We start from the raw sequence: 288358 nt of genomic DNA on the forward strand, positions 1-288358 counted from the left end.
TCAAGCAAAAAAAGTGTAGAGAGAACATCACTGTTTTGGCAGTACAGCATACTGTATTTTTGTAGCACAAGGATGTGAGCGTGTGATCAGCACACTGAATTACCTTTATCTTAACCTGGATGTGTTGCTAAAGGCAACCATTTCTCTTAAGTCAAGGTATGCACGTCTGAAAGACTGAATATCAGACCTGGCAGAGATGTGGATTCTAAGATCTAGATTTCTCTAAATCTCTGTAATTTCACAGCTCTTTTTTTTTCTAGGCATATGTAGGGGGCTCTCTTCTACAAAATTCTGTTGTCAGTACTGTATTTGAGCTCTTTGCTGGATGGGTCATGGATGAGCCTCAGGATGCTCAGCTCTTTCTAGGTGATGAGTATGGTGAGTATGCAGTGTGCCAATGTTGCCTCCTCTTCAAACTGAATCCTCTGATATTACATGAGCTTGAGTGCTGTCTGCTGTAAGGAGGACGCCACAAGAAATTTCCATTTTGTAATTTAAACACATTTTCTTGTGATTTTGCAGCCTGAGTACACAAGTGTTTTCATCCACAGAAATAAATAAATATTTGCATATAAACATGAGAACTGAAGATGGGGAGTGTGTGCGCTGGAGGGGGATTTCTGCTCTCTCCTGCTTCCTTTGCTCTGCCAAATTTGAAGTATGCATTTCTGAAGCCAACAGCATGGACCAAATGCTGTACAGCTAAACTCATTTTACTATGACTAAATCCTTTAAAGTTACTACCGATCTATGTTAGTTTAATTATAGATTTTCATGGACTTTTTCCAGATGAGGCCTAGATAAAGCAGCATAATTTTGTCATAGGACTTGATTTGTTATACAAAGTGTCATGAATATAATGACACTGAATAAATAATTTACAGTACCACGTGTCTGGTCTTATTTATAGAGTATAAATTGAGAATAATTTTACTAATTTAAAAAAGTTAGTGTGAGCATACAGAGGAGAACATACCATTCTGGAAGAGCATGCAGTATATTGAAAATAAAATAGATAAAAAGTGAGAAATGGAGGGATGAAAAAGGAAATACTTATATAAGGTTTAGCTTAGTAGTGACTGTGATTAGAATAGTGCAGATCTGAGGAGTCCAGATCTTCTAAGACTTATTCTAGTAAGCATTAGATCATGCTGCCAGTCCTTACAGTTCTTAACAACCTGGAAGTTCTGAAAAATCCAGTGGCAGACACTCTATTTCTTACTGCAATTTAAAGTATGATTGTACACACTTTGAGAGACCTAGATGAAGTGTTAATAAAACAAGTAATTAATTCTAAAATTTTCTGTGTCTGATGAGTTGTCATATAAAGAGCAAAATAGTCAAAGCAGTGGTTGAAGGAGGAAATCCCTTCTCTGTTCTCAGCAAATGACAAGAAGACAACAAACTGCAAAAATGGAAAAATACAAAAGATGAAAAGGACAGAACAGGGTTGGTCTAGACATCGTAATTAAAATTACAAAGCACAGATAGATACGCAGATTGAAACTAAACTATTTAAATCTTATACATAGAATAGAATGACTATGCCATGTGGAATTCAGGGAATCCAATGAAGGTTGGAGGTGTAAACAACACACACAGGATTATCAACATCTGTTTTCAGGGCATGCTGATATATATGAGTCCTTGAGGGATACGTTAGAGAAAATAATGGGAATTAATAAAACCTGATTATATGAAAAGGATCACATCATTGTATTTGTTTAGAGACAATATGGACTTACACATGCTGAAAATAAATAATGCATACAATGTATCAAGTCTGTTTTCTGTTGATCTCTTCTTCCAGCTCTCATAAATCCTGTAACGGGACAGCATTCCTGGCAGATGTAACATTTTGGAAGGTTTGGCATATTATACCCTCCTGTTCTTCTCCCCTGGACAGCTAAGGGATAAAAATTAGTAAGTTCTGAAAACTTAGAGTAGCTCATACTAGCTACTCATACTAGCCCATTCTGTCTCTATGTCCCATTCAACGGCTGAGGGTAAAAGATTCCAGGATGACTATGCCACTATAAATAAATTGAGCAATTTGAGCCTAAAATGTTACAAAATGTGATAAAACTTAAGGTCTGCTCCTTTGACATTCTGTAAGAACATAAGTGAATTAGTACACTAAAGAGTGCTTATCAGTGTTAAAACAAGGTCCTGTTAGTATTTGGCCATGATAGCAAATGGCTTTTCATTTTTAAAGGGCCCATAAAACAATATAAAAAATATTTAAAATGTTTTGCACAAACCAACTTAAAAGGATTGGTTGACCAGGACCCATATTTTGTTGCTAGGAAGTGAACAGTGATGACATTGATTATTTCCACAGTTAAGAATCCACAATGTAATTGATTTTTATCTGACTCATTTAGTGTGGGCAGGCTCCATTTGTTCAAGAAACCTGTAATATATTCCTTGAATCACTGTAACTATGAGAGATATAAAAGTTGATGTAATGAGTTAAACACACTATTTAACTCAATTTGTTTTGCACACCGAATTCCCATTTCTGACACAGATACAGGTTCTATCTAGATCTGCTGGTCGTTTTTTTTTAAGATGTCTCATTCATTTTGTGTGCTGCCAGGTATTCAAGAGTTCTACATTAATCAGAGTGCCTCTGATTTTGGACTTCCCTATCCTGAGATTTCATTTTCAGGTACACTTGAGTACTTGCACCTTTAATTGAGTAATTGAGAACTGAGCTGCCAGCAAATTCAAAAGTCATGGCCAGTAATGACTCCAGTGGATAAGAGAGCTAGACTAGAAGCAATTCTTTGATATGATGCATATTTTTGACACATTAGGTGTCTACTCCTGAAGAGCCATGGATGTTTGTGTCATGAGTTTGTATTGAAACTGCTAGACAAAGAAAAAATGCATAGGAGTCCAGCAGGGCTAGAGCTAGGTGAAAAAATCAAGGCTTGAACTGCAGTACCTATTTCCAAAATTATGCAGAAAATTTGTGATTGACTGCCATCTCATCCTGCACTACCTAAGAACTTTCTGACTTAATTGTTCTTTATACATGTTAAATTCTGTGTAGGTGCATATCCAGAATTATTCCAGTCAGAATTGGACAGCATTTACCTACTATCTAAAGTTTATGATTCCTGCTGTTCATTAAGACCTGTCCAGTCACAAATGGAAGGGAATTAGGCGTATAGATAGATTTGAAGAAACTATTCAATATATATACACACGCACATATATGTGTGTTTTAGAGTACTAAAGGCTTCAGGCATATACTACTGAACTTGGTCTAAGAAGAAAAATCTATATTTAAGAGCTTTTAGTTCACATCTCTATCTAAAATTTAGACTTGTTAGACTTTTCTGATTTTTAAACAAGCAGATATTCCATTAATGTACATGCAAAACCAGCAATCTGGCAGAAGAAGCAGTATTTAGTTTATGCATCTGTATGCATGACTTTCAGATTCTTTTCTCCTTCTTTGCTGATAAATGACTATTAGAAAAAAAGAAAAACCCAGATGATCATTAACCACAGTTGCTATTTCTGCAAAAAATATCAAAGAAGCAGCAATCCTTAAAGTATTAAAATTCAATAAACAATCAGAGCATTTAGATGTTTTTTCAACTAGGACATTCTTGTTTTACCTGCACATTTGTTAACTCAAAATGCACTGCAGATGTACTGGGCAAATCCCTTTGTTTCCTTGCTCAAAGCAGAAAGTTATCTTTCAAACTGCAAAAATCTCATTTTTACATTACAGGTGACATGCAAACAGTTTGGGTTTTTTGCAAAAATTATACTTCCTTTTTCTTCCTTTCTTGCGTAAAAAGAATTTATCCTCTTTCATAAAAGGGGAAATTTGTTATGGTCATCTAAATTTTAGCAGGCAGGCTTTTTGCAGCTCACTTGTTTAACCAAATATATTTTTGAGAAGCACATACACATCACCATTCTGACAGGATATAACAAACTGGACATAAAGAAAATGACATCAGATTACTCTGAGGAGAAAAAAAAAAGTGATTACAAAGAAACTGTGAAAGACGAACTACTGTCATATCACTTGGCAAAACTGTAGCTGCTGCTACAGAGTGAGGTTTGACAACACAGAACTGTCCTGTATGTAAGTGGAAACTAGTTACGCATCAACTGGGCAACTAAACCCTCTTGTTGATTGGCCTTCACAGGTCCCAGACTTCCACTACTCCCCTCAAAAGACAGCCTTAACCAATAGATTGCAGCAGCAATAGAGAGAATCTTTGCTACCACAGAGAATGATTTATGTCCCTTAAAACCTTCATAGAACTCTTCTACACTTTAGTATTAATTCATCTTGTGTGCCAGGTTTTGGATGTGAAATAGATCTTAAAATTGACTTTACCATCTGTGATGTCACTAACATAGCAGTCACTGAACTTCCTGAAACAGGACGACTATGAAGGATGCATCTATTTTGCTGTGAATTTCTATAAAACAAAATGTTTTTCAGTAATTAAAGCTGGAGATGAACAAAGAAGGTACTCTGGGAAAACCACAGATTAATTTAAGCATAAATGACCCATTTAAGGTTTTTTTTCTTTCAAGTAATGGCTGAAGAAAATTAGTTCAGAGACTGATGAAGGATGCTGAATAGGTAATTATTGCTATTACAAACCTCTTAGTTTAATTTGTAGGAAATATGATTTGAAAATTAAATAGTACTTGATTTTTAAGGTTACAGTGTGGACTGTCTTTCATCTGTGTCTAGCACTTTTGTTTCTCAGAATTTCAAGGACTTTTCCTTTTCCATTAATGATAGTATTAGATAACCAGAAGGATCCATTTTTCAACAGTATTATCTCAGCAATAAATTACATTTTCCACTTCTCTCAGGTTCCTAGTCTAAAGATCTGTAGGTGTTTTACAGGCCTTGGGTAAAAAAAAAGACAAAGATCAAATCTAGACACAGATAGAGGCACACAGAGGCTGATTTATGAGCAAAGACATAACATGCACCACAAAGCTTCTACTTTCAAAATTAATTATAGATGAGGACAACAGTGTATGTCCTACAAGGCAAAAGTAATCCACCTGTTTTGTACTAGCCCTTCACTTCAACTACTCTCCTCCTTCACTGTGTTTACAATGATTTTTTTTTCAGATTTCTTCCAGTTATACTTATTCATAACAACTAAGTTAATGACAGCAAACATTGTGTGTATTCCCATTAGTTCTTTTAATTTTTTAACCCTCTAATATTTTTCAAATCTCTGTTACAAATGTAACAGAGTTCAATGTCCAAATATAAAAAAACAGGCTTTAATTGATGTTAGAAAAGTGGCTTTCCTGCTCTTTGAGTGTCTTCTGTTTTTAAAACATTGGAGAACTAAAATTTTAATTGTGGAAATATTGCTTGGTCTTATCAATACATTCCTACATTTGCTGAAGGATGATCACAATAAAGATACATCCCCTGTACAGCAGGCAAAATAAAGAAATTAACTAAAGTGCCTCTTCTCCAGATGACTTGGAACCATTAAAGATAATTTTGATGTTTGCCAGTTGGTTGCAGGCGTATGCAGTAGAGAATGAGAAAAGTGCTAAATTCTATGCTTAGCAAATTCACTCTGTGGCAAATTTACCCAGTGACCTTGCAAAATGGCTCCATCCATTTTTGCCTCAGACACTCTACCTTCAAAATCAGATAAAACTAAGACCCTACTACTGTGAAGCCTAGTCAGGCTTGTTCAGCAAGCATGGTGAACTCATTGAATGCTGTTGTTCAAGAGAGGTTCTGACAGTGGGAAAATGACATAATGTCAATCCAAAGAAGTAGAGAGACTGAAGGCCATTTGTCTGTAGGGATGCACTCAACAAGCAGAGAGGTAGTAAACCATGTTTAACCGTGGCATATTGATGATACCCATTTGACAACAGACAGTTTGGCTACCAGCCTTTGGTCTTGAACTTATGCAATGGTCTTACTTCATAGACTAAGCTACTGGAATGAATGATAAAACAGGAACATCCTAAAAATAATGAAGCATAATTAACATTTTTGTTGAACACACTGGGATAGATTCATCAACCATAACATTTTTTTGAATAATTAACTGTGCTGAATTTTTCATTTAAAAAGCACAACATTCATACAGTGTAATTATTACAGTGTGAAACATGTTTGAATTAGAACAAGATAACTTTGTCACTGGGTAGGTAAATTCATAGTGTCAGGAAATGTTCTCCTCCCCAGGTTCTAGGAATTATGTGCCTAACATTCTTTTGCTGCACACAGTACAAGCTACTATTAATAATATATCTATAGCTGAACATAAGGTATGGAGGGAGTATTTAAAATGTTTAATTATTCAAATGAAGAAATTAATTGACTGTGCCTTTTTTGCAGTTCCACATTTTTTCTAAACATGAGAAGAGCTCAGCATGCTAAGAAGAATATAATAACTGCCTAGGAGGAAATTAAAACTAAAATAAGTGGAAACTGAAAACTTTCCTAATAACTGCAGCTCTGGCATGCATACATACTGTATGTGCTGTCATTTGGAGTTACATGCATAAATAAAAACCATGATATATTCCTATGTATTTGAGCTCCTGAATGGAAAAAAATCAGATAAGAAAAATATGAGCTTATCATTCCTAGTAGAGCGTAGGCTGGTGGTGTTTGCATATTAACAACCTAGCCAAGGCTCTTGCAGAGATGGCAAGATTGCCAATTGGTGTTGGTATTTACCAGTTAACTTTAATATCAAGAAAATAGAAATTTACTTTTACTGTAGTTTAATTAAATCTGTAGCACATGCGCATTCACAGTAAGATGGGTGTTATACCTGTATCTCTTCCCTATGAATATTTTTTATGTTAGTGTCTTAGCATGAATGGAAGAGATCTTTTTCAGGGAATAGATACATCACATTCCATTGCTTCTAAATGCAGTACAAGGCTTTGATCTTTGGTGTTTAGGCTTAAACTTTCAATGGGTGTCTTCTTACTCCCATTTCATGAGTTCCATAACTCAAAATGTTTTCAGAGAATGCAGTGAACTTTTGAGTTGCAGATGCCATAGGAATTATATTGTACTCCAGTGAAAACCTTGAAGAAAGGCCTTGAATGTGAACAAGTAATCACTGATTGGAGAGCCACTGCAGTATATCTAGTGTTGCTGTAGTATTCATACTTGTCCTACCACTTCAGTTTTGAAGAGCAAAGTGAAGTCCAAATGATTCACAATTAGGCTTTCTGTGACAACTGTAAGCAAGATATTCTGCTCACAAAAGAACCTCTTCTTTCTTTTTCTGTCCTTCCTCATATTAATCTGAAGTAGCTTCTTCATCTCTTATTAATGGTTTCTGTTAAGTAAACAAAACAAAAACAACAGAAAGAAACCAGGGAGAAGTTCTTATGCTGAGATGAAAGTGGGATTCAGAGTCCATATTCCTGGATTGATTAGGAAGAGGCACCTGCTTGCTATCTTCTGCTAGCTATTTAACCTGCATAGCAGAGCACTGGGTGAGACAAACTGCTGAGATCATGTTGTGGTTTTGTTAGTGAGGGGGGCCTAAGGTGGCAGCTTCTGTAGGAAACTGCTAGAAGTCGCTCCCCTTTGTTCAGTGGACTCGGCCAGGCCTAGGGCGGATCCGCTGCTGGCCAAGGCCGAGCCAATTGGTAGCAGAATGTCCTGTGATAACGCCTCTGCGATAATGTATTTAAGAAGGGGAAAACAAAATAAAAAAAAAAAGAGAGAAGATGTGAAGAAGCTGAGCAGGGGCAGAGGCACAGAGGGGGAGGTGCAGGCCTCGTGGACCTTGCAGGCCTCATTCCCGGGGGGCTGACCGGGCCTGATTTAGCCCAGCTTGGCTGCAAGAAGTGGAGGGGAGATGAGATGGATGATGTGAAGAGATTTTGAGAGGCGTCTGCCAGCCTGTTGTGAAGAACTTTTCTTGTGAGAGGAACAGCTGCAGATGCCAAGGTCAGTGAAGAAGGAGGGGGAGGAGTAATGCGGCTCCTGGCCAAGATTCCCCTGCAGCCTGTGGTGACGACCATGGTGGAGCAGGTTGTCCCCCTGCAGCCCATGGAGGAGCAGAGATTCACTTGCAGCCCATGAAGGACCCCACACTCGGGGAGGTGGATGCCTGAAGGAGGCTGTGGCCCACGGAGGGCCCGCTGGCACAGCTGTTCTGGAGGGACTGCACCCGTGGAAGAGATGACCCATGCTAGAGCAGTTTCACAAAGGACTGCAGCCCGTGGGAGGGACCCCACAATGGAGCAGGGGAGGAATGTGAGGAGTTCTTCCCCCGACCATGAAGCAGCAGCGTAGAACAACACACGATGAACTGACCGCAACCCCCATTCCCTCTTCCCCACTGTGCTGCTCGAGGGGAGAAGGTAGTAGAGATCATGTTAAGCTTGGGAAGAGGGAGGGGTGGATGGAGGTTATCTTGTTCTCTGTCTCATTATCCTGCTGTTTGTAGTAACAAATGAATAGTTTTCCCCAAGTAGAGTCTGTTTTGCCCATAACGGTAACTTTAAGGATTTCTCCCTGTCCTTATCTCAAACCTCGAGCCTTTTTCTTATATTATCTCTCCCTATTGTCTTGGAGGGTGGGGGGAGTGAGAGAGAGAGAGACTGCATAGTCTGGTCCTGATCAGGGCTGAACTACGACAGATCAGCACTTCATCAGTGGTTGTCATGTTTTCCACTCAGTATGCGGACTTTTAGGCTCATTCTTTTGAGGCATCTCACTCTTTATATGTTCTATAGACAAAGCTTATGTATCAGAGTCTGCATTTGAGATTCTTCTCCAAAAGACAGGCATTATGGAAAAACACTTTAAAGTCAGGCATTTGGAACACAGTAACTGGCTTTTGGGGAAGAAGTGTATCTGTGTATATACTATATATATATATATACATAAAATATCTATGTAGGATATAAAAAGTGTGACTGATGAATCTGATTCAGTAGGTGAAGATCTTGATGTACTATGCCTATTTGACATACAAAATATGACGTAATACTGTATCAACAAGCTGCATTTAACTGCAATATTTACTTCTGTATACGACAAATGTATTTTATTCCTGATTCCAAAATGACAGTACCTTTTAACCATTATCAGTATTCAAGCAATTCTAACCTACTCTCATCTGCTACCATATTGTTTGATTATTTCTGCGAAAAGTATTAAAGAATTCTGAATTGGTGAGAATTTGCCAGTGCTGAACTTTTGGCAGAATAGCATGCATTACTATTCTTCCAAGCTTACCTAAGATGGAGATCATAGCACTCCTTGCTGGAACAGGCTGATGGGAAAGCAACTATTCTGTTTGCCTCTAGAAATCTTCAAGGCTAATTTGGCTCAAGAGAAGGTTAAACTTAACCGGAAACCAAGTTGATTTACATATTTCTTTTCAGGCAAACTATAGTCAAAGTTTAAATATTGTTAAATATAAAATGTATAGCCATATAAACCAGTTATTTATGCAAGTCAGTGTATTTTCATTCATCTAGCAAGAAGGAGGAATCTGTGCAGAGAATCAGTGTAAAGAGTGTGCATAACTGTTATCTGCCCTGAGCCTTCTTTTGAGAATTTATTTGGGACTGAACTGACTGTTTGTATAAGGCTAAATTTCTCTTCCTAGTGCAGGTTTTGTAAGCCAGTATTGCTAAACTGTAGTAGGGATCCTCCCACTGTGCATTTTAAAGCATTGAAATATCTGTACATGGTCTGTTCGTGCACTTGATATGCTACAATACTTGGAAGACCATTTACCATAAATAAGGATGGGAATCTTGTCTAGGAAGAGGCTGGGAAGCCCTGACCTGAAGAAGCATCAGTACTTTGCTGTCAGCCAGAAATAATTATATGGTAAACAGACTGGTACTAGAATTTCCAGTCTTTCCTCTTGGCTTCCAAAGCAGAAGAAATCTGTGCGGTTCTGGTGTTGCACTCTATTTTTCCCCTTCAGCTCCTCATTGGACAAACAGGCACCCTTTGTCTTAATAAAAAGTGTGATCAATTTTTTTTACTAACAACCAGCAGAGAATACTTTCAGAGAATTGCTTTCAAGGCTTCTGCCAGGTTTGCTTAATTGGACTCTTTGGATGAAACATGCTAGCATAAGGCTATGCTAGTGGTCTCAAAGCTCTGATTTTCATACTTTAGCACTAATTTGGTTCTGGATAAAATTTGGTTAATCAGATTTTTGCAACTTAAGCAAATAAAGAGTGAAATTCACCCTGGCTGAAAGGAGCCCTCATCCCATTTAAATCCATTAGAATTTAATCTACCAATATTCTCCCAGTACTTACTACTTCATCCAGCTTTGGAAGTATAATTGTTTTGGAAGCATCCAGGCATGTAAAGTATTTTGTTAGCTAAAATACATTCAAAATTAATTTCTCAATGAAAAATAATTTATGCTTAACTCCAAATATACTGAATAACAGATTTATAAACCCTGGAGACTGGCATCTGGTTTCTCCATAACAGCAGTTCTTCCACTTCTGAGAATACCTTGTTCTACTTCTGCAGGTGAAAGATTAGCATCTTGTCCATACCCACTCAGACTTTGTTTTACAGCGATGCTGCCAGCAAAGACACAAAGTAATGTAAAGTGCAATGGCATTATTGTACAATGCAGTTGTTAAGGATTTTGAAATTTAAAATAGCAGTGCTTACTATTTGAAACTTAGAGATGAGTAAGTATTTTGAGAAAGGTTTTGTAAACCAATGAGATTGCTATTATTTTTCACACTTTTCATTTCTTGAAGAATTGCAATATTTCTAGGTTCGAACATAGCCTAGTCTAGCAAGTATTTATCTCATCTTCTAGATTAAAAAAAATCCCTCATCCCTGTATAAATCCTATGTAAATAGAAAAAGTGCAAGGTAGAAGTTAACTTAGAGGGCTTTCTGTTTGAGCTTCTGAATAATAAAATCATTCTGGGTAAAACTTGCCTAAGATGACTGAGCAGACAGATAGGTATATAAAATATTTTTTTTTGCCAAGAAGAAGAACTCACATTTATTTATTTATCAGCTAGGGTTTTAGAGGAGTTTTTTTATCAAGAGAATTATATACTGTAAGGATGTAATTTCTGAAAAAAATCATGTACTTCTTTCATATAGTCTAGACTGAATCAAAGTTAAGAGAGTATTTTGCAGTTTCTGCAAGTAAAGACCAGCAAGAATCAACAGACTTTTAGGACAAAATCATAAACTTGTTGTGGTAAGCACCATGATGTATGGGGGAGGAGGGAAAAGTGCCAGCTGGATCCATCATCTATGTTGGCAATTATAGTGTGTTCATCACCATGGTATCAGAACACCTTTACAAGCTCTAACAGTAATCACAGTAAAGAATCTTTACTTTCTCCTCATGTCCTATGAGGAATGGCTTTGTTATTCTCATTATTATTATTGTGGAACAAGTAGGTGAAAATAAGGGATTTTACATTTTATTCTTCAGGAGCTGAGATTTGTAATTGTTCCAATATCATCAGGGAATTAACTCCACAGCTGTAAGCCAGCTGCCAAGAAAATGTTTTCTGTTCATGGTATATAGATGACTCTTCTCTTGTCCCAGAGGAATGTAGCTGTAGTGAGAGATCATGAAGTCAGCGAGAAGTAGCCTTCATCCTCTTGCACTTTCAGGGCACAGAAGAGTTTTTTAGGATAGATGTAGGCAGGAATGTAGAAACAAGGATTGTTGAATACGCTGCCGATTTTTATTGGCCTCCCTAGTAGCGTGGGCAGCTTCCCTCAGCATACGTGCTAGAGAGCTGTCCTTACCACTCTGCCAGCAGACCATGCCTCCCTTGGGCTTCAATGTACTGATGGACATAGAGACCAGAGCTCTGTTTGATTACATTTTGAGCAATATGTCGCTATCTGCTATGGAGCTTAAAGGTGCACTGTACACAAAAATATTATTTCCTTAAATATTTCTACATTCTCTCATACAATAGGCATCAGAATGTGGCCCTTGTCTTTGTTATTTTTGTCTTTAATGTTTTCTGTATTTTTTTTTCTGTATCCTTTAATGTTAGATTTTGGGTTTGCTCTCATATGAGTAACACTAGCATTATAAAATGACCCCATTGAAACAAGTGGAATTTTATGTCCTCTAAAGGAGATCTCAATGAGAATAAACTTATTAAATCTTGATCCTTAGAGAGGAATTTTCACTCCATTGAATTTAATGGTAATAATCCTGTTAAACATGAATGAGTCAAGACTTTGTCCTTTGCATACAGCTGTCAATAAGTAATTAATGATAACCAACAGACCTAATACTAAAAAAATCATTTGCAATGAGATGAAAAGACTGCAAACTGAACCCAGGTTCAGGCTTTGCATGGAGGATCTATTTTTGAACTTGCTGTGCAAGTGTTTTGTTTTTTTTTTTTTAACTTGAGCTAAACATTATGACAGAAACAAGTGAGATAATTGGGTATTATGAGATATCTGCTCTTTTTCACTTACGGTCATTTTATGTGTTGAAGTACTTGCATTGTTTATGTAGGAAAACGATCCTGTTGTTCAGCCATCTAAATTATCTGTTTCTTCATCATATTTTCAAGGCTCACTTCAACTCTTCTAGTTTGCATAGAAATTACATGCAATTTCCTTTTTAATTTTGTTATTTTTCTTTTTAAAGAAGAACAATCACTATATTCACAGGGAGAATTTGTTAAACTGGAAAATCATATTTAAGACTTCAAGGTGTATATAAATTACAAAATTGATTTTAAAGAGGCCAGCTTTCTGTCAGGTGTGTGGGAGTGAATGATAGACTAATTCCCACACGCCCCCAAGAAAATTGTGAGTTATCCTTTTACCAAGTATTCAGTTACAACTGTCCTTATATCTATATTATTTCCATACTACACCGAAGTATTCCTTTGCAGCTTCTTTACATTTTACTCCAATGTTACGTGCCTATATAAATATACAGATCAAATAATCCATTCTCAAAACTGTACCCTTAGGTGCCAGCGTTTTGTATTAAAAATGTGTTTAACCTTATTGTACTCTGCAATAATCTCATACATTTGTGTTAGGAAACAGATATCCTAATATTTAGCATGTTAGAGATAATCTGCTGATTTAAGTAAACACTACAACAAAAAGATACCACTATAATCTGCTGTCAGCATCTTTTTGCACCACTTCTCAAGATTACTTAACGTGCATTTAACATTATAGTTAAAAATCCTTTTATTTTTCCTATTTTCCAGCTGTGGGATCATCACACTTTCACAATAATAAACAAATCTCTCTTGGTATGTTACCAAACCAAAAGAAAAAAAAAGAATGATTATAAAAAATGTTCTGCTACACTTTATTTACTTTAAGCATTTACTTTTCAGTTTACTATTGACATGATGCAAAGAGCAAGGAAACTGGATGACTTTTCCTTAAAGATAGGTATAACAGAATACTTAGATGTTCTGGACAGATATTCCATATATGTAGGTGAAACAGAGTTGCACTGTGCTGAAAAATATAAATGATGAATCCTGTTAACATTATCAGAATGCTCTCTATGAAGAAAACACAAGAAATGGCATTTACTTTTCCACCTTGAGATCTTCATGGTTTTTTGACCCATCTGTCAGTATACCTGGTTGACAGATTATTTCTTCTCACTTGCTGTCACACTAGAAGACAGAGAACCAAATCCCCTTGGAGCTAGCTTCAATACTGCTCTTTAAATTGGCTGTCAAGTGGAGTCAAGGAGGGACAGTTGTTACCTTCTGCCTGGAAGTGTGGTCTAGAACGCGTATATGCATTTGTGCACATCAACAGTTTTCCAACATATGTGCCTAAATTTAGTCTCTGAATTCATTATTGGGCTTTCAGATATGTGACCTGGTTTTCAGAAGTACTGACCACTCAGACATCTGGTGATTTCAGTGTAAGTTGTGATTATTCAGCATCTCTTGAACAAAATCACTCAGTGCAGTTTCCATTTTAAATCAGTGGCAAGATAGTTGTTGAATTTAGCAGATACTGAGTTGGCCTATGGATATTTAACCTTTGGCAGCCACATTTGACACTCTTGGCCAGGCACGGTAATCACGTAAGTGAATCTGATAGCCACATAAAAACTGCAGTGTCATGTAATCAAAAATGTATCACAGAACTCAGATTATTATTACTTTCTCTGCACCTTTTATTTCACCTGTCTTGTGACTTGCCTTTTTAAAATCCTGAGCATCTTTTAACAGTTAGCATCCTTCAAAAATGGGAGTCAGAGAAATTTTCTTCTTCATGAATCTGAAAGTTCCTACATCTATATATTATTACTATATGTAAGATACAAAATACGTCACACCTTGGATGGGCATGTTGTGACAGTGATATGGAGAGACATCATTAAAGCTTATCGTCAGGGAAGCACACTAAAAATGTCTAATGTTCAGTAAGAACTTTTGATTTTGCTTGCGTGACAGTACCTTTTGGAAGACATGCAAAATCTGATGGCTAAAATATTTTTAAATTAAGTAATACAGCAACTTTGCATTTCTGTGAAGAGCAAGTTCTTAACTTCTGAAGTTTACAGCTCACTTCTATAGCCCTTGAGGGTTAATGGTGCTAAAACCGGCAGACTATAACTGACTCACTGATTTGACTTCTCCCTATTCTGGCTTCCATCCGTGGATGTTCACGCCTGGAGAATGTGCATTCTAGACTAAAACTTGTCTACCTCTTAATCTCAGTTACTGAGAAGAGGTATTGGGTCAGATCAGCTCCTCAACTGTTCTAACATACACCAGAGTTGGACAGCAGAGGATTAGAAAATTTTCTTTGCTGTATGTCCTCTTCTGTGTCTAAGCACAGCTTCTCTATGCTCAGGCACAGTATACAGCCTATTATACTGACTTTAACCTTGAAATTTTTTAATGCTATTTCAGCTCTATTTAGAAAGGCTTCCTCTCTGCCTTGAAAAGTTGAACTCACAGGAACAAAGGTGGTTGGGTTTTCAGTTGGAAGGATACAAAAGCAGTTCCAATTTTTTTTTGATTCTCTGTAGCCTTTCTTTTCTTTTTTTTTTGTTAACAAGACATAAAGGTTTTGTTGGCATGAGTTTGGAAAGATCTGCAGAGCCTTCTTTGTCAGTTGCAGTAATCCTCAGATACCTGGCCATTCATTCCAGATCTAAATTCCATAGCAGTCTAATTAATAACAAGCAGAAACATACTTTGTTCAGAGGTATTTGCAATACTGTTCCAATTCAAAAGTAACATCTTTTGCCAAAGAGAGAAACTGACTGGCAGTTTTCCTTGTTCAGAATCAGAGGAATAGCTGTGCAGCAGGCAAACCTGAGGGCACAACTCATTTTTCAGCTATACTGCTGAAAGCTGCTTTAGACATTTTGGCACTTTTTTCCCACTGCTGTATACTGAAGACATTTGCAGTACACATTTGTTTCCTCTTGTATATTTGCAAGTACTCCATTTACCATCTAAATTTATCTGAATTTTTCCGAATTTCCTTTGAAATAAACTGAAGCTACAAGAATTCTCAGGATTTCATTAAGTCCACTACAAATGTGAATGCTGTTACTGCCTCCCCTCAACCCCAACCCATGCAATTGCTACAGTTTTGGTTTTACAAGAAGACTGAGGAGAAAAATATTAGGTGATAAAGGCAATTTTTACATTGCAGAATTGCAATAAATTTTCTTTCTCCTCAGTGAGCCATGAAAACAAATCTCATGCTTTTTCATTCATGAAGCACCTCCTGGCTCATTAAGATCTCTTGATGGTGATTCTTTTGCTATGTGAAAAAAAAGTGTATTTTTTTCAGACTTGATGACAATAACTAAAAGATGCTAAATGTTGCTATGTATTCATGAAATTACAAGAACAAACCCATTCTGTCCCAGTTTGTATGTGCATCTTTTTAATGAAATGAGAAAGGTTAGTTTAAAAGATATGAGCTTAATAATTTTATAAGGAGAAATATATTTAGTGTCAACACAGTGCAGGCTGGGATTTCACACATTGCTGCACTGTTATGATGCTAATGATTGCAGTTATTGGGTAAAAGAACAAAGGTTTATGAAGCGTTAGCTGTGTAACTAAAAGGCCAATTGCGTTTTAACCATCCAGTGAGCCTAATGCCAGCAAGAAAGCATAGTCCTCACAGAGGAATGACAAAACTTAGTAGCAGCAAATGGGGCTGTCTGATGTGTGCTGATTCAGGAATGAAGAGGTGTTCAAAACAAACTTCTGTGTTGTGTCATTCAGGGGTGTTTACAGTATTAGGAATGGGACCATTTTCAGTATCTATAAACCTCATGTTGCTTGTAGCCTCCTTATTAAACACATTTTGATTCTTCAACTCATGTCTGCTGAGGTATTTCTTTCATGTCTCAAGCTACGTTATTGCCCCACAGCAGACATCCTCTAACATTTAACTGTACTTTTAAAGACTAGAGATTGCAAACATGCTGCCAGTTGGCCTGATATAGTAGAATCATTACCTCTTTTGTTTTCCAGCTGCAATACATTTTCTATCTATATATCCAAACATCCCATTACAGTATGAAATAACTATCAAGGAAACAGACATTGACTGCTTCATTCCAGTTTCCACACAACATTTCTTATCACAAAACACCTTTCACATCAATACTGCCTGAGATCAGGCCTGTCTAGCTGTTTTATTGACAGATTTTCACAGCTCTGGAGTGTCTGTTAATAATAATGATGGAGCTATATGGCATTTCTCAGGAATTAATGATTGGCTAGAAAGCTTCATTGACTCAGTGCTCAGCAAAGGACTATTCTTTCTAATAGCTAATCAGTCCCTCGGAAATACTCAGAGGTTGCATCAACATTGTTATTATTAACAAAAATGAAATACAGAATTTGTAACATGATAATTGCAATTGCTCTATGTATTCTAATTGTTCTATATTCTTCAGATTTATTGCCACTTCAACATTCAGGTTAATTCATTAACTTCCTCTCCTAATTTTACTCTTTTTCAAACTCTCTTATTTACATTAAAAAATCCTGCAAGAATCAGTTCTAAGAGGATATAGAATTAAACAGAATTGAACATGTATAATGCACACATTATGAGTGTGTATGTATTTATGTAACTTCTGCTGAGACATAGCTATACATTGCCACAGGATTTACCAGAAAAAAAAAACCCTCTGTTTTCTAGCTTAAAGTTGAACAATAAGCATTGCCATTGAGCCACATGTGAAAGTCTCAGTGAAAACATGTGAAAGAAATTGGAGGAAAATATAATAGGAATACTTAATTTTATATAAGGTCTGTGCCTAGAATTAGGTATTTCACTTAACTAAATGGATATGTGCTTGAGTAAAGACAACTCTGTAGGTTCTAGTTGAAACATTAATCTTCCCAATTGTTTTAGGGCAAAATACATTCCTTGTAGGATAAAACTGTACAAAAGTAGGTAATTATTACTTACCTTAAAGCAATGTCAAAAAGAGAAGTCTTGAAAGTGGAAGGCAATGGTGCTAAACTGGAAAGCTTTCGTGTTTCTTAACTTGATAGAGACAACTGAAAAAAAATAGAAATCTATTGACTGACTTCATTGAGAAAAGCTTTATAGAATCACATAATGACCCAAGATGTGCCTCAGTACTGTGTGTAATACCCATTTCTCTCAACTAGTTGTCTTGTTTCCATTATTATACTTAATGGTTTTATATTTTGATCATGCAGCTGTTCTTACAACTACATGCTATGAAGCCATTGAAACACATTGCTGCAGATCTAGTAAAAAGGGTTCGTGCCCTAGTCTAGAACAACTCTAGTTCATTGTTAGAAGTCTAAGACATTGTTCAGCTAAAATAACTTCACCACTAATATGACTAACAGGCACAGAGAGCATAACAACTAGAGTGACTACGATTAATTAGGGTAACATGATTTATAGGTTCTGGTTCTATGGGTCTGATCCAAAGTCTTATGGTGCCATAGGAAACATTTTTTTTTTTTTTTTCCAAGGAGCTTTAATCACCCTCCTGTTTTCCCCAGTTCTGGGCTCTTATTCCAAGCACATGCCACTTACGGTCAGATTCTGATTGCGTGGCCCTGAATCCCACAAAGGCTAGATTCTAGTCTAAATCCTTTGGGCTTTTTTTTTTGCTATAGGGGAATTCTTAAGCAAAACTCCAGGAAACCAGCGAAACAAGAAACTTGTACCATAGTTAGTCAGGATTAGTAGCCCATAAATTAAATATTTTTTAGATGTTATTATTTCTGCACAAATCATGCAAAATATTTAAGCAGCTTTTCAGCAGTCAGATCAACAGGGAAACTTGCATAATCTTAAGCGCCTGACAGGACTGGACCTTAAATGTCTCTAGAAGCAATAATAAGTATGGAACAGATTCATTTTGTGCAGTATTTTCAGCACAAACTGCATCACAAAGTGTTAAATAATAAATAATAGTGGAGAGAAGTATACACAAGGGAGGAATGATATGATTTCAGAGGAGACTTGAAAGGGGATGTTGATGAGGTGGAGGTTTTAAGAATTAAATATTAAAAACCAAAAAGGCTTGTTTTAACTGGGGCTGATTGTTTTTGTCTGCTGAGAAATAAAGGGGCTTTCTAACCTACCTCCTGGTCAAGGATGCAAGGCTTACTGTCAAACCGTTCGGTGGAATCATCACTGTACTTAGAGTCTATTTTTAAGAGAAGGCAGAGGATCGCAATTAGCTAACTACAGCCCTCTCCGATTCCAAACGTCTGCTTTGTCCTCTGCCTCACCTTTCCGTTCATTTACCGCTTAACAACTCCACACGGAGTTGGCCGAAGTTCCCGAAGCGAGCAGCAGCACAGCCCCCGGCTGGAGCCGGTGGAGAGGAGCGGCAGGAGGGCCCCGCCGCAGAGCCTCAGCCCCTTCCCCAGAGCAGGGGCAGCCGGCAAGGCCGCGGCGAGGCTACGGCAGACCTGCCCCCGAGGAAGAGGGAAGCTGCGCTGAGCACCAGCCCATGCTGTTAAATCAGGATATAATGGGCTTATTTCCTACATTTGGTGGCAGCATAGTATTCAGGATAATATTATCGCTACTCGCGCAGGTTACTGCCAAACCAGAAGACAGAGATGAGGGGATTAAATAATGGGGATGGGGAGTGCATCACTAAAAAGTCTTTCCTAGAGTCAGTTCTGTTTGGGGGAAGTTATTTTAATTCCCTGTCTCGCAAACAACCTGCAGCCACACCGTGCCCTCTGGAGCCAGCCTGACTGACATTATAGCAGGATTTTTAAATAAATGATGTGCAGGGGCAGCTCACGTTTAGCAGGCATAAGCGTAGCCCCGCTCCGAAGCGTGCAGTCCAAGTAACGCTCTACCTGTGCTCGGCGCGCCGGGGTGAGGCAGCGCCCGCTCACGCCCGCGGTTTGGCGGAGGCGCGGACCCATGGACGCCGCTCGCCCCGCAGGACCTGCCTTTGCCTCGCAGGTAGGTGACTCTCCGGAGAGCCCGAGCAGCCACCGGGAGAAGGAGCGCCCTACCTGCCGGGAGAGCGGCGCCCTGCCTTTCTCCCCCGGGGCGGCTGTGTGGGGCTGCGGCCGCCCGGCGCCCCCGCTCCGTCTCCCCCCGCCCTGGCCGGGCGCCCAGGCCGGCGCGCGCTGGCCGTTAGCCCTCCCGCCCAGCGCAGCGCGCAGGGGGAAGGGGAGGGGAGGAGGAGGCGCTCCCGCGCTTTTGGAGACGCACCTGTGGGGAGCGCCCGCCTGGGCGGGAAGTCTCTTATGTAAGGGATGGCGGGGAGCGGGGCCGGCGCCACGGCGGGGCTGAGGGGGGCGAGGTGGGGGCCGGCTCCGCGGCGGGGCTGATGGGAGGGGCTGCTCAGGAGGGAGAGTCCGCCAGCCCCTCGGAGGGGCTGCTCGGGGCGGGGTGCAAAGGGGAGCTCGGGGAGCCGGGGCGGCCGGCGGGCAGCCCCGGGTCTGGCGCGCAGCCTCCCGCGGGCGCCTGGGGGGTCGGGCTGGGCTCGCCGGGCTCCTCGCCCTCGCTCTCACCCTCACCCGCACGTTGCCCGCCAAGGCGGACTCCCCGTTTGGCGGCAGCCGTTTCCCGCCGACTGGATGCCGCGGCGGGTCCGTCCAGCCTCCCGCGCCCGGCTCTGGCAGCCGTCGCCTCCCGCGGGCTCGCCCGGCTCCAGGAGGGGCTCGGCGGGCGCCGTGGCTGGCTGAAGGAGTTGTGCGAGAGACCGCGCCGGGCTCCGCGGGGGGGAGCGGAAGGTGGGTGCCCCCGGCGCCCGCACGCTGGCACCAGGCGGTGCGGAGAGGCTCCTCGATCGCCCTCTCTCCTCCTTCCCGCCCCTGCAGCGCCGTCGTCTCAGCCTTCCCGCCTCGTGGCCCCCTCCACGCCCCTCTCACCAGCCCCTTCTCCCCAGCCCGCCGCGCAGCGCGGTGCCCCGCACTCCCGCCGCCACCTCCACCCCTCGGTACTCCTCCTCCTCCCCCTCCTTCTCCCGCGCGCTCCCTCTCCCGCACACTCCACAAGTGCCGTGCGCTCGCTCCTCCGGAGCGGAGCGGCGGCGGGCTGCGGACGCTGCCCGGGGGGCGGCGGCGGCGGCCCGGCCCGCGCGGGGCTGTCCGTTGTGCTGAAGGCGAGCGCGGGCTGAGCGGACGCCCGGCCCATGACGGAGCCCCTTTATGTTCAGCTCCTGGCGCAGCGCAGCATCCAGCAGCTCGAGCGGCGGCGGCGGCAGCAGCAGCAGCATCGTTGAGCCGGGGCTGGGAGGCAGAATGGAAGGCTTTATTCGGCTGCTCTTCGGCTACTTGGTGGCGGACCTTCTCACGCTGGTGTGTCGGGCTCAGGAGAAAGCTGGCCAGCAGCTGGGGAGCTTCGTGGTGCTTTCAGGAGGAAATCACTCCAGCCTTGGGGAACAGCTAGACCCCTCCGAGCCACCTCCCACCCCGGACTTCTGCAGGGGCTACTTCGACGTGATGGGGCAGTGGGACCCCCCCTTTAACTGCAGCTCAGGGGAGTTCATCTTCTGCTGTGGCACTTGTGGCTTCAGGTTTTGCTGCAAGTTCAAGAAGACAAGGCTGGATCAAAGCACCTGCACAAACTATGAGACGCCGTTGTGGATGAACACTGGGAAGCCTCCTTCCCGCATAGATGACCCTCTGCATGACCCTACCAGGGATAAAACCAACCTCATTGTCTACATCATCTGTGGGGTTGTGGCAGTCATGGTGCTGGTCGGGATCTTCACCAAACTAGGGCTGGAGAAGGCGCACAGACCCCAGCGGGAGCACATGTCCAGGTAAGGCTGAGTGCCAGGCAGCATGGTCCCCTTCTCTCCTACCTCCTCCTCCTACCCCAAAAGAGAAGAGAGCAGCCCATGTGTTCCTGCTAAACAAACAGCTCCTGGCAGGCAGGCTGCATTCCCCTGCAAGGCAACTGAGAGAGACCAACTTTGGAGAGCAGAGCTCCTGTGGTTCCCCAAACCTAGGTTATCAAAGTACATGCATATTGAGGAAGATGAGAAATAATTGTGGAGACTGCACAGACAGTAGTCCATTTTTATCTGCAGTGTCTGACCCTCTCCCCAAAAAGATCTAGCAAGTGTTCCCAGATACACAGTGCATGAATAGGAAAATTAAAAAATCCTGAAACCAGCAACACTGAGTTATAGAAAGCCTGCTGGGTTCCCTCTTCCAACTGTTTCAAAGCTTGGAAAATGTTTTTACTTCTCAACAGAAGGATGTAAACAAATGTCATCTTACCCTCCCTCTCCAGCTGCAAAATGGTTTTGGCAGGACCTTCCCTACTCCCCCAACCCTTGCAAGTGTGTGAGCTATTTGTAAAATTTCTAAGCTGTGAAAATGAGCCAGGGTGGAAAGGAAGAGTGAGACACAAAAAGCAGAGAAGAATTTCTTAGCATTTTTTCAGTTACTGTTGAGAGCTAAAAAATGGAATATGAAAGTCTTGTCTCTTCCATATATGTGTGTGTTACACTCTGTATCCACAGTGTAATGGCTGAGTTATATCAAAGAGAACCTCCCCCACCTAGAGTTAGGCATGCTGCGTACCATCTACTCCAGATGCTGGCTGCCTAGTGGTGGATAGGCAGGTGGGCAACTCAGGACAGCGCCCAGTGGCTTTAACAACATATTCCAAACTCAGATTGTCACAGTAGTTCAAAATCAAGGCATAACACATTTGTCAAGTTTGCAGTCTGTCTGATTCTTTATGCTAATCCCAGGCACATGAAAGTAAAGCAGATGGGGGAAAGGCATTAAAAAAGGCAAACAGCTCCATTAAAAGAGACTAAATAGATTCCAGCATATTGGGCAACTTTAGTGATGAAATGCAATTAAAAAGATACCTTCTACTGGGCATGCAGTGTGGCAGAAAGCTTCCTCTTGCCCTGACTGGTAATGGTGTAGCTCACAATCTTTAAAGCTTAGATGAAGAGTCATCCTTTGAAAGATAGTCCAAGAGATCAACTCAATGTCTGGAGCCTTATTTTTTATGGAAGTTTCTGCATTACTTTTTGGTTAACTGCTTATCCTGAAACAGAGAAAGCCACAAAAATGATCCTGCAACTGCATCACCAGTTCACTAGCAATTATTTGCTATTTATAAACTGGCTGATATGGATACGCTTTTACTACCAAGGAACAAAGCACATTGCAGAAATTTTAGTCAACATTGTATGTCAGTGATACTTCTGTGAAGATGGTTTCTGTTGAGCTAGGTATAGTAATTTCTTAGATATTTTGAATATTCTCAACTACTAAATTGAGAAAAAGAATACATGGGTCCCAAATTCTTTTTTACATCTTACTTTTAAACTACAGAGCTTGTTTGGAAAAAAACCTCTCCTTTGCTTCAGCCTCTTTCTGTAGTGTCTCCTGTCTCCGTGCAGGCAAAAAGGCAAGGCTTGTAACAGTTAAAAAAACCAGGACAGAGTGAAGTTGTAGCCATCCCTGCCTGTATATGGCTTAAATAGGTCCTATTTCTACTAGTAGAAATATTTGCTATCTAAAGTATAGGTGTGAAATATTCTGAAAGGGTATTCTGTCTCAGTTTATGGAAATAGAATTATAGGGGATTGGAAAATCATTCTGAAATCCTTCAGTCATGTATGCATAAAGATTAGGATTCTGAAGTGGTTCTTGGAACAGGTCATCTGTTACCCCGATTATTATTATTGTCTGAGATCTTGTACTTTTCTTGCCACGAAAATGTTCGAGTCAGGATTATACAGAAACTTGGAAAGTCATGATCACATGGAAAAACAGTCACCCACTCAGTACACATAATAGCTAGTCATGTTCTGGGAAAGCAGAGCCATAGTGTTTTTTTTTTTAAAAAAAAAAAGTTCTCACACCCTTGTTACAGATATGGGGTGGGCTTACCATTAATTTGAAAAGGAATTAGATTTGTAAATCCCTTTGGCAATCTAAAATCTAAAAATCTGTTCATTGATTGAAGAATTGAAGTAACCTCTTTGTCCTCGAATGTGTGTTTAACTAAAATATTCCATCCTAGCTCATTTTACGCTACTAACATTCAGAAAAGAAGGCTGCAACGCTTAAGAAATAAATAATTTCTCTGTTTAAACAGTTAATAATACCAACAATTATCTTCAACTATATTCATGTTCACCTTCTTTTATAACACTCATCACTGTAATGTCAAAAAAGCAAACCAAAAAATAACACGTTATTTTTCTGCACTGAACCTTATTAATAATCAAAAGTATAATGTGTTGAGAAGGTTCATTAGGCCAAACCAAAAGTATGAAGTGTTACTCCATTTTGGCTGGCAGCAACAAACACATGGAGGCTGGTTTGTCATCTGTTTACTCAGCTAAGATTGTCTCCTTTCCCTTCTCCAGCCAATGGCTACATGAAACACTTGAATCCTCTTCATTCCTGTCAACAAATTCACCTATAGAAGGGATGGTACTGCTTACCAAAAAAGACAATGCATAATGCAAACTGATATTTTTTTTAATGAGGGCTGATTTTTAAAAAAAGTTAATAGACTACAACTGGTGTAAATTATGTATTTCCACTTTTTTATTTACTAAAAATATTGAAAAATATGAGCAGAGACCTGACACATGGCAATAAGAACACTGACTTACAAATAGGAAGCAAAATTGTGCCACACTTATTAATTCCTTGCATTATTTCATCTTGCAGTCAGTGGATCTGCTAATGAAGTACGACACTAGTGTGTGTAAGAGTGGTACAATGTCAATAAAGGAAACTTCACAGGCCTGGTGAGCATAGTTTCTATACACTTGCCTTTCATTACATCTTGCTTACTGCTTTACCAAAACAAACCAAGAACACTCTATTAATTTCACTGAATTTTCCTGAAATATTTGACAATGAAAAAGCACCCGGGAAGTGTATTTATATAGTGAAAACAATCAATAGGAAAAAAAATCTCTATTGGGCAAGTCCTTTTAGGGAAAAAGACTCAAAATTTGTCCTTTTACAGAGAGCTTGTTACTTCCTTTTGTTTTGAGAAAAAAGGCCAAGTGTGGCACTGTTGACATTTTCTTTCTTGTTAGATCAGTGCTTTTCAGTAAAACACTCTTACTGTTGGCATGGAACTGTAAATCTGGAAGATTAAAATGGAGAGGGGAGTACAGTATTAACTCTACATGGCATATTTTGCTTTAGATATCATATGATAATGTTTTGTTTATATAATTCCCCTTGCTTTTAAATTTGTTACTTGACATTAAAAGGAGATAAATATTCCCTTCAGCTACAGTGTCCAAGAACTAAGCGATAATGGTAGTATCGAAACAGAGTAACTCTTCCTTTACCCTCCTACTTTCTAAGGGAATAAGATGGTGTATGTTACCAGATATGGCAAAGGGAATGAATGTGGCAGTATTGTGCCTAAAAGGAAACCAAATTGATCTGCCTCCTGAAGCAGACCTAGAAGCTCTGTTAGGTGCATAAGGGCAGCATGTTCTTGCTGCTTAAAGCTACATCAATGGGACTTCTAGGCTCCATCAGTTAAAGTGGAGAATCCTCTTGAAAATGAGTAGAAAAGTGAAAAGCTTTACTTCTGTTTAATGGAGGAGATTTTTCTGTAAATAAAACTACACCTTTGCCTTCTTCCCTAATCCTTGTGGAGAATGTGCAAACAAACCAAGAACTGAAAGGACAATATTTACAATCATGCTTGTACACTCTAGCTCCTGGTTTTTTGAAGCAGTGCTTCTGACAGTATGTTAGCAGCCTCCCAGATACTGTGAACCATCTGAGCTCTTCTTTCTTCCTTCACAATGTGCTGAGCTCACAAGTCTTTTGCTGATCATTCAAAAGGCACGTACCTGGGGCCAAAAATAGTCTAACTTGCCAAAATACTGAATTCTGTGTGTGAAATTATTTCCCTTATGGATTTTGACCCAGTTTTGGAGGCAAAATATGACAACTGACCTCTCATAAAATAACCTGTGTTTCAGTTTCTTCAAGCTTGTACCCATAAGGGAAATGCCTGGCTCCACATGCTTTATAACACATGAAAATAGTATTACATATCCAAAAAGAAAAATCTTTTGGCAAGGGAAATGCTGAAGCTTTGTGATACTTGGGTAGTTCTGGGCCATGAACTCCTCCGTAGGTAACATTCCTCTGCCTTTGTAATACTGCAGTCAATATCCAGACAGGACCTAATGATATTGCTGCCTCATTAGAAGGTTATCTTGTATTTTGCATTTCCTTAAAAAAATCCTTCAATATAGCAAAGGTGTAGATAAAGACCCTCTATGTAGATATAATTATTCAATGGGACCCACTCTTAACAATTTCTTCAGACAGTGAACAAAATGCATGAAGGTATTCTAACAGTCTGTTTGCCTGTGGAATTTTTTGAAGCAAACATCTGTTCAAGGATTTTGTCACATACTGGAGCACAAACCTTCCTTTATCCATTTCATTATATGGGCAAATCCTTAAAAGAACAAAACTCAGGTACAACATTTCCTTCGTACTTCAGTGATACAAGCTACTGCACATTTTTAACTCTCCCTGGCATCAGTGTAAGACACAGAAGGACAAGCTCTTTGTTATATTAGCTATTCTTTCCTGAGAAGATGGTACAACTTTGGCACAGTATAAACATAGGTGCTGTGTTGTTAAAAATATAACTTGATGGTGAGTAGTTGCTTTTTTCTTAATATAGTGGGAGTTGGACAGCTAATTCCTTAAAACCTCTCTGAAAAAAGCCACTCTAAAATGGTAGAAAACTTAGCTGGCATTTTCACAGACAAGCAGTAGTTAATCTGCTATCACACAGGGTATTATTTAAAGTCTACAGTGAACAATATTTACCATCAGATTAAGGGCAATGAGGAAAGCATTTCTGAAAGCCCACTCTCACAAAGTTGGGAAATACTAATCCATCTATTATGAGATCTCAGTTGTAACTCCTACATTGAAGTTAGGAACTTTAATTTGCCAGAAATATGTCCACCTGCCTCTGGAATGAGAATTAATATTGATATCAATAATTTCCTTTGTATAGAGACATATTTGCATAAATTGCATAGATATTAGTGGTTTTGGTCCCCACTTATTTCGAACTATGTTTTGCAATATAATACTTTCATTTTGCATCATTTTCTACATACCTTTGTGGGATCTCTTCTATTGAATTTTTATTATTCTGCTATGTAGGCCAGCTCTGCTATTTCTGCTTTATAAGCACTACTTCAAATGGGAGCATTGCTCTGATACCATTAATCATTTGGTTACTGTCTTCTGACCTTTTACAGTCTCAACAGAGTTTTCTGTAACATGTTGATCACAACTGTGACTAATATTTTAATAACATAATGCTAGCCATAAACACAATGAAACATCAGTATCGTTCAGCTGTGTACCAAAGCGATGTTCCTGCAATCTGAAAGCAAGATCCAGCTCAAGATTCCTCTGTCTGTGCCTTAAATGAAGCTACTTTTTAATATTTAAAAGTACAGTGCTTCTTGATCAAGAAATCATCATGTCACAGAAGTACAGTGGAGGAGCTAGACAGCGCTTGCCATGGCTTTCACCAGTGAATGTGCTTATTTTTATTTATTTATTAGTTTATAAACTAGTCTTTCTAATGCAGTATCTGGGACACTGTATATAATTTTGCAAAAAATTAAACTACACTGGGCACAGTGCCCAGAAATGCATCCATTCCCTTAAAAAAAAGTCTAAAAATTAAAACTAGTAAAATAAAAAGGAGGCAAATAATGGTCAGTGATGCATTGACCTGAATAGAAAAGACTTGCACTGAACCCTGAAGACACCAGTAACACATACCATAGCTTTCCTTTGCCTAAGGCAACAGCTTCTGCAGGTGGGCCAATTATTTCATATGGCACTGTCGTTCAGCAGGTAGCTATGTGGCATATACCTAAAGCTAATCCTGCTCCTGCAGAAGTGTCAGTGGTAAAACTCCATAGCCCAGAATCACAGACAGGGTTAGACGTTGCCATGCTGACAGTTTCAGAGCTTAAAACTTAGTCACTAACTCTGGATCCACAAGGCTGATACAGATGTGTGCTTATCTGTATGCCTAAGAATGGACTTACACTCAGTAGGACACTCAGCAGTGAAACTGGTCCTTAGAAAATACATGGGAGCAAGATGAATCTGTCTTTCAGATATAGTTACTGCCTGCAGCTCTGCAGAAAAAGTCCACAAGCAGCACCAGGTTGAGCCTGGCCTAACTGTTAGGAATCCTTTTGCTTGCTCCCTCTTTGCTAGCATAAAGCTTTCATCCTGCTTCTGAACTGGCTTCAAAGCAGCAAGGAGTGTCCCAGTGCAAGCTTTGCTCCATCTTAATGACTAGGACACTCACAAAAGGTAGAAAGGACATTTTTGATCTCCCCTTCTGGATGGGAAAGGCTTAAATCCTACTGGATTTCTACATGAAAATCAGGTGACCTTTGAACTTTGGTGACATTTTGGAATGAAAATAGCCAAGACCACTGCGTTGTGTGGTGCTCTGTGCAAATGCATGTGTGAGAATTTACTTTGACAAGCCCCGCTGGTAATCTAGGTGTGAAGATAACTAGTTTGAGAAAACTATAGACAGCGGCTAGGCGCTGAGGTGCTTAGCTTAATCAAGATGGCAATGTTACTGAGCACATGGAATGGCAGAACCGTACAAGTCTCTACAAGCTTAAATCATGCTCCTACAAAGCCAAGACAGCTAAAGAACTTCATATGTTTCTGTATATTACTATTAGCACACTAAGACAACCTAAAAAGAGCCTGGGGTGCAAAGTCTTACAATGAATCCAGTTCTGTGATTTTGCTGTGAATGGAGCTGGTTTCTCCAGCATATATTATGACGGACTGCATCTCAAACTAAAAAAAAAAACAACCTTGGAATATATTGGCAATGCCTTACAGATTTTGCAACAGGTTAATTCTGATTTTGTCTGGTTTTCAGGGCTCTTGCTGATGTTATGCGACCTCAGGGTCCTTGTACAACAGATCATATGGAAAGAGACCTAAACATTGTAGTACACGTGCAACATTATGAAAACATGGAGACAAGACCTCCTCCAAATAATCTACGTAAGTTACATTATAACTTTTTCAATATCTGGAATGCTGGCACTAGAATGTGTATTATGAAACAAGTATTGCTGGATGTCAAATGAGGATTGACAGTACATGGGTTCTTCCAAATTATTCTTTATTTCAGAGATATTTAGGATTTCCTAGTGCAAATAGTGCCATGTAAAAGAAAGCCCTTTTGAATAGAAGAATTACGTATTATATTTATTTTTAATTGGTTGTCTTGGTTGACTAATACTGGTTTTGTATCTTTGTCTCCTTCTACGTGGTGTTTTTGCTCAGCTCATCAAGCTATGCCTTATTCTATGTGTTGTTATACTAAAATACAATAGTTAAGCTTACAGCAAGATTTAACAAGATATTCCAAAGGGCTGTAACATCCAGTAAGGAAGCAGTCTCATTAGGCTGTTATATCATCTCCACTAGTGAAATAGTTAAATACTTTCCTGGAGAGCATAAAGTTGTGTGTGATTTTCACTCCCCCCCGGTCTAAGTGAAAGGTGAGAGGGAGATTATTATTTTAAGTTTTAAATAATATTTTTATTCTGTATCTGCTATTGCGTGCTTATGTTATTGCAGGCAAGGAAAAAATGCACCTTGGAGCTTTAGAGGAAATATGGTGACATTTCAAGTGGTTCTGAAGTCCTAGGCAACTTATTTTTCGGTTTTGTATTAGACCACAGTACAGATCTTTCTCATGCTCAGATACATTTTCCTTTTGTTATGAACAGTTCCACTGCAATTTTAATTTGCATATATATTTATGTATTTTATAATAATCTTAAATATACATGCATACAAATTATAGATAATATATTTACAAATTCGAGTTCAATATATTTATAAAATAAAAGGGTATCATTCAGGAAGGTTTAGATTGTTAGGCAGTAGATGGCTTTATTATGTTCTGTAGATCAATGTGGATGTGCATTTTACTGCAAATATACTTTTACTGCATTGGTATTTGGATTTTGAAACATTTGAAGTATATGCACTAGTATTTTCCTTATCTTTCTGTAACTATAGAAAGCAGAAAATTTGCTTATATTTGGACAAAGAATGAGTTTTATTTGGACTGCACTGTGCAGTTACTGTGAGATTGTACTGCTTTCTTTTGGGGAAGGAGTGTAAAAACAATGGGAGAAACAGCAGATTCATATGCTGCATGCACTCCTGATACTTGTTTTGCAGTAGAGGCTGACTGCGATTTCTTATGTGAATGGTTACAGAGTAATAGGAGAGAATTAAAGCTGTGACCTCTAATAAACATACCACATATAGTGAAGTGTGACATCTAATCTGTCTGCACTGCTCTCCAGCAAAGCACTTCCACCTGGGCCTGTGCAGTTCTACACTGCAGAGGGAGAAATACATATGTACTGCAGCATTACATCCTTAATTGTAGAAAACCACACCACTTCTGGAGGAGAACTTATGCTTCTCTCTCAATCAAAGGTGCTCTAGCCCCCTGGAGCTGAGGTGGCGAACTTCTGAAGGTTTAAGGAGGATGGGAATAGAAACTGTATCTCTCTCTACTCTGTGTATTTGCTCTTCGCTGATCTCTGATCCTTCCTGTGACCATATTTTCAAGAAGAATGATGCCAAATTGTAATGAAGTTAGGATACAATCCTTATTTTCTCTCGTATATGAAACACTTATTCAGAATCGCAGTTAATGAATAAGCCAGAAAGTAAAGAGATTCTTACTGTATTGATTGTATCTAGATTTTCGTAATCATCACACTGAGATATTTTGTTTAAAACATAACATGGCAGGTCTTTAAACTCATTGTTTTTTGGATGTGAATTCAGGTTTAAGCTTTGCTTCTGTAAACTCTTGCATATAAATGCAACTCAGAGTCACTACAACAGGAAAGAAAAAAAAGATGCATTTAATAGTACCTTGGGATCTTGGCTTGTGATGACCGCAGACATCCGTAATACCTCTGTCTCAGAATTTGGCCCTCAGGCACAGATGGAAGAATTGTATGTGAAACAGCTCTTGCACCACTGCAATTTACAACATAGCAGCACTACTGCTACTTCGGAGCTATCTTAATCCATTGGGTAATCAATAGGAGCAGTCCCAAGACTGCTTCACATGCAGCTCAGGCATTCCTGCTACACATGGAAACCTCTGAAGCAAGCAGCTATGATGGTAACTGTTTCAGTCTTTAATCAACTTTATGGATTAAGTCAATCATTTCAGGTTGTTCAATGCAGACCTTCAAGTGGTGAAATTACTCAAGGCATTCTGTTACCGGTATTACATACATTTACTTCATAGCAAGTAGATCATTATTCTATGTTTGTTGCCACTATATTCCCTCATAAGTTCATCTAAAACATGACTAAATGACTTACTAGAATGAGCCAGAACATCACAAATGATTAAAGTCTGTAGAGAGTATATGCATTTATGGTGCAGAAAAAAATCTTTGTAAAGAAGGGTTATTAAGACAAATTTTCCAAGTCCAGTATCTTAGCAATTTGAAATTTTACAGTGGAGTTTTGAAACACTACAAGAGTGGATATTACTTGCAGAAACTTTGGCAGTGCAGTGTTACCGACTACTAGTGCAGCTTTCATAGAAAGTCTATTCCAGATCTTTACTTATACAGAGAAAATTAAATGGTACAGAATTACAGCATCAGACACTTCAATATGTATTTTTAAAGTTTTCTTTTCTAAGTTACCACTTTCTATCTACTAGCCATCTCAAAATGAGATTTAAAAATTTGAGACTGATGTACTTTTCACATTGGTCCATAGATATGAAGAGGGTAGGAGGATTTTCTTAGGCCTCTGTATTGTGTCTTTCAAAATACTGAAGATAGACTATTGAAGGCCAAACATTATTAAAGATGTTGTAATTTGAATGTTCATTTGCTCTTTCTGCCCTTTTTGAAAACGTTTGGCTGATGCTGCCAACCCATTCTGAAAATGTTTTATGAAGGGAAGCTCGGTTAAAATTACAAATTCACATGATCTCTGACACTGAAAAGGAGTGTGGTTTTGTTTCTGGACTGTTTGTTACCAGAGGAAAAAGAATTTCTAAGTTGCCTGCAGCTAGCATAGCTATTTGCCAAAACTAGCAGTCCAATGAAAGGCCAAAAGTAGAGATCTCTTTTCAACGTCTTGCAGTTTACTCTGTCCCTTCTTTTCTGATATTCAAAAAATAACAGTCATATTGGAGGTTCTGAAAAAACACAGGTTTTTTTTCTTTGCCCATGTGAATCCAGCCAACCTAGATGCTTTTTAGTAAAAGCTTTTTTGTCCTTAGTGGTTGGTAGTTGTCATAATTTTCTTCCAGTACTCTGCTTTACTTAGGATTACTTTTCTGTTATTTCCCTTCATTTACAGACATTAGAATGTAGTGGTGCTTTGTAAACAAGCAGCAGATATCTACCAAGAATCATAACATTCAAGTTTTCTATGTTAAATATTTCTATGTTAAATAAAATAAAATAAAATGAAAAAAAGAGGACATTTATAAGTTATGTTAAAAACATAAACCAAAAGCAAACCTTCCTGCAGAATTTTAGTTGTTTTGTTAATCTCTAACTTTCACAAATCTTAAGAAAGCAGCAGCATTCAAGATTTTTTTTTTTTCCTTTCTACTTACTGTGTTAGAAGTAAGCAATTTATTTAACTTGTTGGGATTATAACACTGGTGCAGTTGGAGTTACGAGGCTTTGTAACTACATCCTCATTTCTGAAATGTGATTACTGCTATTATTTCTAATTAATATCCTAATCTATGATAGCAGAGTGAAACAAATATTTAAGTTAGTGCTACTCACAGTCACTTTTCCTAATGATCAGTGAAGCTCTGTTTAAGCTTTGTTACTCTCTCCTCAATAAGAGCTAGCCTTGCACTAGTGTATTTAAAGCATTTGTGCAGACTCCCAGGATAAAGGTGACTTTAAAAGCAAGCCAATTCTAGATTATGGAGGTTTCAAGGTGAAAAATGCTAGCTTTTAGATAGTTTGACATGGATTTTTTTAAATGTTAAATTCAAAATGAAGAAATAAAGAAGTGAGTTGTAAACACATTACTCAAAGAAGGAGGTATTGCACTATATCAAATGGCCAATTTTAATACTGACCAAGGATTTGCAGCACATGTGATTAAAGTTACTTTTTCTCTTCTTAAATATATGCAAGGGAATAATGTGTTTGCTGCTGCTTTTGATTGTCAGTTGTCCTGGATACTTACTGACTACAAATGCTGAAAACAAAGCTAAGACATTTCTATAACTGGTGCCTTATAATAAGTTAACTTTTATTATTTCTATGCTTCTATGTTAAGACAGTAAGCATTTAAATAGGAGGGTATTTTTTGAAGTTGCTGCATATTAGGATAAGCATTCTGTATTGCGTATTCCTATGCTTTCCCCCATTTCTGCAAATAGAAGCTCAGCCTAGTGAGAGAAACTGTCAGTACTTTGACACTGTGAAAATACAGCTAGAATTTGCAAAAATTTTTGCAGTCTCTTTCATCCTTGGTGAATATGCTTTTTGTTGTCATTGTTGAATACAGCAGTCCTTGGCAAATTAATTATTTTTATGGTTAACATACATAAACATGTTTATATCAGATGATTCATCATATCATATTGCCTAAATGTAATTCCTACTGCTGTTCATTGGAAATAAACAGAGGCATATTAAGAAATGTTAGTAAAGAGAAGTACTACTCTTTGAAATTCAAAGCTCTTCAGGTACGTAAAAAATGATAACTAATTTACTTACACAGTAACTGTTGGACAATGAATTGCATAATATTGTAGTCATTGAGAACATGCAAGTATTACTGTAACAGTCTACTGCTGGTGACAGGGGCTTTGAAACTGTACCAGAAACCTTGTTCAGACAGAGGGCTGCAAAATCCAAAGGCCTGAGCAAATAACTGTATGTTTGGCCTCATTTGTATCTAGGTTGTCTGATTACAGTAAAATGCTTTTTTTTTTTTTTTTTACACCTGGCTATATGCATGGGTCTAGCCCAGAGGAGCTGGACTGTGTTCTTCATAAACTTCAATTGAATGTTCACCTCCTCACTTAGAAGAACAAAGTACAGTCAGAAAAGCTGAGTTCTATAGGCAGGGCTCCAGCCATGTTTTATGAGTGAAAAGATGGACAACAGTAATACATTTTCAGCCAAGCAAAAGATAGTTTTAGCTCAGTGACAGGAGGAGAAGTGAAGAAGTACTGCTGATGGAGTGCTCTAAGACAGTGAAGAATGAGGGAGAGTAAAATGCTAGCTTAATTGGAAGACATACTTAGTTCACACAAAACGGCAGTGCTATGACAGAGGGAAGGGATTGTAGTCAGGAAGTATTGGGAATTTGTTTTCGTGTAAAGCCCTAGTCTTCACTGCCAGTATGCCAAAACTTGTTTTACGGGGGTTTCTATAATCTATCCAGGAAGCACCTTAACACTATTCAAAAAAAATCTGATAATTTAGATTAAATTCCTGAGCTAAAAGCTAGTAGACCTAAGTTAACTAAGTTACCTTACTACAATTTGATTGTAATATACAACAAGGAAGACAAATTCCGCATTCAAATTACACACTTTACAAAACTAATAATCCAAGAAAAAAGCCCACACTACCATCACCAGCCATGTCAAAAGGAATATTGCATTTTAAAATATAATTTCTGTTTGAGGTTAAAATCTCCAAGCTGCTTTGTCACAGCTGTCTTGAGACCACTTTTAAACCACTTTAAATTAATTTCTAGATACTGATTTCAACAGATATGCTACCGGTAGAACTTCAAAGCATTAGCAAATAGGTGATAGAATTTTTATTAATATAATTACAGCTATAGCAATACATTCCAGAGCTCCAACGCTTCCATACTGGAAACAAAATCTCCCATATAAACTTAGAACCTGAAGATGGATTTCTCTTGAAACTCAGTCAGTCACTGTAAGACGGTAACATTTAATCAGTTCTGACTGTGTGTTTATCCTCACAATCATTAATATTAAAAATGTTTCTAATTTAGATTCAGATTTTAATTCAGATGCATGATGCTGATTTATGAGAAGATGTTACGAAACTTCTTGAAACACCAAGGAGTATTTTCAAGGAAGTTAATTAAAACACCTGAGAATGAGAGTATCTGTTTGTTTAGGACAAAACAAAACGAAAGACAAAAAAAACCCCAACTGAAATAGCTCATTTATCATTGACTATTGTACGTGTCATCAATTTTTTTTTTTTTTTAGAAAACAGGATGCGTTTGAAAATGTTAATATATATCATACACATTTTTATTAATAACTACACTAGTCTTCACCAAGTGTACTATATCAGAACTTTAGCAATGCTTCTACCTTACAATTAATTCCATACCTTCGGAATCATCCTGTTGGCTTAATCTGGCAAATGAAAAAACAAAAAAAGCTAAAGCAAAGAGTAAACACAAAATTTTGTGTGAACAAGAATGGAAGGATTGCATCCTGGGACTATAACCACATAAAACTGTGAACATCATTACCTACGTACAGTCGGTCTCTTCTTTATTGTAAAATATTTCTTGTTAGATACAATTTTATTGGAAACTCTATGAGAATGTTATGCATCCTACCTGCTATTTTAGTCACTGGGATATGTTTTGAACTATATTGAGTAGATCTTCATAAGCTCTGCTCCATGTAACCATTTCCATTAGGACTGAACAATGAAGTTTTTGCTCTATCTTTCTTCATTTATTGTACAATAAGAACAATTAGATTAGATTACTGCCTTGCATCCTATCATTTACTTCTAGTCAGCTTTTAATTCAGATAAATTTGACGTATCTTAATAAAAGTATTCATCAATGTAAAATGTATTTGGGAGAAATACAGTTAATCACTGACATTATCCTTTAGTTGCAATAATTAACATCATGGTAAGAAAAATTATTTAGAATATACTTTTACACTTTATAATGTCTTTTAAAAGGCTCAATGATGATTTAATAAAACAAAAATTATTGTCATGACAGAAGAGAGCATTGCTGTACTAGACTATTATATAGGCAGCTTTAAGTCATACAACAGCAGACTTGAAAAGCATATATAAAGGAGGAGACTCATTTTGCTGCCATTGGGGTGCAGATTAAAGTACTTTGAAATGCTGCCCGGTAGTACAGGGCTGTATTTACCATCTACAAGATGAAAAGTTCAAAACCTAAATATGATTTGGCTTTGAAAAACAGTAGTGTTTCCTTTGTGATTCCACTTCTAATTCCATACTATCAGCATAATTATTTAATAAGGATTTAGTTCCACAGGTATTTGTTACTAGATATTGATATGTACTGTCATCAAATACTCATCTAAAAACAAAGGCAGTGCTTAGAAGAATAAGCATCTTTTACTATTTTGGCACTCTGCAATCTAAGTTTTACTTGTTACATTTTATTAATGAGGTGCTATTCCTATTATATACTATGCAATTTAATATCTAAAATAGTATTTTGTCTTTGGACAGGCGCACTGAATAATAGTATTCTCAATGTTGAATAACTTCCAGTGCAAAATACTCCCATTATTAACCACAACTGTCAGCAAGATCAATCATCATCAGGCTTCATGCCTGCTGCAATCTTTCATGTCACTGGTCTTGGAAACAATGCCAAACTAAGAGGAATCATGTTTTGAAAAAACCTCAACAACACAACTTTTAAATTATTGTATTATGTGAGATTTTAGCTCCCTAAAATGAAGACAATAGAGACTGAGATACTTTTTTTTTTTAAATATGTCATGAGTCACCTAATTGAAAAGCAAACAAAAAGTACCTTTTGCTTTCACTGTTGGCTTGCCAACACCATCACAGAGACAAACTACACTTGCCTTTTCCATGCCAAAATAATATTGTTTTTAACTGTTGCCTTACAACTTTGTCATACATTAACTCCCACCCTCATATTTTGTCTCAAAAATCATAAATTTGTACCATAAATGATAAAAACATACAATCATTAATACATCAGTTTCTGTTCATACATTCAGATGCAAGCATTAACTATCGCAAACTGATATATCCACAGCTAAACATATATATTTTTTTATCACTCTGGCTGCGTGAAACTTTGATACTATATTTTAGATGTTAAAATGCTCTTATCAGAAATTTAACATTCTGTAAAATTACTTCCCTCCTCATTTTTTAATCAGCCATACCAACTTTGCCAAGCAGAATCAGTACAGTGGTTACAAAACAAAGCAGAAGAGGTTGGCTGCATACATTAAAAAGCTTATGAATACACTTCCCGGAATTACAAGGCAATTGTGATGTGCTATTCAGTGAGAGATATTTTCATGAATTTCAATCTACGGTTTCATCATAAATGATTTTCAGTACCTTTGTTCTATGTTCTCTGCTTTAGATCATAACTTTCCTTGCAATGTACACATTGTCTCTGACTCCAGTTTTATTATCAGAAGATAAAGTCAAGAAGGGAACTGAGGGTGTTTAATATTTACGAAATAGCTTTGTTGTTGATTTTCATAATAGAAAAAAATAGTTGAAAAAAATCTCTGAAACTATGATATAAAACTACATTGATAATAATTCCCAGGTGATTATAATGTGGATTTTAACGTTTTCTTAGGTATACTAATAAATTCAATTTTTCATTTTTAGTTACCACATTTAAATTTAAAAAGAACCCTTCAGTAACATATTTTTATTTTAAACTCATACATTTAAGAAACATGTCCGTGCAGCCAGGTTTAAGGCTATAACCATACTTCTGAATCCATAATGAATTTGTAACATAATCCAAAACAATCCAGTTGTCTTTTACCATCCACGCTTTACCAATTAAAGGAAGTGCACATTTGATAAATAGTTATTTCTACACACACACAAGCATACACAAAAGAGTGTGCATGACAAAATTTGGACACTATCAGAGTCAGCAATTTGTTTAGCTGGAAGTGTCCACAATAAACTAAGTTTCTCAAACACAGATTTTTTTTTTTAACCCTGAAAAGTTTGTTCTCACTGTGTTAGTTTGCCTTTTACACTCTACAGTACTAGACAGGAAAAACCCAGCCTTTCCCAGTTGCTCTTCCAGGGTTAATCTGATCATTCCTTATCACTTCTGAACTGCTTTATTGTTTTCTCTTAACGTATTCTCCATACATACTAAACCTTGCGCTTCCTATTGCTGTCTCTTCTGCTGCCTGTAACAAGCTGGTCCTCTGTGACTACAAATACTGTTTGATGCTGCTAGTTTTTCTTGTTTTACAACATCTGTGGTCAGCCATTCTGGACAAAACATGAAAGAATACCACAATGTAGAAAAGTAAGGCAAATGTCTACTATCGTTTCACCTCATCAAAGGGGCTCTGAAAATTAACTACTTTCAGCCATAAATTACAAAATGGCAGTGGAAGGGATTCAGAAGTAGGGGTAGGCACAGTCTGTGAGCCTTGCAAGAAAAGCAGGATTTTGACAGTGCTTCCAGTAATGGCTAGTTTTAAGACAATTAGATGAAATTGATTAGTCAGAAGTCATAGTAAAGCATTCACCATCTTGAAAGGCTCAAGGATTTTACCCAGGGGCATTACAACTCACTTAGGACCTCATATATATCTTACTGAAGGGAATTATGTTTTTGCTATTAATCTTGAATAAGGAGAGAGATGAAGAGATACACAGGAAGTTTATCTTACAGCTTTGCAAAAAAACCATGAAACAGCTTAGAGAATTCAGTGTTGGAGAAGGAAAAATGCACATTCATTGCCAAGAGTAATAAAAGCTAGTCAGGGGAAGTGCAGTGAAAACTACCAAATAATTTACCAAATTAAACCCTCCTGAGAAGTGTTTTGAGAAGCCAGGAGGCTAGAAGTAGTTTCCAGCTAGATGTACTTTCCATTTTTGTTCTGATTTCAGGAAAGTCTGGGAGTCTGCAAATGAGAAAAATGTCCATGCCCTTGTCACACAGGAGAAAGGGAAGCTTTCGTGCTCTTCTTCCGTGTTTCTCTCCTTTGGCAGCACGGCTGCTGTAGTTGAACAACTGTTCACCCCTAGTATGCAGAACAGGCATCTTGGATGGCTTGTGCGGATACTGAATTCTCAACCGCTGAACCCTGGCACAAAATAGAATTGCAGGTGGCAGCTTTCATTTACGTAAATGGTCTAAAATTTCTCTGGAACCTTATGTGAGTAGAGCACTGAGCACCGTGGAGATTGGTTTCACTGAGGCCCTTCCAAATACGGAGGGATCCAAGTCAGCACGTTTGCAAGGGATTAGTTGGCCAAGAACAGCCTAACTGGTCTGCTAGTCTGGCCAGGTGGGTTTGGCCTATGTAAAAAAATATGCTTGTATCATTTGGAAGCAAATTAATAGATGAATTCTTGAGCATCCCTCTGTTAAAAAAAATGAGGCCTACTGACAGTATTATATAAACAGCTTCAAAAAGGAAAAGTAGTCCTTTCAGCATCATTCTCATCTAGGAGCTAAACTAAGGAAGTGGATGGGGATTTATATATTTTTGTTCTTTTATACATCTGATGGCCCGAAGGAGTTGCTGTGCAATACACTCTCAGCAATTCCTGCTGGGGGCTGGGCTAAGAATCAGGAATGGGATTTTTTCCTAAAAGCTTTACTCTACCTCATCAAATGACTAACTCTAGTTTAAAGAATATCTTTTGCATTTATAATAATGGATTAAACTATTTCTATTTTTTTCCAAAGCTGGAAGGTTGGATAACTACATTTCTCCTATAGTAATCCAGGCTCTTATTAAAGTTTCAAGTTAATTTCTGAACAGCCAGCAGTACTGTGAAGAAACGTTCCTCATCCTTTGTCAAAAACAAACCTGATCACCATTTTGATTAGAACAGTTTAAACTTTCTAGTTACAGCTCTGTAGTTAAATTGCCATTAAATGCTTTATTTAGTTAAATGAACTCCTATAAGGATTTTTAAAGCAAAATAATTTACATTTATGATTGATTACTTCTTTCCCATCATTTTAACACTTTATTGTTATTTGGTTCTTGCTTTTCCTCCTTGCCTAAGGACCTTCACTTAAGAAAAGAGGTCTGTGAGAAGGAGTAGCTTGTCTTGGAAATAATTGGCCCTGGCAAAGATGAGAAGAAAAAAAAAAAAAAAAAAAGCGCATGCACTGTGTGGGATAAGACATTTGCAGAAGGTTTTTGCATAGATGTTTAACTATAATAAAGATACCTTTAAGAGTTATAATGAGCAAAATTCACTTATACCAACCATCTCCTTATTCTCTACTATGTATCTGGGGTTTATCTTGTGTTTGCAAGTTCTTGCATCAAAGTCAGTAAAGTAAAATTTCACCTTGAGAGCCCAGTATAATATTCCTTAACCGTGCAAAGGTATGATTGTGGTGATAGAGAGGCCAGGGGCTAAGCCTGGATAAAAACGTTTGTGGCAAAAGCAGTAACAATTAAGAGAAACTTCTGAATCTTGAAGAATATGAAAAGTAAAATTATTTATGCTTCTTTGAAGATATCTACATTTTAGCAAATATCTTATAGAGGATAAATACCTAAAATACAATTTATATTATTAGGGTAGCTCTTTCTCTGCTTGTTCATTATATTAATACTTTAATTCACCCATCTAAGAATTACCTAACTCACTAATTCTTTTTCCAACGGTGATCCTACACCTCTTATAGAGAGGTCTGAATAACTATATGCAAATAGATCAGGCTTATTTCCTCTCAGACAAAGCAAATTACAATAGAGAAAAAAAACACCAGTGCGGCAGGATTCTTTTCAAGTGCATACAAATTACACACTTTATAATATGATGATCTTGCATTGTCATAATCTAGCATTTTAGAGTCATTAACATTTACTGGTGAAAATCTGGTTTGAAATATTTATTTGCAAGCTACACCTTATTTCCTAGGTGATGCTATTTCCACCATTTCTTCAAATATTGAGACATAGATGAAGATGTCTCTTGAACCAGAGACATAGAGCTAGAGTTATGCTGCAAAGCGTGAATCACCTATCTGCTCTATGCATATGAAAAGATTTTCAGATTTTGTAAGCGTCAAAATCATCCAAACATTTTTAGAAAGGAAGACAAGTGGTCCATGAAAATCTGTTCGTTGTAACTGAGGGCTTTGATCTGCTGAAATTGTCCACTGGAATAACAGTAGCATTCCCTTTTCCTCCTTACCACTTCTCATCTTCCTCTTCACCAGAAAGAGGAAAGTTTGTGCCTTTCCACTCCAGCTCCTCTGCATCTCAATAACCCATACACAGTACCTCAGGTTCCTCTTGTGTTTCTTGATTTTGTCTGGACAAAGAATAATATTCTCTGGCTTTTTCAGAGTCATCCATTTGGTGTACATGTACTGACTGATTGGCAAACAGAACAAACCACAGAAACAACTAGAGTTTGTACTTCAGTCTTTTGTCTCCATTCAGCCATTCATTTTCCTAACAGCTGTAGAAACATCTCATCTTTGAGATCTCAATGACACCAGAAGGTGCAAATGGGTTAAAAGTTACTAGAGGGAGTAACAGATAGCTAGACAAAAAAAATTACATTAGCCGTGTTCTCTTTTAAGAACAATAAATCTAGAGTTACTTACAGAGTGCAATAAAATGCTACAGGGCATTGTTAGGATGAAATTGGGATCCATAAATCAAATAAGTATTGAGATGCTGCTCTGAGAGTCTGTAATCATCAAATAAGGAGACCTAGTAATCAAAGGCGGAGAATGCCAGGAAAACAAGAAAAGCATAGAATAATCTATGGCACATCCCTCTCCTCATGGATCAAAGAAGTTACCTATCAGGGTGACGCCTGGTTTGCAGTGCCTAAATTAATTGTACAGGAAAGTCTAAAAGGAGTTGGAATATGTCAGTAGATCAGATCATAGAGGAAAATACAAGCTCAAAACTTGACAGATGTTTTATTAATTGCTGATTATTCTTATTTCTACTTTACATGATATTAAGTGTATGCTAGAATAGTTAATGCAGTTCAAAAGCTGCATTAATCTTCCTTTATGGCTTGCAACACTCTTGGGAAAGAAGATATTGCACAGCTGCAAGGATGGCAAGTCACTGGTGTGAAGTAATCAGAAGCTAACTAGCAGATTACAAAGGAGGAAGTCCTAAGTGTGTATTTCCCTGTGTGAAGTCTATGTATGTAGAAGTGGATTTACTTTCCCCATACAGTTTGAGATCAGTGCACCCTGGTAGTTGGCGAGCATGAGCTAGTAACTTTAAGAATACTCTTCTCATATCGTTGCTGACAAGTCTTTTCACCTTTGAAGGAATTAACAGAAGAGGAATAATTTTATCTTAATTATCATTCCAATAAATTAAAATGAGAACATATGCATGTCATAGTCCAACAGGCATGACTGAATCCTGACAGTCAGTATGTCATGGTCAATACTCTTATCATCTCAAGAATCCTTTTGAAATATTCTCATAGTAACTTGCAGCCATGGATTTCACTAGATATGACCCATGAGATAATCGCAAGTGGTATGCAGACTGCTTGCTCTGTCTCGTGGATTTGATATCAGTGACAGCTCCTAACTCTGTCATTCTCAACAGCTTTCCTCTGATTAAGACATGGAGTGCATTTTCACATTGTATCCAGAACTAAAACAGGCATAGGCTTTCTCCTGCATTGAAACAGTTTCTGACACCCCCTCCATTTACAAAACGGTGAGGCCTTACAGCTGGAGCTGTGTCCATGTAAAGCAAACCTGAGCTTTTTTTTTCAGGCTGACTGTATGCAAGCTGAGCACCTCTGAGCATCAGATTATCTTTGTGCTTTCATATGGCAGAAAGATGTTGCAGAAGCAAGTGCAGAGCTGGCTTTGGTCCAGCAATGCAATACTATCATATTTATGGTTAGATACCTACAACTGGATAGCATAGATTGCTGCTGCCACAGCTGTCTGAAATTGTATCTACTGCTATCCCTACCAGTCAGAGCAAACTAGGTTTGGCAAACTCCAGTATGCCGTATCAGGAAGCCTGGCAGATCCAATTAACGAATGAGAATCAGCCTAGTCTTAACATAAAGAAATGCCAGATGAAAACGTAACTTGCTCAGAGTGGATGTATTCAACGTATGGGATGAGAGAAGCTGTCAGAGGAAGATGACAATGAAGAGCCTCACTTCCAAGGAAGATGTCAGAAAACACGCAGAGAGAGTGGGTTCTGTGGGTTCTATTTAAAATGCTCTAGAGAGTCTTTTCTTTCAAAAAGGATTCAAAATTTCAGAACTAGTGTGGTAGTTTTGCCCTAGTCACCACAGTTTCTTGCTCACTCTCCCCAGCAGGATGGGGGAGAGAATTGGGAAGAAAGGAAAACTTGGGGTTTGAGATGAAGACAGTTTACTAGAATAGCAAAGGAAAATTAGAATAATAACAAAATATAAGGATGCTCAAATATTAAAAAAAAATGAACAATGCATGATTTCTCACCACCCAGTATCCCAATAACTGATACAGCCCATCCCAAGCAGTGATCACGGAAACAAAACTGAGCAGCAAGCAAAGGAGTGAGAGAGCAAGGAGAGATTGATGCCCCCCACTCCAGGCAACCACCACTTGTATACTGAGTATGACGTTTATGGCATGGAACACTCTCTTTGAACAGTTTGGGTTGACTGGACTGGCTGTACCCCTCCCAGCTTCCTGCACCTGCACATCAGCGAGACCTGGGAAGCTGGACATTGTCCTTGGTGTCATTAGTAACAACTGATAACATCAGTGTGTTTATCAACATTCTTCACATCTGAAATCCAAAACACATCAGCTACTGGGAGGAAAATTAACTCCATCCCTGCTGAAACCAGGACAACTAGGTAGTGTGCAACACCTGGAACTGCCTACAGAGCTCACTGAACTTTCAGAAGAGAGGATGGTGTCTGCAGAACAGCCATCAGCCCATGGGGAAATGTACCTAGGCTGACTGTTTGGCACTGTATCAACTTAACTCGTTTGATAGATGTTTGGATGATAACCATACTATATTTTTATTTTTAGCCACAGATAAATATTATCAGAAAGAGAGTAAGCAAAAATGCGCCTGAAAACCAAACTCATTGCACAACAATAGTAATAACTTAATGAGTTATCCAACTGTGACTCAAAAATAGGCCAGGCGAGGTCTCATTCTCTGCACCCTGAGGAGTGTATGATACCATTGTTTCAGCTCACTCACTCTTGCTGACTTGATCTCTTTCTCACCCATCAAAGCTTTTCTTCCTTTCATGTTTGTGATTCTGCTTTTCTCTGTCTGACAGTTGTAATGAAGATATGCCACAGTTAGACAAGGCAAGTATTCTAGAAAAACTCTGCCAGAAGAGATGAAATGAAATGGCTAATACCTGTCATCGGTTTCTGGAAGTGATCACCAATATGTAGATTTATGTTATGCTCTGTAACTTATAGAAAAAAAACATATTTGTTTAAAGGTCATTATTAATTAAAAAATCAAAGGAAACTCTTATAAATGCATGGAAGAAAATAACTCACTATTAAAGTGTCATTGCAGCATAAAGATCCATAAAGGTGATACGGGAAAAGACAGCATAGGTTTATCTCAGTTTCAACACCAACTCTAGCTGAAAAAGTCTTATGAATTTTTAAAAGCTTGAGGTTGTGCTACTCGGCTTAGAATAACAAATGTGGGGATTTTTTTAAACAAATAATTGTGTTTTCTTACACAGTTTAACATTCTTATCACTTAAGGATACTACAACTCTACATAGGTTCTATGATGGAATATGACATTCCTCTTCTCACTAAATTTCTTGATTTAGGCCACTTATGTATGAAGTAGGTGTAAGCTGCCACAGTATACACAGCAACACACACTAATATATACAGCCGGACATGTGCCATGTAACACGCATAGCACATTGCGTTCTCAGTGCACCATTGACAATGGATCAAAAGGGTAAATGGAGAGTAACCTAATACATTTTTTTCTTAGCTGTGTAAGCAGTCTTCATTTTGCTATTGCCTTGCCTTTAAGTATTATAAACAAAAAGTGTTTTCTAATGCATTTTCTAATTTCCATAGTTACTATTATAAGATTCTCTGAACTCATTGCACATTCTGAAGCAAACAAATGTATTTTAACAGCAGCAGTGTGATCTTTTCACTTATTATTTACAATGCTTTATAATTATGGTAATGATTAACTCTACAGACACAGAAAAGTCAAGAAATTTATATCTTCAGATCTTAGGAATTAGTGCAAAATAATGTGAAACTGACAATAGCATGGTGATCCTGCTACAAAACCAGGGAAAGTCAGGTATTGTCTTTCATTGTCTTTGACAGTCTTTGAATTCCATCCACTATGTTTTAAATAAATACGCTTGAGAAGCGACAGCATCATTTGCATCAGCATAATAGTATAATAATTTCAGAAAGATAATACAATAAACACTACCTTTGTTTACATAATCAAGATATTCCCATCTCATAATCCAAGGATGCTTGTAACAATCTGTTGTATCACTTACATTAACATTATTACCTACCCTTGGTACACTGAGATGTAATTTAAAACAGAAACAACAGAGTATTGGGGATAAGGAAATGCTGATCAAAACCTTAAGGATTTCTAGAGGTCACAAACATCCTGGCAGTCTGCCAGGATCACAGCTGCTGACTAGAGAACACTTTCCAGTTTCCCTGCAACTCCAGGGTAACAGAGTTATTAAAATAAGCACTTTGAAAAAATGAAGAATTGGTACTGATCAGGATCACGTTTCGGGGAAAGAATGGGAGAGCCCCAAGTGTTCTAATATCTATAATGCTTCAAATAAAAGTATTAAAATATTTTAAAAATGTAAAATTACTACCCAGGGTAATTTATTAATTTTTACGCAATTCACTAAAGAATTTGCTTAGTTAGCAATGATGGTTCACAAATCAGATATAAAATCAGAGTATACGAAAAAACTTCTATTGAAGTGGATGTAGGCATTGACAAAAACATACTGTCATGGAAAAAAGAAAGACTTAAGGGGCTGGATGGGGATTAAATAGAATCTGGAGCTTGACACATCTGCATCCCCAGTTTAAATACAGTCACAGTGAGTATAGCAGTGGCCAGTTTGTAAGTTTGCAGCCTAAACTAGCTGTCACTAGATTTCTAATCCTTTGAGCATTAAATGAGTTTGCTAGTTTCTTAATAGTGTCAGTAACCTGTTTTCTTAAGCAGACAGACTTGCTAAAAACAGAGGTGAGAGTGTTTATTAGCAAATGTTTAAGTTATGAACACATTTGGTCTCATGGAAGAAAAATAAAGGTCTTTTAAACAGAAGCATGTTAGCTTTATTGATTGACTGAATTTCAGGTAGAATCGTTACTTGGAAGAACTGATTCTGTGACAGACTCACAGCATAACTGAGCTGTCTGGTAAGGGGAAGTGCCTCTGCTTTCTCTTCTCTCTCACTGTTGTTACAACACGCTCCAGGCTAAAGCAGTCTCTGGTATCTAAGTTCCCTCACTGTGGGAGAAAAAAAAGCAAATGGGCAGAACTGTGATCCACAGCAGTCTGTTCACATTGGCCAACCTCCATCTCTGGCCACCTCTTAGCTGCATGGCTGTGTGGATTCATAGCTTTTGAAAAAGAAATGAGTTCTATTAGATCTATGATCTATACAGACACCCCCTGTATAATACAAGTCCTGTAATTTTACCCAGCAGTTCCTATAATCAGCATGTGAGCTGCAAAGCCAAACTGCTGCTATCCTGTACTGAGGGTTATTATTTTAGTGACAATTTTTAAAAAATGATAAATACTTGCTTAATTTTTTCTTTACTTGCTTTGATATCATATATTAATACAAACCACAAGTGTAAAATATGCTTATATTCCTGAGAGTTCTGGTAAGCCCTAACTGGTAGTAGGACAAAGGAGAATACTGCTAATGGAAACAGCATATACTGAAGATTTTGCTTTCATGTGAATGCAATTAGGGCTTTTCCCTTAAGCTAATAGGATATGTAACTATATAAGGAAATCCACAGACACTGCAAATGTGCAGGAGGGACAGAGTAGTGTTTGCTTGGTGTTCAATGGTCCATATGTAATAAGCTGGCAGTTCCATCTAGTTCCTACCGGACAAATGTCTGCATCAGAAATTCCTGTTTCTCCCCTCCCCCAGCTGCATATTTGGAAGTTTCAGCAGTAAAGCCAAAGGCTGAATTAAGAGAGACAGAGCTACATGTTCAAAGCTACTTTATTTTGCATTCTATAGGTAAAGATACGCACACAAATAAACTCCTATCGCATATATGGCAGTGCAATTCAGGGCATCAGTTAACTCCCTGAATATCTGTGCATGACTGATCAACTCATATACTTTTTGACAAATTATTCTATGGGAGCTATTGTGATATCCCTAAACTTTGATCTTCTCCTAACAGCACTTGCCAACTTGATATAAACAGGTTAATACGTGGTCTTTTGAGAGTAAAATAACGTTTTAGAGTTTTTCAGTAGTTACTCTGATTCCTCGGTGATACACTTGTAATAAATGATGTACAGGATGGATCACAGCTCTAATTAATTTTTTAAAAGGTATCGAAATTATTCCTTAATACTGGTAGTTCTTCTGTAGAAAATGTAGCATATACATAGCATCACAAACAAGCAGTGAATACCTGGTAGTTTGGTATGGCGTAGTTCTTGTTAGCATTAATTTGGGATGTCTTATTTTTGGACTCTGCCTGCACAGATAGTGCACTTCACAAACCATGTTGACATAACCTCTGCAGCAAACCACAGTTACATGTAGCTCCCACAGCTCTATATACAACCATCAGGAATAGTTGTATATATCAGGACTTTGATCCATAATATTTTAGCTTGATCTTGGCCAGAACATAGACTATTTTTTTGTAATGTACCATATACAAACTATGGAAAAGATTGTCAGGCCCATTCCTGCCCAACTGCATGGCTTGACATGAGAAGGGCCAGGAGCTTGGGGCAGCTGGCCAGAAGTTGCTTAAATAGCTAGAGCTGCACCATCCTTTTTAGGAACTGTAGTGAGCACCAGGGATTAGCAGCCCTTTTACAAGGAAGAAGAACTGGGCGTTACTGAAGTTGTCCTTGTAATAGCAACGGTGGGTAGTGCTTCAACTTGTTGGGAGCCAGGATAGCTGGCATGGCTTTGAGGGCTGCCGTAAAGCACTTTGTGACTGAAGAAAATACAGAATTAGGATGTAAGTTGTGTAAATACAGAAGACGCTTTTTAGCTTTTCCTTTAGTTATGGACAGTCCTTAATGACAATGAGCGCTAAATACTACATATAGAGTGTTACAGCTTTATGGCCTAGCAAAAGCTAGCAGCCATCCTTTTTTCCCCTTTTTTTTAAAAATCTTGACATGTTGGCAAAACCATACAATTTATTAAAATTTCTTAATGGAAAGGCACTTTTCATATAAAAAGATTTCAAGCAGTATATATGTTCTTCTATGTCATGAGACAGTGGCTGCTGACTCTCCAATGCATTCTGCCACAGCTAAAGATTCACAATTCTCTATTCAGTCTGTAAATCTTTTCATGCCTGTTATATCTTTTTTTTTTTTTTGTCTTCCAGTATTCTTTCTAGTGCCTACAGGCAATCCTTGTGTGCAGCTGGTATTACTGATCTAACCTAGAATTTATACTTTTTGCCCTCAATACTTGCAGGTTTGAAACGACATTCAGCATAGTTGGAATGGAGGACATTAGTATCATCCATCCTCTTATTGCTATAAATGTTCCGTACTGTATGAAATGTGTTTTAATTTGTGGGCAATATCTTGCTAACCTAACCAACTCCCACTTTCCTATATAATTTCATAAACCTTAACCTCACTCTGTGCAATCTCTGTAATTGTTTTGATGCATGGTGACTTGTCATTTGCATCCCATGAAGCTTTTATGACAATACCAACTACAATTGAACTATGTCGCTTGGCTTCATCATACTTCCCCCTAAATATCTTTGCCATCAACCTTTCTCAGAGTGGCAATTCTCCCGAGCTTTCCAGAATTTATAGGTCACAGGTAAAACAGCATGTTCTTTGCAAATGTTAATGAGTTTACAAACTGCTGAGTATTATAATGATAAATTTGATCATATTTCTCTACTGACTTTACACAGTCTTGGCACCGCAATATTTTTAGCTTATATCTGCTCTCAAGGGGCCCAATCCAAAGCTCACTGAAGTCAAGGAAAAGAGGTGTATTAAGATGAGCATCTTTTGATCAAGCCTGAGACGGTCACTGCTGTAAGAACAGTATCTGTGCACGTTCCTTCTACACAACTGACATCTCCTTGCACCACTGCGAGTTACTGAATCTTATTTTCTTTGCAGCTTACCACCTGATCAGGGAATCTATTAAAGTCCAAGCAGTCAAGGCAGCTGTCTTGAGTCAGATAATTTCCAGCTTCCTAAATAAAGGGAACTAGTATACTTACCTACTTTATGCCCACATCACTGTCATAACTCAGATGGTGTTGTGGAAGGTTTTCAGAGAGGAAGAGGGCAGGATGTAAGCAGCAATAATTTCTAAAAGCCTGTCCCTTGTCAGTCCTCTGCTTCTGCAGTAGACTCCCTCTCCTGCTTTTACAGATATTTTCACCAACCTTCTTGGGCACAGTTCACTTTACAAAGTAATTGTTATAGCTCTTAAATGTATCCTTTCATACCTGCAGGAGTATAGCACGGATTGTGAACAGGAGAGAAGGTTGCATTGCTGTTTAGTGTCTCTGCTGACAGTGGTATGAACAGAGAACTGTAGTCTGACATATTTCCTCGGCATTTTAATATATTTACAGATAGAAAGGTGACCTTTGTTTAGAAAGTCTTTTTTTATTTCAGGAGGGTGCAGGGATTTTTTTTTGTTATGGTAAATGATGGCATTAATATATAGCATTTGGAGTGCTAGTAACTAGACCTAGCACTACTTTTAGAGAGGAACAAAACTGTTTACACCTGCTTTGTTGAACAATCTTCTACAACAAATTAACTTAAAATACTGATGACAAAACTGACATTTTTCAGATGAGATTCTCTGTGAAGTACAGACCAAATACTCAAAATACCTAGTGGTAATCAGCTGTCCTTGTCACTGAAAAATGTGTCTCAAACAGCAAAGCCCCTTAGGTTAGTCTTCTACCAGAGGGCCAATCACAAAATTACTAAACCCTAAAGCCGTAAGACTAAAATTGTCTTACTGAAGACAATTATTCACTGTAGCTTGAGGCAATTAGTATGCATGTGTGAAGAAAAGTTGTATTCGATAGTTCAGTCAGGTACTCTCAATTATGTCAAACTTTAAAATCCAGGTGACCTTTTTTGGTATAGGAAATTATTTAAAATATACCTTGCCTCTGACATTTAAATATGGGGGACTATACCATTCATTTATTTACCAAGATAAATAGAGATTAATGGAAGATGAACAAAGTAAAGCGGGCTCTTACAGAAACAAACTAAATTGTTAGAAAGGAATGAATAAATAAGACAGCTTCTGGCTTTTTTTCTTTTCTTTTTTTGCAAGTCATTAAGTTTACTTTTACACAGCTTAGGGACTAATAACTAGATACAAGTTACTACAAGCACGTGTCACCTCTGCCCAAATAAACTATTCTCTGTTAATGAAATAAAATTTTGTAAAGGTTTTGGTATCACACTGCTGAATGTCGCTTGCAGAAAAGGTTATCTAACATGACTAAATGTTATCAAATATACTTAAGTCTTACACAAGTATCAGAAACTTCCCTTCACATTACCAACAAGCAAGATTTTTGTTGTTTGGTTTAGACAAATGGACAGCTTTGGAGGTCCACTGAACATGTAAAATAAGAGATTTTATTTTTTGTTGGAAGTGGTTTTGAAGTACTTCAGTTTGCAGGCCCCAGCGTGGTCACATGTTTCTGAAATGCAACTATAGGACAATTTTAGTTTCCTAAGAGCCTGCTCTCACAGTGAGAAAAAGACAAAAGATGACTGTTTCCATTTTCTGATTTCCATTTTTTTTTTGCTAACACTCTGGGAAAATGAGTAGCGCAAGCAGTAGACTTTTCTACACAAAAATAATCAAATAGCCTCCTCAAAGGACAATGTTAATCATTCCCTCTTCCATTCCATATAGCTACAATGAAAAAAATACAAAATTACCCAAGTCCTCAATATTAGACAAAAATAAAAAAACACCTTGTGATCTCAGACTCTTGTATTTTTCTTTCCTCCAAAGCATATTCTTTAGTCAGTGTAATATATAATGTAAAAACTCTGTGTACTTTCTAAATATCTGGAGAAATGGCTTTTTGACTTTTTCAGAGCATAGGATGAATGAGCAGTGAATTCACAGAAAAAGCTGTATGTGGAATTTCTGAGATTATATTGATAGGTGTAATTTATTTTTTATTTACAATTTCTCTGTCCCTTAGTTTTCTTTTCTCTCCTGCTGTCTGAATTCAATATCAAAAAACTTTGCAATCTCACAATGCTGCTTTAAGCTTTAAAAAAAAAAAGACGACTACAGCCAATGCCAATTTTGGGCAACTATCCAAAATTACACACCAGCTACACAGTGCAAAGTAACTTCTGTTACCATTATATCACATAGCTGCAATTTTATTTTTCTTCTCTCCATTCTCTTGAAGAATGACCTCCTTGTCTGGGTTGCTCCTATCTAGGAAATGTGCTGATTGTTACTGCTTCACTTCCTAAGATGAACTGTGTTTAATCCTATGCCTGCTAAGTGCCTGAACAGTCGTTCCACTGTACATCATGCACCGTTTGGAAATGAAAAGCAGAAGCACTGTTGGTAGTATGTGGTGCATGATCCTTTTAGCCCTTTGTTTTGAAGGGGAACTTTAGGAAAAGGATAATGATTATTTTCTATTTCTTAAGGTATTATAAATTTCCGTCCTCATTTTGGAGAGATACTAGAGCCTACTGCACACAATTCTGACACCTTTAAACACAACTTCATTAAGGAACTAAACAAATCAGCAACATACACGGCAACAGCTGTGCTGGCTGTTTCAGACAATTAGAAAATGTGTGTCTCGAGTCTCAAATCTTATTGTTTGCACTATAGCAATCCTGATTTTGTAACAAATAACCTATTATTCCATTGTATACTTAAAATAATATCTTGTATAATGAATTGAGTTAAAGTAAGCGAATAACTGCATTTCATGAATGGTCAGTGGATTTAAACATCTTTCCAAAACAATACTTGTTTATACCAACTTTATATAGCGAGATAATTACATAAACAGGGACCTCAAATAAGCAGATTAAGGTCATTTATGGCTACAGTTTACTACAGTGACATTACTATCAATTAACTGTTTCGATCTACAGTGGTCATGGGAGTGTTTTCAGTATGAAATAGCAGAATTACAGAAGTGAAGAGGCACAAATATTTCTCAAATGATTAAGAGGCTTTTCACAAAGTCTATAACAAATCCATACATGAAAAAATCAATAGTCAAATGAACCTCAGACATACGATTCTAAGATTAGCTAACACATCCTCTACTTCACAGTTACTGATACTTCACAGCTTAAAAAAAAAAAAACAAACCTTCATGGATTACTAACATTTCAGCATAACATTGTGTGTTAACTTTATGAGGCAATGTACTCAAAATATTTCAGCATGTCTAACTCCATATTATATGGCAACGGCGAGCATAATCCACACGTCTCCACCCAAAGCTCTTACATTTCTGTCCAGCGCTTTTCAATAAATGAACACTTAGTTGGCCAACACTTCATAGGGGAACTGCTGCTGATTCTCATGGGCATATGCAGGTACCCTGTTTAGTAGGTGCCAGTGGCACCCATACCAAAAAGCTATTCAGTATTAAGTAGGTCAAATTAGGAGAGAAATTGAACTGGAAGTAGAAAACAAGACTCTAGAGTAAAAAGAGCATGTTTACGTTGGGTTTAAGAACGCCATCCTGCTCACACTGTGAGACACTAGTGCTTCTCCTCTAGTTCCTCCTGCAAAGCTAAGTAGAACTTCGCTTTTTGTGTAGATTTTGTTAAGGACTATGAGGGGGTAGTATGCCTTCCATTTATAGTACACCCACTGGTTTTGTTATTGCTCTTGTATTAAAGGCATGATAGACAGAGTCATTACCTGTGCAAATTATTTTCTTACATACATAGAAACGAGTCTCATGTTGCGATGGTTCAAGGGTGACTAGCAACCCTGGCACTGCCCTGCTTCTGTGTGGGTATCCCCTCCAGCTGACAGGCCCTGCTTCTGCTGCTGGGTCATTCCGTCTTCACTCTGGATCATAAGGCTTTGCTATCACCATATTCCCATCGTCCTGCCACGAGAATGCACTGAGCAGTGCTGTTGGTCTCCGGCGAGTCCCTCAAAACTGTCCTCTCATGCATCCTGTAGTCTATTGCTTTCTGGACAGGCAAAACTGAAGGTTTTCCCATGCAACTCCAGCTGTCCCATGACTGCTGTATTTGCCTACACCATACTCTTCTCTACAGCCCTATGGTGACAATAATCCACAGTAGCTCCTTTGAAACAATGTACCATTCCTTAACAACAACAACAACAACAAAAAAACAGGGAAAAACAAAAAGAGATTTGGCCAAAATGTTAAAATTATGCATGTTTTGTGTGCCTGGCTCATTTTTCTTAAGACCTCGGTGACCCACATGCCTCAGATATATCCCAGGAAGCCTGTGGTTCATCCTTCTATTCTTTGTGGCTGTGGTGTCACCAGACAACATTTTCAGCAGTAACACTGCTCAGTGTTTCAACCCCTAGCCATTTGCCTTTTCCTGCCTCTTTATTGAAGAGTATCACCCTCCTCCTTCCCACCAATTACAATAGCATCGCTGCTTCAGGGCTGTCTTCTGAGTCAGACTGAAGGGCTGTTATGACTTTAAAATAACCTAACAAAAAAAGGCTGTGTATGTAGTTAAAGCTAGATCAGTTCCCCTCACATAGTTCTCAGTGCAGCTTCACAAAATGGGGCTGGAAGAGCACTGGGGCAGCTGGCTGCAGCTTGGGGGTATGAACAAGCTCTTTTGTTGGCATCCCTCCACTTTTAGCTGCAGGCAGGTCATGTTTCTTCTGTAGACACAAGGTTTGTTTTCAGCAATTTAGTGTCCTTCTGAGTTTGAAATATGAGAGGAATAAGCCTACTAATCAGATTTGACCCAGGAAGTGGGCACCCCTAAATTAATGGCTATTTTCTTAAGGACTCTTATTCTTTTAAGGACATCTGATTTCCTTTCTTGCTGATTTCCCAATAGCTCAGAATTAAACAAAGCAAATCCATTCACATATTTCAATACAGCAACAGAAGTTGCATAGCGATAAAGTAATTGTACATTAATCTTGTGTTCTTCATGTATGTATACAGACATAATAGACTAAGCAAGTAATTCTTCCTAGAAGAGCTAATCAAAAGGTTTTAATTTAATCAGTTCATTTTATATTAATCTTTTCTGTTTTGTCAGCCTAATACACATAATAAAAATTTAATATCTTCATTGTTTTAGTAATGTGAACCACTATTTTACAGTGAGTACTTGACTGATGGTCATAGCCAAATGAAACAACGTTTGCTTGCCCTCACAGGGTTTTTTAATTCTAGGCCTTGAATAAAATAGTTTTTCCTCAACAACATGAGAGACAAACAAGAGAAATGTGAGGCCTGTATTGATTTCTTTTCTCCTCAATTTTCTGAGAGATATTAGGTAAAATTTTTTTACGCTGAGGGTGGTGGAGCACTGTCCCAGGTTGCCCAGAGAGGCGGTGGATGCCCCATCCCTGGAAACGTTCAAGGCCAGGTTGGCCGGGGCTCTGAGCAACCTGATCTGGTTGGGGATGTCCCTGCTCCTTGCAGGGGGGTTGGACTGGATGGGCTTTAAAGGTCCCTTTCAACCCTAACCATTCTATGATTCTATGATTTTATTTATTTGTATGAAAGAATTAAACCTATTTGCCTCAAAAAGAAAAGTTCTTGAATATTACGCTATTCTTCTGTATGTATGTAGTTACTTGATACTATTTGTATTAGCTGTATGAAATCTATTAAATCACTAAATATTGTACTATAATGATGTGTGTACACATAAATTTATATAACAATAATCCTACTTAGACTTCAAAGGATGAACTTAACTGGATTTCAGAGAAGTTGCCAATCCATGGTCAAAACGTGCTATTTTAGAAAAGATTTTTCAAACTGTAGAGAGAAGCAAAGGAAGGGCACTTTGAAACTACATACATTTTTTTTTTTCAAAAAGACATTTCCCTTCTTGCTGCTAATAGGCTCTCTGTTATCTTTTACTGGTGCTATATAAAACTACCTCCCGCATTTTTCAACCCTGATTGTAAAAACTCTATTTTTTGCTCTGGCCAGCACAAGATTCTTTTGCTTCATCCTGTATAGATAGAACAAAGGGAACCAGCCTGACATAGAAAAGCTCTTAAAGACTCAGACTTATCCATGAGAAAATTCTCCCAGTGCAGGCCTGCAGAAAGCAAGCTTTACATGGAATGCTGAGACAGCCTCACCACACTAAGGGCTACAGGCTCTGTGGAAGAAAACCAGGCGTTGTAGCCAGGTAGGCACTGCCACTACGCTTCTGCGTTCACTTTCTGACAAGCTGGAAGTCTTTTAACACCATGTGCCTGTCCTGTGAATACAAGACTATCTTTTGCAATGTTCCTAAGGTTCTTTTTACTAAAACCAATCCATGTCAAGACAGCTTTCCAATTCTCTCTTTTCCAGTCTTGTTACAGAAAATGCCTATAGTACCAGTTAAACATGCAATCCAGGTACATTGGCTAGCTGAGCAGAGTGAGACCATTGATGGTTACTTAACTACTTTGTACAGGTGCTACATAAAATAAATAAATTATTTAATAGCTTATAAGAAAAAGTTAGGAGGTTTGACTTCAGTTTCTAAAATTTTTATAACTGACTTTATGCTTTCTAGTAATGCTGAGCTTGTAATCCAATTAGTCAGCTCTCTTTTTCACGGTACACTAATTCAAATACTTGTATTATTTTTCCTGGAATATGTGGATATTTGTGGGCAGAGTTTCAGGTCCTTTCCCATTGTTTTGTGTCACTGTGCTCCTGCAACTGAAGATGGCATTTCTGAGAAAGCAGGTGTGTGGCCAGAACATCCCCATGACTCAGTAATCCCTGGCTGCCAGAACTATCCCATAGGACTTTTGGCTGTCAGATGTCATTAATTTTAAATCCTTTTTTTTTTTTTTTTTTTGTGAGGGGAAAAAAACCCACAACCTTCCCAGGTTGGACTGAAGATACACCTATATAAACAGATCATGTTTATATAACATATGGCAGGGAAGTACATGTTGGTTGTATTAGAAAGGTTGCTCAGGATCAATTTGGAATATTCACAAGTGAGTTTTAAAAACTACTGCAAATGGGGATGCAATGTTGCCAGAGATGAAAGAAAAGTAGTGAACAATTTGCTACAGGTCAGTTGTTTCAAGAAGACCTTTATTTCTATATTGTGGTGCGTAATACCACATGGAAGGTCATAGTACCAACACCTGCCATGAAGTCAGTTATTTCAGGATTTCATTACTTATTATTTTAAAGGAGGACCTCTACGCTGGTACAGCTCATACTCTTAGATATTATAAGCCCATTTTTAAGGACAGTGGCTTTTAGAGCATCTTCTTATCTCTTATCTCTTTCACATACTTCTCATACAGTTAAGGTTATGCTGTCTTTTTATCTCCTAGAAGTTGCCCAAACGCACTGATCAGTTTTAGTGAGAAATTAGAGAGGTTATAACATATGTTTGTGTCACTACCCAGGAGCTGAAGTCTATGAAACGGTCCTTTTTCAGAGCAGGAAGAGTTTTCTAACTCACAGAAAAAAAAAAAAAAAATCAAATGAAATTATATTGCAGTAGCCATTCTATAGATCTGCACATCGTAATTACCTAAATTAATACAAATTTTAAACATGCTGCATTCTTCAACATCTTCATGCATACAAGGTGCACTATACACTAAGCCATATATAGTCATAGAATCAAAATGTAGGGTGGAAGGGACCTTCAGAGGATATCTAGTTCAACCGCATGCTCGAAACAGGTCTAAATAGATCAGGTTGCTCAGGGCCACGTCCAGCTGAGTCTTTAACACTTCAGAGGATAGGGATTCTGTAACCTTTCTGGGAAGCCTGTTGCAATATTTAACTACTTTTCTGCAGTGACATCCTTGCAGCTTGTGCTGTTGCATGAGATTCCTTTGCAGATGCAAGACCTCATACTTTCTCTTGTTGAATTTCACAAAATTCTGCTCAACCCATTTCTCCAGCCTGTCCAGGTCTCTCTGAAGAGCAACCCTTTCCTCCAGTGTATTCACTGCTCCCCCCAGTTTAGTGTCATGCACATACTTTCTGAGAGTGTACATCATCCCGTTCTCCAGGCCATTACTGAAGACATTAAATAACATTGGTCCCACACTAATCCCTGAGGGACCCCACTAGCTACTGGCTGCCAGCTGGACTTAGTATCACTAGTCACAATACTTCGATCCTAGCATTCCAGCCAGTTTTTCACCCACCTTGACTATTTATCCCATCTGTATCTCATAAATTTGGTGATGAGATGACTATGGCAGACTGGGACAAAGGCCTTGCTTAAACTTCAGGTATACAACACCCACTGACCTCCCCTTCTCTACAGGGCTGGTAACCTCATCCAAGAGAGAGCAGTGAGGTTGATCATGCATGATTTGCCCTTTCTCAATCCCCACTGGCTGCTCTCAATCACCTTCTTGTCTTTCATGTGTTTAGAAATGAAGCTAATCCCCTTAAAAGCCATAACTTTACCAAGGACTAAGGTGAGGCTGACCATGGATTTTATCACAATAAACTGAGTTGTTACTGTTTCACTTGCATTCAGTAAAAAAACCCAACCAAACAAAGAAAGCCAACCCAAACAAAACCAAACCAGAATAAATTACTTAGTAAGTTTTATGTACTTTAGTACTAGTCAGTGGCTTCAAATATGAGAAAAAGCTAGAAACATGTTTGTAGAAAGAAACATCTCACTGACTGAAGAGGAATGGAATACTTTCAAATATACAAGATAACTGTGAGCCATTTCATTTCACACACTGCAATATTGGAGGTATTTTGCTACTATTGAGCAAAAATTATTGAGGTACTTTATTAAAAGGCAGATAAATAACATCTCATTTCTCTTCTGAGGATGTGTGAATAAGAAACTCAGTTAAAAAAACCAACCTAAATCAATGTTAGTCTTTGGGACTCATCCTGCAAAGTACTGAACAAACACTTAGTGAATAAAATGTGCCTTACTGAATAAAATTCTAATTAGAGTAATTGAGCTTTGATAACTGCTATGTCATCAAACATAAATTGGCTTTAAACTAATTGTATTTGCATTGTATTGTGATTTCTATTAATGAATGCATTAATGTTTCTACTCTGCAAACTCTTTTGATGTAAAATATTAAAGTCTATACCACTTAGTCGGAAGTGAAATGCCCTTTGAATACAAACCTGGCATGGCACTAGTGGAAAAGGTTCTGTAAAGGAATATGGTCCAGATCTTCATTGTTCATGATTAAAAGCAGCAGAGGAAAGGTGACTGTCACTTTTTGGACTTGCTGCATTCTAGACAAGGGGAGCTGTGTATTGGTCTCTGCACTGTAAGTCAGGGTGCGGTGTGGAGTTTCTCTAATTTGGGCCAGCTGCTGTCAATCCTGCAAGGCCCGATGCCAGGTCCCGTTGCCAAGCCTTATTGGCCCTGCCTAGAAAAAAACCCCAAAACCAGCTTTATGCAGTTTTAACCTGAAGGGGAACCTGAGGCTGTGCATAGTGGTGTATTCAGAATGGCTACCAATAACTTAAGCATTTGCTCTGGGATTTCAGCTTTACACACAAAGCCTTCTTTTGTACAGTTAGTCTTGCCTCATTTCATTCCAGTTGCTGTTAACAGACAATAGTCAACAAATAATCATGAGAATTATTTGTCTAGTTGGACTCAGAAACATGAAGTCTATGTTGCTCTTCTTGTACTTATGGTATGTAACTTGTCACTGCTCTTTGACCAAATTATTACAATTTCTACTATAAATTTACAGTACAATACAAAATAAAAAAAAGTATTAATCCTCTTAAAAACAGCTCTTTTAATCAGCATTCCTAATGTTGACCTTATTCATTGGAATATTTGCAGAAGGCAAAAACTGAGATAAAAGAACACGGACCTAAACTTGTTCAAATATTCCCATGAACAACTGTGCATTATATTCTAGTTACTGCTTCCATGAAGAAAATGGTACAAGTTAATGAAAATTAGATGAAGTTCAAAAAGCACACAGTAATAGAAGTATTAGGAAAAAAAATATTTTTTATTCTATTTCTATCTTTTCTATGCTTTTCTATGCTTTTCTATTAAAAATGATTGCCTAAAGCCTATTTTCAGGAGCTTGCATTTCCAAATTCAAGTACACTAAAATAAAATAACTGATTAATTATTTGGCAGCCGACCATCAATTTTACTATGTTGAATATTCAGTGGCATCCCATAATTCCGGAACAGAATACAAGGATATGAAGATCACTTTTTGTCTAAATGATTCTAAACATCTGGAAATCTGAAACTCCATTTGTCAGACACTCTAGCACGTTTCCAAGAGCTTACAATACCTTACATGCTACGGGACAGAGCTCACCTTTTCTGTCTTTAACATTTGCTGCTGTTCAGTATTTCTCTTAAGCCTTTCAAGAAAATCCTAGTTTAACTCAGTAACTGATACCACACTAGTACTGATATTTGGACTTCCAGAAATTTGGAATCTGTTGCCTTTTGGCCTAGGCACCTACTACAAATATTTCATATGGTGTGAATAGTTGCTCTGTAAGCCCAGACCAAAAATAATCCTCTCAGGAGGTGAGCTTTATCTCCAGGGTTTGAGGCAAAGCTGAATGTGAACTCCTCTAGAACTCAGTGCTCGCAGGGAGGTTTGATTTATACTCAGCTGGTATTCTCAGCCACACGAGATGAGATGAGGCTCATTACTACTGTCACAAATGATAAAGCCAAAGGTAAACCAGGGAATTTCTTGACAAAGCAGTGCCTTACATTTTGAATGTTAAAATGGAAATAAAATAAAAAACAATTAATGTAACTTATTTATTTGCTATACAAATGCTACTTGCACAGTTTGATTAGTCATCTCAATATTTTTGACTTTGGAGTTTTTGACAGTTTTGTAGTGAGGTTTAACTCATTCAAGCCACTGCATAAAGTGGCATACAAATGAGGGGCACCTATACCCCTCTCTCCCTCTAATGGATGATGCATTGCACTTCCAGCATGCAGATAGCTGTCTTGCAAATCTCAGGAGAAAAGTAGAGGTGGACACACTGCTTAGCAAGTGTGATGTCTTTAAGATATGCTGAGCTCACTGTGCAATTCACCACTTTGAGCATGTACCTGTATTCCTTTTAGCACGAGTTAGACTTCTTGTAGACTTGACTTCCTACTTGACTTTCAGAGATCTGAAAATCTAGGATGATATGATAAATCACTCTTTTTCTTCTTAGCTAATATTTGTCAGCATCTCCAGCGAAACTCACTAGTAAAGAAGTTGTAGATCTCCAGACTGATATTAGTACATAGATGGGGTTAAAGTGGTGGAACCACCAAGCGTGCTAGCACTTGAAGAATGATGATTCAGATAGTGAATGATGATTCAGTAGCGATATAAGCATACCTTTCATATCTACTGAAAGGCCAGCTTGTCTTCATAACAAGACTTTCTTTTCTAAAAGTATGCTGTACATTCTACTAGAAAGCTTTGCATAATAGCATATTAGTGGTGATTTTAAACAAATGTAAAGCACCGTGACCAAATATAATCCTGTAGTTTAAAACTTAAAAAAAAGTTTTATTTTTTCTACTTTCAACATCTGGCAATTATTTTCTGAAGTGCTATTGGTCTAAGACAGTGCTGAGAAATTATTTTTCAAATTAATATCTCTATCTTATACATCAGAAATACAAAGTGTGGTTTACTTAGTTCATTACAGTGCTGTACGGATGTCTAAGTGATTCTTCATGTGTTCTTCAAATATGCAAATAGCATAATCCTTGTTTTTAAAGAAATAGTTACACATACTAATTCAGGATAAAAACGTAATCTTACTGCAGCCTGATGAAAAACATGAAGCCTGCCTCCCTACAATATTCAGTTTTCACCAGAACAACTCTGTTGACTTAACTGAATTTAAGCTGTGATTGCAGCAGTGTAGGAAAAACCTGTGACAAACATAGCTCATACAACACAGATGTAATTATTTTTTTCTCAATCAGGAACAAGGATAAAACACTACATATACTTAGCACCTGATAACAGAGGCAAAAGTAATTACTGCCATTTGCAAGCTGGCCACATTAGGGCAAAGGTTTCTTAAAACTTACAAGGAGACATAAAGAACAAAGGTATATTGGGTGAAAAATGTGCTGTAAAAGGGCCTCTGGAAAAGAGAGTACAGGAGGTAAAGTGCTGCTTTGGTGTCATGTTAGCCATCCCATTCCACAATTCTACATCCCCTATGAAAACACACAGGAAAATCAGCTTTCTAGTATAGGTGTCTGTTAGATAAACAGAATTCCTCATAGTAAGTAAAAACCTACTGTTTTGAATGGTAGTTTTAATAATAAACTGGGAAATGTAAATGGTCTGTACAATGTTCTACAAAGATTAAAGGTGACAGAAATATATTTGAGTTCACCAGATTGTCTTGTGGTGAAAAATAACTGTGTACAAGAGTTTAAATGCTGAATAAAATGTTTAGTGACAGAAATTTCCTACAAAGGAAAAATTGAAGGAGGCATGTTTCCAGTGTAGGCTGCATATATCTGACATACTGTAAAATTCACAAGCATTTAAATTATTGTATTTGTAAAATATATGCAGGGAGCTCTCTGCAGTTTCGGCCAATGTCCTGTCTGGTGTCCTATTTTGAGCTAAATGTTTCAAAGGTTGCAAGCAGCCTTGGCGGAACGATTATCTATAATCAGCCATACCTACCTGATTATCGGGGACTTCACTGGCTAAAGCACCGTATGCCTTTGGAATATTTACCCTTCGGGGTTTGCTCATGCTGTAGTTACCCCCGTGTGACTTTTTGCTCATTTGCAAAGGCAGATGACTACACAACTCGTGGGAACCTCAGCTCTTGCCTAACAGTTGAAATTTGCCATTGCTTAGTGTAACCAGTATAGGGTTGGTCCTTTTTCACTCTAGTTTTTGCAGTACCTTTATATAACCTACAGGTAGGAGCTGTCATGACTTGTGTCTATGTATTGCTGCAGAGCATTAGAAGGTCTGCCAGAATCTCCTCCTCAATCCAATAGGTACAGCATGATGTTGCCGCCCAGCAGCATGCAGTGACAGAGAGGGAAAACTATAGCTTTTCAAACAAAGCTAAGTTGAGGATAATTATGTTTGGATCACAAGTTTGATCTACTGGTAAAAGCTGCACTTCATCTCACCTTTGGGCATTGCACTTACTTTGTGCATCTTTGAGAGGAAATAACAACGTAATAGATTATAAAGAAAATATTCCTGCCCGTAGATTTTCTGTCTTTTAATAAATGTGTCATGAATGGTGGATTCAGATACGTTGTTTTGTAAATGTAATTATTTTTTCATATCAGTATTAGGAAAGAAAAGTAAACAGGATCCAATCTAATTTATGAGACACTTTAGAAGATTATTTGAAGCAGACTGATTACAGTGTATCATTCTTAATTACAGTATATATAAACTAAAAAATATGAAATATTAATCTGTTTTCAGACCAAAGAATCAATATACAGAATGGAAGTTAATTTTTTCCATGCACTTAAGTCAAGAAATGAAGACAGCTTTACGTAGTTTTAGAATGGTTCTGGAATTTGACAATTAGATTAAAACATCCAAAATCCCGTTCTTCCAAAATAAAAGCATGAATCTTCAGAAGTAAACACTTGACTGCTTTTTTTGATGGAATTTTAAAATATAATCTATTTTTCACTTGCTTCTTGCAATGCTTAATAAAAGCATAAATAATTTAATTTTTAAGTTAAATTAAGAATAATTAATCTGTGACAGATTTATGAAAGCATATAATGACTTACACAATATTGGCAGCTATACTTCTTATTTAAAAAACAGATTTCCTACATGATCATAATGAATGATTCCAGAAATATTACTTGTTTTGTTTTACTTCTCTGGTCTGGGATTCCCTCTTCTTATTGACACCCTAAAACCATCTCTGTAAAGTGCAGCCTTGTCTTGTGCCCTGTGGAAGATTCTGATTCAAATGTGGAACCTCTTGGTGCACAGGGAAGATACTTTCCATGCTTTAGCCCTTAGACTTGCAGTCTATTTTTGCCTCTGAGTTCAGGACTGAAACTCTTTTCACTTGTGTTGCTCCTGAGCACTGAATACAAGTTTCAGTCCTTGGTCTCTAGGATTCTGAGACCTGAAGTGATGCCCCAGATACATTGTGCTGCTCTTTGTGCTCTCCTCCCGTGGCACACTGGTGGAACAGCGAGCACCGCCCCACCGCGGTACAGAATGATCCTTCTCAACATGCAGCAGAATTTCGCACAGAGCGAGCCAAAACGTTCAAGTTTGAGTTTCTAAAAAATATCGTATAAACCGATCAGTTTATCAGTAACTGATAAACAGGATTTCTTTGTGGTGAAAGTGAAGCAGGATAATGCAGGCAAACTGCCAAATAATAAAGGCAGATTTTTCAGCACAGACAAGACCCTTAGCCCTACGACTGTACTAGTAAACAGAATGAAGTGGGAATAATTTGCTGACTTGAGGTCAAATGGTATGGCAGAGCACATGTCCGCACAGCTAACTGTTCTCCCATCTCCAACAGAGCAGCACCATCCAAACTGCTTGTTGGGAACAGTGCTGTCACCCAGCCGTGCCCAGACATACAGGTCGGTGCTGCTGGCCCCCGCCAGGTCTGCAGAGACTGTGCAAACCAGCGAACAGTGTGGTCAACTGTCCGCTAACGCTGTGCCTGAAACAGAGGCCCTGTTTCATTTACTGTTACAATTTGATTATTTGAAGGATTTACACTGAAGCAGAAGAGGTCCAAGAAGATTTCAACCAATAAAGTATAACTACAATAACCTAAAATTATCTCAAGTTAATTTTAATCTCTTAAGAATTTTGTGTCCAAGTTTTGTGGCTTTCTGGTATACAGCATCTCAAGGCATGCATACATGTTTGGCCAAATTAATCAGACTCAGAGACAGCACATCTCTTGTTTTGGAGCAGCTGGTGCTGCTAGATGACTCTACCAACATTAGAGTTTTGTGTGGCTTCCACTGCCCTCTGGGGCTGGCAAGCACGACGAATCACAGAGACATGACCACAGTGTTGAGCGTGCCTCCTCCAGCCTGCTCCAGTCCCTTCTCACCTCACATCTATTTACTGCATTGTGGCATCTCTGAAGGTCAGCCATCCAGCCTGCAGAACACTAAGATTTTGTGACTAGAATTTGGCATTTAAATTGCTTTTATTTTATTTTCAAGGCAACATTTTTGCTTTTTCTCTTTGAGCATTAGTTATTAAAAAATGTCAAAGACAATTTCCAAGGGGAAAAAAAAAAAACCAACCCTTTTTTTCCTGTCTCTGTATACACACCCAGTGAGCTGTTTTTCTGTGTATTCTTTTCTCACACTGAGGATAAGCATACAGGTTGGGGTTATTGGTTCATTGTTCAGCCAATTTTGCAGAACTGTCCTTGGCATTCAGGGACAAATAATTCTTTCCAATCAGCAAAAAGAGACAAAAAAGATAATCCAATACTGCATTAGATTTGCAAGCAGTTCAAGGTCTTATCAGGCTTAAAGATATTTTTTTTTCCAAAGAGATGTAGAGATTTATCTAATAAATATATAGAACATTATAAACTTGAAGTAATAGTTGTAACAGTGGAGACAGCAGAGCAGAGGCAGTATATTGTTTCCTTGCAGAATCTGATGACCTTGACACTGTAATTGTGAGCAGTCCATTACTGTTATGTCTTTAAAAAGAAAATAATCGCCTTTACATTTCCTGATTGCCAAGAAAAGGGATTTTGATACTCATTTATCAATTACTTGGAAACACCTAATACCAAAGTTAGTTCCAAATTCTTAGTTCAATTTGCTGAAAGATGACAGTAAATATTCTGTCTACCAGCCTTGGGCCAAGATAGGTCTTATGATAGCACTTAAAAAAATAAAACATGTAGTTCCTATTACCTATCTACCAACAGATGAATTTTATATTTTTTTCTGCATAATAATAAATTTCCCTCAATTAAGAATGAAATACATCACTGAATTAATGTGCAAAGTAGGAAGGAATTGCTTAGGAAAAGACAGAAGGACTAAGCCCGAAAATGCCAACCATCCTTTCTTCCACTTGGTTTTAGTGCTCAGCATTTCACAAGGTTTCGCCAGGGCCTAATTAATCACTCGCGTTTAAATGCCTGCATTACTTCACTGCAGTTAAGAGATGTCGTGCTTTAGCACAAAGAGAAGCCTGGACAGAACTGCATCATGTAGAGTGAGAGCACAAAAAGTAACCTAAAAACCCATCAGATCCTGAAATTAATTACTTTCTCTCTCCTACCTGCTAATATCCGCAAAATTTTCTTTGAACTTCTAACCATAGAAGAGATCAATTTAAAGGCAACATAAACAGAGGTGGCAGTCAGTGCCTGCTCGTGATCTATTAGAGTAGCTGTACCTCACTCGGACAAAATCTTCTATTAATCTCAAATTCTAAGGAAAAATTAATTTAATTTCATATGATCAAATCAGAGTAGGAAAATGAGGAATAAAAACTAAATCTTAAAACACTTTCCCCCAGTGGGCTGCACCACAGGCTGCAGGGGAATCTCTGCTGGGAGCAACATTACTGCTCCCCCTCCTTCCTCACTGACCTTGGTGTCTGCAGCCGTTCCTCTCACATATTCTCACTTCTCTCTCATGGCTACAGTTGTTGTTTTGAGGTTTTTTTCCCCCTTCTCACTTATGTTATCACAGAGGCGCTACCACCATCACTGACTGACTTGGCCTTGGCCACCGATGGGTCTGCCCTGGAGCCGGCTGGCATTGGCTCTGTTGGATACTGGGGAAGCTGCCAGCAGCTTCTCACAGAAGCCACCCCTGTAGGCCCCTCACTACTAAAGCCTTGCCATGCAAACCCAGTACAAAGGGATAAGTAAAAAAAAGCTCAGCTGAAGACGTGATTCTTGTTCTTGGCTTTTTTTTTTTTGTCAGCTGGTTGTAACTGCAGGCGACTCAGAGGCCACATGCCTCAAGGAATTCCAAAACTTTTGCCTCCCTTGGGCAGGGAGATACAGTTTGTCTTAATGGTCCCAGATGGTTACTAGAGATCAGTATTGCTTAGCTATATTGCATTGATGACCATTCTCAGAGTAAGCAAGCAGTAATTAATTGATCCCATCTGTATCTACATTTAGGCAGAGGGTGATTTATAATGACCATTCCTACAAAGCAGTGGAGGGCGTACAATCAACAAGCCAGCCCTGCTGGGCCATACTGGTTTTGAGACTGACAGAACAGACAGTTTTCCATAAGAACATGAATATAAGTTAAGCTATTGCAATGAACTTACTATGGCTTGAAGTTGAACACAGAACATATGTAACCTTGCTGTGCTATTCAACTGTAAGAATTACTTAATGATGAAATTTGTCCAGATAGAGACACTGAAAATAGTATCAGAAACTACTGTTGTTTAATTTTTAGTTAGAAGGTCACATCACCTCAAGTAAGTGAAACACTTTCTATTAAGGTTTACCATATAAAATCAAACCAGAGAGTCCGTGTCAGTAACCTATTTTAGGAAACTCGAAGTGCAAGATACTTCAGTGCAGATACTGAAGTTGTCTTTCATTATTATTTTTGGAGTACCTACTACTCTGACTAGTCTGGTTATTACAATTACATATTTGTAAAAGAACAATATAACTTTTTCTGACTGCTACAAAGGTTCCAATATTTACTGCAAGGATTTTCTAGAGATCAAAATTCAAAGACTGTTCACAACTTAGTCTCATGTCACTATACATAGACAGAGTTATGATCCATATCATGTAACCTTATTCTGAATCATTCAGGTGATATAAGGGACTTCATAGGATTTGCGTAAGAGTTCTCCAGATCAGTATTTTTGGAAGTTGTCTTCTTGACAGTGGGAAGCCCACCAGAGAGCCAAGTTCTTCCAATTCACCTGCTTAATCCATTAAACAAGATCTGTGGACAGTTCCTTACTTCTGTAAGGCAGTTTCTATAGTATTGAATTACATAGTTTTGATGCATTTCATTGTTTGTTTCCATAGAAGTGACTCATTGTATCACAAAAGAAGCATTTGAAGGACAAATGCAGAACTGTTCTCATTAGTGATGGCAGTTTTTCCTCCAAGAAAAACTTGCTGGGATTGATACTTGAATACAGTCACTGGTCCTAGACTGATGGGTGAATTTCTCCTTGTGAAGGCTGGACTTTGGTTCATCCTGTTTTAAATGGGTCTCTCTGAATATTCTATACTTCTGAATAGAAGTCTAACCAGTTCTGTAAGTGGATTCACTTCATCAGAAACCTGCTAAATAGAGCCAGGTGAAAATTTCATACTTGAAAACAAGTCACCTATGTGAAGGTCAGCACTCTTTCTTTTACAAAGGCAAACAGAGCTCTGGCTATTATTTACCACTATTTTGCAGTCCCAGTACGAAACAGGTGACTATAGTGTTTCAGTGTAGGCCTATCTATAATTAAAATAAACTTGCAAGTAATCTATTCTGGCTATGCTGTAGTAACAGCTGTCACATTGAGCAGCACTTTGTAAATCACCTTCTGTTTAACATGCAAGTGTTATTTATAACTATACCATATAAACGTCACAAAGGATGTTTGGTGATTCAGAGATGATAACAAAGAACATACTATGGGACAGACATAGGAGACAAAGCACATGGTTTTTTTAGACAGAGCCATTTGGAGTTCTTCACACTATTCTTGAGCAGTTCCCAAGGGCAGCAGCATCACCACTGGATTGGACTTCTACTCGCTTTGCTGAAAACCCAGCTCTGCTGAAGCCAGCAACAATTTTGCCCTTATTTTTCTGAGAGCCAAACTTTAACTGATGGCTTTATGTGATAATTAATAATATATTAGCATAGAACAACCGAGTGAAAATTTTAGAGTGGCAGGTTTGTGTCGAGTGCAATAATTCCCCAGGTTCTGTCTACGCCTGAACCATCAGGCACTGCTTGTACATACTATTAAGTGACATACATGCTATTTTGCTAAATATGTTGTAGGTAACAGCAAAAAAAAAACCCCAAAACTGTCCCAGAGGTTTCACCAATTTGATGGGAAAGGGGAAGGTTTAAATTTGTTCTGGCAAACTCACCTAAAACTGTGCAAAGCAAACATATTTCTAATTTGACAACTGTGATTTCTTTAACATCAGGATTTTCACAAAGTTAACAAAAATTTAAATGAAAATGTTAAGTCTTTCAATATCCTAGGAAGTGAAGCCCCATGCTATTTAAAGCTTGATAAAGCCCAGGTTTTGAACAGATTGACTCCTCCTTTCAGCTTTTTGACCAGAGAAAGTACCTGCTCTGAGTACCTCGATACCACTACATAGAGAGCTAACCTTGGAGTTCACTGTTAAATGTGTAAGATAATTCAGGACAAATCATAGGTGTTTCCTCAGACTTTCAAAATTTGTATGCTACTGACTCCATGCTTATATGTTGCTGATTGTTGAGGAAGAGAATTTACAAATATATTTAATTTTTAATCTGAAGGCATTTGGTTATAGTGTGGGCCATTGTTCTTGTGCCTGGTGACCTTAAACCTCTCTCCTGGCTGCGATCTGTGCTCTGGAATTTCTGGTTGATTAATATTATATGCAGCTAAAATGTAAGAATCTAAAAAACCAAAATGTTGTGATGCAGCTTTTGGGGAAGAAAGCATTTGGACTGATCTTCCCATATAGTAACAGTAAACATACGCCTGTGTGAGACCCACAGCCACCAGCTCAGAGCAGATGAGAAACTCGGAATCCTAACTCACCCATCTTTCTCATAAAGCTGCAATAAAAAAAAATAATGTCTAGTACCATACATGGATGTGCTGCTTTTTCAAATACCAAAGCTTTACTAGTGACAACTAAACTTACAGTGCCTGGTCAGCTCATGTAGAACAATGAATAATTATTACAGAAATAAGGAATTTTTGCTTATTGGTCAATTTTATACAATTGATCATAGAGGAAAGCATCATTCCAGTCTTAAGGCTCCTATCACACTTCAGTCTTGTACAGCTTACATACTTCAGAATGTAAAGTAGGTCTACATAGAGAGATTAAGATAATATAGGAAACGAGAAAGCAACAGAAAGGAGGGTTTTCTAAAAAAAAGAAATAGTCAGTTAAAAATTGTTATTAGTTGTTCCTAACCAATAGCACAATAGCATTTGCACTACTTTAAAATCAGCAGGGATATAACATTCTGTCACTTAAAAGCATTACAAACAATTTAGAAGCATTCCCTAGCCACTGAGTGAATTTAATTCTCTGTGGCTGACAGTGGTAGTTTTGACTGTAATTATTGGAGATGGCATTGAAGATGATTTCAAGGGCAAAAAAATACTTAAGCCAAAATTTACAGATGGAAAACAAACTTAGAAATACTATCAGACCTGCAATGCATTGATGGCAATTAAAATTTTCTTTACTATTGTAATGTAATAGAAAAGCTACAGCTGCATCCAGATCTTTTTTCTTTTCAACTTTAGGTTTTTTTTTTTTTCCTTTTACTCTTCTGTGTTACTCATGTTTTATAGCAGCTCTCAGAGAAATCATATAACAATAAATTTGTCTTTTCAAAGCACCTCTAAAACCTCATACCATTACTTGGTAGCTAATGCAAATCCAATCAGCTCATCTAGCAGAAGTTTTCATTGCTTGTTGAAATAACAGTTTGCAGTTGCTCTTGGGCAACAGAACTACTGTCTAAAAATTGCAAGCTCCAAAGCCACCTATAAAACACACAAGCAAACAAAAAATTCACAGGCTTTATAAAGGCAAAGCCAGTCAATCAGATCCTGACAAAACAGACTATCTAAATGTTATGTTTATTTAGATTCTCCACACTCTTTCTTTGAAATGAAGAGACAGTGTCCACATATCCTTCACAGTTCAATAATCTTACCAGGGTGCAAAAGCATATTAATCAAAACTAGTGAAAGGAATGCTGTCCACAGCTGCCTGTAGGATACACAAGATGTCTCATTGCATTTCTTTGGAGAAGAATGTTTATCCAGCAGAGCAGCCTTAAGGATTTAATCTCAAACATAGATATCCCCAGCATTTGCCTGAATAAAAATGCAAAGGATCTTTTTTCAAGAATTCCTTTGTTTTACTTAAAGTAACTTCATTGTTGAGCGTCTGTTACACCTCTTTAAATTTCACCCAGGAGTTAATTTATAACTTCAGTGAGACGGGGAAAAAGAGATGAGATGGAGACATCTGCTGATTAAGTGTCTTGCAATTAAAGAAAAATGAAAATGAATATTAGAAAATAGAGCTATTTGTACAGGTTGACAATTGAGAATGTATATTAAAATACACAACTTTGGAGCATACCTTGGAGTTGGCAAGAAGTCTGGGATGAATAATGACAACAGATTCTTTGGCTCAGCTTTCACCAATTTGACTGATGGCTAGAAATCAATACCACAGCTGCCATAGGAAGTAATGCCACTGACTGTGTGTTCATTGCTTTTTCTATCTTCAGGAATTAGATTTTAGTAGTTACATGCGATTAATCATTAGTTTGATCATTGTTTTGCTGTTTTGTGTTTTATCAAGCAACTGATATTGAACCTTGAGGTTCTGAATTTTTAATGCAGTTTTAATTTATAATAGTTCTCTGCACTCCAGTGATACATGTATCTTTCCCGTACCATTATAGCAAACAGAAGTCCATTTAGCAAATCTAGAACGTGTCCATGAAGCAGCAACATATGAAGCTTTGAAACACTTGCTTAGAACAAATAAATTTTAAGTATTAAGAGGCATTAAGTAACATAATAACAACAAGAACTTAGAAGTAGACTTCAAAGAAACTGTACACACACTTTTAATTCCTACAATAGCATACTCCAGACTGTCTATTTTACTGTATTTATTTGGTTTAAAACCTCTCCCTTTCTCATCTCCTCTCCATTTGGAACATATATTTACTTTACTGAAATGAATACATCTTTCCTAGGAGACCTAACTATCAGTCTTGGCCAGGTTCTCATAACAGGCATTCCTCAAACTGTGATCTTCTGTATGTTAATAGCACAGTTAACATGCTTACATTAATAAGATGTTTTCAGTGTCTTAAACAATCAATACAAAATCCCCTATAATTTTTTAGGCTTTTCAGAATTAAATAGAGGTGTAAAATTCAGAATCCTCTTGGATATAAAGACTGTGCTTTGGCACAAGTGTTGCAGTAGTAAACTACTAAAGTAAAAACAAGTATAAGATAAGAAAATATCCTACCAGAAATGAATTTTGATGATAGCTGTTTCTCTGACTCTGAGTTTCCATAAACTGCGATGAACTGAGAAAACCATTACAACCATCTACCCAGACCCCACAGAAAGTGCTCTCCCCACACTCTCATCACAATCCACCTGACAGATAGGTGGGGCCATGGCTTTAAATTAGACTCAGCCAATTAGACTCAGGACTTTGAAACCTGTGAGCATTAGTTAAATCAAAACAGCATTAAGCTTTATTTTATTGAGACTTGAGAGATCCTGGGAGGGAGTAGATTGACAAAACCAAGGTACAATAGGAGAAAAAAATCAGTATGAGTTGAAATATATTTATAAAAGTTATATGAAAACAAATCTGCACTGTAGAGGTAAGATAATATCCCAATTGTTTGGGCTGTTTTATCTGACTTTTAGAGTCTTTATTCAAGGAACATTCTGCTACCAACATGGACTCCATACCCCCATTCTGAGTAGTGGGAAGATTTGGAAACTGAGAATTTATGCATAAAACATACATATTTGACCAAATTAGAGCACATATAGGTGTAATTTTAAAAATAATTTCATCAACAATGTAAAGAACATGTAGATTTCTATTTGTATGAATGTGTTGTATTTAAAATATTTTCTGTATTTTCCCTTTAAGAACAAAAACAAAAAAGGAAAAATGTATTTAATTTTAGTTCCTGTGTTGTTGGCTTAACGTTTAACTGGTTCAAAGGACATACATGCCAGAGAAGGCTGTTTTATGGTAAGAATAACTGTATGTGTTTCCATGTTAATTTAGCTGAAGAACAACTCTTTCTGACAGCAGCTCTTTCTTAAAAACTGTGTCTTAAATCCAGTTCCTCACAAAAGGAGAATTAGTAGAGCAGGAGATTCCAGCTGTTCTAAAAGGCAGTTCATGTATTGCATTACATTAGGCTTGTTTTCAAAATGACACGTAACAGAACGTCTTACACTTTTTGCTACTATGCTGTTTTGCCTCTTTAGCATAATAATAGGTGTATATATCTTATCCCTTGTAGATTTTTTAAGTACTAGGGAGTGTTATTAAGCAAATGCAGTCAAACAATGCAAAGCAGGAGTGCAAGGAATGTGGACATGTTTAACTCATGTTTTAGTCATATGAATCACTGTTTTCTTTTTACTGAATTGTTAATCTGCACTTTGGTGTTAATCTGTAGTTTGGTAAAGAAATTGATTCGTTTTACCTGCAGGACAGAAGAAGGGATGGGGTCAGGTAATGTATTCCTTGCCTCGCATGGCTCTTTGAGAAAGAACCAGGAGCACTTACAGCCCTGGCACAGCTCTGCTGCTTCTCAGCCCCGCGTTCAGAACATTATTCTTCCTCCGCTGTTCTGTAAGATGAAGCAGATAGGAGAGTTTTATGGGCACTAAGGAAGTACATGCTGTACCCTTTCTAAGTGAATGCAAGACAGTGTCCCTGTATGAGTAGTGTCCCCTAAGCTGCAGTTGAAGCAACAGGGTTTCTTCATCCCCACGATCCTCGTGGGCTCTTGTCTGCGCCCTGTTACAGTCAAAGTGAGTCGTTGCAGTGACTACAGTGGGCTTTGAATTCAGCCCTAGAGGGGAGCTAAGGCTTCACTCAGCATAAAGAGAGGCTGAAAAACCTGATGAGCAAAATAACTGCTTAAAAATATTTCTCATTAAATTCTCATAGAAGGGACTCTGGCTATCAAACATTGTGTGGCATAAGGAAAGAACAAGACTTTATTTTCCAACTCATGAATCATCTGATGAGTGTTAGCCTTTCAGCTACTGGGAAATAATTAACCGATTCCTCAATCAACAACAAAAAAATTGCTAAATAGCAAATATTACATAAAAATGACATTACATTTAGGCACATTGAATGAAACAATCTATGTTTATATGTTACTGTAAGAGTCTTTTGTTATCCTATGTTGTTAGATTTCTTTCCTGTATGTTTTTCTGTTTACATGACAATGGACTTGTAAAAGAAAGCAGAGATTTTAGTCAACTATTACATATAGTTTCACATTAATTTACGCTGAATATTTAAAAAAAAAATCTATATTTTAGCAAGATGAATTTTTAATATAGCTAGCACTGAATTCTCTCACATAACATTAGACTTTTTCATTCATCACCTCTACAGTTTTCTGCCTTTCAGCCCTGTGGTTTATTTGTAGTTACTGATTTTATCTGCTAGTAAAACTTACACTTAGTACAACTAATGTCTTGGGGTAATAATAAAAAATAATCTGATTCCCTTATCAGAAATGTAAAATGAGAGTTGGTCTCAGCTCATCCTTATGCTACCAGATTTTTGAATTGTATCCTTACTGGCATTCTGGCTTTTTTTTTTTATTTATCTAAGAAAAAAGTTTAGAAAAGTTAGATAAGAAATCTTTTAATTTGTAAATTGGAACTATAAAAATATTCTTTCCACTCACAAAGACTCTACTAGATCTATTCCTCAGCATCTTTTGGCCAAGGTATCTTTTTAGCTGGTACAAAGAATGCCCACTGAAGAAGGAGCTGTTCTTCCCCATGAACGGGCTAACGTGGTTCAGAAAGTGAAAGCTGTTAAGAAAAAGCACACAAGTCAGGCATTTCAGTCAGTATTGATCTTCTTGGGCTTTTTTATTTGAGCTGAAAAATGTTTTAGAAAATAAAACAATGATTAAAAAAATGCCAGGGATTTTCAGGAAACCTTTCATCAGTGCTTGCTTTTAGATGGTTCTTACATGGAACAGCCACAGCAGGCAGTTGCCTGAGAGAGCAAACTGGGACAGTGAACCAGCTGTTGCCCTCCTACTTTTCCTCTACCAGAGCTCTGAATAACAGATGATGCCTGCTAGTAATGCTATGCTAAAGATTTTACAAACTGATGGAGGAAGTCCTAACAGCCCACCTTACAGAATGCCTTTCCCTTCCAATGGGAGAGGATTAAGGCCATTAGAAGGAGGCAATGAGTCAGAGTTTGAAAGAAAATTTCAGGCTGCAAATACTGGAGCTTCCACAGAGAGAGGCCACTCCGCAGCGCTCGCTGGGCTCAGCAGGAGCAGTGGGCACCTCAGTTAACTCTGCACCCTGTGAAGGAGAATGTGCTCGTGAAAAACTATCAGCTGGTTCTGGCAGTGTAGTCCAAATGCATGGAGAAAGACGTGGGGATTCATGTGAGGCAGGGCTTCCATGCGTGTGTCTCCGGAGACAGAACTTTGGGATCTGATTCAGAGCAGAGGCTGAAGGAGGAGACGTACAGCAGCACAGTGCAGCTCCCAGAAGAGGGGACTGCAGCAGTGGGTGGGATGGGAGCCTTTTAAGGGCATTTATTAACAGTTGGTGCTATTAAATCAGCCATCCAGCACAGCCTTTCTAGCTCCCTGTATAATACTGACAGCATGGAGTAGAAGCAGAACTATTTCCTCCTGATGTTTCTTCCAGCACTAATTTCATAGAGCTAGGAAGGAGGAATGTTTCAGAGGATGGCTCCTCCTGTTACCCACCACCTCAGTGCATGCTATCCTTCAGGGTCTTGGGAAGGAGAAGAGTGCATGCATAAGATGTGCAACATTTGCTTTTGTATTTTTATATTCTTTTCTATGCCATGCCTCTGTGTGTCTCATGGGACCTCCAAGTGATCAACCACAAACTCTGGTTGATGATCCCTTTAAAAGCAGTTTGCTGTGCTCCTGTAGAAAACCAGACTTTCCTTCCGGCAAAAGCAGCATATACAAAATACGATGTATTTGCTAAAAATGTGCCTCTCCCTCTTTGAAGCTGCCTGTAATTACATATCTAGGGAATAGTTTGATGTTTACATTTTCAACTACATGGCTGGTTGTATTTAGCATAATATTTTTCATCTTTTTCCTCTCTTGTTGCACTTTTTGTGGTCATAAATTAAACTGTATTATGTTACAGAAAGAATAAGGATTAAGAGCAAGTCACAGCAGCCCTGAAACAAGAGGCCAACAACCAGTAAGGCACTTTTAGGTGGTGGCCATCTCCCCTGAGCCTTCTGAAATATATGCCAGCTGGCTCTCTCTAACAGTTCTCATTCAGAAAAAAGTCTGGCTATTTCCCATCATGTCCGATGCCCAAAGGGATCTGCTGACTAGCCTGACATCACTTCTTTGGGACATAAGCTGGCCAGCTGCCACAGCCTCTCCCCCCTGCAGCCAGACCAAATGTCTCTTGCTCAATAAAGCTGGCTTTGGGCCCTTGGGTTAAATTCTTCTCTTGGATTTAGGAGCATAAATTCTGAAAGCCTTAGTTGGCTTCAAAGTAGATATTCCAGATTTACACCTGTTTTCCTCTGATCAGAGGCCAAAGTGAGGTCTAGAGTACATAAAATAAATCCAGGCTTTTGGTCTAAATTTATAAAGTTCCTTTGTAAAGCCTTCAAACAGGATTTATCCTCTGGTTAAAAATACGTTTCAGTTGATTTCATCCTTGTCAGCTATTGAACAACATCCTAAAAATCTTCTTTTGCCACTAACACAGCATTTATTATTTATATATGTGTATACATGTGAACAGTACCATGGAAATAATATAAACTATAAATTTACTGTCTTCTTTTCACAAAATAATTGTAGCTTTATGATTTTTCTTGAATTCATTTATTGCTTTCACAAACACTCTCTAAAAATTTTTAATAGAGTCATTTATATTCGTTAGGTTGGTAGTTAATTTTCTTCACACAAACAGACTGCTAGTGCAACTTTATGACTGCAGACATGAGCTCAAAATAATGGCCTCTAGGAACGATGCGCGGACATCAGTGGGATTTGTGTGTGCTTCTGCAGGCAAAACGTCACTCTGTGTTATTAATTTTTGGGCAGTATTTGTTTGCACATTTTGGTTTTCAATATCTTGGTCATTTGAATTAAAGAAGATTAATTAAGCATATTATAGTTTAAATCTTTGACTACTTAACATATTCATTAAGTATTTTTATGTATTTCCTGGTAACATTCCTACTTTTTTATCAGATCCTTTAATGGATGGTTACTATACATGCTATTTTGTGCCATAATGGACATCAGCTATTTGGGATAGCATTTGGGAATCCTGGACATTTTTAATGAGATATGCTATTGGCATGTTATTAGGTCTGTCTCTTATTAAAGTTGCTTAACACTGCTTTGTAAGAACATGTTTTCAGTTGCAATCACTGAGAAACATCAACCACGTGAGCTGTATTTTCTGTGCTATCTGCTTCAGGCTACTTATTTTTAGCTAGAGAAAGTTTCAGGCAGAGTCATTTAGCCTTTAAAAACATTTAGTCTATATCAGCAAATAGGTGGGAGAAGAGCCTAGGAAGTGACAGTGGGAATGGAGAAAAGTGGGAACCCAACGGAAGGAGACTAACCTGGGAGGCAGTTACTGGAAAGGGGAAAGACAGCTCAGAGAAGGAGGATGGAGGAAGGTACTATACCGACCAGTGAGGTCTGCATTAAAGTGAATGACAGAGATGAGTTTAAACTGGAGTTTTAAAAAGTGAGCTGACAGAGATAGAATAGAACTGGATAAGGAAGCAGAAACTTTTGGAGAGACAGGACAGAACAAGCCTTGGAAGTGGTTTCCAGAAGGACTTGCTCCATTACCTTCCCATGGATCGCGGTGAGGCTAACTAGCCTGTAGTTCCCTGGATCCTCCTTCTTGAAGAGAGAAGTGACATTTACCTTCTTCCAGTCCTCGGGAACCTCTCCTGATTACCATGGTCTTTCAAAGACAATAGATAGTGGCTTTGCACATCAGCTGCTCATTTGGCACTTGTGGGTACAGCCTGTTAGGTCCTATGGACTTGTGTATGTCCAGTTTGTTTAAATGATCCCTAACCCGATCCTCTTCGACCAAGGGTGAGTCGTCTTTGCTCCAGACCTTCCCAGTGGTCTCAGGGACCTGGGATTCTCAAAGGACAGTGTTATCAGTAAAGACTGAGGCAAAGAAGGTTATTGAGTGCAGCAGGCTTTTCCATGTCCTTTGTCCCCAGGGCCCCAGCCCTATTCAGCACTGTGCCCATATTTTTTCTTATTTTCCTTCCATGCTGATATACTCGTAGAAGTCTCCCTGGTTGCCCTTCATGTTACTCATCAGATTCAATTCTAGGTGGGCTTTGGCTTTCCTAATCCCACCCCTGCAAGCTTGGACAGTGTCTCTGTTTTCCTCCTGGGTCACCTGTCTCTGCTGCCATATCTTGCATGCATTTCCTCTATGGTTGAGGTTAGTCAGGAACTCCTTGTTCATCCATGCAGGCCTCCTGCTGCCTTTGCTTGATTTCCTGCTCACAGAAATGGACCATTCTTGAACTTCGAGGTGGTGATCTTTGAAAATGAGGCAGGGGAGTAGCTAGAAAAGAAAACACGTCCCAGATGTTAAATGCTGCCTCAGAAAATCACATTATAGCTCTGCATCTGTCAAAGGTTTCCTGTCCTCCTCGCATTAAGCAAGGCACTTAAACCAAATTTTTCATAGCCGTTCATTTCTTATTTTCTAGGTGTCTGTGCTGAGTTTAGATTCTGATTGACAGGAATGCTGAGTACTATTTATTGCAACTGAGATAAATAATGATTTGTAATTTGAACATAAAGAGCTTTATTGTTCTAAACACCATGTTCAGAGCATCTCAATAGTGCACCTCCAAGTTACGGGATACTTTTGACCTTCATCTCTCTCTGCCTCAATTAAATGCCAGCCCTTACCTCACAAGAGTTTGTGAAGCTAAATTAATTAGTCATCATGAAGCCCTCAGAGACAGTAGTGATAAATGAGACATAAAAGTCTATGTGGGAACTATTTCTCTTCCGAGATGGTTTGAGCAGTGAGAAAACAAGTAAGACTCGTGCCACATACAGCATAAAAAGTGTATCAGAAGGTGCTGAACAGCTTTTTTTGAGAACTCTTCACCCTTGGCACTTAAAAAGGCAAAGGTCCTATGGAAGAAGTGCTGAGAAATTAAGAAATGCGTATACATGAGGAATACAAGTACAGCTACATAGACAATCCTGAATTTCAGCACTTTCCAATTTTTAAGTGATGATTTTGCAAACTTTGAAATGTTTCTACATGTAGTTATGACAGTATATTTGATACCTCAGCAGAATAGGTGGTGACATCAGAAGGTTTTGTTGTTTGTCACAGCCTTTCAGTTTTTCTTTACTTTGTGACTCATATTTTTATTAATATGCTTTCATTATTAACACTTTGAAGTTTTTCCACTAATGAACTACAATAGTGTCTCTGGCAATATAATAGTCTCATTAGAAATAACACATTTCTTAGACACAGTACTGAACTTGGTCTATAGTTAATTATCTATTCATGTTTTTCTCTTAAGTGAAATATATATCTTAAATTATCTCTAATCACACATTTCACTCAGTTTACACTGTGCACATGTCATAGTATCACAGAATGGTTTGGATTGGAAGAGACCTTTAAAGCCCATCCAGTCCAACCCCCCTGCAAGGAGCAGGGACATCTCCAACCAGATCAGGTTGCTCAGAGCCCCGGCCAACCTGGCCTGGAATGTTTCCAGAGATGGGGCATCCACCGCCTCTCTGGGCAACCTGGGCCAATATTCCACCACCCTCAGTGTAAAAATTTTTTCCTTATGTCCAGTCCGAATCTACCCTCTTTTAGTTTAAAACCATTACCCCTTATCCTATCACAACAGGCCCTGTTAAGAAGTTCGTCCCAGTCTTTCTTATAAGCCCCCTTTAGGTGCTGGAAGGCTGCTCTAAGGTCTCCCCAGAGCCTTCTCTTCTCCAGGCTCAACAGCCCAACTCTCTCAGCCTGTGCTCATAGGAGAGGTGCTCCAGCCTTCTGATCACCTTTGTGGAACCCCCAAGTCTTTCTTGGCAGGGCTGTGCTCAATCGCTTCGTCCCCCAGTCTGTACTGATACTGGGGGCTTGCCTCAGCCCAGGGGCAGGACCATGCACTTGGTCTTATTGAACCTCATATCTTGATTACTGAGAAAATAAGGTTATGGAAAACATCTATATTGCAAGGAAAAATACATATTTCATTTTCATTAACATAATGGATCACATTTTCTATAGAATTATGGTACTGTAACCACTGCAGTTTTGTCACATATTTTATTATATCCACTTATTTTCACAGGTTTAAAGCTTGGCTATAAGCCTAAGCTAGACAATTAAAACATGAACACTCTCCTCTGCTATCTTTCAAAAAAATCAGATTCTCTAGTGCCAAATTTTTAAGTTCCAACTTCTTAGTTTTTCTTCTCTCTAAAAGATGGGACATGCACTCCTGATGCAATACTTGCGATTCAGATGGCAAAGTGAGAAACTTTTCTTCTGTTCCCTTCGAAGAGATTTAGAATTAATGAACTTCAAAACTGAGAATACAAGCCATTTGATAAAAATTTTGCTGTGGTTAAGACCCAGTTGAAACTATGGAGTCAGCATGGTTTTACAGAAAGCTGAGTGAAAGAAACGGGATGAGTCGGTGCCCACATGCTGCTGGACCTTCAGTGCTGAAGTCCATCTGAACATGTATCTGTCTCTGACACTACCGTGAGGTTGTTCCACAGCCTAACTTCTCTGCTAGCTACAAATCTTCTTCTAATTTATCTGTTGTCAGTTTACAAACAACTGGTTTCGTGCTGTCCCTTCTTCCTCTGTGGTATTTACTTTGCAGATGTACTTTCCAAGAGTAATTGTATCTACTCTCAGCCTTCTTTTGTTGAACTAAATGAGCTAAACTGTTTAACTTCTCTCACAGAATAGACTTCTTATGCCTGTTCTTTTGGGAATGCCTTCTCTGCATTTCCCGTGTTTTGAATTCAACATTTTGATATGTCTGTCCAGAACAATAGTGCAGAGAAAGTCTTTCAAACACTTTCCATAGCAACACTGGTATTTCCCCCTTTCCAGCTGCAAAACACTTTATCTGTATTTACAAACACTATACTACCTAATGAAAGACATGTTTTCCACAGTTGTGGCACATGAAGATTTACTGGTATCCTAAATCTAGCGTGCCCACATCTTTTTCCTCATCTGCTATTCCAGCGCAGAAGAGAAGACTGGGACAGCACCTTGAAGCAGAACTGTGGGGAACACAAACGATAAGCAGTGAAACTCTGAACCTGACCTAAGTTCTTCTCACCATAGACAAAGCAACCCATTCCTTATTGTAAAAAGAGCAGAAAAGAGCACATAAACACATCACCTAGAGGAATATTCTGTAATATTTAAAATTCCTCTGAGAATTTATGATTACTGCCTAATAATGCTAAGAGCAAAATTGTAGAAATGAAATTATGGAAAGCCAGTCACATTTCGGCTGAGTGCATTGGAGGGGCAGGGAATGGTGGGGATGGGAGCAGGATTCAAGTTCCATTGCTTCTAGTTGATTTTTGAGATACCCAGAACACACGTAGCACACCTCCTCAGGCCTCCTGGTACATCAGTCCCCCACAAACATTGCCACCTGCCCCTCTGCCCGTAGCCCTGCCTAGAAACTTGTATGAATTCCTTCTTGTGCCTGGAAGAAGCCGCATGACTAACTGCATCCTTTCTGTATGACCCTGCGATCACCACCATAGGAAGTTTACACCTTTATGTCATTTCTACGTTGAAAACTATTACTCTGAATTGTGATAACTGTCAGTTTTCATATAATTAAGGAGGGCTTGATGTAGCAGAAAAAATAAACCTGCTTGCACTTGTGCTTGCTCCTCTCTGCCCCCTCCTGAGAAACAATTATTTAATTTGAGCAGATTCTTTATGAGGGAAAAAGTGGTACTCAGAGGCTGCTGGAATCTGAACCTTCAGGTTTATAACATGACAGTATAAAAAATAAATTTTCATTAAAGACAATAAGTATCTGGTTGATGTGTCAGGTACTTCACAGTCTGAGATATTGTTACAAATTTAACCAGGCATGGAGGTTTCACGAGGAATCTGTATATATGGCATGCTCAGATGACAGAAATAAATCTTTTACATACAATGTCAAAGGCAGAATTCTTCAGCCTACACAGACACAATGAAAAGCAGGATGATCCTGGGTGATATTTTTAAGTCTGTACCACTATACAGGATTATGCAATCATTCATTTGACTTAAGAAAACAAGAGGTACAGAGATGAGAAGTCCAAAGAAAGGCATGAGGTCTTCACAGCTACCCAGTTTGTTAAAGGTACCAAAATATTGTCTGAAACGGCCGTACAGGTAAGAGAAATAGAGAACAGTGAATGTAGTGAACCATGAAAAACAGGACTGTTCCTTTAAGCCCCATAGGTCTCTTTTAATGCTTGTGTGAAATAATTTTCCTTTGTGGGGAGTTTTAACATTTTTAAATGAATGGTTACAATTACTATTATTCTTGGTAAAAACTACATATCCTGTGGGCAGTAAGGACACAATTCTGTCTTTAGGAAAGAATTCTAAATGTTCAATGTTCACATATTTCTTCTATGCAAAAAAAAAAAAAACAAAAAAAAAACCACTTTCGCAAAAACATTTTACCACTATTAATAGGATTTAGGGATTTTTTTTTTAAGTCAGTGATGATTTTGCAGGTTAAATGCAGAAGGTTTTTTAGTTTGGTCGGTCATGCTGTTGTTAGGGAGCGACGGGCAGCTGTGGATGCTGGCAGGCCTGGACAGGGCACTGACAAGGTGACACCAGGATGGCCATCTGATCTCGGGGGTGGTCCCATGGCACCCACTAATGCAGGAGCAGGTTTTGCTTGTGTGATATGGTCAGAAGGGTGGGTTTGTTTTATTGTCTTGCTCCAGCTATGGCTGTCAACTGCAGGGCTGCCCAACAGATACCCCAGACTGCCCCGATCCTATGGTTTGTGTACCTTAATATATCTTTTTCATTTCCTGCCTTTTTACCACTCACTTCCTCTGCCCTGCTGTCCTCCCACCTAATAACGTTTTTCCGCACTGCTCCTAGTTTTGCTACATCCATCCCAAATCTGCCAATTCTGGTACCCTTACCTAGACAATCTCAGCTTTTTGTGGTCATAGTGATGCAGTTACCTCAGTGCCTTGCAAGATGTTACTCCTCCAAAGGTCTCCAGAACACCTCCCCAACTATCTGTGAGGTTGGGTCTTCTGTTCCGTTTCTCACAAAACTCCCCCTCAACCACCTGTGAAACACAGCCATCCTGCATGGTGCTATCTGCAACTTTAGTAATTTTCTCACTCTTCTCAATCATGTTCAGCACTTTCTCATGTAATGTCCAGTAATTTTCCACATCCTGTTCCCTTACCTAACCTCAGGCCAAGGCTTAGTCAGCGGCCTAGTTATTTGCTCTAATGTTGGTTCTCTAAAATAGGTTTTCTGTCTTTTTCTCATCTTTCCCTCAATCCAGGTAGATCCTCTTCATCTCCCTTAATTTTCAAATCCCACTGCATCATTTACCTATAAGATTCTTCCCTACTTATCTTTCCCCCTGCTTAGATGATCCACTTGTTCCCTGGATCAGCAATGTTACAGGATGACTTCTTCTTTCTCTTCACCTCATCCTATCAGCCTGTTAAAATCTGAAGACAGTTACTGGCCTGAAAGAAATTTAGTTAACTGCAGAAAGACAGCAAAAGAGAGGAGTCCTACTGTCAGGCAGAAGCAAATCGAAGTGCTTATTGAAAAACAGTGGTGTAGCACCAGGCCTTCCTAGTACACATTCCTAACCAACTCCCACTGTTTATTCTTGAGTACAGAAGTACAGACTGTGACGCAGGAGGATAACTGTATGCTTTTAGATGCATATGGCAGGGAAGAGATAGTATTGGTTTAAGATTAAAAAAAAATTAGATGTCCTGAATCTGAAGCACTTTGAAACCCTTTTTTTTTTTCCTCCGTAAAGTTCTAAAAGTCATGGCTTTTTTAAGAATTTTGAGTTAGGAACTCAAAGACTGACATATCCAAAATAACTAGAAAGTCTAAAGATTTTGTTAATAACAGTGAAATATTATAGACATATTTTTATGTACTCCCATCACAGTGTGGTACTGAGACAATGCAGCACTCTGCATTACAGCTTTGTCACTTCGTATTTACAAAGCTAGATCCAGCCGGCGCTGTAAGGCTCTGCCATGCTGAGTTGAACGTAGCACCACAGCAGCAGCGAGAGGCTCTGCAGAGTAGGAGGAGGCACCGCAACGTGTTTGGAAGTAGATGTACTGATGGGACTACTTGGGTAATTAAAGCGAGCAGGGAAATGGAAGTGATAATATAGGCATCAGGATGGCTCCAGTGAATTTGAGGTTGTCATATTGCATTGGGACGAGGCTTGTTATTTTCCCCCTTTCAATGCTCCCCCTCAAATTTATACAGTATAACAAAGATTAGAGAAATTAATTATTCTGATTTAATTAATGTCTTTTGGCTATAAGCACACATTTTGAAAGAAAAAAAATATGACTTTTGAATGGTCTGTAATGTTGTGGGTTTTGATGATTCAGAACTTTTGGTTGGTTTCATACAACTGAAATCTCAACTGTACCTGCAACATTTAATATACGACCATATATTTAATTTTTTCAGCCAGTCTAAATCTTCTGTTCTTGTTTTTTAACAACCAGTGCATTTTTTTCCCATTAGATATGGTTTTACCAGTGCAGCATGTACTCCTTTGTGTCACGTCAAAGTGAAGCAGGCATAAGATGGTTCTGCCTCTTACTCAGATGAGGCTGCATCCTACTCTGTCATTAATTAGCCAGAGCATCCCCTTTTTAAATGCAGTGTTAATTTTTATCATATTCTGAACAAAACTGCATTTAAAACCCCACACTAAATGCAAAGTAATGCTGTTCTCTCTTAAATATGCCTGAAATTTCACTACCATGAACTTTTTATAAATTCAGATCTCTTGTTACTATCCCTTATTTACATTGGGCTGAGGGATAAAAATGGAATTGAAAAATGAATAAAATGAATTTTATCATCTTATCTTCAGACTCACCAGCCCAAATCTGCCTCTCTGTTCTCCCAGCTGCACAAGAGAAGGTTGCTGGTACAGTAAGAGAAATCTCCTCAATAGGATGGCTTCAACCTGAACAAATCCAGAGGCACCTAAGGCTTTAAAACTTCATGACTGTACATGTTCTCAGTCACCTTTCATGGGGGCAGCCACGGTATCGTAAGGGGGATGGTTGCATCTTTGCCTAAAGCAGTCCTGTTTCTTCTCTGAAGTCAGCTAAAGGCTGGATCAGAAAACTCCAGAAAAATGGTTCATTGGTAGGCGGGAAAATTGACATTAGCATTGAGTTAGGGGCCTTGGATGAAACAAACTGCCACCAGAGGTTATAAAGCACTGGAAGCTTTGATGTAGCTGGAGCAGGGCTCCTTTGTTTTCTGTTTGTAAAAAGCTCCCCTGTGGATTTTTTGTTTGGGTTGTTAGAATCTGTTTAACTCAAAGAGCTGACAATAAGCACTTGGGAGCAAAACTGTCTCTTTGAAAGTCTTTTTGCTGTTCAACTGCATTGGCCAGCCCTGCCAATTTATAGCTCTGTTAGCTCTCACTGCTCCAAAGGCTGCTTAAGTAAACAATTAAGCTTTGCTGATCACTCTGAGCACCAGAGTGGCAAAATATGCACTTTTGCTATCGCCCAGAAGACACCCAGAACAAAAACATTTTCTCACTCACTGTTCCCCATGCCATGGTATTAGGCAGCTCAAGGTTTCTGGTTTTAATAGTCAAGGCCAGCCTATGCTTAGCAAGGACTTAATTTCTGATGTTTCAGAGCCCTGGACTAAGAGTGTAGGAGTATTAAAGGCGGGTGTTTTACACTTTATGTTCCTTGAGTAAGGCCATCGCTGCTGAATGCCTAACACAGCAGTTAGTTTTGATCACTGGTCAAGGTCATTACATGTTATCCCACACCAACTAATTTGATAAGTATTACTCATTATTTCCAAAATAAACTGATGTGGTTCCTGCCTCGTGCTCACTGCACTGGCTGCCTCTTTCTTTTCCCAGGACCTGAATGATGGTGCTCCAAGGTGTATGCCACCGTGTGTATCATAAAAATTTACTAGATTGAAATAGTTCAGGAATCTGTTGTGCTAGGTTCATGTCGTGGTTTTGTTAGTAAGGGGGGGCCTAAGGTGGCAGCTTCTGTAGGAAACTGCTAGAAGTCGCTCCCCTTTGTTCAGTGGACTCGGCCAGGCCTAGGGCGGACCCGCTGCTGGCCAAGGCCGAGCCGATTGGTAGCAGAATGTCCCGTGATAACGCCTCTGCAATAACGTATTTAAGAATGGGAAAACAGAAAAAAAAAAGGAGAGAGAAGAGAAGATGTGAAGAAGCTGAGTGGGGGCAGAGGCGCAGAGGGGGAGGCGCAGGCCTCATGGGTCTTGCAGGCCTCACCCTCTGGCCTCTTGCCAGGCAGCCGACTGGGCCCGACTCGGTCCAGCCTGGCTGCAAGAAGTGGAAAGGAGATGAGAAGTGAATAAGATGTAAAAAAAGATCCTGAGAGACATCTACTAGCCTGTTGTGAGGAACGGCTGCAGATGCCAAGGTCAGTTCAGAAGGAGGGGGAGGAGTAATGCGACTCCTGGCCAAGATTCCCCTGCAGCCTGTGGCGACGACCATGGTGGAGCAGGTTGTCCCCCTGCAGCCCGTGGAGGTCCACGGAGGAGCAGAGATCCACTTGGAGCCCATGAAGGACCCCGTACCGGGGGAGGTGGATGCCTGAAGGCAGCTGTGGCCCGTGGAGGGCCCGCTAGGACAGCTGTTCTGGAAGGACTGCACCCATGGAAGAGATGACCCACGCCGGAGCAGTTCCACGAAGGACTGTGGTGTAGGGGTGGGACCCCACAACGGAGCAGGGGAGGAATGCGAGGAGTTCTTCCCCCAACCATGAAGCAGCGGCGTAAAACAACGTATGATGAACTGACTGCAACCCCCATTCCCTCTTCCCCCCTGTGCCGCTCGGGGGGGGAAGGTAGTAGAGATAATGTTAAGCTCGGGAAGAGGGAGGGGTGAGGGGAGGTTATCTTGTTCTCTGTCTCATTATCCTGCTGTTTGTAGTAATAAATGAATAGTTTTCCCCAAGTTGAGTCTGTTTTGCCCGTGATGGTAACTTTAAGGATTTCTCCCTGTCCTTATCTCAAACCTTGAGCCGTTTTTCCTTATATTTTCTCTCCCTATTCTCTCGGAGGGTGCGGGGAGTGAGAGAGAGAGACTGCGTAGTCTGGTCCAATCGGGGCTGAACTACGACAGTTCAATGTAACAATACAGAATTAAAAGATCGTCTGTAAAGTTTACTGTTTGTTCTGCTCTGAAAAGTCTTCTGGGAACTGGTGAAATCTTTGCATCTGTAAAACCAAAATGACTGAAAGATAAGCTCTATGAGAGCACCTGATTTTATATGGGAAAACATCTTTGAAAGAAAGGAAGCCAAACTTGGCCAAGTTTTTCAACCAGTTCTAAGCTTAATATTTAGTAAATTCTATCTCTGCTAGATTTTTAACTTTTTCTTTCAACTTGAGATATCTAGAATACCATCATTCCAGCCAGGTCTTACAACCTCTTGTCCATGCTCTCCTCTACTCCAATTTACTCAGGTTGCCATGGCTAGAAAGTTGATGGGGACAGTGGAAAGAACGAGCATCTCTTACTTGCTTTGGTACCAGTATAACTTTTTTTTTCTCCCTAAAAACAGTAACAGAAAGAAGTGACTGAGAGTGAACTTTCTGTGCTGTAATTCTCTGTGTAAATGAGCAAAAGGGCCCTTTGAGTTTGACTTTGTGCTCAAGTTCCCGTACAGATCTGTAAGCACAGCTAACTGCTTTTACTCTCCTGATAGTTAAAGAACCTATTCCCACTACAGAAGACACTGGATGGAAAGCCACTACATAGCAGTTGTTTCAGAAAAACAAAGAAGGAATTTTGCTTAATACAATAATTTTATACTGCTTTTTCCTACCAAGAATGGCAGTACTTTTTAGAACATTTGGAGAAGGCAGGAGGTGTTTTGTGGGAAGTAGTAATGAAAAATTCATGAAGGATTAAAAATAGTTGGATTTTTTGGGTTTAATTCAGAATCTCTTTATATTTCCCTTAGTTTCCTTCCCTATTTATATTGAATATAAACAAAGAACTTGTTCTAAAAAAGTTAGATGAATGAAATGAACTAGAGTGAAATAAGAAATAAATCAAATAATTTCTAAAGTAGGTGGCTAAACTCTAGACCTTCTATCTGTACCTAAGTGTCAAAGTGGTATGGTTTGTTTTGATATTCAGACCATGCACAGATTTATCCAGAGTTGCAAGGAATTCTTAGGTGATGAATTCCCTGAGAATCTGTCTACTTTCATTTTTTATCTGAGAAATGATGGTCTTAGACATTGTAGTTACACTTAGCTTTACCTGAGCCTTTTGCTGAGCCTGCGCTCCTTCTCTTTCACATGGCTTGAATAAGGTGTTCCTATGACACAGGGCTGTGGAGGGATAGAGAAAATGCAACAACAGAGATAACTGATGTAATTCTGAATCATGTTATCTGGGAGATCTCTTCAGCTGTAGTCCACTAGATAATATCAAAAGGAGTGCAGTTCTCTAGTGCAGACACCCTAACTCACTCTTACAATTATTCATGCCAATTTACCCAGGCATTCCCAAGCCTTTAAAAGACTGCAGAAATGAGATAGCAAGAGAACAGAGAAAACACTGCCAGTCCTCAAAGGCATGTAAAGCCCCTACCAGAAGATGGACAATCCGTTTTGAGCCAGATTTACATGATGGCAGAGTATAGGGTGACGGGAAGATGTTTGAGGGGTAATTTCCAAACCGTTATCTCTTTCTATGACTATTCCTGGGCTTTTGCATCATGCCCAGTGTGGTTAGGTCTCAGAGGAGCTAAGCAAACGTGCTATCTTTTTTCTAACTTTCTTCTATTAAAATCAAGTTGTACTTGGTCACAGTGACCCACAAAAGCCCTAGATATTTGGTAGTTTCATGTAAAGCTGAAATCAAAAGAAGAAAACTGTCTATTTCTATTCCTATTTCTCTGGTAACATGTTCAAGGATCTTTACAGACAGCTACAAAAAAAGAACCCTGACTTAGGATACTCTTTCAGCCTCTAAAATTCAGAAGGGTTTCAGGGTTAATATTATTTTTCCTCGTTTTCTTTTTCTCACTATAAATACGATGAGCAGAAAAATGTTGCCATGGTGAGATTTTATGATGCACTTAAAAGCACTTGTTACAGTTATGTACCACAGAGCCACCTTCACTTACGTGTGAATTGTAAATACATGTAAAAAATCACCCCAAATAGGTAGATAGTCTACTGTCTCAGATGTTTGCAATACTTATTTAAAGTACAGATGTCACAAATACTTTAGCAGCCATGATATTATTTGGAGACCTATATAATTACAGCCAGAAAGGGGGAAAATAGTTGAATAAAATCAATACACCTTACACCTAAAGTATCATTATCTAAGTCCAGCTTTGTAGTAAGCTGAATTAGAGATTACAAATGAAAAATAACACAGAGCTCTTGCAATCATTGCTACACTATGTGCTTGAGGACATTTTTATATAGACCCATGTGAGATGCAATGCTTTTTGCTTTGAGCACTTAAAAAGGCAGAGTTTTCACAAATTACTGAAGTATAGCATCATAGATCCTTCTCTCAGGAAAACAGTAGCCTGGGGGCCAGTGCTGCACCTCAGCGAAGTCTGTGCTGCTCTGAAAACAGCAGGCTCCGCAGCAGCTACCATGTTACCACGCTCTGCCTCCCGTCCATTTGACTTACCTGAGGGCAGTGTGCCCAGGCACTGCTGGTGGCTTCCTTGTTCCCTTGGCATGCTCAAGCATGTGAGTACCCAGCAAGTTCTAATTTTCAAATAACTCTGGAGCACTTAAATCTCTGGCACACCTGTAGCATGTCCATACTGCTGGTTTGTCTGGTATAGAGCTGAACAGCTCCTGCTAGAGAGGATAAACTTTAATTAACATCTTTTTAAAAGAAATGTTTTAAGCAGACACAGTAAGGCTTTCTTACTAGCCCCAGAAGGAAATATAACCCATCCTGAGCTTATCGCTACCTGAAATAAAATGTCATACCATTCTGACTCCAGTTGGGAAAGGGGAAACAAAGCTCAAAATAGTATTTTCAGAGCTGGATACAGTTTGAAAAGGGCTGTGCAATTGCTTTTTTGTTATGTGAGTACTAGTGTATGCCAAGCAGTGCTACTGGAAAGAATTAACTCCCTGAATTTCCAGAGAAGTGCTTCTTCTGAGGTTATAGACTCAGTTGTGCATCCACATGAGCTGGGGCAACAGCAAAAAGCAGCACTCTTGCAGAGGCTATCTTCACCTTGGATAGTATTTTGCACAGGCTAGAGTGAAAGGAGTCACATTGACTCCCTTCCTTTCACCAGCACTCGCTTTTGGCTCCACATCGTCTCAGTAAGGCAGCCAGCTAAAAATGCCAAAGCACTGAAGGAAAAACCTTGCAGTAACCCACAGCTTTTCACTGCCAGAACCAGGGACTTCACAAGCTCCAGCAGAATTACAGTGATTTATATAGAATCCATGTGGCTGATATATGGTGGCTCCCTGTATCAAACTGAAATTGTGTGTATATGCACACAGACACGTACAGACATATATCATAGAATGGTTTGGGTTGGAAGGGACCTTAAAGATCACCTCGTTCCAACCCCCCCGCTCTGGGCAGGGACACGTTCTGCCAGACCAGGTCACTCAAAGCCCCATCCAACCTGGCCTTGAACACCTCCAGCGACAGGGCATCCACAGCTTCTCTGGGCAACCTGTGCCAGTGCCTCACCACCGTCACAATGAAGAAATATATATATACACACACACATAAGATATTGGTACCTACTTTATGTTGTATACTCTATATTGTATGTAGATTTCTGGAATTTACTCAGATTTCAAAAGGTTATGTAGATTTTTTTAAACCAGCATTTCAAATGTAAACACTGCTTTGGAAAAGTTAAAAAGGTGCTAAAGAGACTTTCAGTACCAACCTAAAACTGTAGCACTTTTCTCATAATATTTCTAAGGTTGCCTGGTCTGTGTGCTGTATTTTAGGGTTCTGCAATAGTTGAATTAAAAAAAAAAAATCTAATCACTGGTTACAATTGCTTTCAGTAGTTATGGATCATTTAGTTCAAAAGCAGGTACTCAGTTAATGACTGTATGGGATATACCTCCTGTGAAGATAAAACCTAAACACTAATTATTGTTAATAAGTGGTGTCGTATAGCAAAGGTTAAATATCCTCCAAAAGATTACAAGCAGGTGTAAATATCCCCAAATGCTTGTGATCAAATGTGGTTCCAGTCTGAAAGCAATGGGGATTGCACTGTTATTGCAGTCCAGTGACACGAGACAAAAATGTGCTCAGAAGCTAATAACTAAAAAGAATAAAACTATAATTTTCGGGGGAGGGATTGTTTTACTGGTATGTAGAGACTCTGTACAGATACAGGAAAGACATCACTCATGAGTGTAACCATCCATACAAACACAGCTACTGCGAGAGCTACGCCCACAGGGGGCTGTGGCTTTGCTGGTACAGTTCATTGGTACTCCCACACAAGAAGAGGGCTTCTTTGTTTCAGTAAAGCTTTAGTTTCTACTTAATATTTAGCATTTAGAATCTGGATCATTACAAAATATATAATCTATATAAATATATAAAATTATGTATGTAAATATATATACAATATTACATATATAAAATATATAATCTATAATCATGCACTGTGGCCTTTGACCTTTCTTCTACCAGAATCAGTGAGAAAATTTGTGTGGACCAGTCCTGAGAGGTCAAGGCATAGGATGAAGCTTGAAGAGATCAGTTCAGATTCTACTACCAGACAAATATGAAACATTGCTTTTAATAACAATCTTCATCTAACATAAATGAGAGAACCAAATGTGCCTAGAAAACTGAGAAGCACAAATCCTTTTAGTTTTCGGAATATGCGCATATACATCAAGAAACCCCAAGTATATTTTGAAATACTGTCAGGACATCCGCATTTTGGGACACAACATTCATCTTCTGTCTTTTTACTGACACTAATGGAGTGGCAATCACTTTTGCATAGTATGGGAAAGACATTATCTATAGCAGACACGTATAATAATTATTTGTTAAAAAAATTGCACCTCTCCCAATAAACTGTTTGGAACACTTAGTATAAAAAATGTAGTATTGTGAATTTAGTGAAACAAAGCAGGTTCGCGTCAAACCAAGGTTAAGAGTATGATCTGATAACATGCAGAGACAGCACAATAGGAAGAACAGCAACAGCCCTTCCCTAAATTGATCTAATTCACCCAAATCCACTCTAATTTTGATTCACACACACACACACAAAATGTTAAGGAAACGTGGCTTATAGCTGTACATGGCACTTGTTGAGTAATATTTTCAAGACCAAACACCATTTAGCCCTTCCTGATTATTTGCCGCCTATGTTTGGTCTGAATAAATCGATTTATATAGTACTACAGCTAAAACAACAGGAAACTGGATCATGTATTTCGAAAGCAACCGGAAAATACTTTTAAACTTCCATCTGAACACACAAATGCGAACTAGCAAGAAGAAGAAAATACAAATGAATAACTTAAAAGAAAAAGGAAAAGATAAAGTGACAACAGTGGTTATGTAGAAGAAAACTATGCTCAGCAGGGTAGGAAGTTTTCAAAAGTTCAAACTTAGTATTTCTTTATAAAATATGTATAAGCTGTAACAGCCCATTCCTAGCTACATGCAGCTGTATTTGAAGTATTAAACCAAGGACATTTTGGAGTTAGGAGAGAATAGAAACAGACCTTCAAAAGTGTAAGTTGATATATTTTATTTATGGCCATGAGTCTCAGAAATGGCTGCATTGATTTTTTTTTTTTCCCCCCAAGTTTTAAAATAAGTAACTTTTGAAAGGGAACCTTCCATACAGCAACAGAGTTCAGCAGTTTGAGTAGGCTGAAGGAGGGTCAGTCGAATGACTGTTACACCCCAAGCTGCACTGTGGTGGTTCAAACCATCGCAGCGACGCCTAGTGCTCCTACCTGCGCACTCGCCACGTCTCGCAGTCAGCCTGGAGATTTGCTTGGTGCATGAGTGTAAAACAGCCGCTTACTCTCATTTACAAACTACCTTCAAATTATGCCCTCTGCGTTCTGACTGCCGAAACCGCTGGGGTATAGTGAAATTCAATTATGGGTTAGGATTTAAACAGTCTGTAATTTTAGTCTTACATTTCCAGCTTCCTGCATAATCCCTCTAACACGTACTTGGCAATCTTTGTCAAACTGGCTGCAGGTCCAGCTCCTCAGGACGAGAAAGCATGGCACAACTGAGAAAAGGTGAAAGGACATCTCTCTCTGTTAGGCTCGATAGGCCTGATTTATCTCTGCTGCCCTTTGGCCCTCTGGAGCAGTGACAAATGTGACACTCCTGCCTGCGAAGGCTCTGTGTGACTAACTTTAATATCTCTTTTTTGTCTGTTGTGGAAGAACAGCACCTATGCAAGAACACGAAGACAAGAAACAGCCTTGTGGAAATGATAATAGCCAAATGAAATATAAATGTGTTCCACATTGCAAAATGCAAATCATATTTAAGATTGCTCTACTGTTGTTTTAAACCAATAGTCCCCTGAAGATGGACTATTGTAATAACCACATATACCTGCTTTCAAACACACACAGAAATACACAGAAAAGAGAAAAACATTCTCTATAAAGAAATAAACGACTCTATCTCATGCATTCACTTTTTTCAAATGTTTAAACGAAATGGAAACCATGCGACTTAGCATATTGTACACAAGTATTTATGGATACGCTATCTATTCGCACTGTGACGTTCATGCATATTTTTGTATTCGTAATTTCTACACATATGCATTAGGTATGTGCCCTATTTTTATCCTGTTGTACAAGTAAAGGAAAAGATAATCACGAAGCCATTTCCCTGACAAATGTAACAGTGAGGACAAACCCATTATCTCTGCAGCCATCCATCTTGTGTGCTATTTGGCAGAAATGGCAATGTTTTTCAATATTGCCTTTTTTTCTTTCTTTCTTTCTTTCTTTTTTTTTCCCTCACAGTGTTTTAGCAATTTTAAAGTATTTTTACAAGTGGCAAACCGGCACGGTCTCCCCGCGTCGCACCGGCGCGGTGCAGCGCGTTTCCATGGCTGCGGTGCGGGCGGTTGCCGTGGGGACGCGGGCGCTGGCAGCGGCTCCCGCTCCGCCCCGCGGCGGCGGCTCAGGGCAGCGCCCGCGGGGAGCGGCGGGGGATGTGCGCTGCCGCCGGACCGCAGCCGGCTTTCCTTTCTCACGTGCGAGAAGTTTAATTGAAAATTAAGTGGGTTCTTCTTTGGAAAGGAGCTATGTGCGAGCGATTAATTTTGCAGGAGCCCAGGAGTTCCGATTGCAGGGAGGCAGGAGGTGTAAGAGATGAACCGGGCAAAAGTGTGGCGATGACTCAGTATCCGTGCGGATTTCTACGCTGAAAGCCTTGCCCAGTTCTGCAGCATTGATTGAGATAAAGATTACAATGGGATGCTGCTACCAGAATCAGGCAAGTGAGCAAAAACATATTGAGAAGCAGCAGTACTGGAGCGCAGGTTGCACTGCAGCAGCCCTTTGAAACACAAAGGCTGTGGCACACTGTCTGCCACTCCTTACGCAGGAACTCACCTCGCAATTCAGCTGCAAGGCAGCAATGCTCTCTCTGGGCTTACCTCCAAGAAGTACACTGGGCAAGTTAGCGTGTGATTTTGTACACGCACTAAACACTCGGTATCTTCAAGAAACTTCATCTTACCAAACAGCTGCAGAGAGAATCACGTGATTCTTTCCTTGCCCTAAGGTTTCCTTTCTCTGCAAGCAGTTCCATGTCTTCCACTAAGTTTTAGTGGATAGTAAACTGCAGCTGGATGGCAAACTCTTGGGAAAGACATTACAAAATCAAATGCAATGAGCCTTCAAAATGGGTTGGGACTACTAATTACTCTGACAATACTTCTTTTGGTATTAGGATAAGTAATAACAACAGATTGGAAATGCTTTTGAGCAGAGCAAGGAAAAAGAGCTGCTGCAAAGGAAACAGATAATGAACGCTACACTAACCGAGGGTGTCTCAGCTGCCTCTTCTTCTGAAAAAAAAAGTTATTATACAATTTCTCCTTCTTACCCAAAGAGACTGATTCAAATAGGAATTTACATTGGCTAATAATAATCAATAATTATGTCTTCAGTCTCCTTTACCAATGCCCCGGAGTAAGGTCGATAGATAATTTAACTCTTGCTAAGAGCTACAAAGAAATTCTTGCAAAAAATCGTTGCAAGTCATTATCAAATCAGGATTTTGCCAGCCTTCCAGTAACCTCCACTAAACCCATCCTGAGTACTGGCATAGCTGCATGCTGTTGGAGAAGCATTAGAGTATTTCTTTATTTTTCAATCCTTGCAAGCACCTCCTCAGTGGAATTTGTGGGATCTTCTCACTAATTTTATCATTTCCACTTTGAAATGCAAACTGTTCACTAGATGGTTTCCAAAACACACAAAAAGACTGTCACTGTTTGAGGAGCTTGCAACTGGAAGACAGATAATTTAATCTATTTTAGATAAATCAACACCGGACAGTTTATACACTGATTAATTTTAATATCATCAAATATGAAATAAGAGTCAAATTAACTCCTTATCATTAGAAAGCTCAGCACTACTATTGTATCTCTGTTTCTAAAGTTGGAGCTTTGTTCTTTTTATATCTCATATTTTGGCTTTGACAAGCTAGCGTAGTTCTTAGAGCAATATTGCAGATGTCCTTTGTGCAACATGACACAGTCTCAAACTCTTGCATTGCCTTTGGCAATCAACAGTGAAATAAATATATACATATGACTCAGTATTGTAACTGTGACTGGTACGCTAACCTCACTCATTCTTTCTGTCTGTCTATCGTAGTTATTTCTAGGGCACCACACTATCAGAATGCTAAAAATTGTCCTTGACAGGAGCTGAACCCACACATGCTCAGTTTCTGAAGAAGCAGTGCAATTTCTGGCACGAGCATTCCAGTTCTAGTTAGGGAAGAATTAATATCTTTAAATAAAATAATTGACCAGCATGTTAGCCCCACACTTGAAGAGGGATTACACCAAAACTTAGGTGCAGTCTTCAGATTCTGATAGTTGATCCAAATTTTTCATTTTTTCTCCCACCCCCACAACTCATTTTTCCATTTTAGGATCTCGGAGGGGACCTAAAATACCATCAAATACATATTTCTGGTAGGTCTGAAACCAAGAAATACAGGAAGTCTGAGGAGTAGTGGGCTGCAACCCATATCCTCTAAATTTTTGTATAACATTCCATGTAATTGGGTACTTCTCTCAACATTTTTTAGCTTCTCACATTAGGATTTCTTAGCAAATTTAAATTTGGGAATATGCTCAGAATCCTAACTTGTTTTATCTTTGAAAACAGCAAGCATAGGAAAATAAATACCATGCCTGACAATAAAAATAATGATACTCTACATGGCATAATCCACTAGGTTCAGCTATGTTCCTGTGTTCATGATAATGGAAACACGAATGGAAAACGGGCAGAGGCTTGTGCTCTTATAATTTTAGTATGCTTGAAAAACAATTCTGTGTGTGTCATTACAGAGGAAAATGACTTGGCTTCACAGACCTTGGCTTCACACAAAAAATGATTTTTTTTTTTTTATTGCAGAGAGACAACAGAGAGATGGAGTCCTTAAAACTTTGATTTGGAACTTTTTTTTGAACATACATGCTAGATGTCTAAAATTCTTGCTTTGAAACTGCCCCAAATTTAACCTCTGTTGCATGTTTCTTTTGTTATTCTGTAACCCTCTGCATACAGCTCAGCCTGTATGGTTACAACGAAATGGCAGCAACAAAATGACTTAAGAAACCATAGTTATTTTGTTCTGATAAAATTTTTGAGAGTGAGTAGGGAAATTTTTAGTTAATAATACATACAAGGATAGCCTCTGGAAAGAAAAACCAATTTTTGAGGTCAAGGCTAATAAACAGGCAGATGTGAATACAAGAGGAAAGAGGAGCTTTTCTATAGGCATCACAAGATATTGCCTGATAATGATCTGAATTTTGAGGGAAATTGTCTTTCCTGGGTAATCAGGAATGCAATCTTTGCATGAAATCCACTCAGTATTGTATTGCTATTGCGCTGAGAAAGTACCGATGTACTACTTCACATCTATACAGGGACCTAGGCTGAAATAAGTTCTGCCCTCTTTACACACCTCCAGGAAAGGCTACCTATAGCCTTATCTACCCATAGCCTCAGTTCATCAGTTTACAAATTGCTGTTTTCTAGATTTGGCATCAGATCGAAGCCCAGGGAAGCTGATGGGGTTACTTGTGCTGGTGGTAGTGGGCTTTTCTGTAGGTCCAGGAGGAGGGAGAGAATTAGAACAGACAATTTCCTCCTTTTCTCACCTTCGTATTTTTTTTGCCTTTATAAGTTACCTTCTTTTTTTCCCCCAATTATATACAATAAACCTCCTAGAATTTAACAAACTACTTTCCAATACTGTTGGAAAAAAAAACTAAATGAGAAAGAATAGCCAACAACAAAAAACGTTGCCAGTCAAAAGTGAATGAGGTAAGTCCTGGGGAAATGCTCTGAAGCCCTGCGGGCCAGGTTTTGTGTCAGGACCCACCCTAGAGGGAGCGTTACCAGCTGGCAGAACAGAGGAAACTGAAAGGGGTAACAGAAGCATTCATGGCACTAAATTTAAATGTCACTCGTACTGACATTCAAACATACTTTTTAAAATAAAAGTTTGAATGCAGGGCTATCCCACCCAGATCACAGGCAAAGCTACTGATCAGATGTGGTTGCTCGTGCAAATATTCCATTTCTAAACAGACTGCATAGAAAATAATATGAAAATCAACATGAAACAATTACAACAATAAAAAAATATACATTATTCACAGGTCTCATTCTCTTAACCATGGTTATAAGGCAACTTATGAAATAATGAGTAGTAAAGTAGCTAATATTTTTTTCAGCAGGGAAGTAATTGCTTCATGTGGCCCCAAGTGTGTTTCAGCATTTCTACTCTATATATTTAAAATTTATTTTTTAAAAACTGTGCAGCTTCCTCTGTTCTTCAGCAATGGAGACTGCAGGATGAGTAAAATAATTGCTGATGGAACAATCTCAGCTATTACTTTAGCTATTACTTCATAAATAGAAATTTGCCAATACTATTCTCTACTTGCATGCCCATGTGAAGAAGAAAGTTCTCTGACTTTCTAAAATTTTATTTTCAGTTTGCCTAAGTTCAGTATCAATGTGGCAGACATTTTAATTTCTCACAATCTTTAATTTGAAACAGCATGAGATGAGGAGTTAAGGAAAGAGATACAAGGGTGAGATGATGGGAGAAAGGCAGAAAGAAAGATAACTTTATGCAAATACTATTGAAAGGGGAAAAAAGAGATCAAACAAAATTACGAAGCAAGATGGTTCCGAATTTGAATAATGTACAGGGAAGAATTAGCAACAGTCCCCCTAATTTTTTACTAAATTACTTTAGATAATATTTTTACACCAATTACATCACTCTATAAGCAACAGGGTTTTTTTTTCAGAGGACCCACAGTCTCCAGTCAGTATTTATTCCAGCTGATGTTAGGCTGATCTTTCTTACAGTGAATGGCATAATAGATCAAAGGAAAAAATAAAAACACAACCTCTAAGAAATCCAAACTAAATCAGCCTCCCACTGGCAAAGAGCAGTTCTTGCAATGGCAAGTCTCCCGCGCAAGGCTGGCAGAAGGGGGTACAGCCAAGCAGTCCTGCTGCCAGAGCACGAGGGGCAGGGTGCACAGCGCAGCGGGGGTTGGCAGCCTGCAGCACAGATGCAGGAGGCTGCCACAGCCCGGGGAGATGGCTGAGCACTTATTTGTATCTCCTGCATGACCGGCAGTCATCTCCCACACACACACGTCAGGTTGCAATAAAGCATACTGGTTTTTCATCTCGCTCAGATGCCTCCTGGACTGAACGGAGTGAATGTTGTGGTTTCTCACTTGCCTACTGGAGAGGAGTAACCCCTGTAGAGAATTCTGCTGTAGCAGCTTAGCAATAGATAGATCTTAATTTTTCTCAGTGTCTAAATGAGAAGACATTAAGTGAACATTGTTCTTCTGGTGAAATAATATTAATTTTCCAGTTCATATAGAAGGTTTTGAAACAACTGTAAAGAAACATATAAGAATGAGGGACTCATTAACAGAAAGTGTTTAGAGGTTCTGATGTTATCAGAGATTTAACTGAACAGTTCCCCAAACTTCCCAAAGCCGTCAGCCAGATGTGGCAGCCCAGCCACGTTTCTTCTAAAGTAAGAAATGTCAGTGGTCAGATTCCTCAGATTCAGTTTTAGTCGAAACAGCACTAAGGGTTTGCCTGCGGTAAGATGTAGGCTAGTCCTTCAACGAGCTTTGTGTGTGGCATTCCCACATGTGCTGACTTTTTAAGATTGTTTTTCTCCCAATGGCAATGTCACAGGTCTTCTCTCCAATGCATACTTTACAAAAATCAGCACGAACCCAACAGTTCATAATTGATTACGATTCCATTAGGAAACAGCAATATCTGCAAGTCTTACATAATCTAAAGACAAATCAATTCTAAGTATATTAGTACTTTTAATACTTCCAAATTCTGAGTTAAATGCTGTACAAATTACAAAATCCTCATTTAATTACTTTAATAAATCTTGTTTACAGATGACTGTGAAAATCAGTGAAAACTAATTCACTTTGACTATTCTGTCTGCAGTGCTGACAAAAATAGAACAAATTTCTTTTTACTATGGTCTGGGAAGTGCAGAAAAAGGCTGTAATTGGATATAATCACAATATGCTAGCAGCACATGTTATTTTCCCACTATTATAACTTGATATTTTCAAGTTTGAGGAAGGAATTCCTTTTATGGGAAAGGACTTTTGTTATGTTTATTATGGAAAGTCAATGTTGAATATAAACTTGGTAATACTGTTTTAGCTTAAAAGATATGTGTTTTAAACACTGTTATCTGTCTTACAGTATCAATGTTCAAGACATTTACGGCACGAGTTCATCTGTTATAATAAATTGTTAATGGTTATTGATCAAAATACAGAAGGATCTGGCCCAGTATGATTACAAAGCAATGGCAGCCCCCTGGGGCATACAAACCAGTTGATCTTGGCTCTCTGGAACCAATTTAGCAGAAAGCCAAGGATGCCACTGAAGTGTAGAAGAAACACAACACATCATCACAATTTGTTAATGACACTCAGAAATCAACAAGTTTCCTAATTCACCATTTTAATACTGTCTATATTCACAATTGTCAACATGCTGCTAAGAAAACAATTAATTTCTACACTTTCAAGGAAATAAGTGTGCAAGATAGGAGAAGACTTCTGCACGGTCTTTGTAACTGATTCTGAACCTTTGGGTGAGATGTTCTTCCTTTTTAGGGTTTGATCTGGAGCTCACCACATTCTAGAGAACAATTCTCATTGACATTGCTGGAACAAAGGTCACTCTTTAATCCTTAGAGGAATACAGCACAAAGTTAAATGTTGTTTATAAAACACAAGGACTATTTTCCACTTGGGTTCATTACTGTTTTTCCTTCTGGAACTCAGTTAGGCTGAAATATCCTGCACCTGAGATAATGCAGAGACAATAAAAAAAAAGTTTGACTATATGTACTTCCATGAAATGTAAGAATCGAACCAAGAAAAATCAAATTCCATTAGCATTCTTTCCAACTTCCTCCCTGATACATGAATTAACAACTTACCTAGGAACGCAAAGGATACACAAGCCCCTCAAAATGGCCAAAAAGCAAGCTTGTCCAGCCTAAATGATGTCCCTGCTCCTTGCAAGAGAGTTGAATTAGATGACCTTTAAAGGTCCATTCCAAGCCAAACTATTTTATGATTCTATGAAAATTAACAAGCACTGCCTCTCCAGTAAATACCAGTATAAATCTCATGTGTGAGGTATACCTAAGGATAAGTAACTCAGTCATCTGTTTATACTGACATTCATTAAGAAAGTACCTTCCAAGTCTCTCTTTCTGTCTTTTGGAAGGTATAATTTCTGGTCTCATATCTTTCAGAAAGGAGGATCTCCACTGTAATAGCCTTTGTCATTTCACAGTCACGTAGATACTCTCACAGTACAGAGATTCGGAAGACTGAATCTTTCAATTATTGTCCTCTGATTTAAACTATGCAATTATTTCAACTATGGACTTACAAATTTCTTGCTGACCTAGTTCCACCTGAAGCAGATCCGTTGCCAGCACTGTCTTTATCAGAAGTGGTCCTTTTGAGGGCTTAATAAGAATACTTACAAATACAGTTGGTTTCTTTCAGTGTATTCGGAGATTATTTCAGTGTACAGAAGGGTTTTTTTTCATAACTGAGAACAGTATCCAATTAATAGCTGACAAATTATTGTATGTAGTAGGGCACAGCATACACACACAATATGTTTCCTAATTACTGCACAGTGCTATTAACGTCACATTGCATGTGCAGTATTACAATACAAAAGCATTTTAAGCAGTCTAATTTTCTTCAGGCTTGGCACAGCTCTTTTCTTTTGATTCCTGAAATCTGAACCCTGATCTGAGGAAGTGAGGGCTGTGGACATTTCCATTGTTCTGCAGCGAGGAGCAGGATTTGCATTCAAATGAACCAACAAAAGGAGAAGAGAAACGGTCTATAATTAAGACAGTGCATAGGGAGATTCGTTGATAAAAAACTCCAAAAGCTAATGATATTTTAAAGGAATACATGGCAAAAGAGAGAAGTCAAACATTCTAGAGCCTGTCCAGTTAAGCATTTGACAGGCTATTTGCTTTAAGTGACCCAGCTGGAACACTACACCTAACCAGGCTAACTCATGGGGCGTAGATGAAGCCAAGAGCTGGATTTAGATAACACGGTACAAAAATACCTGTATCGACCCGATAGCAGTCTCTGCTAGAGCTGCCCCTGCTGCTCTTACTAAGCTGAAAAATTGGGTTCTGCATCTTAGTATTTAAAACAGCTGGCAATGATAGATTCCTGTTTAGAGGAAGAGAAGTCAGAGCTTTCAGAAATAAAGCATAGTGTAACAAGGTGTAAAAGGTCATTTTCTTGAAAAAATGTTATGCCTGAGAATAAAACTCCCTGAGGACTCTCGAGGTGGGAGGAACCATTATCACAAGCTTGAGTGATCAAAGTTGTCTAGAAAACTGTATTTTTTGAATCTGGTGTGTAATAAAACATAATTAATGGAACCAAATAGTTTATTCCACCAGAATTCTTGCCTCTCACACAAGCTAAGGAGAAGAGACCATTATTTTGAAAATAAAATTTGTCCTGAAGAACTGTAAGCCTGCTTTGCATCTAGGAGGAGGAAGAGCCACTGTTGGTCACACATACCCTGATACATCAACATTGTACTTGGTGTTACAAAGAACAGTACTCCAAGTGAAGACTGTGACAGTCAAGGAACTAATAAGAATTTGAAAGAGCAACAAGAGTATTGATATCCAAGTGTTGACATTTTATAATCTTTTTATTCCTTTTTTTTTTCTAGGAAGACATTGCTTTCTGCAGCAGGCAGTATGGTGTCCATGTATGTGTGTGGTTTTGGTGTAAGTCTGTGTGAGTGCTTTCTATTGCATAAGTCAGAGGCTATTAAGCTCTCACAGTAGAAAATCAGAGCATTATCATTTAAAGGAGCATTTTTTTAATGATTACTCTCATATTTTCCTTCTCCTTGCTATCACCAGAAACACAGGATCCACACATTTAATCACTCATTTCTTGTAGAATGGACCCAAGTAACTAAAATGTCCTGATTAATTTTTATGATAGGCTAAAAGATTTTTGCAACAATATTTTTCTTCTATCCAGGGATTATATTGGCTTGTTTGACCTTCTCATAGAAACAGAGTTGAAAAGCTTTAGATGTTATTAATAGCCATTATCTCTAATTTCAGAGTGTGCAATACACATAATACTGACTGAATTTCTTAATGATTGCTCAGCCTGCGTGTTGGTCCAGTGGCCTCTGAGGTTATTTTTTTCATGTGTAGTGGATGAGAATTTGGTATTTTCTCCCTCAAAAAAAATCCTTTATACTTGCCTGATTTCTACATATTGTTCGTTGGAAGCTCACAGAGTAAAACCGAGTTCCCATAAGGCTTTTGAAATCCTAACCAAAAAAAAAAAAAAAAAGGCAAAAAAAAAAGCAGAACAGTTTGCCAACATGTGTGGGAGTGTAGGGATACTGGCAATCGTGATTTGCACAGCTATACTACTTCATCTGCATGTGGGCAAGTCGGTGCCTCACTGACTGAAGCAAGTAGGACTGTAGCCCACCAACCACAGCCCTGCCTTTATCTTGCTATAGCTAGTAAATAAATACAGATATACAGATATATATACAAATAAAAATTACTACTTTTAAGAAAAATGTATGAAGAAACCTATTAAGCACATTCTTTGACAACTGTGAAACTTCTCAGTCCTGAAGCAATCTCACTTGGAATAATGCTTGCAGAAACTCTCCTGTGTTCCCGTTAGATCAGATTATCCTATTCCCAGTCTGTAATTTCCAAAAATAATACTACGTTTGTGCTTTTTCCACTTTGAGACTCTGCATGAAAATATTGCAGTTTTCATAAATTACACATTTGCATTTGGAGAAAAGCATCATTTGCACCCCTTGTGTAATCCAAAGAACTACTCCACCCACGTTAATCTCAATTATCAGTGTTTCCTGAAACATAGGACTGTGAAGGTCTGTGAATTGTCTCTATTCTTCTAAAATTTCAGTTACAAGCTGGTTTTATGTCTTTCCGTGCTTTAAATTCAGTCTATAATATGGGCTGTTAGGTTTTTTTTCTTGATCCAAACTTTGAAAGCAAAAAGATGCTTTAAACATGCGTCCTGGTTTCAGCAGGGATGGAGCTAATTTTCTTAGTGCACAGCACTAAGTAGCTGCTGTGTTTTGGGTTTAGTACGGACTTGGTATGTGAATAATGTCGCTAATACACTGATGTTATGAGTTATTGCTAAAGAGACCAAGGACTTTTTCCAGCTTCCCAGGTTTGGCTGATGTGCAGGTGCAGGATCTCGGAGGGGTATGGCCAGTATGGTTGACCCAAACTGGTCACAGAGAGTATTCCATGCCATAGATGTCTTGCTCAGTTGGCTGGTGGCCATCGCTCTGGCTCTTTCACTGCTCGGGATAGTTCAGGGATGGCTTTTTGGTTTCGTTTCTGTGATCGCTGCTCAGGACGGGCTGTATTGGTCTTTGGGTCATAGGGTGGTAAGAAATTGTGCATTGTTCATTTTATATATTTTACTAACCCTATATTTTGTTATTATTATAATCTTCCTTTGCTATCCTAGTAAATTGTCTTCATCCCAACCCACAAATTTTCCTTTCTTCATGGTTCTCTCCACTATCCTGCTGGGGAGGGGGAGGGTGAGCGAGCAGCTCCATGGTACTCAATCGCTGACTGAGGTTAAACCACAACAACAGAACATAAAGTTTCTACTGAAAATGCATTAGCCAAAATAGCATTCGATTCTTTCTTATGTAGACATGTTATTCTGCTAGGACTAAAATGAATAAAATGTGGAAACAAATATGTTTTAAAATTTCTCAGCTTTGCTTGGTTATTGAGTTATCGTTGATTGTACTCTAAATTCCCATAGTTTTATTTGATATACTGATCTGCAGAAAATTTGGATTCAAATAAACTTGGGAAAGTAGAGACATCAGAGTTCATGCTTTGTTCAGAGTACACTGGAATAGGTCCCAGTCTTGTCCTGGTCTGCAGCCATCAGGCAAAACAATGACCATGACAATGCTTTTCTTGGAGTGATTTGTTTGCAGCGTGCAGGAGAGGAAAAGGATCCCTGTGGAACATCGAATACTCCTCCCACTAAGGGTTAATACTCCCTTGTTAGAGTTAAAGCAGCAGTTCCAGTTGCTCTGTGTTGCACTTTAAATGGCTTTGTTTGCTGTCTAACCTAGACACCAGCTAAGCACTCTAACAACCAGACTGGCATTTGTCCTGCCCATCTACAGCAGATACTTCTGTTTGAGCATGTTGAACATAGTAAAATTAAACAAGCCTGTAACTGTTTCCACTTTCAAAAGAAACAAGTGTTTTCAAGCAAATGTTATTTGCAACTTACTGTTGGGAAATTTGGATACAGGAAAGTTGAGTGACTAGCCTGTTCACGTTTATTAAGTGTATAGCAAAGACAGCAGAGAAAATTGTCTGATGTTTTGATCAGAAAACCATCCATCTGTTCTCATAGAATACCATTATTTAATCTAGATTGGCTATCATTGTTAAGAAAAAGTAGCGTGCTCCTGAGCTTTGAATGCTTCTTACTGAACTCAAAGCTTACCCCCCATCAAAGAGCAGTGGAAAACACCAAGACAGTTTGTTCCTTTAAATCTTTTCCTAATGGATGCTTATATCTGAATTATCCTGCTTTTCATTTCATTCAGCAGCCCTCACAGATACTACCTGTTGGTGAATTTATGGTAATCCCATACGTTATTAGCAACTCAAGCATTTTTCAGCAAATAAGACGTTAAGTATCATGATATTTGGAATAATGTAGTGCAGTATGTTTGAACATCCATGTTTTAGGAGCTGTTGATCTTTCCATGAGATGCTATTTCTTCCATTGATACTGGAGAAGTACGCAGACATCATCTCCATTTAGTTTATGTGAACACTGTATATGACAACAGCACAGGACAGTCAGTCTACTTACATAAGGTACACACGTGGGATTAGCAGCACTCCTGTATATTTTGCACTATATTACTCAGTTCATCATAAGCAAGTGCACAAAAAGTGCACCCTACAGATTCTCTAAAACTTGAGCAGGCCTTCACCTTCATCTCTGTCATCACTCCCTCTTGCTTGGTGGCCCATTGGTGACTTTTATCAGTAAATTTCTTTGTGTGTTTGTTCCCTCATTACGGAATATTTCCTAAATGGATATGTGATAGTTCTTAGCAAATAATTGCAGTTCTGCTTTGAAAGGGGAAGGGAATTATTTTACTCAATAAAAACATGGAGCTAAAGGTAAGTTATCAGCTCATGTAAATCAGTCAAGCTCCATTAACCTCAGAGGAACTCCATCAAATTAGCCAAGCTGAGGACCAGACCCTTAATTATTCTCTCAGTAATAGACTTTGACCTTCTGCCTTAAGACTATGGCCACTAGACAATTTTTAAACCTCAGCTTTTCATAAGCAACTGGGATTTCACTCAAAGGAACTCAGATAATAAAAGCAAATGAAAATGTGTTTTGGGGATTCTCACTGTACACTTTAAAAGTCTAATGCAACATTTAGACTTCTCATTCTTGCTTAGTTGAAAATAATTTCCTTCCTTACTTGTATATTTTAGTTTTCCTCTTTAATCTTACTATTTCTAATTGAAAGCAACTGTAACAGAATTTTGGTGTGCACAGATTTAAGATATTCATTTACAAAGGAAAAAAAAAAGCTTTTGCCTAAAATTTAAAATAATTTATCACAGTACTGTTGGCTTTTCAGAAGTAAATGTCTCCTTTTATTCCTTACAGGAAACAGACAATGCAAAAAAACTTAGCTAGCATTGGGCAAAATAAGAAGTAGTTTCCACAGGGTTATATTTCAGATACTTTGTTCAAGGTCTAACAGCTGTAATGGCATCAGTTAAACTTCCAAATTATCAAGATGGTCAAGTTTCATTGATTCACGGATCACAGAGTGTTCAGGTGTTCCAGGCATCATCTGACCAGGGACTGCGGGTGTCAGGGAAACAGTGCAAGCACAGTCACTTCTGCATTGCCAGTTTGCCTTGCTCCCTCTTTAAGCCAGGACCTGGACTCCCTGACTACCCTCACCGTGCTCGTGCCAATTCACTCTCTGAAGTGACCAACTGGTTTTCTCTGAGAGGACACCCTGGCACAGCTGCTACTGCATTTTGCTCTACCAAACAGGCAAAGTGGATACTGATCCTACCATGGTCTGTTCACTCCTTCAAGGACAGTTTCTCAGTAACAGTCCTTGTGCCCTCATATGCCCTCACAGCATGCTGAACGACATGTGATACACACCTGGCATCATACGATAAAAGTGCTGTCATAACAGCAGTTCAGGCACTTTGAATGCAAAAGACGTATTAAATAGTAATTATGTCCCCAGGTCACAAGCGTACTGCATAGGAACTACTTGATCTGCTTCTGCTAAACAAAGGAGGTGTGAGGACTGATCCGTGGTGCCAATGGCAAACAGCACTCAGCAGCTCACCGCTGCGCTGCGCAGAGCTCGTTGGCTTGAGAGCGGAGGAGTCAGAAAAAACTAGCTGGAGCTAGTTAGGGAGTTAGGGCTAGTTAGCCTCTGAGTTAGGGAGCAAGTTGATTGCTAGGAAATGGTGCAGCCATGGGCTAGTGCCCTGACTCTGTTTGCAAGTGCTATCCAGGACAGACAGTTAGTTTAACCCAGTGGTTACTAGTGCTGAGCATGGGGACATAATGCAGCAGCAATGGTCCAAAAGGACAACACTGAAACAGCATGTAAAAAATCAGAGATATGACACATCTGCTAAAACCACTACTCATACTAATTTAGGGCATGTAAGCCATGAGTTCCTATTTTGTCCATGAAAGTAGTTACCCACTCTTCCAAGAGCAGCATACACTAAAAACATGGCATGATGCATTTCAAACCAAAGTCATCATTTATGCTATGGAGGAGCACAGAACAGCTGTTTCTTTTGCAAACTAGAAAAGTTTGTATCTTTTTCTCTTGGTAAGGTGAAGAATGAGACTATAAAAATACTACTTAAAGCTAATGAAATATTTTCAAGTTTTACATGCTAAATTTAACTAATATCTTTCTGGGAAAGAATAATTAATGTTTTAGAGAAAAGAAATTGGACTTTAGCAAGGCAAAGCAAAGTTTCTGGTATGATGCCACACATACAACTACTATTTAAGATGGAGAAGATAGGACCTGTTAGAAATGTAGAGTGGATAAGAACTGCAGGTCATCCTGAAAGCAACTATCAGGTTGCAGGGACTTTACATGGAGAATTCCTCAAGGATCAGTGCAAAGCTTGAGCTTATTTGCTTTTTTTCATCAACAAAAATATAACAAAAACTAGGAGTGTGCTAGTTGAATCTGCACGCGACAAAAGGTGAGAAGGAGATGCCATATGGGAGATAGCAGTGTCATGCAAGAAGAGGAGTGATCTTGAGGACTGAAATAATCAAAATCAGATGGACTCTGCCAGTATAAAATAGAATGATGGTACCTGGGGACCGGGTTCTGATAACATCTAAGCGCTATTTGATGACATACCATGTATTCATACTGTGATCCAAACCACCAAAACCGCTTCCTGTTTACCACTTGATACAACTCTGGTCATCTGGTCCTGTTGTGTAAGCAAGGTAAACTAATTCAAAGAGCAGCAAGTGTAGAGAAGGGCTATGAGAGGGGTCAAGGAGAAAAATTAAAAATCTATTTTACAGAATAAGATTAAAAGGAGCTGGTATGGCAGCCCAAGCAAAATGATAGCTGAACAAGAGGCAAAACTGCTTTTGGCATAAGTATATTGGAAGGAAAAGCCAAGCAGAAGAGCTGTTTGCGCTAATGAACTAAGTTGGTACAAGTACAAACTGGTGCAGACTGGCTTTGTGTGATCAGAGGTTGCAAGTAATAGATTTCTAATCACGGAAGGAGTGATTTCCTGAACCAATATCTCTGTTCGAGTAAGGAAAGCAATTGGCCTCAAAGAAATATGAGCTATTTATACCGTAGTTGCCTGAGAAAGAAAACAATTGGATTTGATAATCCAGAAAGTCCTATCCAATCTTATTTTCTTGTTCCTGCAATGGGAATGCAGTGATGAGAGAGATGGTTTCATTTAAATGCTGTAGAGTATTTGTGATATAATAATGTCTATGTCCATCTCTAAAATCATGATCGTAGGGAAGAAAACGTGAAACACTTATTTAGAAGCTGAAACTCTCTTATGTATAGACTGGGATCGATACAAGGTTATTTCCCTCCTAAACTAAACTGAACAGCAGCAACTTCTTGTCAGGAGAAATTAAGTAGAGGCAAAGATCTACTAGTCTGTGCATCAGCTGTGTATGTGTTTTGCAGTGATGCTATATTTACTAAAAGCTAAAATAGCACAATATGAAACAGAAGCTGTCACGTGTTTTATGCCCAAAATTTAAATCAACCTTGAATTTTGTACAGAATGTCCTCCACATTTAAAATATATGTATTTTAAATTCATAGCCTTCTTGCTGAGGGAGACAATCAACTGGCAATAAACATGGCTTGTATTTTTTTTATTCTGTACTGCAGTAACTGCAGAAGGTATGTCAATTAACTAAAAAAATTACCCTGAAATCATCAGCGTAAATGGAAAAGCAAAGAGAAATTGCATGCATTTCTAAACAGCATCTGACACTGAGAATTCTCTGTACAGGAAGAAACCTCTAGGGATGTCTGTGCCAAAGAGCAAAGATCCTGAGTCGGTACTGATGATGCCAATTCCAGGACTAGAAGGAGTTGTAGCAGACTGACGTTGTGAACCCATTAGCCACAGTGTGAAAGATAATTTCTATACCTTTACACAGTGCCACGCTAATATGTACTCACACTGCTTTCGGAGGGTGAACTCGTACTCAGAGGCACCTCCACACGTGGGGATTTCAAAAGTGAGCTCCACTCCATGAGGAAAACGTGTCTCATAAGTTAAAACAAAGGCAACTTTGTGCTTGGATTCACCTTCAGTTCCTCATCTGAAATGTGTAGCCCAGGTCTGGTTAGGAAAAAATGCTTTTTTGAAAAAATTGCTAGATCATTGTCCTCAGGAGAGGAAGTGGAGCCACCAATCAGACTAGCCAGGCAAAGCAGTCCCTTTTTTTATACTACGGAGATTTCTTAGGAAAGTTGTTATTGTCAGACTTCTGTTGTGAAGAAGCAGTTTACTGTACCTCCTTTGGGAGCTTTGGGCTGATGAAGAAGTGGGGAGGTATGGCTTCAGTTAAGCTGCTTTCGTGAGCAGCAGAGACAAAGCCCTACTGTCCCTACAGCAAGGAGTCCTAGGTCAGGGCACAGACAGACTGAAAAGGAATTTCCTAGCATAGTATTTGTTATGTTGTGTATAAAAAAAAAAGCATTATAATTTTCTCTCTTGCTCCAAAATTGCTGAGGAAACAGCAAGAAAAAGAAAGAATGAGAAACAAAGGAAATCCATGCTCAACAGATGAACTTAGGGACAAACTAAACAAAGAACAGAGGTACCTAGAGGGGAACTTGGGTAGAATTGCAGGAAATAAAGCTAAAGGCAAAAGCAGATAATAAAAACAGAAGAAATGAGCATTTTTAAATTTAAAATTATCACCCATATTCTGGGACAACTTAAAAACCACTTTGTTTCTACTTCACTGCAATGCAAAGTCACTCAGCTGTACCTAAGCCACCCTCAGCAATTCAGACCGGACACCGACTGGGACAGGGACCCTTTTCCTGCCTCCTCTTGAGACTGTGCACTGTAAACTGGATACACAGATCCAGAGGGAAAGCATGACGGTGATTAAATGTGTAAGTTATAAATTTTGCAGTAGAAAGCTGTTGATGTAAATGGGAGCAACTGGGAGCAACACTGGATTTCCTGTACAAGCAGATGTCTGTACGTGAAGTTAAACTGGAACAGGTTCTGCACTGGTGGTTCACAGTGTCGGGTCAGGCAGATAAACTGGCCTGTGAACAAGCTAGCTCTTCACGTTGTTCTGAGGGATAAAGCAGCACTGGCATTCCTAAGAATCTAATTTACAGCTATTTTAAGGACATTTTATGCTAATAGAGCCATCCAAGGAGTCTTTAATGTAAATGAGGTCCTGTGTCTCAGACACTATTCCAGCTCATGTGTCTGTACAATAATAAATACTTAATTACCTTAATTGTTTTGGGGCCTAATTAATAATGTGTGTAAAGTGCTCTGAGATCCCTTGGATGAAAGACAGCATAGAAGAACAAAGTACAAAACATATTTTGTAAAACATAATGTTTTATAAACCAAAATAAAGCAAAGAACAAGAATACAAAACTGCCAGGCATAACTTACTTGCTAGTTTTCATATCCCCTTGTCTTTTTCACTGTGTGCTTCCGTTACTTGACCAGACTGATGTGGTTGAACAGTTATTTCTATTACAATTGGAGATTATAATCTTAGAGGAAAGCACAGCACAGGTGCATTCAAGCCTGCAAGTGTTGCATGTAGAAATAAGTATTTGGAAAGCCAGGGGCACAGCACTGTAGAACGTGGAGGCTTCTGCTTTGTTGCTCTGTGTATTCTCTGCATACAGTCTACAAGTGAAAAAGCTCGACTCCCTGCGTTGACACCTGCATTGGCACTTCTGCTGCACTGAGAGCAGGAGAGACGTTTCCTCTCTGCGCCGCAGTTCTGGTGGAGGGAAAGTGCCTTCCCTAACCTTCAGCAAGGTCAGCGAAAGGCTCCCTTTCCCATCCAAGTATGGTTTGCTTCCCCATCCCCCAGTTCCTTTGGTTCTGTTCTCACAGTTTGAATTTGTAACTTTTGTAATGACCTCTTATCTCATAAATGTAGCAACCTTAAGACATTTTCCAAACATTCTTAAAATCTAAAGGTGATTTAATTTTAAGAACCAAACTGTATTACAGGAACATAAGATGACAGATAATTCCTGGGTCACCGAGGCCAGGGTGTCTATCTATCTAGCCATCCATCGAAAGAAATACAGCTCCATAAAAGCCTAAATAATAAATAAACTCACAACAACAACAAAACCCAGAAAAAACCCTCCCAACCTGGTTTTCGAGTTTTAATAAATGTACCTATCTTATAGTGTTATGTGTATAAACCCAGTTCCGTTATAAATGATCTGTATCAGCTCATGTTACGAAGTGCATCATTGTGATTCAGCGGAGGTGAAGGAACAGGGAGAGCCAGGCGATAGACTACACAGAGAGGCTTTCCATCACACTGTCAAGGTCAGCCCCTTTGGGTTCTGTTCGATCAGCTGTGATACCATGTCTACATGGGGAGAGATAAGCAGGAAAGCAAAGCAGAATTATTTAAATAGAGATGTAAATTTAAAGTATCTTCAGTACAGCCTTGAGTTCATGTGGATATTGTAATTCAGAAATACAGCTTTAGTGGACTAAAGTAAAATGAATTTTCTTAAAGAAAATTTGTTTCTGATGACAATATTGCAGAAAGGGATACTTAAAATAAATGTATGAACACTGCAGTAAATTGATTTGGTTTAATTTTGCTTACGTGTCCCTCTCTAGGCATGTTTTTAACTTGCACTCCTGTAGTAAACTTGTAGAACAAGACATTTTTTAAAATCTTTCTACGCATTTCATAGCCTTTGAGTAACAGCAGGAAAAGATCGAAGTACAGCCATGTTCAAGGACTATTGATATGATTCGTGGTTGGAGAAAGACTGCTTTTTAACAGAGGCCTGTAATTTTGTAGCTGAAACTCTATGTTGACAATTGTATTAAACTAAATCCACATTTTGCCTTTGCAACTAAATGTGGATTTAACTAACAAGACAAAAACACAGCCCTCAGACAGTAAAAATGGAGAGTCACTGAAAAATGCAGCTTATGAGTCTCCTCTATATATCAGAGTAACTGCAGCCCTTCTGCTAAACAACAAGCTCTTTTGTGGGAATGGACAGAAATCACCAGCCATCAACAGGACTTCATGAGGCAGGGCTGTTAAAGATTTCACACTGTACTCTGGACTACTGCTTAAATTATATGGGCTTGGTCACTTAACAGCTTTCTGACCCTTTTTATACGGAACTCTGTGTTGCTTTCTTGCCAATAAGTGTTTATTTGTCTTGGTATAAAGTAAGGCAGTAACGCAGCAGGCTGAAGCAGTGAGAAGACAGAATGCAGGAGCAGGAACCGGGGGGCGGCAGAAAGGCCACCCGCGCCCGCCCTCCCCAGTGACTCCCATGGGAGGCAGTGACCACTGCCGTGCTAACGGAGCGTTTAAGACCAATCTCACTCAGACATACTTTTGTGAAGCTGGCACAATACAGAGAAACCTTTTGGAACTAGTCCATAGTTTTCAAGAAACTGTTTCACAATGCGGAGTACGTGCAGGATACTGTAAGAGGCAATGATGAAATGCTGAGCTTTGCTAAACCTCAAAAAATGAAGCATCTTATAAACTTGTTGTATGGGCTTGACTAGGAAAGCTTTTCTCTTTCCAGCAGCCTGATCCCACGCTTAGTTAGGTTCACACGCAGTAAAATTCTTTATAAAGAAAAACTCTGTGTTCTCATTCACATTGATTTGAATGGGAAATAATGCTATAATGAGGTTAATACAGAACTCAGGACCAGCGTGTGGAATATAATTTTCTTTCTTTTATTACGACAAAAATGTTTAAGACACATCTGGTGATAGGGGACTGAATCTTAATGTAATATGCTATATGTTGGCTAGACAAACCAAATTAAAAAAATAGAAAGAAAGGAATAAAGAGAATGATCCTTGTGGAAGCAAGGTCATTACGTAGGATCAATGCCCATTTGGACAACTCACAAATGCGCCGATGCTCATATGTTATTCATTTGAGTGGTTTAAAAGACACTCGAAAATCAATACATGAACATTCTGTTAAGTGCTTAAGTGGATATAAAGAGTGTGCATGCTGTTCTCGAGCATTTGGCATGGTAAACAGGCAAAAATGTGCTTCACTAATGTCACCAGGTAGCAGTGGACAGTATTTATATACGTGGTCTCTTTTGGTTATTGAGTGGAAATGATTAAACCTGTAAAATCTGGGATCACGAAAAGGCACAAGAGTACATCATCTGCTATAGAAGGTATTAAATTATTGAGTAATGGAGTTGTCAGAGTGGTTTTGTGTTAACTGCAAGGGAGCTATGCTATTGCTATTTTGTGAAGACTCGGGAGAAAGAGTAAAATTGTTCTGTGTATTTATTTACCTTAGGCTATTTCTGTCACTTGCCACAACTGCAGTGACATGAATTTTCCTTTCATCAGAAAAAGAAGAAAACTCAGAACATCACCATTTTTGGCAAGCTTACCCAAGTACAACAAAAGCTTTTCTTGCCACATTTCCAGGTCTTTCCACAGTGTTATCTGTCAGTAGATGGAATCAGCACGCGCCATTTACAGCTGCATCATACACACAAAAATACCTACATAGCAATTGTATGGTGAAAATTTTCAGTGGAAAGCTTTTTCTATCCAATTAGGCTGTGACAAACAAACTGCTTGCAATTTCAGCTTCACATAGGTATAACTACAATCTCTGTGCAGATCTGGAACTTCATTTATAGTGTGGATCCCTCTAGGTAACACACCTCTTCTGCACCCATTCTTGGTGCAGCAGGCCCTTTAACTCTATTTGATACACTGTAAACGTTACAAAAATTGAAATGGAATCATCAAAGATATGTTTTTTGGTTTTTTTTGTAAGAGAAAAAAAATATGTATGCCAGTCAGTGCATAGACTCTGAGTTTAGCTTGGTTGTATTAATCCTTAAAGAAGGCTAAGTCAAATTACGAAGAATTTTCTCTTGCAGTTGCAGCTCAGTCACACAGTATATAATCCTTATAATTAAACTGGGAAAAGGAAAAGAAGGAAACATCAGTGCTGAATAAAATAAAGCCAGTTGTAGTTTTAACTTCCCCGGTTAGTTTCATGTTTGATTACCCAACACATTAAAAGGACATTATATGCTATCTGCCTTACTGTAAAGTGAAATGCTGTTTCAGGCAGCTATGTCGGAAAAAAAAAAATCACACAAAGAAACCAAGAGGTTTTGCCCAATTCTGTCCATACATGCATGTATGCATGCACACAGTTCCCCTGAGATGAGAAATGTTATTTATGTGCATAGTTACCTTTGTTTGCAAGTGTTTGCACCATTGAGGGCTAAGTGTCAAGAAAGGCGAGGCTTTCACTGCACATCAAACAGCCCTGCACGTACAACTTGTGATATTTCAGACGCTGCTTGCTGAGGGTGTCCCGAATGCAGGTTGTTCCCAGTCACTGCTGGGAAGACAGATACTTGCCACTGATTTCTGAACCAAATTTTAAATACTGCTGTGTAAATATACCACTGGCTTAAAGGAAGCACATCTTGTACTTTAAGGGCATGTAATACACTTTTGAGAAGCACAGTTCCTTCATGGACAGGCAATTGCAAACACTGTTTAGTCTACTAACGTAGCTGTTAAATACAGTGGGGCTGATTCACGGGTGCCATTGCTTTTGGCAGTTTTTCCCCCTCTCAAAACGTGGGCTACTATTAAAGAGATCTGGTAAGCTTGTACAGCCACTTTCTTACAGGCTACGGATCGGATGGGATCACAGAACTATACCCTTGTCTTGGGGTTTCCTAGTTCATTTCAGTTGAAATCTTCTTTTCTAAGATAACACAATTTTTTAAATTTATGAAAAATTACTAATTTGAAAAAGCCATTTTAAAAATTAAATTTTTATCCTAAAATCAGCGTCAGTAGGATTAATCTTCGATTCATGAGGATTTTTAAAATTTTAAAGTAACATGATTTTTTAACAATGATTGTCCACCACATGTTTCATGCTTCATAAAATAAAAACCAAATAGTACAGATTTTCTGTCATAGATTAAAATCTTGTTGTAGAAGATATGCTTAAAAGTTAATCTCAAAAAAATAATAAACCTGAATGAAAAGAATAACAACAAACAAAAAAAAAAGAGAAAAACCTAAAAATGCCAAATCCTTTACCCTCAGAAAAACTCACTGCTGAAATATCATAAGCATTTTAAAAAAAAGAATTCAGCATCTTCTTCCTAGGATGACCATTTCATTGGACAGAGACAAGAACATGACCAAAAATGAAAAAGTCCTATCTGTCATACAAAGGAGACACCAAAAGGACCAGGCAAGGCTAACTGAGCAGGCTCACCGATTCTGCTGGCGTGAAGCACATGAAAAAGAAATTGTGCAAGTGTTTACAGTACAAAAATTAACTGCCAAGCTAATGCAAATGATTAAACACTTCTATTTCTGAAGATTCTCAGGAGTGCAGAATGGCTGTCAGCGCTGCGGTAGTATCATGAGCCCTTTCACATTTCAGTACAAAGCTTCATCGTGTTTATCTCTTACTTTTGTAGGCTATTGTTGATGTTCCCTAGAAGCGGCAAACACAGCTCCGCTCCACTGCCAACTTTCATGTATGTAGTATGCCACTTCTGCCAGATGATTAATGTTCAAATTCTTAAAAGTAAATGCATTTCTCTAGTTCAAATTCTATACCAGGAGGTAATATTTTAAAGGATGGCAGTTCTAGTTATTTGCAGTTACTAAATGCATTCCTCTTTATTTTTAAGGAAGGATTGAAATTTAATAATGGTGCACGGTGGGAACCGAGAGATTTATTTACTTTGTTGGGAATGATTTATGAAAGTCTTGTTACAAGAGAGAAAATTACTGCAACAGAAGGTGAATTATTGTGCATAGTTTAACCTCGTAACATCTTAAGTACCTGTAAAAATATAAATGACAGCTTTAAGGTTCTGATGGAAAGAACCATATTGAGCTCACGAGTCAGCTGGGAACACAACAGTAATGTAAGTCTCTCTTGAAGCTCAGACGAAAGCTAAACTTTTCCTTAGCTTCAAACTAATTCAATTCCTTCTTCTCCATCTCCTATAACATGGAAAACTTCTTTTCCAAATTTCTAAACAGGACTTTAGGAAAGATACTTTTTAGATAAAATATTTCAAAAGAATCCTAGATCCCTGGCCACTGGAGCAAGCCAGCATGTGAGGAGTGCTAAAATTCAGTCCTGTGAAGGTTATTCCTGGGGCTACCTACCACACAAACCGAGGATTAAAGACAGTTCCATTACCATTTCTCATTAATGAAAGACTAAAAAAAGAGAAACTCATAAAACTGTCATGCAGCTACAGAGCACTATGTGAAAGGCAACGTGTGGCTAAGAACCATCCCAAGCACCAGCACTTCCCAAGAGCAGTAACCAGACCGCTAGCAAGCGAGGAACGGGGTTGTCAGGGAGGTGAAGTGACAAAGAGAAATCTCGCACAGCCGGAGCAGATCACAGCCGGCCGGCTGTGGACTGTTACGCAACAGGAGAAGAGAAGAGTGGTGCAATGCAGACGCTGCCTGAACAAGGAATTAATCTGGGAAGTTGAACAGTCAAAGGGATTTCACATGCTTCTTAGCATCTGCTGATAGAACTTCATGTTGCTTCCTGATTAACTAAGGTCTTAAATAATTACTGAACTTCTCTTATAATTATTATTACCTTATAATGGTATCTCGGCTATGCTTTTGAGTGAGAACAGGTATGGCAGAAAGTCCAGGAATCTTCATTCTTCCCATTTGCAGCCTACAACGGTAATGCCCGTTTTCCTAATGAGCACAGCAATCACAGATGTCAAGAACAGCTTGATGCAATATATTGGCACACTCCTAGGAAACAATACCACCTGCCTTTTCATTGCCTCCAATGAAAGGATTTTTATAACTTTGTTTTATTGTAACATAGTAGTTTCCTAGCAATATGCCAGATAGAGAAAGATTCCACACAGCATATGAGCCTTTGCTTCTGCTCTTCTGCTTAAAGAGTATGTTTTCAACTGCTGAAACCACCAGAAAGATGAGCAAAACTGTTGTTGATGCCATTATTGTTCAATGACTTGGAAAGGACAGCAGAGGGAGTTTTGTCATCTTAAAGTGTATTCATGCTGTCTCTATCCTTCTGCCTGGTATAAGCTCTAGATTAGCTTTTTGTAAGGGTGAAGAAATTCTGAACAGAACATTTTTTTGAGGATTATAAATATTAAGAGATGTAGGTGCTTGAATATGGAGGGGGAAAAAAAAGTAAAAAAAACCAGACTATCTTCTGTGATGTATGTGAAGTCTGCAAGTCACGAGCACAGATTGCATTTTGAATAATGCATTTTGTATAGAAAGCGCTCTAAATAACGCAGCGGAGAACACAGTGTGTAAGTAAGACAATTAAGCAATTTTACCAATTAAGCTATGGTCTACCTCAAAATGAGAGTCATTATTTACAGCTGAGATTAAACACTGATAATATTTATGAAAAAAACATATTTAAAGGGGACTGGAAGAAACCTATTTCCATGTAATACACATAAAACATAGATTAGCCTTGGGTATGAAATAAACAATAGGCCACAGCAGTCTAACCTAGATAAATAAAATGCATTCACGTTCCAGGATCCCACTATGTAAGCGGCCTAATCGCATTTTACAAATCCCAGGGAAATAAAACAGGAGCTGCGCTCAGCATCTTTGAAAGTTGTATCATTTTTATTTAGGATGCCTAACATTATATTATTAAACCATGAAGGCAGCTTCAGGATTTGCATTTTGAGGCCGGTTGGTAGTTCAATCAAATAGCCACCGAGCTGGGGCAGTACTTGAATGATGCTGTCTCTGACCTCCCAGAAACACCAGCCTCCTGTGACTGCAAAGCTGGGATTTGTAAGTCAGAGATGTCTTCTACTCTTATTCTAAATCTATTCCTAGCAGAAAAGAAAGCATGGAGAGATGAAGTCTCAGATAATTAGATTAAATGATCATCAGAAGGGGTAAATTGACGGTCCCTTCCAGAGTCTAGCCAAAGAATAGCAAGACAAAACAGCAACGCAAAACCAATTAATTCTTAACGAGACAGAGACAATAGGTGTCTTCCTCTTATCAGTTTAGATGATGAAACAATGATGAAGACAAGTTAGAATAAAAACTAATATATTTTATCAGTCAGTACTAAGCATCTGCTGAGCTTAATGGCTTAAAAACCATAACGTGATATTTAACTGTCGCATTATACGATTGCATTCCAACAGCCAGGCGCATTAATACAGCACTTCTGTTGGCATGTCCTTCAACAGAGAAGATGGATCACTGAAAAATTTATATGAAACATGAAATTATGAAATGAAATAATGAACTCTTGATTTTCAAATTATATTTTTTTATAATTTGCTGGACTTTTTCCATTTCCTATTTAGTTTCCTTGGCAAAGCTAACTCAAGTTTTGGAGATCTTTTGATTTTGATTTGAAAATTCATTTTTTGACCCAAAAATCTTTTTAACCAAAAAATTCCAACCGAGTCTCTAATAAGGATACCAGAAAGATACATGAAATTCACAGAATACTGAGATTTATATACAGAGCAGTATATTTTCAGAAAATGTAAACTAGCAGATGCAAGACTAACCTTCAGCCTTTTCATGATTTCACACAGTGGCAAAGACTAGAAATAAACTAGCGAAAACAAACTATCTTGAAATGCTTGAGAACACCTGCCCCAGGACTCTTCCTGAGTGATAATTGTGGTTTTGAGATTAATTAACTCAGCAGTACAGGCCCAGACATCGGAGTCCTTCTGCATACCCTTTGTCCTGTTCCACCAATACAGAATAACCAGTCCATACGACCAAAAGGAAGAAGATCGTTTCTGCTGAGAAACTGTTCCTTCTTTCTTCCTGTGGCCGGTGGAGGAGCACAGTGGAAGGAGAAGAGGCATATCCACAGTGTCCCTGTGGCCCATGGATTACAGCCTACCTCTAATAGGATGTTGACAGAAACTTCAAGTTATAATTACCACCAGGTTGGCAAAACATGGGTGGTCTTTGCTGGCAATGGCACTTCACCCAAAACATATGTTTGCACTATCACAAATTTCACTGGAATTAAGAAAATAATATTCTCAGTATAAAAAGGGGGCTGAGTCCCTCTTTCTGTTTCTTTCAGATTCTTATGTAGTGTTTTAAGGAATATGTAACAGTAATTATTTAACAGCTATTTTACTGAAACGTGTCTCTGTCAAGGAGCAGTACAGGAATTTTCAGTACAGCAAGGTCCTTATCATACAATCGCAGAATCACAGAGTGGTTTGGGCTGTACGGGACCTTTACGTGCCATCTAGTTGCAGCCCCTCTGCTGTGAGCAGGGACATCTTTCATTCTTGGTGAGGGGACACTTGTGAAATACAAAAAATGTATTCCAGTGGAAGTATTTACTTAAATGCTCCTTCAGTGGAGGATGTAAATCCCTTTAGCTGGATCACAATTTAAGAGACTTCAAAAGGTAGTCTTTGAAGTTTAGAAAAGACCTTTGAAGTGGCTGAATATGCAAAAAAGAAATTAGAGTGTTTAGCACAAAGTACTGAACTTCATTAAGTGTTTTTGTCAATTAGAAAATACAGCAGTTTTTGCATAGCAAAAGAAGAAAATTCACGTATCCTGTTAACAAAGACTTCGGGTATCTCCTGATAGAGCCTCTGAAGTTACCTGAGGGCTACAAACTAGCACACAGCCCCATCAGGAATACACAGACTGGACACAGCACTTCCCTTCAGACACGCACCTGGCTATCCGATGAGGATAATAATTTATGTTCTTACCAGCCAGTTTGGTATGTGCTCCTGCCTCTGGGACAGAGCTGCGGCTTTGGAGTGTCCCATGTAGTTCCCTTACCTGCATTTGTTTAGATCAGGGCAGCATCTGCATCTGACACAAACACTTTGAGCTGTGAACTGTACCTGTGGTCATGCTCTGATAAATCTGAAAGCCTGAGCTGATTTCACTTTTGTTAATTCCCTCTTTAGGCAGGGGATGTACTTGGAGATGCATTATTTTTTGCATTTCACTGAACATGTCTTTTCTGTGTTCTGTAAATAAACACCGGTGGGCTTAAAGACCCCTTATACTTTAGGTTTCAACTAACGGACTTAGTGAAGGAGTGCTGACAGCATCTGAAATAGAAGCTGTCTCCTGCCAGTGTACAGATACAAAGATAATAGGAGTAAACTTATCAAAGAGTAAACATGGGGACAGCTACTGGGATGAAGTCTGTGCACAAAGACGTACCATCTGCATGCACTTGGTTAGCAAACCCATCGTCAGCTCTCAGTACGTGAGGGACATCACCCTGCCTGATAGAGGCTAAGCTAAATGTTGAACAGTTTCAAGCTCAAGGCCTAACAAATCAGCCTGCAGTACATCCCTTGCAGAAGGCAGGTACCATGAAAGGCCTTTCTTCTCTTCCTCAGTCACGATAATGTACTACAGGGGAACAGGCAGAACAATCTTCCTACAAGAAACCTTTAAAACAGAACACAATTTACATTGACAGTTTCTGTCTATAACTCATTCCAGCTATGAATACATGAGTAGCTAGTGAATATTATTTCAAACTGGGAAACTTTCCCAACCTGGTGTTTCTATCTGCTTGATCAAAGCACTGAAGTTACGTGTTTGGGCTGCTTTGGTCTGCTGATTTTACAGCTTCTAATTCTTTCTCCCTTAAGTAAGAAAGAGTAACTAAATGAGATGTTTTCTGATGAAACGGCTTCTATTGAAAAAAGAGAGAGAAGAATGCTGCTATTGTTGATCTGTACATTGTACTGCTGTAGCACCTAGATAATCATGAGTGGTGAATCTTGTCACAGTCAATACCATTCTAGGCATAAGAAAGAGGCAACAGATGGATTCAGGAAACAAATGGGGAGTCCAATATAACAGTGAGACAATATTTGGTGAAAAGAAAATGAGAGGTCAGAGCATACCAGCTGCATAATCACTCAAAATTTTCTGTCATCGCATGGGAAAAAAGGCTTTAGGAAGGGATATAAGGCAGACAACAGTTAGCTCAGTGAATGCTGATAGGAAGCTCATGCTAAGCATGAAGATCTGTGTTTGAAAACATAACAGATGACTTATCAAGCTGATGTTACTGGTGCAGGGGAGGCTGGGAGCCGATGTATTAAGAACATCAGGGCTGACAGGTGAGACAACGATATGGCATAAAAATTATGTGATACATCTTGGAACATTTTAAGGTTTTCCCAGGTGAGATTCCTTGATAAATAAAGAAAAAGTATCAAACATCAGTTCTAAAAGGAGGAAAACAACATAGACATGAAGAATCACTTGTTCTAGAACTGAAATAGTGAAAACGTCTGTGATAAAATGAATACTGTTTTGCCTGTATAAGAATATCTTCTAGGGGATAGCCAACATCTACATAACACTTGTTTTGTCTGTTGACTGTCATAATACTTTAGGCTACAGTTAAGAATAGAATTGGCAGAGCTTAAAGGCAACAATAAAACAAATGGTGTATTTTTATGGTATTTTATTCCAGACAAGAGCAGAAGGCACTAAATGCTCACACAATAAAAAAATCCCCCAGCATTTTCAAACCAAAGTTACTGATAGCTCAGATTAGCCTCTGTAGATTTGAGTTCATGACCGATCCAAATCTTGGAAAGTTCAGATACAAAGGTCTAAAAATCTGAAGCTGGAAACTAAGATGTAAGAGGGTCCTCTCATCATAGGCACATCTTCATCCCTGCTACTCAGAGATGAGAACCAAAACTCATTAAAGCATCAGTCTTTGTGTTGTGCAACACACGTGCTTTCAGGCAATTGCCTACCACATAAGCCTTTACCATCACCCACATTGAGACATTGAGTCTCATAAAGCTAACTAATGAGAAGATAAAGAAGATATTGGAAAGTAAAAAAAAAAAATGTAACACCAGAGGACTTTGTAATGTTTCAACATTTTTACACATATAAAGAACACACAGGTAACTTTGGAAAGTATAGTTTCATGGATATTTTTGTAGAAAATAGTAAGCTAGCCTACCAAATGAACAAAGGATTTCGCTATGATTTACTTACATAAATTAGAGTTATAGGGCCAGAATTTCAGCTGGAGTAAACTGTTTCAGCTCCAGTGACTTCATACGTTATACACTAATGGAGAAAAGATGACTTACACTCGCTGAAGATCTCACTCACACTGTTCCAAACTTTGTGGAGGAGTCAGAAGTGGAAATGCTCAGCATCTGAATTTGCCCAGTGGCAACAAATGGGTATTTAGATCTTTCCAGGCACTTGGATCACAGAGAACACCATTTAAAGGACATGGATGATATGTTTTCAGTAATTGCCATCTAATTTCAATCTGCCTCTCTCCATTTAGTTCTTTTTTATTGCTTCCTCCTCCTCCTGTCATTCTCACCCTCAGCCTCAGGGACCTTTGTATTTCTCTCCTTGGCTGGCCCCCTTTAATAAGGCCATGCCTTGCTATATTATTACTGCTCAACTGGTCCCCTGTGTTTGGGAGCATCTTCTCTCCAAATCCAACTGCATCTTCCAAAGCTGAAATATGAAAGTATTTTGACAGGATTTTTTATGAAGAAGATGAAGACACACAGTTGGCATGGTGATCAGTGGACTGCCTGAAAAGCAGCCATTTCTGATGTCACCTAATTAACCAGACTAGATTTTCTGTGGAAAAATTAGCCTATTCACCCTTTTAAACCTGTTAATTTTTACGGGTTTTTGCTTGATGTCTTGCAGATGTCTTGACTTGTACAGCTGTTCATATTTTTCAACACTTGGAATATTATAAGAAGTTAAAGTTAAGTCCTACTTGCATTTAAGTTGTTAGCAGTTAAGCCATTGACTTTAATAAATGCAATATCGGCCCTGGTATATTATTTTTGGTCAACCTATATGTATACTCTTATGTAAATGTACACAATTCATAACAGTTTCACCAAAATTGCTTTACTTTTTATACAGCCAAATTATATACCTCTGTTTGCTCAGCCTCTCCAATTTTCAAGTCAGCTATATCTACTTTTGACTTGCTAAGCTTGCTGAATCATTGCAATGTATGAGTCATGCTTGGCATTATTGTATTATATTGTCAGATGTGAGAAAAGAAAAATAATGTCAGTTATCATAAACAAAGATTTAAAAATTTATCATTTACAAGCAATGATTATGTATTCTCAGTAATATTGCTTTATATCAGAAACTGTCACAAAAAGATTTTACTGTTTATAATAAAAAAGTTTAAACTCTAACCAAATCATTGATACATTTGTCGGCATTAATCCACCATTTATCTTGAGCACAGCTCAGACAAGAGCATTTGAGATCCCATGCACTTTATGGGGAAGTAAGGTTGCGACTTGGTGTCCTAGGGCACAGCTTTTCTACCTCTTATAGCGCTAAAAATGCTTACGGTCAGCTTCCATCCCAAAGGCGACTGCCTGAATGCAGTAGGGGAAGTGAGTGTTACTTGTCTACAAGCCCAAAAAGTTAATGAGAGTATTTTACATAATTCTTGTACCTAAAATATGCCATTTCCTTAAGTGAGACAGAAAAAAACCTGTCATTAAGGAAGAAAAGGGAAACTTAAAAATTTATTACACACTGAGTGGTTCACGTGCCTCTAATTCTTTCCTCTTGGCCTTTGGTTTCAATTGCTTATTACTTTTCGGGATTTTAACTACTCAGACTGATATACAAATCTGATATAAATGAAGCCAGTTCTCTAATTCATGCTAGAATCATACCGACTCCTGTTCAATGTGAAAATTCCACTGAAGACATATATTCATCCATTTTTAAGAAAAAGGCATAGGAAAAACAGACTGCTTGTCTCCTTCAGAAGGTCCAGTATCTTAAATGGAGATTTTTATATTTTAGGAGAAACACCGACTTATGCCAAATATACCAGCCTCACCTGCATTACTCAGCAAAAGTTTCCCAGACATCAGAACTATTAATCTGTACCATCTCGGCAAAACCCCTCTGCCACCCACACAGGGGTGGTTGGTGGCCAAGCTCTCCCTTCCCGGGAGGTAAAGCACGAGTCATTCCGCAGCCCTCACCCTCTCTAAAGGCACACTCAGACTTTTCCGCCATGATTTCACTTTCTAGTCTCTAACAGTCTGCTGCATTTCTCAAGTGTTAAATATAACACATGAGGGATGTAAAGGATCCTACTTAATGAGATCCTTCAGGAGCAAGAAGAGAAGATAATTTGCTTTCCTTCCAGTGCTCAGCTGGGCCAAACTCAGGCTTACTGGGACAACACAGCACTGAACGGGTTGATGGTTTCCTTCCTCCACTCCCAGATTCTCTGGTAGTTCGTTAGTAGATATATTTAGTCTGCCTTCACCTGAAAAGCTGAATGAATTGGCAGGACTAGGAAAATATAGAAAATACAACATATGATTGTGTGATTAAAGATTATCTTACAATGTATTCATACTAACTGGATAAAAGGCACTTCTTAATTTCTGCATGCTTAGTTTTGCAGCCTTAATAATCTTTGCCTGTAGCCTTTTCTGAAGCAAAAACGTTTTACTGAGTGACAATTATCAAAGTGAAGATAGTATTATAAACATCTATAAGGTAAGCCATCCTATACTTGTTGGTCACAGTCAGTGCATCCTTAATACGTCTAAACCAGCTCGATATTTATGCTGTTATTAAATTGTTCTTGCGGTTTCACCAACAGACTACCAAGCGCATTCTGAACCAGAAGAATGTTTTCAGCCTTAAGCTTCTAAGAAGATTTCCAAGAAAGACATTTAGTCATAGCCTTGTGTGCAGCCCAAAGTGCCGGTTGTAACAGGAATACTAATATGAGCAAGCTTCTCAGACTTTGACTAATTGCTGACTGCTGACTGCTCAGTTTGTGAAGTCTGAGCTGAGCTACAAACATACATACAGTTCTGCAGAGATATGAATCAGAGCAAGAGCAATTAGTTAAAAAAAATAATGAGAAGCTGTTAAAAATAAAGCACGTGATATTTTTGAACTTAATTGTCCAAAACTGTGCATCTTCAGTCACTGTATTTAGTCACTCATAGAACCAAACATGCATCGATTTTCTTTGTGAAAATGGGCATTTGTGTCTAGAGCCTTGATTCACACGTGGCAGTTAAGGTTTCTATGTAGAAAACAGAAAATGGCATGTGAACACTGCTGGGTATACGCTGAGATTTTTAGCTACTATTAAGATTCATAAATGACCAAAGTTGAACGTAAGACAAGGTAAAAAGCACAGAACTAAATACCAAACTATCCATGAAAAAAATATGCTACTAGATCAGAAAAGAGAGAGGATAAGGAAACAAGAAATCCATGTGACATTTAAGTACAGAATCGCAAAGAAAACAGAACACCTTAACAGCTAAAACAAAGTTAAAGACTGTTTAAAATGGCACTGCTGCAGCTGAACCCTTTGCTGCTAGACAGAAAACCAAATAATATTAACGAGGCCCTTACCAGACGTTTCTCCTAAGTTTTCTCTGTCATTTAGGGAAACTCTGTGAGGAGTGCTCACTAACATAACGTGAACTCAGGATGCTTGAGGGCAGGGCTGCCACTCAGGCAGACGCAGGCTAGGCCTGGTGGACTGGTCCAAAAAGAACTTCTCAAATGCAGCAAGGACATATGTAAAGTCTTGCACCTTCCGGCAAGCCTCCCACAGAGCTCTGCGGGTGGACAGCAGGCCGAGCATGAGCCAGCGTGTGCCCGCGCGGTGGTGGCCCGCAGTACCCCCAGCCTGTAGTACAGAGTGTCACCAGCGGATGGAGAGGAACGATTTTTCTCCTTTAGTAAGCACCCGTCAGACCACAGCTAGAACAGTGTCCACCAAACACTCTGCATTATGGGAAACAAATCTGTTATTCCCAGAATAAAAAAATAAAGCAAGCCAGAAAGCTTGAAAGCTGCAAAATATGAAAGTGTTATTTGAGTCATGAACGTTAATCCCTCAAGGTATTTTCCTACTTCATCCTCCCTTCCCCTACTTTTCCTCAGACTTTCAGATGCTTTATAAAAAAGATGAAAAAACTCTTAAAAGTTCTATTTTGGACTGAAAACTCCTTCCTTTCTCATTGCCCCAGGAGATATTTGATTCCAATAAGCTACATGAAAAATCTATTTGGGATTTTCTGATATTCTCTCTGTCCTGATCTATTATTGTATCCTCTTTCAACACTTTGTGAGAATGGCAATGTAATAAGTGGATATTCCAAGGCTCCCCGCATACCTGGAGCTCAGCATCAGCTGCTGACCAGCAAAATTCAGGTTGCTGCTCACATTGAGAGCCGAGGGGTTTTTTGGTGGGTTTTTTTTGGCTGTTTTTTTTAGTTGTATAAGGAGTATTCATAGAAGGATAGAAAATACTTAACAAACATGAAGTAAATCTTCAAGACATCAGGCTCCATAGACAGACGTTTTGTCTGACAGGGAGGGAGAGAACAGAGCCGGCCAGAAATTCTCAACTTTTAAAATTAGAACTTAGCAAATACTCAGAACTGTTTCAACTCATCTTCCAATTTAAATTTAAATTTAAATTTAAGTTTAATTTTAAATTGCATTTCACTGCATTAGGAAGAGTGGGGTCAGCAGATCAAGGGAGGTGGTTGTTATCCTGTACTTGGCACTGGTGAGGCCACATCTGGAGTGCTGTGTCCAGTTCTGGGCCCCTAGCGCAACAACATGGACATCCTGAGTGAGTCTAGCAACGGGTCATGAGATGATTAAGGGGCAATAAACAGGCAATAGCAGAGCTGAGAACTAAACTAAACACAGCTCAAATTACCAAGTTATATGTTTCAACATTCATACACTTTAAAACTGTACTCTACGGTTGGACGTAAAGAACTTGGGTTTTTTTTTGATGCAGCCTTTTCCTAACCTGTACTAGCTGTAGCATCTCTAAGATTTGAAATTGTTGATGAGCAGGGAATGTATCCATGACTAGCAGGTCTTCTGAATACTTGCCTTCTCATCCTAAGGCTTGTGTTTGCTCTCAGAGGGGGATCTTGTGGTTAATTGTTTGAGGGTTTCTCCTCACAGTGTTATCTCCACAGTGCTTCTTAACCAAAGGTCAGCAGTTAGTTTCATTATCTTGCAAAAGTGTTTGTCCTCAAAGAAATATTCCTTGCCACCATCTCCAGTTAGCATGGATAAAGATAAATGAAGTTGGCATGAGAGTGTAAGGAGGGAAAAAAGTAATAAATAATAGAGCAGAAAATAAATATATTTAAGCACTGCAGTATACAATAGGTCTGGGAGAATTTCTTGCATTCTCTCAAAAAAATGGCAGCTTTCTGAACCTAGCTGGGTGGCTACCGTCATCCAATTTTTCTATGCATTTCCAAATTAAGAAACAGAAGTTTTGTGTCACTTGATATGAAAAATTAAAAGTCCAATTTAAAAATGCATGTATGTTTATTGAAATTGACTTTTCTAGTTCATTCTGTTCTTTGGAATCTTCAAAAGAAAAAAATATGGAAAAAAAAGGTATTTATTGTCCAAAGATCAACATTCCGAATGAAATAGCTCTGTATGTGGATAAAACTGTATTGCTGCATTTGTTCTCCTAGCCAAGCACTCGTGTCTCTGTTGTCATTCCATGTTTCTCACACTTCAAGTCCACTTTTTGGAGGCAGTGTTCTAGGGAAGGTCCATTCAAATATCTCCCTAATATAGGAAATTCCCTGACCACATGGGAGCATTGCTGGAATTCTGTGTGTAACTGCTTTAAAGCTCACATTTTTGTATGCTTTTTTTGTAAGTTAAGATTTTTTAAAATATCTATTTGAAGCCTTTACAATGCTAAGCACTAAAAAATCTTCGCTAACATCTATCATAGATCAAGTCATTCAGTTGTTATATATATAAACATGTATTTACATATATAAGCAGACACACAAGCATTCACACAAATCCTTTCTAAATATACTTTTGGGGAAATAATATCTTCGATTAAGTTTTAACCCCTTTCAAATCTATTTCCATTTTCACTGGAATTTAAAATGTTCTGTTTTTAAAAAAATCTGTTTGAACTCATGCAAGGGGATTAGCCTTTTAAACTGAAATCAGATATTAGGTGCATTTGAGTTAATTAGCAATGGAGTACCCTTCAAGGGAATTAATTGCTTTGTGACAGAAATCAAATACCTCCTCTAAAACAGGGGTTTTTTTAACTTTTTCATATTTTTTTTCCTTTTGGCTCTTGCAACTACTCAAATAAGACTTTTCCTACTTAACACACCCCACTGGGGCACAAAAGTCATCTGCAGAGAGACTTAATTTATTACACTGCGCCAATACAAGATCCTGTTTACACAGATGCTACATATCTCCATGAAAGAGTTCCACAATTTTAAACTTAGTGAAAACCAGAGAGCCTAAATTGGATGTTCAATGAACAGGCTAAACAAAATCCTTAGATCATTGTGCAAAAATATGGCTATGCAGATGCAGATTTTGGGGTATATTTTGAAGGAAACATTGTGACTCAGTGCAATTTGGAAAGCCCCTTACTCCTAGAATTGCAATAAAGATTAATTTCTTATGAGTTCCATTACAAAACACTGATGTTTTTATCAAGTATTCCATGACCAGTATATTATCACTTGGAAAGTGAAGTATTTCATGTAAAGGGAGTCACACAACGTGCAGGCACCAACTGCTGAGAATTTAATTGTTAACAAACTTAATCTGTAACATGCACCATTCAAAAACCTTATTTCCTTCCTCTCAAAACACCAAGTTCCACTGAGAACAGTACCATGGGTGTATGTTCTACTTAATTGGTTTTTTCCTCAATGGCCCACAAAGCTTCACTGACCAGTGTGTACCGGTTTTTGCCTTCCACGTTCTTTCTAATCCACTCCACACTTCTGATTTCACTTTGGAGGCCATCAAGAAAGCAGTTCATCTAGACTATGACAAACAGGTCATGATAGGTAGCACTAATTCACATTAAAACACACATATGTATTTCAAATTATTTTTGACTAATCTCTCATGTCCACAAATATTACTCGTATTTTTAAATATTCATTTAGACATAAAATATTAGTGGACTTTTATTGACAAGGTGGCTTTACTCTGAGCATCTGTTCTCTGGTAAGGGATGAGAGTGAGCAAAAAAAGTTAGTTCTAATTTATTAAGTCTAGAGAGGTTTATAGGTTAAAACAAGCACTTTTAACCTCAATAGAAATGGAGGGTTTAGGATCCATGATCAGTGCTAAGCAACGAGCCCAGAAAAAGACGGACTTTACCGACAGTATTGCCATGTTGCTGCTTCTTTAAATCCACTGTCAGTCCCCTGATCTGTCCTGAGCAGGACACTGGGGAGCTCACCCTAATACTGACTGAACACTGCCTGAGACAGGGAGCTATCTCACCAGCACCAGATAAGCAGAAGCTAAATCTTCACCACAGAAGGCAAAGGTGGCCCCATGGGCAGGGTTCTCCAGCTGGGCTAATTCAGCTTTCTCAGCAGGGAGCAACACACCAGTGCAAGGCAGGTCCATGGGGACCAGTGCCCAAGCTATTTTATCGAGTGTAGGATCCTGACATGATAATGCACGGAGCGCGGTTGACACACTAAAGCATGTTGAAAATATGTGAATTCTTCCTACAAAATCCCACAGGAGGAATGAAAACTTGCACCAGTCATGAAACTCTTTGGAAAGACAAGTATGATAATGTTTCAAAAAATCGTCCAAGTCAAGTGCAAAATTTCCATTCAAAGTACTGGTAAAAGAAGAGGAAATCGCATCGTGAGTTTACCAGCTAGAGAACTGTTAAGAAAGACGACATAGCATTATTACCAAAGTTATAATTCAAGTTGGAGCACAAGTAAAATTATCTCACCTGCTTTATTTTAGCTCTGTTCTTCTAAGTCTGCTTACCACTAAGAGGTTCCTGAAAGAAATCCCTTGTTCTAAACTTTATCCAGTCGATCATATTGTTTCTATGACATGCTATGAGAAAATGTGTTGGGAAGACAGGAATTTTTAAAATAGAAGTAGACAAACATCTCTGAAAAATAGTCCTCTTCAAATTGTGAGGAATCCTGAATGCCACACAACTTGACTTTTCCGAGAGGTGTGACTTATGTGGAGGTTGCTGATATGGGATTTAGAAGACTTACTTTTGCTTCATGGCATAGATGCAGATCCCTGATAGGGCTCAGTAGAAGCTATTCAATGTCCTCGGTCTCAGTGCCTTATCTGATGAAAGGGAACAATCACACAAGCAAGTTTAGAAGCTCCTCTGGATATAGTACAGCACTGAGATAAGTGAGGATACAAATCAAACAGCTCCCTAGATGGTTTTGCATTGATTTGGTAGCACTCCTCTTGAGCTAAGTGGACAGATATTTCAAAATCTGATCTTGTACAGGAGAGGAAGCTCAAAGTGGCCTTGCTAATGGTCTTCTGTGAGATCATGTCTAACCTATCTCAAGGATAATCTGCTTTAGTCTGCTAGGAGCCTTGCAGACAGTGCTCCGTATGAAATGGAGGGGTTTTTCTGAGGTGACAGCAGCAGCCAGTCTCCAGGAAGTGGTGAACAGACCCATGACCCCACAATAAACTAGATTTGAAATAGACAGGGAACAGCTATGTAGCCTTGAACAGCCAAGGGCTGAGTGAAAATACAACAATTTCTTACAAGCCAAATTAATATTGTGAAGAGCAAGGTGAGTAAATGCTCTCCCACAGTGGAAGAATTCCATAGACAGCTGAAGCACTGCTTTAAGGACAGCTGATGACAAGAACACCACCACTTTCACTGGATCCCTATTAATTAAAAATTCAAACAAAAATGAGAAGCAGAAGAAGGAAGCACTGAAAAGTTACAGAATTTAGAAAAAAAGAAAGTGGAAACATTAAGGAAATGTTGGCATGCTGCTTAATTCAGGGACAGCAAATTAACTCATGCTTGTAACAAGAGAAGATGCTTAAAGAGGGAATGGATAAAACAGGACTATAGGCCTAAAGGGAGAAAAGTAAAAGGGAAATTAAGAAACAATGATGATGGACCCAGTGACCTTTGCTGTTCCAGTAATTACAGTCATTATGTTCCTAAGTTATGCAATTCTCTCGTGGTTGTGGCTTCTATTCTGTGATTAGGACTCTTAGTGTTAAAGTAAATCAGGACTTGCACTATTTTTGGTTCTAAGCTAATAATTAAACAAACTAAAAAAAAAACCCCAACACTCTACATTCAAATCCTTCCCCCATGCCTGAATAATAGAATGAGATACAAGCTGCCAAAAATGGAGATATTCAGACGTGAAGCTGCTACTTTGTGCTAAAATCTTCCCATTGTCTGTATAAACTTCAGCAGGAGGGTAAGTGATTCAGGCTGGGTATTTATTTAAGAACATGATGTTGCCAAAGCCAAGATTTTGAAAATTAGTTAGGCTTCAGAAAGCCCACAGAACCCCACTAGATCAATTTACAACATGAATTTTTTTAAAAGCATACATTTTGGAGGGGATGTTTCTTCCTTTTTAGATTTTTAAACTTTAGAATATACTTCTGTAAAACTTTCAGTCTTTTTTGTACAAGTAAGGTTTGAACATCCGTGCATCTGATCCCTTCCTCTCCCTTGCTCCTCTTTAGATGAGTCTCTTCCAGACAAGAGCCGGGATTCTGATACAAGTACAATTTCAGAAACTAAAGCTTTAGACTTCAGATATTTGAAGACAATCAGGCACCTAAATATGAAGCCAAAATTCTAGGGTGATTTTCTGCCTCTTTATAGGCACTTAGAGACTTGTAAAAATCTGTCCCCAATGCCTGTTTACCTGTACCAGGGATGCTACGGCTCCGGTATCAGATTGCGCCATTGCATTGACAGGGGCACATCAGACCAAACAAAATAATTCCTGATACAAAAGTGTAAACCGAACCAGGTGCTATCTGTATTCAGGTGAAAATACTAGGACAGTAATCTGTTTCCTTCTTAATTCCAGTCCAGTCTGTGGTTGGAAGCAATCCTTTTAGAAAGCCTGCTATGAAGAGGCCGCCAGCCTGTGCTGACAGAATCAAAGTTCCTAATTTATGCTGGAGCGCTGCAGTGGGAGAGCAGTTCCTGTGGCACGCTGTGGGGAAGTCACCACGTAAGATCAGGAAGGGCTGGGAGGCACACGACTCAGATGGGGGGAAAAAATTCAGGTATTCTGGTTCAAGGCAAGACAGATGGACAGATGCCCCTCCTGCTAAGCTCACTGCCTCTCTCGGCCCCACACAGTAGAGACTGAAAACATTTTAGTACAGACATTTTACTCCTGAGTGGACCACTTATTATTCTCTCTTGACATTGGTTAATGCATCACAGTTAGGATCTTGGGATTACTTTAGATTATGCAATGTTAAATTAATTTTAAGTAACAATACAGTTAATTAGTGATTTTAAGGTAGTAATTAATCTGTATCAGTGCTGCCACTTCGGCTCTATTTCAGCCTGGAAGAAAGCTGTAGGTTTCCCATTGCGCCGTTCCCACCTTAAACATATGGCAAGATGCCTGAGGCCACGAGTTTACTGGGAGCAGGAGGAACTGCCAAACGAGCACTTTGTCTGAAGAGTTACAAAATCTGGGCTCTGCCGAGTCCTGTGTAACACACAAACAATCTATTTTTCTTACTACAGAGTGTCTTTTTACTACTATTATATATTCTTCCTGCTACATGAAATGGTTTTGAAATCAATGGTGCAGAAGCTCTATTCATTTCAATGGGAATGAGTAAAAGCCTGAAAATAGTACGTAGAGCCATATCTGCTCAAACCACTGAAGGAAGATTATCTCATGAGATGAATCAGTAACTCCATTATGTTTTCAGGCCAAGTTCTCATACAGCTTCCTGTTATAACTGTAACACAGATTCTCACTGACTAGACCCAAAGGCTCTTCTTCAACACAACTAGCTGTTGTTTTATATTTACTTTTACCAGTTATTTGCAAATGGAGCTCTGACTCCTACAGAAGCTCCCAGATCTGATCCCCCCACTGATATCTTTCTCCCTTCCTATCAGCAAATAGAGCATTTACTAAAAGCACAGCAGATGCTTTGTCTGTAGAAATTGGATTAGTTAAGGGAATTGACAGTCCGGAGAATTTCCATGTTGACAGAGCTTTTTAGTCTCACATGAATTACAGGGTCTGTGCAACAGGGCCTGTGCCGTTCGGTGGGCTGAGAGGTAGAGAGAAAATGGAACGAGCACTTCTCATATCTTCTGTTTCCATGCAGTCTAAAAGCATTTTGACTCTTTCCAGACCCTGTATCACCCATACAGAGAACTTTTTTAGGCAGCAAGTTTAAAATGCAAACAATATGCTGTATTATTATTACTATTATACAAAATCCTACTGAAAGGCAGCAAGCTTTCCATTAATTTCAATTACAGCTTTCCATTTACTACCAACTATTTCACAAGTCAGTATGCCATGGCTGGCTGCACAGAAAGTAGAGTCTTGTACAGTCACAGAGGCTGGCAATTACATAATGCTACACATTAAACCAATTTCATCAAATACACAGTCTTTTAGGTGATAGAAAGATGCAAAGGTAGTCCATGAGGTAGTCTGAAGCATCAAAAAATGCAATTGTGAAAGCACATGCTCATCTGAAGTACCACCACTGATTTTGCAAAGTTCTACAGTAAATGTTCTGGGAATACTGGTCTGTGTTCCAAAACCCAGACAGGTGCAAGCTCACCTCAGCTGGTAGTCATCTGACACAACATAATTCTGTATTGCTCTGGTTTTGTTTTATCTAGAAGGTACAAAGTACTGTATTTCTGATAATTCTGTTTTGAAATCAAGCAGTACATAAAAAAATTACTGGAGAACGTTTAACATTTTTGGTAAAGCCGAATGCGAATTCCATCGCAACAACAATCTGCGTAGAAATTTCAAGCCAACATGACATATGCCAGCTATGATATTATTCTACTTCCATTGTCAGAAGAGATACCATGTAATATAATGCCATGCTGAGTGACTCCTTAGTACAGCAGCATGTACAATGGATGGCACTGTAAAAGAAAAAGGTTGTAAACTTTATACCGTGGCATTTTCAAATTGTCAGAAGTGATGATTTAAAGAAACTGCTACAAATATTATAGCTGTCCAAAGACATTCCAGGCAGTGAAACATTAACATTGGGAGATCGTTTGTCTGGATAAAGCTTGACGTTAACTTCTTTTGGCTGAAAAAATAAAAAATCTTGAGCTGCTTTTCTGCAAAATGAGATCCAGATTTTCCAAACCACTCAGCTTTTATCTAGACTTTCAAATAAAGTAACCAGATACTAAACACTCATTGAGGAAAATGTATGCTGATAGCAAAACAAGACGTCTACTCCCAAAAGACGTTTTAGTCTGCATTAGAAAAACTTGGGAAACATGTACAGAAGTAGAGATAGTCAGACCTTTTATGAAAAAATATTTATATTGACATCAAAACCTTTCCTACTATTGACCTTTATTCCAACCGATACTGTTTCTCAGATTCAGAATGGATTCAGGTGCAGTTTTTTATATGTCAGATGAACTGGACTATACAGCTGCTAAATACTCCAAGATGAATGTTAGGCTCCGATTTCTATTTTTCCAACAACAACCACCACCAAAAATAAAGCAGTAAAGGTTTTTAAATAATTTTTAAAAATATTGTTTGTAATGAATGAGATTTTTCCATAGTTTTTTATTTTAGCCAGCCCTGACTGTGGAACACATAAGAGATCAAAGAAATGAGAGGCAAGGGTTAAAATGGAGATAGTTGTGCCAAGGACAGCAAGCACAGTCATGTTTGGGAAATGTAGGGTAGTATTTCAATTATACCCACGTATTTTCCAACTGAACGTTATACTGAGCGTGAGGAGGTTCAGCTCATGTGCACACAGCAGCTCTAATTGCATTCCAAAATTCACAGGTTACAGGACATACCCATGACCCACAACTGCACATTGCAATACTTCCTTCCCCATCTTTTTCGTTATTTTTGTAGGACATCTCTGCATTTCCCATCAAAAAGGCAGATAAAATAAACAGCTAAAATCTTTGCCTTTAATAATATATGCTGCTGTTCTCTGCGACTGTATTGGTAGTAGGAGGAAAACAGCTGGGAATGTTCAATTCCTGTGAATGTGGACTTCAAGATTTCAGAATTGTTTTCCAGAAGATTTCTCAGCACTCTGTACTGCTCTGTGTGAGACACATTACGGGATAGAGCAGAGGTTTGAGAAGATGCAGATGTACTGAAGGGACTTAGAAGCAAGAAATCCAAACATTACAATAACTGTAGCACAGTGGTTCCTGTGCAACAAACAAATAATTAAAATGTTTAAGCCAGCATTTTCCAAACCCCAGGAGCTGATCAGCTCCTCTTCTCTCTCTAGAGCTGGAAGAGGTCCAAGAAGGAACAAGTGTATCACTTCCACTCTCTGCACTGGAGCATCCTGATTGAAATTTGGAGGGTGGGAAACAGGAATGGATTTATTTTAGGAATGGGCATAGGAGAAAAATACTTTAGGGAACTTCAGTGCCTTTCGTTTGAATGTTGTGACCACACCACCACGATGAACATGTGGTCAAATCTGCTTCCTTGTTCTCTGTCCCCCATTCAAATAAGCAACCTCCTCCCTGCCGTAAAGCTTGGACAGAGGCTAATCCTGAGCTGCTGAGCTGCACATAACTCCAAGACTGGTTCAGCCAAAACTCCAAAACCAGACACAAAATTCCAATCTCACAAGACTATAAAGAAAGAGGCAGAAAATAAGGTACATAAAACTGTTGTGTGAAATGTCCAGTTAATTTCAAAAGGAAAATGCTTGAAATACCAATGCAAACATAGTCTACTCTAGGAAATCAGTGATGTAATCAATTTTTTATTACTATCTGATGATAATATTTTATGTTCATCACTTACTATATTTACTGTATAAGACTTCTATGGGATTTAATATTATAACTTGTTCAGCTACAGCAAGTCTTGCCAAAGATTTATTTCAAAATACTCTTGTACCATATAAAGAATTTTAATAGTGCAGTAATCTCTGCAACATGACCTGATTTGTCCATGCTACTGAAAGTAATCAGTGGAAAGTAGAACCAGAGTTTGTTGTATATAGTATAGCTGCAGCTAAAGTTTAACCAGAACTGACTTGCTTAGTCCTGGGTACTTTTAAATGAAGTTGGCCAACCAACAGGACACGTTTATTTATGCCCTTTGAAGACAGTTGATGTTGCTATCTTGAATGTCTTCTACCCAAAAAAGAAGCTTTTCTGGGAAGAGATCAAAATGTTGCCATGCAATGATGAACAGTTGAAACGATGGCATTTTTCCCAGAAAGTGGGATTATTCAAGGATTTTTCCAACCAAAGGACAAATAAATTATTTGCAAAATCTTTGTAAAAAACATATATATCAGGATTCTTGGTAAATGACACATTTTAAAATGAGAAGCAAAGCTCTATTTGTCAAAATCTGAATGAGTGACTGTACTTAAAATGTGAAAATGTGGAGGCAATGCAGCTAATGAACCATGCAAAAGCATTTGACAGATCTCAGTTACTTACTGCTGTTTCTTTTGAAGAAAAGAAAAAAAAAAGCAGTGTTGTCAGGACTCATATACTTGAATAATAGTGGTATTTGTATAGATTTCCCTTTGTCTTTCTCAAGCTTTGCTTTATTTTTAAAATCAAATTTTATAGAAAAAGATTTTCATTATCAAATTTGTGGGGTTTATATCAAATTAGGTACCATGGAGGAAGTCACTGAATGGACATTAATTCACGATGTGACCAACTCATCCCATTCACTGTAGTGTTATGCACCCGTACTGTGCTATGTGACTTGGATAATTGCCTCCAGAATTGTGAGTTAAGCATTACCACTTTTAAGAGGTTGTGTCATTTTTCTTGAAAATTAAATTCTAGCAAAAGTACTCAATCAAAATGTTTCTGAATAAAAATAATAGGGCAAAATTAAGATGGCACCCAAATAGGGTAAAAGCAGTGGCATGAGACAAGTAGGAGTGTTCCTTGACAACATCCACTGAGGAAAATGAATCCCACCTTTATAAAACTATTTGATAATATAGTTTATATATAACATTTGTGATAGGAAAAGAACACTATAATGGACAAATGTTGCAGTTCAACAATTACATAGAACATTTTTCCTATTAGTTCTTCAGGAGTTTTAACTGGAACAGGAGTGTTTTTGTTGAACTGCATCAAGAACAAGACAGCACTAAACTACACGAAATGAGAACATTCATTAAAACTTCACGGAAACGTTGCAAACAGCCTAGCAAACAGCCATGGAAATGTATCAGCCGCAGTAAAAACATGAAGTCCACTAAATGCAAGTCCTGAGGCTTATATTACTGATTCACCCAAAAACTTTGCGTACAAGCATCACACATGAGGATACTACATGATATAATTGCCCTCTGAGAGTCTCTGAAGGTATTACAATAGATTTACTGGGCCAATACACACGTCACAGTTACACTTACTTAATTTCCCAAGTGAGCTCTAGCAGAGCATTCTTATTTGAATAACACTGAAAACTTGGAGCTCTAAAAGCTTAAGAGTCATGCAGTGATTTATCTGGGAAACTTAGTTAAAAAGAGTGATTGAAATTTATAGTCAAAACAGTACTGCACCCAGTTCTGACAGATCCTGAAGGTGTATCGCATTGGGTTCAGATTTGGTAAAAAAAGGAAGCGTGTGCACCAGCCTGTTCTTTTTCAGATCAGTATTTAGAAATACAGAATAATTCAGGTTGGAATGACCTTCAGAGGTCCAACTCTGTGCTCAAAGCAGAGTGAATCCTGTTGATCAGGACCGTGTCCAGTCAAATTCTGAGTTACCTCCAAGGATGGAGATTCCACAGCCTCTCTGGGCATCGTCTTACAGTGCATCCCTAACAGTGAAATTTTTTTCTGAACCAGAAAATCTCATGTTTCAACTTGTGTTCATCACCTCTTGCTCTATCATTTTTCTCACCTGAAGAGACTGGCTTCACCTTCTCTCCACCCTCCCATCAAGGAGGCTGAAGATCTCTTAGTCTTTTCTCCTTACGGCTGAACAAACCCATTCCCTCAGGCTCTCCTCACAGGACGTGCTCTAGGCCCCTGCCTGCTTTTCTGGCCCTCCACTGGACTGACTCCACTATGTCAACACCTTTCAGGTACTGGGGAGGCTCAAACTCTACATGGTAGTCCAGCTGTACTTTCCCAAGTGTGTAACAGAGAGGAATAACCACTTTAAAAACCTTTTTAAGTCACTGCACCTGTCACAGATTTGCAGGGAAGGCTTTTGCAGCCAGGCATATGGTGCTTACTGAACAAATGAGTTGGTGAAACGGCTGCAGTAGTCTTTGTCTTTCGTCAGAGCAACAGAACAAGGAGATTCCACAACAGAGAAAAAAAACGGCTCAAGGTCTGACCCACCCACTGAGGCCCCTTTGACTTCTACCGTGTTCCAGCAACCACAGCTGCTCTGGGGTGGGTTTACCTGTGGCACATGGCACGTCCACAGTGCACAGACCTGGTGTTGAGTGTGGACAGCATATTACACAGATGTGTGAGAAACTTGTCAGCTGTATAAATGGTGTAAACCGCCACAATTCCCTGGTTACAACAAATATCCCAGGTACTCAGTCCTACAGAAGAGAGAAAATGGAGGGGAATGGCTCAGTACTGTTGTAGCTGTTGGCATCTTTCCTCTTGCCCTGAAAGGGCTGGTGTGACAGGGGGACTGTCAGCTTGGGAATTCCGTTATCTCAGCTGATTCCACCGCACCGAGCCAGATCTGTGCATCTTGCACATTTAGCCATTGCTTCAGAATCACATTGTGAAGATAGTAGCTCATAACCATCTTTGACATTTCACAGTAATGTAAGTACTCTGACTGCTTGAGTTGCTATTTTTTAGCCTGCTTTGAATGACAGTGGTATCAGAACTGTGCTCTGAATACATCAGTTTACAAAGAGAGCGTTACTTCAGTAAAATGAAGACTTCAGAAGAGCTTACAGCAATCTAAAAATAATTATTTATTCTATGTATTTATTCTGTGTAACTTATTGTTTATGCTCAGTTTAATAAACAGTTTACAAAGGATAACTAATACCAAAGAGTTCAGACAGTATGATGTGTCACGAACTACACATTCTTGAATAAAGCTGCACCTTTTATAAAGCTAAGTGATGAGTATAAACTGACAGACAAAAAATGAAAAACCACTCCCTTTCCTCCACCTCCAACCAAGTAGCTGCACCTGAGCAACTAATCCATAACCTGAGAACAGAATACGGAAGTCACAAAGATGGTATACGCAGAGCAGAGAAGAAAAAGCCTGCTACATACTTACCTGATTATCACATGAATAACATTTTCATTAGTGTATCTCAGGGGAAGCATTTGTATTTTAGAGTCTTAAGTCCCTTCTGTACAATACCTACACTGAACTTTTTTCAGTTTCCTCAAAAATTAATAATTTGTGAGCATTTTAATTTCAGAGCTTTGGTCACTTTGAAAAGACCTTCAATCAGCATAAGCCACTTCCTGAATATATTTTTAAGACAGTAAAAACTAACAGGAAGATTTATCACAATGCAGAAGGCAGGAATGTGATCATAACAAATTTCCACAATTAACAATGCAGCCTATAACGGGTATTATGCGACTACTGTGCTCTGTCACTCCTGGAGAGACACACAAGTTGAATTCTAAAGGCACTGAATCCTAGGCAGCTCTGTATAAATGTTGGAAGTTTGGCGGACTTGATGTTTATTTGTTAATCCAGCAAACATTTCTACAGCAACAGTCTCTCACCGGTCAATACCTCTGTCCAGAAGGGATGGGTTAGTAAACAGTGATTCTCTGTAAGCTAGAAACACTTGCTAAATTTACCTGTCTGTTTAGGTGAAGTTGCAGATACTTTGGTTTCCCTGTCAGGATCATATTCAGGCTCAGCATCTTTTTAAAATGAAACATTCTTGAGGGCCATGAGATCATTAAAGAAGGCAAGGATCAATGAAACTCCTGAGAGTTTCACTCACCTCACTTCACTTACTAAGTTAATAGTTTTATTAAAAACTCTTCCATCTGAACAGTTGTGTCTCTGAGGTTTCCAGTAATTACTGAGTCACATCACATTAGAGTTTACAAAACGCTTAGGAAAGGATTTTAAAACTTCATTAATCTCCTGGTCCCATCTTTGCCATATTACAGAAATGCTTAGGGGCTGGCAGTCTCCAATAAAAAGGCAAATTCTGAAACTGCAGCAAGTTACACTTGCTAAATCTCATCCTTTACATTTTGTAACATGCTGGAACACAATAACAAAAAGGCAGTTCGATAAATTGCATACAATCCAGTAAGTGTGCAGTCTGTTCTAATCCTGAAGGAAATTCAAGGTGGTACAGTGGTAGAGCTGCTTTACAGGACACATGAGCAGCAGTCGGAGAGAAAAATTCTTAAGCTCAGACTTGGATCTGGGACCAAGCTGCCATCAGAGCAGTGAACAAACAGGAGGCATTACTCTCGGCTTTTCCTCTTCCTGTCTCAAGTATTTGTTCCAACTTATTTAAGTGGTACATATAGAAAAGGACATGGATACAAAATGTGCAAAGAATCCCTTCTTCCTCTCCCTACCCATTACAGGGGAACTAATACCACAATAAATCCAGTAAATCTTTGTCTACTGTTCGTCTCCTGAACTATGCAGCAGGAATGCATTTTCTCTTTTCCTTCCCATCTGAGATTCAGACAAGATACAGCCTTATGTTTGCAAATGCATACAGCTTAAAAGCTCAACAGCAGAGTTAGCAACAAAATACATGAGCTTTTCTATTCCTAGCCCAATGTCTTATTCCAAAACCTAGCATTTTTCCTCTCTTTCCTCCACATAAAATGCACATAGTCAACTTTTAGCTGTGCGTGAGTTATGAACATCATCAAATGGACAAATTAGGTTGCTGTTCTCTGAACAGATGCACTTACAAACTCTACTGACTTTTAACAGAGGAATTGATTTCACTAAGCCACCACTTACTATGCTTCTTGTCCTTATCAACACCATAAAGCTGCAATTTGCCTCCTAGAATTTTGTCAGTAACTGCAGCAGAACGTCAAGCTGCAGGGCCGCGGTCAATGAGCTCAAGCCCATTCTCCCCTTGCTTTGTTACAGCAGCTGTACATCTTGCTGTACGGAGCTTAAGGAAATGCATTCTGTGGAACCTAAACAGTGGGAAGTTAGTCAAGCACATAATGCTTCCCAAACAGCACGGTGACTCTCACAGCAGTGGTGCTGTAGGACACAAAGTGATTTCAGACAAGGAAAGTGAAGCAAGTATTTCGAAACATTGCTTAAACCACAGAAAGTTAGAATGACTGCTGGCAGTAACTGCATCTGTAAGGATGTAGAGAGATTTTTTTTTCCTGCTTAACAGAAAACTATTTTATACAGATTTTTTTTTTTTTCTGCTTAAAGAACTTTCCACTTTCTTAATAATATACAGGAGCTTTGGCTTCCCTGCTACTTCAGCAGCCCTTTTTTAATTTATGATCCTTATTCAGTCAAATACTGGCAAAAAGAGCAGCGAGGCAAGAGCAGACCAAATGTTAAACAGACTTGGTATGGGGCTGCTTGCCCTCCCCTCCCTTATGGCTCTGTCTTTTTGCTTGGTGCTGTCCTATACCTCTCTTACACCTGCTTGTGTCTTCCAAGGATTTCCAGCAATCCCACGGATATTCCCACTGGCACTTGACAATACTGACCTCAAACTCAGACCCCTTTCCAGTGACTGTTCAGTTTCAGTTCAGCTGCCAACTTCTCTATTGCTCCCTTAAGCCTGTGCAACTATTTTTAACATTAAAGAAACAAATGAAAATGAGAAGGAACTTTGCATCGTTAGGTATGCTAGTACCAGATGAGATCCTGTGTTAGTTACATCTGGTTTATTTTTTCCTGTAGTGTTCCTCATTCTATTCTTTAAACGTTATGTAGACAAATTAGATCTGCACAGTGAACTTCAGGCTCTCTGCTTCCTGCGCTCTTTTGTTCTCCAATTCATCTGTCTCAGAATTCTCTACCAGTACCCGTCACCATAGAAACTGAGCACGTTTCAGTGATTACGTTTGGTGTATTATATAAAACTTCAGATATAGTAAGAAAGCTTTACAAAAGATTTGTAGGTGGGCCTCGAAGATGATCAGCACCTGAAAGTCTGTTCTGCAGTGAGCCCAGTTCCTCCGTGTACCGTGTCACATCAGGTTTGTTAGCTACTGGGATTTGCTGAAGCCTGGCTGGCGTGGTAAGGTGATATCTGCTGCAGTAGCTTAACCTGCTGGGCACTCAGGAGATGGAGATCAGAGACAAGAGAAGTGTTTAGGAGCCAGTAGCTGGATCAGAACATAAAGTGGGATGTATATGGAAAAGTATCTTAAGAAGACTTCAGAAGACAAAGTCTCTACCTGCTTTGGAAAATACCGTATCATCCATGTGAACGAAGCTGTGCTTCCCAAAATGAGTAGTGCTATGACTGTCAGCAGCATGCTGGCAATCCTAAAAAAAGGTATTTTCTTTGTGGACACAGAGGAAAGCAGCCGCCCTAACAGTATTGCCATTCCTACTGTTGTCACCATTGCTCTCAGTACAAAAAAGGATCTTAGCCACAACAATACAGTACTATCTCCTCAGAGTTGCCTTACCTTGGTTAGCAGCAGCTCGTTGTGGCTGTTACTGATGCTATTCACAGGTCAGGTAGGCCGTGCTGGTATTCAGGCTCTTACCTGCAGCCAGGAGGTAACGCTTTTACGGTGGTCTCCATGTTACCGCTTCAGTTCAGCAAGGTGTTCAGACACGCGCTTTACTAAGCAGATGACTAATACCACCAACTTCAGGCTCTTCAATAAAAAAGCCACAAGAGACCCAGCTCTGCTACTCTTACCGACCTGCTAGAAGTATTTGCTTGCTGAGAATCACAGTGTAACAATAAAACAAATACTAATGTGAACATTAATTGTGCAATCAGGCCCCAGGTACGCAAAAGAACTGCACGGATGGGCAATTGCGTTTCCTCTTACAGACCCCTGATGCAGCTGCACGTAGGTGCTGCACTCCTGCAACCTGCCAAAAGCTGCGGGAGCAACTCAGCTGCCCATATATTTCAGCTTAACAACACAGATAATCTCAAGACTATTATTAAAATCATTTGAAGTGGATGCAAAAGCAATCCTTAATTAATGGGAATGATTCAGTGTGTACTTTTGTGGAATACCAGTCTATACTTATTTTTGAGCCATAAGAATAATCACGTCAGAGTTGAGAAGTATGTTGCTTAGTTCATCTTGTATGGAATACATTACTTAGAACAACAGGAAGACGGAGACAGAAAAATATGTTTAAATAGGAATATATGCTAGTGTTTTCTGACTAGGCACATGAAACTCCCCCAGTTTGGCATAATAGGCGTAGGAACACCAAACTGATGTGCTCTGAATTTTTTATTGGAAGATTATTATTCCACATGGGATATTTTAACCTTTCCTGGAAATATTTTGTATTGCACTAACAGCTTTGATATTTTTTTTAATATCTTTTCTACACAGCCGTTTCTCCTGAGGCCACTATTGTGTGATCCAAGAAAATGCTTCATAAGCATTAAGGAAAACCCGAGGAAACTAGAAAAAAAAATTTTTTTTTTGCTAATCTACTAATTCCCAACATGTTACACAGAAGTTCTGTTTCACATGAGATCGTACTCACGTCGCCAACATTTACATAATTCTCTGGGCCAGAATCTGCCCGCATCAGAGTTCCCTCTTTTCCACTGTGTAAATGAGAGCAAGATAGCTCTAGCTAATTGAAAGTAGGAAATATTATTCTAAGTGTAGTATTGAAAGAGTTAAACAAAGGGGGAAAATATAGTATTTTAGTGCAGAATCCAAATTATACTAAGGTAAACAAATCTCATTTGTGACCATTAAACATGCATACGAAATCTGATAGGTAATTAATCACAGTACACATGCTAACCATTTCACAAAATAAAATATCTCGAGTAGTTACACATTTTGATCATTCATATTAGCGCAAGAGGTTAATGTTCTAAGCGGTTGATTTTAAATCTGCTTCCAGGGAAGAAGGTACTTTAGATATAGGTTGAAAAATTATCCCACCACGCCATAAAGCAACAAGCCCTGGGTGCAAAATGCTGCTAGATCAGTATCTGACATCCATTTCGTACTGGCACAAAGACTTGACGAGATTTGGGGCAATGACAAATGATAGCCAGCACGTGCACTTAACACACACTGCTCAACAGAATACAGAAACATAGAATGGTTTGGGTTGGAAAGGACCTCTAAAGCCCATCCAGTCCAACCCCCCTGCAAGGAGCAGGGACATCTCCAACCAGATCAGGTTGCTCAGAGCCTCATCCAGCCTGGCCTTGAAGGTTTCCAGGGATGGGGCATCCACCGCCTCTCTGGGCAGCCTGCTCCACAACATTTACCGCAGCAAATGCAGCATTGGAATGGTCTTTTCTGGTGGTGGTGGTAGTAAAAAGGGCTGAAGAGCTCCCAGATACAGCTGTGGGAGAGCCTTCCCGTGGCGCTTTCAGGAGCGGAATTGAGCTCGAGCTCAGAAGGAAGCAGCCTTTGCTCAGTCATTCACAGAGGCAGCGCAGGCTGGACTGGGAAAGGCAAGGCAAAAGAAGTGGAATGGCAATGGCACCCCAGAGTAAAGGAGAAAGGACCACACTGACAAAAGCTAGCAAGGACTCAGCTGTAGCTATTGCTCTCCCCATTCTAGGATAACTCCTGGAGCGTTTTGCACAGTCCCAGCTGTCGCCTGTGCCTCTCCCAGTGCTGGGAACAAGGGGCTGGTATCCGTAGTCAGAGGTGTGCACTCTGATCCTTTTGGTTGTTTTTCAAAATGAGACGTGAGGCGATAGCTGGGGAACTTCCCACCCTTCCTTCCTTCCTCCCGGAGATGGAGGAAGCAGAAGGCGGAGTCTCTCCTCCTTTTTCGCTTTCCTTATATCACTCATTCTCCAGTGTGTGAGAGGGGATGAGGCTGTTTCAACTTGAACTGGATAGTATATAAAGTAAGGCAAAAATATTGGAGATTGTAGCATCATCTTTCTAAATACAACCACCTATAAAGTGTTTTTAGCAATTCAGTGAAGAATTCAGAAAAAGTCATAGAGATTTACAACAGATCTGTTTCTCTTAGTGCTATTCCTATTATTACCTTAAGAAACTTCCCTGAAACTACCTGTTCTATCCTTCTCAATGCCTAACAGTAATTTCTTCCCCCTCTTTTTTTTTTTCCTTTATTTGCACTTAGAAGTTAACTGTATTGGCAAGACCATTACAGGTAACCAGCAGCTTCTGATCTCTGCTGTAAAGACGCAAGATCTCTTGCAGAGAAATTAGTCAGCATGAACTGACATCAGAAACTATTTGGGCAATATGCAGAAGATGGGCAGCACCTTCAGTAAGAGACTAACTTTTCTGTGTTACAAATGGGTGATTATAGGGCCTGAAAAGGAGCAAGAGAAAGTAAAAAAATCAAAGCAGGATGAAGACTACGTTGTAGAGAGCCTCAATCTATTTTCCTCTGTGTAAGGGAAGATGATGTGTAGGTCACTACGCAAGACTCAGGGAGAAAATGAGCCACCTAACTTCTGAAAAAGAATTGAGTTGCAAGGCATCGAGACTGGGTGCTGGCAATGCAAATCACCGATAATTAAATGAGGCTGAATTTCCTGTAACGACACGGAGAACCTTCCCCATTATGCATCGGGAGATGGAGGGAAGCACAGGGCACAATTCGATTGTACAGTCATAGAAAGTCCAAAGCAGAATAAAGCAACTAGAGTCAGTTTATTGATCTAAAGAGAAAGATAAAGCAATAGGTGTGGTAAGGAACATTTTTCTTTGTTAGTGTCATGATTCCAATACATTTACTGACCATCCAACTTAGAAACCATCTTCATTATTGCCATAACACCATTCTACTTACAGTCATTACTCACTTTGACACAGTGCACTCTAGATACACAAAACACAAGGAAATATAAATATCACTTCCATGCAGTTTAGCAGCCTTTTCATTTGTCTGCCTAATGGGAGGGACTGATTCTCCATTCTTGCTGATGGAGAAAAGGAACAATAAATCTGGGTAGGTGAGCAGCAGTAAATTTGGCACTTGATGTTAGAAAGCATGATGTAATAGAGGTATTGATGAGTCTCTCCGGGTTTAGAAATCTTTTAGAACCCCTCTTTTTTTTTTTGTGTGTGTAACAGCTTAAAATTCAATCTAGTCACTCAACCAGACGTTTTATCAGCATTTGCTGAGTTTAAGTGCAAGTCCACCTGCAACAGCAGTTTGTCTGCCAAGAGTACCTGTGTCATATGATTCACTAGGCAGAAGACAAAAGTATAGTTGTCAAAGGGCAATGTCAGTATTTCCTGAGCAATAAAACTCAGTCTTATAAATAACCTGCACCCAGAGTCCTCAAAACTCTCCCAAAAAACAAATAAAAAATCATTGGCTTTTGAATCAAGGCTTGATAGGACTGCCAGAGAGAGCACTGCAAAGCAGAGAAGCTAAATAAAATCAGATGTTGTTCACAATTTCGCAAGGACAACCAGAGCTCACTGGGGTTAGGCTGATTTCCTATTCTCTTCCTTATCATAGCAGGATTCTCACCACAAAAAATAACCTCATTAGAGCTCTGCAAAAGAAAAAAAACAAAGTGATCCCACAAAGGAAAGCAAAGTTCTAATTATTTTTAAAAAGGAAAAAGACTCAGTAAAACAAAATAGAACAATGATAGCATGATAGGCTCAGTCCTGCAGGTATTTTGTATAAGAACTTCTGATGCTATGCAGTACGTAAAGCACTCATGGGAACACACACAGCATTTGCATGTACTGGACAATGATGATGGAAATGACAAGATAACATAAGTCAGAGGCAGAAAGCAGTGCTGGGAGGTGTAATTCTTGAGGACACCTTCTGATTGGACTTTTCCTGAGGCCAAAACTGGGTCCAACGTAAGTATGTAATCTACAGTCTAGTTTTCCCCTGTGCTGTACACTGCAGTGGCACATCGCTGATAAAAGTGGAGGCTTATCTTCTGCCACTGAAAGGTAACTGATTAGCCCAGAAACAAAACCCGACAGAGAGTTGCTGCTCCCCTCACCTGCAAATCTTTAGACTGTAAAGAGGCACCAAATGGCGAGTGCTTGGTTGGGACCTATCAGGAAAGGAATGACTACACGTGATTTTGTCTTGCCATTACTGTACCATGTTGTATTAGCCATTATGGTATTGTCTGTACTGTGGAGCACAACAGATGAGTTATAACTGATACGGATGTAATTCCATAAATAATTTTCACCTCAGAAGCAGAGTTGACCTGCCCTCATCCTCATCACTTTCCCCTCTCCCCTGTGTTGCTCTTTAAACCTGATAATTAAATCCATTTTACCGTACAGAGCCACAAACAGTTGCATCTGTGCAACCGAGTGGATGGTAAACTACATGATGGCAGGACAAATAAGAGACTGAGGAAGAGTGGGAGCATCTGAAATAGGCTTTAGTGGCAATCAGAGTTGCAAGAAAACATAGCAAAGATGTGAGCAGAATTTGACTTTGTCTTTTTTTCTTTCTATTGAGATGAATTATAATAGAAAGATGAACAGGTGAGAACCTCCAACTATGCCAAAATCCAAGCGTTTGAAAAATGAACCAGGGGAAAGAGGTAATTACACTCCTTGTGCATTAGCTGTGACAGCATGTTAATCTTAACACACTGTTCGGGGTGAACAAACAAGTGGTAACAACCTAGATGTGAATACAGCTAAAGAAATAAATGCTTAAGAAAACTGCCTCGTATATCAATTAACTATTTTCTCAGAATAGATTTATTTCCCACCAAGCCCTCCAAAAGCCCAGTTTGGATCTCAGAACAGATATAGAAGAGAACTTGCTTTCTCAGAAATTGATATGAAACTGGAACATTTCGTTTCAGAAGTTCTGTGTAGGCTGAACAAACTTTTCTGAGTGATACTGTGGACCAGTATTAGAATTATTAAAAGTGTTGAAGTTTCTGGTTGCTAAGATGCACTGACCTCTCTCAGCGAGTACACTGATTATTTGATATGTCTTTCAGAAAAGCAAGAATGCAAAACACAGCCATTTGGAAATTAATATACAGTCCTTTCAGAGGAGGAGTTTCAGATTTAAGTGGCTATAGCCCACTAGGTAAATGTCATCCTCAAACAGGCATCCAAACCAAATCTGAGCAAATTCGCCATTTATTTCTGTCTTCTTTAAAAATATAAGGGCTTGGTAATTCACATTGATTGTAGGCCTTCTACCACCACTTATGATAACTATGCTTGGCAACTAATAGCATTTGAGGAGCAGTTTGTGCACATTCTGTATCAATGTTATGAAATTTGTAAAGCAGATGGAGTCTCTCTTAAACACCCCTGTGGCTCTTATTTGCCAAATACACACATTGCACAAACATCCTGATTGCCTCCGTCACCCACAAAATCAATAATACCCTGAGTCCTCTGCAAGAGCCGTTCTCAAACTTTCACAGCATGTTGTATCCCTGCAACGGAGGCATATGAATAAAGATGCTCACAGACACTGGCTGGGCTATCCAGCATCCTGTGGATGAACATTTTTGCTCAATAGAAGATTTGTCAAGGAACATTTTCAATAATAAGATCATATGAACAAACAAATGAAACACTGTGGTTTTACTGTAAATTTGGCTAGCTGAGCAAATGAGACAAAGGTCCAATGGGTGAGCGTGTCGTCATTTTATGTGCCACAGCTGTGAGGCTTCTTAATAGCTCTGCTCTCCACAGCGGAGCTTAAGATTTCCCACTTGACTTTACTGCTATATTTAACCAACTAAATATAGAGAATACTTGACTCAGATTTGTAGAGCGCCAGTGCACTGTTTCTCACAAGACATCCATGCTAGCAAATACAATTTATGCCCTGGAATAATGTGTGTGATGTGTCTGGGGATGTAACTCCAAACCTCCAGCAGTCAGCAATGTGCCCAGGGACAGGGAGGCAGGGATGGGACATTTCCCTGCCTGTCCAGATACCCCCAGCCACCATCGCCAGGGAGACTCTTATTCTATTAGGTGAAGTTTCCCTAATCTAATTCTAGCAACGACATTTGCAACATTTCTACTTGTTTAATTGGCCACAAGGCTACTGACAGGGGAGGGTTATTTTTAATTGGATGGCAGGTTTTGGTGGATTTTTAAAATTCTGACTAATATTTCTCACTACAGTAAATATCGGTTTACTGAAGTAGTTGGTTTTTCCTTCCTTGCAGAGCCGAGTGTTCTGCCTCCCTAACTCCCCCTCCTAGAGATCCCTAGTAGGTGTTTTGCGTTTGTCCTTTTCGGGGGGGAAGACCAGGCAACCTGCTCTGCTTTACACATCACCTTTGAGACGTAACGAGACAGACTGGCCTGGGAGGTAACTTCTGCTCCTTGCTAATCTTGAGAAAAGAGTTTGTTTCCTGTTTGTGCCTTGCTTGGCTTGGAACGGCACAGAAAGGAGCAGCACTGTGATTCCACCCTTTGGTACATATTCCCAGAAGAAGCCCCATTGTGGTGAAGTGATACACATGGGAAGTACTCTAATCAACAAGGGTTTGCAGGATTAAATGTTTGCTTTCAGCATCAGGCCCTTGAACTCTGGACTGCTTCATGTCTTTAGACCTACGCAGCCAGTGAAACTACTCCTTACTCTATGACTCTGAGCATCATATTAGAATAATCTTCTGAGATAATTTTTGACTTTTAAAAAAGAAAAAAAAAATTCTTAAAAGCACTAAGATTTGTCAGAGTTTTACCTAATTATAAATATAGGCTTTCATTTTTTTTTTTCTGAGTAACTTACAATGAAGCAAGCATTATATCTGAGCTGCTTCTGCTTTTCAGCTGTGGTCGTATCAAAATACACTAAAACATCAATATATTCTGTAACATGTTGTGGCACTTTGCTGTTCTGCACTTTTCTTTAAAAATGAGATTAAACAGAAAATGTTAGTGTCTTACTTGAAGCACATTTTATGCATTAAAAACAGCACAATTCAAAAGGATTCCTTTATTAGCAAACCCTTGGGGAGTGCACATGGTTAACAAGGTAACTAGATTTTTCAGGCTCAGGCTCTGTTGGAGCAGAAGGAGTGTTGATTCTGTGTTAGCTGGAAAAACACCAACAATAATGCAGAGAGCGAATGCAACACAGACACGAGAGAAATTTCTGTGCACCTGCATCTGGATCTAACAGTGGATGGGCTCCTTATATTTCTCAGATATGTTAGCATTGCTCTACACTTTTTTTTTTTTTACACAAAGAGATTAAAGTAAATCACTGGGACAAGGATCAGCACAATTTACCAAATGCACTGAACTTTGCATTTGATTTTTTTTGTTGTTATTGTTGTTTAATATTTAATATTTTAACTAAAAAAAAATTAATTTGTGACATATCCTGGCTAAACATGGTTCCACAAGAGGAACTTCCATTCTGTAGAGCGGAAGGCAGGCTGTACCTTTCATTTGATTTCATATAATCTGAATGTCACAGAGCAATGGCCATTGTGCATCTGTTTCATAAAGCATTTGCTTCAGGTAAGCCTGGGACTTGTCTCAGCCAGGAATGTAGTGTCAGAATATCTGATAAAAATGACAACAAAATGCAAGAAATACCCTTAAAGTAACGTGTGATATTTTGATACCTTTCCTAATTCAACTGATAAGAAGAAAGGCAGTCATTAATTCAAGCATATAAGCATAAAACATTCTGCAAAGAAGCACTTTAGCTCTCACAATACAGTTCCTCCTGTCCATCCACTTTTCCAATGAAGAAGAGAAACTGCTCTATAACTAGAAAAACAACTGTCATATTGTAGGCTGTTATATCAATTGTTATTTCTTTGTAAAAGTCCAACTACTGGAGAGCATTTGTAGAGTTAAGTTCTATATCAAAAGATAACATAAACATAACTCAAAAAATAAGTTCTGCTAGAAATTGGAAAAACCACTATCCACTTAGAAAACAAAACTCTAAGAGGCGATTAAGGGCAGGATATTTACTCTTAGGAGCACAGAGTTTGAGGGTTTCCAGGACACTTGGAGAGAGCAGTGACACAGCAGTGCTGAAGTTGAAGGAGAGATCAGGAGCGCAAGCACACTGCAGATAAATCCCTCTCCCACAGAATCATTGCCTTATCAAAACTGTCAATTAACCTCGGATGACTGGCACAGCCTAAGTACCTATTTTTTTTCAATGTTCCTTGTTTCTTCGTATTAATCTCAGGGAAACTGATAACATTTCTCCCTGCCTGTGAAACAAGGTAACTTTTCTAAAAATAATGCAAAATCCACCAAACTCTTCCTAACTCCACTCATGTGCCTCAGGGAACTAATACTCAAGATACTACTGTAGGTACTTTGATGCTAAGATAACATCACTCTGACACACAGTACGTATTTCTCCATGGGAGGTTTCGAAAGAGCAGCCGGGCGTTCCTCGCCTTCCAGTCTGCACGACTCTGGTAACTGTTAGGTAGTCACAGAATAGGTGGGGATGGCTCATCGTTTCCTGATCTGGTCAAGTACTTTTTCAGTAAGCACTTACAAATTATTTAGCAGTGGTTTAAAAATCAAAACATCTTTTCTTTCTTAGAATAGCAAATATCTGACTTCAGTGTGCCACTTACAAGCAGGCATTGAAGCAGAGGTGAGGAGATGCAGTGCTGGAGGAGATGGTAACGTCACTGCAGTGGCTGCCAAGCAAGGGGAACGGCACCCCTGGATCATTCAGAGCTGGGAGGACTGGGGCCATAACCCACTTGTTAGCCCATTAACACTTCTTAGGCAGGACTTTGTGTCTCATGTGTTTTCATCTTCACAGCTTCACCTACTCCTGTACAGAAGTCATCAATAAATGACTGAGAAGGCTACTAGGTTTGCAAAACTAAAATGCTTTTCTCTTCTGGGAGGAGTAGAAAAGATTCACCAGGAGCAAAGGTCAGTCAGCTGGGGCACTTCTTGCTTTTAAGCAGCAAGTATTTTCACATCCTTCCATCCAAGTACATAAAGCAGCAGCCAGACTTAAGCAATTAAGCTTTGTTTTAGAAGTAGTTAGGCGGTTCAGAAGGAAAGAGGTTTTCTGAAGGCGTGCATGTGGACCTGCCTCAGGAAAATGCACACAGACCATCATACAGAGGTGAAGTTACCATCCATCTATTTTTAACGCAAGACCTTCATTTTGACATGTAGTAAAGTGAAATTAGATAAATAAATTACAAAGAAAACAAATGTAGGAGAAATCAGTGGAAGAATAAAAAGGAGGGATACCCTGGCAAGTTTATAAACTACCTGTTCCAAAATGGAAACTGTTGTACTCTCTTTAAATCTGGTTTGGTTTAAGCGTGTTGCCATTGTTCTACCCCTCTGCAGTCTGTGAATAAACACAACATCAAGCCCTACACTTCCTCACTCTCTCTTTTTCTGACATTCAAGAGGCTTTGGTTTTTATTTTAAAACAGGTAGCATACTGTCTAATGCTGAATCTTAATAAATACTTTGTTAGAAGAAACTGAACTAAGTTTAAAGCTGAAAAGACATTTTCCTTTTCAGGACTCCTATAAATTCTCTGTCCTCTCATAGTCCATCCTGTCCCTAAAAGCCAATGAATCAGACAGAAGGATAAGGAAAATAGGGAGAGTTATACTAATGGAGAGAGATGCTCCATTATTCAGATAGAGTGGCTGCCTGTCTCTGTTATGCTCACTTTAAGAAATTCTAAGAAATCTCTAATAAAGAGATTATATAAAATTCTATATTTACTCTTGCCAAAAAATATCAAATGTTGACGTAAAACAGCAGGTACAGGGCACATTTCAGTGTTTCTGAAAGGCATCTTTCACAGACAATTATTTTGTATTTATTTGTACTTCAAGGCTGTCCCACTTACTTAGACACACGCCAAGCCCCATGAAATGCTCTTCTGCTGTGTGTCAGTTTATATGCTGATGTGACGTTAATCTCCGTTCACCATGTCCCCTCACAGATGTTGTAATTCATCTTTATGATGTTTTTCTCAGCTTGCTACATCAAGCGTACTTGTGCCTATCAACTCATATTGCAGGAGTGTAAGGGCTGTATATCCCCACTGGAGAAAAGGTATACAGAAACAATCCTTTTCTACAAAATACAGATCAATGATTTAAATATACATATATATTTATAAGTATGAACTACATTTTTTCAATATGTTGTTATGTTTGGGCAGCAGTATTTCAAAGCTACAAGCAACAGTAGAAAACAGGGTTATCTTACTAAGAACTACTTTTTTTTTTTTTTAATCAGGGCATGATGCTGCACGTAGACACAGGGATCTCTTATCTTTTGGGTTACAAAATTGAGTCCAGCATTCTACCTGAAACTTCTCCTTAGAGCTTCCTCCTTAGATGGACTATTCTGAGATTTTATTCTGTTGTTGATTAATTATCAATAAAATCTAATTCTAAAAAGAATGTAGGTTTTACACAACGTATATTAATCAGGGTTGGCGGGGAGGTTGGTCACACATTGACAGATCAAGTTTCATAACCAAGATTACAACCGATCTTAATGAAGGAACCCTGTGCTAGAACATACTTGTCAAATTCTACAGAATATATCTTTTTGGTTTGGCTAGGACCAAGTGATGTATACGAGCAAGTGTAATGATAAGAGCCTAAGAGCCTTTCCCAATGGAAAGACTCATAGAACACCTCCTCCACATAGCGACTCAGCCCACCAAGAAAAATTTAAAAATCTTGTTTAGCATATCTTTTTTTTTGTCATTCTGTAATATTTCTGTATATAGCATCAAGAATCAAGGCCTCTGCTTTTTCCCTTACAACACCACCAGCTTAGAAACTCATCTCTGTTCAAGAGAACACTCTAGAGCAATATGTGTAAGTGGTTTCTCTTGGGTGATACAACAGATCCAAGAATTGACAAAGAACCTGTTCAAGCTGCTACATGGGAATCGGTACCTAGCTATACTGAAATGAGAAGCATGGTCCAGCATGAATGTGAAAACAGAATTTAAAATTCCTTGGGCTGCTGCCCATGAGGTGAGCCCACTCAGTGTGAGCACCAAGCACATTGTGTTGGGAGAGTCTATACTTCATTGTTTAGCACTCTGGTGGAAAATGGAAATTTCATATAATTTCATTAGGTCTGTAAATGAAAACTTGCCCACTAGCATCCTGGCTAATGTTAAGTAACTGTAGAAGTCAACAGAACTGTACCTGGTACTGTAGATGGGAGTATTTGGGTCTGATACCTTTACAAGAACCTCACTGACAGCAGGAGCTCGGATAGACAAAAAAAATCTGTTTTACGGGGGAGCACCAATCAGTGAGTCTTCTTAATATTTAAGTATATTTATTTCCTCGTATAATTTCTCAGAGGTTTTTTTTGTTTTGTTTTTCAGTTTATGCAGTAGCAAGCTCCCTAACTCCTCCAAGCCCCAACCTTTCCTTAATTTTCTGCAGTGGGCCAGCCAGTACAATAAAAATGGACAACGTCTTTCTCCATTATTTTAGGCACAGCTGAGTATAGGGCAGAAGAGCTACGCTTTTTCCTCAATATGCCTTCTTGCTGTAAGAGAAGGAATCCATGCCATCTCCGTGTCCAATAGGCCAGGGTAAGTGGCAGTGACAGAGGAGTCAGAGCATTTACCCACGATTAAAGCTGATTCAGAATTTCCAGGGACATACACATGCTTTTAGTAACAATTGAGATGCACTCTAACATAGTTTGCCCTCTTTTAACTCCAGCAAATTATAAGTTTTATGGGGGAACACTTTCCAAGAAACGAGTGAGTTGTGCCGATGAATCTCAATTATTTGCTAATGAGATGTGTAATTCCTAAGTACCATTTTGAAAACGTACCTCATACTGTTTGAGTGTATCCTCATGTTCTCCAAGGGTGAGGCAACTTCCCTGAACCTTGAAATGAGCTGGTAGAAGGAATCACTACTTTCGGGGAAAAAATCCAAATCACATGCAGCTATATCAAAGTCGCAACTGGTGTGGGCAGGGAATTATTATAATGTTGTGAGGCTGAAAACTTTATTTTAGACTCCTGCATAATTGTAAGAAGAGAATCTCACTGGCATAAGGCTAAGAAGAGGCAAAAGGGAACGCGCTGCCATTTATTTATTTTTAAATGGAAGGGACATTTCAGAAATTGAATGGTTGTGCACAGCTGGCAAAGTATAGCCAGCAAAATAATCAAAGTGAAAATGGAAGGGAAGGGAAGAGGGAAACTGAGGGACAGAGAGAGATTAAGAGAGAGAGAAAGAGAGGAAGTTTACAAGTAAAATCACCACAATGGCAATGCAGCCTCAAAATACAGGAGTACTAATGTGGGATATGCACGACCACCTAAAAGATAACTAAAGGAACTAAAAATAGAATCAAACAAAAATAAAGTCATATTATTAAGCAAACTGACAGTAATTATTACTTTGCTTATTGGTTAAGTGTGTTTGCATAGTAAATATAGTTTTATACATAAAACAAATTGAAACATTTTGGCTTGGTAATATTAAAAAAATACAGTACCATCTGAAAGCTGGATTTGGCTGCTATACACTTCATTCAAAGTGTCTTCTCTTCTGATGTATCACTGTTGTTAAAACACCATGCCCCAAAAAGGTAGCAATCACAGGAAAAGTGAGAGGTCTAATAATTAATAGCAGTGATGTAACTACATGATAAGTCTGTTTCCTTGGTAAGAACTAAATGTCACTAGGAACAAAGGCTTTGCAACAAGCTGTTTAAACAAGTTAAATAAGTTGAAATAAGAGTGCTTAGAATGAAACTTCTGAAGATAAGCATTAGTGGGTAACTGTATGCAGCTTAGAACAATTTCTTCAGTATCTGCATTACCCCAAGCAATTCATACTTCTGAACGTAGCCTCTCTCCTGGAGATCTCCAGTTTTCTCTGGGGGTTACCCTGGATCAGTTTTGCAGAACCATCAAGAGAGATTTTGGGAAGTGGAGATCAAGTATCAGCAGATTTGAAGGTATTTTAGGGATGAGGTCAAGCTATCTGAATGAATCTCTCTCTCTAAAATCACACCTTCCTTTCAGGCTCTGGTGCCGTCATCATCACATGTCAGTCTCATGTGTGAGTCCCCATTAAAAGTTGGGCTGGAGCACTGTAACTCTCCTAGAGAAACAGAATTGCTAGGAATCTTATCTCCCCTAATTCACATTAGTCCAAGTCTGCCCACACAGTAAAACTGAGTAATGTTATGACTTTAAAATGCATGAAAGTTAAAAAAAAAAAAAAAAAAAAAAAAAAAGTTGTACTTGTGAATTTGCAGGTGATAAATGCATTACAGTGAAAATATATTTATCCTCTTCTGTTTTCCACTAGCTGCTCTCATACACCTAACTTACCCTGTAGAAATCTGAAAAAAAAAAAAAAAAAAATTCATGCATGTTTTCTCACATTACACTTTTAAAAAACAAATAACTCGCTGTAGGGTTAGATTTTTCCCTAGGGCTAATTAAGAGTTAAACTACTCTGAGAAGTCATCTTTGTATTGTACGCTATTAAATGTCAATTACTGGGGTAAGCTGATTCCTACTGCATATTTATTAAGATTAATTTACAAGGTGTATTGAAGGAACTATTGAACATTTTTAAAATGTTAATAGATACAATTACTAATAAATCATCCTGACAACAAAAAAAATTCCCTCCTGTTCTTCAGTAAAACTGTGAAGCTCATTAAATCTTTCAAATGAAACTATGACTGTACTTCCAGATAAAGAATTAGTATTTTTCAGCTATTGCCCTGAAACAGAATGGTCTGGGGATGCATCCAGGGACGCTGGATGGTGTCAGTGTGGTGATTTTCAATGTACGTAATGTGCTGAAGAGTCTCTTCCCTCTGGCTGGCTGCCATTTCTGCCTCCATTTGTTGATATCTTGCTGCCTTCAAAATCCCCTGTTCATGTTTCTCTAACAGGGAAGACCAGCCTGAAGGGATGCAGAAGGAAGTGCCTCTAGAAGTTAGCTGACAAGTAATGGCTTAGGAAATTTCAATGTCAAAGATGAAAAATTATTTCCGAAGTCCATTGTCAGAGTAGATTTTCAGTATTTGTTCAATTTACACGCGATGACTTGAGCACACAGATGACCGCCATTTCGTCATTTACAAGCAACTCCCCAACACCTACACGAGCTGTTCACAAGAAAACACAGTCAGGGAGCTAGTTTTTTTCATTTGTTTGTTCATTTTATACTTCTTTTATTGCTATGACCTTTCAAAATAATTATTTATGTGGTTTTCATTTGATCTTTCATAAGTTGCCCTCTCTTCTGCGCTTCTTTCCTTCTAAACCTCTACACAACATTGTCAGTGGGTGCATTCCTCTGATTTTTCTGTTGGCCTTCCCTTGAAACATATTTTCCTAACATTCGGTTCTCTGTTAGCCTATGTCCCTGAAAACACTAGCAACATGATTAATCAGCTACTAATCTTTTTCTCCTGCTCCCTTTATTAAAACATTTGGAAGACTGTTCTCTGCTGCCCCGGTGACTCCTGCAGCTTGGAGCTGGCAGCTCTAGTTGTTTTTCCTAGGGTAATTCATCTTCTTGCTTTCTATGCACAGTTACTAACAAATCAATCAAACTCCTACATTTGAATTTAGTAGAGGCCTGGGACGGCAGGCTACATGATTTCAACTTGTATCAGAAAGGGCTGTGTAAAAAAAGAGACAGAACTGTTCCCTCAGTTTGTTTGAATGGAAACAGCTATTTATTCAAGTCTACAACCGCCTGTAAATCTGAGGCATACTTAATAGAAAGAACACAATCTCTTTCTTGAAGTAATACTTAAATCTACCATTAAATTTTTTTTGGAATCTGGATATAAAGATGAATCCGTGGGATGAGAGTGTGATGATGATAAACTTGTTAAAGATTAATAGGTTATGAACATCGGTACAATTAGGGAGCATGCAGACTACCAGTACGTTATGCAAATATAGAAAACTATTCCATTTTAGGTGGGGGGATTACTGTAGGTGAGAGAATACGTTTCCTTTCTTTTCATCAGTCAAGTTAAAGTAGCAGGGAATTTAATACATTTCACTATAATATTAGGATACTAGCATTAAGAAACCATTAAATAAAAATATTTCTCTGAGGTATTAATTAGAGAGGCTTTGGTTTATGCTCATAAACACTTTTACATTCTTTTTCTTAGAAAGGTCATTTCATAAAGAGCTGAACGTTTGCAAATCTTGGTGTAAAAACCTGCGGCTAATGGGAGAAAGAAACTAAATGACAAAAATTGAAATAAAATTGTATTTTTTATCAGGTCTTATAAGAGACTTCTTCAAATACACAGCATGTGGGAGAAATAAATGCAATTCTCCCCTGCCTCATATCAGCTATCTGTAAGGACAAAAAATATGATCTCTGACAAACACAGGAGCCTTTTGCTCTTTACAGGCGTTCCCAGTGCCCCCAGCAGGCGACGAGAAGCTGCATTTCCATCCTTCCCCACAGCAGCCACTGGAGCTGGTCAGCCGGGCAGGGAGAGAGGATTCAGTGTACGCGCAGTGAACCCGAAAAGGGCTGGGCAGCCTCTCCTCTGGGGCCTCGCAAAACAGCTCCTGCGTTCCTTCGCACAAATGCCTTATTACTCAGAGTGCTCTGCACGGCTTGCTTTTCTGCCATTCTTCTCTGGTTATTCCTTTTAAAAAGAAGTGGAGGAAGGAAATTGGGCAAAATGTAGATTCACACCACTGCAACAGGCATAATACTTGTTACTGTGACTCTGACCCCATCAAAATAACACTCACACTCATGTTCTTGTGTATGCTCGCTGAAGAAAAAGCCCAGCTGGCTCCCTTCCCACTCAGCCACCCAGTCTTTGCATCACTGAAACCATTTGCTCCAGCTGACTGAATCACCCTCTCAACGCACTGGGTGTGCGACAAGCGCTTCCTCGCATTTGTAGCCTCGGACAGCCCTTCTGCCCCTGCTGCACTTGTGGTGGGACACAAGGACCCGAACAGCTCTGGGCTCACATAGCCCAGGGCTAGGAAGAACCTGGCAATCCCCTACATTTCCTCTGGCTCTGGGGAGCAGAGTTCTGCCAAAATGCAGCACACCCATCTGCTGGTCTGTCCCACCCCTTGCCGTGGGCTGCTCTGTGCCACGAGGACTGTGTTCACATCCAACCATCCCTGCTAACTGCACGTGAGCCCATGATGTGCCTGAAAGTTACTCCTGTAGGCCTGGGAAAGAAAAGCCACTCTGGTGTAGGGGATGCCAGTCAAAATATACCGAGAACATTTATATACTGTATAAATAAAACCCATTTGCCATACGCACTACATGTTTTCTCCGTTCACAAGAGGGAATCTCACCCCTGGTGCATAATCTTCAGTGCATTTTACACTAAGTAACTGGAGAACAGAGACGACCTTTGACTGAGATACCTACAAAGTGCAGCATCTGGTGATTCAGTGAAACGCCTCCATCTTACGGTAACTAATTACAAGTATAATAGCACGTTTCGTAACAACTACTCGCACGAGGTGGAAGTCTAGCTGTAACAACCTCTGCTACCACTGCAGCGTGTCCACACCAAAAGGAGCACTATGTTAGTTCCAGAACAGTGATGAAGTTTAACGATCCAATTACACTTTTGTCGTTAATGAAATGTAGAAACAGTTTTTTATACAGGCAGAGTACTTTCTCACCTATATAAGCATTGTTTGGAAAAGAACTGAACGTAAGTCCAACTAGAAAACTAGATTCTGAAAGTCAGTTTCTAGTTTAGATCACTCTTGACAACATTTTTTCTTGCTGATTATTGTTATTATTTGTTTCTGATAACAACTGGGTCCTGCCATGCCCTCTCACACATTTTCGAGTAGTAAAATTTGATTTGAAATATTTAGTTTCTTTCATATTTGTCTTTTTTTTTATTCTCTGCTTGGAGGAGGCCTGGCTGCTCTGAGGGCTTACAGTAGCAGACGCTGCCTGTCACTCCGTGTGTTTCCTTCCTCTGTCACAATTTATAATACATTCTGTCCTAAAGCTTTGACAAATCAGGAGCTCAGCTTCACTGGAAAGGATGCTCAACAAATCGGTGAGCAAGTGGCATTACTCCAGCTACAGCTGGAGTCTGGTCTGCTGTTGGTATGGAGCTCTATAGGTCATAAGTGTTTTCTTACTACGTCTCGTACCCTTGTCTGTATAGCAAGCAACAGTCTGCACTGTTGCTGTTTATATGCATAAGGATCAAAGACCTTCTTCTCACTCGTGTATAAATGTATGTATGTGTGCACAGAAGCAGTAAGGCTGTAGCCTTCCTCTTTCATCAACCAGCTTGGCACAGTGGGGTTCCTGGAACAGAGACAGGGTCTGGTTTTGAATGTGTAAGCAACAGTAATTGCCAAGGTTACCTTTTTATTATCCTCATTATCTTAGTCACACGCATAGCTTTTTTCAAGCAGCCTTTTGTTTGTGAGGAAATAGAAGCGATCGGGGCAGCTGGGAACTATGGGAGACGGTATAAGATCAAGCTTGGTGCTTGTAAAAATCAAACTGAAGCCTCTGCTCATGAAACAGATCAGCCACAAATCTGGTGTCTGTTTGTGACAACTGAATTAGAAACATTTTTCAAACAGTCCATTCCCACATAAAGGCTAAACTTGTAAAGGTCAGCAGAATGCTGAATTATTTCCCATTAAAACTTCGGTGGCTGAAGGATGCTTTTCCAGTGCAACTAGATTTTCAAAAGATTATGCAACTTTGCTTATATGAAATTTTTTGCTTCTGCATTTGCCAGGAGAATATGTTCTGCACTTTGGGGTTGTTTCAGAGATAGTAGCTGCAAGACAGAGAAATTCTGGATATATATTATTGCTCAGTAACAACTGAATATGCATCCCTTTGTTGTTTTTCACCAGAACAAAAAAAAAAAAAAGCACAACAGTTACAACTAAGAGTAACAAAGTAATGAGAGCAGATTATGCTTTGCAGATTTGGTTTCCTTCTGGTTTGGATGAAAAGTCATTACTTTGGCACTCTCTGCAAAAGGCCAGTTCAGCACTGAAGCTCTGGCCGTCCTGCGCCTTGCTGGATGGGACACAGCTGCAGAGTCATGCAGCTGACTGCTGAGGAGCTGCAACTGGAAAGCCAAAATCCCAGTGCCACATCAGCGCACCAGGAAAGCTGCACAGCAGCCAAGAGCTGGAGCTGTCTCCCCAGCAGCTCATCAGATGTGCTGCAAAAGATGAGGGAGTTGGGGAATGGATCTGAGCTTTTGCTTCCCCATCAGCTTGCTGGGCAGGCAGCAGAGGTGCTTGGCAGATAAGCTGACAGAGACTGATACAACTTTCAAAACCTGTCCATTTTTTCATTAGGCTTTGGTTAAAACCAAATTGCCCCTGGGTAATGCTTTGATCTTCACCAATTAGCATTCTCCAGGCAAAGCATTTCTGACCAGCTTTAGCTGAGGCTCCCAATCACGAATTCCATGAGAGCTGGATGCCTGTCTTCATCAGACTCCTTTGCAAAATCCACTCTTCTGAGAGCATCACATTTTTGGGATGCAGGCCTGATGCCACGGGCTTTAATGTGTTTAGGATTGGAGCCCAATGGATTTCACACCAAGAACAACCAAAAGATAAACAACAGCATTCTTTAATACTCTTGTTAAATAGTCTGTTTCTGAAGACTCGGGACAAAAAAAAAAAAACAAAAACCCATTCTATTTACACAAATTTACAATATTTCTATTTTTAGTCCTCATTTTCTCCTTTTTGAAGAACGAAAAAATTGCTAACCATTTATGCTATTTAGGAGTGGGGAAAAAACATGAATAATAAATGTCATTAATACCAGCAGCAATTATAACTGAATTGCCCACAGACATTTATTTCTGCTTATTTTCCCCCTCAGTTGATACGACTACAGGAAAACATGAACTCACAACTGAATTTGATATAATTTTACATAGCTAGAATTAAGACTCAATATTTTACTTACATGAGCGTCATGATACTTGTACTTAGTTGGCATTCAGTAGGCTGTTCTAATTGCACTTGGTTTTGCAATCAGAACAATTCATTTGAGACTCATCAGTGCTGGGCCACGGGCTTGGAGTTTTACTATGGGGCTTCAAGTCTCTGCACAGACTCCTTTAGCTTCAGGTGTTTTGGAAAATAAAAGTGAATTTAGAATTTAACAAATCATAAATTTTAGTCCTTTGTGTTTTCTCAGAGTTACTACCTTGTATTAACACTTCTAGCTTTGATGCTTACAAAAAAAAATAAATCACGCTGAATCCAGGATTCAACTGGTTTGTTCTGGAGAGGGCGGCTAAGCTTCCCCAGCAACCACTTATTTTACCTTAATCTCCAGGCTATGTATTTTTACTTCTTTGTATGTGCCTTTTAAAATTCTTTCTATGACTGCAATATTCATACAATATTTACAGCTGTATTCCACCAAAACAAAAATTTTAAAGATTTCCTATATCTAAGCCTAGTAGCATCACACCCTGGCACAGTACGCAAGCCACCAGGCCAGGCAGCTTGCGTACGCCTGCTCTATTGATCCACCAAGAGTCAGAGCTGGCCTTTCTTATACTCCTATGAGTTTTACTTCGAAAAGATTATTCTGTTTCTACAGTAAATATATCAGGCTTTCCTCCTAAAAACTAAGTGACCCTAGTTTATGTCAAATAACTTTTACGAAGTATCACTCTCCGTATGCGGCAGTTACGGATAAGACACACAGAGTATCAACGCTGTCCGTAGGGCAGCCACAGCAGGCAAAGTAACAACGGACTTCACCGTCCAGAGCATTCAACCCTTTCTTTTACTGACAATATTGCTCTCGTGTAAAATCCATTACACTGTCAAAAATAGAGATTTGCTATGAACCAGGCACATATACAGTCACTGGCTACAATATATCAACACATTTAAACACATTTAGTGTTACACAGCTACAAACGTAGGAGTGGGTGGTTGTCTGGTTCACATATAACTGCTGCTACTGTACGGTAATTGTCAAAACTTTAGACGTTTAGCACATCTCAATTCTGGTTTTGGAAACAATCATAACAATAACATATGAAAGCAATATAATGATTTAGATTATTAACAGGTACTGTTACTTATGGCTATGTACAGCTACATCATTTTGTGCTGTTGATACTGGCTCTGATATTGCTTAATTGAACTCTACCTAAAAATAGATATGAACTAAAGCTACTTGGAGGAGGATATATGAAAATTTTACAACATGTTTTCCAGTCTCTCATGCAAATCTTGGCCATTTCCCTGCATGATCAGTTTGTGTGGTTGACGGTTGAACTGCAAAGGGCTGAATCCTGAAAACAGCAATTCCTGTAAGCAGTATAGCTGAAACCTGGGGTTTTCTCCAAATCCCACTGCATGCAATGAAAATGATCCACCGTCAGGGATTAGACTGAGGATATGCAGTCTTTATGCAGAAAAAGTCTTATTGCCTGCACAGTGCCATTGTGTGAGATGGCTTTAGATGTTTAATACTCAAGTGCTTTATATCAAAAGGGTCTCGTACGGAAAACAAAATATGGGTGAAAGCCTGCTCTTGTCCCTTCCTGCCCTTAAGCAGCCTAGGACTTCACAGGAATAATGTGCCTACATGCACGGCATGGTTATGTGCAGTACCTGATCTCGTGGGAACAGGCTGGCTTGGCTTCAGAAGCACCAGCGCTAGGCTCTTCCTGCTGCGATGTCTGCATGCAGAGGCCCTTCAAAATCAAACGCCCTCCTGCCCAGAGCTGAGATTTTACAGATTCAGATTTGAAATGCAAAAATAGTGCTTTTTTCCCCTGCTTTATATGGTTTCTGTTATCCTGTTATACACTAGATGACATCAGTGGCTGAGAAATGTGGCTCCCTGAGCAGACTGGAATAAAATGAACAAAACGTCAGCAAACCTTGCTGCTAGCAGAATAACTCTCTTGCCACAAACCACAGCACCTGTTTTCACCTTTGCTCCACACAAAAGGCTCGTATTTTAATATCCTGAAGCACAGTAGGTATCATTTACTTGCAAAAAAATACTTCTGGAAAATAAGTGTGTATTTTATTCTCTTTCTTAATTTCGGGCTGAAGTGGTACTGTCCTCAGCTAAGCAAAATCTTCCAAGCCTTTGTTTTAAATGCACAGTAGGAAACCCAAGTATCAATATGAGCAAGCACGATTCTCTAAGGAAACCTTGCTAGGAAGTGACAACAGTTAACATCTGAAACAAACACATACTCATATACATCTACAGGAGAGTGCCTACAACATCACAACTGTCCCCCACTTATATTCCCTTTATCATCATAAAGGTCAGGTTCTTTCACCAATCTCTAGTCAAGTGGACTGATGCATGTATAATAAATTATAGAAGTGCCCTTCGTGCCTCTTTTATTTTGTGAAAAGGAATAGCTAAGCAAAGGGCGCTCATCCACCCATGAGGGAAAAAATATAAAACATAACAGAAAAATCTTTATTCTCTTCTTACTGAATTTCAAAGAGAAGAGACAGAAAAGCCCTATTACATTTTGCAGTCCTGCCAAGGCCAAACAGATTCATAATTGGCAGTTAAGCACATATTTATCTGCCTTCTGGGTCTGTCTTCAATCTGAAGAGTGAAAGATCTTGCCATTTATTTCAATAAATGCAATAACTGTTGACACACAGAGGAAGCGTTCTTGTGGTATTTAGTCACAGGACAAAAGTCTCAGTTTTACAGCTTTCTCCTGATTGCAGACAAGCCACAGAATTTTGCCACGCCCTGGAAACACATCCAAGTTTCTTCTATTGCAAACATTTAAATAGAACCTTCATAAAAACATGGAGAGAAGCTGGACACACTTCTGGTTTCCCGGTTCTGCATGGCTATAGCAACATTGATAGCCATAACCTTGAATGAAATATGTGTAGTGTATGAGTACATAACCTTTTTTCCTACAATTTTCTGCAAGATTTAGGATTAATAAGCACTTAGTAATCCCAACATAAGTTGGACTGAGAATTCAGAGGAAAAGCTGTTCTGAGGCCCTATCCCGTTTCTGTGTATGTAATGTTCTTTTATTTTATATTCAGTTGCTCACTCTAAATTGCAAGGACAACTGTTATTTAACAAAAGGCAAACTCTGTTTCAAAGATTTTTTTCATGTATTTGTGATTTTTTGACATGAATTCACTTAAGCACTAGAGGATATAACAAATCATTAGTGGTTCTCTGTGGATATAAATGATTCTTCCAGATACAGAATTTAATCAAAAATATTTTGCTGCTGAAATCAAACGAGGAGGTTACTTGTCCTTATACCTTCTGTGCGTTAAGAACACAAGCTCTAATAGAGACATCTGAGTTGCTGGCTACAAGATTACGTTATGTGTGGATTGTACTGCGTGGGGACGGGCTCAAAACTAAACATGCTGTATTCGAACGGCAGACCTCTCCGGGTTGCAAACATCATTGCTGTTTCCTTGCTTATAAAGTTTTGTCTAACTCAATTTTTGTTTCCAACTAATTGATAAAACAAGGCTGTAGGATATCATAATACATTTCAGCCATTTCTTCCCATTGAAAACTGAAACATTCCTACTAAGCTGCCTCATGATAATATCTAGTTTTCTAACCATATGTGAATCCATTCTGCCAGGTCAGTGCAGTGAGCAAACGCTAGCTAGCGTAAAGTCTGTACAGACCAGTTAATCAAAATGAAAAAAAAACCCACCATTATTGTATTATAACAATTCTCCATCTCCAAATGCAAAAAACTCTGTCAGAAGTATACAAAGTAGCAGAAGTACATGAAGTGTTTAAAATAAATATACTAGATGCACTGTTTACATTGCAAGTCTTGTGGTGACTTTGCCACGGCTACAGAAGGCCATTGCAGTGCGGTCATGAATAGACGTATGGGACTCTGAGTCCACTACTACTGTTTAACTACATGTCTACTTGTGTTCTCCTTGGAAAGAGAGAGAAAGAGAGGCAGTTTACCAAACAAGCAAAGAGATCACTACAACTATCAGCAAGAATCACCCTCAGGTGAAACATGACAGTTGTTTAAGAGGTCATAGAAATATTACATAAAAGATTAGAACATGGTTCCAAAATCCATAATTAAGTTACAGAAGGGAAGATTAAGTGATTGCTGTGTGATTTATCTTTAATTATACCAGAAAGGAACCATTAACCACAGTATTTCTGTCTGTAAATACATAACATAGAGAGAATTTTCCTAAAGGAGCATTGATGAAAGTTGGAGGTAAAATATAATAAAGACAAAGGGAAATACATGTACAGCGTATTGAGTTTCTATAGGAAGTCTGAGTAATGATCCATTATTGTAAACAGAGTTTATCTACAGTCATACGCCGTGAGAAGCAGTAGTTCTGGCGGAATTAATGCAAGGACATAGCCTTTGGTCACAGAGGAAGTTCACAAGCATCCAAATATCAGAGCTTCTAGCAGGCTCCCCTTGGGGAAGGGACTGTGACTTTTTCTGCCTGGCAAATTCTTAACACTTCAGGAACAAATAAATAATAATAAGATTGCATCAGAAATTTTTTGTAATAATCTATACAACATTGAAAGAATTCATTGCTTCAGTCAGCTGCACAGGAAAGTTCTTGCTCACCAGCAAAGCCTTCCAGGTAGCAACAGTTCCAGGAACGGAAACCTGACCCCACGCCTGACTCCCGTTAATAGTGCTGTGCCTAGAATGTCACCCAGTTCTTCCAGGGGCTGTTCCTTTAAGCTGTCATAAACTGGGGCCCTCAGCACCTCACTGGATTTGACATGAAGGCAGAGAAGGTTGAGCTTTGGCTTCTACCAGTTTTACAGCAAGACACAATTGAAGGAAGTGTAGGAAGGCTGTTGCCAGAACAGTTTTGCTACCAATACGAAAAGGACAGCATACAAATCATATGTGTGTGTGCCTGGCAGGTGTTTACAAAGCCTTGCTCGTGGAAGGCATTCTGAGAAAGCTAAAGAGGCATTCCACAATTCATTAAAAATAATGTATGCAGAGTAATAGTTTGTAACTAGACATGTTTGAGAATAGAAACATCAATTTTACTTTTCCTTTTGAGCCTGTACTTTATTTCTGAGATGAAGAACTGCACTGTGAAAGACCAGTGGGTGATAAGAGTCCAGCTAATAAGGACAAAGAAATGACAAAAAAGGTCGTGTTATAAAGGGACATAAACTGTCTCCCGTATTCAGCCTGCCTTCTGACACATTTTACTTTAGGCAGGTAGCATTGGGCAGGCAGTCAAAAATCTGTCCTGCATGTTTTTCCCATGCCAAGAGGCACTTGAATTCAACAGCACTGTTAATTAGCGTCATTGCTAAATAAACTGTCCCAGTCCCCCATTCATCATTTCGTATCAGCTAATCATGGCTCTTAAAGGAACCTACATTCGATGTAGTGCCACTGTAAGATTATTGAAACCAAATACCCTGCACTTCTGTTTGAGTACCAATTTATCAAGAGGAAAAAGGTCCAGTTTTGAAAGGTTTCTCACATTCAGTAAACCCATCCAACTTACCTGCTGAAAGGTAAAGGACTGTGAGACAACAGCTTTTTACTTGGATTGTAACTAAATAAATGAAGTAAAATCCTTAAGTCAGAACTGTTGGTCATTAGTACACTGCCTTATTTAGGAAAGATGATACTGCATGAATACAAGTACCAGTGAGAGCAGTTATACACCAGACTCAGAATAACGTTCCTATGGTTTGATGAAAGACAGAACCAGAGCTTGGGGAACAACCACTTCCAAGGTTCAGTGCAGACATAACCCACGTTCGTTTGCAAGGAACTGAGAATTCTTTTAACAACTCTTTTTATTCAGTGGCTTTTGTGAAAAGGGTTGTTGATCTCAGTCACTTCCAGTGACCACATTGTATAAAAAAAAAAATTCTCTTTCTCTGAAAGAGAAACGAGTAAGAAGTTGGTCTCATGAGGAAGGTCAAAAGAGATGAATGGGGTGACACATTCTCAGCGAGGTATGAGGCTTCTACATGAGGTTAGGGCACACTGGCAATGGCGAGCGCAAATAAACACAGCGACACGTGCACTGTGTTGAGATATAAAAGTTACTGTGAATCTAATTCATCAGCACCACATTTGTACATTAAACAGTGATGAGGTATCACTACAGAAGATAGGCTGAATTACTGCAATTCAGTTTCTAAATATTGGCTTAACTCCATTATAGTAGGTGTTCATAAAATACATTCAGACCGAGCTTTGGAAATGTTCTAAATTTGCCTGATTATGCTATTCTTGAAAAGTCTCAGTTTCACTGGGATCAAAGTAAAGGCTAGCCTGAGCGTGGATCAAAACCTCACCCTAAATAAGACAGTTTACAAAATATAAGACCTACATTTTCATACTTTTGCCTCAACTTAAAAATTATTCAAGGCACCAATTTGTAGTGAGCAAGAGAGAAGTGAATAGAATATTAAGCAAATAGAGGCCACAAAAGGAGTAACCTAGGAGCTGAGAGACTTCATTAAGTAATTGTTTTTTAAATAAAAAAAAAAAAAAAAAAAAAAGAGAAACCCTCCAACAAGTAGTTTCTTCACTGCAGACTCACACTGTGGGAATTTATATTATCATAAGAGCTGGACACCTTTTATTTTAAATTGACTTAGCAGCAATTAGAAGGGAATAATCATCTTCCTCTCTTTTTCTTGTTATTATGCTACAGAAGGGTGGCATGCGCCTGTAACCTTGTATTCTCAAACCAGAATGTGAAAGTGAGAAGAGAGGAGAAAAAGTGGATGGGAAATGTGTCTGGTGTGACCATTCCGGACACAACTATGTGCACAGTACTCCCATTCAGCCAGGACGTAAAAGCCCTTCCACACACACCTTCAGTGATGGAGAGTGCAGGGCTGGGGTGAGGTGGTGCTTGCAATCTGTGTGCGGGCAGCGAGCAGCAGCCCCCCAGGTAAGCCAGCAGGAAGAGGACGGGACTGCTGATGCTGTTCGCTCTCTGCTTTGCTTTTTTGGCTACAGCTACCTTTCTGAAGAGACTGCAGAGTTACCAGCTGTGCTGGCCCCTCACAAGCCTGGGAGTCTGTCCCAGCAGTGGTGCCAGAGGCTGTGCTGGAGGTCAGGGTACCTCTGTCTGGGCCAGGGCGCCTGCGGTGCCTGGCAGACCTCATCTAGCACCAATGATGGGTCTGGGCACCGAGACAGAGGGAATGAGGATGGCTCCAGAGCCAGTTATCTTGGCTTTCCAGACATAAAGTGGAGACCGAAGAGTTAGGCTGGAGGTATTTTCATGGATCCATTTCCTGATCCTGCTCCTCTGAGATAGTACAGACACCTGCAGTGCAGATGTTTTTCAGGGAAATGTAGCACAGACAGCTATGAACACATAGCTGCATGCCAGACAGTCAAGCGCTCATTCCCTACATAGATTATAGAGAGGACAAAGACACAGAAAAAGGTCTAACTTGGGATAATGTAGAATAGAAGCACTAAAAAAAGAAAAGGCTGTGAGAGGAACTTGGCAACACAGTACAATTCTCTGGCAGGAAGAACTGCAGGGCTCAGATTTACCTTGGGCATGGCAGGATGAAAGAGGCTGGTGCATAAGACATGAGCACACGCCCTCGGGACACCGATCCAACAAAAAGGTCCCAGCTGTAGCACATGCAGCACGGATAACAACAGTGTTAGTGTACATATGCACTCAAATGGAGAAGCGTAGCGCATCTACAGCTCACAGCACAACAGTTCACACAGGTAATCCATTCCGATTTCCACCGCCAGACAGGTGGAGGCTTTTTCCAGCTTTCCCTTCGTGTTAGCTGCATATCTTGAAGAGGATTCTTGACTGAGCAACTTGCCTATGATAATGTAGCCCATTATGCCTTATCCTCAGAGGAACAGGGTGGCCTGGGCCTAGCCTACTGCAGTTATGTTGATAACTGCTTTCAGTAAAGTCTATTTAGAAGAAAATATTTGCATTTTGGCAAAAAGGTTGTAATAGGATGGATAATCTCAATCTCTGTTCAGGTAGCTGAAGTCTTTTAAAAGCTATTGACATTTCCTTCTTCAAAGCCATAGGATTTTCTCATTTATTGAAATATATAGTCATCATTGTCCCTTTAACAGCAGAGTTACCACTCCACAAAAGGCTGTTAAAATGCAAAAATAGAACTAGGTCATCTTTATGCTGCACATCAGTATATGTGCATGGATGTTATTGATCACAGAAATTGCACAGAAGTTCTTAAAATAACATGGGGGTTGAGACAGGAGCTATCACAGTTGCCTTTTAAGTCTAAAGGTTCAAAATAAAATGGGAATGTTTCTGAAATGATAAAAAGAAAAATAATGTTCCTGTTGATACAGCATTGCCCATGTCCTAATTTTAGAAATATTTTCTCTTTCCTCCACTCTCGTATCTACTTGGTACTTCCTTCAATAGGTATGTACATCATCAGTAGAGAGGATCGAAGAACGGGAGGAGGAAGTCACAAAATGTACTTTTAAATGACCCTTAAGATTATTTGGAATACTAAAATTAAGTGGCATCTGGTAATATGATGTTCATTTCCTTGCAAAATTGCAATTTAAAATCAAATTTAAAAACTAGGAATAAGTCCCTTTCCCTAATAAATACCTGGATGATAATTCTCAGAAATGGACAGATATTCTTCTTCCTTCTCAGAATAGGTTCTGAAATTCACAATTTTAAGTGCAAAAACAGGAGTCTTTTTTGAAATCTATTTTTCCATTTTCTCTTTCTTCTTGTCTCTAGCGCCTAAGCACAAAACAGATTTATTTCACCTGTTGTTGAAATGTCATCAGTAGCTCCACTAGGAAACATTTGTGAGCAATGAGAAAGTTACAGAGTAGTAACTAACTGGTCTGTGGCCACGGCCAAGTAGGTAGCAAGAGTTATAACCTAGACATCTGCCACAGGCTGGAAACAGTGCCCTGACTAACAAGACCAGTGAGCCCTGTGAGCTGACAATGCACGCCTCCTCTCAAATCACAGGGCTTTAAAAGTACATTTTCTTTCTGGTGGGAATGCCAAGCTCTGTAAACAGGATCTATAACTTTTAGTCAGACCACCTACCTGCAAGGTACCATGATAAGCACTTTCCTAGGCTGCATGGTTAGAAGTGATTTACTTTAAAGATAATGAGTTGGACACTTATCAGCGTTGTATTTACTCTTATAAGATATACTTAGTCAACTTTGCTTGCATTATTGTATATCAAGTTTCACTTCAGAGACGTAAAGCAAATGAGACGGGCTAAAAATAAGAGAGAAGTTAAGAATGTATCATTTTCCCCCCAAAGATACCATTTTCTTTTTCAAAAGAACCTATTTGTCTGATCTTCTGCCTCACTTAATTTTTTTCCCCTGAAACTCTTGTGCATATATATATAATAATACAACAATATTATATAAATAGAAAATAATTTTAATCTAGCAATTATTGAAATAGCAATATGGAACACATATCTAAGAAGCTGAATGTTAAGCTATTATTCTACATAAAGGGCCAATCAAAACTACTGTGGCTCATATAAACAGGCACTTATATAAGGCTGGGTATTGATTAAAAGAACCGTATATAGGACTTCCTTTGTGTTTTAGTTAGTAAAAGCTAACATCTGAAGATTCAGAGAATCAAATTGTCACTTTTGGAAGACAGTGCCTCAGTATTCGCTAAAAAGGGCAATAGTTTCAAGAAACTAACCAAAATTAGGATCAGAAAAGGGCAGGGGTCATACCTGAGGACAGGAAGTACAGGTTTCAAGAGTACCTGGAAAACTTCTGACATGTTTCTACTTGATGGCCCAGCAGGATTCATCCTGCACCCTTAGGGAAAGGACCTGAGTCCTCTAAGTGCCATTATCTTTAAGAATCCACACAATAGATGAAGTTCTGTAAAACTGTCACACAAAAGCATACTGTCAAGCCTTAGAAGAGAAGAACATGATTAAAATAATTTAGTAATCGTTTAATTCATCAATTAAGGGACAGGGGAAAGGAAGGGAAGAAGGAACATAAATCAATCAGACTTCTTACAGCATCTAGTCAAAACATGGTCATGAATAACAACTAATAAAGATTTATCACAAACAAATTGAGTTAAACCTAAGCAATTTCCTTCTGTGACAATGTAACAGGTCCTTTGGATGGAGGGAAGCTGTAGATATAACAAATCTTGATTTTTAATAAGATTTCAGAAGCTGTTTCTAGAAGGTAGGTGCAAAATAGTCTAAAAACTGCAATCAGAGAATAGTCCCCAATGACTCATATTTTTTTTTAAATGGAAGGATATAATGAACAGAGTTCTGCAGGGATTTATTAATGAAAAGGACAACAGGACAGAGTGTACATAAACTTACTAAATATGTGGACAACACCAAGCTGGAATGGGTTTCAAATGCCTGGAAGGACACAATTAGAATTCAAAAGATCCTAAAAAGCTCAAAAAATTGTGTGAAAAAATAAAGTGCATCCCTATCAAATGAGATACAAGGTTCTACACGTAAGAATAATCATCTAAATGAACACAGGATAGGAATGAGATGGTAAAGAGCAGTCTGACATAAAAGCATTTCTGGGCTTTAGAGGATCAAAGGCGGAAACAGATCAACACCACCATGCTGATGCCAGAGAAGAAATGCTATTGCTAGGGCGCATAAATAAGTACAGATCCTGCCAGATGAGAGACACATGAGAAGATATGAGTTGCCAAATCTCAAAAAGATGTGTTCAGAAAGGCTGGATTTCTGAGACCTCTAATCATTCTATATGAGGAGACTGAAAGTATTCCTATTCTGTAGTGCAGAGACTTCAAAGTACATAAAATGTTGCAGCACAAGGGATACTAATCATCTGCTCCCCATATCCTTGGAGGATAAGAGAACTAATGGATTTAAACTGCCTTAAAGGAGAAGACAGACAGGTAACAGGACAAGTTCTCTAACAGTGAGGGTACCACTAGAACAGCATTAGAGTTGGAACAGGTTATGCAGGCAGGCTGTGGAGCTACTCACTGGAAGCTTTTTAAAAACATGACTAACATCTCTCAAGAGTATAGGTAATCCTTCCTGAGAGGAGTACAGGATAAATGAGATAATCTTTTGATAAGCCAGTCATTTGTATTTTCTGTGATTTTATGCAACAAGATAACATGCATCCTACTCCAAACTCAGTAAATTTTGTTCTCCACTACTCCAAAAGATAAGAAATTATTCCTATTTCTCTGAGAACAGAATTCTAATTCTTCATTGACCTTCTGGGTTCTTTCTCTGAGTTTTTGTTAACACAACCTAAAAAAAACCCAAAAATGGCACCAACATTGACAAGACTTGCACACGTGGATCAGGAAAGAAGAGATCCATAACTGGATATTACAGCTTCACTGTAGCACAATGATATTTTTTCATCTCTAGAGAAACTCAGAATAAACGAAATCATGGCAGAAAGGAAAAAGCACACACTCTTTGCCATTGCTGGGTCAGGTATATCAAGAGAGAATATGCTACTGGGATATACCCAGGTGAGATACATATTTAAGTAAAATATTTCTCAAACCTCGCATTAGCTGGATGATTAGCTAGTGAAACTGTCCCCAGCCTTTGCTGACTGAAGGGGAATAATGCTGACCAGCTTCCTTCCAATTTTAACTCTTCAATTGCCTTTGCTTATGAACGTGAGAGGCCTGCAGGCAATTACATAGGCAGGAGTGCACTGAGTTACTGTTAGACATAACCTTAAATAACACCGACATGAAGTCAGTAACATGCTTACTTTTATAATTTTTTTATACTGTCTAGTCTTTTCCTTCTGAACAGTTGGTATGCTGGGACAGCTAATAGACAAACTCGTGGAATGCCTGAAGTAAGGGAATTTTTAATATATTCAAGCTGCAAAATATTTACACTTATTGGTCATCAATAACCATTATGGTAAAACAATAAACAAGTAAGGCATATAAACATTTAGAAGCAATACTAAATATTATAATAACGTGCACATTCCCATTAAGTATATTAATTGTTGGAAGAAAAGTAACTTAATTGAAAGACAAAACAGGCAAATCAAAGGATCTGAGCTGGCTAGTGCATCTTAGCAGGCACTTTTTATTTCTCTGAAAAGGTACAGAAGTGTTTGATTTGTAAAACAACCGATACCTTATGGGAAAGTGTAAAGAACATTCTTCTGGGCAAAAAAATTCTACCGTCTAAGTCAAATTTGCTGAATTTATTTTTTTCTCAATTTGCGTAGCTAGGGATATTTGCAGTGCTCAAAGTGTGTATAACTGGTGGGTTTAATTAATTTCTCAACTCTGCTACTCGAGGCAAAAGAAGATGAAGAGAATCAGAAACGTGGGTGGGAGTGCGAACACAGCACCGCTCCCTGCACTCCCACAACTCAAGCACTGGAAATTGATATGAAAGCAGGGTCTTGGTATCTCCAGAGTTCATCTGCTTATTGCCTTCTTAAAGGTTATAATCCTCTGTTTGTGAAGCCACAATGGCTTGCTCTAGAGAAGATTACAGTGTCACAAATCCTATCAGAGGATTATAAGTCTGTCAGGTTGTGAGTAATTATGAAGGGAAAGCAAACCTTCAGAGGACACAAAAATAACTTTAATAAAAGGAGATATAGTGTCACATAATAAAAGTCTACATGGAAACCCAAACTCAGACTGTAGCACTTTTGCAAAGCAAGAGTCCAGAAAATATTTCAAGAATGTGAGTGTGATAGTACAGCACGGAGCCCAAGGGAAATGAAAAGCAGGAGAGAGAGGCTTTCAGCCAGTTTAGTCACAAGGCCAGCGATATCCCACTCCCACCTTCCTCGGATGGCAGTAAAACAGCCAACTGATTTCACAGAACTCTGCTCCTACACACTTGGCGTCTAACCAGAATCAAGGAGCCCAAATCTGAAACATGGTGAAGGCCCCATCTCCTAAACCACTGTGACCACAGAGAATTCGGCACCTCATAGCATCAGAGACTTCATCTAGAAGACAGTGGTAAGCTTCAATCATCAGCTCTTGAACTTAACTGATACACAAAGATGCAGTTGTCTCTTTCCCCATTTGTAACCTGTCACACAGAGTTCAGAAGAGTTTGCAGGCATAAGATTCTTATACAGATAAATAGTTCTCATAGATTTAAACATAAAGCGGCAGCAGCACATTCAGCAAGAAAAAGACCCTTTTGCAGGAACATTGTGTGCACTTCCCCAGCTGGACTCCGATGGTGGTACAGCCTCACACCTCTTTGGCCACACTACTAATTTTCCTTCTTTTATGTTTCAATCCTCTCTAAAATAATTATTCAAAGAAATATAATCTCTGACTTTCACATAGGTGAGCGCCTGAAGGATGCAGATAGCAAATTAAAGGGTTGGATGGGGGAGGATTTGTATTGTAAAATTAGTGCTGTCCTCACCTGCACTTCAGATAAAAGTATTGAGAATGAAGAGTCCATCTGTTTTCAAGTGTGTGTAGATAAGCATTGCCTTCATCCAACAGCAGCACAGAATTCCACTGCACTGGAAGGAAACTTGGGAATTTTGCCATTTAAAAACAGGCACAGGGCATTGTTCAAGCAACAAGAGCACTCTGACTACACAGCTCACTGATACATCTCTGCAGTTTACCTCTCCCGCCAGGAGAAAGACAGTTCCTCCTAAGATATGCACCAAGGGCAGAGCACCATGGATTTTGTGACCTGGCTCCTCGATCTTCTTTCCCATATCCAGATGAGTGACATTGTCTCTGAACATCAGATCATGAATCTCCTACCATAATGCTTTCTCATAAAGACTGCATCCACAATAACCTTGTTCATCAGTGTCTCAAATTAGATCAACAACATACTAAGAGTTACTATGCCATTCTACCTCTTGCCAATTTTAGGCTTGAACCCACAGGACTTTTTAGTGTCAGTCAGTACTACGGACCCCGCTGATTCATAAACGCTTGCAGCAGGGGTTACGCTTCACTTGCCTATGCTCCATGCTGTCAGCACAGCCCACACCACCATTGTGTCATAAGGAGGTACTGAATACCTTTTTGAATCTGACAGCGTAACTGAAGATGTTCCTGGGTCCAGTATTTTTCTATTTTGGGGAAAAAAGCTTCTCCTCAGAATTCCACTGAGGATATCCATACGTGAAAGACTATCCAACCTCTACCATGGAAAACAAAAACAAGCCAAGAGGTTAATCATGTAGGAAGTGAACAGAAAACACGGCACTAGACATCAGTATGCTGAGAGACTCGCATTCAGAAGCACCATGGAGAATCAAGAGTCTAGCATGTAGCATGGGACTAACTCCTACAATTGCTTGATAGAACAGGGGAAGGCACAAGACAGTATGTTTGATGACAGGCATTTGCACTGTAGACTGTCACTTCCATTAAACAGAAACATTTTTTTTTTTGCTGGATGAAATGCCATCCCACTCATCTCAGATCCTTTTTGTGATGGTGATTAGACGGGTAGGTTGTCTGTGTTACAAGAATGTTTTTGTGACACGGTGCAGAGACAGAACAGATAACTGGCTAGCATAAATTGCAATGAAAAATACATATTGTCTCAGAGCTATCACATTTAGGGAAAATATGACTACTCACCTGACTTGTGCATCACTGATGAGAAAACAAAAAAAGTCTGCATCTCATAAGGGACAGAGACTTATAGCAACGACTTACGATACCGTTATATACAGAATAACACAACCCCACATGTTTCTGAGGGTAGAACCTCATCTTGAGAACTGCATTGCAAGGCTACAAGTGTTGAAAAATGGCAGCAGTAATGATCAAAGGTTGGAAAGGCTGTAAGATAAAGACAGACTAAAAGGAGTGAAATTATTTATTTCAGAAAAGAGACAAATATTTGAAAAGTGAAAAAAAGCATATATAATAATGAATGGTATAGAAGCTGGATTGCGAGCATCTGTTCTTGCTAAAATACAAAATCACTTAAATTACAAGGCAAAGAAATTAAGACTGGATAATAGGAATACTTTTCAGTTTAGGACTTGCGCTGGACTATGGAAAACGTTGCTGCAGAGTGCCATTAATTTAACAAGAGCTAAAATACCATTTTATGACTATGTGGAGAACAAGACCATGAAGATTTATAACAGTTAATGCAAACCAAATGGTTTAAGAAGATTGCTGTTTTGGGGCATAACCTGCATGGCTGTTTCTGGACATAACCCCTAGTGTAAGGGACAAGCACACACCTTTCAGAGACAATTTAGGGCTCTTGCACCCTCCCGTCACACATCCAGTACTGGACTGAGATTGGCTACCAAACCGGATGGATCACACATACTACGCATATGTCTGTACGTGCAAATGTATCTAATGGGTGTGCAGCCCCGTTTTGATGTACCAGCTGTTGCAGAACATATCCGTGTATGCTCCTGCGTGCAATGATGCTCTGGATTTGAATAAGAATATCCTTTAAAAACAGAACATTTAATGCAAATATGAAGGAAGGGGCAAAAAATCTAAATAAAAGACAATGACAATGGCAATATGATACCTACAAAGAGAGAAAAAAAAAAAATGAAGTTATATAGGTGTGGGAAAATGCACATACACAAAAAACCTCAGGAAGGGTGAGTTCAACTGCATTGGGACAACCTACAGAGAGGTAAGAGCAAGCATATAGGCCAAGGATTTAAGATTCATCCCAAAAGGAGGCTCAGTCCTAAGAATGAAGAACAGTCCTTCCTATCCAGGAAGGAACTGGTCTGAAAGGAATTAGTTTACAGGCATAGCCGAGTTTTTAAAATCCCACCGTTTTCATCATATCTGGGATTTTTCAGATATAGCATATACAGTTTCTGTTGGTGAGGCTTGTAGGAATGTGAGTATGGATCTGCAACTAGGGATGAGCTAGTCTTATAATTAAGTATAACACACTCAAGAACAAAGAGGCAAACATGCATGTTGGTGGCAGTGCAGTTATTGATGGGAGTGAATCAATTTTATACTCAGATCTATCCTGTTTTCATAGCTGTTATTGTCAATTTTAGTTAGTTCAGGGCATATCTTTCTCCCGAGTATCTGAAAATGCTCAGCTATTATTATACTTTGCTCCGAGTTTTCCCTTTTTTCCCCCTTGACTTCCCAGTCTTCTTTTGTCTGTCTTGTTCTCATTTCTTTTGTATGTGTGTCTGCAGGTGGCTTTTACAGCAAAATCTCATTCTGCTTTCTTGCCTTTCCCCCATCCTCTCCTGCTTTGTTCCTGCATTTCCTGTCTCATTTGTTCTTTTCCTTATGCCTGTAACTGCTCATTTACTAATAGATTCCATTCTGTGCCTATGGAGTTTTTTCATTTTCCCTGTCTTCAAGCACCAAATCACTGACTTCACTGCTACAGAAAGGAATGAATCCCCAGGCCACTCCACAGAACAGGTTTTGCTTTCCCATGGCTGAAGAGAACAGTGGCTGAGCTTCAGGGATGTTCATGGCAGGTTGTTGGCTCTCAAACAGTGAACAAGCTTATTATTGCTAGTAATCTACTGGCATCCCTTCCTCTAACTCCAAATATTACCCATAACCCTGGCAGCTTCTTGACAAGAGTAATCAAACTAGGTGAACAGCACAAGATATTCTACAAACTATGCAGAAAACAAACCAAACCAGACAGTTTTGGGGCTTTTGCCTTCTCTTACCACATTCATACACATGACATGGTTTGTCAGCTGTTTCCATACTGGGTTCTTATTTGTATTTAATAATTGCTCAGATGCTCATTCCTGGATTTCTGAATGAAGAGCACAAATTAGATACGACACCATCTTAATTGGATACAGTGCAGCAGAACTACAGCAACCAATTACATTAGCGTCGCCACCATGATGCACACTAAAGCAACTCCAAAATTCACCATCAGGGAGGGGTGGAAACACTCAAAAAAAAAAAAAAGAAAAACAAACCACTTTCACTTGAAAAATACAGTAAACTGTTAGCTGTAACATCTGGATACAAGTTTCAATTGCATAGGCTGAGATACAGGTCAAGATACTAAACAGATAACGTACTGATCAAAGTCTTCATCAACTACTGGGACTATGACCAGAAGCCAATGCCTTAGCCATTTCCAAAGGCTCATTGCTGGTAACTGGGATGTAAAACTCACTTTCCCTAGCTATAAACTGGTTTTGAAGCAGTTTTCTTCCAGATCTTATTTTCTGCTCCATTTGCCTCCCACAAGCTTTTCTATACCTAGACCTCTTAAGGTGATAGTAGGTAAAAGCACTCTTCAGCACGTGAAGATCCTTTTTGTTTTTCATTTTTCCTGTATGTTTCATTTTTGGCCAGTAGACATGAAGCTTTTGCGTGGTGAGCTCTGGCATGCTTTCTCAAGCTCTTCCTTTGTGCTGGTAGTAGGAGGACAGAGAGCGAACCACTAACACTACATTCAGAATCACTCCTCAAAGTCTGGGGAGGTCAGGAAGCAGCCTGGCATCATATTTCCTTGCTTCAGCAGAAAATAAGATAGGCTGTGAATATTGCAGGTTTTTCACAATATCGTCATTGCTAATCAGGTCTGACTATTCATGCTAGAAGCTGTGGCACAAACAGTTTTTTGACTCTTTGTGATGTTCATACTCTGTCTTTTAAAAATAAATACATAAATTGGCAGTGGCACAGTGCAGCTGGATATATGGAACACCATGCTGAACAATGCACCAGTGTCAGGTTGCCAAAAGCAACGTATCAGCACAGCCACAGCTTTCAGGTTAAAGTTGTCCCCATTCAGTGAAGTGGTAGGGATTTTTCTGGTTAAACTTTCTAAACCAATCCCATGTATCGCAAAATGTTTGGAATAATCCAATCGATTATTATTATTTGCTCGCCAAAATTTAACACTTACCTTTTTTTTCTCAATTTCCAGAAAAAATGTCAAAATCACAAGTTTAAAAATCTCAAATTTTACTTTGAGACCTTGTGAAGGAGTTGTAGACAAATTTCTGTATTTCCTAAGAGAATCCCTCCTCAGTATTGCTGAGACTGAAGCAGATTTATAAGTATAAAACAACACTGCTAAGGCCAGTATCTTTTTTAGTCATAGATGTGGATTGCCCCAGGGTAGGCAAGGCAAGTCTGGTTTAAAACCTGCTAGTTGCTCACGGCTAAGCTCGGGCTCCTCCTAGTTGTTCGACCTACACTCCCCATCACCATGCCTGCTGCAGAATTTGCATTACACCATTGTTACTTCAATTACAAACATTCCTAAATAGCATCCAAATATAGGTGAATTCACCCATCATCCTTACGTATGTGGAGAAAACATAAGTGTCCCATTTGCTCACGTATTTCTAGAAACCCAAATATAAGGAATCAGATCACACACAGTTTAGAGAGCTTGCAAACAAACACAACGTTCACCAGTTACAGTCAGTTCGTCTGAAATTTAGTCTGATTCAGATGTAGACAGATGTATATATCAAGATGAGATTTTCCTTTTAGGCCCTAGGAGTGCATTCCAATGGGAGTCTCTTTATAAACAGGAATCTTTCTTCAATATAGTTCAATGCACTTTGCCAGAATTTGGCCTTTCGCTTAATTTACTTTGTGCAAATGGCCAAATAAATGAGTAATTTGAACTGTGTCCTCTGTGTGATGACTTAGTCTTGTGTAAGCATCTGGGTATGAGCGTGGGGCACCGCGCAGTCGCTGTGGCAGTGAAAAAATGACTGTTGTTACTTTGCATAAAATTCATAATTCAAGAGAGTTCTAGGCTTTTAACAAGATGAAAGAAACAGAAAAACTATTTCTTTACTTCTTCATAAACACTGAAAGACTCAAACCCCAGCAATATTAGTAACTCAGCAACCTAGTAACACTAGTCTGGCACTGAACACCTGGATGAAAACCTAATTTGTTTTCCCCAGTACATTTCTGGGGTAACTTTCTTCACTACATTTAAAGAGCTGAATGAGTAAAAATGATAGGGCTAAGTAAGAGACAGAGCTAGAAAAACAGTCCTGGTTAACTACACCTTATTTACATTGTTTTTGCAAGTCTCTGCTGCTGCAAGTCACTTTGGCAGTGAAGGCAGCCATACTGGTTTCCCACAATACTTTCATCACAGTGAAATCATGATGTTCTGACAGACTGAATAAGGGAACTTCGTGGTAGTAGCACCTACTGAGTGCTGATTTAGCTCTACTCAGAAAAAAATTAGAGAATGTGTAAAAGGTTGACATCTTCCTTATATTAAAGGTCCCATCCATGCTGGTATCTTTAGAGTTGCCCTGTTACTGAAATACGGCTGTGCTAGCATTCCTCCTCCACAGTGTACTTGTAGATGCAATCATGAAAAAAAGACATTTGGAAAAATGGAATAATAGAATTGTAGAATGCCAGCTTGGAAGGGACCTCAAGGATCATCTGGTCCAACCTTTCTTGGCAAAAGCATGGTCTACACAAGATGGTCCAAATGAATCTTAAAAGTGTCCAATGTTGGGCAATCCACCATTTCCCTGGGGAGATGATTCCAATGTCTGATTATAGAATATGGATGTTTTGGAAAGAGTGGTCAGCTATTTTATGGTTCATGCCATTAGAGTAAGAGGCTTTCATCAGCTGTACTTTAGAGACAGAATGGGAATGGAAAAGGATTTTGTGAATTCCTGCTCTAAGAGAAGAGTCACTCCACTTGGTTACATCACCTGAGCAGAAACTTACTGAGAGATTTTATTTTAATTAATTGCTATTTTCTAATAAATAACAACTGTTTCTGTGAAAGGGTTGACTTAAACTTACCCTTTCAAGGTAAATCTATTCAAAAAGATTCAAAAAGTGTTCCAAGACTTTTTTGGGGAATTCAGGAACAGAAAAGTTTCCATTTTTCAATCCAAAATAACATTCGTCTTTTTAAAAGTGAGCCAATTTATTCTGTGTGGGCATATATATACAAAATTTTGAAATCATAACAAAACGCTTCTCCTGATCTGACATACTATTTACAAAAAAAGTCCAACTTCAGATTTCATTTGTTTGGTAAAAGAAAAAAACCACACTTAGTGAAAAACTCTTTTGTTATGGGAAAATTATTTGTCATTCAGCTCTGCCTACTATCCACAATCAGTTTGTTCCCTATTAACAACCAGTAACAGCAAGAAGAATCATACTGTTACTAGTTCTAGCACTTCTACCATTTGTGCTGCCCTCACAACTTTTTGCACGTGTATGGGGTAGAAGCACATGATCACGCGGCTCTGCAGAGGCAGGGGCAGCCTCAGTCTGAACCACAGAGACTACACCAGACAGCAGCAATAGTGAAGAAGTTCTTAAAAAACATCGTACCTTTCCTTTTCTCTCCCAGCAGTACATCTGTTAACTGGCTTCAGAGTGTCTGCTCATGCACTCAGCTTCATTAATGAGATGTGGAAAGCCAAGTGGCTCAACTCCCTTAAAATCCTGGCAAACTGCGGAGATATTTGGCTCCTGGCAGATCCTGTGCGCACTTGGGGGGTGGTCCACTCACTCCATCAAAATAAGCCTTCTTTCCTCTAACTGCCCAGCTTTCTTTCTACATAATCATAAGCTTGTGCTTGATGCTGTGGGAGTTACTGTATTGTCACCAATTCAGCACCATGGTTCCACTGCAGGAGAAAAATGCACTTCCCTGTGATTTCAGAAGCCATGATAAGGTTCTAGGACCGACAATCAGCTCCAAATATCTCAAAATCCACAGCATAGAGAAAGACTCAGCAAAAAAGATTTGCTGACCACGTTGAAATCAGTTGAAATTTAGGTTTGCACATGGAGTGCAGCATATAATTCTGACCAAACTTTTTTAGAGGCTGGAATCAAACATTAAAATCAGATAATAAATTATGGTATATCTTAGAAAACCATCCAAACTGTATTCTCTACTACAAAGGAACAAAGCAACTACAGAATGGATATGGGGTGAGTGCTGGTATGAGCAGTAATTAGCTCCTGCTTTTAGGTATGTCTGCTACAGAAAACGTTACCTTGACATGATATTGCGATACCTACTGTCGGAGAAAAGGGCAAAATGTAAGGACAAAGCATGATCTTTGAAGAAATTACCTAATGACAGTCATGAGCCAAAATTGCACATTCTGCATTGTGGGGCATGTCTACAGAACACAACAAAATGCTGTGCAAATAACCAAGCTGGCTCTGGTATTCAAAGCAGTGTAACTGCATATATGCAGCAGCCTGCCTGAGTCAATTTAAATCAGCCTGGCTCTTTAACTGCAGAGTGACACTACTGCTGCCTTGTATTCAAGCGACATTGGAATAAACTTCAAGTTTTGGTTTGTATCCTAATGCTGCAGCAAATTCAGTCTTTGCGTTGGTGTTCAATTGTCTTGAAAACCTATTTTTTAGTTCAAAGATCTTTTTATACAAAAGTTAGCATGTACTGCTACAATCATTCATCAGCCTTCAATCATGCCATTAACTGTTTGAAGTACAAGTTTGCTGTACTCAAACTCCCACTTCATAGTAAATAGTGTTTTGTTGTATTAAATCTCATCACATATCCTGTCTAATCTGTACTGGGTAATGATGTTAAAACCTTAAGACCGATTTATTTTCTTCTTAATGCTTGTCAATTTTATTTACTACAGATCCACCACAGATGAATAACATCATGCCAACATCTCCCCTCCTGCCTCAGATGGCACATCAACATTCCTATCCCAGTCTGGGACAGATCACAAACCCATATGAGCAACAGCCCCCAGGCAAAGAACTTAACAAGTACGCCTCTCTAAAGGCAGTTGGTAAGTAAGCAACACAATGTATGACTTCTTTAGATCAGTATGTTGCATTTGCTGTTGTCAGCTGACATTCTGCTTCAAAGTTAAAAACAAAGTCTTGCTCATCTGGACTGCTTCATTATAGAATTTCAAACAGAATATCATGTTAGTTGGAAATATATTAAAATTAACGGGGACTAGAACTAGTTACAAGAAAATTACATGTAAGAATTGGTGATCACGTGCATGTGTGTCTATATGTGCATACAAAACCACACCATACCGACTGCACACCATTTTTCAGCGGGTTTCACCTGTGTTGTATGCATAGTGCTCAGCCCTAGTTCTTTATGCCCTGAATACGCCTACCTATGCATTTCCGTATGTATTTGCCATACCTATCTGCACGGAGAAGAAAAACATCACAGATGCAGCAAATTTAAAGTATATCATTTAGATACCTGCTAAATACTTTCAAAAAGAGAAGATTATTGTACACTTCCAAAGTAAGAGCTTTCACATTTTCTGCAGGATGGGCATTAATAGGTCACTGGAAGAATATTGAGGCCTCATGATGTCAAACAACTAGTGCACCATAAAGCTCCTAATAAAGATCTCAGTGGTGGCTATTTTCTGCGATTGATTAATGTAATACACTCCTATTTTATTAAGCGAATGAGGAAACATCCTCAAAGAAACAGTTGTGAGGAGGCAAAATGACAAGAGTGGGTAAAGATTTCAACATAACTTTACCATTGGAAGCATAAGTTGGTAATAATTTTCAGGGGCTATAAATACCTGCTGCACACCACATGAAGACAGAAAGCCCTTATCACCTTACATTTCAGTCCCCTTCTAGGCAACAATAAATTGAGAACTGGGGAGGGTCTATTCATAAACAACTTCTCGCTAACCCTTGCTCAGCTTACACATATGGATGTTAACATAATTTCCCCATAATTTAGAGCAGTATCACACTGCCTGTTTCCAGACAGAGCCATTTGTCTCAGAAGGATGGCAGAACAATTGAGAACATTCTGACTTAAGAATCTAGTATTCATCACGCCAGAAAAATTTTTCATCAGAAATGACATTGCTTTATCTCAGCTTCAGGATAGCAGATCTCCAACAAAATGTACATCGGAGTCCCATCTAAAATAGTTTAGCTTTGCTTTAGCTTGCCGTTTTTGTTTCTCACAAGTGGCGTTTTCTAATCTGTTTATAAAAAGACGAGTTAATCGCTTTCTGCTGAATTTTGAATAGAGACACAGAGTAGCTTTACAATTCCTTCTTCAAAAGGTGACACTGCGTAATGATCTGGTGACTATTACAGATTTATGCACTAATATGAGGCTTCTTTTTCAGATGTCAATTTAGGTCAAGCCAATCACCAAAGCTTAAAGGTACTTAAGCATAATAAAATGAGAGAAGTTTCTTTTGAGTGTTTAATCTCTCATCTGCCGAAGAGCCACTGAACTCAGATATTTCTTGAGTGTCCGAGTACAAGTTTTTTAAGCAGCTAGATTATAACCATACAGTTAAATCAACCTTGAAAGATTGTGCACTTCAGCTCCAAAGGTTGTATAATGCCTCTCAGAATCTTAAACTAAATTAAACACAACTTCTAGGGATGTTTTCTTCCAGGAGGATTACACCATCTTCCCATGTTTTTCCCCTATCCTTCCTATCCCCTCTTTCTTTTTTTCCCTGTAACTGGTCTGAGACCAAATTAGCCAAGTTTTAGATTCAGGTGATTTTTCACCAAAAAAAAGTATAAAAGTGCTGCATCGTTATCCAAGCTTTTCAGCAGAAAACAACAGAGATTTTGAAACTGTATCCATTCACACCTTCTCTCTGGACATAAGGAGTAACAGTTAAATATGCATCAAGCTAGCCAGACCACACACTGCAGAATTCATATTGGCTTTATGAGCAGCCTACATCGGTCCCACCAATTTAAATTTAACCTGACATCTTTTGAACAAACAGACATAGAATGAGTTCGCGCTGACCTGGTACTCGTGTCACAGAGCAATGGCATTTTTCATATGCTCACATTCAGAGTTGTGTTTCCTGATCCCTACAGCAGGTTAACGAGTGCACGCAGTCCATTTCCCTTTGCGTTCATTGATAGTGGCTTGAGCGTGGATTCATCTGCCACAATAGAAATTGAATAAGGAGTGCGTTATATATTTCTCCATGTGTTTAAGGCAAACCATATTAATTTAAGTGCCTCTTACTCTGCATGATCCCATTGTTTGGGTGTAGTCCACTGTCCTTAATTCTCTTCTTTAATGGGAGGTAGAGAAAGAAGCATTCCTATAGCTTTGTAGCAACTGTAGCTATAGTACATTAATATCACTCATCATAATGTGGCCATGAGTAGTAAGAAGTTCAGATAACTGAAAAAGTGATGCTTTACCAGAGGCACTATTAAATTAATTTCCACACAGCTGCTTTCTTCTGAACTACAGATGTCCTAAAAAATTGGTGGTCTAATTTTAGAAGTGAGCTACTCATCCCTCAGTGACAGGCTGCTGTGAAAATTCAGTTCACAGAAAAGTAGCGAGTCACAGTAATCTCTGTTCTGGATTGTGCTCAGGACCCGCATTAAATTCAGTACCTAAGACTCAAGTGCTTGTGAAAACAAGAGACAACAGTGCCATTGCTATTAACTTGTGTTTTGTTACTGAACGAGAATTATCAATACCTTGGTAGCGAGGCCACGTTGATCCCTAGGGAGCCATTTTCAAGCTACACCCTAGACTCCAAATCATACGGCTTAGCAGAGTGCAACTCGAAGCTGGACTGTTAACACATGTATGCGATGCAACGCGTGCATTGCAGAGTGTCCGATTTTGAAACGGCCAATGTGGATGTTTTTATGTCAATCAGTTCAAACTGCACAAACCCTTACACACTCGATGGAAGAGGATATTTTCCTCATTTCTTGTTAGGAATTTCTTTATTTGTTGCAGCCTCCAGAATTCCCGAAGTACTGACCAGCAGCTACTGACCAAATTCACCTTTTCCCCTCAGTGTCTGCTGGCATTTAGATCTCTGATGCGAGGACATGCTGTGCCTGTTTTATATTCTCAAATGAGTGCCTGGAGTACAACAAGGTAATAGTGAGTTGAGATTTACTTACTTTCCCTCACTGCACCAAAGTTTACTCTCCTTCTACCTTAACACATACATCACCAGGCAATAATCAGCAGAAGGTAGAGGACCCCTTGGAAACCAGACAGAGCAACAGGCTCTTCCTGACAGAATAGGTAAGCAATCCATCTCCTAGAATCTCTAGCCTATCTGACTGACCGATAGGTGCCGTCTGTTCATCCATCATTTGTCCACTCCTGAGCCAGATAATCTTTTTTCAACAGTGCCAAATCTGTTCCGCCAAGGAATGTCAGAGACTGTATCTAGGACCAGTCCCACAAAAAGTGGTCACTGAATGCTGTGCACCAATAAAGCACCCATTATTTAGGTATTTCAATTTTCTGGTCACCTGAGACAATACGATCCTGCATTCCTTCGGTGCTTTTGCAGTATTTTATTATTTAAATGAAAAGTGCAGAAAGAGGTTTTTCTGCATAAATCATTCTTATTTCCAGTTCATCAACCATGTTTTTACTCCATGCTTAAATGGTTATTGCTCATTTAAGCAATCCTGACATGCCTAAAGCTACAAGTGGATGGAGATCTTGTATTTGAACACCTTCATGAAATTCAAGTCCCAGGACATACAAAGGTAGCTCATCACAAATTTTTATATGCATCATGTGGACACTCATTCAGAAAGCATGAACAATCCAACTTCAAGTTCCAGTCTGCTAAGCTGTTAAGAGTTGGAGTCCATCCTGTTGCTTAATAGGAGTTTTCTAGAGCTCAAATTGGCCTCACTATCCTGAGGTACTAATTATATTTACTCAGTGACTCACATCTTCTGCGAGCCTAGCTCAGTAACAGTTAACTTTCTTTCCCGAGTTTCAGGAAGTGCAAAGTGACAAGCTTTCTTTAGAACTTCTTGCAAAAACTAAAAAATACCTCACAACCAACTTTCTAAAGCCCTGCAGGACTGGGAGAAAGATCACTCAGTTGCTGAAGAGGTGCACAGACATACATGTAAAACCTGAGAATACAAGTATTTCTACAGTTGAACATTATTTCTTTCATAAACTTTCTTCTTTCTCTCTCTCAAATATACATACACAAACCTTTGAGGAGCTGACTAGGCATGACTTAAGATGAGATAACTCAGCAAGTTAAAGTTTTTGTCCCCCCTAAAAAAAACTCCACCCCAAGAAAAACAATGGACAGAATTCCTCCCTGAAACTGAGATGCAGAAAGCCTTCAGTGATGCTGGGAGTTGTAGTCCCCTGGGGAATGAAATCAGATCTAATGGATTGGATATAGTGAAGCTATAACTGTCAGCAGACTCACCATCACATCTCTGAGTCTACAGCTCCCAGCATTTCTTGAAGCTTCACCGTTCTTTGATCCCAAAGAAAACGCTAGACTGTGCTCCAGCTCTGCTTGCAGCTGCAAAACTCCAAAGTGGGATTCTGCAAATATGACACTCAAAGAATAAATATCTCCTGGTTTGGTCACTATGTAGAAAATACTGTGGCTGCAAGTGCGCCAATGTACAAGACAACTTCTTGCTCAAAAAGGTGAAGCATGTGAGAAAACTGTCTCATTTGTTTGTCCTTTACATCTACCCTCACAGAAGGATCCAAAGGAGAAGGTCACCAAAAAGTTAACTCTAAGGTGTTATCTTTGAATCATCCTCCTATCTGATGTGAAATTTAGTGGTGCCTTCTCTTAAGCTTCAGATCTTTAACTTCCATAGAAATGTTTGTATGTCTACGCAAATACAAGATCTGTCTTATGAGAACAGACGTGTCTTCACAACTTCCACTTAAGAATCTCACACCTATCTCACCAGAAGATGAGATTCTGTGCAGTTCCCTATAGCTCATTGTGCTCTACCTCAGGAACTTCTGTATGAAGATAAGGAGGACTGGAAAGAAATACTATAATTGGAAAAATGGAAACACACAACAGGGAAAAAGGTCTGCCCATGCACTCACAGTAGCTGATACTTTTAGAAAAAGTAGAACTACAGAATGATTGGACACAATGTGTTTGTGTTACTTCACTTTCCTATACCAACCACACTGTTACACTGGCAGGTGAATATTCATGTTTCTTTGGAAGGCTTAAAAATGAATTGAGCTTTCATTTCAAAGAACAAAGAAATTTTCAGCTACTACTTCCATAAGAAGTCCCACAAAAATGGATTAAAAAAAAATCTGGGACATGGGAGTAGCTCCCTGGATTTAACCTCACAAAAACAGACAAGGAAGTATAGATTAACGCATCATTTGTCATATCCAGAGGGTGATTCAGTTAATGATTCCATCTATCTAGATGGATAATGCTAGACTAGGCAATCTGCCTGCTTCAGCACTGGAACTACAGATCTGTCTGAAGGAAGTATGACATAAAAGCTTAGTATCTTTTTATTATTATTCTTTACTTAGCACAGTGCGGCTGGAGAATTTGCAGCTTTTCAATGTTCGTTTGTTAAGAAAGTCTTTCATACTTTAATCTTTGCTTCTCCTTCAGGCACAGGAGAAAAGCCAAGGAGCACGAGTAGCAAGCCTCACTAACCAACCCCCCTGCTAGCACTGTTCCCTCAGCCTTCTGGTTTCCCAAGTGGATGAAGTGCCAGTGTCACTTGTTCCACCTGTGTCTTCTGCTAAGACTCTCCAAACTTCCCATCCTGTCCAGTGTGTCCAGCCTTTCAAGATCTTTTCTTGCTTTCACTGAATAATTTAATTGTTTTCTCTGTTATTTACCGAATTGGCTTCTGATACTCGCAGGCACTCTGTCATAGGTAAATAAAAAACGTTTGGGGATTCTTGATCAAAATATTTTCCTATTTTATCATTCAGCACACTCATTTCTTCTTCCAGTGAGGTAGCTGTATTTTAATTATCAATATGTTGTTTGTGCAAAGCCTCAGTATCTTGAGCAAGATCAACTGCATCACTGATTTTCTTTTACAGCCTTTTAAAGAAACAGCATTTTACTATAAAATCTACAGGGTGATACTCTTTCTGAGGCTGGGGAATTCTGCTCTAAGTACTCAGACATCCAAGCAGCCATTGCCCATGCCATGCTGCAGCAAAGAAATGGAGCTGTGAAAAGGTAACTCTTCAGAGGTATGCTCGTCTTGGCAGAAGCAACATCTAGGCTGCTGGGAAACTGCAAATAGTCCTCCTTTTGCAAGAAGCAGTTTTAACACCAAAATAAGACACTCAGACATTCTCATCTACATTGTCTCATTTTTAAGACTTCAGCAACACACTGAACTTGTGAAAGAGGAAATCTGTCCTCCAGGTCATTTTAGCTTAGGTTTATCTCCGGATTTTTAGTTTTCTGGGTTGGATTCACACCTAGTGAATTTGGTTGTTTTTTTTTTTCTGAATCTGGTTTTACAGTGGATGACAAATGTTTATAAGGCTCTAATAAATTCTTAACTGACTTTTCATACTAAAATAGCAAATTTAAATCTGTGAATCCTTAATTCTTTTTTTTTTAAAACAGTGAAAATGAAACAGTCACCAACGAAGTCATAAAAGTTCAGATTATAAACAACACTCCACAATCCATTTGTAGTCACACATCACAGAGGACAAACCCTTCCACTGAAAATTAGGTTGATTCTCTGGAAACTAGTTGATTGTTAAAATCCTTATTATATGATAATGAATCAAAATGAAACAAAGTCATTTTCTCCATTTTATAATGCACAACGGGCCGATCTAAAATAACACTAACATGAGTCCAGCTGACCACTAGAGAACGTCAGTCTTTCAGGTTTTTTTAACTGTCTTTTGCTTATCTTTTGTCTTTGAAGACTGCAGTCTTCACAGGTAACAAGCTTACAATAACCAGCTTTATTTCCATCTGTTGAGATGAGTGATGGCCACAGAAAGGAAATTAGTAAATCTAAATCAAGCATGGGTTATTCAAACCTATTTGTATGAAACATTAATGAATTACGTGTGAGATTTTTTACTTGTTAAGTGATGCAAAGACATGAATGAGTAAAACTTTAGGCTATACCACTGAGTAAAAGTGAACCAATAAAATTCAAAGCTCAGTTCATGCAAAGACAAAGTCTAACAATGTTAAGCATTTTCACTTGCAACCCCTCTTAAATATCCTTCTCCGTAACTTTTTTATTTTGCACTATAAGCATACATCTACACATAAACATACTTCTCATTCTGCTATGCAAAATTTTTATTGATTACCTTAGAGGTTGATCATGAAGATATGAAAATAATTGTGAATACTTGCAGATAAATAGCAACACTGTGGGATCCCAGCTAAAGTCTAGATTTAGTCTAAGTGTGACTTTTACAGTTCCAACCACGGAGCCTACACATCAATTGCACTGGTTGTTCTGAACATACTCCACTCATTTCCCCCCCTGGACTGTTAGCTGTGCAGGTCATTTACAGCAGTATTTTTGCAATAAGGTTCATACAGGTGCTGAACATATGAAGAACCACATGTTGAAGAACCACTTGCAAGTGGTTCTCAGAAGTGCCAAATAATCAAAACTTATAACTTTACTGGTGACCCAAATCCCCTCACAGATGTTTTTTAAAAAATTAACAGAGATTTTGAGAATCTGCAGCACTTAGAAAGTATTCTAAATTCAGCACATGGAAGTGAACTTCTAAATTATTTCTAAGTGTCAACTTTGGATTAATTCTTGAGGTAAAATCTTGAAGATAATTTTCTTGAATTAAATTAAAAGTTTCTCTAAATAGAGGCTTTTGGGGACCACTTTTATTTATTGAGTAGTCTTTCATGTTGACAATATTCAAATATAAATCAGGTTATAATTGATCCAGAAATTTTCTTTTTAAAACTCAAAAGGTGAAAAAGAAAAGTAGCTTTTTAAGGAAGGGTTTTGATTTAAATTTTCCCAAGAACTGACCAAAGAGAACAAGAATAATGGAATGAAGCCAGAAAGCACAATTCTGAAATCCCACTACAATCAATATGCTTAATTCAGGAATAAATTTATGAATTTTGGGTTTAAGAAGCAAACCCAGTTAGAAATAGACTTTAATTTCTATAATCATACTTCATTTCCCTTAGTTCTACTGATTCACATTGGAGTTATTTTTGCATAAAAGTATTATTACTTCAATCTGCCTCCTTGTAGACGACAGTGTTTTAGACTATTTCATTCAAGTCTGTGGCATTTACAGCTACATTTAAGCAGTTACGAGGATTATTTTATTGCAAGTCAAGTTTACCTAAATAAATAATTCATACTTTTTGGTTCTTACCAAATTCTAAAAGCTTTCATGTTCTTCAGCTTTGTACATGGATAGATGTCAACAGCAGTAGTGTGATAGTCTTTGGAATTACCCATGAATACCAATGAAGACTAGTAAGACAACTGATAGGAATGAATCCCTTATTAACATTATAATATAAATAGCAGCAGTTATCTGTCTGCTATTTTGGTTCTGCAAAGGATGTTCTAAAGTCAGTAAATGTGTTTAAGAGAGAAATTACACAGATAAAAGCCATAGAGATCACTGCTTTACTCCTACACATTCATACTATAATAACAAAGGGCTTGCTGTGTGGAGAGAGGAAGAGCAATAACATGATTTGTAATGCCCACAGTTAATTTTTCCAGAAGCCCTTCCCCCTGACAGCTTATTTGAAGGATAAGAGGAAAAGAGAAGCTGGAAAAAAAAAAAAATCTGATATGTAGTAGCTGTGATACTAAAACATGAAAAAATCACCGTGAAAATATTAGTCTGTCCCATCCTAATGATAATATTAAGTACAATAGGTAATTTTTAGAGTGGGAAAGTATGCAAAAAGCTTTCTAGTCTATGGATGGTGCTCCTGCAAAAAGCTCACCTTCCCTTGCAAGGGACCTGCCACGGCAGGGGAAGCTCATCTGCAGAAGCTCAGTGCTGTTGGTTCTCATTTTCACCAGTAATGGTTCTGATTGCAATTCCTGGAAAAAAGGCAGAGGTGGGAGCTGAACACTCCGATATTGCAGGAGCCTTGTGTCTGTAAGCGCTATTAAATATTCATTGAAGTGAGCTTCATTACTGATTCTTCCTTGACTGTCTGTCAGTCACAAATGCTTTTTGCTTTGTATGGAGGCTACTCAGAGGGTTCTGTTCAGAGCAGGCATCAGCTCTGCTTTGCCTTTGGGTCTGGCCAATCTGTGTGAAAACCTTATTAAACCAATTTTCTTCTGAGAGTGCAAGTTTTGCAACTGCCAGGAAACACTTTCTTTTCTGTTAGATACACATCTCTGGTTTGGAAACCTCTGACAATTATGCACAAGACTTTAATAAAACAAATGCCATGCAGGAGAGAGGGAGACAGGAAGAGAAGGAAAGGAGAAGGAAAAATCCAGAACTGGATGTGTGCAAGTACAGCTATGGAATTACTTCCTAATTTTTTTTTCTCTTGCTTAATAACTCTCTCTTAAAAAGGATCCCTTCTGGCAAAAAGAATAGTAAAAGATAACTTTCTAATGGAAACAACTTATGCCACAGCTAATTTGGGAAAAAAAAACCCACTTCAATTCCAAATGATTGCTAAAAATTCTTTAAAATTATAGCAGTTAAGAAACAGATCAAATCAAAATAACTCCTGCAAAAAACAGTTATTACATCACTGGGATTTGTTTTTTCATTTAACCAGTACAAATCAAAAAGCCTTTAGGCCTCATCTTCAGAAATAATGGTATAAATCCAGTATGATACCAGTGGGAAGACAGAAACTCGGTTTTATTTCAGCACTAAAACCACATTAATTATGTATTCAGAGACCTGAACTGGGTCTTCTGTGTCCTCATGCAGCTTTCTATATCATCACAACTAGGAGTATTTGCACCTGATTTGTGGCTGATTCAGACACATGTTTAAGAGTTAAAACCAGCAGCATACTAGAGGAAACAAAAACATCTAATAAAAAGTATTAAAACTGAAAATGAAATTCAGCACACAGTGGAATGCCAACAGCAATCTGTGAAAAAATGAAATTAGGTTCATGCTAAGAACAGTTATTAGAAATAAATGTGGTCAGGACTATAACAGCTTTTTCAGTCAACGTTAAATAAGATAAATTGACACCTTAAGGAAAAACAAACACACATTTTTAGATGCTGAATCACATTGCAGAACACTGTGAAATTTTTTCTGACGTGACCCACATACTAGTCAGCGTGCAGCCTGCCAGGACAGCCCACCTGGTTCGCGGTCCAGTCCCAGGAGCAGGGCGCGCCGCTGCATGCAGGCTGCCTGAATCACCGACTGCAGCAGGAGGGTCTGTTATTGCACATGACTGCACAGGTCTTCTGCAAACATACAATGAAGCAGTGCTCCTGAAATAGTTAGGAAGCCCTGCCCTTAAACAAACTGAAGGTACACACCAACTGAAAAGGTTACAAACAATTCCATGTTTTTGTTGATGCATGAAAGCATTGCTGCAAACTTTTGACACAATCAGATTTGTCCTAACTGATTTGCTTGAGAAGCATTAAAAACGACCCAGTGAAAAAGCAAGCAAGGTTACTGAAGGAAGAAGTGGAAGAAGCCTTTTAAGCAAATCTCCTAAGTGTTAACCTCTTTGGCTTCGGACAGCATTTTTAGAAAGCAACCCAAACTCATTTCCTATAATCAGTTTATGCTGCAGTCATGCTTTATTCAGAAGTTAAGCATGACAGCATGACTCCTTAAATAGTTTCTATTTCAAAAGGCAAGTTTTCTTACCATATATACGGTTTCCAGTAAAACTCAAACTGATAAATATGCCTAAATGAGATAAAATGAAATAAATATTTTCACAGTAGAAATTTTCATATTTATTTGCCATTGTAGATGCCATGAAAGGACATGAGCTTAGAGGCCCTGGGGGGGGGGGGCAATTACAGGACAGCCACTGGCTGCACTTTCAAAGATGTATCAGAGATTTGAATACATAATTCTCAAACTTTTTTTTACAGTTTCATCCATTGGTTCAGGAAAAGAACGGGCAATCTTATTTCCTTCTCAAGTTTATCATTCATTGCATGCTATTGAACCATCAATTTAACATCTTGATGCTTGAATTTAGAATGTTAAATCACTTGAGGATATAACAAAGTAGTGTGATCTCTGTCTATCTGCATGCAACAGATTTCACGTCTCCTGAAAACATTTACAATTTTAATCTTAATTTGACACGATGCAGCCACCATTTGTTTCCAGGTTGACAGAATCTATTCATTCTGGTAAATCAGAAAAGCTCTGTTTTTCTTACTCTCTGCATGTCATTGCTCTCTACATTAGGCATAATGTGTGTGTGTCTGGAGTATTTTGACCAAAACCAAATCATGGTATCACTGCAGCACTACGCAAAATCAAATAACAAATATTGCAATTTAATACTATGTAAATCAATGCAGTGAAATATACAAAGCCCAACTGGAAAAGCTGTTTTACGAGTGCAAAGAGAAACCTGCCTAAATTTACGCAAGTAAAGAAATGTTTGTAAAAAGCAAACCAAAAAATAGACTTTGCAGTGCTGTGCTTTTCTGGCACATTGTCAGAAGAGCGGTGCTTCTGTTTTAAGACATGTGGCAGCTCTTGTGTTCCAGGGAGCTGTAACCCTGTCCAGGAGGTATCACACATGATGTCTGGTGCCTAAGGAGTTAATCAAATTCTATCTCAGTGTTCCCAGCCAAGCAGCAGCCTTTGCTGCCTGTAGTGGATAAAGAAAACATTGCTGAGACTGGAGGCTCTACTTACCAAGTCTAATTACACTCCTATTCTAAACCATTCCTAATGTGTTTCAAACGCCAGAAATATTCTGGCCTCTTCAGCCTTTCAGAAACTGTCATGAAAGTAATCGATAGAAGTGTAGAAATGTTTGAGCCTACATATTTATGTTTCATCATGTCTCATATCATGAAAGTAGAATTTTATTTCACTGGAAAAACAAAATGCAATCTTATGTCTGGAGGTGGACAAGCTCCTTTCAAACAATGTCTGTACGGGTATAGGTTGATATAATATGTCTTTTCACGCTTGGTCCCTCTCCAGATGACTATAAGAAATGCGTAAAAAGATAAAGTGGTAAAGGGAGTCAGGAGAGGAATAACATAGAGCTACACAAAGTAGGTTATACCAAAATTATTATTTAAGTAATTTATGGGTGGTTCTATGCATTATGAATTTTTCTTTACCTCTGCCAGTAATAGTAAATAAAAATAATGAGAAAGAATTCAAAGACATAAAATATTATCCTTTTCAGAATGTCGTAAATAAAGGCAAACTAATGTTAGAACTTTTGAAGGAAGAAAGGCAAATATTTAGGACAGAAATAAATGCTCTGCAGCGACAGGCTGAATTCTGCATTCTCAGAGCTCGATATAAGAACAGAGAAGGAGGGATGCAAAAACAATTTTAAATGGCCTTCACCCTTTCTTAGAATTTAGTACGGTTTAAAATTGCTGCACCTTATACACAGTCACTCCAGTGCCCATGAGATGAGAACAGCTAGTGACCAACCATGAAGTAGCTACATTCCTTCCTCTTGGCCACGTAGAGATCTATCATATCATCCTACCCACTGCAGGCATTGTATGACAGAATCGTGTCTATTTGCAACATCTAGCTGTATTCTGTTTTCCAACAGACTTCATGTTACGCAAAGTAAATTCTTCCATGCTTCATGACGCATGGTGAACCACTTCATCCAAAAGGCAGGTCATTAGTTACTTGGTTTTACTGAATGGAACACACTGTCCAGTTAATGTATTGGATCCAATTCATACCTGGGGACAGTTAACCTGAACTCAGTCCATGTTAGGTTTTTCCCTTCATCCAAGAAAAAAACAAAACAAAACAAACTTGTGCTAGTGCGGAAATGATACCTCTTTTGATTTTCAAATAAACTTCTTCCAAAACTCTCACGTAGAGAGTTGGCTTATATCTTGAAAGCCTTTGAACATCCTGTCTTAGATGCCAGCTTAGAAAAGCAAATGAATCAGCTTCAGACAGGATCAACAACAGCACCACCAAAGGCAGCATGCTAGTACTTCCTTGGGCAAAACTCTCATGTTGTCTTTGAGCCAGGACTCATTACCCTTTTGTCTTTACCTGAATTTTCACTTGCATTACTTAGAGAAGGTTCCCGCAGCTTCAGGTAACTGCACTAACATCTCAGCAGAGTCATGGCTGTAGAAGCAAAGCCTTGTTCTAAACTGTTAAATATTACATAGGGATAGCTTTAGTGTTACACAGAAGACATCTACAAACAGGCAGTTAGTGTATTTTAGCTGTTATCTGCCATGTCATTATAGTCATTTCATTGCTATCCCAACCCCAGTATTTTCCATTGGCTTGCTTTCTGTATCTCTAGCCCCAAATTTGAAACACAGTCTCTTTGTGGCTAGAATAAAGCTCTGCATTTCACAAAGAAGTTTTTAAAACATGTTCAGATAACAAACAACTCTGTGAAATGTCTACTGAGAAACAGGGTTCCCTACATATTTTTTTTTATCTTCTGCTTGGGACTGCAAGCTTTCACTGAAACGTAGGTTTTGGTTTGTTTTTTTTTTTTTAAAAAAAAAAAAAAGCCTTTAGAGCTTTTATAAGGCCTCACTCCTTTGTGGATTCTCCTCTCTCACTTCAGAGGTTTCTTCTCACTCCTAGGTGCCTACTTTCACAAAAGCTGTAGAACATAATTGTCTTTCAGAATTCTACACTTCTCCCACAGCTGTAGTGGTCCAAGAATTCAGAACTATTTTATGAAACCACAAAGATAAGAGGATTGTGAATGAGGAAAAGAGTAAAAAAATACTGCTTCAGAATTACCCAAGACCTCCTTACTTAGCTGTGCTTTCTATACAGATATTCTTATAACTGTAATATATTACAAGAAAAAGCATTACACAACGCTAATGCACGTTCACATGACTATGCCAAAAGCAGTTACACAGCCACCTTGGAGATTACTTAGGGCGCAGAAGAATATACATAGCTTTAGGGTCACCTCTCAGCACAGATAACACACTCACGTGCACTGAGAAATCCTGGGCCTATTACATCCTCAAGGACTTTTGCCACTGGTGTTCAAGAAAAAAATATTTACATCCATGGTATTTAGTCTATAGGCAACTCACTGGTTTACATGCTTTTGTTATACAACGGTGGATTATGAAGAAATCTGTGGAACTTCCAAGTTTCATAATGGTCAATCATCAATCAGTGAAAGAATAAAGCTTGTCTCTGTTAGTGATAAGTTTAGGCAGAATGGTGAAATGAATAAAAACAGACCATCAAAAGCTCATTCCTTTCCGGCCACCTCATCTAAATGAGCTTAAACTCACTGGAATGTTTCTAGGCATTCCCATGACCTTGATATCCCAACCAACCTGGTAGCCATCTCCTTTCAAAATCAGAATTCAAGGAATAAGGCAAGGGTCCCACCTGAGACATTTGACACTGAAAACAGAACAGACAGTTGTGGTCACTTTCTTGATGGCAGTGTTGGATTCAGATAAGAGTGAGGAGTGGAGTGATCCACCTTTTAGATGGTAGGTTCATGGCTGTGCAACTGCTCTGAGTGGGATTTAAATCTACATTCCCTACTCAGTCAGGTGCATCCCAGCTTCTGCTAGGATGGTCCCCACCCACATTCACATCCTCATGAACTTGTGCTGTGGAGCAGAAGAAAAGTCAAGATTTATTAGTCTAGAAATACAAAGGAAGAGAAATTATCTCTTTAGCTTAATAGTTAAGACACTTAGCTGGGAGGGAGGAGTCCTGCTTTTGATCCTTAATACTGTTTCTATATTTTTTCAGTTATTCATTTCATGCACAGCAGGAACAAAAGCCCAAGTTCTACCCCCTTCCGGGCACACGCTTTAGGTTGGAAAAAATTCCTATTTCAACATTTTTTCCAGGCAAACAGCTACAACAGTAACTAAATTTGTGGGTGCGTTACCTTAAATGAGTAAAAGCCTTAGAAAAATATTGAAACTGAGAACATTTGTATAATTAGTTGCCAAAACTGGAAAGAGGGAACACAAAGAATAACACCCAGAATTAAAGCCCTTCTTTTACTATTGTTCATTTGGCAATTTTGCAATTCTAATTCTTTACTCCTTTTGCAAACATGACGGTGATATCTTTAAATCCTATTTTACTGATTTATATACAGAAACCAATGCAAAAGGCACTTCTATAGCACCTTTCATCTGAAAACTCAGTATACTCTACAAATAGCAATTAATCTTCATAACACTTAACTACCTCCTCCAATGTGTTAACAGCTCATTTTACAGCTGGTGAAACTAAGGCAGACGAAAGTTGAGTCATGTACCCAAGGTCACATAATAAATCCACCCTGTAACTCCAAAATGTCTCTCTGCATGTTTAAAGTCCACAAAATATTTATAGGGGTTGGTGAAGAAGAAAAATTAACTTCCTGAGATTCACAGTTGATTTTTAAAGCACTTGGCATCAGGATACTGTAAATATGTTTTTCCTGATAAAATATGTTACAAACCCATGCTCAATATTACTCTTCTGAATCTTTTCTGCTTTGAAAATTAGAAGTAACAAAACCTGTTTTCTGCACTACACTAGCATCAGGTCAGTCACACTGAGGCATAGCACACTGGTGTTATAAAACCTATAATCTAGTCAGTACGCAAGAACAAGGACTGCTTCAAGGCTTAACAAAAGCCCTTTTGACCAACTTCGTTCTATCATTGCTTTTTTTGGTATAAATTTGCCACAATGGTATTTTCCCCGACTCAGTTGTGGTACATGTGCCTATGGGTAAGCCTCCACGCACGTGCGGAAAGGAGACTATTAAAGAGGTTAAAACATTAGATAAAGAGGCTGGCTTTCACTGTTAGCATTTTACTCCTAGGCATACATAAGAAATTCTCAGACAAAACCCTGCAAATCATTATTTGATCAGGACAAATACAAACAGCAGCTCTCCCACACTGTCGCTGCCACACAGAACGCATGCAATCAGCCATTCGTCCTACGTTTGCCAGCTTTCTGCTTGACTTTGCTGATGAGGATTTACAGACCAAAGCCTGGTTTGTTCTCTTCAAGCCCAGTTTCCAGACAACAGCTGAGAAGTCCCTAAAAAGGGACGATGAACTAAATTACTTAAAGCAACTTTAATGTAATCATATTTACAGAATTAATAATTACACTTTCTGTATGATCTTCCATAAGAAACAAATAAAGAGTTGCAAATTTTACATATAACATGACATAAACAAAAGCAAAATCCATCTCACAGATGTGTCTGCAATATTTAGTCATTATTTACAGAACTACATCACCACTGTTATTCTTCTAAACAGAAGTCATTATTTACCTTGTAATTGATCATCAGAGATCTTGGTTATGTGAGACAAATTGCTGCAGCTTAACTAAGATCAAATCAAAAGTACAAACTTACAATTTTACTCTATTCTTACATGAGATTAGCTTAGTTTTTAATTTTTCTATGCAAATTAAACCAATTTAAATGTGAAATAGGCAGACAAATATATCTATATTAGGAGCTGGACCTAATTAACTACACTGAATTTACATAAGCTAGTGTGACTTTTCATATATAGACAAGGTCTAAGTCATGAGGTACAGAAGCCTGATCCCCTAATTAGCTGACACGCAGTGCCTTTGATGTAAAAATTTATACAAATACATACTTGTGTGGATATTCACAATGCCTTTCCTGCAACTGTTTTTCTCAATTATTGACAACAGATTAATGAGGAATTAGCCATACAGACTGCGTTTCCCTCCTAGTTTTATTCAACTTGTATATAATACTGGTTTGTGGCATTCAGTGAATATTAGCAAATACATTTAGAATTGGAAAAGCTCTTCCAAGGATAAATAGGTACAACTTGATTATTCAGATTAAAGACCTCTAAATGAAACAACTCCAAAATCAAAGCAGAACTTGGCAGATTCTCTTGGTAACACATTATAGGTCTATCAACAATTGCAACTGCACATCCTGTACTGAAATTAGAACAGGCTATTATCTACATTCCGTGATTTGTTTAAAACGGAAGACACTTGTATGCTGTAGAAAAGCATTCACTCATCGATTAAAAAAAGAGATGGAGACGGGTAAAACACGCAAAGACTAATTTTACAGCAAAGACGAGCAATTTCAGTTCATCAAAAGGAAACACCCCTTTAACGACAAAATTAAGGATTTAAGAGCAAAGTCCAGTCACACAGTCATTATACAAAACACGTCACAAGATGATAAACAGTAACTACTTTTGGTAATATTCCGCCGCATTGAGGGGCCAGGATAAGGGGGATGTAGAACTGAAGCCTAATCTTGAAGATTAATGCGGCGCTCATGGGAATTTCACCGCCTTGCATAAAATCCAGTTCAGAACTAGAGAGAAGGAAAAATTCAGAATGCAACAAAAGCCTTCTAGCAATACTGAGGAGACAGAAAAAGAGGGAAAATAAAGAAAAACAGTGCAGGGAATTAAAAATATACTCATCATGAAGGCAAGAGGAGCTGAGCTGTACAGACAGCTACATGCACAAGACTTCTGCAGAGAAGCCTTACATGGCATAGCTTTGAGGAAAATGGATGGATCTAGTCAGGGTACAGGAAAAGTCAAATCCAGGTTGGCAGAATCACATATTCAAAACGCACCACTGCTGATTAACACACCACTGTGTTAGTTATCTACATATTTGGCACTATCATAAATAAAAATCTAGATTTTTGAAGGAGGTGAATAAACCCTCTTTATGTAAAAGGTAAGATCTTAAGAAATTACATTCAGTTAAGCTTCCCTTAAACCCCTGATACTGAGTCTCAAAATTTAAACGAGTTGCTGGACTGCTGCACAATGCCTTAGCTTCCTGAGCATGGTTCATTCTTCTAAACAAGGCCAGATAAATGCCAGCAGTAATAACAAACAAACTTGAGCAAAAGCATGCACTGGAAGACAGTTGTCCAGGAAACCGCAGAGGGCAAAATCCTAATCTGAGAACTACAATGCAGTATTTGTTGGCAGGACTCTTGCTGTATTTCTTAGTGGCACTGGCCCCAGAAAATGATTGTCAGAACCTAGAATTCAGGATTCTCATTGTCTGTAAAATCACAGGGTAAATACCTAACCTTCAGCAACCCAAGTATTTTCAGCCCCATAAAGCATTAGTGAACTTCCAATCACGTAGAAGAACAGATGCCATTCTTCATTTTGCCCTAAGGCATTATTCAGCAGAAATGGGTCCACCTCATACACCATTGCACCTTCAACTGGCTTGGTTAAACATCCACATGACACTTGGCATTTAAGGGGATGTGCTCTCATACAGCAGGGCATCCCAAGATGCCCCTATATTTCCAAGAAAGTCTGTATCCTTCCGAACACTTCCTGTTTAGTGTTCCTATGCTATGTGAGATGAACAGTGCTGCCCCTGTCCCCATAATGTAAATATCAGCACAAGCCGAGTAATTTGTGGCTGGAACAGCGTTCTGTTGAAGGGCAAGACGTTTTTAGTCTGCATATATGAAAAGCCTAGCATAATGGCATGCAAAAATACACTTCAGAGAGAAAAAAAAAGACAGAAGGTGGCATAGATGTCTCCTGCTGGTGTGTCTGTAATTCTACCTGGTCAACCGGTGTAACTGTGCATGACCTACTGTAAACTAACATTTTTCTTGTATCCAACTGATTGTTTTGTCCCCTCCCCCTTTTAAATCCAAATAGCTGACAAAGTCAACGATGACTTCTACACCAAACGCCGACATCTTGCAGAACTGGCTGCCAAGGGGAGCCTGCCACTCCATCCAGTGCGCCTAGATGAAGAGAGAGCTTACACCATCGACAGTGGCCTAACCAAACAGAACGGGCAGAAATCCAAAATGGCAAAGATACACACACACCCATTAGGTTACAATTCCCACTACAAGACCTGGGATCCCAACGACCAGTCTCTTAGACGGCAAGCATACACCAACAAGGGGAAGCACGGCATGGGAGACCCAACGTTAAGCGACCCACTGACAACCCGGAGCCAGCACTATTTGGGCCCACAGCCATATTTCATAACTAACAGCAAGACAGAAGTAACTGTTTGAGTTTGTTTTCTTTTTTTTTTTTTTTAAATGAAATACTTTAAAAACCACATGCAAATACACACACAACACAAACACTGAACTGAAAGGCAAAAAAATAAATCTAAATATATAAAATAAATTTTAAGAAAAGGAAACAGAAGGAAGGAAGGAACTTCCACCGGACACTCTTGGTATCCAGCCAACGGTAGGCCGACGAGTGGGTTAACACCATTCAGCAATACACACTGAAGGTTGAATTGTAAACTCCATTTGTATTTCACAATGGAACACATCCTTGTGACTAAATTTTTTTACTTGAAACTAAAATCCATGATGAGAAGTAGCACAATCTAGAAAAACTTTATGTCTGCTTAAACATTTACACTATGTTCCTGCCTTGAGACAGAGGAAGAAAGAGAAAACAATATATTGTAATATATTATTTCAGAAAGGAATTTTGTACAAAACCTATTAATAATCACTAGACCTGTGAAAAGCCAAGAGCAAACATCTTGGTACAACCCGTAACATTTATTATTGTACTTTCACACCATCCCATAGAAAGCGCAAAAAAATATATATACAATAAGGGACAGACTTTCACAAGGAATTTATGAAGACTGTTACGAGTAAGAGTATACGGGACATTTCTGGCTGGTAGAGACTTCTGCAGGATGATAACAAACAGCAGAAGATTTTATTTCCGTTTACTTTGTTTGATTTGAAATTTTTGGAAACCTCCAAAATAAGAAGAGACATATCATACGACACAGAAAGCTGCTGGGGGAAAAAGGGCATCAGAATATTCCCTCTCAGTCCTCCTGTTTTCAGGCAGATGGTAACAATTCTCACTTTGCAGGCTGTCGGGATGTTTTCTTCACCTAAATGTTTTTGCCTATCTTCAACTGCTTCAGACTGAAATCAAGCGTGGGTGGTGCCTTTACTGTATTACTATTGTTCAATGACAGTCTTGTTTCTCAAAGTGACCCCTCTGTTCCTTTAAGCTATTTCCTCATGTTTTGCTAAGGATGACAAGGGTTCCGCCCTGCTCAACCTCCTCTGTTTGTCCCAAAGGGAAACTGGACTACATCTCCATGCAGTGGTTGCACAGTCAAGACTACTTAGTTAGCCTCTCCATTTTCCCAATTTAAACTTTTTCCCTTTAGTCTCTCATTTTGTATTTGCTTTTAGCCATGGTAATTCTTTGTAGTTCAACTAAATGTTATATGGTATACTGTCTCTATCGTTTGGCTTTCTATAGTGGCGTTCCCCCTTGGTGGACGAGGCTAATGGACTAGCCTCAAATGTTAGAGAGATCTGGGTTTAAATTAAATAACAACTGGACTCGTGGTCTTGACTGTGTTTCTGATGAGCAGCATGCCTTGTTCGTATGAGTAAAACCACTCTTGAATTGGGCACTGGTAACAGACCCGCAGTCCTGGGCCTGTAAAGGCTTCGGCACAACCACAAAGAGATAAACAGTTCCGTTAGGATGCGATGGCGGTGCTGCAACAGCCTGAAGGCAGGCCACACAGTCAGTCTTTCACTTGAATTCCTACCCTTCCCCCAAAACAAGTCATTTAGCTAAATCCTAACTATCTTACTACAGTTGTGTTCTCAACAGCTGTCAATTCTTCTGGAGATTAGTTTCGGAAGAGTACGCAGGGAGGAGTGGGAACTGTTATGTTGTAAGAAGAATTGCAAGTGGTGTTTCTTACTGTATTCCACTGACTGGCAGTGCTGCTTCTTAGTCAAGGATGCAAGGGCTAAGAATTTGAAATGTTGTTAAATGGAGAGACCATTTTTTTAGCTATATCGAGATTGATTTGCATCCTGAGAGCACTGGCTTCTCTCCATAAGTGTGCTGCTAAATCGTATGATCATATGTTTTATCAGAAGTGGACAAAGCCCACGGGACAAATAATTTGCACACAACCCAGATTCTCCAGTATCTTACTTTCATTCCTTTAATCTTTATTGCCTTCACAACTGGCTGACTTTATTTGACCCTTTATGGAATGTTGCTGTTAATCCATATGCTTTAGATACACATTACAGCTGCACTCTAATTCACACAGGTTTCGTGTAACTTGAGCATATTTTATGTGGAAATATTTTAGTAACTGTATGTTCCGTAAGTAAACCTGTGTTAATTCTTGTTAACTACAGAGTTTATGATACCAATAATACTTCCTACAATAAAATGTTTGTTTGTTTTTTAAGAATGTTTATTTGTAAACATATGTATTCACTATATTAATATGAATTTCTTACCTGGCAATAAAACTGATTCTATGTGAATCCAACTTGCTGGCTCATTCCTAAACTTGTATAATTGGGCCTATTTCTGAGTATTAACTGAGCTTCTGGAGCCTTCCCACTGCAGCCAGTGGGACTCATCTCAACACAAATGATGATTTGACTCTGCCATTGGTAGCCTTGTGACCAAGAGGTTCTTTGGAAAGCAGCTGGATGTTGTATGCGTTACATACGCACAATGCCTGTTACGTGCAACGTAACATAATGAACACAAGGCATGCAGGCCTTGCAAAGCTCCATGTGCCCTCTAAGCCTCCAAGCACCACACACAGCTTGTCTTACTTGATCAGCTAATTACAGTTTTGAGGAAAGAAAAAAAAAAAAAGAAAAAAAAAAAAAAAAAGGTAAGCATGTACAGAGCCAGATCCTGGTCCTCATGCATGCGTAGGAGTTTTGCAATAAGCTTCAGCCACATCCCAGGACTGGAACTACCCAATAAGAACAGATGAAACACTGTTGTATATTGCTTCAAAATTTGTGTTTGTTCATTACAGAAAAACCTGTACACAACACCTGTGTACCAAGTCTACGGGAATAGAAAGTCCTTTACAGGCTTTTAGTACTGCTAATGGCTCATGACCTGACAATGGACAGAACCTCAGAAAATGAGTGTGTTTGGGTAGCTTCTTCTCTTTACTTTGCTGCAATGACATCAAATGAAATTCAAAAGAAGAAAGGAAGAATCAGGATACCTTGCTTCAGAATCAAATTAGTGTATGACATGGTGCAAATTCTTTAGACAATTTATGATTCCTAGGAAGCCATGACACATCATCAGATGGAAAATACCAATTCAGAAGTGACTAGAGTTAGCCATTTTGAACAGCAGTAAAAAGTCTCATTTTCATTATATGCCTTTATCAGTGCTATCAGTTCGTAAAAGCCCCACTTCTGGTTACAGGAGCATTTCCCTGCCTCAGGCAGAGCTACAGAAACAACCCCATTCTGCCAGGGGGCTCAGGAGAAACATATGGAGAGTGGCCACAGTGCCAGAAAAATGCTGGGCAGCCCTGTGACCCACAGGGAAGCCTGGGGAGCCCAGTGGAATACAAGTCTAAACTGCGGTAGACACAACTTACTGTTACCACTCCACAAACCCACCTAATTCACACGCTGTTTCCATCAGCCAATTCCCGACTGGAATCACGGATGACAAAAAGGACAACTGCTTCACTAGTGGAAGAGCCTCTGCGTAGGCTTTCATTCTTCCAGATAACATAAAAAAAAACAAACCCTCCAACAAAACCCTGCATCTGATTTTGTGTCTCTGCATGTTTTTTTTTCTCTTATGTTAGCCTGAATCTTTTGTCACTATAAGCATTTCTTACCTAAAGTTCTTTGATATTAACACAGATGCACTGCACTACAAACAAAAAAGTGTGTGCCAAGAAATAAAGATGGTCCATATACAGAGCTAAGGAGTGTAAAACTCTAAAGGTTATCTGTTTTAGCCTCCTTTATCCTCTTCTTATTACTAAATCTTTTGAGCATGATCTTACGCGCTTACACAAACTGAAGATGTGGTGACTTATATAAATAGAGGATGAGGTCTCATGATATTCCATACTACCTACAAAGTGTCTCCAGGACTCAGACTTCATATTTTAATAGATCTAGGAAAAGATTCATGCTTTGCTCTATTCTTATAGAATAGTTGTTGAATTTTGAGTACTAAATAAATAACCCTAGTCCACAATTCCCTTTTGCACACAATCCTACGCATTTTATTTAATCCTGGTCTCTAGACTTGAATACATGAAGGACTTCAAGTGATAAATATAGTCTTTACTATAATTATATCATATTTCTATTCGGCTTGGATAATTTTATTTTGCCAAAACCAGTTATAACAGGAAACATTATTATATTAGATTATATCATCTCATATATCACCTAGAGCTGACAATGTGAAACTAGGATAGAAAAATAGGAGTACCACATGACTAAAAAGTGAGCATTGATATTTTATGAAGGGGAAAGTAAAATTATTGTGTCTATTGATTATATATGACTTTATCTAAACTTTGTCATGTATTTCAGCATTAATATAGTACATATGTAGTAGTAGAGATACCACACTAGCTTCGGTTTGAAAGCTGGTTTTAGTCAAATAGGATTGAATGAAAGTCAGTCCTGTTCATTTCAAGTTATACAGCAACTTGCTCTTTGAATTGCTTCTAAAATACCATTACATGTTATGTAAGAAATAGCTTCCAGGATACATCGCAAATCCCAATTTTTGAAAAAAATAGATAAAAACCCTCCCTATATTAGTTCAATAACAAAGTCCTAAAGGGGTAAAACTCAGAAAATTCCTGGTAACTAGTCCTCTAGAAAAGAGATTAGTTTGGGAGAACAAAATCTGAGGTTTTCTAATTAATCGTAGATAAAATTATCAATTTACCAGCAGTTTGGCACATACAGCATATAATGGCATTATTCCAAAAGTCACCTGGAGTCATGACACTGTCCTGGTTTACAAGATGTGCATTACAGTTCCATTATGTTCCCGTTAGGTTCTGACCACTGTCCAGCTGCTGCCCACCTGAAGAGGAGATACAAGGTGATCCTTCATACCATATTCTGCAGTTCCCACTAAGTTGCCCATAGAAGAGTGCAGAAGTCTAACCTGACAGCTTAGGATTCAAAATCAAGCTTATCTCTAGGTGTTTGCCCAAGACATAAGTAGTGTTTTCTCAACAACAGGCTTAACATCAAGGGGTTACATGAGATGAAGAAAGAGATTGTGCAACGTGAATTTGTCATTGGCAGCCTGGGTTATTATTCACAGAGGGCACCTCTTGTAGCACTCGTGCTCTGCTCTAGCAAACTGCACAATCAGCCCAGCTTGCTCTCCTGGTATACATGGTGTAGGATCACATTTAGGAAGGCAACGGCACATGAGTGTGACTAATGAGGGGAGATAAACTTTAATGTTTTATGCTAAACTACTAAATCAATTCATTTGAAAAATGTGACACAATAACACATTAATCTCAGCCTACAGATGGGAAAAAAAAAAAGAGCCAGAAATGCTATTACAGCTAAAACTCCAGGGGAAAACTTTCAATGTAAACACCAACATACAGGTCTAATTTGAAAAGGGGCTGTCAAAAACAATTCTTCTTCATGCTTTATCCTTTAGAGATTTTCAGACTCAAATTTGCTCAGACTGTGAGTAACATGTGTCCTCATACAAGCCAACTCAATCTGGAACATGAGTTAAACTAGGCCTTGCCTTCCCATCCAGCTGCATTAATGAAAATCAGGACCAAATTAGGATACTGGTTATATCCTATATCTGCACAAAAGCTGCTGTCAGAAAAATGGATCCGATTGGACCTAGTAAACACTTCTGCAGAAGTTGCACCATAAAGAATCTGACACACCTCATTCAGCTGTGCTGGCCCTACTAGGTTAGCAAAACGTAAGACGTATTTGTCACCAGTGACAACAAATTACACTTTTTGACACTGGAAGAAAATCAACCCTAACCCTAGTTCTGGGGATTCTTCCTATGTCAGAATCTGCCAAACAAACAATGCAACAATGCCTGAACAGGCCTGGGCTCCCTGCATAGGCCCTCCTCATCCCGGGACTGATCTTCTGGCAAGATAATGGTGTTGCTGCAAGAGCAAGCTGTTCTCTCCAGTTTCATTTCATTTTTCACCTACAGAGCTTAGAGTCCCTTTCTGGGAATCAGAAGCTATGGATTCAAGCTTACCTGAGGCTGAGAGAGGTCTAGATCTATCTATCAATCTATCATACTGCTCTGGTTTCACATTTGAGAAAAGAATGAGATGCTACTTGCACCTAAGTGCACAAAGCAATGTTAGAGCAAGTCTTGTCCTTCAGGTATGACAAAGAGGCTCTTTGTACCCATCCTTCTCTGCAGAATAATTCTGCCTTTTTTAATAAGGGTAGAATTCATTTTTACATCCAAGGCTTTAACGGTACACTCACACTGTTATACACACAGGTGCACCTTGTCTGTTTAAGTTAATGCTAGCTTCCTTCACTTAGCAACTTCGTCTGTGTTTAAACTGTAAGAGGCATCGCTGCTTGTTAACAGGGGTTGATGTAGCACTGGCAGAGTTCATCTTCTGACACCTGCACACCAAGCGCTGTGTGCATCCCTCACAACAAATAAGGCCGGGTGTACAATAGGCTATCAACTGTGATGATTTCAAATCAAGGGAGAATGTCAGGCAGTGCTGCTCCTCAATCTGAGGTTCAGCTACAAACTAGAACTGAAAAATGGGAATAATCACAAGCCTTTTCAGTGGTCATTGACACGGTTATTTTGTCAAGGAAAGAAGTCCTACCTAGCAGGTGTGTCAGTGGAGTCACTAACACTCCCTGAGCAGAAGCACGTTCTTTTTATGGCATGCAGCTGTCGGCCTCATTTTCAACTCTCTGGTATTTGGGCTTACACTAACATTTTGATCACAGCAGTTATTATTCGAGAGACTTTTGCCAATGTTAGTGTATATAATTCCCTGATGTAATTGGTCCCCAAGGGAAAGAGCACTTTACCTACTACTTACTATTTCTTTAAGAAACAGAAACATTGTAAATATATCATAATTGGGCTCTTTTTCCCTGCCAGAGGTGAAGAGAAACTACATTTTGCTGTGCTCTTACAGGGGTTATAAAAGAGCTCATGGATGCCAATATTTCTCTCTCTTTTTGAGGCAGTGTTATACTTCAATAGGGATTTTTTCATACATGCTCTGCAGGGGACAGCACCAACTACTGAGCACAGAGACATCCCATTGACTCCCTCACAAACTAGGAATCAAAAAAAAAAAAATCACACAACTGAAAAGCACAAAGATAGACTGGGCTACTGTGGCATCAGTACCAGCATTGCCATAGTTTGGTGGCTACTTTCAACTATGCATTTGAAGTGGTCAGGAGAACTGTGTGGTATTTTCAAAACTTACATTATCCAATGAACTCCTGCAGTTCTCCTGAGCATCCCCTCACTCCCAGCACCTCATCTGGGCTCTCAGCTTCCGTACCGATGTAGCAGCCCCAGAAAAAAACCTTCTGTCTCTGTGTACACATGTGTATGAACACACACATTTCACAAGAATTTCCACGTCAGTCGCTTGACCTTTGATACCCAACTCCCTAAACCATTTGTGTTTGAAACACCATCAAAGGGTAACACTGATTTGGAAAACCCACCTAACTGCCTCAGTACATTTTAGGGGCCTTATATCACTTTTGAAGATGGGCTCTATATCCCCCATTTACTTTAGTGCTTTTGAAAATGAAATACTAAAGAATGTGACGTTCTAAAGAAGAGACAGTCGAAACTTTAGGGATGAAAAGTGTCCTTTAAGGTTGTAACGTATTTTACCATTACTGCTTGGGGAATGGTAATACTGAGAATGACAGAGAGCAACTTGACAGGATCCATTAAGCCAGAGACAGCTTGTGTGTGCTATTATGCACAAGACTATGCATAAGTCTGCCCGTGCAGAGCAAACTGTTCTGGTTTTTGCTAACAGTGATTTAGGAGTTTGGGTTTTTTTTCCTAAGAGATGCATCTAAAAAGCACAAGGCTAAGAGTGCTCATAACAAAGGCGCCCTGTTGAACACAGCAAGAGATACAGCATTGTACAGCATAACTCTAATAGCAAAGGCCCTCATCCTGTACTGCTGAGTTAGTGGTAGGCTTGTCAGTGTGCAGAAGACCAAAACCCACAGACAACACACATTGACTCTTTGATATGCAAAATATTTTAGGCTTCACTATAAGTGACTTTTTTTTTTCCAATCTGACACCAACAAAATAGTATGGGAAAGGAAATGCAGCAAATACAAAACAGGATTGCACAGATCTCCTGGACTCAGTCACTGCTGAGACTGCAGTTCAACAAAATAACAGATGTAAAATTGCCTTGTAGCAAAATGTAATTATCTTGCCAGGATCTCATCTACCTGGTTCTCTTGTAACTTTGACACAACTCATAATGACTAGGGAAGACACCAGTCTCAGGCTGTTGTTTGGCTTCAATGTGCACAAAGTTCTCAGGAAAGACAGCTACTACAAACATTAGGATACTGATGTCTGCGTAAACTCAAAGTGCAGGTATAAAACTTACCACTTTCCACAAACAGCATCAAATATATCAGATTTTGAGCCTCAGTTCCAATTCCCTTGTGATTTGCTGCCTAACTTCTTAGTAACTCCTGCCTTAGACACTCTAGCTTCTTCAACTTTTATTTAATATTTGGCTGCTTGCCTATTAAGATATTTTCATGTGTCTACTCAAAATAAGAAACACACTAAATACTGGTAATCCTCATACTGTTACTTCACTGTGTACAATTTATTTTATTATTGATTTATGATATTATTAGATGAGATATCATTCTCCAAAGACAGCAGTGTTAGATGAGTATCCAGTAAGAAATGCCTTTTTTATCACCCCCAAATTTACCGATAATCACAGTTCGGTTATCTTTGGGGTTGCACTGCCTTGACAGGTTAACAATAGAAAAATTAACTTTTTGAAAAGCTCCTATATACACTACAAAATCTGTTCTGCCATTTTAAACACATTTCTTTTCATAACAGGTAGAGAATACACATATATTTCCAAGAAGATTGTGTCTATGTGGAGTGTGAGTGAACAGGTGGAAGAGAAGGGACACTACACTTAAGAGATAATATCGATTCTTTTACCAGCTTGAACCCCATTCCCATTTACAGCCACAACCACTGTGTAATAATACTTGCTCATACAAAAGTACGACACAGGTTGAAGTGCAGCCACTGCATTTAATCAACTTCAGGGAAAGATGAAGTTGACTTTCCAATAATGACTTTCCAGTGTGTTCTATTATATTTGTTTACTCTTCAACTGTGACCTTGTAGGATGGGCCACAATGTCAGAAAAATGAGATACAAAACTGCATAGCTATTATTTGTAAAATAGTACAGTAATTCAGGAGCCTTGAAAACTCTTTTCTATTGTCTTTTCTCAAAATGGGAGGAACATGTATTGCACTTTATATACATATATATATAGATAACAAAACAAGAGGAAAAAAAAAAATAGAGACAAACACAGGCAAGACAGCATGGTGTGCAACACCTCCCGTTACCACTGTCAGCACTACAGAATGCTAGCCAAAGAGTATATTACTAAGATTAACAGAAGCAAGCTTGCATTAATATGTTGAAGCACACAGAGAGCATTACTCTATAAAGACATAACGTTATTTTTTTTCCTCTCTCCTCTGCTTTGGGGGTTTGGTTGGTTATTTTGGTTTGGCTGGTAGATTTAGGGTTTGTTAATATCAGAATCGCCATACTCCTGTCAACAAACAGAAAACTGAGGAAAAGACAGATTATCAAAAATGTCCACTAGATCAAGAGAAAGGTTACAAAACTTAAGAGCTGATGAAGGCTGCAGTAAAGACAAAACATATAGAACTGACAGTGCTGCCTGTTAATAACTACAGAAGTTTTACACCATCTGCTAATTTCCCCTTTGTCAGATGCTCAAGGGAACCACATGAGAGATACTATAATAAACAGAGGTATTTTTTCCCTCTTGGAGATCATAAGTCTCCAGAACCTGTGGCATATACGTTCGCTTACACTCAAGCTGTTAATATATACAAGTGAGAAGAGAACCAGTATTTTTATCAATGTGGAATAGCAGCTGAGACAGACAACACAACCTCCGCAGAGGGACATATCCATATGTTACACAATAATGAATGCCAGAAAAATAACACAGTGTAGAGGCTTCTCTTGGAGAACTCTATTCAAAGGCATTTTAACTAGAGGTCAAAAAACCATTGTCCATAAAGACTCTGAAAAAACTGACATAGCATGGGATCTTTAGAAAAAAAGCATTCGGAAAGTGCATGCTCTAAATTAATCCCAAGAGCTTCTTCTATTATCCACTTAGGACACACGCTCCCTCCTGCCAAAGCCCTGCCATGCATACACTATATTTCTTGATCTTTTCTGTTGCCTAGTAAAGGTTTTTGAATTTGCTGCCAATTCAACCCCTGAAGCAGAGATGCAAATAAAAAGCATCTTATCTCCTAGTATACTATTCCATATCATGTTTTCTACTTTTTTTTTCAAGCTGTACAATCTCCCAAGCTGTATGATATACCTGTTTCCCTTGGGAGACTATTTCACACTCACAGAGAATCCTAATACCCCTTGTGCATATTCCTGTATATAAGGCTTGAAGCTGTGATAGAGAAAGGAGCCGTTTGGTCTCATCTGTTTCCATCTCATCCTTTCAGCAACAGGAGGAAGAATTGCCAGAAAGCTGTTTTATAGGTTTCTCATCCAAAACTTCAGACTGACTGAGGTGCTAGCAGGGAAGGCACTTTTGGCATTCTGTTGGTGCACAGAAAGTATCTCCTGGAACATCCTGATCAGAGGTGCAGCAGATTTCAGTCCTGAATTCATCCAGTGACATCCTAAAAGTCATTTCTAATGGTAAAGTTTCCAATCAAAACAATGGCAAGTAGCAGTAGATACCATACACTTTATCAAGATGCATGATTCTGGCTTGTGTCATATTTTCATTAAAAAAAAAAAATTGGGAAATGTAGGTTAAATGCCAGCAATGTGTGCTTGCAGCCCAGAAGGCCAACCACATCCTGGGCTGCATCAAAAGAAGCGTGACCAGCAGGTCAAGAGAGGTGATTCTCCCCCTGAAGGCTCACGGAGGACCTCATCATAGTATTCTAGTACTTTAAAGGTGGCTACAAAGAGGATGAAGGCTCTCTCTTCACATGGAGAAGAGAAGGGGCAGTAGGGCACAACTTATGCCAAGAGAGGTTTCATGTCAATATGATAGTTTTTTTTTTACAGTGAGAACAATCAATGGAACAACCTCTACCACTGGATTTTTTCAAGATGTGAATGGACAGGATATTAGATAATCTCATCTAGGCTCCCTTTTCCCATTACAGGCTGGACCAGATGGCCTTTTAACGTCCCTTCCAACCCGGGCTATTCTCCAAGACTTCAGCTTCTCTGCTTATGCCACTGACAATGCAGGTAAGGAGTGACATATATAAACATTGGTGTTGATACTGGCCCATTGATATTTAACAAACACAGAGGATTTATTTATTTTCTTAAGAAGACAACACATAGTCAATAAAGCATGGTTTAGATGGCAGCATGAAGCTGCTTGCACTACGTATATTTTAGAAATGCAGTCCCTTCTCCAAAGATCTTATATTTGAAGTAGAATTACCTAGCAGATAGAAACTAACATTGAATGAGTTTCAACGATTTGCTCTATTTACACCACAGCAATGTCAGTAATTGCACCCAGAATTCTAATTATCTTCAGCCAGGTCTTTCCTCCCTAGGATGTTACTGTGCTCTAAAATGCTGATGTCCTTCTGCTAGTCCTTAGAGAACCTGGTTTTGATCATTTATCCCAATGGACTTTAGCATTATCCTAATAGAAGGTGGCAGAGACTCCAACAGCAATTTCAGAGTTCTGCTATTTGGATCACAGCATTTGTGAGAATAGTGCAAATGTGAAGCCAAAAGGGGGATCAAAATATTGGTGAGGAAAGAGGCTTCCGACATACAGAGAGGAATCTAATTTTCATATTATCTTTAGCTCATTTCACAGATGAAATAAGTGACGCAGGAAAGTAAAAAAATCACAAACTTATTTGAGAAGTATGAAGGGAAAAGAGAAGGAAAGACTCCGAGCGGGAACAGAAGGGGACTTCATGGCATAACAGGGGAAGATTCTGCACATAAGTCTCCAGCAGCCCTGTAGTCCTCCCCAAAATACTTTTTCCCCTCACAACTTGTCTACACGGAACTACAGTAAAATGGGTGCAAACTCCCATATTGAAATAATAGCAATCAAGAAAACAAAAATGTTGCATTGATTAAGATTTTCCAGAGGTTCAGTACCAGTGAGCATCTTCAGTCATGACTTAGATAGAGGACAGACTACAGAGTACACTTGCAGAAAGGAACAATTTCGGAGTGCAAGTGCTCATAAGATGTGACTGGAATTCAAATGGTCTTCATGATCCAAGCTACTTCAGACCACTGCAGATCAGCAACAGCATTTGTAAAGTGCTGCTAACATAAGGATGTGGAAAACAGACAAGGTAGGAAATGATGGACTAGTAAAATTTTCTGCAAAACGTATTTTTGAGTTCCAATGTCATATAGAAGATAAACAATATAATTCTTCTATTCATATGGGTAAGGCTTTAACTGAAATAGCATCCAGAACTGTATAAATGAACTCTAGAAATAAGAAACAGCAATGGTCAGAAATGGTTAGAAATTACAAAGATAAAGAAGAGAGCAAAAGCCAAGATTAAATAAGACTTCGTTAATTTAGAAAGGATTTCTTCCTGTTATTCTAGAGAAAAACAGCTATGGAGAGACATGAGAATATATAATAAACCCCACTGGAGACAGGAAAATAATCTAGTTGGTCTAAGGACAATCTAGCCAAGTATTAAAAGAAAAACCTTTTGAATGGCGTGGAATGACAAGCAGCGAAATGGATTATATACAGAGGCTGTGGAGTTTCCATTGCTAAACGATTTTAAAGAAACATTGAACTGATTCTGTCAAGAATGATTTAGATATTGTTGAACCCTTCTTGAAGAAGAAAGATGGACTAGATGATCTTTGAAAGTCCATTACAAGTCTTCTATTATTTTTTTCTTCAAGGCTCACAGCAAAGATGGGACAAAAAGTCTGTTCCCCTAGAGTTTTTTCTTACATTCCTTTTATCAGTTAGCAGCAGATGAAAGCTGCACAATTAGTAGCATAAAGGTATCTGAGATTTCCCCAAAATTCAGTGTTGTTATGCTGCAATTGCAAATCAGTGCATAGTGTTCCCTAGATAGACTTACACAGTAGTGAAAAGTGCATATATTCGGACATGCTACAGACTGGCTGGAAACAAATAATCCGGAGGCACAAAGTATTTTGACTGTCTTGTTATGTATTACCAGTATCAACTTCATTTGTACATTTGACAGTAGCTCTTCTATTCCATGTCCTTACCTGGCAGTCAGCCACAGTCTTTAAAAGGTCAAAATCCTGATCTCCAATATAACATCCCATACAGATGATATGATCTCAGAGGTAAGGAAAGAACTTTCCTCTACAAGCCAGCTTACAACTACAACCGGAATAAATCATGCTTCTGAATTCCAAGAAAGTATTTGAAAAGGTAGAAGAGTACAGAAGGGAGGTAGAAAGTTTTTGAACCAATAAGTAAGATTGGGCTTCCAAAAAGCATAGGTTTCATTTCCTGGTCTGAAATTGACTTTCTACACCATTTAGGATGAATCAGTTCCTTTTTTTTTTTTTTGTGATATTAGTTCATTTAAAAAGTGAGAATAAAAATAATCTATCTGTAATTTGACTGTCAGTTCCCCAGCACAAATAGTCTAGTCCATGCTGTTTAAGTGAGAAAGGAAAGGAATATATTCCCCAATTACTCCCAGTACAGTTCATATACAAACTCTAGTCAGTCCTGGGAAGCATGTACAGAGTTAAAGCTCCACACAGATAAATTAACTGAAAATTTAGGCAATGATGTCACTGTGACCAAAAGTTGGCCTTAAGATAAATAAATGTGCTTCCAGTATTCCCTGCAGTCATTTGCTGTCCCTTAGCACCAAGATGAAATCATAATGCTTTGTAATTACAGATAAAAGGGATTTGACATGAGAGCTCTCCAAACAAGCCAAACATCCTGGAAAGTAAAAAAACCACTGAGCAACTTGCTTGCATGCTCATTCTCCAGACTTGAGAATAACCATCAAGACAATTTTCTTATTATTAGCAGCTGTTCAGAAATCAGTACTAGATTCATTAGTTAAATCAGTGGGCTTTCCCAGACAAAAAGAAAATTATGGAAAGAGGAGGATTAGAAAATAAATTAGCCAGACTGTAACAATGCCACAAACACAAAAACCTACAGCTCTGGCATACAGAAATTACACAAAAACAAATCCCATGAACAAAAGATACATTCCAAGCATAACTGAGTAACTTAAAGTGTAACCTCCCATTCTTTTGATAGCACAGAGGATGGACTCACCTACTCAAGCAAAGACTCCTTTGAGAAAGATTACATGGATGCACTGCTACATCTGTAATTTAAAAACAGTTCTAAGTTATATTTGAGGAAATGTTGCCATCGCTCTATAAAGGACAGAATGAAGAAAGATGGCCTAGAGTCTCTCTCTTCCAATTTTCTAAGCCAGGATCATAATACATACGTGAAAATTCTCAATAATTACCACCGTAACCACTCTTACAACAGTACATGCCAGTAATACATTTAAAACAACTAGTTTGGGGTTTGTTAGTTGTCCACATGCAACAGCACAGAGCTCACGGTGCTCTGAGGGTAACCCTCCGAGGGTTAATTTTGCAAGTATGTACTTTTTGGGGCTGGTTTTGAGTTCTGGGCTGCTGCCTACATCAGACCCTTGGGTGCAGCAGACACATCCGTAAAAACCAGTGACAGAGAGACTTTCCTCTTTCAAGAAACTCTGTGATCCAGGCTATTGCTTTTAACCCACTACAGAGAAAAGCACTATAAAATAAATGTAAGTTGAATTTATATCAACAGTACAGATGTGCATGCAAGAGCATAGCCCAAAGCCATCCTTAAAAGCATGCCTGTATATATTTTTATGGATGAAAAACTGTTTAAAAAATTTAATTGCAAGTACCTCATATTTGCAACAGAAAAAAACCAAGCATGTTAATTCTTTTCACAGTGAGTTCACCATTAGGAAATGAGAACCACATCAGGAAACTCAAATTAGCAGCAGCTGTGATTATTTTAATTTTACCCCTTAAAGTCTTTTCCAAAAATTAAAAAATACTTTTTTCTAGGATGAACTGTTTTCTCCCAAGTATTTTATCTCTTAAATGTGAAACACTTTGGCTTAAATAATACAAACCAGAGATGAGACTGCAAATGTGCATCTGAAAATTAGTACCTAGTCTAGAACTTCATGTAAGTTTTGGCCCTTAATTTTCTGTCTGCTGTCAATGCTTGCTTTGATGCTGTTTCGCCTTGTTGTTTATATGAGAATCATTGCCTTTAGTTTTGTAAACCAATAGCAGAGCATTGTGAGGTGTGTTGAAAAAGGATCAGTTCTGTTTAAGGACTTTTATTCTCATTTGTACTGGTGAGAATCCATCTCCCTTGACAGATTGTGGGAAAAACTCCTATATATGCCAAAGAAATGCCCTATTTATTTTTATTGTGTATTATTATTACCATCCATAGACAACCATACTCCCTAAACACTCCATTCAACACTGGTTGAATATAATTATATATAAAATACAAAAAGCATGCCTACAAGTTACTCTGGAACTTAGAGATAGCTTGTGGATCTCACTACACTACAGAATTGGTCACTTAATATTTGTAGATGCAAATGTAAAACAATGATTCAGCTATTTCACATAAAAATGTGTGATACCTGCTGAATAATGCTGGTAATCATAATTTAAAGAGTTTATATGCATGACCTTCACTCTTGAAGAGAAACAGATTGCTAGAAGTATAAATTGGACTAATATTTTTAAAAGCATTGTAAATTCTGGAGAAACCTAGTGAAATGCTTCACTGTTGATACCAACAGGATCACTTCAGAGGTATTTATTTCAAGAACAGGCAGCATCATGCCCAAATGTAATCCTTAGAGATACTTTCCTACTGACCTCCATAAGGATTAGCTCACATCTGATGACTCTTACTCAGCAAGGCATTTAAGCACATGCCTTATACCATCCAGCAGTTATCTGATAGTTAGGGGCAGGGGGTCTGGCCTCAAAGCTAAACATGTTCTTAGCATCTTACAGCACTGGGCTCTAGCTGAGAAAATACTTTTGGAAATACATGGAACTATTTAAATCAAAAGGATAGCATCTGAATTTGCTGGATTATTTAACACAATACAACAAACTGCTGTCTGCATGTTGAGCTCAGTTTCTGGTAGAGTTGTTTTGCCCAATATTGACTTCTGTAGCAAGTTGCTTGTGTTACCATCACGGCTCTAACCTCAAGAAAAAGAATTATCTGAATTATTTTATTCTGTGGTCTACCATACTATCTGATGTTGCATTCATTTTATTAATTGTTTACATAAAGTATTAAAGTAATATATAGTAGGAAATCCTATCTTGCATATTAATTCCAATATAATGCATAATTCTATTTCTACATGTATCATTTCCTTTTTCCAGTGGACTCTATCTTGTAAACCAATGAAACTACAAAGCTGTAAGACAATTGTAGATGTATCAATATTACTAAATATTATTTTTCTCTTTTTTTTCTTTTTAAAATAAAATATCATTCAATAAATATTTTTAAAAGGAAAAAAAGTAAGGAAAAGGGAGAGCAAGCTTTCAACTGCAAAAAGGAAAAGTAAAGCGAAGAGCCTATTTTCAAGCTATATCAATAGCTAATCTCAGTTCTCTGAACAAAAGCAGTCACTGGTAACAAGTGGTGTTACCACTGAAAGCCACTCAGTGAAAGGCCTGAGAACTTAAGGTGATCTGGGATCACTTAGTACATGGCTCATAATTTTTCATAATTTGTTGACATATTGCTCCTGTTTCTGTATAATTTTCAATTGTATGAATTTTTCTTTCTGGTGGTAGCTTCTTAATCTAAATAAATCTATCTTCAGATTGGAAGTACACAAATATTCCTTTACAGGGGAAAATTATTACTGTAGCATTAATCAGGAGAAGGAACTGCACTGAACATAAACACATTCAAAATGATCAGTCTCTTCATTCTCTGTATATTGAAAAAAAAATAAGTGTAAGGAAGAAACTTCATTTTAGCATGAGATTTCTCTTAATCTTTTTCATGGCTACCAATCTGAAAGAAAAGCTGCATTCTGATCCTGGAGGGAGCTTCCTCAACTGAAATTAATGAAATCACGTTCACTCAGGTCATTAAATATTTTTTTTTTCTTTTTGTTATTCTCTGTAACTAATAATAAAAGTAAGCAGCCTGTTGTAACAGTCCTGTAAGAATGACTTACAGCCACCTAACTAGCCTGTGAACTTTTATACATGAGATTCCTCTTGGTTTCAGTATTAGTTCTGTATTTTTAACAGATGAAAGGTTGCCTTTAATAAAATGTTTTCACTTCCACAAAGGTCTTCGTGATTTTCTCTTACCATTCTTTATCTTTCTTTAAGCGACTTTATGCAGTTTGTATGCACTCTCCACCTTTGTAAGCACTAGCAGAATATACATAATTGGATAAAACATCATCTCCAGTTTTAATGGAAGGTTGCAATGTAGACAGATATTTCATAAATGCCTAGAAAAATAGATAGCAAGTCAGAATTAAAAAAAAATAGACAGCATCAATCTACATAATATCATTTCCTGTCAAGAAATGGACTGTCTTAAGTGTGTGTAAATAGCAGTATTATTCATGGCTACACCACAGTGTAGTTTGCTTGCTGGATTTGAATGAGGTTCCCCTGATTATAAATGAAGAGATAAAGTGAAGAAAAAAGAAGCAGCTGAACCTAGAAACCAAAAAAAACTTAAAATGAAAATTATCAAGTCAGATATGCATTCTTTTATTGTATATGTGAATAGAAATAATTATTAAACCAGTAGATTTATAACACTAGCCAGGGTGAAGTACAATGCAGAAAGAAAACTTTCACAATTATGTTCTGCCAGTGTGCCTCAGTCTTCACACCCAGCATTATTGCTAGTAGAACCCCAAGCCTCTTTTAAACACAGTCTTGAAATTGCTTCAAACTGTATCTGAAGAACTAGTGATTTTTGGGAAGACGGATAATTGCAGAACCCTCACAAATCCATATCCCTTTGTGCTGAGGGAAATCTAATACCTAGCTCACTTGTGCTAAAAGGCATCAACCAGGCCTGCCACATCTTCAGCATGTTGATTATTAACTGTAAGTTGTAACAAGGAACAGATGGGAATTTAATCTACCATTGTCAGTGTGTTGCAGTGATTTGGAGGAAACCCAAGTGAGCAGCAATGTTCAACGTGTAATTCCCTTGTTTGGAAACTAGAGCAATAGGATTATGCTGAAACCTTTTCAAAAATTAGCTGCTGAAAATGCAAAAAGACCAATACGTGAGGTGATCTACCTGAACTGTGTTCCCACATCATACTGGGACCTGATCCACTACACTCTCAAGACAGGCAGAAACCAGCACAAAGACCATCCTGAAACCCTGACAACAGAAAATCTGGCCTGAGGTAGCTTGAAATAAGAAGGCAATCTCCTCTCTGGTAGGCAGTACAGAGATGATGGGAGATTTGACATAGCAAAAACAAAGGAGAAGCCCGGAACAGATTTAGCAAACTATCAATGAAAACAAACAGGAAGAAGACTGTTTGTCTTCCTCCAAAATGAGAATCTCTGTATGGAGCAGACAGTTGGAGTTCGGATTCTTCTAGACAAATCAAGGGTGTCTTCCTACAATATGGAAATTAAGAAAACATTAATAGCAAAAGACAGCAGCAAAGACTAAGCTGAAGGAGCAAGAAAGATTTTACTCCATCCCCAAAAAAACCATATTTGAGATTGCAGCGGCAGACACAGAACAGTGGATATATTGGCCATCTTGCCAGTCCACACCACAGCTAAATTTCTAGAGACTAGCTGAACTGGACACAGTTTTCCCACTACTCTCCCTAAAAAAAAGGCAGACTTGGACATTTGCTTTAGGAAAAGTTATTGCTTTTGATTCAACATTTGGCTGTATGCTTTTTTTTTTCCTCGATAAATGTACAATTGACTTCAGCTCCTGACATAACAGTACTACTATCTGAAACTATCTCCATGTGTGTGCCAAGCACTTAACTACGGTACCCTATCTAAGGTACTCATAAAAGAGTAAAGGAGCTGATATAGCTCTAGCCACTTTTCAACCTTTTTCAAACACAAGCAAACTTTTTAAAAGAATCAAAGAATTCTAAAAGCTTTCATTTACAGTAGAATATACATTGGGCTTAACTTGAAATTTTATTTTTCCACTTTTTTAAAACTCCAGTTGTAATTGGTTTTGTTTTTTTATTTGTAGGGCAAACTGGATTCATTCACCGTTAGCTGCCAAATGAAATGACATTTTGTATTATTCAAACCTAGACATGGCCTCCTTCTGTAATGACAATAAACACTTATTTAGAAGCTTCTGAGATCCTGTTTCACAACTTGTTCAAATATAATGGAGAAAAAGGAAGCCAAATACATTTTTATATCACTACTCGCAGGAATTAGTTGGTGTACTTCAGACTCTACACATTACAATTTTGATCACAGCAGTTTATTTGCATAGTGTCATCTTCCAAAAATATAAAAGCTACTTATAAATACCACTACAATTAGAGTTTAAAAACATCTAAGATCATTAAAAGAAAAAAAAAAAAGGAATTCATGCCAATCCTACTGAACAAAGTTGTAATTTTGGGATTTTAATGCTTTCAAAACTTGCTGTGCTTAAAAGAAGAAATTTTATGGCAGATGGGATTCCCAAACTTAGTTTTCAAATGTTGAGGTTCATTTAAATTTTATTCATTCAAATGTTAAATCTTGGACAAACATTGTTAAAAAGATTAAATCAAATCAGGCATAAAAATTTCTACAGAAACACCTGTGCCATCTACAGAGTAGTAACGTTCGAATGAATGCATCTAGAACAATATGTTATTAAAGCATTATAGATAGCAAATGTTTAACCAAGGAGATAATCCTGAAGCAGTCCAACAGAAAGAGAGGGTCAAGGGGAAAAAAAGCACTTAAATAGTAAAATAAAACCAGTACAGGATCATCCTGAATCTTATTTCTCACAGTGGGCAGAGAAGCTCAGAAGTAAGAGCAGTTTTGGGAACAGTATAAGAAAAAGTGAAACATACTTACCCCTTGCACTCCCCTGGCTTCCAGCATTCTGCACTTCAGGATCACCTGAGCCAAGTATGACACCTTTCTATTTAATAATTCTCAGTGGATTACTTTTCTTCATTACATTTCCCAGTCACTTTTTACACACGTAAATATTTAGGACCCTCAACAGCCTGCAGAAAGGCACTCTGTAACATTTTGCATTCTATGAAGAATAAGCTCTTTTTCCTTGTTTTGCATCTACCTCCTGCTAATTTCATTTGATGTCATCTGAGCATTTTGAAAGATCAGTTAGATTTAAGCTGAGATGAATTTGTGAACATAAGATTAACTATTCTTTATGGAACTTTACATCCATTCATTTCATACATTATCCTTATACTGATCCACAGTGACGCTCAGTAAATGAAAACTTGTGTATTTTTAAAAGATAATTTAAAGCTTAAGGTTACTGAAAGATAAAAAAAAAAAAAAAAAAAAGGAGTCCAGAAATGCTAGTATGGAAATACTGAAGAAAGCAATACAAAAATGGAAACAGAGAGGGACATACTGTCTCATAAACCAATCCCACTAGTCCCATAGGAACTCAGTCTAGAGCTTTTCCACTGATAATCCGCAGACATCTAAGGGCCTACGGGCAGCTTCTACAACCTTGGGAAGAGTTAACTAAAAGAAGCAAGTCACTCACCAATAGTTTTAAATCTACTATGCAGAGGTCCACTTCTCTTAGAAAGTCTAAGCTGTGATTTCAAAAGACTGATAAATCCATTCTAGTTAAAGTAGAGTGGACAACTGTGTGGAGGAAATAGTCATTAAGCTTGTTGAGTCACAAGGAGGCTAATCAGAACTATTATACATCACTGTTTTAACATAATATATAATGGCCAAAGGGTTTTTTATTCAGAAAGCAATATGAGCTTTCCCTGTCACAGATCAGACTGTACCATGGATCTCCCACAATATTAGGAAGCTCATACAGATGGTAAGGCTTTCCTCTTGGTTTTGCTGCAAGTCCCCTTTCACTCTGACACGTCATCAACCCCTGAACAGGGAGTTATCTGAAAACAGAAGTGAGTTTAAACTTCAAAGACGGACAAAGCAAGAGAAACAAGTTTAAGGCTAAAGATATTACCAGTTCCACAGTTGCATTCCTTAACCTCACACTCAAAAGCGGAGTCAATTGGCTCTTCGAAAAGGTTCTTTTCCAGTGCAACGCTGACATGAATCAATGGAGAAACAACAATATTCAAGGCAATGCAATGTAAGTTAATTAGCTTCTCAAGAGCTTCAGGACATCAGACTTTAAACTATTAAGATAAATTTTATCCCTTTTCATTAAAAAAAAAAAAAAATAACATCCTTGTTTCCAAGATTCTCTGATGGGAATGGGAGTTTGGCAGTAGTTCTACAGCTGTCAGCCAAAGTCATCAGACATAGAATGTTACTTTAATAATGGATAATTGGCAACAGATTTAAAGTCAGCAGGTATGTAACCTCGGGACATAAAAACATTAATTAAACCAGTACAGGCAGACAGAAGCTCAAGAGGAAAAACCTGAACAAGAATTTGGGAAGCATTGATAAGGCTTGATTTTCTCTCTGCACAGCTTCTGCCTCCAGCAATTCAGCCCCTAAAATGCAAGAAAGCTGTGAAACAAGCTATCAGAACACTTGTCAATCACTGGACAAGCTGTATCATGGTCAAAAGGTACTTCTAGGGCCTGCAGGAAAATAATGGAATGAATATATGATGTAGGATTATCAGTGACTAAGCAACTGCAGTTTTGATTATTGCAGCAAAGAGGCTTAAACAGAAGCGGGAGAGTGATAATGAATAAGTTAAGGATTGTAATTCTTATTCTCTTTTTATTTAAAAGACTTTTTGTTTCAATTGCATTTGCTAATTTATGTTATGGGAGACACTCTTTATTACGGAGAGAAGGAAGACCATTCTGCAAACTGTTAACTGAAGCTAGATCAGGTCATGCTCTTTTTAATTCCAAATCCACGCTTTTGAAACTTACATAGACAGAGGTATACATTTATCACTGGAGATGCCTGTTCCTCTTTGAGGAGGATGTGATACAGAATGAGAAAAGAATAACCTAGAGTCAGAAGAAATCTGATAGTTGTCTCATTTATTAAATCATCTGTAAAAAAAAAAAATCTGAGGAAAGTCTTAAGAGTACACAAAGTCTGTGTATCTATTTTGTGTATATATTTTTAATAGATATATACATATATACAGTATGCATGCACTTTCTGTGGAAATTGCTTGGTTTATGTATGGAAATACAATTTTAAAAACCTGTCAATTGTGTAGAGTCTTTGTTCAGGGTTTGTGTCTGAATGACTAGCAAATGAGAATTAACTTCCAACTTTGGTCTAAATAATCTGTACCTTATCAGTTCAATTTGAAAGGAAATTAAACACATCAGTACTTGTTCTCTGGATCTAAATTTGTCACCTTACTATCACGTGAAGAGGCGTTTTCCATCTGGTTAATCAAAAAGGAAGATTAATGCTGTCAGCTCCTTAGGTCAAGGGAAATTAAATTAACATGATGGTTAAATGGAAGATACATGGTTCTTCATGTTCAAACATGTTCTACAGAGCCAAAAATACTAGCCTGGAGGTGGAGTTTGTGTTTCTATCTCTACCTATTTTTATTATATGAGTGTAACTGTTTTGAAAGGATCCAGCTTCATATCAACTATTAGCAGAGCAAGAGCAAGACAAAGATGATTGTTTCACTCTTTAGAAAAGAGGTGGAATAAAGAGAATAGGGAATGGAGTACTCTAGCAGTCAGATAAATATTTATCTTATAAAAAGAGAACAGTTTTGAGATTTCACATGTTCACAACCTGACTGATCCTTACAATTTCTTGAAAATCCTTGCATTATACTCATTATGTCTTCTGCTCTTAATTTACACATGCATTTATATAAGACAGATATGTAACATCAGAGAAAAAGCGAATAGAGCATTTTAACATAGAGGCCGAAAATGCAATTGGGTTTTCAAAGCATTATTACTTCAGATTTGTCTTATTACTAGTAATAGATCAAATATGTATCCAGTTTTCAAAAGAATGGGTCTGTCATTACTAGTATGCAGACCACATCCTATGTCGCATTCTAGGTGAAACTTAAGCTAATCTAGAACACTAATCTGGAAAGGAGTCCTGTTTCCTAGGTTTCTGAAGAGGTGGAATAGGACATAATGCGCAGACCAGGGATGGAAAGAGCTACCTCAGAGTGACTAATGCAATCACCTCAAAATAATAGAGACAGATGACAGATTTACACCAAACACCTTTTCTTAGATGCTTGCAGCAGTTCAAATGACGGATATCTTCCATTCTCTTCTCTATATCCTAATGTGCAGACAGAAGAGGATTTTTTCAGCACATTACTTTTCTATAAAGCCCTCAAACTGAGGGAGAAGTTCTATGCTTCAGTTATTAATTAATTCACGAAATATTTTTATTTCATGCCACCTCCCCCTCCCCAAATAACCCCAAGAAAAACTAGCATAAAAAGTGGCGTAGGGAAAGATATTTCAAATTATTTGCATTGCAATGGAACCCTAGCTGAATAATGAAATTAATTTAGGCTTTGATGCTGAGAGGCTAAAAAAGAGGTTTTCTCACCAGTAGAAATCATCTATTAGTGAAAAGTTTACCTAGAGAAAATGAGATCAAAACAATTCCAAGTGCTAATTATATTCTGCCTATGAGTTGCTCCACCTTCATAAGTACAAATAAGGAACAGAGATTTTTTAATAAACAACTTCCCTACCAGGAAATTAGAAATGCACATCCCTATTGAAGATAAAATAACAGCCCAGTTCATTTCTAATTCACCAAAAACAATTCAGCAGTTTAGTCAGAATGGAAGAAGGACATATCCGTTACAGGGGACTTGTGCATTAATAGCAAAACTAATCTGTGTTGGCATGTTGTCCAGATCTCTCTAGAGTCCAAGACAGAGAAAACAAGATGTCACAGAATGGAAGAGCTGCAAATGGAAAAACTGAAAACATTTGTGAAAAGGTTCAGTAGTAGAGCTGCAGACTAATCAATCACCTGGTAAGTATGTAATCCGCACACATGGGAATTCCCGGAGTGCAATAACAGGTAGATGAATTGGATGATACAATTTCACTAGTTTCGCTGCTACAACTGGAAAGCAGTCATTCATTCTGGTGATGACAGTTATACCCTCTGGCCATTGACCACTAATTAAATTGCTATCTTTCCTATTCAATTTTTTTTCCTAGACATAGAAGCCATCAAAGACAGAACAGGTAGAATAAAGAAGGGACAGGAAACAAAATTTAGGTAATAATTTTAAAAGCAAAGTGAGGTAGCCTGAGATATTAACGCAATCCCTTGGAAAACAAAGCACACTTCTGCCAGGAAGACAGGTGCAACAGTGTGTATGACCACAACATCGTGACTGAAACGTCATGCCTTTCAGAACTCCTAAAATTACTAGAAAAATGCATAGCACACATATAAACAGGCATAGTTTATGGATAGCATGTTTATCAGTAACGTATTACCTAGAGGTTACTGCAAGTTACAGTATAGCTTGTTTCAAAATTAGGATTCATTTATTCTGTTCCAAATACTCAGAATAGTTGTCATCTTTTCTTGGAAAAGACAAGCACTCTTTGAAAAACAAATCATTCTCACAACATTACTTATCCAAACCAAGGTCCAGCCTAACATTTACAGGACTCTGTGTGCACACTGGAAGCTGCATTTCAGTACTTAAACCCTCTCCTACCCACTGCCATGCATTTTCAATGATAAACACAAAAGTTAAAAGGAAAAAAACCAAATTAAAATACATGTAGAAATTTATATTAGTGTATCTAAGTGGCTCACAGACTGCATAATACAGCAGACAGGAGAAAGTTTCACTGAAGTGATCCACCTAAGGCAAATTCCCTTTTCTAAGTGCAATGCATTGCTTTTCTGAAGTGGCTTGTGGATACTCTCATGCACACTCTCCTTTCTGCAGGGCCACCTCAAATGCCAGTCACTGCTGGACACAATTCGCTCCTCATGTGCCTTGAAAATCTTGCGTCACACTCCAGACTTTCTTTTCTTACACAGGGAATACAGAGCTATGTGCAAACGGGGCCCTAACAATAGAATAACTTTGAAATTAAAGCTCTGACACAAAAATCAACATAGCAATATTGATGCAATTCCAGCAACTTCAGCAGTGACTGGCTCTCAGACACGGGTCTTTTGCCTTTAACACGGAGTGATGTTAAATGTACTAGTTTTAGAAAGGCAGTACAGTGAAAAGTCAGCTAACACTATAGCAGTGTTTCTGCGTGTTATCCTTCCGTTTTCTGAAATACCCTTATATGGAACATCACTGAAGGAAAGAACTCAGACAGTATCCCCAAAAAAGATTCATACCACATCAGCATTGGTGACTTCCATTTCCAGAAATATTAACTAAAACTCCAGTAAGTGCAACAAATGGCTTGAGGATTTTCTTTTCCTTTCTTGGTGTAACAGTAAATCTGTATGGTTTGTGATGACAGACTGCCTCCTAACCTCTCTTAGCTACAAGTGGCTGTAACAGCAAGATCATCAGAATATAGGTACATTACAATAAGGAAATGCTACAGGAAAAGTGACAGACTTGAAGAAATATTATGAAAAATATTTACAAGACTGAGGGATAACAAGTAATTATAACACCCTACTATGGATCAGCATGTGGTTGTGCCAGTTTTCATACAAACAACAGAGTAATCACTCGTCCTAATCTCTGCACCAACATCCTGTTCCAGAGATTCTTGCAAGTAGAGACAGTTTCAAAGTTGCCTTGAACTCTCTAGGTTTCTTTCTTCAGGTATGGTCCCTTTTGAGCAGAAAGTATCCACAACAAATACTTGGTCGACCATTTTTAGCAAATCTGAAGTTCATCCAAAAGTAGCGTTTGACCAAGTTAACACCAATGGAAAGATAAATTACATGAAAATGAACAAAACCCAATCCAATCATCTCATACAGCTTAGTTCCCATTTAATTTTCTACTAATTTTTCTCAAAGGTACTTCAGATTTCACCTCGCCATTAATGGACCTTGTTAGACCGACAGCTCAGTGGATCTTTGTGACGGTGCCCAATGAGGAGTCTGTCCATTTGGAAAATTATCAATCTGCTTCAGCCACATGGGCCTGATCCACTACAATTAGTGAGGCTTAAAGTAAAGGTGGAGGTCTTTGAATCCTGAAGCATTTTATAATGGGTCATTATCTTTTACAGCCTGTACTACTACATCTTAAGTTTTAATCACCAAGAACTATTTTGCTGCCTACTCCTTTGTGGAAGAGAACAGTGGCCTCCATCCATTCTTCTCACATTTTAAATTTAAAAATAAAAAAGAAAAACATGTAAAAGCCCCTCACTGCATAAGCATGCAAAATACAGAAAATTAATATGAGAAAGCAAAGCTTCAAAGTGGGACTGTAGATCACTAGTGCAACCTAAAAAAGCGAAAGAAATCATCCAGTACTTAGGGGGTAATTGAATCCCACACTGTAATCATACTATCTAGCAACCTAACGTCCTGGAACACTTTCCTGGGCTAGATCCTGGAGACCGGACTTAGCATAACACAATTCTGTGAGCCTAAGCAAAGGGTACAAAGCACATTCAAATCGCAAACGCCTGCCGCTGTGCGGCATATCTAAAAGGAGGGTCCGAAAAATATGGAAAGGTTTTCCTTGCACAACAGTCCTCTAATCTGCAGCTCTTTGTTCACTCTTTTCCCTGGTAGTTCTTTAAGTACTTGAATATCATCAGAGGAATTTTGAAGCTTAAGACATCACTAGTCCAAGCTGTCAACCTCAACCTTTCCACAGAGGTCACTCACAACAGTACCTTGACAGGAGACACCAACCTGTCATCAGCTGAGAAAAGTGAAATGTGCACACATATCCTGGTCTGTCAACTCTCGTATGGGCACCTTAACCTACGGCACAAAAGATGGTGATATAACGCCAGGAACTGCAGAAGCAACATTCATCAGAAGACATCTGCACCCTAAACATGAGCCTTATCACAAAAGGTGTTTTAAAGCGTTTTAGCTTCAGTACAGCAAGATATTAAACCTATGAGCAGTCTGACTGAAGTTAGCATGACTATATAAATATGTAAAATGGTACTTGCTTAAGTATCTTGCTAAATTAGGTTTTAATACCTTACATACTGGTATTTCTAAAGCAACTAATAAAAAAAAAAAAAAAAAAAAGCCAGAACATACCAGCACAAATCCCTGGGAGACCATGTTAACTGAAACAATCGTGTAGCTGACACATGTTCTCTGCTTCTAATGAGGCATGCCACCTAAACTGAAAATAAAGGGATATAAGCCCTGATACTTCCAGATACAAAACAACTGGTCTCAGGATAGAAAGCTCTGTCATCCTGGTGCTGACTACCCAATGGCTCAGAATAGGTTTCTTGTTTTACCACTTCGTGGCAACTATGGCCGCAGTGGACACACAGAGAACAGATCTGACCTGCTATGGAAGCTCCTGCACTCTGTTTCTTTAAGGGACACATTTAATATATGTTGGTATGTCTTCCTTTTAAGCATCATAACTCCTATTAAAGTGATGAATGCTGCAGGGGGTTTCAAACAGAAAGACAGAAGGCTTGTCTACATGCAACTGTTAACATCACCCTTTATCAACCTAGTACACTTCTGCCTGGCACAAAACATATACAAAAAAAGGGCTAAGGAGCTGGCTAAGGACATTCCTGCAATATTGGCAAAAAATTGAGCAGGTGTTTGTGGCACTGGCAGAGGGAGATATCGCATACTCAATTCCCTTCTGCAAGGGAATACATTCCAGTAGTTCCAGGAGTGGCTATGCTACCAATAGTTCCCAAGACATCCGTTTAATTCAGTCACAGCAGCAATAATTAATTCTGAAAGAAATACTGCCTGAGGATCCGTAAAACTACACTGAAGTTTCACTGATTCTCTGTATATGTGTTATGATATACATCTGTACAGGTACAGATATATGCATATATTAAAAAATATATCAATCTGCAATTCAAACTTCAGAAAAGGCAGAACGAAAAGATAAGTTAAAGTGCACCTAAATTTACTCCCATCTTGAAACCAGCAAAATGTAAACACATTATTAAAGGACAGATTGGCATGCTTAATTCCATGGAAATTAGAACATAGATAAAGATGTAAAACTGTAATTAAAAGAATGATGAGAAAATATTAATAGGATGAACCAATACACTGTAATGCAAAATGGTATGTGAAACTGTAGGCTTGCTTTCAAAATTACTAAATGAGGAAAAAAAAATAGTCTGTTTCTTGGAAAAGATTGGTACGAAGCAGTTACGGTTATCATACAGAAACTGTAGAGTTTCTAAAACTTGTTAGATACCTTTTAGCATTTGCAGGTACATAGAAGAAGTATTTCTGTCCTTGTTTTTACAAAAAAGAACAGAAGGAAATAGATTTTTTTTTTTTTTTTTTTGTAACAAATACTACTGAAGAGATTGGCAATTATGACTTTCTTGTTCTTTGGCCTAAAATTAAAACTGCAGCTTTATATTACCCATTTTTCCCTTTTTAGTCAAAGCATCTCAGAGAATTTCCATTTCTAACCATTAAAGAAAACAGATTTCAGTTTAGGTTAGAAATACAGACATTCTCCCGTTTCTTCATACAGTATTTTTTTTCGCTGAACTGCAATTTCAGTTTACAGGATGTTAAAATATTTTCACGTTGTAGAATAATTTGGTCAAGAGCTGTCTAAATCAATCAATGGTGAAATTAAAAATACCAATGATAAAGGGGTTTTTGTCCCTACTTGCTGATGTAGGAGAAGAATCATCAGCTATAGTCCTGAAATAATTAAATCTTTTTATTTTGATAAGTGATGCATATACTTATTCCCATGGTTTTGCACTTTACAAAGCTCTAACCCTAGAATTTCTGCTGCACTCAATAGAGGATGCTACTTTGCTGTCGCTGTCTACACAATGAATTGCAAAAGCATCAGTTGTATTTCATGTGTTTAAAGGTGCAAAAGAGATGAGATTTATATCCTTTCTCCACTTTGCAATCCTCTGCTTACTTCAGTTTTATTTTTCTGCTGATTGCTTTTAATCAAGACTTAATTTTTAACTAAAACACAGACATGTTGTCAAGTGATTCCAACAGTAATTGACTTCTCTGCAGCACAACAAAATTCCTTTGTGTCATGTTAGTTTTCTTGCTCCTGAGCAGAGAAAATAGATTCTAACCATTATCTAGTTAACTGCATTTAACTCCAGCTAAAAGAGCATAGTGTCATATAGAAAGATATATTCACACCTATGTCTAAAATCTCAGATTCAGAATCTCTTTTGAGAATCATTAGAAAAATCTAAAAACATCAAAAGCACATACATGCACACATAGTCCACAAACAGACACGAGTGAGGGTTGGAAACAAGCTATGACTCCAGTCACTGCAGCCAAACCATTATTCACTTGCCACGGTCAGAAAGCAGCATCCATTTTATGTTTTGAAAACTATTTATTGTACAGAAAAAAAAAAACAACCCTGCTTTACTGTACAAAGTACAAATACAGTGTTAGGTTTCTTTTTAACCCACTGAAGGAGTAACTTCTGGTAAAGTTGATTTTTGTTATTTACTCACTTGTTCCTAACAGATTTCTCCAGCAATAAAAGTGTACATGTACAACTCACAAAGGTATTTTAAAGATACAGCTAGGTCTTTTAGAGGTCATAACTAGATCTCATCAACTAGAATCAGGGCTTCTATTACCGCATGTGCAGTGGTCTCCAAATGGAGCTTTTTCAAACAGCAATCTCATAGGTACAACTTATTTCAACAGGTTGTGGACATCACTAGATTTCCAAGCCCAGAAACCAAGTGATTGTTCTTGGGCACAAGGCAGGGTCAGGTGTCCTAACAACACACTAATGGTTAATTCCTCAAGAACCGGCTTACAGTCAGGTAGAAGCTCTAAGTGAAATGAGTGCAACAACTCACGTAGTTTAATGTCTAGAGTGCTGTAGATGCAGAGGGGTGACTAGTTGCATTTGGTGAAGCTCTACAGATGACTACCTCAGCAGAGAAGCTTGCAGAATCAAAGCTGTGCCTTCAGGCTAAGACCAATGAACCCATTTCATGGATGACTTGAATCAAACTTTGATGCAGAAGTGAATCATTAACTCATCGTATCCCTGTGGCATTGGTATTTGTAAGCCACCTCAGACAGACCATAGGATAATTCAGGCTGGAAGGGACCTCAGGAGGTTATCTAGTCCAGCTCCCTGCTCAAAACTTCCTTCTGCTCCTTTTTCTGAACATTTTTTGTACGTATATAACAAACATACAAACACATTTCATTATTGTGTGCTGTAAGCAAATCCAGTTTAAGAAGATTATATTCAAGGATACTATTTCACTCTGAGTTAAGGAAAAAGCAGCCCCGTTGCATTGTTAAAAACAAAACACCCAAACCAAAATGAAAACCCATCGAATACAACATGCAAAATGATATGGAGCATAAAGCTTTAGTTTTAAGGCCATATTGGCTTTTCTGTTAGCACCAAAAGTGCACATAAGAGTTAACATTAAAAAATAAAATGAAATAAATATGCTCTCTAATGAACTAATATACGTGGGTAAGGTAACATCTGCTACTTTGTTTGTAACAAATGTGTCAAATATTAGATATGCCAGTATTCATGCACATGTTCTGATGGAAGTTGGAGAATTTGCTTTATTTGTCCAGCAGAAAATGGAAGATTTTATATGTCACGGCAGAGTACTATCAGACCTGAAAGCGCTAGGACAGAAAAGTAGAATTTTCTTCCCAAAGAGACAGCCCTTCTGATGACTGTTTTTAGTTGGACACTACAGAAAAGTTGTCTTAATTGAAGTAATTTGGGAACAAGGAAAGAATATATTTTTTAAGAAGTTCTGACCTACTTTTTACATCTAAACAAAATTCTAAGTAAGGAGTAAACTGCACTAGGTCAGGATTCACCCTGGGAGGTAATGTGACTCTGCTGCTTCTTTGTGTTTCTCTTCCCTTGTCAGATAACCCTAACATGAAAATCCCTGCATTTCCCATGCAGTCCAGACCTGCTCTCACAGAGAACATGGAGGATATTCCCTACTTCTTCACAAGCATGGTCTACTCCTTTATACCAAGTCTTGGGAATAACAAATTTCAGCGGATTTGTTAGTGCCCACCTTAGGCAGTAAGCAAGAAGACTCTATGCCAAAGGCTATTTTTTTTTTACAGTGGTAAGAGAAAATGTAAAGCCTATAACCTGAAAGGTGCCCTTGAAAGAAGATGCAAATTGATATAATGCTCAGTGTCTTCTGTAACTATGTAAGCTGTTCACAGACATTTATTTGCTGTAATGGATAACAAATCTGGAAAGCTTATTACATCTAGATTACACATTTAACAACAAACTAGACCAATTCCTCCATTTTGTTTGTAAAGTTCAACAGTCCATATTAACCAAAATGTATGTACCTTTAATTAGCCTTCAGTCCACAAACAAGAAAGTTGCTAAATAACAGAAACACAAAACCCTAAGAGTCAATAAAAAAAGATTTCCATCCCATTTGTTTGGATTCTTTTAAGACAGATCGGATCTTGCAAGATTGCCAGTGTGGACAAATTTGTTTGTTTAAGCTGTTTTCATACTAAATCTTCCAGCTGGTTTACCCCATTGAAACTTTTAACATTTTTATTATTTTTTTTTTCTTACATTTCTGTCTTGCTTTGGATAGACAGGAAAACATAACTCACTGGAATAATCTATCATAATATTACATTTGCTTATTACTGAAGCACTTTTTTGTGAGGATCAAAATTGCTATGCCTGTTACTGCCTCCAAAAGAATATCCAAGATCAATCTATTGTAATAACATACGGTAATTAACCCTCAATAAATAACACTGGTAAACAAAAATATAACCCAGTCAAAATTCCATTTAAATAAGTACCTGTATTGTGCAGGAAAATAGGGAAGTTTCTAACAAAGGATTTTACTTTAGAATTGGAATAGCAGAACTGTCAAAGTTGTTTGGGCACTCAAGTGCTGAGCATAATAAGGACAGATGGATGGGTGTGAAAAATGGGGTTGTGAAAAATATAAATTTCATTTATAGCATCTCATAGGCAACCCCTAGCTCTTCTTGAAGCTCTTTTGGAAGTTATATATAGGGACTGAAGACTGGGTGAGAACAGAAACTTCAGGCTGACCTGCTGAACATACTATTGGTGTAGGAAGATCTTGACAATACACAATGATCTACTACACATTCATTTTGTGGTACAAAAGAAATATTTTTTCATTCCAGAGGTAATGCACAGCTATGACAATTTCCACTGAAAGGAAAGGTTGCTCCTAGTGTTACCCAGCTCAGGGACACTGTCATTCTCACTTTTCAAAAGTCATCCTGATGGCTCTTCTACAGCGCAATAGTATGTCGTGCTTGGTGCCCGCCTGGAGCGCTGAATGAAACATGTATTGAGAAAGAATCCAAATTCTCAACTCTGCACTGAATATCCCATGGGCAGAATTCCACTTTCATATGGAGATCTCTTAGCATCGATATAAAATAGTTTTTGCTTGCACTGTTAGAAAGTAGAGGATTGAGCTATGACTATCAAGACGTACATAGGAGCAACGAACAGCTCTTTGATGGCAGGAAGAAGAGGAGGTCACAGGTATTAAAAATTACTATTTAAGAAGATCCTCACACCAGCTATGAATATTATCTAAAACAGCTGATTGTCACTTCTTAGTAGCTTGACCCTCCACTGCTTCACTGACAGTCTTTTCAAATTAATATTAAATAATGCCCTACAAGCTCCCAGTCACTGCTATTATGCTATGCTTCAGCTCAGTTTCTTCAAGAAATTTTGTAATCAACGGCATTTTCAGAACATGAAATAGATTTTTAAAAAATTTTTTCAAAATATACATATGAAAAGATTATCCAAATTATTTCCAATATGCTGATATTACTGATATACATGTTTTCCTCTACATCTAACCTGCACATATATCTTCAGGTGTGGAAACTACATTAATAAGAAAATATGCTTTCTTGATTAATGTTTAACTAAATATTTGTAATTTTTCAAGCTCTTTTGCGACACCAGAAATTATTAATAATAATTCAGAAAAAAAGTTATATTCATTTTACATACTGTGTGCACTATTTTATTTTCTTGATTACTATTACATAGCAAAGTGGTTAAAATTCCATTAGACTTTTTTTTTCGTACTTCCCGTGTATCTCACTTTTAGTATTTAAGCCCAGCAGCTTTTCTTCCTTTTTACCTCAAGCTGTTTGACAGTCCAATAGTATATAAAAGAACACTATGTTCCTCCCACTTGTCCTGCTAATTTGACATGAAGTAACCTATGAGTTGTTTATACTCTTATGTACAAGTGCATTCCTATTCTAAGAGCTTTTCATCATTTGCTGTTTCTGAAAGATTTGTTCATACCTCAAAGTATTCATTTTAAATATCTGGACTTGGTAGGTCTGGTAATTTCTGTTGGTTTTTGTTTGTGCTCACTGAAACTTCCCATAGAATCGCCAGGAACCATCACTGACATTAAATTGTTTGAATTTAAATATGTTTTAATTAGACAGAGCATGGTTTCTGAATGCTTTCATATATTCTTCAAAACTAGCTATTCTCCTCTTCCCTTCATGATAAATCAATTTACAAATAAGAATACAAGATATAATTTTCTAATTAAAATGATTGTCTCTTATCTGTCACATGTGAAGTCCTAGCCCCACTGACACAGATGGCTAAGACCTCACTGATTTATTTTGTGTAGACTTCTATAATCTACACATAATTCACCCAGTCTTATTAATATCCAAATATCTTTAATAGTCCAAACAGTTCTGCAATTATCACCATTCTTCTAATCTCCAAACATCTACTGAAAGTGTAAACAGCATGAATTTTAAAAACCAGATAGTACAATGACTGTAAGAGAAAATCTGTGATAGTAATAATTTGTTATATATCTCCAGAAATCTTATTAAGTTATTTATTATGCTGCTTATAGTAATTTAACATAAAATTGTACCCAAATAAACCAGTCCAGGAATTTCGCTACAACACAAGGAGTTGTAGGCAGTACTTTCCAGAACTACTTGGTACTATGATTACTACCTTCTAAGATCAGTGTACAAGAGTTAAGGGGATGATGCTAAATTTCCCAAGTATCGGAGTAATTTGATGAGTCTTCTGCGATACAGGTGGAATTGCTGTCCATATGTCACTTTCCCTCTACTTCATGCAACAAAATGGAAATTAATTTCTAAAATATTTTTCAGCACTACAGATCGCATAGAGACAGAACTTGGTTCACAAACTCATTTTAAATGATAAACACAAAATGTCTCAAGGATCCTACATGCAAACAGCACATTAACACTGAGGAAAGCTATCAACAAGTTACTAAAAAGTTTAAAAGAGATTGTTTAAAATTAGATATTTAAAAGTTAAAACTAAATTGTGCTGCTATAGATCAACTATAAACTGTATTTTGAAAGTACTAGATCAGAATGAATTAAAAAGAAAATTGCATACAATAAAAATGAGACAATAAACAGCATTTTTATAGTTATGTTATAGATTTAGAAATTATCCACTAACTCTCCCCTCAAACCTGAAAAATAGCATATATCAATGGACAAATTGTAGGAAGGATAGACTATCTCTTCAAAACAATTATCTAACCATAGATGTCAGCAAAAACTGTTATGATTCTTACAAAACCATTCAAACCAGCAGTCTAAGCTCCGATTCAGGAAAATGCTCTGATATTCAGAATACCATTTCACATGTGCTGAATACTTAAGGAGGATGCCTTCCTCAATACTCTGCTGCATTTTCGCTTAAAGATCTTAGAATAATAAGACTAATCCATGTTTTAGGTGAATGTCTTCATCGATATCCAACAGACTTGAGTAATCTGCAGCTGGTTAGCCAAACACATTTTGATTTCCATATGGCAAATACAGAAATTTGCTGGTTTATGTCAGGGCTGCTGTGTTAAAATGATTTTTAGACTGCCACCACTTATCATTTGAAAGAATGAAAAATACTAAATCTCTGTGGTGAGTGCCCAAGTTCCTTTCCAGTGAATTATTCCATAAGATCTGGAGGCGTTAGAGGGGTGGAGGTCAAGTCAGGTTGATACTGGAATGAATGATTCTTGAAGGAACAGCTCTCAGGACACTTGCAAATAATCCAATGCAGACTAGATTGTAGTGAGGAATGACTTAGTTTAAGAGGTACTGCTTCAAAGATCATAGCTGTAATCTGGCGTTATAACTACAGGCTCAACACAGACACTAAAGTTTACTCCATCAACACGACGCTTATGAAAGGTTAGGTAAAAACACAGGAAAAAAAATGCACATAGAAGCTCACTGCAGACTCAACTGGCAGTCAAGTCTGGCAAAAGTCTATCACCTAGTGACAGCTTCCTTTTCTCTCAGTTGGTAGGAAGATATAAAGAGAAATTGAGTGAGAAAAGTCCCGGGCTTCTTTACTGTAGGAAGAAAATGTTCCCAAGAGAAAACTGATCGGCAAAATGAAGTATTTTGATATAGTAATCTAAAAGTCAAACATTTTAATTTAAAATGTTTTCAGATTGTTCAAGCCAACTGTTTTCATATTTGATGCATGAAAAAAATGAACGTGCTGGTATAGACGTAAAACAATATTAGAGAAGGAGAATATTTAATGGAAGTATCAAGGAAAGGACTGAAATTTAACTCCAGCCTCTAAATCACCCACTGCCAGGTTAATGGGAGATTTGTCTGGTGTATAAGAACCATAATTACAACGTCCTTCTTTGAGTTTGGTGTTTATTTCCCTAAAATAAAATTATCACATGCTTGGGACATCTTAGTCACTGTGAATTTGTGAACACTGCATATGTCAAAAGAAAATATCACTGATAGGAAAACCATAGCCAGCGTATGAATGGCACTACTGTGAGGTAATGTACACAGCGGGAAACCTTAACTGAAGCAGTGGGAAATAGAACTGTGTAAAAAAGTGAGGAATTAATCATTCTTTTCTATTATTTCTATTGTCTAGAAAAAACCAACTCAGATCTTCCTTCTTTCTAGTTTAAATTTCCCTTTCATTTCCTTCCACTTACTGATGCAGCTGGAAAAGCTACAGAAAACAGTGGCTTAACATCTTCACTGTAAAGAGTTTGCTAAGGTAAGGAAACCATAAGCATAACTGTCCGAACAGTTAGAAGGTAATATCTTATGATAAGGGACATCCTTACAGGAGATCTAGGGGCTTTTATAAAACAGACATGTGGCTGCACAGTGCGTGCCCCATTAAGACTGTATAACGATGTTTAGATGAGCTACAACATGGAGCTCTCAAGACAACTCTGAATTTATTTCCAGTATGAGAAGTTCAAAACAAGCCAACAAGAGGAAGAGATGACATAGCATATAGTGGTTTTGCTGTTCAATTCATGAAGTATTTCCTTCTAAGAAAAATCACATCACTGTTTTCTTCTTAGTCTTATAATGAATTGTATCCACTGAACTCTAGTATATACACTTGTAAAATAGAAATGTAACCTTTCTGCAGGTGTTAAAACATGTAAAAGGTTTCCATGTGATGCTTACAGCTTGGATAACCTCTCAAAACAGACAATTTACACAAAGAGTTTTGGAAAATATGTTCTCCAAAGTACTTTCTCACCTGGGAAAAGGATAAACATTTTTCCAAAATAAAACTAAGTAGGATCATTAGGATAAATATTTTTCCAAAATAAAGTAGGATCATTGTGAGATAATTGAGTTTTTGAAGACTCCGTATTTAACAACTGGCTTGAGCAAATCCTTGCTCAAAACCAATATCTGTGTCCATTTCATTACTCATAGGAACACTGTAAGGATACTGTGGGTTTGTCAAACATCCCAAGGTTTTTCCATGGAAGGGGCAGTATTCAAGTAGCATTCATACCATCCGTACTTACTGACATGGAACAGCATTTGCATGCAAGCCACAGGTATTTCTAACAGCAAAGTGACTAACTGAAAAGCTTAACTACAAAATGTTTCCTACATCTTTACAATTATATCCACACAACAGTGCAAAAGAAAGGCTTGGTTTAATTCCACTTCAGTAAAAGACAGGATATTTACTGGAGTGAGGAGTACAAGCCAGACCAGCATCTTTCAGAGGGTGAAAATGTACCACTGTCTTATGCTCTCACCAGCTCTGAGGACCTCATGCATCCCCCCATAAGAAAAAGTGACACTCTTTCCTTTTTCTTCTTTCAAAACAATCAAGGACAGCTGGCATGAAGTGAGGTATTTCTAGTTTCCTGTTCTGACATATGGTTGAATCCAAGTTATAGGTGAAGAACAGCTTGTAAGAACAGACTGATGCTCAAAACTACGTATTTCCAATTTACAGTTTATTTTGAGTGAGAATTCAGTACACTGTAAATTATTTCAGTAGTAACTGTTAATACCCACAAGTGCCCTAGGTCCAATGCTCCAGAATGGAACAAGATGCCATAGTTGAAGAATTAAGAAATAACTTGGTTTTGAGTCCCTTAAAAGAACACTTGTCAAAACATTCAAGTTGTTTTTACAATAATTTACCATGTTCCTCACTTAAATGATCTTCTTTTGGTGTCTTCTAATGAAGACAGACATCCTAATGACATTGGCTAGACCTTAGCAATGTTCCCTCAAGCAAGAGAAACACAAGAGAGAAATCAGTTAAGTGCATGGACAAATTCCTGAAGAGTCCCTGTGAAAGTCTGCATCATAGGAATAATTCAATTTTTTCCCCTTCAACTTGTTGAACACTGTACAAGTGCTAGAACATGTTCAGGGGGAGAAATGGGAAAGACAGACAAAGTAAAAATTACCATTCTGATGATAATGCAGAGGCAATTAGTCTCTGACTACCATATAAAGTAAGTAAGGAAAGGAAGCAAGGGTCAGGCAGACATTACTGGAAGCAATTTAAAATTTACTGCACTACATAAAATCAGGAAACTTGTCTGATTAAAAAAAGCCCTATATCAAAGATAAAATCTATATTATAGTATGAACTAAAAAAGTATTTATTATATTAATCCTCATACCTCTGAAAACATAGTTCTCTGCATTTCTTGAGAATATAATTAGTTTACAGGTTTGGGTTTTTTTTAATCTAAAACTGAAGTATAAATTCAGTTCAGTTCCAATGAAGGAATCAAAATATATATATATATATAAATTTTTTTTTTTATGCTTCATTATCTTAATCTCTTAGCTTTGCCCTGAAACATTGCTAAAAATTATTCAGCCCTGGTAACACAATTCCTTCACCCTCTAAACTATGATAAAGTTCATAAGCAAGCTTTGCACTTGGCACAAACACAAAAAACTTCTACTGGTCATTCGCTCTGTGTGCATAAGAACACTTTCTGTCAGCTCCGAATAAATTCATTCATCCTTTGTTCAATCTGACCTTTGACTGTAAAAATAATATATGAACTACTAAAATTTAGCCAATGGGATTTTAGAAAGATATTGCCTTTGTACTCCCCAAATCTTGCACTCCACAAGAGTTTTCAAATTGCCATCACAGCAGTTAAGGATCTCAGAAAAGCCAACTACTTTAACTGTCTGTGAATGTGAAAGACATTGATTAAATTGCATAAAACTATGTAGATAGTTCGATTCAGAATTTAAATAGCTTATTTCATGTATCTGAATTCACCTTCATTGTAATTTAGATCAAACCAAATTAAGATCAATTTAATTATAAGTAAGGTTACCCATGCAGAGATTAAGCATTGTTTAAGCTGCTAAACATGTTTCAGTCCCTACATACACATTCTTGCAGGATGTGCTTATATATTATAGTCTCCTTAGCGGCAAAACCACTGTAAGGCCATGTCCCTCTGACATCTTTTGCCCAAACCAGCTGTGCTTGTCCCCCACACTGCAGTTTGTCTCAGACAGTTTTGAAATGATCCAAACTGAAAATAACTTTCCAAGGAAAAGTTACAGCCAAGAGCAACACGACACCACCTCAGAGTTGGCAGCTGCAGAACACACAGCCAGAAAAGCTAGGCTGGCCATTCATCGCATTTCCCTCTCTTTTCACTTTCTTCACATTTTATTTTACCCTCCTCCTCCACCTTTTGTGCCTGCTGGCATTTTCTTTGCTTTAATTACTGCAGAGCTCTTCTCTTAGCACTTCTGCAAATATATTATTAAAAACAGTAAAAACAAGGCAAGTTTTAGAAGAGCTTTCTCAGGTTTGGAATTTGATCATAATCAAATGACAGCTGTCTCATTTTACACAATACACCTGTGCAATGTATTTGAGACACATTAAAAGCTATCCTATTTGGCTCATCCACATTTAAACACAACCATACCACAAGCTGCAGTGCCAACCATTTAAGCCATTTTAAGTGTATGTGAGCACTGGGGAAAAAAATCCAGATTGTGATGCTTTGGAAACATATCTGAAGTGTCTGAACAAAATTCATTACAATTCATTACAATTTTTTGGCATTTCCAAATCTACACAGTTAAGGACTATTTTACATATAAAGGAGTCACCATATTATAACATGTAACTGCCAAAGATGCTTTAAAGGTCTGTTACAGTCCATTTTTCTTCGCACTGCAGTGCTTGCTGAAGTACGTGCAAATTTCATTGACATTGTATTTGATTTTAGCTCGGAGCTTCTCACAGAGAACTAAATACATAATATACTCATGCTTGCCAGATTAAGGGTTCCTAAGTAGAGCTGAAAGAGCTGGCTCAAATACAGATAGGAAATTTAAAAAAAGCTAAGCTCTGATTTCTGGTGGAATAGGTACAGCAGCTTATCTATGTTCACAGTAACCTCTTCAGTATCATCTCACAACATATTCTAATAAGCAGGAGGATTCCATAGTCTGCCTCATTGTGTTTTTATATTTGAAATACAATTCACAGCAGTGAGATTATGCAGGTAATTCAACAAGCTATACTTCTGGCCCCTGTGGGATAAACTGCAGGCATTCATGTGTTTTATGTATTACTAGAGTTGCCTTCGCATCCAAGCTCAAAAGATGTTTTTCGTATAAAACTTGGAGGCCAAGGCAACTCTAGCAATGTATGAAACACATGAATGCCTGCAGTTTATCCCACATTTTTACACAACATGACTAGACAAAAAAAAATAAATTATCAGAAATTACAAGTTTCCATTGAGTGTTTTATTTAGGTTTAAATAAATACCAACGTTGTTTCTCAAACTCTGCCCTTGCTATGCAGAGGCACAGAAATTGTTTATAGGCTGAATCAGAGTGGTCCTGCTTATGCAGGGAGTTGAAGTGACCTCCAGAGGCCCTTTGCAACCTACACTGCTCTGCAATTGTACAAATAGCCATAACTGACAGCAGTACTCAATTATAAATCAGAAGCAGCACTTCTCAAAGAGGAACTGCCGAGATCATGATAATTATATTAAAGCTAGTGCAAAACTTCAGGTAAAATACCATCACTGAATCTCTGTCTGTAACTGTATGTGCCTTTTTTTTCCCCGATTGATTCTGCCACATTCAACAGTGACATAGGGGATGGTCTAGTAATCCAAGAGGTCTGTTTGTTTGACTATGCAAAGGAAACCTTGTGACTTGTCACAGTTAAAACTGCCAGATATAGAGTACACAAATACAAATGTTTACAAATTGAAAGAAAAAAACATCCAATTTTATTGCGTTAGGTTTCTCCTTGTGCATGCTTAACATCAAAGGGTGAAACAGTATGCATAGAATAACACCACAATAAAAAATCCTTAGTATTTTCTGTATCAAAGTCACCACAATTCTGCATCTGTATTGCTTTATTTGTAGCTTTTACAACAAAGTCGTTATTAAATTGCCACCCTGCTTGCTGTTCATGAGCAGGAATTTTTAACCAGGCCCCTTAAGCAAAGGGATTCAGACCTCAGCAAATATGTGAAGATACATATACAAGAGCTGTACTCAGAGTGCAATGCAAAAAGCAACAAGCTTGTCTAGTTTCAGTTTAAATACAGACATTTCTTGAAGTTTCACTGCATCTTTATTTTGTGGGTTTTTTTTTTTGGTTGCTTTGTTTTGGGTGTTTTTTTTTTTTTTTCTTTGGCAGGCATTGTCACATATACATCCAAAGATGTGAGTTTGAGATAATATAACCATGTTACCCTTGTCATTAAAATTTCACTTTATGGGAAAATATACCCAAGAAAAAATGGAGAATAATAAGTATGAGGTTTTGACATCTGTCAATACTGATTCTTTACAAAGTACTGTGCTCAGCAGTGTTCCAGGAAGAAGTCCAGGTACCACCAATTTTAACTAAGCAAGGTTTTCCAGAGGCTTTTACTGCCTTTTATTTCTCCCTTGGCCTAAGCTTCTCTTGATTAAGATGAAGAGTGTACAAAACAGATGTTAATGCTTTACAGCCAATCTAACAGAGAAAAAACCTTAGGCCAGTAGAGCTTTTTTGATAGTAAAAGTCTGATTTATGGTCTTAGTAGGGAGCAAATTCAAGTAGAGGATTCCCTTACTGCTGGAGAATCTAAAGTCATGATTTCAAGACCATTATGTGGCACTTTCCTTCTCTTGTGAAAATATCTGTAAGGTTTTACAGTGGTTTTGCTAAAAAAATTCTTAGTGTAATCAGGTCTTAAGTTAATGGGGAATTATAATCTCATATGGCTTTAAGGGAGTCTTCCTTAGTTGGAAAACATGAGCCTAATTTCAACTCTCATTTGTTTTACAGCAAAATAAGTCAATTATATTAATACTATTTTAAAGAAATTAGATGGTATTCAAACAGCTTGCATTGTTCAAGATAGGGTGCAATAATCAAAATTCTGCGCATTTAATCGATCATTGCTGTGACATTTTCACAAGAATCAACAGTTAACGTTGTCCTTGTATTATTAAGTGCCCTTCCACAACAAGTCACCCCATACAGCTTTTTTTGTCATGTACGGATAAAATCCTAATGCCACTTCGAGAAATAACTTGGTTAAAATGAGTAATACTTGAAGCTATTGGAATAATTCTACATCTTCTCAAGCAAGGGTATTTAGAGTCAGGAGCACTAGGTTGAGTTAGTAGCTTACTTTCCCTATTGCTCCTCCTGAGATAATCTTTGAGATTTCTGCATTCCAATAGTGGAAGTGTCAAAAATATTCTACAATAAACATTACTAATTGAACATTTAATTATTATCCAACTAAATTCACTAATAGTGCTCTCTAAATACTTAATGTCAAATAAGCAGCATAGGAAACATTAGGTGGCTCAAGTTTTCTAGGGTTTCTCCAATAATTTGTTACATACTCCAGCCAAGTTGCATTTGATGATCTATTTCCTAATCAGAAATCCATTATCTTTATAACAAAATAATTATAAGGAGAACATAACATAATTTGAAGAGAAAGTCAGTTCAGTTGAATTTTGAAATCTATTTTATGTATTTTTCAAATGAGCTAATTTGCAAGCAATGATGTGCCAGATTCTCCTACTTGTCCCTCAATTTCTGTCACCCATCACAGTGAAATCATTAAAAGATCAAAATTTAATCACATGGAAATTAAGGTCACTAAGATGCACACAAAAGAAGCCATTCCTTCAGATGAATACAGAAGCTTTTTATTTGTTAGGTTACCGTGCTGTTTGAAAAAGCTTATCACTTGCTCACAGAAAAAGTTGTAATTTGCACAAAAGAAGGGTCTCAGCATGCAGTGATGACAGCAAGGTTCCAGAGTTGATTTGCAAAGCCTACCACAGGAGACCAGGATGAAATTTTATTTTGGCTGAGAGCTGGCCAACTGCAAACCTGAATTACTTATTTTATAAGACTACGTAACTCATTAACATCAAGATTCAGCAAATAACAGGAGATTTTGCTGCCCTCCTTGTACTGTAACCTCTCAAGGGCCACGGGCTTTTGTCAGGAGAATTGCTGCATTCCACAAATGAGAGATTACCTGTCTGGCTGCAATAGGCTTCCATTACCGCTACTGTACATCTAGAATAATTTCACTGCAGTATGAAAGGGGTACCAAATACTATGAAGGTACAATCCTTCGTGCTGTTGTATATGGCTACATAAGAAGCTGTGAAAAGAAACGTCTGATAGTTTGTCTCCCACTGTTCAACATTAAAGTATTTACATTCTATTCAACAGAAACACTTTCCAATCATGATACACAAAAAAATAAAGCCTACTTGTTGGAAAGCAGAAATGGCAAGTATCAAATGCCATGCCAAGAAAATGTCTTTAGATATGCTGACCTCTCTTTCCTGAGCATGGCAAGTCACTAGAAGTTTGGGGGAAGTTTATAGAGCCATGTAAAACAGTTTGTTTTGTCACTCAAGGCTACAAATCATACCAAACCTCCTTAATTTCTACCTGACCAGGAGATAAGAACAGACAAAGCAATTAGATTATCTTTCATATAAAACATACAACTGAATGAACTTAATTATAAAAATAGTTCCCAGTCACAGGTTTCTGCTTCCACCCCAAATAATCAGATTCAGAGATCAAGACAACTAGAAAATGCAGCTTCAATACACAGTGTCCAAACACCAAAACTGACATTATCCAGAAGAAATATGAAGAGACACTGCCCTTTCCACCTGCAGAAATGACTATAGCACAGTTCAGAATGTTTGCCAGTGTAGGCCATCACGGTAATTGGCAGAGAAGTGGCAGATCCTGACATTTTAAACGAGATGAAAACAGAGAATGAGACTACTGAAGAGGTGGAATGTGGGCAATAAAAACGTACCCACATCACATATGCCAAGTAAACAGAATGCCTGGTACGTGAAGCTAGATCCTGAGAATAAGAACAATTTGCACATAATTAGCTGGTGTGTGCACTGCAATGGACAGCCTTAACATAGCATCCAATTTCCTTGGACAAACAAAGGTTACTGACTGCTAAACCTAATTTAAAACAAAACCAAACCTATCTGGAACAGAACGAGATAAGCACATGCATGAAGGAGGTAGCTATAGAAGAAAAAGTGCAATATACTTGATACTATTCTATGTCTTCTTTCTTCAGATCACATCTTCAGATTCCCCCTCAACCCCTCCAAAAACCCACATCAAAAGTGTTATGCATGAGGTCAGTCTTCTATGAGTCAAGTAAAATATTACATTAAAGTGCAGCCGTATCACTGCTTTGGGGAATGTAGCATGCCTTTTTCAATAATAAACAGATGGTAAATCCCAGCTCAAGTTGTCCTGATACTCTGTGTGGGGACTAGCAGGAAGCACAGCCAGAGGTTTGTGGAGTGTAAGAACCTTCATAGGAGATGGATTTGGAGAGACTGTATTTAAAGAGTCACATGCCCAGGCACCAAAGCACAGCAGGTGCAAGTTCTTTTTCCATACTTCTCTACAAGACCACATGCTACACAACCAGTTTCCTTCATTTGTACACCTGCTCATCTCAAGGAAGATTTTACATTTGTTGCCTCTGAGGTAGTAAGTTTGTCTGAAGCAGCGCCTGCCCATTTGTTATGCTGACAAACACCGCTGCTGCATCCTGATCAAGGCCTATCTGCACTACAAATAACTAATAAAAATTCAGAATAATTCCTTCCCCCATGACAGATTGTTATCATTCATGTTGTTAGGATAGGTCACTGCCCTGCAATACCTCTTAGAAAAAAAAAAAAGGAACAAAGGTTTTAAGCATTTTTGCTTCTTTCTTTGTAAGACAAAAATGGGAAAAAAAAAAGATGGAAAAGCAACATGAGACTAAAAGGGCTCTGGAAATCTTTTTCACCCCATGCCTGTGCAAAACCTTAGTCAACACTGGGCCCTTCACACCCTGTTTTACCTCCAAAGAGCATGTCCCGGTCACTGAACTGATGGAGACTTTGTCCTTCCAGAGTATACTCTTAGTCAGCACTCCTCTTCTCCTAGAAGTGGAATGTTTTCCTCTGCTCTGACCAGTGGGTAAACTCTGATCATCTGAACAGCTCTGATTTTTGTCCAGACTACAAAAGTCCTGTCTTCCTCAAAGTCTAATAACAACAGTGATTAGACAGAAGCCCTCCTTATATCAGAGCCCTATTTACAGAACTTAGATATAACATGTTTAAAAACAAAAGACAAGTGATTTGGGATTTTTTTGGTTGGTTGGTTTTGATTTTGGAGCTTTCTGTTTTTCTTGCAATTGCTTCAGGTTCATCTGGCCCTATATAAACTTATCTTCTCAACTTCGGAAATGCACTGAAACTTCATAGCATACAGCTTCTGGCAAAATAACAGGCGTCATCACCTCTTGGAAACAGAAATTGTGAATTCACCTGTTGCAGGGTTTTGGAGGGTTGGTTGGTTGTTTACTTGCATGAACCTATCAGCTCCCAGGAAAGTCACTCTATTGCTACTGAAGATTACTTTCTTCTCTCTACCCTAAAAGGAATTAGCAAACTGCTTTCATGTAGCGTGTTCCTATAATGCAGGACAGTTTCTTTGCTAACCTGATTACATAAAATATTAACAGGAGGGAGGTTATTGCATAACAACATCAACAACATTAACAGTTACATCTAACATTACAGTTCCTGTTGACAACTTTTAGTATCCAGTATTAATTTCACCCATTTCTCTGCAATGCATAAAATTCTTATGTATTAATTCATTCAGATAATCTAAAATGTCTTCCATACAGAAGCCTTCACATGAAAATTATTATTTATGAGGTGTCAAGTGCACAGTATTACAGCTATAAGAGACTATTCGGTAGACACATGGGACACATTAAATTTTAAGAAACTGACACGCCCTGTTAATTAGAAATGCCAGCATTTGACATTTTTATTCCTAAGAAAATTGATTTATAATGGATCCATTTAATTTTGGGGGAAAAGCTGGTGCTAGGAATTCTGTTTCACAATCCACAAAGGTAGATTTCCAACCACAGTGCAGTACAGTTTCAGATCACCTTATGCAGAGCAAATAGATACACATGAAATGCACAGAGCCCTGTATATCCAAAACTGAGTAAGCACAGCTGTATGGAACTGATTTCCATCCACTTTCTGATTCCTCATTTCCCACCTGGGACTGCACAAAGCACTTTAAGCAGTCTTTCTAGTAGCTAGAAGACAACTAATGATTTTACCACTCAGTAGACAGAGCTATACCATAACTGCTTTTTTAAAATGTTTTTTTAATTATTATTTTTGCCAAAATAAAAAAGATTATCTAAGAATACAAACAGAATATACACTTTCCCAATTTTCAAAGTTATTTTTATACCTAGTAGTTCTATGTAAGGAGGGCTGTTGATGCACAGTGAACAGATTTCCTTCTAAAGCTGTCTAATACCATCATAAACCACTGATTAGACAGACTTAGGAATTTCTTGTTTTTTCAGAAATTTTAGTATTTTCCTACAACAGGGTACATAAAACATTGGAGCTAATTGCTTTAAGCATCAGTCTAAAAAAACTCGAAAAGCCTACTGATTTCAACTATGCTACAGATTTATTTTCTTCCCTAACCCAAACATGTAAGTGTCATATATGTCCAACTTATAGCCTCCCAATAAATTAATCATAATGGTTGATAAATTCACACAACCATAGTAATAGAGATAATAGCAAATCACACCTCAACGTGGAGTTAAAGTGAGGAGGAGAGGATGAGACTCACGTAACTAGCCACTGACCAAAGAACTTATACCAGGATTAACCGAGAACCAGGGTTCTTGACTATTCAGGGCAGTATTCAGAGAGTTTCAGGCTAAAGCCCATCAGCAGTAATTCTTTCAGTCTGAGTAAAACAAGAGCTGGCTTATTCATATGACTGTGTCATAGTTCCTATGAAACTTCACATTAGTTTTCAATGTGTAACAGCAAGTTTGTGTGTTTGAGCTTCTTCGTTATTTATACGGAACATGAATGCTTCTGCAAAACAAACACAGCAAAACCTGCTCATAGTGGGCACCAAAGGGACTTCTACTTTTCAGCTCTTTGTAGCAGCTGGTTGAATAAAGTAATTAGATTCTGGCACTCCAACAGCTGAGATTTACTGACTGTGAAAAGTAGTGCTGCCCCAAGTGAAGAAAGCAACATAAATAGCTCTGACTCAAGGGGTACCTTGAACAATTGACATAGTCTTCATGAGGGATCAGTACACCGGGTTCCGCCTGTGTGGGATGAACAGGCAAATCTTCTGCTGGGGTGGGGTTATAGTGTGCAAACAGACTAATGGAGAGGCCATTTAAAGCATCTGGAGCATCTCTCAGCTTGAACATAACATACAGGAACAGAAGGTTCAAGGGAAAGATGTAAGAAAGGCAAAGGAAAATAAAAGAATAGAGGGAAAAAAAGAAACAAGAGAGAAAAAGAAATTGAGTAGAAGAATCTTCCAGAACTAGAGGCAAAGAACTAGTCTACAGACTCCTCTTACACCTTCTTTAAATTCAAATTATCGCAAACTATTCTATGAAGAACTGTTGTACTATGGCTATGTCAATGCTGTAGGTTTCGCCTGTGTCCCTACATGTGTTTTTGCCCAGGTTGCATGCAATCCATGAATTTATTCTTCTAGTGCTTGCTGTCATTTGAGTGCAGGAGTTGTTAAATACCCTTCTGTACTTAGAAGGAACATTCTCCCACAGTATTCTAAGCAGGAAAATAATCCTTGGATGTTTGGCACAGAGAATGTTGCAATTTTTCTGCAGAGACACAGGTGAGAATAGACCAAGTGACAGCACACCAACACAGGAGGGAGTCTGTTCAAACTCCACACCAATCATACAGCCTAACTGTGCAGACTTACCTTTAGCTGCACCACCGTGGTTATTTCTCAACAGTTCATTTTGGAAGACGTGCAGGAAAATGTAACAAAAAATAAAGCTTTGTGAGAGTCTTCCTAGACACCACTAATAAAAGAAATTGCTGAAGGTAAGTGGAAGATAAAGGCAACAAAGAACAAAAGGCATAGCTTGTCTTTTTTCCTACTGATGTTTTGAGATGCCATTTCAAAAGGGTTTATCTCAAAGCATACAGACACGTGCTAGAGGCTGGGCATAATTATTTAGACTCACTGACTCACTGCTGCTACCTTTAACTGGTTTGTCAGTTGTCATGCACCATCTGACAATCACACCGAGGAGATGAAGTACAAGCAAGACTGCAGGTGTACTTTCTAACTATAGTGCTGTATATTGCACCAGCGACTGTCAAAGGCAGAAATCTAGAGAGCAGTTCTTCAGGTAGATTTTTACACTAGTAAGACATGAAACAGGAGTGTCATGTACTCTTCTACGAGACACTTGCCTTTTGGTTTACATTCCAGGGTTTAAGACCAGAGACCTGCAGAGCTACCATGATTAAGCTAAGGTGCCAAGGGAATGAAGCATTCAGAACGTTATAAATATTTTGCTGTCAGACTATGAGGTCACAGCAAAGCAGCTTTTGCACAAGTCTGTCCTTAACAGATAGTTTATCTAATCTTAACATTGTGGATATTTCAAGTCGTGATGCATTTATAAAGCTGTAGATGTCACTAATCTAAAAGAGTGTGCAGACACTCTGGAGGGACAGAATAAAAATAATTTTGAAATCTGTTCATTGGAGAACTGTATCCTTTCCATGTGCTCTGTGACAAAAAGAATCAAGACTACAGACTGGAAAATCTCTTGCTTTGCTGCAAAAATATTGATGCCCTAGTATATGGTAAATTAAGCCCACCTCTGCAGGTGTTTGCTCTGCCCACTAGTAGGAGGTAAAACAGGGAGAAAGCGACATGTTCCAGGCAGCATTGAACTCTATACCTCAGGATAACTGAATTTAGTAAATAGAGTAATTTTTTTTTTTTCCCACAGGTGATGTTAATTTCTATAGTGACAAACAGCAATGAAGCACCACTGCCTATGTACCACAAGGGTACTAGAATACTGCAATATTCTTGGTTCCAATATAGTCACCTTAGCTATTATAAAATAGCATACTAAGGACACTTATGTAGCTATGTTCAGTCATGTTTTCTAAACCACTTCAAATAATTTTAGAACAAATACTTCATATAAAGTGAACAAAGGAAAATTCTACATATACAAATTACATTTACAATCAAGACTTACACTGCTACTACCATTGTTTAGACTTGAAATGACAAGAAGTAGAATTCAAGTGAAGCTTTAAAGAACAAGCTCTCATATAATCCTAATACAGTTTATTCCTTTTCATATATTTCCTGAAAGAGGCTCTTAAAATATTCTTAACTATTTATTTAACACTGCAGCTATGCCTAGTCAACATGATTAAGGGAGATAAACATATTCAGAATAATTCATCTCCACTAATTCCTATAAGGAAAAGAAAATGAAATTTTAAAAACTCTGCATTTTAAGTATGTTGGCCTCTAACATATGCTAGGAACTATAAATTAATTACAGTTGCTTAGACTATCTTAAAAAAACTCCGGCTGAAATATTTCTAACTTCATTTAAAACACTGAATCTCTTTGACCAAAAACTTTGCTAAGGAAATATGTTAAATGTCTCCCCTTGAAAATAGGGCTTGAAGGTGACAAAAAGGCCCGCTTTCAGCTGAACAGTTATGCTCCCAAGTGGTTTTGTTTAAGAAAAAGAAGTCAGTTTCTGAAAGTGTGTCTGAAATAGGGTTTAAAAGCAGATGTATCAAATGCACAAACAAAAATATGGGAAGTCCTGGCCCAGACACCAGATTACACCTATGGAATACTACAGACACACTTTGGAATACGCAGACCATGCAGATCCTAACACCAGTAAGCAATGCAGCACCTGAAGAGGTACAATAGATAATAGTTGTTCTATGTTACAATATCATGTTATTTTAAGATCATGACTGGATCAAGTGGAACCCTCCGGTGAAAAGAGGAAAGTTTTTCTTCCTCTTCAAGCTACCTAATTTTCAGGGAGAGAGGCTTCAGACTAGCATAACGGCAGGCAGAGAAAGAGGCAGAAAACAAGAAGAGCTCAGCAAGATCTGGGAGCCTAAAGTTTATTCAAAGGCCAGAAGATTACTGAGAAAAGTAGAGAGAGACAGAGTTAAGGGTAACAGCAGAATACCAGCTCTGGGGTTGACCACCAATGCTGGATACTAAGAGCTATGAAGAAAATATGAAAACACCACCCTCTAATAAATTTGGCAAGTGATATAAAATAAAAAAATGAAAGTGTCCAAGGACATAATGGGACAGTAAAGTATCAAATTCTCACTGAAAATGTGTTGGACATCGGCATCTGTTTCCAAGGGTTCCCCTACAACGCGTATATTTTCAAATTAACTCCTAAAACAGAGTTTCTTCTCAGGATAATCTCAGATTAAAATAGGGTCCATTCTATTTCAGATTGCTTCCTATCCCTACCATTTTTTCTTTCTAATATTTAATTCAAGTGTGAATGTTGCCATATTTCTGATGTAGCACTGTCAAGAAAGAAAAACAGAATTCATAGCCTCAACTGAGTTGATTTTACTGTATGCTAAAGTTTTCCAGTCACAAGTTATTTCACCTGCTTTGCTCCCAAAGGTATTTACTGAAAGGAAAAAAACCTTTCTGATGGCATCTGTGACAATAAAGTATTGGTATGTATTAGAGAAGCAGCATGACAGCCAGAAGATATCAGAGGCCGATTTCCCCCTCCCTCCCATTGGCATCTCACTATTCCTTTCACAGAGCTTAAGCCAGGCCTCAACTACAGATCAATTCTTTCCAATATACTTTTCAATGTCACTTCTAGACATATTTCACATTTTTAATGCAAATTCAATTCCTGAAGGAGCTCAAGCACTTTGCAAACTATGTGAAGGACTGCACCTCAATAGATTGTTAAATTTCTAGTAAGAGGCAAGTAAATACTTATCAGCAGGTGGCAACAGTTATGCATAAGTGTAATTTGGGACCAATACCTATAAGAAAGAGGTCTCCAATATATGTAAATCCATTACTACCAGGATATGAGTCATGAATTTTATAGCATCATACTTCAGTCCATCTTGATAGACATTTTGTAACCACAGTGAAGTTTTACAGTTTGAGTTGCCAAGTTTAACATGTTAAACACACACAACACCATGTATCTTACCTGAACTCACTTGGGGATAGCTTACACTGTTATGCTTTTGCCATATAAGTATGCCAGGTGCATAAACATAGAATGATTTAAGAAGAGTCAAGCTTGTGGTAAGAAATTTATCACATTTGAATAAAATTACACAGTTTAAATACTTAATACACCTAGTCTCCTAACACAAGACACACATCTTGCTCTAGCTTTCAGTGGATACCAAGTAAGAATATCAACAAGTTGACTGAAACATGATTGCTCTTTTACTATGAGCTTTAGCCTTTCTCTGCAGTGAGATATTCAATATTCAATGCAAACTATGCTGTCTCCAACTTACAGATATTATTAACAGTCAAATCATCACAAAGTATCTTTCAATGGGTATATAAAGAAAGACTCCATAATAATTGACAAGCTGTTTTCAAATGTAAGCAACAACAAAAGTCCTTGCAAAAATAATTTAAACAAGAAGAGTCTTATGGTTGCATACTTTTTTTTCTTTAAAAAAAAAATAAATCATTCCCTGAATCTCATATCAATTCAAGAAATATTAAAATTCTTTTACCTGGGAATTAATTTTGCATTGTTCTGCCTTGCTCCAGCTCCCACTGCATCCTCTGGGCCTCTTTTTGTAAGAGCCTTCCAGTCATAGGAAGTAGCGTCCTCCTAGTGATACCAAAAGTAAATAAATTGGATATTTTATTTTTTAAGGTAATGAATTAATGTTATATTCTGACAATATAATTTACAAAAGCCAAGATAAAAATATCCTGGAGGATACTTAAAATGCCATATCAAATTAAATCTAAATGCAAAAACTACCCTACTGCCTACCCTACCCTACACAGAATGAGATTCCATGCTAGAAGGAATGAAGGAATCATTTCCTTCAAAGGAAATAAGCTGACACAAGAGACCTAAGTTATCAACGAACAGAGGGAACACTGAATTAAAGATTTGCAGATTAATAAAGATTGGGAAATGTAATTTGGATGATAGAGTATCTTTGGGGTTTTCACGAAAAGGAACATAAGGAACATACGGACAATCAGTATCAGATTAACATCTGGATATGATCAGATCAATGAATACGCCTGCACCTTTCAATACTGTTTCATCACACTATGCCCAAGAGGTACCTTCCAAATAATTCCTATTAGAGAACGAACTAATTAACTGAGCAGAAAGACATTCAGAAACTCCTGTCAGTATAAATCAATGATTAAATCTGGCACGCAGCTTTTAATGTTTTTGAAAAATAGTTAGGTAAGATTTTCAATTAGTGTAGATTAAGTAGAGACTTACAGATTTCTAACAGTTTAACAACTGTTTCAAATCTTCAACGAAATACTATTTGGTAACAGATGTTAGTGTCCTCTGTTTCTAAATCCAAAGGAAAGTAAGAATACCTTCCAAAACAGTCCTGTTTACAATTTTGTCTCAAGGGAGAAGGGTGGAAAAAAAAAATGTACTTCAATAAAAAGCAATAAAGAAAAACAGTTTCATAGTCACAGGAGCTAATTATGTTTACAAAAAAAAAAAGAGAAAAATTCAGAAATTACTTTCAGTAAAATGCAAATAGTAGCAGAGGGAGATAAATAAAAACCCAATAGAATTGCTTGGTGTGATTTTGCAATCACAGCTTTCAAAAGCAGAGAGCTGAAAAAGAATAAAAAGTAAATTGCTTTCCAATAACACCGAAATAATAATGTTACAACTAGCCAGTCAACAGGGGGAGAAAATGGGTAACTAGAGGAGAGTGACAGAATCAGCTTTTTGTGACATAGTAATAAAAAGGAGATAGAAAAACAGCAGAAAACACTGACACAAACAAGTATTTTTTAACACCAGATAAAGAACAGCTGAAAGCAATAACTCAGGCTATAATGTGGCTGATAAAACAGCCTTGCAACATTCTAATCACCTATGGTCCCAGGACTCCTTTTTTTTGTGAGGAGCAAATAACTCATTGTTTTGATAGAGCAGTAAATTTTATGCATAATTTTGAAGTGCTGAAATAAGATGCATCCCTTAGGAAAGCAGATAGTTTACAAGTAATTGAGAAATGGACATTGGAAATGGAATTACAATGCAGTTTGGAAAGAGCAATTCCCATATGGAGAGATTCCTGCTGAGCAGGACGTCCTTATTAAACTCCTCTTGGTGCCAACAACTTCCACTGTTTTGACTCTGCACTGGTAATTTCTGATCATTCCACCTCACATCTGCGGGACAAAAGGATGTAACATAACAAAAGAACAATCAGGTACAGGTTATAAGAAAGGATGCACTGGTTTTATAGAATTCTCCTACAGCTGTCTATGGGTGCACAAAAACTTCAGTAGGAAATTACCAGAAGATATTTGAGCATCTTAACTTGCTTCCTCCCTAAAAAGCAGGCAAGTCTCAAACAGGTTTTACATATAACCGTTCTCCCACTCATACACTTTGCTAAATAAGCCCCTCAGAACCCACCGAAAGGGCACATATATCTAGCTAATAAGAGTATGGCTAAAGCCCAGAATGAAATGTCACTTCAATACTATTTAAAACTGTCTCTTAAGCGTTTGTCTTCATTGTGTTTAAGTGATCCTGAAGTACAGAGAAATATATCTGGATGGACCTTGGTCTAATAATAAATTCAGCAACAACAGAGCCCTAGAATACAGATGAGGATAAACATGTTGGAAACAAATTAGACAATAAAATAATTGAACGTTAGTCTTTGTATAATTAATTTGTTACTAACTGACATTAATTGTACCTTTTCTCTCAGATTTCTGTGAAGCTATTCTCAATCACGTCGTTTCTAACTTGCCTGAAGCCATGCGAGGAAGCAGCATGTGCAATAACACAGGGCGATGTTTCCCATAGCTCCCTGCCATTACATTCTAAAGACTCCTCTTTGCACACTCATCCCTCTTTTCTATAAGTCTGTACTAGAAGCAGACCCTTTACACCTGTAAAGGCTTTTGTCATCTACATATTGTATACAACAGAATAAAGCTAGCATTAGGAAAGAATCAGAATTCACAGCTTTGAGAAGGCATTCTAGTTGTTGCTACACAAAAATATCCCTACATACTCCCATTAACAACAGAAAACACAAGTATGAGTCTTCTCTCTGAGCATTCAGCTCTAAAATTGCCCCAGATCCTGACAAACAGCATGCAATTAAACAAACAAGATTGGAATCAGAACAGAACAGGAATCATATTTCTAAACCTCTCTGGAGGGTGCCATATCTGCACACATGTTGATAGTGCCATTCCCTTTACGTTGGTGACTGTACTGCAAACTGTTTATAACTCTTGCATATACTAATAAAAAACACACCTGAATAGTCTCACACACTGAGACCCTACAAGTTCTTTATGCATCAACTTCCCCTTTCATAAAAGAGATTTCTGTTTCCACTGACCTGTTTGGTGTCTCTCTTCCCCTGCCCCTGCCTTTGAAGGTTTACATGACAGTAATATTTTTTGGTGTAAATCTGTCAAAAGTACATCAAACATTAAAGGCGGCAGAAGATTAATTTTTACCAGCTGGAGTTATGTGATATTTTGGTCACTTCAAAGCTTCTTATAAATTTACAATCATTTTCATCCTTATAAACTCAGCCTTTTGCTTCCTTAGCTGTAATTAATTCTAAGATAAGTCAGGCAAAATACAATTAGGTGACACTAAGTAAATTTTAGGGACTCATTAACCTGTTATTGTATATGAATTTTGGTTCTTGACTGTACCTTGTGAAACTGAGGTGGGGGCGAGGGAACAACAACCCATAGGGGTGTGTATGCAAATTTGAAGCCTTACTAAGCATCAATCACTTATTAGGAGAAGTCCTGAAATATAGCAGCATAATTTCCTCATCTTGACTAATAGAAAGATTTCACAATGGTGTCTACTGTGTTCTACAAGGAAGAAAATAGTGCTTCATAGCGTGTTCTGTGTGATTAAGTGTTCTTTGTTACCTTGTGTATTTTTCTGTAAGATTCCTGCCAATTTAGTGTGGTAGCAAGTCTCCTGCAGAAACTGCAAATGGACAAAGAGCTGTAACTTGGGAATCTTTTCCCCACTGGTACTCATTAGGCTCTGACTGAAGAAAAGTCAGTTGCAAGAACCCGCAACAACTCTCACATTCTACAGCCAAAACTGAAAATTTGGCAGGTATCAAGTCTTAACCTGCTGAGCTGCACTCTTTGTGGTTTAAGGTACAAGCAACTCCCCTGTGCAAAAGCAGCAACCTGCACCACTTGCACACCTTTTTGGAAACTGTCCAATTAAAATATTTTCATTAGGCACCCAACATTCAGTCTGAGTAGTAATTTTCCCCTCCCTCTAATTAAGCCCAATTTACTGGTTCAGTTGAATTTACATTTTCCACAAGCCTTGTGAAGTGAAAATTTGAATATTGCTGTTGCCAGAAATCAGTTGGCCTTAGTTACACTTTAGTTGTGGCTTGCTTTATTTGTGAAGGGTCTTTTAGGATAAGAGGTACACAACAAACATTCCTACACCCACTGGAACTGGGTTCTGCCACAGTATTTAAATATTTGGCACATATTTCAAGCATATATACAAGTTTTATTAAATTTTTGTACTTCTTCAAGCACTTAGAAGCACAATTCAAGCTTAAAATTACCAAATATTAAGTGCTAGATGATTATTTAATCTCATAAATGTAAAACGTGCAGTTTCTTTTTGGTATCTAATCTTCATAGCTTTAAAGAGACATGGAGCAAAATAAGCCACATATCACTTGCTTGATTAGCAACTTACTCCATCATTACATGCATACATTTTTTTCATCTTGTTTTAGAACACGCATCCTGTTTTTCATCCTGGTAGACCATAGCAATGTTGTTTTCCTACTGGTTTCTTACTGATCTAATCCATGTGGGCTTATTTCTAAAGATACTCTCTCAACACTGCTGTACAAAAAGATGCAAACTTAGTTAAGAGACTATCTAAAGCAAAACAGAAAAGGGACTTGAAGTAGTGGGTTGAAATCCCAGAGAAAGTTTCAAGAATAAAGTTCATAGAGGGATAGAATCTCTTTTTCTTCTGCCACCTGCTACAGCTGGGGGAAAAATCCAAACCTAGGATATGAAGTATTAAAGTCCTTTTGAAGTCATAACACAGCTGCATACAAGACTATTATTCTCTGATTTCACATGAGTGTCTGTGTGGGGTTTCTCCTCACTGTGGAGTGTAGGTCTCCCCCACCCTTGTAACAACAAAGTTAGCTTCAGCTCTTTTACCCCTTTAGTTACTTACAAAGTTTACAGCTACACTAAATTTTCCCCTAGTATTAGGCCAGCAACACTAAAGTGTTAGTTGCTTATAGAAACATTAACCTAAAAAAACAAACTTCTAACATTCATCCTCATCACCTGTGCTTCATAGGTGTTTAAAAAAAAACCCCCAAAGTCAAATTTTATCATAAGCATAGTGCGGAAAAAAAGGAACTATGATCATCAAATGGTTAAAAAATGCCTGAATGTTATCAGAGGCATATGCCTGGGTCACTTAAGCATTTAATTCCTATTGATCTTGAGGCACCTCTTATTCCTTCACGTATCTGAGACTTGCATTCTTAAGGCCTTTCAATCATGGTAAAAAAATGTACCCTATCACTTGCTAAATAAGTTCACTCTAGGTCGTATTTATGTCAGCTTTCATATGGGCAATGCTAGCAAAGGGAACAGCAATCATTTTCACGTAGCTTGGGGCTTGAAACAACCTCTCACTTATACAAGAGTAAATTCAGGGTAATTCCATTTACTTCATTTGATTGGATCTGGCCTCTTGCCTCTGACACTGCCTATGGTAAAAAAAACCCCTGTACTGTAACTTTTTTTTCCCCTTCCAAACAAGATTGCATTTTAAGGAGAATGCTTACTAAGAGGAATGTCAAGTTTTTGCACCACTTACAGAAATTGCTAGCCTCTCTATATAGATATTTAAGCACAAGCAACCAAAAATTTTTTTTTTAAACGAGAGGGGGAAAAAACAAAACATACACAGACATAACACTTGCTACAAAATACCTTCCCCACACACAATTACTTTCCCCTCCTCATCGCTCCCAAAAAAAAAATATATCAGTCTAAACACACAAGATGCCTGTAGTTATGTCCCTGCAAAAACTATACTGACAAGAGCAGAAATATCCACCCTAAGGATCTCTCCAGTAGTTAAGAGAAAAAGGTAAGTCAGATGCCTAAACATCTTTTCTGGCAAAGTAAATTTTTATTTGTTTGTTTGCTCTGACATAACTATTCCCAGTAGTAGCCTGCCAAGCTGGAGCAGGTGTACAGCTGCTACTGTGCCAGGTAACACATCGCTGAAACGGTGAGCCAATTTTAAGCACTTGCAGAACACCTTCTATCACCCCCTTAGCAGAGTTTCAAGTTTGGCATATCTTTGCATTACTACGCTGAAAATTTTGGCTTTTCTAATTAAATATACAAATATTCCATAATAACTTACTTACAGTTCCCTGTGATAATTATTCTTTCCACTGAAAATTATGACAATTGGAATCCTCTGCAACACAGCACACACTGTGTATGCCAAGAAAGAAATCAAAGTGTGTCACCACTGTTGATAGAAGGATAATTATAGTTGAAGTCAGATTAATATTTCCAAGATTACTCATTTCTACTTCAAAAGAGAAGCAAAGATCATGTGCAAAATGACAGCTACCCATCTGGGACTAGAAGAGTCACCATATGGATGTCTTTTTGCTAATTATAGATAAATTTTTGAACTAAGGGATTTAAAAGTAGGGATCTGTCAGTTCAAAAATATACTTCCTCTCCTCCCTCGTTCAGGCAGTGTTTTGGTGCTAGCTAATCAATTAAGCAGAGCATTGGATCACATAGATTTCCTTTACCTTTAAGAAGGCAGTTTTTTTCCTACTTCATGTAATACGCAGTCACATTTGCAGTTCAATTAAAGGAAATATGTTACAATGATTCCTTCTTTTCTTCAGATCAGAGGAACCTCTAATCTTCTGGCCCAATGGCCCACATATCAGAGGCCATGAGACTGCCTTATATTGCTGCTTTATGTATGATATCTCAACTTGAACTACAACATATACTCCTGAAAAGCATTCCAAGTGGATTAAAAGATGTTTTGATAACAAATATCACCCAAGGTAAGTTCTTATAAAAGCAATTAATTTACATAAGTGATTAAGTATGTATTCCTAACATTGTCCAAGTTTGTTCCTCTTCCACTGTAAGATTATTTTTTTTTTTTTTGTTTTATTTTGTCTGCTGAATTGACTGATGGATTATCAAATTACTGAACGGGTTGCGTGTATTTATAGACCAATCACATTTTGCTTCAGCCTTTGTTTTTATGCACTAAGAGGGGGCTTCTTGAACTTGGGAGATGTTTTCTATACTTTAAGTCAGAAAAAAAAAAAAAAAAAGAGCTTTTCTAAACCCTGCAGCTTTTGGCCTCCTTCTAGTACTGCAAACAGTAGATGATACTCCAATAGCAATTATATCAGTGCCAAATGCAGAGGCTGCACAGTCTTTTCATGCCTGCTTAGCATTTTATAGCATTTATACATGGATTGTATTAGTCTTTTCATCACTACAGTAGAAATCAACTTCAGCATATAAAGGCAGCTGATGTGAAGAAAACTGCATCCTTAATCAATGTGGAGAAACAGGCTTTTCCAGAAGACCTTTGAGAGCACTCATACCATGCTCATGACCTGATAAAGCCTCTTTTTCCTCCTCTCTGCTGAGTACACTGAAGGTTTGGCTGGGTCAGTATGTTGGATGTCACCCTTCACTCACAAACGTGCTAGGGGTGGGAAGGGGTGTTGGGAAGAGTTAAAAAATACAATAATACAATTAAGCTGAGTTCTGACCAACAGCTGTGCTCTTCACTCCTCTCCAGATGAATTTAAAACACATCATAACTTCTCCAGCTATACTTTACCCATACAAACCCACTAGAGTTCTAGTTAATGTACAAGTCAACATACCAGAAGCTTTTCACACTTTTCTTCTCCTGGTAAAGTCTCACATCCTGTCCATCGTCAAACCAAGCACCTATCACTATTATGCACAGAATTAGTCCCTGTACTTGCCCTACACATGCCTGAGTATCTACTTCCTGAACATCTCCAGTAGTCATCTTTGACATAGACACATCAGTGAGACTGAGGATAAAAAGACACATGGAAATGGTAATTGCACCTGATCCATTTAGTTTACTACTTAAAAGACAGAAATTTCATGTTGCAAAGTCCCCATTTGTATCAGGAGCTAGCGCTTCCAGGGAAGCCAGCTGCCTGTGGATCAGGGAAGGTGCTTTCAGCAGCTGCTGAGCAGGAGCCTACACTCCAGCTTCTCCCATTACCTTCCCTCACAGTCCAAGGCAGGGGGGATAATCACATTAAATCAATTCCTTTACCTACATGACTTTTAAGATAGGTGGGAAAGATCTAGTATAATGACTGTCTATTGAGTAATATAATTCTCAATTTAAGCATTAGTTATCTGTTATCCCAGATATTATTCTCATCCCACCAAAGAGCTAGCTTAACACAGCACTTTTTCCTCCAACTGTAACGCTACACCATTTAGCTACAAGAGTTAGCTCTGTCCTCACCATTGGAGCCTTATTTCTGATCATGTTGTTATGATCAACTTAGTAGCATATACTTTATCCATGCCATTAATCCAGAAGTTTAACCATGCATAAAAGCCTTTTGACTGTTGCAGTCACACTCCCAGATTAAGCAAATACATGCTCACACAGAGCCCAACCTGCAAAACCACCTTATACCACTTCTGACTCTATTAGCTTCAAGTTTTCCTCATCTTATCATGGAGTTCTCCATCCTTGCTTTCAAGAGGTAAAATTACAGAACACAAATTATTTACTCCTTCAACTAAACCAAAGAGCCTATACTGCCCCAGAGAAAATGCAGGAAGTTAGGCAGCCTTCTGAAGTATCATCTAAAATTCAGCTCTAAACTCAATCCAACATCCATTCCACAGACAAGAACAGTAGTTCTCCTCAGCAAAATAAAGGTAAGACAAGGCAGTAAAATTCTAGGCCTATGTTCTGAGCTTTTTGTTTTCAAACACAAAACTAACCTCCATCGGCCCTAGTCACTCTCCCCACACCACCTTGGCAGCCATCTTGGTGCCCAAGCCCTTACTGTATTCACACTCCAGCTGATACCCCAAGGAAGGGCTTTTCTCTCCCCTCATTCCCCCCAAAGATATCAAGTAATTCTTTCATTATAGCTCTCTATTTATCCTAGTCTCAGCTGTGGCTTTCTAGTAACACCTGAAGCCCTTTTACATTCCTCAAAAATCACTCACCAATAAAGCCGTTGCACTCCTGCTCAGCGCTGCACACGGCACAGCCACTGCAGGTGAACTCCTCCAAAGCGCACAGTGAATTAGGCAGCAGGCCACAGTCACCCTCTTTTAAAACTTTTCCATGCCTCCCAAGACAGGCTGCAACTTCTCTGAGCTGAGAGCTTCCACACTGCAGGACACGGCCTCCTGCCCAGCTGTGTCACCTCACCACTCACAGGTGCCAGTGCCACTGCCACCCCCAAGGCCCCTCACAGGAACCAGCTCCGCCCCTCCCCACCTGCAGCTGCTCCTCATCCCCCAGCCCCAAGGCTTCTCGAATTTTCTTTTGAGGACTCAAATTAGATTGAGGCCTCCTTATTTGTACAAAAAGCTAGACTTAAAAAAAAAAAAAAAGAAAATACTAAAAAGTAGAGGGTAGATTTAAACATTTTAGCAGTAATCTTTCTGAGCTTTTGAATACATAGCTCTGAATTGGGTCTGGAAACCTTAGTGAGAGGCACAGAAAAGCACAGGGAGTCACAGGCCTCACAATGAGATCCTTAACTATCAGTACGATGACCTAAGTGCTGCCTAAAGGCAGCAGGAACAGAAACATTCAGGATAAGCTCCTGAAAAACTTACCTTTCATGAGAGTCAATGGTTTACGTGCTACTGAAAGGCAGCATCTGCTTCCACTTGAAGTTTGCAAGGCTGAACTTGAAAGAATGTAAAGGTTTGGTTTTGCTTTAAAAGATCTGTGGTTGCTATCTCTGCCCTGATGTGTTCAGGAGAACACTAATCTCGAGCAAGGACGTCAAAATCAAGTCTCTTGCTTATCTGAAGAGTTAACAGTAAAAATTTACTTTTTTTTACCTTCCTGGAGAGCAAGCTCTTTTCAAACTCATCTAGGCCTTTCTTTACCCTTCTGTCAAAGCCATACTACTCTACAGAAAGTAACAGCAGATTTACAGGGCTGGAGAAAAGAGCAGAACTCTGCCCTAACGACACAGAGCATGCTCAGAGGTGAGAGGGGATGGTAGGCAGAAACTGCCTACATAGTCTTTTCTGGTAGGCAGAAAGCCAGCATAGACTTATGTATCCCCCATTCTGATTTTTTGCTCTGCTAGGCTGGATTTTGAAACCAGAGGACTATATAGTGGATCATGCTTTAAAGCAATTACCTCTAAAGTATACAACCATTTTAGTAAAATTTCTAATTTTTTTTTTTTTTTTGCCAACAGATACGCATTGCAAACTGATCTGTGGGATGCTAACACGTTTCCCAGAGATGTCAACGTGTTACAAGAGAACTCAGGTTAGTTCTTTGCTGCTTTTCACCCGGCTTAGTTTGCTTAGCATGGCTTCTTCTGCATTCAGCTAGAGGATCATTAGGACTAAGTAAGAAAATTCACATGGAGTTTCTACTAAAGAGAATACTTCTAATTCCCTGATGCTGTCCTCTGTCTTAACATGAAACTCAGGGGAAGAAAGGAGGAAATCCCTTAGAAGAACAAATAAAAGAATTTAGCCTGTCTGCTGATTAAAGCATTGGTATTGATGGAGTTAAGGGATTGGCACAATCAAGTTGTTTATCTGCTGAAAATATGAAGCATAATGTGAATCATTATAAATCCAAAGACAAGAAGATATATTTGAAAATCAACAACAGCATATGCTTATGCTTCCTTAAAATTAGCTTCAGGCCATTTGTTTTTAGCCCACAAAAATACCAAGCATGAAACAAAAGAAGAAAGTTTCTATATTGTAAATTTCCTTTAGAGGTGATTCCAAAAGTACATGGGTAGACAATGAGCACTGCTCGGGAGAAGAGTAATCGAAGGTTCTGTTCTACCAGAACTGCTAGTAATGAGGCCACTTAAATACAGTAACTGGAACATTTGGTGTTTTAAATGTAGATCTTCCCTATGTAGGGAACAAATAATGTGAGTTTAGGTCCTTTTGATACAATACTAACTTTCTAAATATATGCAGATACATTTAGGAGAACAGGATGTAAGATAATCTGTCTATCTATCAAGATGGTTTAGCAAAAAGGTACTTTAGAGCAAATGGCACGGTGTGCGTGGTGGAGGGTGTTTGTGTGTGTTGTAAGTGTAAAAAATTTTAACCACAGACCAATCGTGCATTCTGATGTACTGACCCAAATTAAAGTAATCAACAGACATATAACCTATTCAGTATGTTATTATACTACAGAGTTAATGCTATTATACATATCTACATGTAAGGCAAAAAAATGTTTGCAAGCAACTACAAAATGACATAATCAAATCTTGAACAGAATGTTAGAATATCAGCCTAGATGAAAATCAATATACTTTACCTGAAAAGACTTTAATAAAGCCACTCAAGAATTCATGGCATGTTTCTTTGCCTTAGCAGAGACTAACAAATTTCAAAGTAGTTAGAATACGTAACTTCAACAACAAACACATTTTCTTTCATAAAACTTTAAGTGGTAAAGATGCTCTACATTCAACCTACCACTTAGGTTATCTTAAAAGGAACTTGGTTCTTACACCAACTGTACAAGGTGTACTAAGTACCACCTCTAATCTGTATTACAACAATGATTTTGCTAATAGATTATTCTACTGACTTTTAAAACTTCAGTATTAAATAATATAAAGAAAAGATAAATGCCTTGCCTGCATGGAAGAAGTATTTGTTTCTCTGCTCGCTATAAATAAGATTTTGATAAGTTTTACAAGATTAAAAGTTTTCACTTTTCCTTAGTAGGACATTTCTTCTCTAGGCAATATTCTCAATTTTAAATTTATACTAAGTAAAACAATTCTTACGTGACATCATACACGTCCAATGTGCTTTGCAGACCTGTAAAGTCACACAATGCAAAATAATGCACCTGTCTAACAGACTGTCTGAGCACCAGGAATTACCTTCAGGCAAACAGGGCAAACCGGCAGCTCAGCAGCCTCATGTGCACTGTGTGGGGACTGAGCTGGCACTGATCACGAAGGGCAGCCTAAGACCTGTCCCTTGTGTAGAGCTAACACAAGCAGAGCTGCTGCTGAGGTGATAAAGGTTCCAGTGTGGTGCTACCTTTGAAACGTGTTAACTCCAGCCACCACAGGAAATATCAGATGTCAGCAAGCATACGGTGCTTGTAGGAGGGCTGGCAAATGAAGGCCTCTCATTAATCTCTTACAGATGAATGATGCCTTTGCTATAATCTCACACAGGTGTTTAAGAAGCCAACTTGTCTCACATTTATTATCCAGAGCACAAGGACCTGCACTGAAATCAGAGAAGCTACCACTGGAGATCCACTCCATCTCTTCTCAGTGGAATATGTCTTGATCTCCTCTAGCATGGCATAACTAGAAGAGAGGAGGAAACTTCACAGAGGGAACCTATTTCTCCTATGCAGTTACAAAAAATTTTATAGTTCAAATAAGTATTCAGCTCAGCTTCTAAAAAAAATATAAATGCCAGTTTCAGTAAGTACCGATTAAGCTTTTAAGAACTAGGAGAGCTTTAATTGTGTATTTTATTTTTGTGTGTGTGCAAATGTATTATTACAACAATTAACAACAGTTTCTAGCTTCAAGCCACGGCTGTGTATAGCAACTTCTCTAATGACTAGATGCCAGGGAAACAGTCTACACACTCTCCATTGAGCAGAAAGACAACTTCTAGAGTAAGGTACTGCTGAGGCTTAGTCAGTGAGATCAGGACCGCTTCCTGCTCTTGTACTGATGAAAAAAAAAAAAATGGGGGAAAATATAATGTGTATTCACTTATAATCTTTGCTTTCGGCTGAGTCTTGTGACACTGTGTACATTACTCATAACAGGTGAGCACAGTAACAATTGTACCAGGGAACTAAGAAATATTGTCCCCAAGGGACACCTCTGGAGAACATAACAGAGAAAACAGAAAAATTTTCTATAGACTGAGGACAAAACAAAGCATTGTAGTTTAGACCTGCTCAGGACCAAGCTACACAGTCTCTCACTCACTCCCTCCACTCTCCAGTGGAATGGGGAGAAGAAACGGTTAAAAGGCAGCAAAACTCATGGGTTGAAATGAAAAAAAAAAGTTTAAGAGAACAATAGAAGAAAACACAACAGAGATGTAAAACAAACAAGCAAAACTAATAACAGAAAATATTTAAGCACATAACTTACAGTACAATAGCTCACCATGGATCCTGATGCCCAGCTTCCTCCCACATAGCAAAAGCTGCCTCTCAGCCCCCTCCCCACTTTATACCCTGAGCAGGGGGTCACAGGGTGTGGAGCAGCCCTGGGGCTCATTTGGGTAACCTGTCCCAGCTGGGGGCTAATTGGTAACCTACCCCAGCTGTGCCCCCAGCCACAGGGGCGCCAGCTCCAGCTCCTCTCCCAGCTCAGGTGAAAATTAACTCTGTCCTAGCCGGAACCAGGACACAAAGATAAACATACACTTCAATACATGAAGTCATTCAAGAAAGCTGTAGTTTAAACTTTCTTCCACCTCCTACTACTACAGTTTTTACACAAGAGACCAAGATCAGAAGCATTTGTCCCATTTGTCTCCACACCAAATGGAAGACAAACTGTGAGTCAGTACATATATGTGGCTTAAAAAAGGGGAATTGCGTTCAAAAGTAGGTAAACTCCTCAGATCTAAATAACATATAAAAAAATCAAGAAGCAGGTAATAGGATTGTTCTGTACATTCTGTCAGTAGCCTTTTCTCACAGGATATAAGAAAAGAGCTTTTCTGCCAGATGGAGAGAAAGGAGGAGCACAGAATGTTCTCTTTTTAAGGAACCTTCTCCTAGAAAAGTAGTTTGACAGGTAGGTATAAGTTAACATAATTTACACATTTCTATAGCTTGGGTATGTGTAGCCTATTAGTGCAGGATGATGTAACCTATGTGACAAGAGGCTTGAAACTGAGGAAAGATGAAAGAAGACGCAAGATGAAAGAGCTACAGTATGTGATGTGCAACTTACACCATTATTCCTATCACCTCTGTCCCCTCGCTCTCATAGATTAGGGGTGAAACACGATCTGCACAGAAGTATGAATATATTGAAAGAGCCATAGGCAGCAAGCAGGAGAGCAATGAAACTGGACAAATATTTGAAGCATACTTCAAAGAGTTTTACCCTAGAGAAGAAAATTTGATATATTTTTAATCTGAGTTTTTTTCCTCGTGTGGTGCATTTGCACCATAAGAAAAAACTATTTCACCTTCCTTCTGTGCACACACTGAGGAATTAACCCAGCAAATCTGGGAGATCACCTATTATATCTTGGTTTTTATTACCCAGTATAAAAAATGTAAACGTCAACATCTCATCCAAGTTTCCAAAAGAAGATTAGAATTGGATTGGAATACTATTTTATTTTCCAACTCTCTTAGAATTACAAAATAATTCCATTGGCCTGGCTGGTTTTTTTTATTTACTACCTTTAATACAAGTCTAATTGGAAGCTCTTCTTTCCAAATCTATATTTAGAATGTATCTTTACCAGATAGAAAACAAAAGCAACATAACATTTTCTTCATCGTATTTAAATGGGATTTATCACATGAAGCTGTATAACCTTACAGTTTCATATGTTACAGAACTTCAACAAAAATTCTGACAAAACCCCTTCAAAATGCATAGCTGTAACTTCCTTCCCAGTATTTACATAAGCCTCCAGTAGGGGAATACAAGGCAGATGAAAATACCTTTTTTTCCTGGAAAATTTTTGGAGCCTTCTACTGCGATATCCAGCATCCTCCCATAGAATCTCTGCCAATGAGAAGGAACAAAAAAAAAAGCAGCAACTATTTTACTGACAAGATTGCTAAAATCTAACTGTTCAGGTTATGCACTTATTGTGTTAATAGTACAGACTGTGTTAAAGAAGTTGGGATGCAGTAAGTGATCAAACTTCTGTTATTTGTGTCACTTATTAACTTCCAGATATATGTCCTGGTTTCAGCTGGGATGGAGCTAATTTTCTTCTCAGTAGCTGCTGTGTTTTGGATTTAGTATGGGATTTGGTATGGGAAGAATGCTGACAATATACTGATTTTATGAGTTGTTGCTAAAGAGACCAAGGACACTTTCCAGCTTCCCAGGTTTCACTGATGTGCAGGTGCAGGAAGCTGGGAGGGGTACAGCCAGTACAGTTGACCCAAACTGGCCAAAGAGAGTGTTCTATGCCATAGTCGTCAGGCTCAGTACTTAAGTGGGGGTTTGGCCAGAGAGCAGCAGTCTCTCTCTCTCTTTCTCTTGTTCCTTTGCTTGCTTTTGTTTCTGTGATCACTGCTTGGGATGGGCTGTATCAGTCATCAGGTTGTTAGGTGGTGAGAAATTGTACATTGTTTGGTTTGTATATTTTATTATTCCTATTATTATCATCATCATCATTTTTCTGTATATATTATTATATTTTCTTTTGCTATCCTAGTAAACTGTCTTTATCTCAACCCATGAGGTTTTTTTCCTTCCCAATTCTCTCCCCCATCCCCTGGGCAGGTGGAGGCTGAGTAAGCAGCTGTGTGGTACTTGATTTCTGGTTGGGATTAAATAATGACAATATAGAGCAGGAATAAGGTGGACAAAGAAGATTCAGGATCATATGTGTTAGTGCATTACATCTAGCTAAATGACATATGGTTATAAGTCTTTAAGCTGCTATGGCTCTTTACTAATAGCTAACCAAAAAATAATAACATAACCCCACTGTAACTACATTATTTCAGCATTCTTGTATGTATTTGGTGGCGTGTGAGGAAACTAGGACCCAATTCCATAAAAACTCCTATGTCTAAAAGTACTTTTTCCTTCAGCCTCTGTGTCATTTTTTGATACCTAGTGCTTATCCTCTGCTCTCCTCTCTCACCATGATGCCTTAGATCACCTGTTTCTGTGGGGAGCTCTTTCTTCCTCCTCAAACATAGCCCTTGCAGCGTGTGTAGCTATATAATACCCTCCTTGTTTCTAAATATTTTTACAGATCTCCAGGATCTCATCACTGAACAGCTTAGGCAGTCACAGAAACAGAGACAAAATTAGGGCCAACATGTTGTGATCATCTGTGCCTCTACAGGAATCACTAAACTAAGGCATTTGAAAACGTTAATTTGTTTTGAGGAACACATTTTAATTTTTTTTTTGTTAGCTTGTTCTGATTTTTTTTCCCCACATGCTACAATATTTAAAGGACATTAAAACTTTTATAACAGTTGGCGTCTTATATCAAGGCAAAAATAATATACTTTTAGCTGCTTGCTTTGTATGAAGCTTTTAAAGAACTTTTATTATCTGCAAACAATAATTGACAACTCAAGACAGAATTACTACAAGTGATTTTTTTTTCCAAAGGGTAAACAGATTTTTTTCTTTTTTTTTTATCATTCTTTTTTATTTTGGTATACTTTATCCTTCTCACTTGGGTAGCCTCTGACTTTACATATTCCGTGTACATACTAAGAAATCCAGTTGAAATCAATAAAATAATTCAGATTGGACAGGATCTCTGGAAGTCATCCAGTCCAGCCCCACTCACAACAAGGTCAACTTCAAAGTTAGATCAAATTGTTCAGGGCCTTGTTTGATTACCTCCTCAGACAGAGATTCCACAACATCTCTGGGCAACCTATGCCAGTGTTGGGCTGCCCTCACGCTGAAAAATCTTTTTCATTATATCTAGTTCAGATTGTCATTGCTGCATCCGGTGTCAGCTGGCCTTAGTCCTTTTGCTGTGCACCTCCGAGAAGACTCTGGCTCTACCTTCTATTAGGTAATTGAAGTCAGCTATTAGATCCCCCCTGCCTTGGCCTTCTCTTTCTAAGACTGAACACATGTAGGTCTGAGTCTCCTTTTACATTGTCCTCCAGCTCTCTGATCATCTTCATGGTTCTCAACCAGATTGGCTCCAGTATGTCATGGTCTTTCTGGTATTGGAGGTCAAAAAGGACACAGTACTCCAGATGTGACTGAATGTTAAGTTTGCCTCAGTTTCTTACTATTCAGCTATATTTAGAGTAACACAGGTATTTAACCTCCAGTTTCTCTCAATATCTGCAAGACACAAGGAATTCTTGCCAGTTCTGCATCTAGAGAGCATTTCAGGGAAAAGCCTCAAACAAGCTGAGTTTTATATGCATTCGGAGTAACAGTAGCAGTATTTTTCCAAAACTATCTCAAAAATCAAATAATCATCTTTTCTCCTGTGGGATTCATACATATCCCATGCATCCTAGGATGCATGTAAAAATAATCCTAGTCCAAATCTAACAAAAGTAGTATATTTAAAGCAGTATATAATGTTTAAGAAAAATATAGTCAATTGACGAAGGAAAATAATTCTCTCTCTAAAGGTAGAGCATTTTAGCAACCTACCCTCTCTTTTTGTCTCAGTTTCTACTATATTTCAAAGGGGTGCACGAAGGTGCTTGTGAGGCTCACTCAATGTATCTCTGGTTCAAAGCTGAGAGGACATCCCTAGTTTGTATTCAGTTTATAAACTGTTCTTTGAGTACAGATTGATTTTAAAGAAATGAGAAAAAGACCAAATGAAAAGTGGTAATGATTTCAAGTCTGACCAATTGAAAGTAAAGGTTGAAAATTCCTTCACCAGTCTGTTCACATATTTGTTCTCTGAAACAGCTCTCAAAGGAAAGGGCCTAATAAATAACATTTAATCATAGATTCAGAGTTCCTATACAGAAAAGCATAAGAACTAGAAACAGAGACAGAAATGCTGGTCACAGAGGGACAAACATATCCATGTTCTAATTCTACTGGAACCTATAATCTTGAATTAGATCTACACAATACAAACTTGAACAGATATTTCAGTAGTAATTCAGGAGATGTTATGAATGAATAGTAATTCAATAAACATCAAGTGCAAGTGGTAACAACAAGGTTCAAATTGCCTCAAAGGATCCTCTCTGAAATAAATAAAACTAAGTTAAGTCCCTGTTCAGAAGTATACTCCCATATCTAGCTTGGGGAAATGAAAATCTAATCTCTCTCATTAGCTTACTAAGTAGCTTTTCACAATTGCAGATTCTCAGGAGCCTTTGTAGCATGGAGTCGTCTGTACCTTTAGAAGCTAACGTGCAAAACAGTTACATGAGCATAGCCTGGATCAGCTAATCTGTTGTTTTGTAATGCCTTCAGCCTCAAGCACTAATGGTTCAATGTTCTGTTCTCCAGAATATATTCACAAACAATTCCCATGAGCCTGAAAGTCCTTGCTAATTACCCCAATGATATCCATTCGTGCTCTCCTATCATCTCGTAGGGTGATTCACCTCTATTACTCCTACATGACAGTCTTTGCTGACGACTCCCTTCCTCTTGGTCCAGTCCAGCCACTCCTCTCTCCTTCCCTGAGAGACTGAGTCCGACTCATCATAACCTTCATTACAGAAAGGAAGTCTGAGGGAGAAAAGAAAAGCAGTTTCCTGGGACAGAACCATAGGCTGCCAAAGCCCTCCTGACAGAACGCACGTACCCTGGTTCCACAAGACAGAGGTGTAAGGGCAAAGTGACCCACTTACTCCAAGGTGTATTTCACCCAGTTGCTGGGGCTTTCATAGGTGCAATCACAGCATCAACTGTTTATATAATTGAAACACAATGCGTCAACCCAAATAATGCGTTATCTCATGGAACAGTAAGAGGAGAGCATCATCTGTACCAAGGGTGAAATGAAGCAAGAGTGAAGTTCATACCACATACTCTGGCTGATTTGTACACCTGATCCGGATCATGACCTTCCAAGAAGGTCCAGAGGAGGGCTACGAAGATGATCAGAGGGCTGGAGCCCCCTTCCTATGAGGACAGGCTGAGAGAGTTGGGGCTGTTCAGCCTGGAGAAGAGGAGGCTCCGGAGAGACCTGATAGCGGTCTTCCAGTACCTCAAGGGGGCCTACAAGAAAGATGGGGAGAGGCTGTTCAGTAGGGCCTGTTGTGATAGGACAAAGGGTAATGGTTTTAAAATAGAGGGAGGTAGACTAAGATTGGATATTAGGAAAAAATTTTTTACAATGCGAGTTGTAGAACACTGGCACAGGTTGCCCAGAGAGGTGGTGGATGCCCCATCCCTGGAAACGTTCAAGGCCAGGCTGGATGAAGCTGTGAGCAACCTGATCTGGTTGGGGATGTCCCTGCTCCTTGCAGGGGGGTTGGACTGGATGGCCTTTGAAGGTCCCTTCCAACTCTAAGCATTCTATGATTTTATGATTCTATGATTCTTGATCCAGATGAATGTATAACACTGAGAAAAGGTATTAATGATCACCTGATAAAGCCGTAGCTTAACTTTTAAGAAAAAATGTATTGATAATTTTGTGATGCCCTTCTAGAAAAGTACTGCTGATGTCTAGGCTGGTATATTTAAAAACAAGATTGACTGCAGGCTATTTTTAAGTACTTCTGCTTGTGCACACTAAAACTGAAAGAGTTTAAACTAAGAAAATGCACTGACTTAATGTCATTTGTTTCTCCAACAGAAAATTCACCAGCTCCCCTGAAATTCCCAACAGCTAGGCATAGGCAAAAAAAAATCTAGCTAAAAGAAAATAACATTTTTTCAAAATTGTTTTCTATCTTGGAGAGATGTTAAGCTCAGCAAATTTGCTTTCTGATTAACAGATTCCTTATATTACACCTGGATTTCTTGCCTGGTCCTCATAAATGTGCAAGTGGAAAAAGTGAAACTCAAGAATACATAAAACCTTTTAATATATTAGATAGTTGAAATGAGTGTAGCAATACTTCCTTTTTATCCTGACTTGTAGCTTTACTTATTGCTGATGCACTAAAGCAACAGCGGTCTTAAAAATCCCCGCTTCATGGGAAGAAACAGAAGTACAAAACTATTTTTTCTTCCACACAGTAAACAATAAAGTCATGTACAAAAGAATGATAGCAAATGCACAAGATTTTCAGACTAGGACATTAGAGGGGTCTTTGAGAAAAGAAAATATATATAAAGAATGATACTTAAAAGTTTTTCTGACATCTGGAGCTTTCTTGAGTCAAGATTCATCCTTCTTGGATTGGTGTTGTGATATTTATTCTACCTGGGTGTTCTGTAGCTTTTCTGCTTTCTTGGCCTTTACTTTGCTGGAAAACTAGATGCCCTGGGGTAAGCTACAAAATATACTGTTGTATGTAAAAATATAATAATATGAGAATATTTGCTTCTGTTATTGTGCCTGTGAAAAAAAATCTTAGATATTTATCAGAAGTTGTCACTAAACTTCAGTACCCAGATAATGTAAATATTACTATATTAATAAAATTACCTTAAATTCCTGATGAAGTATCAGCATACGAACATGATAATTTATCTCCAGTTTGCCTTCTGGTGTAAGAGGCTGAGAGGCCTGGTTTGGATACAAGCAGAAAGAGAGAGGTTAATAGAAACAACAGAATGTTTGGAAATCTTGGTGGAGTTGGAGCAGTAACTACAGATCAGCCTCTCACTAAACCAACTGTTTTGACCTTTTATTGCACTTTTTGTTTGTAATACTTTATTTTTTATAGTGACAGAACAGTTTTGTGAATTAGATCATCAGTCTGACTGTGGTTGCTAAAGGATGGTACTGCAGTCCAAGATTGTTTACTAAATTGCTAATATCACTGATATAACTTTTAAGTCCTTATTGGGTTTGGAATGTTACTTTTATCATTAGCAGTATTCTAAAATGAAAACAGGAGGTGCTCTACAGGCAGCCTGTCAATGGAGGCTGAGAGAGTCAAATAATATGAAGTCCCTATCTTAAACATGCTACTAAACTACTGGATGAGGTCTAAAACTTAGCGTTACCAGGCAACATGTTTACAAAATCAAACATATTTTTTATTCTCTGTCAATGTTTTGAATATTCTGATCTCCAGTTTTTGGTCTCTTCCATTATTTGCTCACTGTAATGACAATCTATATTTGTGTTCAGTACAGTTTAACAAGGTTTATTTCTACCAGAGTTTCCTTTAGGACAAAGTTAAATCTATGATGAAAATTAAAGTTTTTGAATAAACATCCACCTGGAAAGACTGTGGTTGACAAATTAATCCAAGGGATTTGTTAGTAATGCATTTCATCCTGGTGGAATGAGATTTCTGTTTCTTAAAGATTTTTATCTTCACTGATCCCATTCAGTGCCAAGACCAACAGCTTAAAAATAATCCCAATCACATCGCAGTTTTACAAGGGTAGAGCTCACAGTTCCAAGCAGGGCAAAGCCACCCATGCTAGCTGATGTACTTACACGACATAAGGAAGAGCTCTGTGCTCTTATACAAGGCTTTTTTTTTTCTTTTTTTTTTTTTTTTTAAATACCTATTACAGACGTGGGAGAACAAAAAGAGGAGGTTACACACGTTTCCCCAACCATATAAGGGACTGGTGAGAAAGCTGGAGACTGAATGTAGAAGATGCCCTCAATTTCAGAGCTGGGTGAATACTTGTTTATATTTTACTTTTTTACTGAAAAGACCATGTGTAGGGCAGCTACAGCCTGATTGACCCAAACTTGTTCCGATTTGTTTCAAAATATTTCATAATTGGAATTAAGAGTTATTCTGTTGCCCATATTATTCTCCACCCCACAAATAAACTGAAAAATAATTACGTATCAGGTTTTCCTCAGCTCCAGTATATTGCATTACTTACAAGACTGGTCTTGATGTCTCATTCAATAAGCACTAGCATTGCTGACTTTACTTATGCCAGGTATACTAGCATTCCTAATTTGGCTTATTTTTAAGACACATCTTCACATTAAATGTGATTTTAAAGCAAAATCAATCAACTCTGTATGTATGTAACGGTTCACAGCTTTTGTAGTTCTGTTTGAAAATGTATCAGGCTGACATGCTCCATACAGTGCTCACTCTTTGTTCACACTGTTCCTTTCAAACATGACACGAATTAGAATAGTTTACTATTGATGTTGGCCCATTAAGAAATCTGTTTTATGCTTACACTGGCTGTGGTATATTGAGGCCATGGAAAAAAATGACAAGAGAGACTATTTTCCTGTATTTGAGTCTGCAGACAGCATCCATTTTCTAAGCATCAGACAACATCCATCAGACCCCTGAGATGCGCTTTTCATATCCCAAACCTCTAGTCAATGTATGAAAAAGAAAAAGTAATACTTAGTTAATAATGAAGGCTTAAGGGACTATTCAAAAGAAGATTGAATGACTTGCAAATGCAATATAATTGGTAATCAGCTGGGGCGGTTATCAAGAGCAACTGATTTGTGGATCTGCTCCTGTCCATCGAAACTTCACAGCATTCTTATGCCTGAATTTCATTTATAGAGCCAAATTCACCTCAGTGTAATTATTCTAAATTTTATTGAATATTATGGAAGTGTACTAGATACAAGTTGAGGCATTTTTTTTTTATTCCTCCAATTTTAGTCATGGCTACATATTTTAAACCTTTATGCCAAAATATGGAACCTCCATTTACCACATAAGGGCATGAATCTCCGCCATTTTGAGAACTAAATTTTGAAATGGAAACAAAATGAGCTACATTAAATCCAAACTTCTTTTTAAAAAAAATTATTTTCACAAAAACAACTGACAATCTTTCTCCTTTTTTTTCTGTTGCTAGCAGTTTAATGTCACCACACAACCTATTTGCTTAAAAATCAAAAAACAAACATAAAGCCTCTCAGTTATTTAAAAAAAAAATCTAACAGACTATGTTCAAAACATGGAAATCACAGAAAAAATTACACATGTCTCATCTGCTTTATGCTTAACTGAAAATTAAAAATGTTGTTGCAATTATGATTTTATATTTTAGCTCTGAAACAAAAATTACTAGGCTTTAAAAAAATAAAATGGCTGAGTTATTAGAGTCTGTGAATTGCCTGCTGTGCCCAGGCAGTAATGTTTTCTAATGTGTATGTCTATATGAATATAATGACAGCACCATGCTTCAGATCAACTGGATACTAATTACAGATTTACCTGATAGACTGGAATGGCTCCCAAGGAGCTGTTGCACTCTATTTAGCAAGTAAGTGATTCTCCTAAAAGCTGCATAAGGACTTGTAATGCTAAATAATCTCATCTGGATACCATTTTGTAATACACTTTTTTAATAAAAAGTTTTGATGAGCGTCAGCTAATACCTTGCATAGATGTCCCAGGACTTTGCCAACGCCTGGGGCTCCAGCCACCGGGGTTTCCCTTGAACTGGTGAAGCCTGTTTGCATAGAAGAGAAATTACAGCCCTGACAGCAGCTCCTCAAATGTCAGATCTGATGTCTCCTTTAGCACTGTGAAAAGCAAGGATTCTCCATTTCACACACTATGAGAACTAAGATATATTCATTGAAATTATGAAGCAGAATTAAAAAGAAAAAAGAATTCATTCTTCAAACAACACGATTGAATTGTGGATCTCGTGACTGCAAGAAATTGTGGAAGCAAAAAGAATAAGTAGGTTCAAAAAAGATGAGCAAAAATGATCAGCACAGGGAATACAGCTAGCAGACCTTTAACATGGTCTGGATACAACCTTACAGTCAAGAGTGATCTAAAGTTCTCATTTTTTTGGAAAGTAAGAGGATGGATTGATGGAAGAATTGCTTTAAAGACCCTAAGTACTTTCTACTGATTTTTCACATCACTGAAGCAGTTCAGGCTGGTATAGAGCCCATGGTGTGTATGCTAACTCCCACTGTACAGCATAAACGATCCCACTGTATCACTGTGGGGAGGTGTTACTCAATGTGAGCAGAGTATCAGGTTGTGAGCTGTAATCATTGTTTACACAAACTTGGAAAACCTTAGAGAAAGACAAAAAAAGACAATTTTTAATGCATACTCTCCAATGAGGTGATTAATTTGTTCATGACCTGTTACTAAAAATGTAATCAGTGAAGTGTAAAAAGGTTTTATACTCAATATAATTGCTTGCCTATAATGTAACAGTAATAATGAAAACACCTACAGTAAAGGCTTGTTAACTCAGTGTAGGATATATGATCCCTTTTTTCAGTTTAAAGCAGAGAAATTGTTCTGAGCCAGCACCAAGAATTAGACACTTGCTTACACTCGTTACATCTTTTTGTTTCAAAAGCATAGTAGCATAATCAATTGTTCCCATCTCATTTGGAAAATCAACACTTACAGTTCCTATTATGAATCATCGTTCTCCTTGCCTATCACTTAAAACAAATATGTTTTGCTGTTCTTTGATTGTTCTTGCCTTTCAGGTTTTCACTTCTGGATAATAAAATGCACATCACTAGTTATGCTAAGTAATTTGGTGATTTCTGAAAGATGTACCCTGGGCAAAGAAAGGAAAATTACACCAAAACAAATTAAAATGCAATACAAAATATACTACAGTTTATAAGTGTTGTATTCTGATTACATTGTGGACAAATTCTTGTCAATTACCTAGGCTGTTTAATGTCTTGCTCTAAAGGAAAAGTTGACATTTGTCTTTAAATAATTTACATTGCATCCAACCAGGTAGCCAAAGCCATTGTACTCTTCTGGATCTGAATTAAATCACTGGATACTAGGAGGGAAAAAAAGAGGAATAGCCGAATAATTCTAAAATTGTGCCGGAATTTTCGTAAGTATATGGAACTTCTTACATCTTACACTGTAGGGTTTGTTCCTGACATGTTACTTGGGGAAAGAAAATATTCTACAAATGGTTAATAGTCTATAACTCACCATTGCAAATCAGTAGTAGTATCTTACCCCTTCATGTTGAGATTTAGTCAACAGAACTAATCTGAAAATGAGGTAGCATTCAACATCAGTAATTATAAGCCTGCTTGCTCATTTTCCACAGATACTTCTGGGGTTTGTTGCTGTGATTTTTTGCTTTTGTTTTAAAAATAACTAGTAAAATGTACTACTAAACATAAGACAGCGAAGTGAGTCCAGGCAGTAGATCACAGATGAGACATTCTTGGAAAAACAAGCTAAGGCCAGAAATAGCCATTGCTGCCAGGAAGAATTCTCTGACCCCAGGGAGTACAGAGTAAGTCTAAAAGATCCAGTGGGAATTAAGCTTTATCACACCGTGAACAGTTACCTTGTGGCAAGAATGACAGCTCTGCACAGTAATTTGCTTAGAACTATATATTTAGTATTTATCTTTTGTTACTTATTTTTATAGGGCATAGGTCTGTATTTTGCTAAGTTTTAATGATTCAGATCTTCCTAATTTCCTCACAAATAATTACACCAAAAATAGCTCAAGAAATGATTAATAGGAAGCTCCAGTTTCTCATTATTGTTGACTTTATCTAATTACTGCATATTGCTTTGCATTCAGATATACATGCATGCATATAAAAGCCTTACACCTTCCCTTACCAAAAAAAAAAATGACAGTAACTCCTGCAATCAGATTGAATGTAATAAGATTATCTGTTCAATCTATTCACTGAGTGCCTCCATGCGTGCTTCTTCAAATCAAATTATACTTAATAAAGAACTGTAAAATGCGTAGCTATTAAGAACAAGAAAAAAACTTACAACACTGTGCTTTTGAAGTTTATTTTCAGTAAACAAAGTCTTCCCTTTTATTTTGAAAAAAGAAAGGAAGAATACATTATATTTTAATGCTACAAAAGCTTAAAAAATGGGATTTTCTAAGGAATCCAAGGAGATCAGGCACCTACTCCCTTAAGCTCATTTGAAAATTGTAGCATTTATCTTCAGAAGTGCTTACAGCCATCTGGAGAGAGGCTGCCTGAAAGGATCCCATCAGGATTTTGCAACCCTGAAGTCATGTAAATTGTATCACCCTCTTGATTTGCTGGAGCTTTTAAGTAAAGTAGGCAACATTTCTGTCGCAAAAAATCACAAGTGTACCTCAGCATGCCCTAAAAGGCTGGGAGTGAGTAAAGCACATTCTGAGCTTAAAAAGGAGGAGGGAAACATAAGAGAGGAAGATTACCCAGCGGAGGCAGTTTATCTGTGAGATGCATGGGAATTTATCATCCTTGAGCTGAAGAGCCAAGGCAGAACTCAGGAGCAGGGACTGCGTCGCTGGTCGTCTCTGCTAGGAGTTCCTACGCAGGGAAACAAAGAAACAACAGAAATCAAAAAGGGTTTTGTGCTGGCTTCTGCCAAGCTGAGAAGATTCACTATCAGGGTTAACCATGTACTTCTGCGACCTGAAGCCAAATACCACCAAAGATGGACTTGCCTCAACCCACTCCAGCCTGGGCATCCCTGCTGGGAAGGGCAATCAGAGCCTCTGGGAACGGTGTGAGTGGCAGCCACTGAAAGCTGACAGGACTGGGAGGAACTGCAACAGAGCTGAGGAAGCTGGAGACAAAACAGCCTTAATCTGTACCTTTCCATGCTAATGCTCTGTTAATAGAAAACAGAGCTGACTTTCACAGTTGTTTCGTACTGCTGGGGGGAAACTGACCCAAGGATCAGTTGGTTCACATCCACAGATAGATGGGAAACAGAAATGAAGAAGGCAGAGCTGTGAGCGAAAACAAGCAAGATGAAAACCATAAACCATGGTTTGTGAGGGATTCTTCTGTCTTAGTCTTATTCCTAGTGATAAGCTGACTGTAGTCCTTTCCCAAGAGCATTCCTACTGCACTAGAATTCAGAAGCAAATGTTCTGGGTTTTTAGTTAGAAATTTGAACCAAATACATCAAACAGAACTTCTTGCTTAGACATAATATCATCATTAGCGAATGGACATAGAGTCAAGCTTTAAAAAACTGTAATTTGGAAGAGGCACAGTAAATGCTACTAATAGAGTTATGTTAAACAAATGGAGATGTGTAAAACCTCTGACTAATTCAAATTGATTATTGTGCTGACAATGCTATATGTTTGTGAAGGTTTATGAACATTGATTGTATTTGTTTTTATAGCTCAGAAGCCACCAACTGTTCCTCTCAAAGTCTGGGTACCTTTTTGTTCTCTGTTTGTATGGATGGAACGATGAATTTTCCAATACATGATTTGCATTTTAGCATTAAAGAAAAGAGCTAAATGGTGTATAATACGGCAGAAGAAATAGATACACTTTCAAAACTGCAGAAGTGCATTGAGCATATGTCTCAAATGGTAAGAAGAATAACTGATCTTATATTAAAGGCCTGATCCTTTTGCAAAACATGCTACATTCAATCCCCAAAGAAACAAGTTCAATAAACAGATACATACCATCACATGCTAAAAACAGTGAAGTCGAGCACAGAGAGTTCCTTTCATGCATCATTTTCAATTGTCCTACTTTGCTCTGTCAGGAACAGCAGTGACGGCTTAGGCATTAAAGCTTTTTGACATTGCAACAAACCAAACAAAGCCCAGTTGCACATTTTTGAATTTATTTTATACCACATCTAAAATATAAACAAAATAGGGAGTTTTCGGCATTTTCAAGCAACAGCAGCCACCGGGGACTGTTTCCAGAGATGATGTTTTCCTCATGTAAGGATTCTCGCTACTTGAGTAGAAAAAACATACTGGATAGCCAGCTCCAGCAGCCAGGCTGGCCAACACAATTATTTCACATTCTGTCAGCACATTTCCTCCCTTCAGCTTTACTTCTCCAATCTTTTTCAATATTGTTAAAATGAGCAATCATTTGTGATTCACACTCCCAAAAAAGGCAGAAACCAACAATTCCCAATGGCTATAAATTATTAATGCAATTGTGCCAATCACACAGAGCTTAGTGCTTTTAAAAATGGAATGAGATTATCTGCACAGTTATTTTCAATCAGATTCATCTCTTATTAGGGGGCATTATGCATATGGCTTGCTTTCAGAAAGCTATCTTCTTTAAGAAAGATTATTGCACAGTCATTTCTTGTGAAATACTATGCAAGCTCTACACTTACATACCAAATCAATTTTTTGTTTCAGGAAATAATTATATGTAATGGGTATTTTCTTTTGTAGATAGACTGATTTTTTCCAATGTAAAAGCTTGGTTTTTTCTCAGTTGTCATTCCCATTCAAACCATCCCTGCTTTGAGCTGCTCCTGATTTACACCAGTTTAGCAAATATATAGACAGACCTGGTGGCTGCAGTATAGCATATTTTTGCTGCAATAGTTTTAAGAGGCTGTAATAGAAAATTTTGTGAGAGTTACCGCACAATGAATCTGTTAAAATATAGCTGAGGTATATGGCTGTATAAAAAACTACAAGATAGAAAATCCTCCTTTCTGGTACACAAAAATCTAAAAAAAATTACAGTGAATGGCAGCAGAGATTCAAAGGTTTTACATATAAAGGTCAATTTTGTGCAATCCAGAAGGTAGTCAACAGAATGATATTCTTTATATGTTCTGTCTGACAAATGCTGTTGAAATGTTGGTTAGATTTTGTACTCTGTCCTGCTAGGGCCTGCGCTGGAGGGTGTATGGAAGAGACTACATGAACTGGAGAGAGAGGATGATTTTTTTATTTACTGTTCCATCTTGTAATAACTTATAAAATTGTCTTTGTACTCCCAGCTCCATATGACATACTCAAATTATCCCAACATGACACCACGGTGTCTAGGACCTATCGATACACTGAATGCAAAGAATCTGCAACAAAATTCAGTGATGTCTCAAGTTGCAGGAGTAGAAAAAGTCATTTTTCTGTTCCCTTGAGTATGCCTGGCTAGCAAGGTGGAATCTGACCTGCATTATCTTCAGATAGTTCGAAAACTAAAATACTGAAATCACAAGGGTAAAGACATGGATTCAGAGCGTGTAAGCATGTTCCATGTAATGGAATTTAAATATATTCTGAGCCAACAAAAATACCAGTAGAAGACTCTAGCACATGTTTAACTGCCTTACTTAATGTAGGCCAAAAAGCAACTCTCACTTTCTAAGACCCTTGCTTTTTGCTCTAAGCATTAGATTATTTTATCTCTTGCATTGATGGAAAAAGTGATCTTTAAAGCACTGAGCTGTCAAAATACTGCCTCAGGATTTTGCTGTATTAGTTTATGTATTTCAGCTCTGTATTTCAAGTACTGGCAATCATCATATTGAACACATCTTCTACAATATGGAGAACTGTCTGATTCTTGCGGTCATATGCCACGGTGCCATTTAACAACATGTATTCCCATCTGTGAATTTGCTTTCTGGCATTTGGCTTGTACTTTATTTTTCTCATCTAGAAGTCTGGCAATAGTTTCTCACTATTATTCTGATAAGAGTGTGGGTCAAACCCATTCCACTGTGAATGTGCATTTGTACTTGCAGAGAGTGAGTGATTGATTGGTATCAGGCAGAAGTGACTTCTCCTGTTACATTTCTGGCATGTTATTCTGTGGTTAATCAGTTCTACTGAGTGTCAGTCAAACCTACCAGATGTGACTCTAATGGATAGCTGCTAGTTGCCTGATGTCTGTTTTGTCACTGATGTGGCTGGAGTGCTCCTAAAACTTAAAAAAAAAAAAAAAGAGGGAGAAAAAAGAAGAGCTTAGCAAGTATAAGGAAGCTGCATTTAGAAAGTAGCTGTATTTGTATATCTCTGCTTTTAAATATTCAGTCAGCTGATTTTTTCAACATGAATTAATCACAGGACTATCTGCCCTTGTTTAATCAGAAAAGATTCATGCAAAACAGTACTAAGAATTTTTTTTTTATGTCCTGTGGGGGGTAAAAGAGTGTTATTATTAATTTAGTTATTTAAAGGCATTGCAGTTCTGGCACACACGCATTATGAATAATCTTCACCCAAAACACCACAGGAATTTGTATCATGATTATGCCTTTTAGGCTGAAGCAGAGTCCTATTGAAGTAAACACTGTCATGAAGACAGAAAGGAAGACTGTTCTCTCCCAAAAGGAGCTTAAAATTCAGTCATAGTGAAGGACTGAAATTCTTTTCATTTAATTAAAAACATCAGTCCATCCAGTTTTAGATCCAATATGAATCAATGATTGCAACTTGAAATAGCGGAAGATTCCTTTTCCATTCTGTTTTTTCTCTGAGACTGGCCCTGAATTACCAGATATTTGACAACCAGCAGACTGGAACTTATGGCTCATATTGATGACAGATGTGGTTAGATTCATCAGATTGCAGACATTTAAGTACAGGGATATTTATTCAAATACAATCTTTAGCAATCATGCATCCAATTCCACTGGATTTCAACTTTATGTATCTGAACAGACTTGATACAATTTTTTAACAAAAGGTCAATTGTTTCCTTGTTGTTTAAGATTGTATTATATTGATGTTTTACTTACCATATAAACAAACTTCTATTGTGTATTTGCCAAGCCTTTCAGTAGCAATTAAATCCGGTGCCTGCACAGTTCACTTATTCTCTTCATTCATTAGCTTCAGTAATAATATTTGTTTCAGCAGGATTTGGCTTCAGAAGGCCTGCCTGTCATTTGAAAACAAAAGTAAAATGTGTAACACTTGCAGCCAAACTCTGCTCATCCTATTCAATTTTACTAGAATCAACAAGATCACCCAAGTACGTGCTGCACCAGTCCTGCTTGTTACGGAGCAGAACTGAGTAGTGGAATAAAACAACTGCTATGTCCTGAGGCCTCTCAGAGAGCAAACTTTGAAACTACCTCCACATTTTAAAGACTTAAAGTATTAAAAACATCTTTGGAATAAATAAATCTTAAAGGTCCAGGTGAACTTGGTAGGTGAGCTTGTTTCAGGAGTTGCTACAAATTGCCATTTTTGTTTTCGGGCTTTGGGGTGGTTTTTTACCTGATTTTTAATACAGTAGAATAGATTCATGATAGCTTCTGAAACAGAAATTGAATCAAAAATTTAATTCTCTTGGAAATTCCAGGGTATGTTCTTGTCCTAATGTATATCTATAGCTGCTGACGGCTGACAAAATTTATCTTCAAATATATTCTAAATTTGGAGATTAAGATGATGCACATGATGTCTAATGGAGAACATCAGGAAGGTAGTTTTACCAAGTGACAACTTAGAAGATTTTTTAATTTTGCTTTTAAGCAAACTGTAACTTAGATCAAGCATGAATTATAAACCTAGCAATGAGAACAGAGGTGGTAGTTGTGCTTCATTTTGATCATGAAGTGAATATGACCATTTCTCTTCTGACACCTTAGAAAAGAGAGATTTCTATCCCATGCAAAGTGCAAATTGACCTTAATTCACTGGCCTAAAACATGCATATATCTCTGTTGCTTTTAATTGTCAGTTAAAATGGCATAGTATCATAAATACACCCCTAAACAGCATTGTGGTGTTTTTACATTTTATTAATAGGTCAAGAACAGTTCACGGTCACAGTTATTACTCCTAAAACTATTGTTCTATTGAAGCATGTTTCATAAACTAGAAGTGAATTTGGTTTTGGCACTCTTCTAATCAGTACAAGTGTTTCACTTCTCATATTGCTGCAACATAATTTTAAAATAATATGTTAAAGAAGAATTTTGAGGAAGAAAGTCTACCCTTATCTTCATCATATCTTCCTTCAGTTAAATTTATGATACTGAGAAATTTAAAGAAATTATTAATTATTCTGAGGACTCAGAATTCAGTAGATACTATTTTTACAATCTCTTACACACTTAAGATGTGTAAATATGTACATCTATCTGTATACATGGGCACAACACATTCCACTTTTTTTTATGTGCAACTTCCTTGCACTGTAAGCAGCCAAGTCACAATGAGCTGTAGCTTTAATAATTCCTTACAAGCAAATATAGCACAGAAATTTGGCAAGGAGGATATCGGGTATAGATAACATTGATAATGCCAAGAAAAAGGATCTAGAAGTGATTTTTAGAAAAAAAAAGAGCAGTTTGGCAGTAAGGGTATTTATAGTCCCGAAGCACAGAAGAAAGATGAAGCTAAACTTAGAAAGTCAAAGGGACCAATTAAGGAGAGGTAAGGGAAATATTGTGGTTATAACTGAGTCTCCCATAAAGGCAATGATCACCTTTATAATGTGCATAGCAATGCTCTCTTTTATGTGCTGGAAAAATAGAGCACTGAACAGGAGAATTTTACACTGCATAAACCTCCATAAAGGGGCTAAACAAAACATCACAGAGCTGACTTCACCCCATTATGAATTTAGGGAAACCATGCTTCCACTCTATTTATCAATTTACCCATCCCTGCCTTTGCTGTAACAGCAATTCTACAGAACTTAATTAACTGGTATCTGTAAAGTACTGCAAAGTTAATATTAAAGCAGCTAAGCAAGTGCAAACTATTACTATTTTTAATATAGAGACCTGCTCCTTGGAAAGAGATAAAGTTTTACTGCACATGTAGGAATGGTTTAGGCTCCCAAAAAAAGCAGTGAAGAAAAAACAAACTCAAACTCCACAGTTTTAATTGAGGTCTCTCTTAATTTAAAATCTGCAAGGAAAACCATAGCTGAAGAGATGAAGCGTAAAAAGAGTAGTAAGCATTTTGCACTGTACGTAATACTTCTTGAGTGCAACTAAAACACAAACCAGGAAGAAAAGCAAATTCTGGAAATAAAATATAAAGGGTTTCAAGTGCTTGTCTATCAATGCAATTCCCTTCATACAAGTGTTAGGAACCCTCTTTTAAGTTCTTGGATGTGGTCATGACCAGCAAACAAGTTGGCACAAGTGACAGAAGCTTGCTGGGGGGAACTGCAGAGTGTCAGTACCACTCCTCTGGGTAAGGCTGGCATGTGTGAGATCCAGGGGCCAGATCCTCTGCTGGAATATCCCCCTTACATAGATCTGCTTTGACCTTCAGCACACTTTGGTCCGCATAGGGAAGGGGACCATTACAACAGAATATCTAGTAAATATGTAGGAGGATATTAACAACACATATGTACAGGAGAACAGGAAAGATACTCTCTCAGTAACGACAAGTCCCAGCCAATGACAAGTTCATACGTAGGCTCCCAGACAAATATGCTGTCAGACAGGTACATTCTATAGCGCAGAATCACTGCTGGTTTGAGACTCAGTCCTTAACGGCTTTCTTACAAACCTATGGTTGTAGCTTCAGCAGCATGCAGGCATGCCCCTTCAAATTGGCACTTTATTTTTAACATCTTCATCGCAAGCTACTAGTAGTATGCTGTTTGTACACATTTTTTTCCTATGTATACATTCACATCACACAGACAACAATCTGCTCTAGTATCTACCTTTGAGCACCTTCAAACTACTTGTCTGTTGCATCTTCTTCTCCTTCCTGGACAGCTGATCAAGTACAGGAACATAAGCTATTTTTGTTGGACCTGCAATATTAATAATAAGACTTCAAAACATGACTAAGGAGGGTACTGTGGAAATGTATAACTGAGGACAA

At 38.3% G+C, this 288358-nt stretch overlaps 1 protein-coding gene across 1 annotated transcript; it reads left to right on the plus strand.

Annotated features, from left to right (window-relative positions):
• Positions 1-20590: 20590 nt before the first annotated feature.
• On the plus strand, positions 20591-205533 carry SHISA9 (shisa family member 9). The gene is made up of 4 exons (XM_086759889.1): positions 20591-21263; positions 28427-28554; positions 183910-184065; positions 202883-205533. The coding sequence occupies exons 1-4, from the start codon at positions 20647-20649 to the stop codon at positions 203251-203253; spliced, it is 1272 nt and encodes a 423-aa protein (XP_086616015.1). The 5' UTR covers positions 20591-20646; the 3' UTR covers positions 203254-205533.
• Positions 205534-288358: the final 82825 nt, after the last annotated feature.

This window comes from Chlamydotis macqueenii, chromosome 15, assembly GCF_036417535.1.
Source record: "Chlamydotis macqueenii isolate bChlMac1 chromosome 15, bChlMac1.mat, whole genome shotgun sequence".
Classification (NCBI taxonomy): Eukaryota; Metazoa; Chordata; class Aves; order Otidiformes; family Otididae; genus Chlamydotis; species Chlamydotis macqueenii.

Coding starts and splice junctions, on each gene's coding strand:
- SHISA9 (XM_086759889.1), top strand. CDS start 20,647: ATGTTCAGCTCCTGGCGCAGCGCAGCATCCAGCAGCTCGAGCGGCGGC. Junction 21,264..28,426: donor CAGCGGGAGCACATGTCCAG/GTAAGGCTGAGT, acceptor TCTGGTTTTCAG/GGCTCTTGCTGATGTTATGC. Junction 28,555..183,909: donor ACCTCCTCCAAATAATCTAC/GTAAGTTACATT, acceptor TATTTACTACAG/ATCCACCACAGATGAATAAC.